We start from the raw sequence: 288358 nt of genomic DNA, 5'->3' as shown, positions 1-288358 counted from the left end.
AATTACACTGAGTCAAAATGAATATTTGATTGCCATTAAAGAGAAATTGAAATGGCACAATGCTCATTGCACAATCGGATTTTGGAGCCTTTGCAATAGTTCCATGCCTCCCACCCTCAACCCCAGACTCTTTGGTTCACAAACTGTGAGCCACTGGAATACTCTGTTCAGTTTTTTCCTGTCCTCTAATCCAACTGAAGTATATTTTTACATCACACCTACTATTTTTAATTTTATCTCATGTTGTATAGCTTGGCTCTTGCATATCAGAGCTGGAAGAGACCTTAGATATCATGTATTCAAAAAAACCCATTTCACAGATGAGCAGACTGGGGCCCAAAAAGGTAGAATGACCTGCCCATTGTTACAGGGTATCTAACCATTCCAGTGATATTTCCATCACTGTACAACTACCTTCTTTGTTCCTATTTCCTCAGTTGCTTCACCAAGCCACTGTGGTTTACTTTACAGACATAATTTCCATATAATTTTTTGAGGAATATATTTAAAAACATGAAATAGAAGATCTCAAATATATTGACGTAAGATCAGAATATGCTAGTCTGTACTCAGTTAAAATGTTCATTAATACGATTTAGTGATTGTTATTATTGTTCCCTTGGATTTTGTCATTTGAAAAAAAAATTATTTGTTTCTATCTCAGTACTGGTTGTCAGAGACCTAGAACTCTTATATAAGAGATAGGAGGAAGAGACATAGGAACAAGAAAAAAAGGAGATAAATCATGGAATTATCGAGCTTGGGAGGTGGCGGGGATGTTTGAGAATGTCTAATCCACAGATACTTTTTTTATATTTTGATAACTAAATTTCAATGTAATTGATTTCCTCTGCAACCCTATGTATTTTATTCTATGCATTTACAAACACTTCAGAGGAGTCCATAGACTTAATCACAAACTGTCAAGGGCGGGGGCAGTCCATGGCACCAAAAAAAAAAAAGCTGAAGAAATTTTAACTAGTGTAATCTCCATTTTACAATTGAAAAGACTAAGCCAGAGAGAGGGATAATGTCTTGTCCAAAGTCACATAGCTGTTATTAGGTGAGTTAGAATTAAAACCAGGCAACTGGAAAGCATTGCTAGACCACGGTTAGATAATACCGTTTTGAATGGTTCCTGCTGGCACTGTGAAAACCTACTCACCCCTTTCTTGCTTGTTTGTTCAGTGTCTTTTGAAAATGCTTTCCTTTCCTGTTACTTCTAACTCCTAATTTTCTTTACCCCACCCATGATGTATTTTGTAATTCGTAAATTCATTTTGTGACACTTTATTTCATTCAGTAATGCTTTTGCAATGCCTTTTATAATGTCACATAGTTCAAAGCAAATTCAACTTGATTTACAAAATGTTTATTGAACACTTACCCTGTGCCCAATGCTGTGTGAGGTCCTGTAAGGGAGAGAAGTATGAGACATGGTCCCTGCCCTAGAAGAATTTATAATCCACTTGTGGAGACAAGATGAACATACCTGAAGCAATTAGAAAGCAATAAATGTCAATCTGAGGCATAAATGACAATATACAACCGAGGATCAATTGGTAGAGTCCCTGCTGAAAGTGTCTGTGAGCTACTGTTCCGAAATGGAAAGAGCCCGGTATTATCTATGTTCCTGGAGCAGATGGAACTTGGGTGGGGCTTTCAAAGGTAGATAAACTGAGAGTCCAACAGAAGCGATTTTCAGGTAAGTGGAGGAGTATAATAAAGATATGGAGGTGGGAATTATTATTGTGGGTTAGAACAGGGGCATTGAATAACAGGGTTAGTGCTGGGGAGTAAAACCGTCAGAGCCATAACTAGGAATTTTGCAGCCTAGGAATGAGCCACAAACCTTACTTGAGGCAACGGGCACAAAAGGCTGCCTCAGCAGATAGGGGGAGGAAAAAAAGGGGATACCACCCTATGAGGAGAGGCACAGAGACTCCAGGACACTGGTAAAAGGTCAGTGCTTGGGAGCAGGGGAGGACAGGATTAGGTGAGAAAGAGCTCATCCCAGAATGATATGGTAGCTTACTATTTTAACAAATTATTCTTACTAAGAAGGTGATAAACTCTAATATTTCTACACAACTAAAGGATTTGCAAGTGCCCTAAGAGCTCTCCAGTTTGGCATCTGAATCAAAGCCCCATTATTCAGGCTTACTTCTGGCTGGGGATTTGTAGAAAATAAGACTGGATAGATATGGTCCAGGCAGCCTATGAAAATCCTTGAAAGCTAAGCAGACTTGACATGTTTGGCAATGGGGAACCAGAAGAGGTTCTTGTGAGGGGAAGAGATTTCATGAAAGTGACATTTTAAGATCACTCTGGCAACTGTAAACAGGATGGATTTGAGGGGAGACAGATTGGTGGTAAGGAGACCAGTTAACAGACTGTTGAAATAATCTAAATGAGGAAGGTCTGGACTAAAATGGTAGTAGTAGGAATGGAAGCATTTCTAAAGAAAAAAGCAGAATCTGATGACAGCTTTGTCTATAGGAAGTGAAAAAAAAAAGAGATGAAGTGAAAATAACTCCAAATTTTCTAGCCTGGGAGATAATGGTGACATCAATAATATAAACAGACAAGTTGGAAAAGTTTGGGACATGGTGAAGTTGAGGTAATGACAGAATCTGATTTTCTGTATGGGAAACATGCAGCCAATGGGCATAAACCTTTAGATATTAATGGAAAATGAATTCATTTCAACATGATAAACACTCAATTTTCTATGGTAATACCAACCTGACTGAATGTGACTAATCTCATCTGATCTTGGAAGCTAAGTAGGGCTATGTATGCTTAATACTTGGATGGAAGACTGCCTGGGAAAATCCACTACTGCAGGCTTGAGAAGTAACATGGCCCAGTGGATAAAAAGCTGGCCTCAGAATCAGAAAGACCTGGGTTCAAGCCCACCTCTGATGTATACTAGCTGTGTGACTGTGAACAAATCATTTAATCTCTTAATGTCCCAGGCAACTCTCTGGCTCATGATTCATACGAAATTGTTCTTTCCAGAGTTACCAAAGCTCTTGATTTCAAATCTTATGGCCTCTTCCCAATCTGCCTCCTTCATGACCTCTCTGCAGCATTTGACACTGTTAATCACCATCTCCTGAATTATCTCTCTTCTCTGGGTTTTTGTGACTGGTCTCTTTTGATTCTCTCCCTATCTGTCTGACAGGTCTTTCCCAATTTTCCTTTGAAAGATCTTCATCTTTTTTGTATCCCCTAACTGAGTGAGTCCCAAGGCTGTGTCCTGAACCCACTTTTCTTTTCTCTCTCTACCTTCTCATTTGCTGATCTCAGTTTCTATTGGTTCAATTATCATCTTTCTTCACATGGTTCTAAGACATATAATTCCAGTTCTAGAACCTCTTCTTAGCACTAATCCTGCATCTACCACTGCCTGGAAGAAGACATTTGGAGCTGAATATCCCAAAGGAAGTTAAGTTTCAAAATGTCCAAAGCAGAACTCCATCTTTTCCCCCGACCCCCTGAAATTTCTGAACTTGCCATTGAGGACACTTCCTTCTTGCCAGTCTTCTTGCCAGTGACTTCTTGCCAGTCACGCAGGTTTGCAGTCTTGGCATCATCCTGAACTCCTCAATCTCATTCACCCCACATATCCAATCAGTTATCAAATCACATTAATTCTGTCTTCACAATCTCTTTCCTCTTTGTCCTTTTCTCTCCTGTCATATAGCATCACCCTGGTACAAGCCCTCATCACCTTTTGCCTGGACTATTTCAATAGCCTTTGAATTGGTCACCCTGCTTCAAGCCTCTCTCCAGTCCAGTCTACTATGGGACTGACTACATCACACCTCTGCTCAATAAATTCCAGTGGCTTCCTTTTACCTCCAGGATCAAATATAAAATATTCTGTTTGCCATTTAATGTTTTTCACAACCTGGCCCCTACTTGCCTTTCCAGTCTTCTCTTTAGTGCCCTCCATTCATGATACAATCCAAAGATCCCAACCTATTTGCTGTTCCTTGCACCCAGTTCCATCAAGTTGGACTGGCTGCCCCGCTTACCTAGAATGATCTCCCTAAATCCCTGGCTTCCTTTAAGACTCAAACTCAAAACCCCACCTTCCACAGAAGACTTTCCTGGTCCCCTCCCATCCATTCTAGTTATCTGGTATATATATAAAATTGTTCACATGTTGTCTCCCCCATTAGAATATGAGCTCCTTGAGGTCAGGAACTGTTTTTGCCTTTCCTTGTATTCCGAATGCTTAGCACCATGTTAGGCACATAGTAGGCACTTAGTAAATTCTGATTGATTGACTATAGGCTACAGAATGGCTGTTGTGCGGTATTGATAGAGGGAGACCCCTATAACTACAAAATCATGGGTTTCACCCCCCCAAAATTAAAATCTCAGTAGGCTAGTTATCTAATCTAGGATAATTCAGACCCTTTGTTTCTGCTCTTTTTCCCTCCTTCTGTTAACTTTTGATATTTCACTTCTCACTACTCCTTTTCTCTCAGATTATGGGGGAAAAAAAGTATATGAGATAAAAGTCAGCTGGTCTAGTTGTTTATTAGTATGTCTGACAAAGTTGGGTCAGTGAGGTCAAAACTAGAGGGGGGGAAATGATTTCTTCTTTTCTTTTTTTTTAAGTTGGGTTATCCATTCTATCACACAACCTGAAGAATACTGGCAGTGTTTGCAACAGTAGCAGCTGGTTGAAACTCTGCCTCCGTTGAGCTGAACATCACTTTTTCTTAATGTAAATAGTCCCCAGTAGCAATTTTTACCTATGAGTGGTATATTTTCAGCTGTCATCTCTCAGGATCTCACAATGATGCCACATTCTACAGCGCAGTAAGTCAATGAAACTAAAAGATCATTCATAATGTAATTGTCTCTTCATTGGTTTCCCAGCATCTAGTTTCTCTTTTCTCCATTTTGTCCTCCACATAGGTGCCAAAAAACATATTTCTAAGGCACGGCATTGACCATGTAACCCCCCCACTTAGCAACCTTCAGTGGTTCCCTATTATTTACAGACTAGAATACGAAATCTTTAGCCTGGCATCTCAGGCCCTTATGACATGACCCCTTACCTACCTTTCTTACTTTATTTCATCTCACTCTCCCTCATGAACTCTACATTCCAGCCAAATCAGACTAATGGCTTTTCCCTAGACTCAAGACCCTATCTCTCTCTTCCCTGCATTTGCACAATTCAATCCAACAAGCATTTATTTTTTTAAATAATATTTATTTTGTCCCCATTATACATAAAGACAATTTCTCACAATCATGTTCTCTCTCCCTCCCTCACCTACCTCTGCCCTAAGATAGTAAACAATTTGATATAGGTTGTACATGTTCAATCATGCAAAACATATTAACATGTTAGTCATGTAGTGAAAGAAGACATAGACCCAAAGGGGAAAACACACACACACACAATACAGAGGATGAAAATTACTGTGCTTTGATTTGCATACAGGCTCCATCGGTTCTTTCTCTGGAGGTGGGAAGCATTTTTCATCATGAGTCCTTTGGAATTGTCTTGGATCATTGTGTTGCTGAGAAGAGCTAAGTCATTCACCGTTGACCATCTCAACAAGCATTTATTAAATACCTGCTTTGTGTCAGGCACAGAGAATCCTGAAACAAAATGAAACAATCTCTGCCCTCAAGGTATTTACATTCTATGGGCCTTTCCCCATTGCTGGAATACACTCCCCTTCCACCTGCCCCTCTCAAAATAGTCTTCCTCCAAAAACTTGTACGGTCTGATGCTGAGTGAAGTGAGCAGAACCAAGAGAATGTTGTACACAATAACAGCCACGTTGTGTGATGACTAATGTTGATAAACTGAACCCTTCCCAGCAATACAAGAATCTAAAACATCTCCAGAGGCCTCGTAATGGAAAATGCTATCCACATCCAAAGAAAGAACTTGAATGCAGATTGAAGCATACTATTTGCTATTCTTTTTTTTTCTGTTCTGTTGAATTTTGTTTTCTCTTTCTGGTGGTTCCTCCTATTGGTTCTAATTCTTACTTACAACACCACTAATGTGAAAATATGTCTAATAGGAATGTATATGTATAGCCTATATCAGATTGTGCATCATCTTGGGGAGGGTGATGGAGAGGAAGAAGGAGAAAAATTTTAAACTCAAAAACATATGGAAGTGATTGTTGATAAATCAAAATAAATTAATAAAAAAAGAAAGAAAATTGTCTTCCTCCAAGGCTCAACTGAGGTGCCACCTTCTAATCATACCCCACCACCCCTTAGCACAGTTCACAGATTACAGATTTGGAGCTGTAAGGGATCTTAGGGATCATTCAGTTCTATTCCCTCATTTTACAATTGAGGAAACTGAGTCATAGTGAGGTCAAGTGACTCCTCCAAGGTCATATATTCAAATAATTAAGTAGCAGAACTGAGATTCTAACACCAGTTTTTTGATTCCCAGTTATGAATGCATTCTCTCTCTCTGACTCTGCCTCTCTGTTTCTGTCTTTCTCAGTCTCCCTTTCTCTGTGTCTCTCTGTCTGTCCATGTCTCTCTCATTCTGTCTCTCTGTCTCTGTTTGTCTCTGTGTGTGTCTCTCTCTCCCTTCTTCCCCTTCTCCTTCCCTCTCTCCAATTTTCCTTGTGTTATACTCATTTATGTTACCTGCTCCGTTCCACTACCACCCAGTATAATATAATCTCCATGAAGGTAAGAGTGTTTCCTTTTTTTCCATTATATACCTTGCACCTAGCAAGCACTTAATAATAGTTAACTGACTAACTGAAATTCATTCATTCCACATGAGAAAGTCAGTATATGAACAGTGGTGATGGCAAACAAACAGTCCCACTACAAGATTTTATAGGCAATACAATTTTTAATGTATGTATGAAACAGAGAATCATCAAAGTGACAGAAGTGACTCCAAGATTCTGTTCTTAGGGGGACTGACAGAATAGTGGGGCTGGCTGTTTTCATGGGGAAGACTGAGGATGCTTTCCAGTCTCTACGCATTTCACTTAGTGAAATTTGCTGTGCTACTACAAACAAATTGCTTCAGTACTGATGGACTGGCTGCAATCCAAGATCTCATTGTTGGTGAACTGGTCTGTTGTTTGGTGTTGTGTGACTCAGAGGGGAAGCTGATGAAATGGTTCAAGAACTTGAGTGTGAAGCCTGTTACAGATTCACATTTTCTGTCCATCTAAGTTAGGACAACACCATTTTTTCATCTCTGTCTACAATATTGATGCCATACTCTTCCTGGCCCTCCAAGGGACATATGACCTTTTTGGATTTGGTTATCTGTTTTTAATTCTGTCACTGGACAACACCTACATAACCCAATTCAATGTCACTTTTGGAATCACTTTTGCTAACAAATATCTTTGGTTGTGTTTCAGACTTCCTAAATACAAACTTAGATGATTTTGATTTTTTTTAGGTCTATCAATGGGCAATGCAATCACACTAACCTATAATGAAATGTGTAATACTTTGCACACCTCCTAGTTAAGTGTATCTCAGAGTATGGTCATTGTCAGTGAGCAAATTCTGAAAGATTTTTAAGAAAGTTGAAGTAGAATAAAGACCAGCAATATATGTAATATATACATATATATATATATATATATATATATGGTTTTTTTCCTCAACTGCTGTAGGAATGATAACTTGACACCATTGGTTTATTCTGTATCTAGCCTTTTCCTGAAAAGTTTAAAGATAGTAGACCTGCTATCTACTCTTGACATAATGATGATTATGATAATCATAATGATAATAATAATAATAGCTAGCAATAGCAATCCCTATTTGCTTCCACTTCAATGCAACTTGCATATTTTGTTTCTTATGGGTGATTTTCAAAGTAAATTTAACTTTTCTATATGTAATTGATATATATATTTAAAATAAAATTAGATCTTTTGAAGTAACCAGTAATTCAGTAAAGCAAGTCCAGTAAAACATAAATCCATAAAAAAATACCTCTTTCAGTAACATTTCTGCTCTTAGAAAACAGTTATCCTTTCTTTCCTAGATGGTCAAATGCCTCCTTGAATGCTACTTGTTATTGGCTCAATGCTAAAGCAATTCTTACTGTGTTCACACAGAAAGGGAAAGGAAAGGAATACACACCTATTAAGTACTTACTATGTTCCAAACACCCTGCTATGTACTTTACAAAGACCATTTCATTTGGTCTTCACAATAACTCTAGGAGGTAGATGTTACTATCTCTCTTTCTCTCTTTCTCTCTCTCTCTCTCTCTCTCTCTCTCTCTCTCTCTCTCTCTCTCTCTCTCTCTCTCTCTCTTTCTCTCTCTCTCTCTTATTTACAGTTGAAGAAGCTGAGGCAAACAGCAGTTAAATGACTTGTCCAGGGTCATACAACTAGTAAATGTCTAAGCCCAGATTTGAATTCAGCCGCCTCTGTGGACAATTTACCCAATTAAGAAATTAAAAGCAAAAGAACATTCTAAAAACTCAAAAACAGCAATACCCCCCATGATACTCCCTTTAGTCTAGATAGATAGATAGATAGACACAAAATGATAAGAAATCAAAGCACAATTTTACTCATTTCCTTTTAAGGTATTCTTAAATCAATTTTCTTCTGTTCTCACTCTCAGGTAGCTACACAGTTTAGCACATCAGTGATTAGGACAAAAGAAAAGCCTCTGAAAATAGCCGTGCTATTGAATCTTCTCAAGAATGACCAGAACAAAGTGGTCAATGTTTATGAATGAGAAAAGATTTCTCAAGGTATCAGGCAGATTAATTTCATGGAGTTGGTTGCAATGGCTGCACTGACTTTCTGAAGACCAAACCTTTCCAGGAAACATGTTACCAAGAGTGACCCTCCCAAATATTACACCAAATTTGCCATTTGTGGTTAGACACATTTTCTTAGAGAATTCCAATGGTTGCCAGCCACAAGTAACAAGTCAAAGGTACAGAGAGATGGTTCTTGAGCTCTGAAGTGCTATAATGTTTAGCTTTTTTTTTTTTAATAAAATGGAATCTTTGTAACCATCTAAGGATGGCAAGCTAGGTGGTGCAATGGATAGAATGCCAGGTCTGAAGTCAGGAAGACTCATCTTCCTAAGTTCAAATCTGGCCTCAGACACTTACTAGCTATGTGACCCTGGGCAAATCACTTCACTCTGTTTACCTCAGTTTCTTCATTTGCAAAATGAGCTGGAGAAGGAAATGGTAAACCACTCCAGTATCTTTGCCAAGAAAACCCCAAATGGGGTCACAAAAAGTCAGACACAATTGAAATGACTGAATAACAACAAAAAGAATGGCAAGGGAGATTTCAAATTAAGTGGATTAATGTTCATTCCTAACCATTCCGCAGCCAATGGGAAGAACCAAGAAATTTACCTTTAGTTACTATGAGGTAGGAATGATGTAGGAATGATGATTTGATTTTATTGGTTTATTCTGTATCTAGCTTTTTCCTGAAAAGTTTAAAAATAGTAGACCTGCTATCTACTCTTGACATAATGATGACTATAATAATAATAATAATAATAGCTAGCAATAGCAATCCCTATTTGCTTCCACTTTAATGCAATTTGCATATTTAGTTATCGGTTACCACAAAGCATCTAGCTCTTTTGAAGTCCATATAGAGTTCAGGGTAGAAGCACCAATAACATGAGATCATTCTAACTCTAAACCTAATTCCAAAGGTCTGCTCCCCACTACCAATTGTAGTAATTTGGCCTGATCAGTATATTTAAATAAAAGAGTAACTATAATGCTTCCAAGTGCCATAGCATATCTTAGTTAAGAAGCTCCAAAGACTTTCTTTGCATTCATTCATGAATCCTCATGGGAATCAAATGAGACCTGTGGGGCATCTGCAGATGGAGACACTCCAGCATTAGTTGATCTTGCTCAAGATGATTATCAGACTGAGATATAGATTTGCTGACTTCATGTGCAGTCAAATTAAGTAAGGTCTTTTGCTCTGAGTGCACTTAGTGGAATTAAATAATATCTATGAGTTCTACCATAGGAGTAAAGACACAGAATCAGAGGAGAAGAAAGAATATGAGATGAAGAGATTTTAAAATATAGACTTCAGTGAAGCTCATTATTCTGGGTATTCTCTCCATTGGAGATGACAGTCCATTTGTATCTCTTTCTCCTATGTAATTCTTGTCCATATTACCATAAATCCCATAGAAGATCTACTCAGTGTTCTGAAAACCTTCTTGGTGTTACTTCAATTTTCTGTGGATACTAGAATCACTCAGTCCATCCATATTTTGTTATAAGACTAATTTGATTCCTTTTTTTGTCAAAAGTAATGCTGATGATCTGTGAAATGAGGAGGTTCAGGATGAAATGTGGTGTAGTAGAAAACATACCCTCTCTGAGTCAGAGGACTCAGGTTTAAATCCTACCTCTAAAATCACTTGCTACTTGCATAACCTTGGTATAACCTCTTTTGACCTCAGTTTTTTAATCAGTAAAATGGGAAGGATGAGGAGCTAGACTACATGATCTATGAGGAATCTTCCAGTTATGATCCTTTGATTTATTTAAACAAGATGATGGCTAAATTCCTTTCCAACCTAAAACCCTTTGAACCCACAAGCTTTAAGGTCACTCATTTAGCTTCTCTGGGCCATCTATAAAATGAAATAGTTCAATTAGATGGTCTTCCATCTCTAAAGCTCTATAATAATATACTGCAACCTCCAAGAAGGGAAGAGCAAACCCACCATTTGATATTCCAGAGTCTTTAAGTTAATTATCCTTTTTATTCATCTGAAATTGCTGTGTTCCATGATTTGCAACCAAATAGTTATACCTAGAGAATAGTTGTGATGGGGAAATGATGATTTAAAAAATTGGTATAAAGAAAAGGAAAGAGAATGAAATATACATGGGTGATAAGACCAGTTCATCTCCAATAGTTGTCTAATTTGATATTCTATGGCTCCAGGGCCATACAGATTGTCTACCCTGTAGTAAATAATCCTCCTCTAAATATATATACATACACACACACATACATATATGCATATACATGTATACATGTACCAAATGTCACCATGCATCATCTAAAATGCATAGGAAAAATCCAAGCATAAATTAGTTCAGATTTGAAAGAGCTGTCATCATGGCAGCATATATTTTCAATATGATGGCCATAAAGAAATGTATCATTCACCCTCTATGTGGCAATGTGTGTATATTTCCATTAACAGACACACATTTAGAAAAAGGCCGAACTATCCAGCCAAGACCTGTCAACGCTAAAGTGCCATCCTATAAGCCATGGGTAATCTTCTGGCTACTCCAAAGTGGTTACTGCTAGAACTCCAGCTGGATAGGAAATCCTGTCATGTAAGGTAAGCAAATACTGTGTCTAGATTCCCCTTCCAGCAGGGACTACAAGATGTGCACTTCACTAGGCTCAGACAAGATGAACCGCACTCTGGCCCCTGACTCTTCTTGAAGTGGCCCTACCTAGAGAGGAGACCGCTAGAGGGATCAGGGAAGACATGGGACAACTCGTCTCCCTAAGGGCTTGGCAAGTATCCTTGTCTGGCCAAATGTAGGAAAGAATTAATTTTGCCCGTTGGTCTTGCATAGCATGGCACTCCTTGGACATAAGGACCCCATGAACCTATGATGGTACTAACTGCTTTCAACTTAGCAGAAAAGACCTACAGTTCATAAAATGACATTTACTGACAGGTCTTGGCCAATGCCTCTACCCTTGACTTTCAAAGAGTAGCACAGACTACACAGAGTTATACTGTGCAATAGGAGAAAGCCTGTACTCACTTTTAGGGAAGAGAGCCTGGGGCTCTCCCCTCCATGAAACCAGACAAGGGCAGAATTCCATGGCCTGGCACTGTGCGCCGCACGATGCATGAGTGCATACACACACACACTCACAGTCCTGTACAAAAAACTAGCAGGCAACCAATACAGCTTCATGAATAATAAATTTTGCCAGACCAATTTAATTTCCTCCCATGACAGACTGACAGGTCCCAGAAATATAGAGGAAAATATCAGGGGAATATATCTTGATTTCAATGTGGCTTTTGATTCTCTCCCCCAAGAAACATTGTCATTGACAAGTCAGGAATGTTGGATTTTGACTGTACTCATGTGAGGTGAGCAAATAAGTAGCTTAAAAGTTGTATCCAGAGGGTATTTTTCAGTGGTTCCATGTCAACCTGGGGGAATCTGATACTGTGCCCCTAGGAATCAATGTAAAAGCTTATTAGTATTTTTATTGATGTTCTAGGTGAAAGGATCAAAAATATAATTTTAATCATGGCAGGACATACCTTTCACCCCTTCCTTCCCCCTTTCAACCTCTTATTCTCTGCTCCTGCCCACCATTCCAGAGGCTGCTGTTTTTGTCCTTCATTCTTGAAGAGGACCATGACATCAAAGAGGTGATACCATGAAATGCAAGTGAACTGGATTTAAGTAAGGGAGGGCTGTGCAAAGTCCTCTGCAGCCATCTGGGTCCAGTGGCCAGATATGGATCAGGACAACTGGAGATGACCCAGGATGCAATGGGGGACTCCACCATCCCAGAACCCTTTAGGGAATACTGGGTCCCAAAGACAATGACTTTCATATATAAAAAGTGGCATAGAAGTTACCAATGGGAAATGTACAATTAGAAAAGGAGGTGGATGTTGATTCACTAAGAAGCAGTGGCTGACAGGTGACTCAAGAGAAAGATGGCTACCACAGAGTAGTTAAAGTGGAACCTCAGGAAAATGGGATAGATCCTTTTTTGGAAAGCTTATGAGAAGACATGGACAAAAATCACCCAGGAAAAGCGGAAAAAAAAATGTACATATAGAGAAAACACTCATAATGAGGAGATCATAGATCCATTCAAGTGTCAAAATCCAAGTACTACCTGTCATTGGAAATAAGATCAACTCCTAATTGTCCCCTGGTCTTACTGAAGGCCCTGGGCTTGAATTCCACTTCCCATTTGCAAAATGGCTAGGATAATCATCTGCATTTACTTTAAAATAGTACTTGGCATCTTTAGTTAATTTCAAGAAGTGCTAAGATTCCAGGATGACAAGCACTCTACAAAGGTCCATGGTGGTGAGCAGACTGAAAGAAGCATTGAGGAAAGCAGCACTGAGTTGGGTGTTTTGGGAAATGATGGAAATACAGGCTATCCTGGGATTAAAGAGTCCTCTCAACGATCTGCTATAAGAGAAGCTAAAACAGGTACTGAAATATCACACGTTTTATTTTTTTTAAACCCAGTGCCACAAAAACTGAAATGAATGAGTCAAAAGACTTCCACTGCAAACAGCAATATATCCCAAGGGCTCAACATGCTTCAATAATGTGCATTTTACGGTCAAAAAATGTGGTTTAAATGGGCAATAATGGGGAGAGGGAGGGGGGAAGGAAAATAAACAAGTCTTCAGATACATTTTTGAGTAGACAAAAGTTAGGAAAAGGACAAGGAGAGAGAAACGAACCTCCATGTGATCATTTCAAGGAATGGGAAATGACAAGTGAGTTTTTGTGGTAAAAGGTTTGTTTTTATGAAATAGCATTGAAAGAAATGACATGGTGGAACCATTTTGTGTGGTCCTGGTCATATTTCCTTTGGATAGACATCTGCTGATTCCCCCAGATGCCTTGACAGCCAAATCTGACAAAATGTGATTTTAAGCAAAAATATATGTAAAATATTGCTTATTAATTAAATTTCAAAACAAGCATTGCATTCAGACTAAGAGCTGCTCATTCACCAAGTATTATAAAACACAACCTTATTATGGCCATAGATGAGCATAAACATTTTCTAAATGTACAGTGTTGAGGAAACAGTTTAATTTATAACATGTTTTATTTCATGACTTGCTGCCTCCTACATACACCATTAAATCCTAGGCTGAAAACACATAAGCCTACATTCAGTCATGATTTCTTTCATTGTAACATTTTTGTGTCAACAGGCACCCCCTTAAAGTATCCACGGCAAAAGCGAACAAGGACAAGTTATATGACTGAAACTCTCAGATAAAGCTCAACATTTTATTTGAGCCAACAACGTCCACCTCCTCCCCTATCCAATCTTTCCCCAGAAATGCCAATGGGTAAGAACAAAGGCTGAAGTTTAAAGAGCATTGGACTAGGAGTCAAGAATTCTACTCCTGGTCCCGCTGTTAAATTGGATAGATCTCATCCTTTTGCTGGACTTCTCAGATTCCTCATTTGTATACTAATGGGGTTAGCCAGATGATGTCTAAGGCCCCTTCCAACTACTCTTTGGATCTTTTCCCTGTTGTTTGGCTTTGTTGCTAATGACCCACTGGAGGGAGAGGGTGCAGCCAAAGAGACACTCGAGGAGAACCTGTGATTACTTTCTGAATGACTGATGTGACTGTATAGTTGGCACATTTATTTAACTTCGCTTAACAAATTCTTGTGATATTTCCCTGAAGAAACTATTATCGTCCTGATTTCTAGACAAAAGAACCAAGAGAATTGCTGTTCCATATCTCAATAGGGAAGTGACATCCGTGTCAGTTACCGAATTCACAACATGATTCCTTCACAATGTGGATAGTTTGATCAAAAGAGAAAACTGGCACTTCTTGACTCGGATTCTAGATCTTACTTTTGGTTTGCTCCATGACATGGCCTTTTTTTCCCCTTACTTTCATTCTGCTCTACTCAATATTAAAGCAATATGGTATAATGACTGAACTGAAGCCTAGAAGATCATTCTGCAAGGAAGGAAGGAAGAAAGAATGGAAGGAAGGATGGAAGGAAAGAATAAAGGAGGGAAGGGATGAAGGGAGGAAAAGAGAAAGGAAAAGGAGAGGAGAGAAGAGGAGGAGGGAGAGAGAGGAAAAGAAGGGAAATAAGGAAGGAAGGGAAGAAAGAAAAAGAAGAAAAGATAATAAGAAAAGGAGAGAAGGAGGGACAAAAGGATGGATGGAGGGAGGAAGAGAAAGAGGGAAGGAAAGAAAGGTGAGTGGGAGAAAGGAAGGGAAAAAAAAGGAATCATTTTTTTCAGCACATGCTATGTGCCAAACCCACACTAAGTACTTTACACGCATCACATTTGGTCCTCACAACAATTTTTGGAGGTAGGGACTATTATTATTATCCCCATTTTACAGTTGAGGAAACTGAGGCAGACAGCTAAGTTAAGTGATTTGCTCAGGGTCCCACAACTGGTAAGTATCTGAGACCAGATCTGAACTCAAGTTTTCCTAACTCCAGGTTCAGAACTGCCCCACCTAGTTGCCTCTGGATATGTCTTATTTCCAAGCTCTGGCACCCACTGAATGGCAGCTCTGAAATCATCACCATCCTTTGGCACAGCCTGTCCCCATACCTGGAATGCACACTCTTCCTCACATCAGTCTCTTAAAATTCTAAGGTTCCATCCAGGCTCAGCTCAGACGCCACTTACTTCCCTCTAAATACTCTACAAGCCAGCCACATTGACCTTCTTGCTATTACCTGCCCTCTACCACACACACACACACACACACACACACACACACACACACACACACACAGTATACAAGGGACTTACTTTCCTTCTCCCTCAGTCATTAGAACTCCCTCTCTCCTACTTCAAATGACCTTTTATTTATTTGTATTTTTATTTGCACTTGCATGTTTTATCCCCTATTAGAATGAAAGTTCCTTGAGGTCAGGACTATTTTTCCTCATGTTTTGTATCCCAGCACCTAGAACAGTGCTTTGCACACAGTAGGCACTTAATAAATGTTTGTTGTGATTGGAGTCTTGGGACTAGTTTGAATTTTGTCATTAGCTATCCAGTTGGCCTTAAGAAGTATGTTAACCTGCCTGGGACTCAGTTTCCTCATCTGTAAACTGAGGTTTCACTTGTTCTGTGGTTCTACGAAAATCTGTGGTTCCATGAAAACATCTTTTTCAGAGAAGAATTTCATACAAACATTTACCATATGATACAGTACCTAAAGAAAAACCAAAACTGGATTTTCAAGTAGGAATCAAAGCAGAAAAAAATGACAGGCCTAAAGTTGCATCCTTTTCCTCTGTTTTCTTTTCGCTTTTGCTAAGTCAACCAAGCCAAGCTGCTTATTGGTCAAAGTCTTGTTGTAAGGAAAGGATAAATGAATGTTACCTAGCATTTCTACGAAAGGAAATCTAAAACTTTAGGGGAAATATATCTCTACTGACTGGTTGGTTTTATTTATTTTCTTAGAATTTTTCTTTCATTCCTTTAGAAGAAAGAATTAAACTATAAATTATCCTGGATGTTTTGGATTTATCCTTTTTGCAACCCATGAAAATCAGCAAATTCAAGACCATTAATCCTGGGATCTGCAAATAAAGCCTAAAAGAGAGTCCTTAGTAAATAAACATTTGTCAAACCCCTGACATACGCCAGGCACTACCTAAATCACTGTAGTTTAAAGATATCATTGCTACTTTATAGATATTTTCAGTTTGTTGAACCTGTTAGCCTGCCTCTCTGTGTCTATTAGTCAGTCAACAACCATTTATTAAGCTCTTACAAGGAGCTCACATTCTAATATGGAAGACAACATGTAAATAACTATGTTGTTATTTGCAAGATATTCACAGGATAAATTAGAAATAATCACAGAAGTCAGGTACCAGCATTAAGGTGACCTAGGAGAGGTTTCTTACAGAAGGTGAGGCTTTTGAGGTGGGGAGGTCCTTGAAGGAAGCCAGAGCATCCAGAATGTGGAGGTGAGTAAGGATAGCATTCTAGGCATGGGGCATAGCCTGTGAGAAGTCCTAGAGTCCTTTGTATACTGTGTGTGTGTGTGTGTGTGTGTGTGTGTGTGTGTGTGTGTGTGTGTGTGTGTGTGTGGTAGAGGGCAGGTTTGCAAGAAGGTCAATGTGGCTGGCTTGTAGAGTATTTAGAGGGAAGTAACGTATAAGACTAGAAAAGTGTGAGTATATATATGTATATGTGTTGGCATGTATATGTGTGTATACAGATCTGTGTTTTGATTAATATGGGGAATTTTGAGCATAACAATCTCCATCAATGAAGGGAGTCTCCATACTGGGAGTTCTTCCACATTGATAAAATCCTAGAGCTAGGACACACACACACACACACACACACACACACACACACACACACACACACACACACACACACACACACACACACACACACACATATATACATCCCAACAGTACTACCAGAACTAGAGAGAAATTAGACAAGAATTCAAGGACACCAGGCTCCAAACAAGTGACAATGTTTAATATCATTTGAAATTAATACATGCTGAAAAATTGAGGGTGGGGTATAGGGGTGGATCCAAGATGGTGGAGAAAAGGCAGGGATTCACCTGAGCTCTCCTCTAAACACCTTTAAATAATGCCTCAAAACAAATTGTGGAGCAGTAGAACCCACAAAAGGACAGGGTGAAACAATTTCCCAGCCCAAGACAATTAGGAAGGTCTTCAGGAAGGGTCTGTTGCACTGGGGATGTGGAGCATAGCCCAGTGCAGGCAGAGTCCCAGCACACCAGCAGTAAGCCTTGGGGGTGGCTGAATCAGTGGCAGTAGTGGCAGTTTCTGGACCTCTCATCCCACAGACAGTAAAGGGATCAGACAACTGATCAGGAGGTTACATGGTCCCTTTGCTGACACTGGGGGCATTGCCCATACTTAGATCTGAGTCACAGTCTTGGGTCTCATTCTCAGGTTGAGAAATAGTACTAACACACCAGAGCTTGCCACTTCAGGGAAGCTGGGACCCTAGTTACAGCTCCAGGATGGAAAAAAGTGCTTGTGGTTGCTCACAGACCAGAGCACAGGCCAAGAAAGTAGTAAACACACCTCTCCCTAGATCATACCGATGTGAAAGAACTGAAAACTCACAGGTCCCCAGAATTATCTCTGAAAACAGCTACACAAAAAACCTGAACCTTAGAATATTGGTCCCTCCTCTCCAGAAGCAGAACTTCGATTTTGCATAGTGTTAAAAGTCAAGAAATAGGCCGGAAACATAAGCAAACAGCAGAAAAAGATTCTGATTATAGAAAGTTACTGTGGTGACAGGGAAGATCAAAACAAACTCAGAAGAAGACAACAAAGTAAAAACTGCCACATCCAAAGCCTCAAAGAAAAATATGAACTGATCCCAGGCCATGAAAAATCAAGTAAGAGAGGCAGAGGAAAAATTGGGAAGAGAAATGAGAGTGATGCAAGAAAGTCATGAAAAAAGAGTCAACAACTTGGTAAAAGAGGCACAAAAAAAAATACTGAAGAAAATAACACCTTAAGAAACAGAATAGGCCAAATGGTAAAAGAAGCACAAAAATCCAGTGAAACAAAGAATGTCTTAAAAAGCAGAATTGCCCGCATGGAAAAAGATACACAAAAATTCACTGAAGAGAACTCCTTAAAAAGTGGAATTGGCTAAATGGGAAAAGAAGTACAAAAATCCACTGAAGAAAGAATGCCTTAAAAAGTAGAATTGGTCAAATGGAAAAGGAAGTCCAAAAGCTCACTGAAGAAAATAATTCCTTAAAAATAAATATTGGGCAATTGGAAGTTTATGACTTTATGAGACATCAAGAATCAATCAAACAAAATCAAAAGAATGAAAAAAATAGAAGAAAATGTGAAATATCTCATTAGAAAAACAACTGATCTGGAAAATAGAACCAGGAGAGATAACTGAACTACCTGAAAGCCATGATAAAAAAAAAAAAAGCCCTTTTCAAGTCTCTTTCATCTTTCAAGAAATTATCAAGGAAAACTTTCCTGATATTCTAGAACCAGAGGGTAAAAAGAATTCATCAATCACCTCCTAAAAGAGATCCCAAAAAGAAAACTCCCAGGAATATTGTAGCCAAATTCCAGAAGTCACAGGCCAAAAAAAATACTGCAAGCAGCCAGAAAGAAACAATTCAAATATCATGGATCCACAGTCAGGATAATACAACATTTAGCAATTCCTACCTTAATGGATCAAAGGGCTTGGAATATGATACTCCAGAGGGCAAAAAAACTAGGATTACAACCAAGAATCACCTACCCAATGAAACTGAGTATAACCTTTCCGGAAGGGGGGGGAGGGGAGATGGACATTCAATGAAATGGAGTGCTTTCAAGCATTCTTGATGAAAAGACCATAGCTGAATAGAAAATTTAACTTGTGAATACAAGACTCAAGGGAAGTTTTCATAAAAAGGTAAACAGGGAAAAGAAATCATAAGGGATTCAATAAGGTTAAACTGTTTACATTCCTATGCGGGAAAATGATACATGTAACTCCTAAAAACTTTCTCTTTATTAGGGCAGTTATAAGGAGTATGCATGACATGTGTGACTTAAATAAGATGAGATAATTATCTAAAAAAAATAAAATTAAAGTAGGGAGAAAGGAATGCACTGGGAGAAGGAGAAAGGGAGAGGTAGAATGGGGTAAATCATCTGACATAAAAGAGGTGAAAGAGCTTTTATAATAGAGCACATGAACCTTAGACTCATTGGAAATGGCTCAAAGAGGGAATAACACACACACTCAGCATATGGGCATAGCAATATATCTTACCATGCAGGAAAGTAGGAGGTGAAGGAGAAAGGAGAAAGAGGAGGCTGATAGAAGGGAGGGTGGTTTAGTGGTAAAAGTCAGAAGCAAAATATTTTTGAGAAAAATAGGGTGAAAGGAGAGAGAAAGTAGTAATAAATAGGGGGGAAATAGGATGGAGGGAAATACATAGTAATCATAACTGCGAAAAAATTTTACAGCAAGTTTCTCTGATAAAGATTTCACTTCACAAATATATAGAGAACTGAGTCAAATTTATAAAAATAAAAGACATTCCTCAATTGATAAATGGTTAAAGGATATGAACAGGCAGTTTTCAGATGAAGTAATCAAAGCTATCTATACATATATGAAAAAATGTTCCAAATCACTATTGGAGAAATGCAAATTAAAACAACTCTGAGCTACCACCCAACACCTATCAGATTGGCTAATATGATAAAAAAGGAAAATGACAAATGTTGGAGGGGATGTGGAAAAATTGAGACACTAATGCACTGTTGGTGAAGTCATATACTGATTTAACTATTCTGTAGAGCAATTTGGAACCATGCCCAAAGGGCTCTAAAACTGTGCATACCCTTTGACCCAGCAATACCACTATTAGGTCTGTATCCCACAGAGATAAAAGAAATGTTTACAAAAATAATTCAGCACCTCTTTTAGTGGTGGCAGAGAATTGGAAATTGAGATGTCCATCGATTAGAAACTGGTTGAACAAGTTGGTGTATATGGCTATGATGGAATACTATTGTGCTATAAGAAATTATGGGCAGGATGCTCTCAGAAAAACCTGGAAAGACTAATGTAAACTGATGCAAAGTGAAATTAGCAGAACCAGGAGAACAGTGTATATAATAATAGCAATATTGTGTGATGATCAACTGTGAATGATTTGGCTATTTTCAGCAATGCAATGCCCTAAGACAATTCTCAACATTTATGGTGAAAAATGTTATCCACCTCCAAAGAAAGAACTAATGGAGTCTGAATGCAGATTGAAACATGCTTTTTCTTTACTTTCCTTGGGTTTTTTGCCTGTGTTTTCTTTCACAACATGACTAACATGGAAATATGTTTTGCATGACTGCACATGTATAACCTATATCAAATTGCTTGCCTTCTCAGTGGGGGGAGGGGGAATGGAGGGAGGGAAAGAATCTGGAAGTCAAAAAAAATTTTTAAACAAATGTTTAGAATTTTTTGCATATAATTGGAGGAAATAAAAAATATTAAATTTTTGAAAAAGAAATTAATACATGCTACCCTGGGATGCCATTCTTCAAACTGCTGAATAAGGCTAAGGAAATTTTTTGCCAAGATTAAAAATATATAGCCTTGTGTGTCTGTGTCTGTGTCTGTGTGTCTGTGTCTGTGTGTGTGTGTGCACGCACATGTACACACATGCACATGCCTATCTACACATTCATGAATGTGTTACATGGTTTTCCCCAGATATTTCTAAACATATATATAAAACAAGTATATTTTTTAACCAGGGCAAGCACTTTCCTCAAACTTTTCTATAAGTACATATACTTATAGAACATATACTTTCTATAAGTACACATCAGCAGCCTGATGGACAGTGGTCCAGGGTAATAAGTATTAATTTCAAATGCCATTAAATATTGTACCTTATTTAGAGTCTGGTTTCCTCAAAGATTTAGCCTAATTTCTAAAAGTGAGGAGGGTGAGAATGAGGGGAAAAGGAGCCCCTAATTTGCATGGCTGAATTGGGTTCCTTTTAATGCTAATGTGCCCTATATCCATACGGGCCTCATTTAAAGCATTATGCTCTTAAATTACAAGAGTGTAATGTAGAGCTCCAAGATCCCGCATTATACTACATTTTGGATGTAGAGCTGACATGTTTCCAGCTGGGGGACTTAAGCTACTAATAAAACCCAGATCCTGGCATTTTTCAAACTATAACATGTCAGCTCCAGCCTATAGGGTTCTGGTTTTGATCACAACATTATATTAATGTGATGAGATGTGCCTGCTCAATTACCCAGCATTTCCCAGTGTGGTCACTTGTGCAATGGATGATGCTAATTTCCACAACAGAAGTCCACGGACTCCATGGCTGGCTGTGAGAAAAGTGAAAATGCCAATTCCTTTCCAGAAACCAAGTTCTGAGAGAATATGTTGAAGTCATGGATAGCATAGGAAAAATCCTACTGCTCAAGTAAAAATGGTTTGCTAACTTCAGGGGGAGATTTATTAACCCCTACAGCCATTTGGTGCTTCCCCCTGTCCTGCCCCCCCCACCAAAAAAAAAAGAGGTCATTCACAGGATGGGAATATTTTGACCCTGAAAGAGTAATGGTCTTTAAAAAATGAACAGATTAGTCCTTTCCAGCCTAGGCTGTAAGACATTTACCTAAAATGCCTCTTCTAGAGTTTGACACAAAAGAAAACACTTTCTAATAATAGCTCACATCTGTATAGTGCTTTGGGGCATCTAGATTGCACAGTGGATAGAGCACTGGGCCTGAAGTCCAGAAGACCTGGGTTCAAATCCAGCCTTAACCACTTACTAGCTGTGTGACCCTGGGCAGGTCACTTAACCCCTATTTACCTCAGTTCCTCATCTGTAAAATGGGGGCACACTGGAGAAGGAAACGGCAAACCACTCTAGTATCTTTGCCAAGAAAACCCCAGTCAGAATCACAAAGGGTCAGACATGACTGAAATGACTGAACAACAATAAGTATAGTGCTTCAAGGTTTACAAAACTCTCTACCTCTACTGTCTCACTTAATCCCCACAGTATCTACCCTGATGAGGAAACTGAGATGCAGAGGTTTTAAGTGACTTGCCCAGGGTCACTCAATTAGTAAATATTTGAGAGAAGATTGAATCTAGCTCTTCCTGACCCCAACTCTACCAGTCTATCTACTCCACCATCCTGCCTCTCATATTAGCAATCATCTGCTGTGTTCCTCTCACCCCATTCTCTACTACACTGAAGAGAATTAATAGGACATATTTATCAAAGACTTTTCTTGGTTTTTCCTACCAAAGGCTGCTAAAGTCCATTTCCTCTTATTTTGACCTCAGAAAACATGGAGAACATAGTATAGAAGCGTTTAAGTGATATTGAATCATACCATGTCTTATTACTTATTTTCAGTACAAGTCTGTCTATACCTCAATGATGACAGCACCACAGTTAAAAGTCAACAAAATAGTATGCCCTTCATTCATGACAAATGGCCTCTTTGCTCAATGAGGTATAAGGCTTGGGAATGGGGGCATGGTTAGACCAGTTTGTCTGAAAAAAAGATTCAGATATTTTAACATACTGCTAGGTCAATGATGACTCAACGATGGAATACTGTTATCAGAAAAGTGAGTGGAATTGGCACCGCTGACAGAGGCGTGGCTTTCAGGAAGAAGGGAAGGTAGTTTGATTGTATACTGCCCTCACCAGAACATATCCAGAGGATTATATTCAATTGTGCATCCCAAAATTTAGGAAAGACACTAAGAAGCTAGGTAAGATCTTGAGGAGGCAACTAGAATGGGGAAGCTTCAAGCTTATGCCATATTGGGATCAGTTGAAGGAACTGGAGATACTTGGTCTAAAGAAAAGAAGACTCAGGGGAGACATGATAGCTTTCTTAAAGTATTGAAAGTATTGTCATGGGGAAGTGGGATTGGACTTCCTCCCTTTGACCATAGAGGGCAGGTCATGAATGAAATTACCCCAAAATGCAAATTTAGACTTCAAAAAAGAAATCTGCTGTTTGGCATTCAAAGCCTTTCTTAACCAGCCTCCTTCTTCCTTTCCATTCTGTGATCCTTTCTGTAGTACAGTGACACTAGATGCCTGGCTGTTTTCTCACAAGATAATCCATCTCACATCTCCTTGCATTTTCATTGGATGTTCTCTATGCCCAGAAATCTCTCCTTCTTCGACTGCACCTCCTGATTCTCTGACTTCCTTCAGGTCCCTGCTATAATCCTACCTTCTCCAGGAAGCCTCTCTTGATCTACCTCAATGCTAGTGCCTTCCCTCTATTGATTTTCTTCAAGTTATCCTGCATATATCTTGTTTGTACATGGTTGTTTGCATGATGTTTCCCCCATTGGACTGGAAGCTCCTTGAGGGCAGGGACCGTCTTTTACTTTTCTTTGTATCTCCAGGGCTTAGTACATTGCCTGGCACATAAATGGTTCTTAATAAATGCTTTCAACAGACTAATAATAAGAGCTGCAGAAAGGGGGAACGGGCTACTTCGAGAAGCATTGGCTTCCCTCTGCTTGGCAGTCTTCAAGCAGAAGCTGGAGGACCCTTTCTTCAGTGTGTTTCAATGGGGATTCCGTTAATATATGGGTTGGAATAGATGGCCACTGACACTCTTCCAACTCTCAAATTCTGTGGTTCAGTACATTACTTGTTTAATTGAAGTATACTATCAAAATACCATGTGCAGTTCTGCAGGGCATGGAAAAAATGTCTTTGGCTAAACTAGATTCTGTAGAAATCTAGTGGACATATAAAAATAAAGCAAGAGTCAATAATTCTGGAAATGGTGGTTCCAGTTGTTCAAAAGACATCTATACAGCTCATGAACATTTGATTATGTTGACTCATATGACTCTTAACAGACTTTTTGGGGTCTTTGTTTATTCCTACTACAAATGAAATTAGCATTCATGAAAGATTTTTTAAATTATGAAGTGATCCTCAAATGTAAGACATCACTATTTAACCATGATAATTATTATTGTTTTCTTCAGTCCTTCAGGGATCCAGGATTTTACCACCATAAGTATTTGCTCCCCCACCCAGATCCTGGTTTCTCCATATTTTAGTAGCTCAAATGTGTTATCTTTATCTTCATTTTACAGTTGAGGAAATTGAAGCAAACAGATTATGTGACTTTCTCAGGGTCACACAGGTAATAAGTGTCTGAGGCCAGATTTGAACTCAGGCCTTCCTGACTCCAGGTCCAGCACTCTATCCATTATACCCCCTACCTGCCTCTCAAAAATGTGTTAATGAATAAGTACATAGAGAATGCATACAAAATAAATACAAAGTAATTTTGGAAGGCAAGGCACTAGTAGCCATGGGTGATCAGAAAAGGCCTCACCCATTGGTATTTGAACTCTATCTTGAACCAGACCAGGGAGTCTTAGAAGTGGAGGTAATAAGAGAGCACATTCCAGAAAAGAGGCACAGCCAAGGCAAACATGAAGATGGGAGATGAAGTACTGAGTGCAAGAAAGAACAAGAAGTCCAATTTTGCTGGAAAGCACAGCACGTGGACGGAACTGCTGTATAATAAGACTGGAAAGGTAAATTGGGGTCAGGTTGTAAAAGGTTTTGAATTCCTAGAAGGAATTTACATCTGATCTGAGAGTTAATAATAGGGAGCTACAGGATATTTTATACAGAAAGGTGATATGGTCAGATCTGTGCTTTAGGAAGATCATTTTGATACTTGTGTAGAAGATGGATTGGAATGGGGAAAGATGGGAAGTAGAAAAACCAATTAGAAAACTCCTGCATTAGATGTTCTTCATGACTTGCTATGGCAATAATAATTTGTTCTCTAGGGACTTAGACTGGTCCTTGGTCAACAGACAGACTTACCAGCTCAAGGTCCTTTCATCTGGGTAGAATTCCTCAGAACTTGTGCTCCTCTGGAGAACCCAAGGTCACCCCCACACCATGATGAGGCATAAGAAGAGAACATAAGTGAAGGGGCAATGACAGTAGTCAAAAATGATCGAACAATGGTCCCTGCCTGTATACCTGATGGCTGTGAAGAAAGCTTCTTCTTTCTTTTCTTTAAAAAGAGAAGAGTCAATATAGTTTCCAAATTCAACTCAATCCAAAAAAGCATTTATTTAAGCAGCTACTATCATAAAACATTGAACTAGGCAGGTAGTAGAGATTCTAAGAAAAAACAAAACAAGTCAATCTGTACCCTCCAGGAGCTCACCTTGTTCTGGAGGAGGGACCAGTGATACAACCTGCATTCATGGGTTAATAGGTTTTTAAAGCTAGAAGGTGTTTTAAAAGTTGGTTTGTTCAGTCTCCCATGTTACAGATGAGGTAACTGAGGCTTCAAGAAGTTTAAGTGACTTGCCCAAGGTCATACATACATTGAAGTAAGTAAATGCAAAGAAAGTCCAAAATAAACACAAAGTTTATAATCTGGGACAATTACCACAGATGCCCAAAATGCAGGATGTTGTTTCAAGCCATCATCAGGTCAGCCTTATTCTGATGTCAGAACTAAGTGCCGGATGCCATGCTAGTTCAGAGACAAAAGCTAAATACAGCCTGCCCTCAAGGAGTTTTTGTTCTTTTGGGACAGCAGGCAGTAATGTGTATGTAAATAAATAAGTAACCTACAAAATAAATGCAAAGTATTATAAAGGGAGAGAGCATTAATAATGGGGGGGGGAGGGGATGGAATCTCTTACACAATCATTCTGCTGTTTCCAAGCTCTGCAGACAGTTTGTAGCTTACAATATGAAGGGATGGACAATGAGGAGCTTAAGAAGAAAATTCTAAGCAGCATGTGAAAGCTGTCCCTCTGAGCTAAAGTTCACCCACCTGCTAGTTCACGGAATCCTGTGTGGAATGTAATATAATAAAAATCCAAAATATATTTGTTTCACAATTCATTCAGTCAGCATTCAGGCCCTCCTTTCCTTCCCCTTAATGTGTAATGCCCAAATTAGCATAACTTTCTCCACCTGGAAATTCATTTGATCTTTCCCCCTAACACATTAAATTAAAATAGACCGAAATTCTGGACTTGCTGATTAGTTATTTAGGCAGTTTGATGTACACAGATCTGAACACATGTACACCCCTCCCAAAAAAAAACCCCTCTGAGCAATTATTAGGGTGATTCTTAAAAGAGCTTGTTAAAATGCCCAAGTTAGGTTATAGAAAACACATCGAGTGAAAGATTTTAGTTTACTTTATGGGGGAAAAAAGTGTTTAATGAGGGTTTATGGGGTTTTATAAAAACACCTTAACACCTTATAGACCTAAGGGGGAAAAAAGCCCCATTTAAGTATTCTCCACCACCAGGAGACCACCCAATGCTGGTGACTAGAAGCCTCAAACAGACTCATCTTTGGAAAACTATGGAGCGACTCTTAATTTTATGGACACTTTAATTGTATTTGGGTTATTACCTCATACGCCAGCAAACACCTACGGTATTTAATAGAAGAAAAAAAAAGAGCACAACACTGCTCTAGTTAAAGTGTGCATAAAACAAAAATCATAAAATAACTATGCTATGCCATAAATCAACTGAGTGTTTAGTGTTCCTTTGCTTTTAAACTTACATTTATTTTTATTATGCTATGGTCATTCTTAACCATGCACTGAATTAATGTCAATTGACTCATTCATTTACATGTACTGTTCTTTACTCTCTTTCCACCACCACCACCACCCCTCATACATATATACATACTCCCTCCTCAGCGTAGAATGACTAAGCAAGATCAGTCCTGATGCGTGTCATTACACTCTATTGTAACATCTTGTCATCAGCTCACTAGGTATTAAAGAGGAATCATGCCAAAATCTACTGGGGCCTCAAAGCAAGCCAGTAGATAATATGCTATAATTTTAACAAAGAACTATAGTATTACTAACAGCAGCTAAATTGGCCCTGATACAAAAAGTAGTTGCCTACTTCAGTTAACAGAACTGGAGAGGAAAGATTTTGAGAAAGAAAATAAGGCCACTTTTCTCTCATGTTTTCTTCATTAGATTTTATAATAACCAAGTCATTAAAAAAAACCTTAAAAGGAATTCAGCTAAGGTGCAGTATTTGCCAAGACAATAGAACCTGAGATTCCTTGGTGTGGGTGGGAAGAGATGGGGACAGTAAGATATCTTATGTCAAATTATTGACATATTATCTTATGTCAAATGATATGGTGGAGAGGGTACAGTAATTAAGTCTGGAAGTTTGGGAAAGTGCATAGAGCATAACTATAATTCAATTCAATTCAACATTCATTAAGGGCCTACTGTGTGCAAGTCACAAGAGACTGCAAGATAAAAACAAACAAAAATCAAAATATGCTTTCCTGTCTGTCCATTGATTTTTTTTGGGGGGGCTGCCCTCCCAGGCTGCAGAGATATGAATTAAAACATCAGACATTTCTGAGCACCGAGTATATACAAGGTACAGTGCCAGATGTGATGAAAACTAATGCCATGATCTTTGCCCCACTCCCCCATCCCAACTCTCAGCTCTGAGGGCTGCTTTGAACACTCCTTTCTTATTCACTGACTTAAAGCCATAATTGTGGGCGCGTGAGCTCATAGAAAACCTTGCTGAATCAATCAAGAAAGCCACGAGTCTTTATTGAGCACCGTGTACCCAGAACACTACCAAGTCCTGTGGGACATATAAAAGAAATATATCATACATTGCTCTTGCCCTATGGGAGTGTACAATGAAGTTGGAAAAATTAAACTCACACATCGGAAAAAGTCAACAATTCAGGACCAGAAATGCTTCCTCTCATCACCACCTCTTAGAATTCTAGCTTCCTTCAAAGCTAAACTCAAGTGCCACCTCTCAATTGTTAATATTCCTCCCTCCTCAAAGATTATTTTCTATATGTAGCCCACACAAGCTCTAGGGAGCCTTATCCCAACTCCCACTCTTACTGACAAGTTGGACCCTCCACAGTAAGTAAGGCTATTATCTCCCCCTGAGGATTCTATGTTGTTTTTGTTGTTTAGTTGTTTTTCAGTTGTGTCTGACACTTTGTGACCCCATTTAGAGTTTTCTTGGCAAAGATACTGGAGTGGTTTGCCATTTCCTTCTCCAGCTTATTTTACAGATTAGGAAACTGAGGCAAACAGGGTTAAGTGACGTGCCCAGGGTCACACAGCTAGTAAGTGTCTGAGGTCAGATTTAAACTTAGAAAGATGCATCTTCATGACTCCAGGTCTGGCATTCTATCCACAATTATTTCTTTATTTTCATCTAACCAGTGTAGTAAATATCTTCTCAATATCGTTCATACTTTTGAGTAGCACCCTACTACCATTTAACCAATTAATATCAATTAGATTTTTATAAAAGGATATTTACTGGTAAGAGATATCAAGAACAGAAGTTAAAAAGCATCATCCCCAAACACTTTGGGTCACACTTTCCCCTATAGGACCTTGTCCCCTGGAGAGAATCAGCTCAAATTTAAAGCATCTGCTACAAAGTTTTCTCCACACCAAGTTCACTTCCAAATGCAGAATAGCCAATAGACAGGTTAATCCCTCTTGGCCACCAATGATCTATTGCAGCACTGGGTTAAGCAGGCTGCTGGTGACTCATCAGGCTCAGCTACCACCAAACTGGAATATGGACTTCCTCACTTCACAAGGTTGCAGAGATCTCTAACACTCAGCCCTTAATAATGGGAAAATATAGACACAAGAGAGACAGAAGCAACAGCAGAGTCTTGTACCAACAGACTAGTGCCTGAATGGGGAGAGAAAGGCTAGAGGCATCTCTCTCTCTTCACCCAGAGGCTTACCGCATGTTCTGCCTTGATCGCCACCAGGAAAGAGAGGCTGATTTGGCCCATAAGCGCACACTCAGTTCCAGCTTAGCAGTCAATCAAAAGACCTTTTCTTCACCACATGGTAAGTAGACAGAAAAGAGTCACAGAATATTTGCACATTCTCTGCAGTCCACATTTGGGGTGGGGGTTATATTAGGCAGTCACATGAGAACTGAGGTCTCACTGGCCAGTGTCCTATCACACATATATTTTGCATTTACTTATATTTATATATATATTGTTTCTCTCCCCATAGAATATAAATATCTTGAAGGCAGGAGTATTTTCATTTTTATCCCTGTACCTTCCAATGTCTATCACATAATAGGTACTTACAATGCTTATTGAATAAAAGAAGGGCTAAATTCTATAATATAGACTATATTGGAAGGAACTTCAGGGGTCATCCCTGAATCCTACCCCCACCCCCTGCCCTTAGAGAAAGGAATAAAAGAAGAAATTCATTTTTATGTATTGCTTTTTATTATATTTTCTATATGTTAGAAAAGGAGAAAGATAAAGAGAGAAAAAGAATTAAGTCTACAAGGGATAGAAGATTTAGGAATGGAGAGCCAGAAGGGAAGAAGGAATGAGATGGAGGGAGGGAAGGGGGGAAGGAAGGAAAGGAGAAAAGGAGGAAAGGAAAGAGGGAAGGAAGGAAGGAAGGAAGGAAGGAAGGAAGGAAGGAAGGAAGGAAGGAAGGAAGGAAGGAAGGAAGGAAGGAAGGAAGGAAGGAAGGAAAGAAGGAAAAATTTGTTTCACTACTTCTCTAAAAGATCTGTGACATCATCAATATAGAGTATTCCTTACAATGATGCAGATCACAACCAACAATGCCTGTCCATTCTGTGGGACCCTTTCCCATGTCTTCCCTTAAATTTCCCAGAAGTCCATTCAAGGAAGAGAGCCTTCCTTCAATTCTCTTGACATGGTGTGATATCCACGGAGTATGCAGGCTGTCTGTTGATTTTTCCTCATTCTCACTACGTGATTGACTCATCATTTTTTTCCTGCTCATGCATTTTGCTGATGACATCTAGCATGCCGCCTCTCCTTAGTAATTCTTCATTTGTAATGGATAATAGCTGCCTACACCTTCTATTGCCCTTCAGGTAATCTTCAACTGCAGTGTTTCAGAGTCTATAGCCTTCCATAACACAGGGCCACACAACATCACCAGAAGAATACTGATGCTAAAAAGACAGACCTTTGTTTCAGGGAAGGGTTAGGGGACATTAAACAAACTGAACAGTTTTTGAAGGCAATCTGGACTGCTTTCCTCCTCCTATTCAGTTCTGGGCTTGAGTCATTGCCCATTTGCAATGTCTCTCCCAGATATGAGTATTGATAAATAAGCTTTAAAAAATAAAAAGATAAATAAGCTTTTCCAGATTGTTCTTCAAACTGCCTATACTGTTCTCCATCACCTCAGGTTTTTCTGTGTGAATACTTAGACTAGACTCTGAAGTGATCCTGTCACACTACACTAGATTTTCCCCTTTCTCCTCCACTCTAGATTTTCCAGCCCCTTCCACTATGCCCTCTGGAATGCCTGCTATTGATGCTCCTTCAAACACACTTAATTCTCAGTTCCTCAATCCACTTAACTGCCAGCACCAACTAGTTTCTGCTACTATGTTCTACTACTATTTCTACTATTATCAGCTATGCAGAGATAGTCATGACCTTGATTTTGCCATCATCCACAAGTGTTCCATGTCCATGTTTGTGTACTCAGAAATTTCTTTCCCTATACCTTCTAATCCCTAGCCTCTACCCCTCAAATTTTTCTTGAGTCTTCACACATGCAATGGCTACACTCTTTTCCCTTCCCTACTCTAACTCCTTAATGAATCAATGCCACTCAACACTTTCTTTTCAATCAGATTACTTGGTCCCTTGTCCTGTCACAAATCACACCTAGCCAAATACCAACCTTGGATTGCTCCCACCATACAACTCCTTTACTCCCACTCATATGCTGCAGACAGAGATGGAGGAAATGACAAAACTGTATTGATTTAGTCTACTATAATGTATTGTTATCTTATCTCAACTGAGCTCACACAGCTGCAAGAAAATTTTTCTACTCCCACCTTAGTGATTCACTGTCCTACTCACCACAACTGCCATTCCAAACCTTCTCATTTCTCCTTAAGTATCACATACCATTTCTTCTCCCCCACTATCTGAGTTCAGTCCCCAGCCTAGACCTTCACCAAAAAAAGAATTTAGCTAATTCATTGAGAATTTCTTCTTCCATCCTCAATTCACATTACTCAGATGTCTTCCTCCATACTCCAGCCAGCGAATAAGCCTTCTCCTTACCAAGTCCAACCCCTCTATGTGGACCACTGATCCTATTCCATCCCACCTTCTCCAGTAGATTGTCTCCACTATCATCCCTATCCTCTCTCTTATCTTCAATCTTTCCCTATCTACTGCTCTTTACCTTCTACCTACACATATATAGATATTTTTTCGGTTTTTCACTTTGAATGAGGCAATAAACTTTGCAAGATCTGCTTTGGTGTTAGTGCTCTTTTCCAACTCAAATAATCATACATATGCTTAGGTGCATATATATGGTATCCTCCTTATATAATGAAATCCCATTGATTTCAGAAATTGGTTTTATTGTATTGTATCTTCAGTATCCCGTACAGCACTTCTATATAGTTGATGCCTAATAAATGCTTGCAGGAATGATTTATTTTGAATGAGCTACTTTCTTGGATTGTACGTTAAGCTCCTTTTTTCTTCAGAAGACATTATTCCATTCCCTCCTGCAATTTCTGGTAGGTGCAGAATAGTCTTGTGCTGTACACAATACTTTCCTTTATGTTTGAAAGTCTTTCTCTTGGTAGCTTGCAGACTTTGTTGTTTGGCAGTGGAATTGTTCAATCTAACCACCACGTGACTTGGAATTTGCTTGTAGGGTTGGTTTGTTCAGTTGCTTTTTTCCCCCTAAAGTTGATCCATAGATTTTTTTTGATGACTCTCTTTTTAGAAGTTCTGGGTAGTTTCTTGTATCATTTCTTTTTTTAAATCTTTTTTTCCCAATTACATGTAAATACAATTTTTAATATATTTTTTTTTAAATTTTGAGTTCCAAATTCTCTTCCACCCTCCCTCCTTCTCCCCCATTGAGAAAGCAAGTAATTTGATATAGGTTATCTCATACTATTTCTTGAATGGCGATGTTCAGGTTTTTTGATTTGTCATGTTCTTCTGGGAGACCTTTAATCCTTTTTCTGTTTCTTTGTACCCTGCATTCAGGGTCAGTATATTTTGTTTGTAGGGAAATCAAGTTTTCTTTTAATGTTATTGCCTTTTGCTCTCCCCCCACCACCCAAGATTATCCTTCACTTCCATGTATTTTGCGTTCTCAGTTATTCTTTCTTTTATTTCTTTGGTGGAATTTGCCACCATAGATTCAAGTTTTTCAATTATTTCTGTTGTGTAGACCATAAATTCTGCTTTTATGATTCTTATTTCTCTTTTAAACTATCAAGAAATAGCTTGCTGTAGTTCCAAGCTTTCTTGGGAACCCATAAGGTCCTCTGTCTCATCAGCTGCTGATTAAATTCCTTTATCTTGCAGTATTTATTCATAGATGTCTGAATTCTTTACCAGATCTGTAGGTCATATTCCTTTTTGTTATTCATTTCTTCCCTATTGGTTTATATGCTTATGTTCAAAGTCCTTAATATATTTTTCTTCCTCCTGAGCATTCTCTCTTCCTCTCTTTCTCTTCTCTCTCTCTCTCTCTCTCTCTCTCTCACACACACACACACACACACACACACACACACACACACACACATACATACATGCACATATGTGCATACATTCATTTTCTTTCTTATTTCTGTTCTTTATTCCCATATTGCTCAATTCCTGATTTCTTCCTCTTTGAGTGAGGTTTTCCTGGGGGCTGACCTCAAAGCCATATCAATCTCCTATTAATCTGGGCAACTTATAGTTCATCAGTCCTGGTTTTTTTGCCCCAAGTGAATTCTTGGGGGATAGACCTGGCCCAAGCTGAATGCTGGGTTCTTTACTTCAGGCCTAGTAGAGTGTAGTAGAGTGTCACACAGCCTTACATGTGTATCCTGACCCAGTTCCCTCTTTTCCTCAGTTCTCTTGCTAAGCATGTTGTAGCACAGCATACTCAGTGCATTGTACTGTTATAGCCTGATCAAGCTTCTGTCTCAGGGATTTCTGGCAGGGTAGAGCCCATGAGTGGGACTGTGTGGACTTGCTGCTGGAGTAGCATGGTAGGGGTACAGGAAGGTTGCTGAGTGAGCATATTAAGAGCTAGTGAGTAGCCTTCTTTTCTGTTAGTTCATTGAATTATTACCTCATTTGGGTTCTTGGTATCCCAGACCATGGAGACTGCTGAAATGGTTTTGTTTCTTGCACATAATTCCTATTTTGGAGAGGCATAAAGTTTGGAGAAAATGTCTAGCTCTCCATCTTATTAGTCAAATGACCTAGAATTTTAAAGAGGTATTTAAAAAATATTTTGTTTTTTATCTGCCAAGATCTGTCTTCTTATTCTCCCATCCCAACCTTCCCACCCCACCCCTATTGAGACCGTGAGAAAAACAAAATCCATTACAAACATGTATAGTTAAAATAAATGCCCAAATAGGCCATGTTCAAAAAAAATACTTATTCTGCATTCTGAGTTCTTTACCTCTCGATTGAGTAATATATTTCACCTCTAATCCTTTGGTCATTATGCTAATGAGTTCAACACAATAGTATTCCATCACATTTACATACCATAACTTGTTCAGCCATTTGGTGATTTATGGGTATTCCCTCTGGTTCTTATCCTTTGCCACCTCAAAAGGAGCTATAAATATTTTTTATATCCTTAGAGTTTGTTTTGCTTAGAACTCATTCTTCCCTTTAATTTCTCCTCCTGCTAGTTCCCTCTCTCCCTTTTCACCTTTCTATCTTATTTTCCTGTTGAATGAAATGGATTTTTATGGTCAATTATGTGTGTATATATTTTTTCTTCTTTTGACTAGTTCAGATGAATGAGGTTTAAGTGTCAGCTGCTTCCCCACCCCTCTTCCTTGTTTATATAGATGTCTACTTGTGCACCCTGATTATGTGAGACAATTTCCCCTAACTTTCCTTTCCCTTCTCTTCTAGTGTATTCCTCTTCCTTTCTTTTCATTCTTGAGATCAAGACATCACAGACCCACTCCCCAAGTCTTGTCTAATTGTACTCCCTCTATGAACTCTGATAATGATAGGATTTAAAGGGAACACATATATCATCACCTCATATTTGAATGCAAACAGTTTATCCTTGTTTAGTTCTTTATCACTATTCATTCATGTTTGCCTTTTTATACTTCTCTTCACTCCTGTGTTTGAACTTCAAAGTTTCTCCACAGCTCTGGTCTTCTCATGGGGAATGCATAGAAGTTCTCTATTTCATTAAAAATCATTTTTTTCCCCTGTAGGATTATACTCAGCTTTCCTGAGTAAGTTATTCTTGGTTATTTAACATTTAGCATTATCTCAAATAAAAGTATAGATAGCACGCTTATCAAATCTTAAGGTGACACAAATCCACATTCATTTTTTGTTAAGTTTCAAATTTTTCTCCCTTCCTCTCCTCTCCCCTCCCCAAGACAATAAGCAATCTGATATAGGTTATACACAGGCAGTCCTGTTAAACACATTTCCATATTAGTCATGTTGTGAATGAAGAAACAGAGCAAAAGGGAAAAAAATACAAAAAAACAAAAACAAAAAACAAAAAAGAGCAAATAATATGCTTCAATCTGCATTCAGATTCCATAGTTCTTTCTCTCTCGATGTGGATAGCATTTTCCATAATGAGTGTTTTGGAATTGTCTTAAATCAATGTATTGCTGAGAAAAGCTAAGTCTATCATAGTTGATCATTGCCCAGTGCTACTGTTACTGTGTACAGCATTCTCCTGGTTCTGCTGGCTTCACTCTGCATCAGTTTATGTAAGTCTTTCCAGGTTTTGGTGACACAAATCTAAAAGGGATAGCAAGGACAATAGATGGCAGTCTATCCAAATGATTCAAAATGTTCTTGACAGTTTGGAGTAATGGACTTAATCAAATAAAATGAGATTTGATAGGGACAAATATAAAGTCTTGCACTTGAATTTAAAAAAATCAACTTCACAAGTATAAAAAAAACTTCACAAATATAAGGAGCTGTGGCTAGATAGCAACTCATCAGCAAAAGATTTGAAGGTTTTCAGTGGACTGAAAACTCAACAAGAGGCATCAGTGGGGAATGGCTGCCCATGAAACAAATGTGATCTTAGCAGGCATTGTATAATAATTATTGTGTATCATATTATTATGTATCATTGTGATATTCACAGGACAAAGGTGAGAGCCTACTGTACTCTGCTGCATTCAAATTCTTAATAAGCTAGAAACCAGTCACAGAAAGGCAGTCATTATGGTAATAGGCCCTAAGATCATGCCATATGGAGTATTATTGAACCAACTGGGGATGTTTAATTTGGAAAAGTGAAGACCTGTGCCAGGGATTTTAACCTGGTATCCACAGAGAAGTCTGAGGTTAAATCTCAGGAAGCCCTTGAACTTGGACAGGGATAGGGTGGGAGTACATCATTATATTCTCTAACATCTAATTGAAATTTAGCATTTTTTCAAATATTTCAAAACATTATTCTGAGGAGAGATCCATGGGCTTTATTAGATTGGCAAAGGGGTCCAAGACACACACACAAAACATGTTAAGAAGCCCTGACCAAGTCAGGCATGAGAGCTGTCTTCAGGTGTGGAAAAAGGCTTAGACTTGTTTGGCTTGGCCCCAGAAGCCAGAAGGAGGATCAGACTCCTAATAGTGGAAGCACACAGCACTGAGACCTCAGTTGTGTTATTAAGAAATATGGATGAATAATTCAACATTAACCTGGAGTAAAAAAATACAATCAGTCTTCCTTGGATAGGAGACAATCAAAATAAGATGTATACTTAATTCCTCAAAAGCTAGTAGCCAGATCCATGGAATGAGCTTATAAGGACCAAATCAAGAGTGCTTTCTTTACAGTTGACTGAACTAAGTAGGAATGTCTTTTTGTTAACCAAATCGAGAGAGGTGTCCCTTTTGTTTATAAAAGATCACACTCAGAGAGGGAGTTGTTAAGAGTGGTTTCATTTGGGGAAAGCAAATCTAAACCCTAACTGAAAGCATGCATTTTTTATTTATCAGTGTTGACAAATTTCCTCATCTTTGGTTCGGGATTATTATAAAAAAATAAATTGGACATTACTTGAGGAGGGTGGTCTTTTCTGAGTTAGTGGGAGAAACTCTGCCAGTCAGAAAATCTCTCCCAGTGGAATGTTTGTACATTAATAAAAGCTCTTCCCTGGTAGATTTGGCTAAAATAAAAGGATAGATTTTGTTTTTCTTCCACATAGTAATTAGAACAATTCAAAAGTGGAATAAGTTTTTTTTGAGATGTAATAAATAGGTTTTCCTTCAGTTGAAGACTTCAAGCAAGGCTAAATGGCTATATCATAGGAAAGATTCTTTGTCAGGTGTGAATTGCATTAGATGATCTCTGAGGTCCTCCTACTTTGCAGCTGGTGCTTCTGAGAGGGTCAGATCAAATTAGGTAGATGGATGGATGGATGATGGATGGATGGATGGATGGATGGATGGATGGATGGATGGAAAAACACAGACAGACTGACTGACAATCCACCAGGCACTGCACTAAGTGGGTGGGATAAAAGTACAGTTACCCCTTCCACATCATGGGGGTTAGGAGCATAGCGCCTCTGCAATCTGGAAAACCCGCATAAAATTTTTGGTTCTCCCTTCGTATCAAAGAAGTTTGGATTTTTTCTTTTTCTTTTATTGGGTGTATACAGTACCTTATCATAAAATTTGGTCATAAGCTCTTGTCATCTTCTGGCATTCACAGATCATCTGCAGCTTCCTCAAAACTCCCCCAAAATTTCCATTTAATTTCTTATGCTGACCTGAGATATATTGATAACTTCAATGGGGAAAGCCACAATGTGGAAGGGATAACTGTCCAAGCAAAGACAGTCCCTAACTTTAAGGAGCTTACATTCTAATGAGGAGAGACAGCACATAAAGGGGAGCTGAAAAGGCGCTTAGCACACTGTCTGACACACGATAGACAATTAATAAAATGGTTGTTGACTTGGACAGAGGAGGAATTTGGGGCAAGGTCTTAGTAAGAAAGTGAATCACAGAGATGATGATGATGATGATGATAATAGCTAGCATTTACTTAGCATATGCTATGCCATTTTATCCCCACAACAACACTCCCAGCAACCAATAGGTGCTATTATCCCCATTTTACAGATGTGGAAACTGAGGCTGACAGACGTTAAGTGACTTTCATGCATCTAGGAAGGGTTCTGAGGTAGGATTTGAACTCAGGTCTTCCTGACTCCAAGTTCAGTGCTTTCAACCGCTGTGACACCTAGCTGATTTACAAGAATCACAGCGAGTCGAACAAACATGGTGGGAACTTCTCATTAAATGTTCATTCTCTTCCAGCTCTAAAACTCCATTACGCCATTATTCTAATCTTTACGGGCTGATGCAGATCTACAGTGAGTAAGATGCAGAAATACACTAGTATAAGAAAGCAGCCATAAAATACCGCTCCTGAAGCAGACCTTGCTGCTACAGACGAAGCATACACTAGCAGTCCACATTTTCACGAAACAGCTCACAATTTAGCATCTCTGGTGGAAAAACAAAAGTTGAAAGGGGCCCAGTTAGCGGCAAAAAGGCACCAAAGTCTAGAAGCTGGCTAAGATCCAAGGCCAAGGACTTAACAGTGTCAAAATCACAAGGATGTAAGAAGGGGCAATGGTGGGAACCATTCAATTTTGGTTGAGGTGGCATTCGACACTTTCTTCAGTTCTGGTTTTACTCAAATCAACAAAAGGAAAGAAAAAAACAAAATCCTTTTTTAAAAGCAATTTTAAACTCTTATTTAATCATGAGAATGCTCAAATACAGTGTTGGGACATTTTCTTGGGTCAGGAGCATACTCCTTGGGTGGTGGAAAGCACTCAGTTGCCCAGCACACTTGAGGTGTGTATTAATGGCTTTAGTACAATGAGGTATCTTAATGCTGTATTTACTGAAGCACTTAATCTCCTCCTCAGAGGTGAAGAGATCAAGTGTGCTCCTGTTAAATCACAGCAGCCCAGAGAAGACAGCAGAATGGCTGCTGACTGCTGGAGTCCTCAGAGTCACCCTGGGGCATGTTGATAACCTCAGAATGTCAAAGTTATAATTTGTCACCAGGCATTCTGACTTAGAACATAAGGCATCTCGTCAATGCCTGTCAATCCACACCCAGAAAAGAAAGCAATACAGTGTGGGACAGAGGCTTTAATTTAACAAGCTGGCCATAAACCTGTCAGGGGGTTGTTTTTTCTTTGCTTCCCCTCTTTCACCACCTCCCCAAACAAATCCTGCCCAACATGCAGGGTTCAGCAGACTTGATTTGTGAGCTTGAAAGAATCATCGAAGACAAGTGGTATAGACAGATGACCGACTGCCATTTCTATCTCGGATGAGTTACCATTTTGGAGTTTCGAGTTATGCTGAGTTCCTTCTATTTCAAAATGCTCATAGATTCTATTCAATTCAACAAACATTTACAAAGGGCTATTAGGTACAACATATTGCACTAGACACACTGGGTAGGCAAAGAGAAAAAATTGTAACAATTCCTGCCCTTGGGGAGCTTACAATACATCACATAGCATAGAGTCCAAAGTCCTTGTTTTGGATTCACCCTTTCAGGGTAGTATGTAAAGGCAGATTCTGTCTGGGGGGAAAATGTTTAAGGAGGAAAGAAAGTGATCACAGATCACAAGATCATAGGACCAAGGATTTAGTGCTAGAATGGACTCCAAGTACTTATAATACTTGAAATTTAGAGAGTTGTTTAAAGAAATAAAATTACATGTGATAGTTCTTTTTCAACACATTTCCACACTTATACATACTGGCATAAACCATAAGCATCCTACTTATGAAAAAGGTTCATTTTAGTAGGGAAGTGGGCTTTGTGGTTGACAGAGGATAAGGGGAACATCACTCAGTGGCTTCCAATTATTGAAATACCACCTTCTTGCAAAGAACAAAATTACAAATAACCTAACGGGAAATGTAAAGACATAGGGTGAGAGCAAGCAGATTTTCAGCCAGTTTCTAACAATGGTTTGCATAGCATAAAAAGTGAGGCAATATGATATAGAAGATAGAGAGCTCATTTCCACATCAGAAAGACTGAAGTTAAAACCTGCCTCTGACATACTGCAGGCAGGGCATTAGGCAAAGTCATGTTTCCCTAGGAAGCTCTTCAGGACTATAAGAATAGCTTTTCATGATAGCAAAATTAGAAACTAAGGGGCCATCCTCCTATTAAGTGGTGGCTAAACAAATTGTGACATATGAATGTAACAGAAGATGATTATACCCAGAGAAATAATGACATGAACAATTTCAGAGGAGACTAGGAAAGCTTTTATTAATGATGCTAAATGAAGCAAAGACAATTTGTACAATTTGTAAAACAATAAAACAACTTTGAAACACTTTAGAACTGTGATCAATACAATGATAAATCATGAGTTCAAAAGAATAAAGATGAAACATGCCACTTGCCTTCTGAGAGGTGATGAATTTAAAATCCAGAAAGATACATACATATTCAGACATGGCTAATATAGAAATTTGTTTTGATGGACTACGTAGATATATAGCGAGGGATTGCGTTTTTGAAATTTTTTAAAAAATTGTTTTTATGAGGGGGAGGTGTAGTGGGAGAGATAGATAAATGAAATACTTGGTGCTTGAAAAAAAATTTTAATTTTAAGGCTATAAAAAGAGGTGCAGTTCTGGGGGGATTTTTCCTCAATGTCAATGAAATCCTCAATATCAACATCAATGAAATCACAGATCTGGTTCAAATTAAAAATGTTTTAAGTTATATAAAAGATATTATTGATGATACATATGACCAGTGAAAGAGAAGCTATGCATGAAGAAAAAAATGAGAGACATAATGTAGCCTGAGTGGATAAATAATAACAACTAGCATGTATGTAGTGCTTTAAAGTTTCCAAAGCACTTTAAGTATAATCTGTCATTTAATTCTTACAATAAGCCCATGAAATGGGTTACCGTAATTATTCCCTTTTGTCAGATAAGGAAAATAAGCTTGAGGGTCATGCCGGGTCATGCAGCTTAGAAGTGTTTGAAATTTAACTCACTTCTTTTTAACTTCAAGTCTAGCATTTTATCTCTTACACCATTTGGCTGCCTATTAAAAGAACCAATTAAGACTTGTTGGGGAAGACTTAAGTTTGCAGAGCAGAAAGAAATGGTCCAGCTCAGCTCTTTCCTACTACTAGATAACAACCTGATTACATTAACAACCTCCCATGATCTATCCAAATTGAATGTAGGAGAGAGGAATATCAGGGTCCTGGGGGAAGGAAAGAGCACTAATTTAGTCTGACTCCCAAGGAAAGGGGGAGCCTGAGGAAAGGAAAGACACCCTCCCCTCAATGAAGGAAAGGGTCCAAGGGCAAAGGAGAGGGTATTAATTTTGGTCTGATTCTCAGACTAAAGGAGACCTAGAACTTACCTCCTGAGGCCTCAGCAGCAAAAATGAGTTAATCACAACAAAAATGTACTTTTATGATAACAGTGATGCCCAAGACACAAAGCCATAAGAAAAGAATAACTCAAAACCATCTACAATCAAACCTCTAAGGAAAAAAAAAAAAGAACAGCTTGTCTACAAGATCAATTAAAATTCCCTGAAAGATATGACACAAAAGTTTAAAAAGGAGTTTTAAAATGTTATTTTAAGTAAAATGAGAGTAAGCAGAAAGAATTGGAAAAGAAATAAGAGCTACGCAATAAACGTCAAAACAAAGAAATAGAGTGGTGGATCAGTGGAATAGATTAGGTACATAAAACACACTAGTAAATGACCATAGTAATTTAGTGTTCAATAGATCCAAAGATCCAAGCTTTTGGGACAAAAAACTCATTATTTGACAAAAACTGTTTGGAAAACTGGAAAACAATGTGGCAGAAACTAGGTATAGACCAACATCTCACACAGTGAACCAAGATAAGGCCAAAATGGGTACATGATTTAGACATAAAGGGCAATGATACTCTAAGCAAATTGAGGGGGAGGGAAGAAAAAAGGATAAAAAGTTACATGATAACTTTATTATATATTTAAAAGGAATAGCAAGTCATACATAATAGATTTGCAGTTTCACGTGTAATCATTTTTTTTCCTATTCAACCATGTTATGGAAATGCTCATTTTATTTCTTAAATTCAGAATAAAATAAATAAAATTTTAAAAAAAACCACGTATTTGGGGGGAATAAAATATTATTTAAACAAAGAATTAAAAAAAAAAGAAATAGGAGCTATGAAGGAGAAACTTAGAAAGAGAATTAACACATTAACACAAGAGGTGTGAAACTTTACCCCGTACCACTATTCGGTCTATGCTCCAAAGAGATCCAAGAAATAGGAAAAATGTCTTATATAAACAAAAATAGTTATAGCAGTTCTTTTTGCGGTGGCGAAAAAAACTGGAAACTAAGGAGAATTGCTGAACACTTGGAGAATGGCTGGTGATACTGTGGTATATAAATACAATCGAGTACTATTATTCTGTTAGGAAGGAGGAAAAACAGTTTCAAAGAGACATAGAAAGACTTGAGTGAACTGATGCAGTGAAATGAGCAGAACCAGAACAATTCATACTTTAACAACATTGTAAAGACCAGTAATTCTAAAACTCTTAAGGACTACAATCAACTACATGATCAGCTATGATTCCAGAGCAATTGAGTGAGGGGGAAGAGGTTATATTTTTGCTTATTGAAAACAATTTAATTTGCAGAAGAAAAAAACTACGTAAGAAGTAGGCAGAGTACCTCCAATTCAGGCAGTCATCTTGACCAGAAGTGAGGGTCAGATGATCTCTAAATTTTCTTTCAATGCAACACTTTATGATCCTGTGAATCTGAAATTGTATTACTATTTATTTGTTCCAGGTGGTCACCTGTAGGGACCACACTTGTGATTTTATTAGTATAAGGAACTCTGTTTACTCAGGGAGGTCAGAATCTTTTCTGCAACTTCCAGATTTGGAGGGCACTGAGAAGTAATTTGCTGCCAGTCATATAATCAGAGGCAGGTCTTGAGCCCAGTGTTGCTGTCTGTGAGACCGCCATGCTGCTTCAGGTATGTATAAAAATAAAATGGTCCATAAAATGGAATTTAATAAAATACATATATAGAATTCACACTAATGGGGTCTCAGAAATTCTTACAGACTGATAGTTAAATAATGGGGAGAGAGGAGAATATCCAGCTAGCTCTCTGGCATTTCTAAATTGGGAGAGAAGGGGAACAAAGCTTTCTAGTGGTCCTGGAAACTACTGAACTATTACATTCTCTAAGTGGATAGAATTCAATTCAATTCAACGAGAATTTATTAAGCACCTACTATGTGCCACCCATGGTATTGTAGTGGAGACACAAACGTAAAATGAGCCTGTCCCTGGCCAGAAGTTTACATTCTTCTACAGAACTGTTGAAAGTTATAAACAAACATAAACTGTTTCATCCTTGTTCACAGAAAACACAATACAAATTGGAAAGTGATAAAAAAAAAAAAAGAAAAAAGAAAAGAAAAGAGCATCAACAAAACATTTAAAAAGAATATCAGAACAAAATTGAACAGAGAAGGCACAAAATATCCTGGTCTATGAATCATCAAAAATGAGATTCCCTGAAAAAGATGGCTGTCATTGGACCGTTTCCTGCAGCTTCTTGGGTGGGAAGGGAAGCTGGATCATAAAGGAATAACAAGATGTTATATTTGAAGACTTAGTGGACCCAAAAACCTTTTCCCTGAAAGTCTGACAGTCCTGGTTTAGAACTTCTCAAGATTTGGATAAACAGTGTCTGGCACACAGCAAATGCTTAATGAATGCTCACTGACTGAATAACTGATCAAGGAGCAGCTGAAAGCTTGCCCTTCTAATGCAGCAGAGGGTTAAACTCTGATGCTAAGTTCTTTCAAACCTTTTTTCTCCCTATGATTCCTGGAACCTTAAAGGGCTTATCCAAATGAAACATGGGAAAAGTTTGAAAGCAAATCCATCACGAAAATATCCTCGTTTCACACCCAGAACTATCTAGCCCTATTTATCCAAGTTTTTGGCCCCTCAGATTTCCAAGTTTATATTCAAATACTTCCCTTTTCAGAAATACCTGAAGGATTATTAAAACATTGGCAAAGATGAACAGAAATACTTCATAATGGGCCTTTTTAGTTATAAATATTCATGTTCTTTAAATCTGTTGCTTCAGTTCTTATCTGATTTTAAATGGTAGTTTGGGAGTGAGATTTTTCTACATTTTTCTCTAGGCTAATGACAAATTAAACAACCAGACCTTGTACAAAGTTTGTTCTCCATTTATTTAACTACTCTGTTAAATACTATTCCTTTACAAGGATCCAGTATACTACTGGGGAGTTTACTTTCCTTACTCATTCTGCTAGGCTATTATTTTGCCCTAATTCTTGCAAAATAAAACACCAAACAGTGGTTTTGAAAGTCAGAATTAATCAACACTAAGAATAGTCTCTGTGTGCCTTGGGCACACTTGGCATTGACTCTCTTTCTCAATAAGAGTGTTTATGTACAATACGTGAGAGCAGGGATACCCAGAAAGCTTAAATGATTCAGCTCTCACCACATCTGTCTCACTGATGTAAAAAGTATGGTTCTGTCCCTAAGCAGTGAATTAAGAATCTATTTCTGCATCACTGTTTTTCACTTCTCAAATGTTAATCTTGATTCTAGGCATTCTCTCCTCAATAGGCTGTTTTTTTGAATCTCTCGTTTTAGTGATGAACTTAAAACACGTTGTGGAGACCAAGAATGTATAGAACTTATTCATTCATTCTATAAGCACAATACCTAAAGACAAAGATGAAACAATCCATACCCTCCTCCCATTTCCCATACAGAAGTAAGAGATAGGGTAGGCTCTGTGGGACCTCAGATTTTATATATATATATATATATACACACACACACACACACACACACATATACCTGTGTGTGTACGTACGTACGTATGTATGTATGTATGTATGTATGTATGTATGTAATTTGAGGCAATCAGGATTAAGTGATTTGCCCAGGATCTCATAGCTAGTAAGTGTCTGATGTCAAATTTGAACTCAGGTCCTCTTGACTCCAGGGCCAGTATTCCATCCACTGCACTACCTAGCTGCCCCTCACATTATATATATGTACACACACACACACACACACATATATTATATATATATATATATATATATATATATATATATATATATATATATATATATCAATGCCACCTACATCTATAAATTTTTACATATCCTACATTCATATCTATGAAATATTTTTGACATTTATTTTTTATCTGATTCTTGCAGATACTCCTAAATGCTTTCCTTATAACTGAAAGGGAGAAATACTTCTACTTTTTATCTTTCTTCCTCTTTCTTTCTTTCTTTCTTTCTTTCTTTCTTTCTTTCTTTCTTTCTCTTTCTATCTCTTTCTCTCTCTCTTTCTTTCTTTCTTTCTTTCTTCCTTCCTTTCTTCCTTTCTTCTGTCCTTCCTTCCTTTCTTCCTTTCTCTTTTCTTTCTTTCTTTCTTTCTTTCTTTCTTTCTTTCTTTCTTTCTCTCTCTCTTTCTTGCTTTCTCTCTCTCTCTCTCTCTCTCTCTCTCTCTCTCTCTCTCTCTCTCTCTCTCTCTCTTTCTTTCTTTCTCCCAACCTATAAATTAGAAATCTGAACCTCAGAGAGGTAAGTATATTTTTATTACATGCTTATGAAATGGGAATAAATTAATCAATCTGCATTTTTTAAAAACACACAAGGAGATTGATAGTACTTTCAGTAATACCGTCATTGGGTCACTCTTATCAGCAACATTTTAAGAAGGAGAGTAAGATGTAAGCTTCAGAGAACATCTGTCAAGAGAGAACTCTAAAAGTGATACCAGAGAAATAGCTCTGGTATAAGTATCAAAGGGATATGTTGGCTTTTCCCAAGTCATTTGTCCTAAGAATGGTCTTGATTCTGTTTTTGGACACCTCAAAACACATGGAGACTCCCCCCCCCAAAAAAAAGAACTCTCCCACTCTTCATCCCACTCCCAAGAGCCAACTCTAATAATTAATAAACCCAGAGTAAGATGCCCAGAAATTACAGTATTAAATTAGGTCAAGAGTATATTATTTTAATGGCAAAGTTATTTATGATTCACTCCAAGTTATTCAGAATGAAGCCCCTCAAGTTTCTGAGTGTTCTAGGCCCAGAATTGCTTAATTCAATCCTGAATGATTAAATACATGCCTTTATGGAAGCTTAAAAAATGATATAAGTCCATAGTTGGGAAAACTTGAATTTCTCTCAGAATGTAGCAGAAAAATAGATTCAAGAAATTTAATTGAATTATGGGATTCTGGGTGAGTCTCTGTGCCTCCAGGGTTCAATTTCTTCACATATAAAATGAAAGTGTTAGATTAAATGATCCCTAAGGGGCTCCTCAAATCCTTTAACCCTTCATCTAAATAGCTTTATTCTAAGAAAATTTATGGAGCAAAAGAGCCTTGTAAACATTTTCCTAATTGCTCAGGGAAGATTTTACATTAAACAATTTAATTTTAAATTAAATTATTCTCCCGACCCCTTTTTTCTTTTGACATAAGCAACCAGCTCATCGAGAAAGAAAAAAGTCAAACAATGAGGCATTGCCAATTTTCACATCTATTTCTCTGTGTGTGCATCTGTCACACATACATAGCAGAGATTTAATAGATTAAGTTCTGATCAGCTCAAAGGTGCAGGGTCCAGGACAATGTTCTCCCTTCAATAGTCTTTGGTATTGCAGCAAACAAAACCTGAGGCCACATACCTTACTTATCCATACATACCATCAACACCAAGAGTTATTCTACCCCAGCCTCAGGCAATCTCTTGTATCCAATTTTCCAACTATGCTTTTCCCCTAATTACCCATCATTCCTTTTGACTGTCCATCTATTTCTCTGAAATTTTGCCTTGTCTAGTGTTTATGCCTAGGAATATATTAAGTTCCATGCTCTATAAAAACTCCAGCCACCCTGTTGATGACTACGAATATTAAATTATTAGCAAGAAGTGATTGGGTACTATTTATGCTAACTTTCCAGATATTTATCATTCATATAACTATGCCTTCAAATGTTGATGTTTCAAACAACAACAATAATAATAGTTCACTTCTAACTCTTCTTCTGGAATGTAAAATTTTCTTAACCTTTTTTTTCCCCTATAGGCCCCTTTTGTAGTCTGATCAACCTTTTCTCAGAAGAATTCTTCTAAATGCATAAAATACATAAGATTATAAAGGAAATCTATATATTGAAATAAAAATACATATTTTTTCCCTTTCCACATTCATGGATATCCTGAAATCTGTCATTTAACCAGACCTGAATTATCCCTTCTCCATCTCAATAGCAAAAGAGGCTTTAACAAATATCTTGCCAGTATCATCTATGGCATTCCCTTGATCTACCAATCCAGTAACTGTCAAAAATAATGAGATTAGTCTGCTCTTAATGAATCTATGCTAGCTCTTAGTGGTCATTTCTTCCCTAAATAATAGGTCTTCTATGCCATTGAGTTATTTTCCAATGATGACCACTTCAAGACTAAGTTTGCTGTTGTGGTTGGTTCCCAGTATTACAAGTGGATTTTTTTTCAAGAATTCTACTTATTGTCTGATCAATAGATCCATCAATAAGCATTTAAGTGGTAACTATGTACCACATGCTGTTGAGGCACAGGAGATATACATGCAAAAGTGAGATAGCCTACATCCTCTAGAAACTTACATTTTTTAAAAAATTCAATTATATTTTATTTTCAGTTCTGAATTCCCTCCCTGCCACTTCTCCCTCCCTACCCATTGAGAAAGCAAGAAAAACAAAACCTGTTACAAATATGTACAGTCAAGCAAAACAAATTCCCCCATTAACAATGCTCCACTTGTCACTGTACTTCCCAGAAGAAAAAAAAACAGAAAAGAATTATGCTTCAGACTGTACTCTGAGTACATAAACTCTATCTGGGAGTGGATAAAGCATTTCATCATGAGTCCTTTGGAACTGTGATTGGTCATTGTGTTGTTCAGAGTTCCTAAGCCTTTCAAAGTTGTTTATATTTACAATATTATTGTTACTGTATACATTGTTCTCCTGGTTCTGCTCAATTCATTTTGTATCACTTCATACAAGTCTTCCCAGGTGTTTCTGAAACCATCTCCTTCAACATTCCTTATGGCACAATAGTATCCCATCATATTCATTTACCATTACTTGTTCAGCATTGCCCAATTAATAGGCACCTCTTCAGTTTACAATTCTCCATATCAGAAAGAGTGAAAAGCTTACCTTTTACCAGACCATGATAACTCAGAAAATATGGCATGTCCATTTCAGTTTTACAGCTCACAATTGGGTAGTTTTTGATAACTTTATATCTTCTTCATTGAAAATTACTTCCTTTTTAGTTTTTATCTTGGTAATTTGGTTTTCTTCTTTTAAAAAAAATCAAATTAGGCAATTTTAATCACTTTTGTTAGTCTTTTAAAGTTATTTTTCTTTAGTTCATGAGGTCAATAGTCTTTCCTCCCAATTTTATTGTTTCTTTGATTTTTTAACTTTTTTTTTGCTTATTTTGGAATCATTAATTAGTTGTTTTTCCTTTTTTAAAAAAATTGCAGGCTAAATGCATTCTTTCTCTCTTTTTTCTCTTTCAATATGCATTCTGAGATATAAATTTTTCTACAATGCCAATTTTCTTGCATTTCAAATTCTGACACAATATCTCATTTGTTCTCTTTAATAATTGGTTCTACAATTCTACTTTAACCTACTCATGATTTAGGATATAGATTAGAACTAAAGAACCAGAACTTCAAGGAACTTTTTGAAGTAATCAAATCCAACTCTCCCATTTTACAGCTCAAGAAACTGAAGTCCACAGAGGCTATGATTTGCCCAGGGTAACACAGCTAGTGTCTGAGGCAAACTTAGAATCCAGGTCTTCCGTCAAGCACTCTGTCCACTTAACCTACATCTTAGGTCCATCTTTTCTTTACTGGTTACAATGTGTAAGGCATTGTTATATGAATAATTGTCAAATAAGATATGCAAAAAGTTTTGCAATTTTAAAGAACTATATGCATGTTAAATGTTATTATATGCAAAGGATATGTTTAATATTTCTTTCTTTTTTGGATTTTTTGTTATGTATAGCCTAACCTGATCAAATTTTATATGACCCTGAAAAATAAATATACTCCTTAAGATTACCATTCAAAAATCACCATAGATTTACAAAATCCCATTTTCCATAATTCTGCTCAAATTTCTTATTATGTATTTGTCTGTCATAAAGTCCTGAACAAGAATGTTAAAATCTCTAATATTATAAACTGTCTGTATCTTTTTACATTTCACTTTGTTTTTTCTTTAAGTACTTAAGTAGTTCCCATGTCATAGGGTGTGTGTACACATATACACACATATATTTAAAATGCATATTGGTTTATTATCAATATGGTACCATTAAGTATAATGCAGTTTCTGTGTTTATTTTTCTTGAGATTATCATTATGTAACTATTGCCTTATCTGAAACCATGACTGCAACTACTACTTTTTGGGATTCAGCTAAAGTATAATAATTTTATTCTATGGCCTCATCATAAATCTGTATGTAGTTTAAGTATATTTCTCGTGTGTAGCTAATTGTTGTTTTCTACTTTCTAATCCTGCCTAAAACTCTTCCCTATTCTATGAGCACGTTTGGTCCATTAACATTCATAGTTATAATGATTAAAGGTTTTTCCCTTGATCAAATTCTTTAATATCATTTTTTTAAAATCATCAAAAAAGTTCTATATAGTTTGTTTTGCTTGCAACAATTGGTTCCTAGTCTTTGCCCTCATACACAGAGTGGCTACTACCTTTTCAATTCTATTTTTACTGATATAAGAGAATGATAAATGAAACAATAATAATAAAAGCATAACACTTTTATCTTCCCCTTGCATAATCTATTTAAGTTTTTGTGTACTCGTTTACCTTGAGTTTCTTTTGTTTGGCAAATTTTCACATCAAATGTGTGGCCTAATCTTGATCTTTTTTAGGAAGCATGACTGAAAATCTGTGACCTTGCAGAAAATAAACATCTTTTCTCATGATAAAATATACTCAGCTTGCAAGGGTATGATATTTGGAGGAATAAGCTAATTTCCTTACTTTTTGCTACAGTATTTCATAGTCCAGTCCTGTCTTTTATTTCATATAATTGATGAGTAATTCTATGCAATTCGAATTGTGTTTTTTGATATGTGAATTTTTCCCTCTTGGCTGCTTTCAAAATTCTCTCTTTGATATTAAATCCCTGTGAAGGGCAAATAGAAAGGGAATTGTTCCCAAAGAGCAACACTGCCATACAGGAATGCTAACCATTCCAGGAAGGAAAAGATGTCAATGGGAAACAGCACAATGGACCACTCCCATCACACCACCCCCAGTCCCACAAATAGGCTAGTAGTTTGTATGTACAACAAGTTGTAGCCTCTGATCTCAGTTCCTAAGTCATTCAGGGATCAAATTTATATAGAGTATTAGACAAAGAGCTGACATGGCACTGTCTCTTACCTGTAGGGCAAGGCAGTTGGGATAGTCTAAATGACTAAAGTTAGGGTACTTTCTGAGCTTCCTAATAAAGAATGAAGAATGAGGGCCAAGGACTCAGGAAATTTACCTCTAACTGTGCCACAGCAAGCAAGTGGAGGGGGGGCAATGTCCAGTTTCCAGATCAGTTGAGCTTCAGCATACATTCATCTTGGGAGCTGGGACCAGTTTTTACCAGCTCACACTACAGAACTTGGTGATTGCATCTTTGGTTGAGTTAAACTTGGGTTTCCCTTTAATGATGTCTTGTGGATCCCTCACTCTATGATTCATTGTTTCCAATATTTCCAGGTGACTTTCCTAGCATTATTTCCTTGAATATAGTATTCTGACTCTTTTTTTCTTGGTGGTTTTTTTTGTTTTATTTTGCTTTGATTTTTTTGTGGAGAGGCCAGTGATCATTGGATTATTTCACTGTCTTCAAATTCAATTACTTTAGTTTGTAGAAATCACAAGTATGCTTCCAGTTCTGATTTTTTTTTTAATTTAGAGTCAGCATGATAAAGGGGAAAGAATAATGGATTTGGAGTCAGAGGACCTTAGTATGAATACCAGTCCTGCCATTTACAATCTGTGTGACCTTAATCACTTAATCTCCATGGGCTTCCATTTCTTCATCTGTAAAATGAAACTAACAGATTATTTCCAATGTCCCTTTCAGATCTAAACCCACTTGGAAATGGCAGTAGTACCATATGCAGATATAATGAGGGGAGGGGATTGAAATTATACCTTCTAACACAGGAAGAATCCTTTATAGGATAGGGTTCACTTGAGTTTAGTTTCACAAAAAGTGTTTTTTAAAAAATAATCTATATTAATCTCTGTCCTATCTTTCATAACATCTAATTTTTAAGTCACCTTAGTTTGGTGAGGGAAGGTAAACTAAATTTGGTTCTTTTTTTATGAGGCAATTGGGGTTAAGTGACTTGCCCACAGTCACACAGCTAGTGAATGCTGTGTCTAAGGCCAAATTTGAACTCAAGTCCTCCTAACTCCAGGGCCAGTGCTCTATACCACCTAGCTGCCCAGGTAAACTAAATTTGGAAGACTCCAAAGGAGACTCCAAGAGTCATTCCCTAATGGATAAATGGTCAAACATAAGAACAAACAGTTCTCAAAAGAATTGTACATTGGTCAAATCACTAATAGTAAGAGAAATGCAAATCAGAACCAAGGTTTTATCTCACCCCTAGCAAATCTTAAAAGATAATGAAACAGAAAAATGTTCCTTGTTGGAGGGGCTGATAAAAGATGTGTACCACTACATACTGTTGACAGAGCTGTGAATTAGTTCAACCATTCTTCAAAGCATTTTGAATTGTATTAAGGATGTTACTAAAATGTCCGTGCCATTTCACCCAAAGATCTCACTATTGGTCATATATCCCAAAGGAGGTTAAAGACAGAAAAAAAAAAAGTCCCATATGTACCAAAATATGCAGAGCAATCCTTTTTGTCATAGTAAAGAGCTAGAAACAAAGTAGATAGATGCTCATTGATTAGGGAAGGACTAAACAAACTACAGTATAGAAATGTAATAGAATAGTACTATGCTATTGTTGCTTATCCTTTGTTCTTGAAGAGGACCAGGACATCAGGGAGGCGATGCCATGACATGCAAGTGAATTGGATTTAAGTGAAGGAGGGCTGTGCACAGTCACCAGCCTCACTCTCTCCTCCAAAGCCATCTGGGTCCAGTGGAGAGATATTGGTTAGGACAACTGGAGATGGCCCCAGATGCAGTGGAAGACCTTGGCCTTTTTAAGGTCTCACTTTGACTGAGGCAACACCCATTCAGTGATTAAGGCTAAATAAAGAAATGAGGCAGAAAATGGCCTCTTTACCTACTTAAAAAAATCAATCTGGGAGAGGAAGACACTCAGGGTTTCTGGCCAAAACAGAAACAATTGCTATTTACATTCACTCTGAGCCAATTAGGGCCCAAACAATGACCAAGTAGGGCTTGGCCTGGGATTTCATGGTCCTCTGCTCCACTGAGGACTCAACTGCAACTGGCCAGTTGGACAACACAGCTTACTTCCTTCTTTCTTTTCTTCCTTCCTTTCTTCCTTCTTCCCTTTCTTTCTTCCTTTCTTCCCTCCTTCTTTCCTTTCTTTCCCTTCCTTCTGTCCACATAGGGTATCATACCCTTTCCTGTAGGTGCTCTGCCCAAAGGAAATATAAATTTTGATCTCTGAAACCATATTTTCTTAAGAACCAACAACCAGCCTTAACCGAAATTACTCTGGCTGTCATTGACTTGACTGTGTTGTAAGGAACAATGAACGTGAAGAATTCAAGAAAGCATAAGAATATATATAAATGGACGTGTAGTGAATTACACAGAATCAAAAATGTGATAAACACAATGACAACAATGCACATAGAAATAATTTTTAAAAGAAGAAATTAAAGGAGGCAGAAGGTGGAGAGGGAGACAACAGAAGCATCTTGTTGAGTTGAAATCAGAAAGAGTAGCAGATGCAAAGTGGAGGGAACTGAGAGTGCAATTTCTGTCCTCTATAAAGGAAAGCATTTGGAAGAGTTTGTAATCCTCCAATCAGAGGGAGGAGGAGAGTGAGAGAGGTGGTGTCAATCAAGGCTTGAGTCAGCAGCCTGGTGGTGATATCGGAAATAATGAGTTTAACCTGGGACGGGCATCTTGTTTATGGAAGTGAAAGCAGGCAGAGCAGCAGATGCAGAGGGGAGCCTGGGAAAAGAGCTAAGACAATGTACTTAATTCCTTTCTTTGAAAGGGTGGAGGGGAACGACTATGGATGTGGAACCTTGCCTGTTCTGTCAGGGTCAGGTGACACGTTGGTTTGTTTTCTGAACTGCATTTTGTTCTCTTGCATTGTTATGAGGCCTGGTTCACTGTCGGGTGGGGGGAGAGGGGGAGGGGCAGGGAGGGAGGAAGAAGAATATATTTAGAAATTAAGTTGATATTAAAAAATCAAAAGATATCTGTTATCTTTCATATTTTAAATAGTGGTCCTTTAGAAGCACAGTGTAGAGGAAAATAGCCCTGGATTTGGAATCAGGGACCTGGGTAAGAATATCAGTTAGAATTTGGGCAAGTCATTTTACCTCTCTCTGTTTGCTAGCCTGTAAAATTAGAGTTGGACTAGATGATTTCTAAGATTTCCTTTAACTCTAAATCTTGTCTCATACTAAGGACTATTCTGTATGCTTATTTCTTCTGCCAGAAGCTTGTACAGGAAGAATAGCAAAGAGGCTTTTTACCACCCCCCCCCCCCCCAGATCACTAAGACCTTTACTCTGCAGCTACTTGAATCAAGGTTTCTCTGCAGGAGGATGGTTCTATTTCATTAAGTAGGGTCAGAGGGAAAATAGGTCATTTGTAACTGAAAGCAAAGGCATATTATCCTGGGAGCTTATCTGTAGCCAAAGAACATTATGCTCTGGAACCTAAAGACAGCAGAAGTTTTTACATAATTTTATTTTATACAATTTATAACTGAGAACAGAAAGATGACCTGGGGAAGTCCCTATTCAGACATTACTAAAGGTCATCAATGAATCTGGACCTGTAGGTTCTTTAGGTCAATAAATATTTCAAAAAGAGGTGATGATATAAAGGCTAAACCCTTTAGTAATTGTACAGAGAGCTAAGAGAACATGCTGGATTGCCTTTGGAAAATTGTGTGGTGCTTTTAATGACACCAAGCCTTTTCCTGAAATAAAGGCTGATCTTTTAAACAATATTCTTTCAGGGATGAAGCAAGTCATAGAATGCCACAGAAGAATTCAAGCTGCGGGTTAGCTGGAGGTCAGCATGATGTGTGTAAGCAGGCTGCAATACACTGCAAATGAAGAATTGTGGAGAAGTGTGTAAAGGATAGCACTAGAGAGATGTACAACTGGGGAGGGGGATCAGTCGGCTGGTCATGTAGTAAGAGCAAAAGGTAACCAATGGTTGGATTACTGTATACATACATTGCCAAGAGCTAGATGAAAGCCTCCCAATGTGGTGGGAGAACCTCGAAGTCTCCAAGAGAGTTTGCAAGGAAACAAATACAAGGGTCACACAAGATGGCTAGGCATGGATAGGTGGTGATCTGCATCCCTGGATCACACCAATGAGATCACAGATCTATTGTAGTGTCAAAGCTACAAAGAGTCATAGCATAATATCATAGCATTTAGCTTCGGAATGGAGCTCAGAGGTCATCTCATCCAATCTCCTCGTTTTACAAATGAGGAAATTGAGACCCAAGGAAATAAAGAGACAATGCCAAGGTCATACAGATCACACAGATAGGAGTTGAACTCTGCCTTTAAAGTTTCCAAAGAAAAGTGAATAATGAGTTACGTTATTGAAATCCACAATTTGTCATCCACTTATACCTATAAAAAGTGCATCTCAAGATGTTATTCTTTCAAGGTTCAATAGGTAAGAGTTTCATATGAACACATAATACCGAACATTTGTTCGATCTAATGATTCAACAAACATTAATTTAAGAGCCTTAATTAAGGATCTTATGTTCTATGGAGGAGACAACATGAATAGGGAAAAATAATGCAAATTCATATAAAATAATTTCGGAGGTAAGGGAACTAGCAGCTGGGAGATCAGGATAGACTTCCTGTAGAAGGTAACCCCTGAGTTGAGCTTTGAAGGAAGAAGTTAGGGACTCTATATGAATCACAGGTGAGAAGAAACTAAATTGCTGGCATGAGGGGGAAATCTATGCAAAGGCACACAGATGTAAGTTGGAATGTTGTGTAGTTGGAAAGGACGTAGGCCAGTTTGGACAGATTGTAGAGTTAGTGAAGGAGAATCATGCGCAATAAACAAGAAATAATAATAACATGTATGTATAAATAAATATATAATATGATAATAAACCACTGGAATCTAATGTGAAGAACTTAAAAAGCCAAATACTCATGCCACATCACCCCCCTACTCAGTAGATCAGTCTACTTACTAATAGTCAACACCATTTACTATGGGCTTATTATGTCCTAGGCATTGTGGTAAGCACTGAGAATTCAAAGAAAGGGGAAAAGAGCCCTTGCTATCACAGACCTCACATTCTAGTGGAGGACACAACATTCAAGTAATTATGAACATAGACGATATATACAAAGTAAGTTGGAGGCAATTTCCCAGAGGGAAGGCACTAGTATTGAGGGGAGCTGGGAAAAGCTTCTTCCAGAAGGTAGGATTTGAAAAGAGGCTTGAAGAAAGCCAGAAGGTAAAGATGAAATGGGGACATTTCAGGCACAGGAGACAGCCAGGGTGAAGGTATAATGTTGAGAGATGGAGCGTCTTGTGTGAGGAACAAAGAGGCCAGTGTTGATGGGTTGCAGAGGGATACAGATAGGAGTCTAAGAAATCTGGAAAGGTAAAAAGGGGGCAGGTTGTGATGAAGGGCTTTAAAAGGGAAATGGAGGAGTTTATATATTTTTTTCATCTTTTTCTTTTTTCGCAAGGCAATGGGGTTAAGTGACTTACCCAGGGTCACACAGCTAGTAAATGTTATGTGTCTGAGGCCAGATTTGAACTCAGGTCCTCCTGACTCCACAGCTGGTGCTCTATCCACTGTACCACGTAGCTGCCCCACCTAGCTGCCCCGAGGAATTTATATTTTATTCTAAGAGTCTCAGTAGCAGAGTGGTATGCAGCCCCACTTTAGGAATATCCCTTTGGCAGCTGAGGGAAGGTGGACTAGAGTTAAAAGAGACTTGAGGCAGGAAGACCAACCAGAAGGCCACTGCGATAGTACAGGCATGAGGTGATGAGTGCCAACTGTGTGAGTGGAGAGAAGGGGAGGTATACAAGAGATGTAGTAGAGATACAAACGACAAGACTTGGCAACCAATTGCCTAATAGTGGGGTGAATCTGAGTGAGGATTGAGAACGGCATGAAGGATGCAGACGTTGTTTCTACCGTATCTTGTACTGGGAACAGAAATTAGTCAGTTTGGTTACACCACAAAGTGAGTGAGTGCAATACGCTCAAAACGTAGGCTGGAGCCATATTGCAAAGAGCTTAAAATTCCAAAAAGAAGAGTTTGAAAAATCCAAGAAGAAAACTGGGAGCCCCTGAAGGTTCTTGAGCAGAGGAAGGACATGGTCTGACTTGTACCTTAGAAATATTTTGGAATCTGTGTAAAGTACAATGAGGTGAGGCATTTGAAGTTCAAGGACAGTATAACTGGCAAACTGGTCAAAATTTTGAAGGAAGGAGAGGCTGCAGCAGGAATGACAGCTTGGGAAAGCAGGGAGAAATGGAGTGAGGGTAGGTTGCAGTGAGGATAGAGAATAGGTTATGGAGGGGTAAAGTACAAGGACAACTGGATTGACTAGTGATTGTATGAAATGCAATTCATCAGACTAAAATGATGATAAATAGTAATTTGCTCTTGCCAACAGCTAGATGGTTATTGTGCCAACAAAACTGGTAACTGGCCAATTTAAATTATATTAAGAAACAGAAGAGGAGCAGCTAGGTGGCAAAGTGGATAGAGCTCTGGCCTTGGAGTCAGAAGGACCTGAGTTCAAATCTGACCTCAGAAACTTGACACTTACTAGCTCTGTGACCCCGGGCAAGTCACTTAATCCCAAACGTCTCACCAAGAGAAATGGAAGGGAACCACAAAGAGGCATGAAAAAATACTATTCTAACCCCTAGATCTAGATACCCAAATTCAACTTCTTGATATATCCCTCTTCTGTGAAAATTAAATAAGATCATATCCTACTATATTGCATAGTCACAAAGTTGGAAATGGCACTTTGGCAGTCATCCAGCTCACACCATTTGGTGATGGTGACCATTATGCATCTGGTGCAATGATTTCTCAGAGCCTAGTTATTCAAAGAGTCCTTTTTACTAAAACAAACAAAACCAAAAACCATCCCAATACTCCCAGGTAGAAGCAGTTTTGAAGGTGGTTAAAAGCAGATCAGGAAGGCAAAGTCGGACAAAAGCTGCTGGCTCGAAGGTTAAAAGCAGGCAACAAGGAGGTTCTGGGAATCTCGGGAGCTGTCTCCTAAAACTCCTTTCATATTCTCTTTGTTCAGAGAGACCACATAGGCATAGTTAATCCAAACTGTCCCAAATCTGCACCACAACTTGCTTGGTCATTACAATTAACTCATGCCTCCCTAGTCTTAACACCACCATTTTAGAAAAGAGGCAATTGAAGTTGGGACTTGCCCAAAGGAAGCAGGAAAGGAAGAGAACAAGCACTTATACAGTGCCTACCATGTGCCAGGCATGCACTGTGCTAAGAGTTCCACAGGTATTTTCTCATTTGATCCTAACAACAACCCTGAGATATTGGAGCTATTGTGCTCCCCATTTTACAGTTGAGGAAACTGAGGTACTCAGAAGTGAAGTGACTTGACCAGAATCACACAGCTGGTATCTGATGCTGGATTTGAATCCAGTTCTTCTTGACTCCAGGGCCAGCCCTCTACCTGCTTAGTTGCAAAGGTCACACAGGTAGTGAGTAGTAGAGCTGAGATTTGAACTCAAGTCTTCCGACTCTAAATGCAGTATTCTTTTCAGGATACCATACTATATGCTTACATATTTTAGAGATGTTTTCCAACAGACCATCTCTTATTTTTTTAATAGAGAAAACAATTAAGAAAAATAGTTAATTATGGATACATAAGAGAACCAAAAAAAATAAAAAGATAGCTTATCATGGGATATTTCAGAGCAGAAATTTAAGTGGTCTTTGCTAGGACTAAACTAGCATCTATTAATAGCTTTTAGTGTTAGAAATTTGTGTTAAACTTCTCTTTTAGGGGCTAAGGTAATTGAGAGGCTTATTAATGAGAACTTTAACATTGTGCAGTGGGCTAAGAAGGCCAATTAGTACAGTGAAATTTGCTACTCGCAAGTTCTACTGGTATCCTTTTTTATTCTAATCTTTGGAATTTAAAAATATTTATTTTCTGGCCCTCTAGGTTGTTCTTGTAATTACAACTTAATTAAACACAATTTAATTAAATTCTGTTCTGTTCTAGTGAATCTCCATTTCCTAGACAGAGTCATTACAAAAACAAGTGCAAGGTCACATAACCCAAGTAATGGATGCAGAGCTGGAAGTTTGTGCTTTCCTAGTCCTGTGGGGTTACTAAGAAAAGTAAAAGGAAGTAATATGAAGTATTTCTTTAGAGCATTTCTCACTTACACTTAGAAGAATAAAATCAGGCAAAAACTGAGGGAAAATGCTGTTCTAGAGCAGAGGTGTCAAACATGTGGCATATTATCCCTATCCCACCTCCCACCCCCAAGTGAACCAGGCTAAAATGTAACTGGGAAATAGCTAACAAAATAAATAAAAATATGATATGACATTTGAGGTTTTCTAAGTCAACATGGAGCTCACAGGGGTTTTTATGTATAGTTTCCATTTCTATTTAACACAACTGATCTAGACTACATGGGGTGCTGCTAAAGAAATAAGGGACACTGTACTTTCTCTCAAAGACATTATGAAAACCCATTAGTTGAAACTAGAAAATTGAAGGGACTAAATGGAGAACTTCAACCAGAAATGACTGACTCCAATAAAGGCAAATTATGATCTAGAAATATGGTGAAATTGAGGCAATAGCTCCTCAAACATTATACTGAAGTAAGTGCCAAAGAATACCACCAATTATCTATTCAACCTCCGCTGTGCGATGAGTACTTAATAATTTGAATAGAAAGATCAAAAGTAAATAGAAGGCTGAGTCCTGGCCTTTAGGCATTACAAAAAACTACCCCAAGTTCTAAATACCTTGTGGATCAGCATCCACTCAAACCTTAGCTCATCAATTGGTTCACCAATGTGTTTACTTTTACTTGCTTGCCAGAGCCAGAGGACACATTAATTCAGAACAATGGACATTGGATATCATAACCAACTGGCAAGAAAATATCATTTTCCCTTCCTCCCCATACACATACATTATACGCCCCCACAGGTTACCATACTACCAGTAGGAGAGGACTCGTACTGAAAACCTATGATCAGTGAACATGCAAAAAAAAAAAGGTACATTGTACAGGACATACGTGGCCAGGAAACATGTGAAAGGGGACATATTGAACGTACATGGATAGAAATACGCTTGGCCATGACAATTCACATTTCTGACACTGCAGTGTTAACAATAAGTCATTGCTCTGCTCGTCACTGGTTCCTCTCTGTGGGCACAGCGTCTGCTTTCAGGTTAAGCATATCTTAATTGATTTTGTGGCCACTGACCTGTTGTTCTTCTACCATCTGCTGGTCTTCAGTGCTATCTGCTTCTTTCTTACTATTTGCTGGGGTATAGCAACTAGGGTTCAGCTCTGTGATTAGCCAAGTGATTAGCCAAGTTCTGTGAGCTACCATATCCAGCCAGGCAGCCAATAAAAGCCAGCACACAATACCTGAATCTATGTCTATTCTTTTGACATACTCGTTTTAGGTTTGACTCAAAGTCCCAAATCCAAGCCAACTATCTGAACTGAGGTAAAAGCCCCTTGGAATCTCCTGTTAGTCTATGTCCCCATAATTATTCTGGAGACTTGACTCAATAAAACCTCATAGACACTATGTGGGTTTAAGGCAACAGGACCCTCTCCTCAGCCATCATAATATTCCTTGATTGGCATACAAACAAATCTAAAGGCAAAACCAAAAAGCTAGATGAAGCTTAATGGGCCATTCTTCCACACAGTTCTACATTAATTATGCATATCTACCAAATTAAATTTTTTTTTCAGAATTAAATTTCTGGTCAGCATGAAAAAATAGTGGTCTTTACACAAGAGCAAAGCCTCTGGAGAGGGCTATCATTTGGATTAAGGAGAATACTTATTCTGCTTGGCACTCAGAAGGAAAATTTAGACTTTAAAGAAAAATATGCTACCAATCAGAGCTATCCAAAAGTGGAAAGAGCTGTTTCAGAAAGTAGCAGGTTTCTCCTTTTTGGAAGTCTTAAATCAAAGACTGGAATGCCACTTTTGTTATAAAGAGGGCTCCTTTTGGCTAAAGGTTGGACTAGATGGCTTCAGAAGCACCTCTAAACTTTCAGATTGTGTCACATTTGAGGTGTTGGCAGGACATCTAAAAAGAGACATGCCAGAAGTAGGGATGAAAAAAGTTCTTTTAAAAATTGGTAAAGTGCATTAAGAACATTAGAAGGAAAAAAAGATAAAGAGATACATTTAAGTATAAATAATGTTCTAAATTCAGTGAAAGCATTGGGATGTTTGAAAGCACAGGATGTAATCAGCTATCAGGTCTCTTGCTTTTAAGAACCACCACTATCTTTTCCTAATTTTTCCTAATAAAAATACAATACATGTCAATTCTCGATCTAACTAGGTATTGTGAACAATGGAATTAATGGGCTTGGGTTACAGGACAAATTTTTAGTGCTTTATCAATGTACTCTCATTCTCCCAACATGCCTTGGGAGTTAGGGAGGAGAGTCATAAAGATGCATATGCAATCCCATTTTAACAGAATGGCAGAATAGTGACCTCCCTACAGTCTTCGTAAACTGTGGAAAAGAGTGAGGAAAGAGAATCTAAGTCCTTTGGTTTAAGTAGTGAATTTAACATCCCCTTTCTGTTGAAGATCAATTTTGTAGCCTATTTATTCTACAAGTATTTTTAAAAGAAAAAAATAACAGAACAATTTCCTTGAATCACTAGTTATATAGAAAATACAGTTATATGGAATTTTTTTTTAAAAAAAGGAATCTAATTATAATTAGGAATAAATTAAAATCCCTTCACTTTATTTTTCGGCAAATATTTCATTGTTATCAATTAGTATGATTAGACTGCCATGCATCATCATTTTACTCAGATGACTACCATTCTTTTCCTTATTCTCCTCAACAATGTTAGACTAAGTATCTATTTGACACGTGATTCTTACAACCTGGCTGAACTCTTTGCTTCGGTTTCTTGGACAATCTGTTACTTGGTAAGTGATCAGGATTTTGATACTGCTACAGTAATAACAGGAAATATCTCATTAAAACTTTGATCTCCAGATGTAGATGACTGCCAGTGTAAAGAGGATAGCTGGCCTTGGATAAAGCCTGCGAAAAACATTTAGGGATTTATTTGTGAGTAGAAAGGAGGAACTATGAGTAGACCACAACAGTTAAAGTGTAAGTTAAAAAATAAGAATCACGCCACTTGAGTGGAGGAAGGTATCTCAGTGGGTGTGTAGTCCAACAGATCTGTGCAGGAATCCTGACAAATGGTTGTCCTGCCTGAACTTGAAGACCTACAAGGAAGAGGGAGCCTCCATCTCTCATGGCAGCCCATTCCACTTTTGGACAGCTCCGATGGTTAGCAAGTTTTGTTTTTTGTTTTTCTTTCCTGTCCTCAAGACTAAATATTGACTCCTTTCAACTTTTACCCAGTTTTTCCTAGTTCTGCTCTCTGGGGCCAGAGTTAAGTCCAATCGCATCTCCAAATGGCAGCTTTTCAAATACTTGACCACAACTATCATTTCCCCCGAGTGTTCTCTTCTCCAGGTTAAATATGCCAGATACCTTCAACTGATCCTTGTATGTCATGAGCCCCAGGCCCTTTGCCATCCTGATTGCCTTTTGGATACTCTGCTTTTTAAACCATGGTGCCCACAACTGAGTACAATACTCTAGGTGAGGTCTGACAAGGGCAATGGGACTCTCACTTCAATGAGAAGAGGGGCAGACAGGCAGCTCCCACCAGGGCCAGGGGCATTCTTCCTCATATCATCATTATTAAAAGTTAATACTACTTACATGAAATTGAAAAAACTTAATATTGGGGCAGCTAGGTGGCGCAGTGGATAGAGCACCGGCCCTAAAGTCAAGAGGACCTCAGCTCAAATCCAGCCTCTGACCAAACACTTGACACTTACTAGCTGTGTGACCCTGGGCAAGTCACTTAATCCTGACTGCCAAAAAAAAAAGCATTGCATAGATGAAGACAGGAAAATGTATCTCCAAACTACTGTAGTCCCACATCATGAAAGCTCAAAAAAAAAAACTGTGGCCTAATGTTCTTCTTATGAGCTTAGTTTAATCTGAGCATTAATGATTAAGCTCACTGAAGTTCTGACAGACAAACAGTATGCTGAATGAAGCCAAGCATTAGCACAGGCATATAGCTACATGGCATGATGATGCCAGCTGCCCTGCGGGTGTACTTTTAAGATCATAACTGTCACTATTTGGTGTGTTCCTGTGGGAAGAAGCAAGCTTATGCCTCCATAGTTCCTCACTTGACAGCCCATTTTTTCAGCTGTCTGTATCAGTGCCACATCATGAGCATCAATGAAAATGCCTATAGATATTTCAAGCACATGTCATTATGACATTTCTTTAAGCCTTACTAAATGAATGAGTGAAGCATTGCTGAAATGTGGGTATCATGCTTTTTTTTTCTCCCTCCCATTTGCAGTTGTTTTTTAAAATACATCTTAAAGGTCATAAAGTAAAAACCTAAATATTGTAATAGGACAGATAACCTAATAATTGTATCTACATTAAAATGACAAATATGATATTGCTGCTTGTCAAATCTAAAAAAAAAAGAAAAAATAATGATGTGACAGTTCATTTTTTTCCCCCAAGGACCTATGATTTTGCCATCGGATTTGACTATTCCCTCTACCTATATGTTACAACCTCTCAGTAACTTAGCAGTTAGCCTTTGAAAATTGCTCTACCCAGAAATTTATCTTTGACCTTTTCATTTTTAGTGAGGCCTGAGACAAACATATAGTCTAACACAATGTCTTTCTGTCTTAGTAGGATCTGCCAGAACCTACATTCTACTAGCATATTCTTCAAGAACCCTCGGTTACTTCCATGCCACAATAAGTCATAAAAGGAGACATACTTAAAGGATTGGGTCTAGGATTGTGCCTACAGTTTATCACATTTCTTCTTTTTTTTTTGGCAAGGGAGGAAGGGGGTCAAGTGTCACACCTCTATATCACAAGTGCTTTCTCTGAGAGGAGAGTAAGGAGGTGCTACTAGTCATCCTAACTACCAAATGGCATCACACAAAAAAATGAAGGTGATTATATTTTGACAGAAAGGAAATTACCAGTTACTGATATGGAAGTCATCTTTTAAATCAATTATCCAGATACAATCAGAGCATTCACTTGTCTGAGAACAAAAATAATACCTAATTAAAAGAAGAAGAAAATAATGAGAAGATACATGGTGTACAATTCAAACAGCCTTAACTTTAAATCTTTGATGGAAGTTTAACGAGGGAACTAGCAGATGTTCCCAAAAGGTATTATATAGCAGATCAAATTTTTTTTTAATTGGCATTTTGTTTTTACATCACCTTTATTTGCAAATATGTAGAAATGGTCACTGCCTCAAAAAGCTTTATGTATATAACAAATATAAGGGGGGGAAAGTCCCTAACGAGACCAAGACAAGCTTCCCATAGAAGATGGGAAGCTAAGGGAGACAGAGGGGAGAGAGAGCATTCTAGTTATGGGGGAACAGCTTGTTCAGAAGCATGGAGGTGGAAGGTGGCGTACCAGATTTGAGGAAGAACAAGGAGACCAGCTGGATTTCAAGGAGCTAACATTCTATTTGGAGGAGATGACCTACACACAAAATGGTAAACACAAGGTGACCTGAAAAGTGAATGAATGAATGGCATCAAAGAATACTTTGTGGAGGAGGTGGTACCTGGGTAGAGCTTTGGAGATGGCATCCTAAGAGAGGAAATGAGGAGGGGCTGCATTCTGGACAGTTTCCAAATGCATGAAGGTAGAAGATGAAATGTTGAATTTGATCCATTTGGCTAGATCATAAAGTAGCTGAAAATGAATAATATGGCTAGAAGGTAGGTAGGAGCCACCACGTATAGAGTCTTCTGTATTTTGTCTTAGAAGCAATAGGCTGCTGAGGAGAGTGGTCCTGAGGTAAAAAATAAGGGGGTTGGACTAGATGATTTCTGAAGTCCCTTCCGGCTCCTGATCTGATTTGTTAAATTTATGATTCTATGAACATGTACCTTAGGAAGGCCACTTATTTATTTATTCATTCATTATTTATAGCTGGACAAAGGATGGTTTGGAGATGGAAGATGCTGGAAGCAGAGAGATCTGTTAGGAAGTCAGAAGCAAGGTGTAAGAGATGTCATGGAAGGAAAAGCACTCTATACACTGAACCACCTAGCTGCCCTGGGAAAGCAACACAGCAAAACAGAAAGGGGAAGGGAGCCAAGAATGATGCCCAGGTTCAGAGCCTAAGTTGCTGGAAGAATGGTAAAAATTCTTAACAGAAATAGAGAAGTTTAGAGGAGGGGCAGGGTTAGGGGAAAAAAAGGTGAATTCCATTTTGTATGTGATGAATTTAAAAGTGCCAACGGAGCACGAAGGTAGAGATAGCCATCTACTGCTTCCTAAGGCAGAGCTTCCTCTCACAGAGAATGCTGAGCTAAGAATGTATAACCAGCGATCAGGTTAGTTACTGGGAAGATTCATTCTTGAGCTAGAGGAGAGAGCTCCTCTTGGGTTTCCTTGAACTCTAAGACTCTATAATCATAGACTCATGGAAGCTCAGAGGTGGAAGGGACTTCTAGGGTCATCTGGTCCCACCTGGACCTGAACAAAAACCACTTGTATCCCACGCTAGCTTGAAGACCTCCAGAAAGGGAATGCACTACCCCCAGGAAGCCCATTCCACACTTTCTCAGCAAGTAAAATTGTAGCTAGCAAGTTCTTCTTGGCAACAAGCCTACAGCTGCTGCTTTGTAGCTTCCCCTTTGGTCCTTGCTGTCTTTGGGGAAAGAAACAACACACATCTATAAGATGTTTGCAAGTTTTCAAAGCATCCTACACAGATTATCTCATTGAGTCTCACAACAACTCTGTGGGGTATACGGGCACCACAAGGCACTATTATCCCCACTTCACAGATGAGGAAACTTGAGTCTTGACTGGCCCATCATAACAAAGGCATTGCATCAGAAATAGGATCTGAGCTCAGGTCTTCCTGAGTACCACTCTACCTCTCAAAAAGCACATTTTCACCACAGTAGAAATACTTAAAGCAAGCTATCATATATCCTCTAAGTTACCTTTTCTCCAGGGTCATAGAGATATTAAATTAAGGTGTTTTCTAAGGTATTAAGAAAGGTATTTCTAAGGTATATTTCTAAGGTATTTTCCACACTATTTCTAAGATATACACACACACAACCTCTAGGAATAGTGGAGGAAAAAGTAGTCATAAGGAAGTACAAGATGTCTTGAAGTCTCTGGGAGGCATCTTTGCAGCCAGATATCTTCCCTCAGCCACCACCCACATACCGAGAGACACACCTACTACTAAAAACTCACATTTATACAGTGCTTTAAGGTTTACAGAGTTGTTCCCTGACAACCACTCTGTGTTAGTGCAAGAACGATCCGCATTTTACAGATGAGGAAATTGAGGCATAGAGCTACAGTGATTTGTATATGGTCACACATTTCATACGTAGCACTGCTGATAGTCTAAACCAAGTTGGCTGACTCTAAATCCAGTAATTCTTACACTCTGCCATACAATGCACACTTAAACTCAAGCTTATAAAACACTTTAGAATTGCCAGACTTTCCAAGGGAACTAAGCTCAAAGTTAAGCTTTATATTTCTAGCCAGAGCTGTCCCTCTAAGTTGGATTTTTAAAAAACGTAATGACCTCACCCCCTCCCCTTTTGTTATTTCAAATGCTTCTATGGTTTCCCTATTACCAGCAATTCAAATACTTCATAGAAAATCTCAGGAAAGGTTATATGCTTATTTCAGAGATAAGAGATATAGGAGAAGCTGGAAGCCAGTATTTCTGTTTGCATAAAATCTGGGTAAATGGACCCCAGGACTAAGGAAAGACCGGTAGTAGTGAATCCTAAGAGAACAGGTGGATCAAGTCGAACGTGAAAGGCGGGATACAAGGAGTGGTCTCCTATGAGGGATTTAATTCTAGCAAGTGGTCCACACAGCACCACAATGAGTAGCCAGTAGTTTTCCAATATTTTCTAACCCCTTAAGATGAATGACCTCCGATGTCATATTTCCAGGCAGGTTCTCAGTGTTTTCTAAGCATCACTGAGAGGTAACATGGTTCTGGTCAAGCTCTTTGGATTTTGATTTGTTTGGGAAATCAACAGGGATATCTTGTCCTATAGCTAATGGAAAGAAATCAGTCCCTCAAAATTTCAGGCCCCTTTGTTGGTTCTGATCTTAATATAATTCAGGTCAGGGACAGTTAGGTGGCACAGTGGATAGAGTTCCAGCCTTGGAGTCAGGAGGACCTGAGTTCAAATCCAGCCTCAGACACATTAACACTCACTAGCTGTGTGACTCTGGGCAAGTCACTTAATCCCAATTGCCTCACCAAAAATAAATAAATAAATAAATGAATGAATAAAAATGTGTGTATATGTGTGTGTGTGTGTGTATATATATATGTGTGTGTATGTGTGTGTGTGTATATATATATATATATGTATGTATGTATGTATGTATGTATGTATGTGTGTGTGTGTGTGTGTGTGTGTGTGTGTATAAATATATGAGATTCAGGTCATTGCCTTTTAAGTCCGGGAGCTCAGTCTGGTATGATCTAGAGTGTGTTGGATTTCTTGACCAATAACCAGCTCTAAATTTATTATCCTCTCCGTGTCCCTTTAACCTCTAATGGGAATACTACTACTGCTGGTGGGTGTGGGGAGAGTGAAGGGGAGGAGACATCTGGGGAAGGCACAGGCCAGACCAATAAGTAACTGAAACCTTTTCAATTACAGGAAAGCAACAACCTGAATAACACCGGAGTCACTTCATTCAGCTACCATTTATTGAAGACTTCCCTTTATGTGTCTTTTTCAGGCTCATACTAAGGTGGGTACTAAAATGTTGCTGGGTAATTCTCATGAACTTAACAGAAGACTAAAATGAATCGCACAGGAGTGTATGTCTGATTTCTTTTGTTATCTGTCAGCTTACAGTTCTTAATTTTCATGCCATACAAAGACAAACATGAAGAAATACAGCAAAATTCACTTTACTACATTTTAAGATGACAATTAGACTGAACCTGCCCACTTCCCACAAGCTAAGAGAGTACCACCGATTGGCAGTCCAGTTCCCCCCCGTCCCATTTCAGTACTTAAGGGTGAAGGGTTGCTACAGAATGACTCTGCCCCATTATCTTTTAATGTCCCAGTCCTTAACCATTTTTCATATTTGTGGGCTCACCTTTGGATCAAATGCCAAATAAGCAGGTAGTAGTGAGGCAAGTAAGTTAAGTTTTATTCTTCTTTTCAAATTTATATTTCTACTTTATATGATAGAGGATCATTCTAGGAAGTAAAGGAATGTGTTTTGCATACTCTTTGTAATGCCAGTCACATGTGAAACACTTTCATTATATACCAGGCTATAGTTACAGGACCATATGGAATACAAATTTAATAAGAGGACCATATGGAATAGTTTCATAAATGTTCACTTCCTTTTGCTAAATTATTACTACAGTTCCAATTATGCAGAAGGGTGAAACCCACTTAAACAAGTTAAAATAATAACCTTTTCCGCAAAAGTAAAACATGCCTTTTACCACAATGGAGTCCCTTTTAAAAACTTATAACAGCTAAAAAATCGATCTTATTAAAAGAATAAACTTCCTTTGGGCAAGAAGAAAAGGTAATAGCTATGACCTATTAAAGACCATACCTATTAACAGGACACATTTTTGGATTTTATCCCAAACTTGTAGTAAAGTCAATGAAATACCCTTATGTATAACCACTGCATGAAGTAATCACCTGGTAAGTTAGTTGTATTTTTTTTTCAAAAGAAAGAAAAAACAAGCAAACAAAAATTCCCTCAAAGTTTTTTCTTCAATTACACTTCTAACAGAAGACAAATGTGGCTTTTTGTATACATTTTTAAAAATATAAAATGTTTCAAAAGTAAAGTTTATAGAAATCCAAAATGAAGTTAATGGACATGAGAAAAGAAAGTACAACTCAAAAAGTATTTAAATTATTTATTAAAGTGAAACAAGAACAACAAAAAACCATGTAAGATTACACAATACAATTAACCATTTTTATTCTCTACCCTTTCCTCCACTGGAAGATACCTTAAACAGTATCAATAAGAAGGAAAAATAAAGACTTCACATTATTAGTTTCCCATTTAAATTTTTAAAAAGATTCACCTTATTGAACGGTACATCATGAAATCAATAGTTGTACATCTAGGAAATTTACCAATGGAGCTCTCTTCCACAGGAGTATATACTTTAATTTGTCGCATATGAGTGTCTCTTCCATTCTGGTGATTGGCTAGAACAGCAATCTGTATCATGAATGTTCGAATTGGCTTCTTATGAGAATCAGTTAAAGGAACGTGAATCCAACCACTAGGTTCTACTAATTCAAGTTGCTGCCAAGAAAAAAAAACAAAACAAGAAAAAGTATTCTTTAAATAAATATGAGCATTTTACATTAAGGCATTCTAAAATTCATCAGTGTAACTGACATTTTTGTAACTGGAAAAAATAAAACTATTCATTACAAATAAAAGATAAAACAAAGTACATAGCCTCAATAATCTCATAAAGATGTTTTTCTCAACATTAATACTGTAAAAAGCAAGCCAAAAAACCCTCAAGCCTACAGAGTCTTTAGTTTGACTTTTGAGTGGATGGAAAAGGTTATGTCATTTGGTAAGATTTTTCATATTCCCATGCCTTGTCTTCTTATCCATCTAAAAGCAAACTAAATAGCATGGCAAAACCCTGATGGTAATGAAAAAAGGATAACAAGCGCTGTATGCTTTTCAAAGTACACTGAGAAAGATGCACTAGAAATTTTTTTATAACGTCTCACATGTATATAATACTCTTCTTACCAACTATTTTCACATTTACTACCCCGTTGTCATAAAAACAGAGCATACATTACTGTCCCCATTTTACAGATGAAAAACTAAGGCAAAAAGAAAATAATTGATTTGCCTAAGAAGTCAATCATACTCGACTAGAAAGCCATGTCTTCTGATTCTAAGCTCAGTGCTCTTTCTACTATACCATACAATATACATACATGAACAGGTGTGGACTATAAAGAGACCAAAATCTGTGAAAGAGTGGCTGTATTCAGTTCAACAAATCTTTATTAGGATATTATGTGCTTTATAAGAGTTTTTTATTGTTTTTGAATAGTGGATCACTAATTTTAAATGAGGTCATACATTCTTCCTGGTTCTTTGGTAGAACTACATTTATTATCAACTAAATTCTCCCAGTATGTAACTAGTCTCTAGGAGTAAATAAGAAATCTTGAAAGAAGCATTAATCCTGCCAGATCATTAATATTATCATTTGGCAAATTACAATAACCATGCATTCAGTAGTACTCTTGAGGCCTAGAAGTCTACACTGTTGCCAAAATAACTAGTTTCCTACAAGAGTGTAACACTGTTAAGGATTTTCTCGATAAGGCCTTCTTAATCTAGCCCCGGCCTACCTTTATAACCTTACTGCAATATTACCCCCCTCCGCATACTCTGCAGCCAAGCCACCGATGCTCCTCATACAGAAGATTATGCCTCTACACTGGCAGGCAAGACTCCCTAATCTTCATTTGTCAGAACCTTTTATTTCCTTTGAGGCTCAACTCTAGGCCACCATGTATACGAAGCTTCTCCTTGATTTTCCCAGCTACTAGTACCTTTCCCTCCCAAGTCACTTTATCTGTTTTGTACATGCCTCTGTATGTACATGACCCCCTTGCTACATTTTAAGTTTCTTTAAGGCACATATTATTTTCACTTTTGTCTTTGTATCCCATGTCTAGCATAGGGCTTAGCATAGAGAGGTGCTTAATAAATGCTTACTGATTGACTGTGCTTCCTAAAATTCAAGAGTATATGAGCACTACATTGCAAAATAAAACAAAAAAACAAACAAAAAACAACCCCCCTGCCTCGTATAAGATACCTATAGACCCAAAGGAAAAATAGTTCTTATACTAAGTAACAAAGATTTTAATGGGGAGAGGAGCAATGATAGTCACCTGACATCTGAAAGAAATGCCACGGCAACACAACTATCACTCTAATCTTACATAAGCTAGATAATGCCCTTTTAGTAATGAGTCCTTGGAGCCAGATATAAACCTTATGATCAAGCACACAGAACACAGGATCATCTTGCCCATCAGTACACGGGTATTTGGGGGTGCATCTGGCTCAATTTATTGCCCTGTATGGGTGAGAATAAGTGACATACACATCTGTGCAAATCGATGAGGTACTTTATAGCACCAGTGTAGGGGGGCATTACTAAGCCTACCTTATAAAGCAAGATGTATGTTGAAATCTATGTAATGACAAGTTATAATATGAAGAGAAACACTAATTGGTCAAAAATGCATTTAAGTGGCTAACATATGCTAGGCCCTACGGGTTCAAATACAAAAGCAAGATCATCCCTTTCTTTTAGGGAGCTGACATTCTAATAATGGCATATATCACGTTCACAAATAAGTAAATACAAGATACACATGAAAGAATAGATAGTAATCTAGCTTTTATGATTTGGGAGGTAAAAGACTAACAAGTCAGGGACTCAAGAAAAACCTCTTGAAAGAGGTAGCACACGAGCACAACGTGGACAAAGCCACGGATTCCAAGGATAAGGGGAGGAGAGGATATTTTCTAGGCATGAAGGATAGGCCCAAAGAGATGGGAATTGAAATGTTATGTAGAGGGACTAATGAGGAGGCCAGTTTGGCTTACTTCTGATAACACATTTAGCAAAGTGTTGGAAAAGAAAACAGCTAGGAAGGCTCCAGGTTGTAAAGAGCGTTAAATGTCAAATAAAGGAATTTTAATTACATGGTAGAGATAAGAGGGAGCTACTGGAGTTTATTGAATGGATAGGGGTTGATAGAGTCAAATCTATACCTCAGGAAAATCATTTTAGCAGCTTAATGGAGGATGAATTAGACTACACGAATATCTCAGAAGAAATGAAGCATGAATTTTAAAATGAAATGAAAGCTCTGGAAGAGAGAGGAAGAAGAATAAATAGCTTAGAAGAGAAACTGGCAAAACTTAGCTAAAAAATGAAATCTCTGAAAATAAGAAGAGACCTAACAGAAATTAATGACTCAGCAATGAGACTAAAATAAATGTTAGAAGAAAATTAAAACTTGAAAAAATGGAATATCTAATATAAAAAAAAACAGGTCAGAAAAAGATAATTTAAGAATCACTGAGGAGGACCTGAGTTCAAATCTGACCTCAGACCAAACACTTGACACTTACTAGCTCTGTGACCCCGGGCAAGTCACTTTACCCCAACTCCTAAAGGAAAAAAAAAAAGAATCATTGGATTTCCTGAAAAAACCTGGTTAAAAAAAAAAGCCTGGATATGTTTCAAGAAATAATAAATGAAGGGGGCAGAGCCAAGATGGCAGAGTGAAAGCAGTGACTTGCTTGAGTTCTCCTCCAAACCCCTCCAAATACTCATAAAAAATGGCTCTAAACAAATTCTGAAGCAGCAGAACCCACAAAAAGACAGAGTTAAACAAATTTCCAGCCCAAGACAACCTGGATGATTGACCACAAAGGTGTATCACACTGGGCTGGGAGCTCAGCACAGCATGGGAGCACAGGCTGCAGCTAACCTGGAGCAGGCCTCAGAGGACTGAATCTCGGGCAGCTGTGGAGATTTCCAGACTCCTCAATCCACTAATGCTAAAGACAACTTCGAAGGTCAGTGGGAAAAGTCTGTTTCTGTCGGTGCTGAGAGAGGAAGGCTGGATCTCAGCTTCATTCCCCAAAAGCGCTTGGGGGGGGGGGGGCAGCTGCTTCCTGAGCTTCCAGCCCACAGACTGAGGGGGGATCCAGTGGCTGATCAGAGAGGGATTGCAGGGATCTCTTTGCCACTGCTGAGGCAGGAATCTCTTGCTCTGCCCATGTTTGGATCTGGGTCACAGTTCTGGGCGGTGGTGCTGGGGTGAGAAGCGCTGGTGCGGTGGAGCTTGTAGGGGCTGTGGAGACAAAACCCCTCCTCACAATTACAGGACAGAAAGGAATACTTGTGGTCACAGGCCAGGAAAGGAGTAAACACCTCGCCCCTTATCATACCACCTTGGAAGAACTGAAAATTTACAGGTCCCTACAAGTATCTCTGAAAACAGCTGTACAAACCCCCGAAGCTTGGGACAGTATACTCTCCACACTGGAAGCAGACTCTTACCCTAACACAGAGTTTAAAACTCAAGTAACTGGCCGGGATCATGAGCAAGCAGGCAAAAAGAGTCAGACTATATTATCTTACTTTGGTGAAAAAGAAATCAAATACAACCAGAAGAAGACAAGAAAGTCAAAGCTCCTACATCCAAAGCCTCCAAGAAAAATATGAATCAGTCCCAGGCCTTGGAAGAGCTCAAAAGGGATTTTGAGAAGCAAGTAAGAGAAGTAGAGGAAAAACTGGGAAGAGAAATGAGAGTGATGCAAGAAAATCATGAAAAACAAGTCAACAGCTTGCTAAAGGAGACCCAAAAAATACTGAAGAAAATAACACCTTAAAAAATAGCCTAACCCAAATGGCAAAAGAGGTCCAAAAAGCCAATGAGGAGAAAATGCCCTAAAAAAAAATTGGCCAAATGGAAAAGGAAGTCCAAAAGATTACTGAAGAAAATACTTCCTTAAAAATTAGAATAGAGCAATTGGAAGATAGTGACTTTATGAGAAATCAAGACACTGTAAAAAAAATCCAAAAGAATGAAAAATTAGAAAACAATGTGAAATATCTCATTGGAAAAACAACTGACCTGGAAAATAGATCCAGGAGAGAGAATTTAAAAATTATTGGACTATCTGAAAGCCATGATCAAAAAAAGAGCCTAGACATCATCTTTCAAGAAATTATCAAGGAAAACTGCCCTGATATATTAGAACCAGAGGGCAAAATAGAAATTGAAAGAATCCACAGATCTCCTCCTGAAAGAGATCCCCAAAGGAAAACTCCTAGGAATATTATAGCCAAATTCCAGAGTTCCCAGGTCAAGGAGAAAATATTACAAGCTGCCAGAAGGAAACAATTCAAGTACTGTGGAAACACAATCAGGATAACACAAGATTTAGCAGCTTCTACATTAAAGGACTGCAGGGCATGGAATATAATATTCCGGAGGGCAAAGGAGATAGGATTACAACCAAGAATCACCTACCCAGCAAAACTGAGTATAATCCTTCAGGGGAAAAAATGGTCATTCAGTGAAATAGAGGACTTTCAAGCATTCTGATGAAAAGGCCAGAGCTGAATAGAAAATTTGACTTTCAAATACAGGACTCAAGTGGAACATGAAGAGGTAAACAGGAAAGAGAAATCATAAGAGACTTATTAAGGTTGAACTGTTTACATTCCTGCATGGAAAGATGATATTTATAACTCATGAGACCTTTGTCAGTATTAGGGTAGTTGAGGAAAAATTATATGTATGTATATATATATATAGGATAGATAGATAGATAGATAGATAGATAGATAGATAGAAGATAGATAGATAGAAGATAGAGGAAGCACAGGGTGAGTTGAAGATTAAGGGGTCATATCTGGAGAATAAAATTAAGGGATGAGAGAGGATTATACTAGAAAAAGAAAGGGAGAGGTAGAATGGGGTAAATTATCTCACAAAAAAAAACAGAAAAGAAAAGTCTCTTACAGTGGAGGGGAAACAGGGGAAAGAGAGAGGGAATGAGTGAATCTTATTCTCATAGGAGGGAATAACGTACACATTCAATTGGGTATGGAAATCTGTCTTACCCTACAGGAAAATAGGGGGAGAAGGGGAGAAGAGAGCAGGGGGATGATAGAGAGGAGGGCAGATTGGGAAAGGGGTAATCAGAAGAAATACTTCTGAGGAGGGACAGGGTCAAAAGAAAGAATAGAATAAATGGGAGGGCAGGATAGGATTAAGGGAAATAGAGTTAGTTTTTACAACATGTCTACTATGGACGTGTTTTGTATAACTGCACATGTACAACCTATATTGAGTTGTTTGCCTTTTCAATGAGGGTGGGTGGGGAGGGAGGAAGAGAGAAAATTTGAAACCTAAAGTTTTAAAAACATATGTTTAAAAAAATGTTTTCACATGCTACTGGCAAATAAGAAATATAGGAAATGGGGTACAGAAGTCTGTCCTGCCCTACAGGAAAGTAGAAGGGGAAGGGGATAAGAGAAGGGGAGAGAGATAGAAGAGAGGACAGACTAGGGGAAGGGATATTCAGAATGCATGCCATCTTGGGGTGGGGGAAGGGGTGAGATGGGGTGAAAATTTGGAACTCAAAAACTTGTGGAAGTGAATGTTGAAAACTAAAAATAAACAAATTTATATTAAAAAAAATTAAAAAAAAATAAAAACCTCAAAAAAAATTTCATTTGAAAAACCCCAGCTACATACAAGACAACATCCTATATGTCATCTCTCAGTACTGACTGTGGAACTCTTGAACCTTGAAAAAGCAGGTATATTAGACATAACCTATAGAACTTTTAATGTGTTTTATTGAGGGATAATTGCACTTCTTCCTCTTCAGTCATTCATATGAGAGAACTGGTATGATTGCTTATTCCTCTCAGGCAGAGAACAAAAAAGAGACTTAAATATCTTTAGAAATTCTAAACAGAAACTTTGATGCTGAAGCCTGGATCCATGATAAACTCCACGAATTAATGTGGCAGGTAACAACCTCCATTTCTCTCACTATTCATCTGTTAGACAGGGATATTCTCTTTCATATAATTTTCTAGGAACTTTTCAGGTGCTGTTTTAACACAATCTTCTGTACCACTGAAGAAATCTATACTTTTCTTATATTCTTATATTCATTTTATAACCTTGCAATCTTACCCACTGAACTTTTTGTATTATTTTAAATTTTAATTCTAGAAAACAGCAAATACTTTCAGAAGTTATGGTGCCAAGAGATAAAGGGGCAGAAAGTAAAGCTATGTGTGTTGAGGAACAGGACATGTTTACCCACTGTATATCCAACATGTTAAGACTATAAAGGTTATTTGCTGTAGTTCAGTTTACTGAAGCACCTTGGATAGCACATGAAAATATAACCAATGAAAGAAAATATTTCAGTGTCAAAAAAAAATCACATGCAAACCTAGGTCTCTTGGTGGTCATGTGAGCCCTATTCAAAATACAATTGTAAAGTCATTCTTTTGTGTATTTAAAAGTCATCCTACAGGTGGTAGCTTTAGAGGAACCTCTAACAAGCCTGAATCTCTTTGCCATGAATTGTTTCTTATATTCCACCACGTAAATGGAATGCTCATGGGGAGAGTATTTAAGTACATAATTTTAAAAGAAAATTTAAAAGAAAAAAAAGCTATTGAAAGGAACCAGAGAAAAGGTAATGAGAGCTTACTCTAGAGTAAAAACTCAGTGGCCAGGAGACGCATCACAGAGATGGTCGTGACACAGACTGCAAATGAGATGTAAAAACAAGTGTATTTTTATTTTCACTAACCTCGAAGTGAAATTTAGCATTCCCTTAATTAAAAGGGTTTTGTTAAATTTTTATTCTGAGAAAGGGTCCGTATGCTTCATCAGACTGTCAAAGGGAGCTATAACACATAAAAAAGTTTAAAATCTCTGTTATAGAGAAGCACTTACTCTGAGCCTGGTGCTGTGCTAAACACTGGGAATTCAAATACAAGTAGAAAGACAGTCCCTTCCCTCAAGGAGCTTACAGTCTAATGCGAGAGGCTTATGTATGTGTGTACATATGAAACATGACACACATAAACAATAAATACAAAATGAATACAAAGTAGGTAAGGGAGGAGCAGGGGCAAGTGTCCTAGCAGCTGAGAGGACCTGGGAAGGCTTCTTGAAGAAAGTGGCCTGTGGGCTGAGTCCTGAATAAAACTGAGATTCCAAGAAGCAGAAGTGAGGAGGGAATGCCTTCTAGGCACAAGGGACAGCCTTGTCCCTTGACAGCAAAGGCATGCAAACATGGAAGATGAAGTCTTTTCTATGTGAATGTGGACTGCTCATTAGACCAGTAAGGGTTGAACAACAAGTGAAGAAAGGACAAAAGTGTAAGAAGCCTGGAAAAGGAAAAAGGAGAGAGGTTGTAAAGGCCTTTAAATGTTTAAAACAACAACAACAACTTTATAAAGTCCGCTAATAAGAAGCTACTGGAATTTATTAATTAGGGAGTTAATGTGGTCAGACCTGAATGTTACGAAAACTATTTTGGCAGCTGTGTTCAGGATCGACTGGAATGGGGAGAAACCTGAGGCAAGGAGATAAAACTGGAAACCTCCTAGGCAAGAGGTGATGACAACCTGAACTAGGCTGGTGGCTCTGTGAGTGAAGAAGAGGACTCATGTAAGTTAGATATGTCGTGGCTATAAAAACGACAAAACTTTGTAGTAGCAAAGAACTAGAAACAAAGTAGATGCTCATCAATTAGGGAATAGCTAAGCAAACTGGGTTACATAAATGTATTGAAATACATTACCTAAAACCAAGGAATATGATAAATACAGAAAACCAAGAAAATATTTATGTGAACTGATACAAAATAAAGTAAGCCTAAACAGGAAAACAACATGTAGAATGATTAAAATAATGTAAATGGAGAAAATAATAGCAAAATAATCTAAACCGAATGCCATGAAATTATAATCACTAAGCTTGGCCCCAAAGGAAAGATATGAGAAAGTACCTTCCCCCACTCTCCACTTCTCTGCAGATGTAAGGGAACAAGACTGCATAAAATATAAGAAATTTTAGGCGCTCTTTAATTTTGTTGATTTTTTTTCTTTTTTCTTTTTTATACTTTGTTCAAAGGTATGGCTATCTGGGACAGAAGAGAATTATATTGAGAAATATTAGTTATATATAAACAAATATATGAATTTTTAAAAAAGGAATAGCCATGTTGCAACTCTGAAAAGATGGATTAAAGATGGGAGAGCCTGGATATTTTATCTTTTCTCCCCCTACTGTCTTGAGCTTTCTATCTTGAGGGTTGGTGAACTACTTTGATAAAAAGATGTACGCTCTGCAAAAATATTACAAAAACATCATTTAGAAAACTCTGACTTCCAAAAAAGCTTAAATAAAATATTTTAAAACATTGCCTGCACCCTGACAAACTGAACTGTAAAAATGAGCTAGGTCAATCTAATTTGCTTTATGAGACTGGCAAACAATAACAATGAATAAATAGCATTAGTGAAGGTGTAATACTTGAATGCATACAATTTGGCAAGAAGTCTCTATTTTTACTAAATGAATTTTCATGTGACAGCCAACAATTTATCAAAGAACACTGAAAAATTAAAAAAGATTTTCTGCTTATCAAATCAGCAACTAACTAAAATTTTCCTTTTATGCATTTCTGAAAGCGACAGTAACAAGTAAAAACAAAAAGGAAGTTTGATGTAGTCTGAATCTCCAAGTATACAGAAAACAATAACATTTATTCTTAGCTACAAGAATGCAAACTTTTCAAACCTATACCTTTTCATTTGTATTACAATCCACAAAGGAACTGTTTTAGTTAATAGTCTGCAATTTAGAGGTTTATTTGATCTATTTTGTAGGAAATTACCAAATAGTCATTTTGGGTAAATGTATCAGAACACTCCAAAAAGTTACACTCTTCTATGCAATGCATTCATATGTTTCTTCAAGATATTGCAACAAATCCTTCCTAGCAACTGGTCTCCATGAGTTTAATGTATCAATTGATTCGGCTCTGTAAGCATCACAAAACACACTTTTATCAGACAAATAAAATTAAATGAGTTAATGGACGATCAGTATCTATAAATTCATTCTCTGAAGAATGAATCTAAAAAGTGGAAATGTTTGTTTTCTGATTCCATGACCACTTCTGTTTTCAGGTCAAGGCTCTAGTCTATATGCAGAAACACCTCTACCTATAACCTACTTGCCATTTCATGTCTGATGTTGCTTTTCAACTGGCTTTGTAATAATTTCTTGTAAGACTAGAAGACAAGCCCCTTTAAGTGTAACCCACTTGTACAACAACAGCAGTGAGTAAATGCACAGGTTGATTCCAGGCCTACTATTGTACTCAGAGGCTTATACATGTATCAGGCAGGCTGACCTAGAGCCTCTGGGAGGGAAAAGCTCCTGCCTGCTGTCACTCTTTTGGAGTGCCTACAAATCCTGTCATTCCTCAGTGGTGCCTCAGATTCCATGAGCTTCAGAAAAAGCAGAGGGTAACAGCATGATGAGGCAAGATCCCAATGAAGCCAGGTTGGCCACACAGTTTACCAATGGCAAAAGCAGTTCTCACAACTTCTGCATCCTTAAACCTCCTGGTGACATCATTCAACTATCACCACTGTTCCTTAGAAAGGAGACCATCAGCAGGGTGGAAGTAAACACTCCCTTAGACTTCTAAAAAATTTAATGTTTTAACCAACAAAGAGGTATTTTCTCTCCCTCCACGGGAGAAGAGGATGGAGGGTGAAACAAAACCCTTTTAACAAATATGCAGTCAAAATAAATTCTCCCACCGGCCATGTTTAGAAGTATGTCTCATTCTGCACCTCAAATTCATTGCTTCTATTAGGTTTCCTTGATACTTTTCCCCTATACATTAAAAAAAACTGATAAACTGTTTTAACGTAGGAGACAAACAGAAACCAAAAATTATTCTCCCTGAAAACTGAAGCAAAACAACACAAAGCAACAATTGCAACTGATCGTACATAGGATAGATGATATTTTTGTAACTTCATTTTTGTTGAAGGAAATGAAGGCTATATGTTTTTATCCTCAATAAGGCCCCTGCTATTTAATGTTGTCAGGGAAACATTTTAAGAGAAAGATACCATAAATGAAATGGACATCATGGGAAGAAACTTTCATTCATTCAACAAGAATTTCTCAAGCCCCTGTGTATATAGCACTATGGTAAGAGCTTCTTATTACATATTATGTGTGTGTGTACACAGTACATACATATATGTTACTATTACTAATTATATATTACTCTTTAAACCAGTTTAGGTGTTAATTGAAGTCTAAATTTCCTGCAAGATGGCATGGCACTGTTACATACACATCGGATGATTTCAAGCAACACTCTTTATAAAACCACTAAACAAAATTGTTTCTTTAAGATAAAAAGGAAATTAGTACAATCCTATAAGTTCAACTGAAATAAAATGAAATGGCTTATTGAAGTATAATTGTTTAACAGTAAGAATGTGTGGCATGGTCCATAGAAAAATCCACCTCACAGGAAGGACGAATGGGGTTCAAGTCTTCCTGGACACTACCTGTGTCTCCATGAACCTCAGTTTTCTTCTATGTAAAATGAAGGGGTTGACTGTGACACCTTCCGCAGTTTGTTCCAGCTTTACATCTATGACCTCATAACATACACTAGCTGTGTAATTGTAGGCAGATTATTTACAGATGAGGGTCCCTAGGCAACTTGATGCAGAGGTACTTTGGTAGAGGGAATTTCTCAGTTGGAAGCTTCTTATACCACTTAAACCGACATTACTTAAAGAAAACCTTCCTGCAGTTTTTTCTAGCAAAAAACCCCTCCACTCCTATAAACAAATATATGTCAATGTCACGTAGGAATATCAAACTCAAGTTGTGTCCAAAACACAACTCCTCGTCTTTCACTCCAAACCCTCCCTCTTCTGCACCTCCCTATTACTGTCAAGGGCATGCCCAGTCGACTAGGCTTGTTTCCTTGGTCTCATTCTAGCTTCCTCATTCAACCCCCATAGCCAACATACTGGCAAACTGTATTGCTTCTACCTTTGTAACTTTTCTTGTCTATGTCTCCTCTCCACTCATACAGCTACCATCCTATTTCAGACCCTCATCACCTTCTACCTAGACCAGTGGTTCTGGAGGACTCTTTCAGTGGGGTTCAGGAGGTCAGAACTATTTTCATACTATTAAGATAATTTAATGTCTAATATCATGATTAACAATAAATATCACCCACATAAGCAAAAGCTCTTAGGTGGAGGGGTTCATAAAGAGTGTAAAAGGGTCTTGAGAACAAAAAATTTGAGAACTGCTGTCCCAGACTACTACACTAGCCTTCTCATTGGTCTCCCTGCTTCAAATCTCTCCTCTCTCAGTTGCTAAAGTGATTTTTCCAAAGCATATATCTGACTGTGTCACATATAACCCCACCACCACACCCCTAACCACTAAAAGAACTCTAATGGCTCCCTAGTACATCTCAGATCAAATATAATATCCTCATTTGGCATTTAAAGCCCTTCACAACTTGGCTAATCCTAACGTTCCAGCCTTCTTGATATTTTATTCACCTCCAAATTCTCCACGCTTCAGCTAAACTGGCCTTACATCTTCATCTCCCATCTCTGTGTCTTTGCACTGGCTATCCTCCCATGCTTGGAATGCTTTCCCTCTCCTCCCCTCTGTCTCTTAGTTTCCCAGGCTTTCTTCAAGGTTCCTCAAATCCTACTTTCACAAGAGACTCTTCATAGTTTCCCCCAATTGCTCTTTGAAATTATCTTCTATTACTTCTGAACAGACCACAAGTCTTTTGTTAGTTTTAAGCTTTAATAACTTCAAAAATATAAATGCTGCAAATTTATAAAAACAAAAAATATGAAAGGTTAATTATTTAAAACTTTAAATACTAATGCTTCTCATTAAAATTCAACATAACCACTATCTTGCTAAATACATTTCTAGGTGATTTTTGAACTTCGTGAACACTTTCATCAGTTGCTGCTCAGTGACTGTAATGACTACATTTGTAATCCTAGCATTAGGATCACCCAAAAATGACATTTTGATATGAGCCCTCAAGAAAAGTCTACTAGGCACTTGACATTTACTAGCTGTGTGACCCTGGGCAAGTCACTTAACCCCAACTGCCTAAAAAAAAAAGTCTACTAGAGATAGATCAGGTGACCAAAGTGGCCAAGCAAGAGGACCTCTTCTACTGGTCTAATAAAATGTCATAAGGAAACTTGCACACATAATGTATAGGCACTGTGCCCCATCTTGTTAAAATTAAGAATTTATTTTTCAAAATTCGTAAATCAGTGTAAAAGAAACTTAAATAGTTAAACTTTCAAATGATATGTTTGTGCATTTGTAGTCTTTATGCTTATGGGTTACAAAAGCTTAAAACTAGACTAAGACTTTCAAGCACACCTTGTATACATTTCATATGCTTGCAAATAGATATTTACATGTCATCACTCCCATTAGAATGACAGCTCCTTTGCATCTATCAGTCAGTCAATAAATCAATAAAATGTATTAGGCACCTACTATGTGCCAGGCACTGTGCTAAATGTTGTTGATACAAGGAAAGGCAAAAGACAGTCCCCCAATTTCAAGAAGCTCACAGTCTAGTGAGAGAGACAACATGTAAATAACTATGTACATATACAGGATACACAAGAAATAATGAACAGAGGGAAGGCACTAGAATTAAGAGGGATTGGGAAAGATTTCCTGCAGAAGGTGGGATTCTAGTTTGTACCTTAAGGAAGCCAGGGAAGCCAGGAGGTGGAGAAAAGGAGGAAGAACATTACATACATGGGTGATAGCCACTGAAAATGTCTGGAGTCAGGTATACTATGTGTTTGGCACATAGTATGCACTTAATAAATGCCTGCTGATTGACTTAACAGCCAATCAACTTGTTCAGTCAACAGTAAGTCAATTTGTTCACTATTTCCTTGTCACCACATCGCTGGCTGGGTCCATGCAGATGCAGCTCATGTAGTCTTTTGCTTTCATTCTTGGATCTGATTTTCTTAGGCTTTATTCAGAAGATAACTAGGAGGAGTTAATATTATTCCAGGAATGCACTTGTGACTCCATCAGTGAATGAGCTCTAAGTGAGGAGGACTAATGTAGGTCAGCATCTACCTTGCAACTTACAGTCTTGGAGAATACTATTACTACTGTTTTTGTTGTTATTGCTATTATCACATTCTCATTTTTTAAAAAATGGAGTTCAGTTAAGAAATGGAACTGAGGCAAGTTGCTTTCTTGCTATTATTCATAACAATACCTGCTTTTTGAATTGAATAAAAGTACTGAATTACTAACTCATCTTTGTAGACTCCTTGATGACACTGTCAGTATGACTGTAGTATTAAATAGAGTCATGGGGATGACTGGTACTTCATTCTATTCCCATAAGATTCTGGTTTCTTTCGAAAGGTCTCTACAATTTGAAACTCTTTCATTCCATGTCACTTGGAAATTATGAGTATTTGGTATGGTGTGGTGACATCTATTTAAAACATTCTTACATTCTTATGGATTGATGCTACATCTAAGGAATTATAAGCAATAGTCTCGTCTGTGACAATGATCTGGTTACAGTAGAGCTTATTAGCTGAATTCTCAGGGATGTCTTGAGGTCCACATTTATAGTTTGGGGATCTATAGTCTGTTAATTCATGGGAAAAAAACCTATCAATGTATTATTCTTGTCTTCAGGTCTTGTCTTGCTAGGTATTCGACAGGTGCTAAATTTTTATAGCCCTCAGGGTAGGCTATATAGTTTATACCTTTTCTTTTCATAATCACATTGATTAAGAATACTTGGCTCCTTAAGAATAATACTCCTATAATTTCTGGTAACTATGACCTAGTTGTGAATAATTTTTATAAATTCCTCCATTTCTATAAACAAAATCTCCATGGCTTGGCCATCTGTCCAACACTTTTTTGTCAACATTGTTGGTTAAGTTCCTGGTTGTCATATTGCCTGCCACATTTTATCTTTTCTTAAAATTACCGTAATCCCACAGGTGTTATAGAAAATGCAGGTAATATAAACAACTAAAAGAAAAATAATTTTCTTAAATATTCAAGATCTTAAAATGTATTATTTTTTCATTTCTTACACTTCTAACATCTTCACAAATATTTTCCATATAAAAATATTTAAATGGTGGGAGAAATTACTTGAAATATGTTTTGACCAAAGGTAGCAAGCAACATTAGAAAATTATTGATTTACATAGGATGTGATTAGATGAAGAAAGCACCTGGAATAGGACTACTGCCACAAATGAAAGATATGGAATGACCAGGAAGATGCAGGTAGCTACTTAGTAGCTTGGGAAAAAGCAAAGAAGTGAAAACAAACAAGATATAAATGCAAGTAAATATAAATGTGTAGATGGGGTGGAAGACTATTTAAAAAGTCCAAGCTGATTAAGGCAGAGGAGCCACGTTGGGAAAAAGAAATTAGTTCCAATGATTACTGTTTCCCTTTGCATTGACAGTAGGTCTCCATAAAGTCATATTCTACAGCACCGGTTCTTTATATAAAAATCTCAGACAAGAGTTTAACATGGCAAAGATTTCACTTGACATTTTCAAATTAGAATGAAGTAAACCATTTGTTCAGGCAATGGGATGAGTCCCAGAAAGCTACAGTGAAGATAATCATGCCAAAAGGCCAAAAAAGGGGCGGCTCAGCATTCTTCTTCTGGCTTAGTTGGTTAGTTAGCTTGGATCTGATTTTCAAAATTCAGTAGGGAGCAATAAGGACCATGTCAGAAAAGAAAAATCAATGTGCTGTGCAGAAATACTGGAAGGATAGGGAAAAAACACACCCCAAACCCTTTTCATTGTCATTGGAATTACAGTAAAACCTTACTAGTTCCCAAGAGAAAAACAAAAGGGTAGTCTTAAAGAAAGATATAAATTTCATGCTCTTAAAAAATAAAGACCTATTCATTCAAAATACTACTACATAGTATAGACAAATATACAAATAGGCAATAAGTAGTAAAATGAGATAGGTTAATAAAAATCATAATTCACAACAGATTTATAGTTTATCAAAGATACAATAAACACATACTTTGTAATGCTTTTTCATTAAATAAGAACTGAGTCTTGTGTTTGTTAAACACAGATTCTAAATGAGACCAGAGAAACAGAATTTTAAAGCTGAAAGGTACCTTAAGAGATTCTCTAGTCCAGGTTCATAAGATCACAGATTTAGAGCTGGTAGGGAACTGAGAAAGCCACTGAGCCCAACCCCTTCATTTTACAGATAAGGAAAATGAGGCAGAAAGCAGTTAAGTGACAAGCCAGAGTTACACAGATAGTTAAGTGTCTGAAGTAGAATTTGAATCCAGCTCTTCCTGATCCCTAGTCCAGTGCCCTAACTACCATGCAATGATGTTTGATTACCTTTCATTGTTTTAGGAAAAAGACTAAATCCAATAAACTCTCTAATTAGTTTACACTGTGGGTTTTTTCCCTTGCTTCTTAGCTTAATTTCTTCCTTGCTAACTTCCCCTAACATTTCATCACTGATGACTTCTGATCCCTGCATCTTGCAAGCTACTTCTACATTCTGAACTATTTAGAGACATATAAACTAATAAGAGAATTTGGATTTATTCACTAGGGAAATGACATGGTCAGACTTGTACTTCAGGAAAAACACTTTGGTAACTCCATGGAGGATGGGCTAGAAATGGGAGAGACTTGAGGAAGAAATGGAAACTGGGAGGCTACTGCAATAGTCTAAATGAAAGGTGATGAAATCATGAACTAAAGTGGTGGCTATGATAGTGTCAAGAACAGAACAAGATGTAGGAGAGCCTACAGAGGTATCATACACAAGATCTGACAACTGAGTGAATATACAGGGTAAAGGATATGAAGCAGCTAGGTAATATGGATAGAAAGCAAGACAGGATGTCTAGAAAGTCTTAGAAGTCAGGAAAACAAAGTTTGAATCCTCTCTCAGATATTTACCAGATACATGACCCTGGGCAACTCCCCATCTCAGTTTCCTTAACTGTAAAATGGGGATAACAACAGCACCTATCTCACAGAATCACTGTGAGGACCAAATCAGATCCTATTTCTCTGAAGTCTGCAGTGAAATAAACAAGAAACCCAGACCACAGATGAGTCTGAAGTTCTGCTCTGAACCAGTCAAGCTTTCTAAATGGCTGATAATGGCCGAGCCCAGCAGCATTCTTTTGAAACTCCAACCAAGAGCCAAGCCAAAAGCCTGCCACTCAGACTCAAACCCATGTCAAGAACTTGCAGAGTTCAAACCAAGAGGGCACTGATCAGACTTTGCCCCAATCAAAGCACTCTGGGAACTCTAAAAGTCTGCCAGTCCATAGTCTGAGCTATCCCTAGGAGCATGGAATAACAGAACATTTGATACCTCTAAGAAAACAACCCTAAAAAACCCTAAGTAACACAAATCCAGCCCAGACATTCCCTGCTAAAACTGTGTAGAGATCAGCCCTATCATAAATTCTCAAGTCAGGAAATAGGTTAGAAGAATGAGCAAACAAAAAAAGAATCTCAGGTCTGGGGCAGAGCCAAGACAGCAGAGTGCAAGCAGTGACTTGCTTAACCTCTCCCCCAAACCCCTCCAAATAAAAATGGCTCTAAACAAATTCTGAAGCAGCAGAACCCACAAAAAGAGTTAAACAAATTTCCAGCCCAAGACAACTTGGATGATTGATCAGAAAGGTGTATCACACTGGGCTGGGAGCTGGGTGCACAGGCCACAGCAAACCTGGACCAGGCCTCAGAGGAATGAATGATGGGCAGCTGTGGAGGTTTCCAGACTCCTCAATCCACTAATGCCAAAGACAACTTAAAAGGTCAGTGGGAAAAGTCTGTTTCTGTCGGTGCTGAGAGAGGAAGGCTGGATCTCAGCTTCATTCCCCAAAGTGTGTGTGGGGGGGCAGCTGCTTGCTGAGCTTCCAGCCCACAGACTGAGGGGGAATCCAGTGGCTGATCAGAGAGGGATTGCAGGGATCTCTTTGCCACTGCTGAGGCAGGAATCTCTTGCTCTGCCCATGTTTGGATCTGGGTCACAGTTCTGGGCGGTGGTGCTGGGGTGAGAAGCGCTGGTGTGGTGGAGCTTGTAGGGGCTGTGGAGACAAAACCCCTCCTCACAATTACAGGACAGAAAGGAATACTTGTGGTCACAGGCCAGGAAAGGAGTAAACACCTCGCCCCTTATCATACCACCTTGGAAGAACTGAAAATTTACTGGTCCCTACAAGTATCTCTGAAAACAGCTGTACAAACCCCCGAAGCTTGGGACAGTACATTCTCCACATTGGAAGCAGACTCTTACCTTAACAAAGTTTAAAACTCAAGTAATTGGCCGGGATCATGAGCAAGCAGGCAAAAAGAGTCAGACTATATTATCTTACTTTGGTGAAAAAGAATCAAAAATACAACCAGAAGAAGACAACAAAGTCAAAGCTCCTACATCCAAAGCCTCCAAGAAAATATGAATCAGTCCCAGGCCTTGGAAGAGCTCAAAAGGGATTTGAGAAGCAAGTAAGGAAGTAGAGGAAAAACTGGGAAGAGAAATGAGAGTGATGCAAGAAAATCATGAAAAACAAGTCAACAGCTTGCTAAAGGAGACCCAAAAAAACTGAAGAAAATAACACCTTAAAAAATAGCCTAACCCAAATGGCAAAAGAGGTCCAAAAAGCCAATGAGGAGAAAAATGCCCTAAAAAAAAAATTGGCCAAATGGAAAAGGAAGTCCAAAAGATTACTGAAGAAAATACTTCCTTAAAAATTAGAATAGAGCAATTGGAAGATAGTGACTTTATGAGAAATCAAGACACTGTAAAAAAATCCAAAAGAATGAAAAATTAGAAAACAATGTGAAATATCTCATTGGAAAAACAACTGACCTGGAAAATAGATCCAGGAGAGAGAATTTAAAAATTATTGGACTATCTGAAAGCCATGATCAAAAAAAGAGCCTAGACATCATCTTTCAAGAAATTATCAAGGAAAACTGCCCTGATATATTAGAACCAGAGGGCAAAATAGAAATTGAAAGAATCCACAGATCTCCTCCTGAAAGAGATCCCCAAAGGAAAACTCCTAGGAATATATAGCCAAATTCCAGAGTTCCCAGGTCAAGGAGAAAATATTACAAGCTGCCAGAAGGAAACAATTCAAGTACTGTGGAAACACAATCAGGATAACACAAGATTTAGCAGCTTCTACATTAAAGGACGCAGGGCATGGAATATAATATTCCAGAGGGCAAAGGAGATAGGATTACAACCAAGAATCACCTACCCAGCAAAACTGAGTATAATCCTTCAGGGGAAAAAATGGTCATTCAGTGAAATAGAGGACTTTCAAGCATTCCTGATGAAAAGGCCAGAGCTGAATAGAAAATTTGACTTTCAAATATATGACTCAAGTGGAACATGAAGAGGTAAACAGGAAAGAGAAATCATAAGAGACTTATTAAGATTGAACTGTTTACATTCCTGCATGGAAAGATGATATTTATAACTCATGAGACCTTTGTCAGTATTAGGGTAGTTGGAGGAAAAAAATTATATGATAGATAGATAGATAGATAGATAGATAGATAGATAGAGAGGCACAGGGTGAGTTGAAGATTAAGGGGTCATATCTGGAGAATAAAATTAAGGGATGAGGGAGGATTATACTCGGAGAAGAAAGGGAGAGACAGAACAGAAAAGTCTCTTACAGTGGAGGGAAAGTGGGAGAAGGTGAAAGGGAATGAGTGAATCTTATTCTCATAGGATTTGGCTTAAGGAGGGAATAACATACACATTCAATTGGGTATGGAAATCTGTCTTACCCTACAGAAAATAGGGGGAGAAGGGGACAAGAGAGCAGGGGGATGATAGAGAGGAGGGCAGATTGGGAAAGGGGTAATCAGAAGTAAATACTTCTGAGGAGGGACAGGGTCAAAAGAAAGAATAGAATAAATGGGAGGGCAGAATAGGATTAAGGGAAATAGAGTTAGTTTTTCACAACATGTCTACTATGGAAGTGTTTTGCATAACTGCACATGTACAACCTATATTGAGTTGCTTGCCTTTTCAATGAGGGTGGGTGGGGAGGGAGGAAGAGAGAAAATTTGAAACCTAAAGTTTTAAAAACATATGTTTAAAAAAATGTTTTCACATGCTACTGGGAAATAAGAAATATAGGAAATAGGGTACAGAAGTCTATCCTGCCCTACAGGAAAACAGAAGGGGAAGGGGATAAGAGAAGGGGGGAGAGAAAGAAAAGAGGACAGACCAGGGGAAGGGATATTCAGAATGCATGCCATGTTGGGATGGTGAGAGGGGTGAGATGGGGTGAAAATTTGGAACTCAAAAACTTGTGGAAATGAATGTTGAAAACTACAAATAAATAAATTTATATATAAAAAAAAGAATATCAGCATAAAAATCCTTTATAGTGACTGGGACACAAGATACATACCCAGAGGAAAAGAATGACTGACATCAAAACATTTACAGGCAAAGCTTCAAGAAAAATACAGTTTGTACAAAGATTCAATTAGAACTCCTGAAAGAAATAAAGCAAGAGTTAAAAAAAAAAAGTTTAAAATGTCTTCATAAATAAAATTAGGGCAGTATTTCCTCTACTGCCCTAATTTTATTTATGAAGACATTTTAAATTGGAAATGAAATGAGAACCATGGGAGCAAAAAAATGGCAAACAGAATTAACAGTCTGTCACAAGAGGTATAAAACTTTACCTAAGTAAAAATCTCCCTGAAAATCATAATGGGCCAAATAGAAGTTAATGGCTTCACAAGACCACAAGAAATATTTTTAAAAGTCAAAAGAAAGAAGAACAGAACAAACATTTATTAAGCATTTACTTAAGCACCAGGTACTTTGCAAAGAAAGTGCTTTATAAATATTATCTCATTTAATCCTCATAACAATCCTGTGAGGCATTTACAATATTACTGCTAGGCAAGCAAGAAAGAATTCAAGTACCAAGTAGCTACAGTCAGGATTACAACACAAATTTTAGCAGCTACCACTATAAAGAAGTGAAGAACTTAGACTATTATGTTCCAGAAAACAAAGAATATAGACTTAAAAGCAAGACTGACTTACCCAGCAAAAGTAAGTGTAATTCTTTTTTTTGTGTGAGGTAATCAGGGTTAAGTGACTTGCCCAGGGTCACACAGCTAGTAAGCATTAAGTGTCTGAGGCCAGATTTGAACTCAGTAAGTGTAATTCTACAAGGGGAAAATTAAGCTTTAATGAAAGAGGGCTCCCAAGCATTCTTTTTTAAATTAATTAATTTATTTTTAGTTTTCAACATTCAATTCCACAAGATTTTGAGTTCCAAATTTTCTCCCCATCTTTCCCCTCCTCCCACCCCAAGACAACATGGATTCTGAATGCCCCTTCCCCTAATCTGCCCTCCCTTCTATCACCCCCTGTTCCTTCTCTTATCTCCTTTCCCCTTCTATTTTCCTGTAGGGCAGGACAGATTTCTATACCCCATTACCTATATATCTTATTTCCCAGTTGCATGTAAAAGCAATTTTTAACATTGCTTTTTAAAAGTTCCAAAATTCTCTCCCTTCCTCCCCACTCACCCACCCTCATTGAGAAGGCAAGCAACTCAATACAGGTAATACATGTGTAGTCATGCAAAACACTTCCACAATAGCCATGTTGTGAAAAACTGCATTTCCCTTCATCCTATCCCACCTCCCATTTATTCTATTCTCTCCTTTGACCCTGTCCCTCCTCAAAAGTGTTTGCTTCTGATTACCCACTCCCCCAACTTGCCTGTGCCCTCTGTCTATATATATTCCTTCCAACTACCCTAATACTGAGAAAGGTCTCATGAGTTACAAATATCATCTTTACATGTACGAATATAAACAGTTCAACTTTAATAAGTCCCTTATGATTTCTCTTTCCTGTTTACCTTTTCATGCTTCTCTTGAGTCTTGTATTTTAAAGTTAAATTTTCTATTCGGCTCTGGTCTTTTCATCAAGAATCCTTGAAAGTCCTCTATTTCACTTAATATCCATTTTTTCCCCTGAAGGATTATACTCAGTTTTGCTGGGTAGGTGATTCTTGGTTTTAATCCTAGCTCCTTTGACCTCCAGAATATCATATTCCAAGCCTTCCTATCCCTTCATGTAGAAGCTGCTAAATCTTGTGATATCCTGATTGTGTTTCCACAATACCTGAATTGTTTCTTTCCGGCTGCCTGCAATATTTTCTCATTGACCTGGGAACTCTGGAATTTGGCTATAATATTCTTATCAGTTTTCCTTTGGGGATCTCTTTTAGGAGGTGATTGGTGGATTCTTTCCATTTCTATTTTACCCTCTGATCTTAGGATATCAGGGCAGTTTTCCTTGATCATTTCTTGAAAGATGATGTCTAGGCTCTTTTTTTTATCATGGCTTTCAGGTAGTCCAATAATTTTTAAATTATCTCTCCTGGATCTATTTCCCATTTTTCCAATTAAATATTTCACGTTGTCTTCTATTTTTTCATTCTTTCATTTTTTTTTACAATGTCTTGATTTCTCATAAAGTCATTAGCTTTCATTTGCTCTATTCTAATTTTTAAGGAAGCATTTTATTCAGTGAGCATTTGGATTTCCTTTTCCATTTGGTTAATTCTGCTTTTTAAGGCATTCTTCTCCTCACTGCCTTTTTGGACCTCTTTTGCCATTTGGGTTAGTCTATTTTTTAAGGTATTATTTTCTCCAGTATTTTTTTGAGTCTCCTTTAGCAAGCTGTTGACTTGTTTTTCATGATTTTCTTGCATCACTCACACTTCTCTTCCCAGTTTTTCTTCTATTTCACTTACTCGCTTCTCAGAATCCTTTTTGAGCTCTTCCATGGCCTGGGAGTGATTCATAATTTTCTTGGAGGCTTTGGATGTAGGAGCTTTGACTTTCTTGTCTTCTTCTGGTTGTATATTTTGATCTTCTTTGTCATCAAAATAAGATTCTATGTTCTGACATTTTTTGTGCTATTTGTTCATGTTCATGTTCCCAGTCAATTACTTGACTTTTAAACTCTTTGTTAAGGTAAGGTTTGGCTTCCAGTGTGGAGGGCGTACTGTCCCAAGCTTCAGGGGCTTTGTGCAACTGTTTTTAGAGATACTTCTAGGGACGTGTAAATTTTCAGTTTTCCCAAGGTGGTATGATCAAAGGTGATGTGTCTCCTCCTTTCCAGGCCTGTACTCTGGTCTATAAGTGACCAAAAGCACTCTTTTCTGCCTTGGAACTGTGAGGAGGATTTCCTCTTTACCACCGCCACAAGCTCCACCATGCTAGTAGCACTCCTCCTCGCCTCAGGACTGTGACTCAGATCCAAGCGTAGGCAGAGCATGAGAATCCTGCCTCAGCACCAGCAAAGAGATCTCTGTAATCCCTCTCTGATCAGCCACTTGATTACCCCCTCAGTCCATGGGCTGAGAGCTCCAGAAGCAGTCTCCACTCCGGGGCTGTGCCAAGACTGGGGCTGGACTAAGCTCCTCTCTCACCTTGGTGCAAGAGACCTTTCCTACCGAACTTCTAAGTTATCTTTGGCGTTTGTAGGTTGAGAAGTCTGGAAACCACCACAGCTCCCCTTAGTTCAGTCACCTGAGGCCTGCTCCAGTTTCACTGAGGCCCGGTCTTTGCCTGTGTGGCCCATGCTGAACTGCACTCCTCTCCCAGCCTGGTAAAACAGACTTTTCCAGTCAACCATCTAGGTTGTCTTGGGCTGGAAATTTGTTTCACTCTGTCTTTTTGTGGGTTCTGCTGCTCTAGAATTTGTTTAGAGCTGTTTTTACAGGTATTTGGAGGGGTTCTGGGGGACAGCTCAAGCAAGTCACTGCTTTTACTCTGCCATCTTGGCTCTGCCCCCCCAGCATTCTTGATGAAAAAATCTGGGGTGCATAGAGATTCTGAGGCACAGATGTAAGAGTCAAGAGAGAAACATAAAAAGGTAAACATTAGTGAACAATTATAAGGGATTTAGTAAGGATGAATTATAATCATTCTATAATGGTAGATGATACATGTATCTCCTTGGAAACCTATTATCAGCAGGGATAAAGGGAGTCTAATTAAACAGAAGGCCTGGGAGTGTTTCTGTTATGTTTTGATGATCTTACAAGAAAGAAAGGAAGAGGGGAAAAAAAGGAGATGAAGTACAGAGAAAATTATCTAACATACTCAGGGTACCCAAGTAGAAATCTGTACAAACAAGGAGGAAAGCGTGGGAAGAGCAAATGACATTTGAACCTCACTCTCATCTGAACTGGCCAAAGGAGTGAAGAATACACATACACAGTTAGGTACAGACATACATTTCATTCCACAGAAAAGCAGGAAGAAAAGGGGAGAAGGGAGTGGATGGAATAAGAGGGAAAGGAGATTAAGGGAGAGATGTGTCCTAAACAGAACAAACTCTATGCATATACAAAAATATTTATAGCAGATCTTTTCATGGTGGCAAAGAATTGGAAACTGAGGGGGTGACCAACAATTAGAAAATATATGAACAAGTTATAGCATATGAATGTGATGGAATATTATTGCTCTGTATGAAATGATGAAGGGGAAGGTTTCAGGTAAACCTGGAAAGACTTGTATGAACTGATGGGCAGTAAAGTAAGCAGAACCAGAAGAACAATTTATACCATAACAAAAATACTGTTAAGACAAACAAAGGTCTCTCTCAGAATGCAGGAGGTCTCGAGCCAAGCCCCAATCCAGACTGACAGCACGTGTACTCTTTCACTTGGAGGTTTTTTTTTTTTGGCAGATTGTGGGAGGCCACAGGACAGCTGAATAGAGGGGCAGAAATGATGATAGAGAGCACAGTATTGTGCAATAAAATTAACATAGGTACTGTTCTGGAATGTGGATTTCTTTCAGAATTCTTTATGTAAAGTCAAATTTTCGTAATGCGAATTTAGGTAAAAGCCAGAACTGTCTGTAGTAGGAGGTAGAACATTTGAATAGAAGGTATAATACATTTTATGCAATGGATGGAAGCTTTAAAGGACAAAGAAAGGCCTAGATCCAGACCTTGTGTGGGTTCAAAGTACAAATAGGCTGAACTGAATGAGAATAAGGGTACAGGAAAAGAGAAAAAGAGGGAGAAGTTCATACCCAGTCTAATAAGTCTTAATAAAATTTAAAACGTATAAATCTCAGTCTAAATCACATAATCTGTTGACTATACAGATTTATTTCCCCAAACTATGGCTTTCCTCCTAACATGGGAACTTAAACATAAGCGAAAGTTTAATAAGAGAAATTATATTTCAACCTTCACCTCACTCATCTCCAAAACAGAGCTACCAGAACCAGGACCCTTACCTACCCACCTTTCTTAAGCTTTTGGCAACAAGAATAAGGAATGAAAATTCAAAGCATCTAAGAGGTAAAATGGACCTCGGGGACATCTAATCACCAGCACTTGATCAGGAATCCCCTCTATGGTATCAAAGTTGTTGTTCAGTCACATCTGACACTTTGTGATCCCATGGACTACACTCCATCCGTGGGGTTTTCTTGGCAAAGATACTGGAGTGTTTTCCCATTTCCTTCTTCAGCAGGTTAAGGCAAACAGAAATTAAGTGACTAAATTAAGTGTGACCCAAGGTCACACATCTAGTAAGTGTAGGAGGCCAGATTTGAACTCAGGTCTTCCTGACTCTAGGCCTGGTGCTCTATCCACTGAGCTGCCTCCTAAGATATCATTAGTATGGGCTTATTCAATACCATCTCCAGTGGGACAGAACCTAACACCTCCTGTGGCAGCTCCTTCTACTAGTGGCCATCTCATCATTAGGAAATGATTCCTTCTATGAAACTGACATTTTTCTTCATGACTTTCAGTCTCTACTCCTCCTGCCTTGTGCAGCCAAGCAAAACAAGCCAGATTCCTATTCCACATGACAACCTTCCAATACTACAAAACAGTGAATATGTCACTTCCAAGTCTTTTGCTTTCCATGCTAGGTATCCCCAGTACCTTCAAGATACATGACATGGTCTTCAGTCTTCTTATCATCTCAGAAGCCTTCTTCTGAAGCCACTCAAGCTTGACTGCAATATTTCCTAAAATATAGCACCCAGAATCAAGGGCTGAATTTCTGTCTTCACATTCACTGTATAAAAAAGCAGCTTGTCTATCAATATTTTTAGTGACAAAGAGATCCAGTGATATTTTTACTACTGAGAGATGTTATTTATTAGTGACCATTTAATTAAAATACAGTGCTATAGCTTTCACTTATGCAGAGTACAGTAAGTCTGAAAATTTATACATGTTGAAAGCCTAAAATAATTTGGCTGGTGGGCCAACAATACTTTTAATTGATTCAACCTTTTTATTTTTGTTCTATGGCACCAATTTCTTCTTTATTCTTTCCTTCATATCATACTGAAATATACTATGAAACAAGCCCGAGACTATCTTTTTATCCTATAGCCCTTTTTATCCTATTATTCCTTGCTAATTTTTTAAAAAATCTAAGTTTGTGGCAAAATTAGTGTATATCTGGTATAAGTCTATACCTTTGGTATGGAAAAGAGGAATACAAAATAGGGATAGGATAGGGTACTGCTTATAAAAATTCTTTAGGCAAGTGGAAATGTTTGTCTCCACAAATATTTAAAACTAGTTTGCAAAGGTGTGAAAAAAAGAAACATTTCCTTATGTTAATTAAAAATACATTTCTCTTACTCCCAAAATCTCATTACCCAGCTTGATGATGCTCTCATTTGGTCAATTTCATTATATTTACTTTTAAGTGTTTTTTAGTGGCCTACCAGAAAGGGTAGGGAATCTCCCTACTGGCAGGAGCTGCCATGCAAAGAACCACAGAATTACCACCACTATTAACACACGCCATACTATGTCAGTTTTGAACAGGAGAAAGAGTCTCCCAATACTCACAATTCCCTCTCCGATTTCAGTTGTTACTATGGCACCCCTTACAATGGCGCAAATTATAATGTAGGTAAAGTTTGCAATAGTTTCACTAAGTCAGTTCAGACTGACAACTGCAACCTCTGTCCACAATGTCTGGGTATTTTGTGGCTATCATTACTTCTCTCTTATTTATTTAAGAGTCAGAAAATCCTCATTTTAATGCAGTAAATATCAGGAAGACTCATCTTCCTGAGTTCAAATCCATAGTCAGACACATACTAGCTGTGTGACCCTGGGCAAGTCCCTTAGCCCTGTTTGCCTCAGTTTAGTGATCTGTAAAATAAGCTGAAAAAGGAAATGGCAAACCACTCCCACATCTCTGCCAAGAAAACCCCAAATGGGGTCATGAAGAATTGGACAATGACTTAAAATGATTGAACACAACAAATATTAAACAATAAATCCTTCCAAGATGATCAAAAAACTTAAATCCAGCATAAATAAATCTCACTTTCAACAATATATAAGTAATTTATCAGTGTACAAAAATAGTCAAATATAAAATAAAAAGTTACAAAATGCAGGAAAATCTAGGGTTTTTTTTCCTTTCTTGTTGCTATACAAACATTTCTCCATAATAAATGAGAGAGAAAAGGCAACTGCTTGGTCATTGTTCTCAGAAAGGTGATTTTCCCCACCTCGCCCCCCAAATTCTATCTTCCTTCATGAAGGCTTCACAGCTGAGCCCTGCTGAGATTCTGAATAATGCTAATACTGGAACTGTCAACACACGAAGTAGGAGATTCTGGGCTTTAGCCACCTCTTCACTTAGGAAGGAAGAGAACCGGTTAATAGCAATGATACACCAGTTCCAGAAGAAAAAAAAAACGTATGCTGTTCCAAGAGAAACTTCAGAAGTTCCAAGTGAGTCAAAAAGAGGAACACCACAAGAGCAGCTTAACAAGAAACACAGAAGCTTACTCAGTCAAAGAACCCACTGTGAAAAGCAAGCTCTTTTGCCCTAGTGAATATACGACCACCTAAGAAGGTGACTTTGCGGTTATCATCAGTCACCCTGCTGTAGATGGTCAAGAATTCATTTTGGACCTGTAGGTCAGAGAAGGTTTCTCTGTTGAGAAACAGCTACAGCAGGAGTTCCTGGAGAGCCTTAAGGAATGCAGCCAGATTCCATAGTTTAGCTAATCTTCAGAGGTAACTAGAAAAGACAGCACAATAACAGGGAAGAATGAGAAAGGAAATGCAATATCATAAACCATTCCGAATAAAGTTAAAGAGAGCATCAAATTCAAAGAATGGCTTAAGAGACAAAAGAATGAAGAAATCACAGGAGATGAGATAAAATTTCCTAATGATAGGTACTTTTAATCCAAAAACTATTTATTTATAAACTTTATTTAGAGAGAAATCAAGTCTATATAAAAAAAAGCTATTATCTAAGCAAACAGTTAGCATTAAAGAGGCTAGTAACTGGTAAAGTAAATATATACAAGGTATAAAAATATCACAACAATAAGAGAAAAAATCATTTAACATGACTGTACATGAAACAATAAATTTTTCTTATTTACATTTTGTTTTTTAAAATGCGTATTATAGATCTAATGGAGAATAGTGTGATCAGGAAAATGGTTGCAAAATAGTTTTCTACAAACCTCTGCAAACCAAAAACCTCAGGAAAAGGAATTATTTACTATACACCATGCAACTAAAGCTGAATTCACAAGATAAGAAGACAGAATCACCACACAAGGTAAAAACCCCGTGAAATAATAATGGAGAAGGGGCAGCTAGGTAGCGTAGTGGATAGAGCACTGGCCCTGGAGTCAGGAGGACCTGAGTTCAAATCTGGCCTCAGACCAAACACTTGACACTTACTAGCTGTGTGACCCTGGGCAAGTCACTTAACCCCAATTGCCTAAAAGCAAAATAATAATAATAATAATAATAATAATAATAATAATAATAATAATAATAATGGAGAACTTAAGTATTTAAAGTTCCAAATCAGCACCCCCACCCTGCAAACCACTCTACACACCAGGCATAAGTAATACCAGCAATCGCACATACATGTACTGCATGATCTGCCTCTTTGAGGTCTTTGCCCAATCTCCCCATAGCAGTGACTCAGCTTGAACCCTGTTCCCAACACCCCATAAGAGGCAGAAGATATGAATTCTGCCAACCATAAGAAAGGGAAGAAACTGGAGGAAAGAGGTGGAGCACAGAAGACTCAGAGAGCACAGAGCCAGACAGAAGTGAAAGAGCTTGCCCAACTGACAGAAAGGGATCTAGGAATCCAACTGGTGCCAACTCTTAGAGTTTACCCTGGGCAAGTACCTGGGCTGAGCTGCCACATCCCCCTAAATCAAAGAGTATCAGGATGCTCAGCCTATATATAGATCTGTACATAAAGGAAGGAATAAGGAAACCAGAGACAAGTAACTGGGAATACAAGAGAAAGACTGAAACAATAATTCAAGGGAGAAAGTCTGAGTAAAAATCTAGCTGACAAAAAAGTAAATCAAGAGAAAAGTTCATAAAGACAAAAGGAAAACTTAGTAACAACTCAAAGAGAGTCCAGAACATAATCAACAAGTGAAGGAAAATTAATCAGAATTCCCTGACCAAAAAGAGAACTCTGTGAACACCTGAAAAGATTATGAAACAACATCAAGAAACTCCAGAAAAGTTTAAAAGAGAAATAAAACTGTCAAAGGTATCAGGGATGAAAGATAAAATAAAGAATTTTAAAAATATGATATCTTCTCCACAAAAAGTCTTTAAGATAAAATGACAAATCTGGAACACAAAAATACAGAACTTTGCAGAAGAAAAGCAAATGGCAACAATGTTAAAACATGCGAATTCCATAGAAGACAGAGCAACTTACTTTAAAGATGGAGTGCAGAGATAACTTAAAAACCATAGGTCTGCCAAAATAAATAAAAAAGGCCTAATGTCATATTACAGGTCATACTATAAGAAACTGTCTAGAACTCCTGTATATAAAGAAAGCACCGATCAATAGGATGCACAAGTCACCACTAGGGAAAAAAAAAACCCACAACTGAAACTCCAAATTCCAAGTAATTAAATTTCACAGTCTGAATAACCAACAAATTTTGCAAGCACTCAAGAAAAAGTCCTTCAAATGTGAAGGACTATCAATTCAAATAATCCAGAATTACTCCTCCATCATAAGACATCAGAGAAAATAATATGATATTCTAAAAAGCAAAAGAGTTCAAACTGTAACCTAAAATATCATATCCTGCAAAACTAGACCTAATCATCAGTGAAAAAAGGATGAACCCTGAAAAACAGGAATTTGAGGTATTTGTGAGAAGAGAAAAAGGGGAGCAGAATATCTGACTTACACAGACCCCAAATAAAAGCAACACAGGAAAGGAAAATTAAGCACCATTAACAAGAAAACACAAGCAAAGAAAGTGATTCTCTCATATATCCAGGTTAATATTAAAAAAAGAAATTGAACAGAAGGGTAAAAAATCAAGGAACAAAAAGATTTAAAGGAAACAGAATCAGAAGACTAGGATAAAGGGCAGAATTAATACTTCGTGGAATAAATTCCAAGATCTCCTCTAAGTAAATCAATATATTTTATGATGCTACTCATCTCCTGATAGGTGATGGACTCAAGAATACAGACTAAGGGGCAGCTAGATGGTACAGTGGATAGAGCACCGGCCCTAAAGTCAAGAGGACCTGAGTCCAAATCTGACCTCAGACCAAACACTTGACACTTACTAGCTGTGTGACGCTGGGCAAGTCACTTAACCTCAATTGCCTTAAAAAAAAAAAAAGAATACAGACTGAGACATATCTTTTTTTGCATATGGCCAATGCACAAAGTTGCTTTTTGATTACACAAATCTATAACAAGTTGTATTTTTCTTAAGAGAAAGAGAATGTGCACCTGAAAACAAAAGTGAATTTAAAAAGAAAGAAAATCTCAAAAAAAATTACACACACACACACACACACACACACACACACACACAAAGGGATAACACAATGAGAAATTTCAAGAATGAGAAGAGGGTAAAGTAACAGAAAGGCAGCTAGAAATTTATTCCCACCTAGTCCACAAGTGCGCAATGAAGAGATGATAACACCCCTTTAGTCTTTCAACAAGAGAGCTCTAAAAGAACAAAATAAAAACAGTGAAGGAGAGGGACCAGAATGGGAGAGGTCTCGCCTCAGAACTGGAAAGAAAAGTGACCATAAAGAACATTCTTATGGAGGCCTTTTGTTTCTCATGTACCTCACAAGGGACAAAAATAAGGTTCCATGAACTGGAGAACAGAATTCGAAATATACTAAAAGGGAAAAGAAATGCCAACAAAGGGACAGCAAAGGATAACTTCATGGAAAAGGGCAAAACAAAAGAATGTTAGTTAAACATAGTCTAGGGGGAAGGATTAACCAGGGAGGGAAAGAAAAAGGTTAAAGCGAGAAAGAAATAGGAAGGGTAGGAAGAAAGAAAAGAAGAAGAAAAGACAAAGAACTTAATAATTAAAGTAAATGCAAGGAAGTTGGGATAGGGTAGGTAAAAGGGAACAGAGGAAAGTTCGTGTAAATAAACTATATAAAAGTAGCAAATAGCAAATTAATCTCAGGACCAACATACTGACTTAAAAGTAGATAAAATCAATACAAAATAAATGGAAGAAAACACAAGGCTAAAAATCATAACTTTAAATAGAAATGGATTAAACAGTCTAATAAAGACTGACAGAATGAATAAGAAAACAATACTTCCAAATTTGCCCTATACAAGAAACAATTTTTTTTCAGTGTTTCATCATCTTTATTCAAGTTACAGTTTTCTTTAAACATTTTAAAATTCATTTTTGTGCACACTTATTATTTCTCCTTCCCACTACCTCCCCCCACCAATTGAACAATCAAAAAATAAATAAAATCTTCCTAACAAATATGCATAGCTCAGCAAAACAAATTCCCACACTGGCCACATCCAAATGTATGTGTCCCATTCTGCATTTCAAGTCCATGAGTCCTATGGCAGGGTGAGATGGCATATTTCATCTTCAGTCCTCTGCATTCATGGTTTATCATTACATCGATCAGAGTTCTAAAGCCTTTCACATTATTTTTATCTATAATGTTGTTGTCATTGTATAAATTGTTCTAGTCCTGATCACTTTATTCTGCTTTGGTTCATAAAGGCATTCCCAGTTTCCTCTGAAATTGTCCATGTATAATTTCTTTTGGCACAATAATATCTCATTATATACATGTACAGTAATTTGTTTAGCAATTCCCCAATAGAAACTCTTAGCTTCTAGGGCTTTGGCTTTTTTTGTACAGATAGGTCTTTCATTGATCTAACTTTGGAGTACAGGTCTAGTAGTGGTAATGCTGAGTCAAAAGGTATGAACAGTTTAGCAACTTTTGGGCATTGTTCCAAATCATTTTCCAAACTGGCTGGATCATTTAACTCACAGCTCTACCAACAGCGCATTATTGTGCATGTTTTCCCATAGCCTCTCCAACATTTGCCTTTTCCTGAGTCTTCTCTGACAATTTGATGAGTGTTAAGTAGAACCTCAGAGTTGAAGAAAAACATTTTTTTAAATAAAGGGACCAATAACATGAAAAAAATTAAGATACAATGTGTATTATATATTAATTTAATAAGATAACAAAACCATCATACTGGTTGCCTGTTCCCTTCTCAACTTTTTTTTTTAAGTGTACCCAGGTTCTGATGATGTTGTCATTATTTACAGTGGTAGTCAGTTGTTGCAACACTGCTTTCCTTTTCCGTAGTTCTTAACATTCTTCACATTTGTCATTTATTATGGTACAAAAGTAGTAGAATACTTGCTTATACTACAATGTGTTTAGTTGCTGAACATACAGATTATATCTAGTTGTCTGCTATTATGAATAGTGACTAAAAATTTTTTATATGAGTATGTCTTTTTTTACCTCACCAACTAGAGAGCATAAAGTTTAGACACAAGAGTAGTAATAAAAAGCCAAACACATTGTAAGTTTCATTTTTAACAAAACTGAAAATGAAATTCATACTCATAAAATAAAAGAATTACAGTGTTGGAAGAGACCTCAATTCAACTAACATTTGAGCAGAAATTTCATCAATGACAGCCCAGACAAGACATAGCATCTTGCCTTATGTTGAAGACTTCTCAGTGACAGGGAACTCATTATATTATGAGACAAACCATTCAACTGCTGGAAAAGCTAGTCTTTAATTTTTTTAAATTTTGCCAGGAATCAGAGTAAAGCTCCATGACCTATACTCCAATGAATCCATTTTCTTCATATCTTTGAAAGCTGGAATGACATTTGTCTAATTTAAGTCCTATATTTTCTCCCTTCTTATCCACAATTCCTCAAGGAGGACTACAATCATACTCACAAATTCTTTCAGAACCCTGAGATATAGTTTGGCCAGGACAGGTTAAAAATTAAACCATTAAGATAGGAAAGTGATAACTTAACATCCCACTTATCTAACATGTCATAGGAATAATAGTATTACAAGATCATAAATTTAGAGTGGGATGAGATATTGGGCATCATTTGAGCAAACCTCTTCGTTTTATAGATGAGGAACTTGAAGACCAGAGAAGTCAAGTGACCTGCCAGTAACAGCAGAGCTAGCTAGTAGGTACCACAGCAAACATAAGAACCCCTGAATCCAAATCTAATTACTTTGCTATTTTCTTTTACAACAGTTGTAGTCAGGGAGTTGTAATATTCTTTGTTCCCAAATGCCATTTCCAGACTCTCCCTCTGTCATCATTACCTCTTGCTCCTTGGAGGTTCATGGATTCCACATTTTTCATATAATTCATATTTTGGTAGCAGTTATACACTTACCAACCCCCCGACCCCCATGACATCTGCTTCTTTTTTCAATGGATTCAGTCACTGGCTCAATCTTGACCTCCACATCTCCACAACTTCTGCCATCTTTTTTATAGACTTCAACATACATTAATTTCTCTCAAATACTCCAATTTCCCAGTTCCTCAATCTGTTCAACTCTGATGACCTACTCCTCCTCCATTCCAACTCATCCACACACAGACACTGTCATTCTCAGGGATGCCACTGCTACTGCGCTGCTCTTGGACCTTATTCCCCTCCCACTCCAGTAAGACAGACCTTTCCTGCCATGCTAGAAAGCTGCTTCCCTGCTCCTAGATCAATTCTAAGGTGGTTTTCTAGTTTGGAGGAGAATTTGGGAGGGCTTCAGAGTGTTCCTTCCTCACTCCACCATCTTGGCACTGGAAGTCTGGCACTTTTAAAAAGTTTTTTCAGTGACTTTAGCAGAGAACTGTAAGAGAGATATAGGGTTATAGCTGTCAGGCATAATAGGATCTAAGGAAGGTTTTTAAGTATGAGAGATACTATGCTCATAAGCTATGGGGAAGAAACTGGTAAGGAGAGATTGAAGATTACAGAGCCGGTGATGCTGATGGATGTAATATACTAGGACAGTCAGGAGGGAAGAAGATCAAAAGTATTTGTAGAAGAGTTTGGTAGGCAAAAAAGAATACTTTGTCATGAGACACAAGAGTGAAGGAGGAGACAGTGGGGTATGATATTAGAGGGATATAAGATGAGGAAGGGGAAAAATGAGAACTCTTAGTGAATGGCCTCAGATTTTGTTTTTTTTAACTTATGAGGTGAGATCCTTAGTAGAGAGTTGGTGGAGGAGGGAGCCAGCAGCAAAGCTCCAAGCCTGGGGCAGTCCACCAGCAAGGCCCTGTGGACCTCCTGCAAGCCAGCAACCCCCTAGGCAAATAAGCAATCTGTGAAGGGCAACAAGGCCCCATTCCAGAAAACCCACCCCCAGCACAAGCCACGAGTAAGGCCTCCACCCCACTGCTGACCAGTAGTGAAGCTCCACCCGAGAGGGCTGGACAACAGTGAGACCCAGTCCCTAGGGCCTGTCAGCCCGCAGGGCCCCACGCCTAGGGCACACCAGCAACAAGATCCCTCCTCCAGGGCCAGCCACAGAAAGACTGTTACCATAACAACCTTGTAGCAAGGCCCCACCCCTGGGGCAGACCAGCAGCTAACCTCCACATCCAGGGGAGAACTCATCCCCCTTCCCCCCCGCCCCGGTACAAGCCAGAAGGGAAGCCTACCCTCCAGTGAAAGCAAGCAGCTAAGCCCTGAAGTCCCGTGAAAGCCAGCAGTAAGACCCTGAGCCCCAGCACAAAAAGCTTGGGACAGTGCAGGACCAGAGCCCAATTCTCACATAAAAACATCAAGTCACAAAAATGGCAGAAAAAATGAGCAAACCCTCAAAAAATAACTTGACTACAGAAAGCAACTATGGTGACAGGGAAGATTAAGGCATAAACTTAGAAGAAGACAATAGTGTCAAAATGGCTACATGTGAAGCCTCAAAGAAAAATGGAATTTGGTCTCAGTCCCAAAAGGAATTCCTGGAAGAGCTTAAAAAGGATTTTAAAATGCAAATTAGAGAAGTAGAAGAACAACTGGAAAAGAAATGAGAGTAATGCAAGAGAATCATAAAAAAAGAGTCAATAGCACAGGAAAATATGTACAAAAATTTACTGAAGAAAATAACTCCCTAAAAAATAGAACTGGCCAAATGGAAAAGGAAATACAAAAGCACTAAGCAAGTGGAAGCTAATGATTCTATGAGACATCAAGAGAAAATAAAACAAAATTTAAAAAGTAAAAAAAATAGAAGAAAATATGAGATTTCTCATTGGAAAAACAACTGACCTAGAAAACAGATCCAAGAGGGTTAGTATAAAAATTACTTGACCACCTGAAAGCCATGATTTAAAAAAAAAAAGCCTGGAAAACATCTTTCAAGAAATTATCAAAGAAAACTGCCCTGATATATTAGAACCAGAGGGCAAAACAGAAATTGAAAGAATCCACAGATCACTACCCAAAAGAAATCCCAAAATCAAAACTCCCAAGAATACCACGGCCAAATTCCAGAGCTCACAGATCAAGGAAAAAGTACTGCAAGCAGCTAAAAAGAAATAAATCAAATATCATGGAGCTACAGTCAGGATTACACAGGATTTGGCAGCTTCCACAATAAAGAACTGGAGAGTTTGGAATTGGGGAATGGTTAAACAAGCTGTGGTATATGACTGTAAAGGAATATTATTATGCTATAAGAAATGACAAACAGGATGATTTCAGAAAAACCTGGAAAAACTTACATGAACTGATGCATAGCAAAGTGAACAGAAGCAGGAGAATGCTGTACACCACAATAGCAATATTGTTCAATGAAGAACTGTGAATGACTTAGCTATTCTCAGCAATACAACAATCTAAGACAATCCTAAAGGATAAATCATATTATCTGCCATTAGAGAAAGAACTGATATTATTTGTATACAGACTGGGACATGCTATTTTTCACTTTCTTGTATTTTTCTTCTTTTATTCTAGTCTTTTATACAAAATGATTAAAATGGAAATGTTTTATATATTATACATGTATAACCTATATTTGATTGTTTATTGTCTCAGGGAGGGGGAGGGGAAGGGAAGGGAAGGATAGAATTTGGAACCAAAAACTTTAATACGAATGTTAAAGAATTGAAAAAAGAAGAAATTGTTTAATTAAAAAACCTAACCTTGAATGCCAATAAAATGAATTAAATCTAAAAAAAAGAGTGCCCACACTTCTTCTCTCACTCCCTTCTAACTCTTCTGCAATATGGCTTCCAACCTCACAACTTGAGTGAATCTGATCTCTCTCAACTTTCCAACAATTTCTTAAGTACTGGTCTTTTCTCTATCCTCATTCTTCTTGACCTCTCTGTAGCATTCAACACTATTGATAATGTCAGTTTCATCTGCTATATTCACTATATTCACTAACCCTGGATATCTCCAAAAGTTCTCTTCTGGACTTTCTTCTCTTATGCTCTCTAGTCTCTCATTTGGTGAACTCATGAGTTCCACATTATTATCCTAGAACTACTGATCCAGGTGTAGTATCTTTCAAAGTTCCAGTCCCATATCACCAACTCCACAATGGACATTTCAAAATAGATGTTGCACAGGCACCTCAAACACAATATGTCCCAATCAGAACTCATATCTTCTCCATCAAACCCTCCTCTCTTTCTAATTTCCTAATACGACTGAGGCTACCATCATCCTCCCAGTTATCCATATTTGCAACCTCACTGACATCTTCAATTCCTCACTCTCACTCACTCCACATATTCAATCAATTGCCAAATCTTGTTTTTTCTACCTTTACAACATCTTTCACATGTCTTCTTCTTTCACTCATAAGCTGCCACCCTAATTCAGGCCCTTGTCACTTCTTTCCTCTACTGTTGTCGAGTAATGGCCTCTAATTGGATCCCGGCTTCAAGCCCCTCCTCATTCCAATCTATCCTTCCTGCAGCTGCCAAAGTGATTGTTCTAATGACCTTGTCACACACATCCCACCTCAATAAATACAATCTTTCCCTGTTACCTCCTTTAAAGGGATTTAATGCATTACTCTCCTCCATGCATTCTACAGTCTACCTAAAGTGGCCTCCTTCCTTCTCCTCATATGCTATGTTTCATCTACCACCCCTGCCTTTACACTAGCTCTTCCTCCTGCCCAGCATTCTCTCCTATTCTGCAATTCTAAGAATCCCTGGCTTCCTTTAAAACTTAGCTCAAATGACACCTTCTTCAAGGACCTTTCCTGTTCCCCAAGTTAGGCTTTCGCTTATAAAGTCCCTTCCAACTGTTACCCTGTATTTATCTTGTATTGGAAATCGGTATATATTTGTTATCTCCCTTATTTGAAAGCAAGCTTGATAACAGAGATTTATTTTCTGTATCTCTTGCACTTAGTACAGTGCCTAGCATACAGAATGTGTTTAATAAATGATTGTTGTTGAGAGAGGTGAGGTACTTAAGAAGCACAGAAAGATACATGTTTTTGGATATGTTTAGATTTGTTTTGCTTGACGATGCTTATTTATTACAAGGGTTTTTCCCCTCATTTTTTGTTGGTTAATGGGGGCTGAGGGTAAGGCTACTGGAACATTTTTTTAAATGTACAGGAAGTTCACAAGGAATAAGCAGGACAGTTTTTAAACTAACATGTAGAATTTACTATAATATACTTTTGAAAAAAAAAAGAAGCAAATGCTGGGAAATGAAAATTGAGTTTCACAAAAAATCTATGTTACAACCTGTATAGAAAAAAATTTTTTGGTATTTATATTTAAAACAAAAAGAACACTTTTTAAAGGGGGTGGTTTAGGAGTTAGAAACACTGAAGTTATTACATAGAAGGCTCTGGGCTGCATTGTGAATACCTGCTTCAAGAAAATAAAAAGTAAATTTATGACCCAACAAGAGATAGAAAAGACCATAGAAAGTATGTGGATAATTTTAATTACATGAAATTACATGAAATTAAAAGGGTTTTGCACAAACAAAACCAATGTAGCAAACAATAGAAGGAAAGCAAGAAACTGAGAAAGAATTTTTATAGCCAAGTTTTTCTGATAAAGCCCTTGTTTCTCAAATATATAGGGAAATGATTCAAATTTATAAAAATAAGAGTAAGAAAGGCTTCATGAGTTCAAATCTGGCCTCAAATACTTCCTAGCCATGTGACCCTGGTCAAGTCACTTAACCTGGTTTGCCTCAGTTTCCTCATCTGTAAAATGAGCTAGAGAAGGAAATGGCAAACCTTTCAAGTATCTCTACCAACAAAACCCCAAAAAGAGGTCACAAAGAGTCAAACAAGATTGAAATGATTAAACAACAACATACTTCCCTCAACAAGGTGGATCTCAAGCAGGTCAAAATAATTTAAGATTCCATGAAAAATACAACAGAGACAATTTTCTTCAGTGATCCTCTGAATGTTTATATTAAGAAAAGCATCAAACAAGAAAACTTATCCTTGCCAAAAGTGCTAGTTACAGTCATGATGGACTGTCCACTGCAAAATTCAACTAAAGAAATGAGTTCCTAGAGATGGTGAATTCTTCCATATGCTCCTGTTTTCACATGACATTGTGCTAACTGCAGCAAGCCCCAGAATACTGCAGCGCTTCTTGAATGAGAGTCAATCACACAGTAGAGAGGTTTGTACTTGATTCTGGGGGCAATAAGGGTCAGTAGAGTTTACTGAAGAGGGAAGTGATGCGGTCAGACGTGGGCTTTAGGAAAATTTCCTTGGAGTTGTGTGGATGGATTAGAAAAGGGAGAAACTCGAGGCAGGTAACACAATCAGGATGCTACTGCAATAGTCCAGATTTGAGGTGATGTGGGCCTGAACCAAAGATGTGGCCTTGTGAGTAGAGAGAAAGAGTAAGTTTTATAATCAATAAAACTTGGCAACTGATTGCATATGTGACAAGAGTTACTTTTCTGCTGGGAGGATGATCCATTTCATAACTTTCTTCCTTGTAATATAGTGTGAGATAATGTTCTAGCTCTGCCATTAACTTGCTGTGTGATCTTGACACTTCTTTGTGCCCATTAACTCAGCAGAAAATGACAATTGAATTAGATGATTTCTAAGATATCTGTCAGCTAGAAAATTGTATGGTTTCTTTCATCTAAGGAACCTACATGTTAACAAAAGCTATAAACCCTACCGTGAAACTTAGAATCTCAGCAATATTATGTTGTGATTTTCATCTATCACTTGAACTTTACATTGCTTTAATTATTAAAAAATTAATGTATTCAACATATTCAACAATGCAATTTGCAACCTGTTGATATCTGCCCATCCTGTGTGACTCTTGACAGTGTTCTGCCACAAATTCACCAAAGTGGTCTATCCAAAGTGCTGAGGCTCTCCAACCTTCTCTTAGGATTATGATACCAAGTGTAATATAGAAGCTATGTAAGGTAATGAAGTTATGAAATCATCTTTCACTCTAACCACATATCCAATCCATCATATATTAAAATAAAAATATGTTATCTACAATATAGCTATTTTCTATGTAATTTCCTGTCATGACACTATAAAAGAAAACAATAAAACAGAATTTCCAAGATTCCTAAGAGGAATGAAAACAAGACAAGGATATATATTAAAACTAAATGTAGTCAATTCACAAAATAACATAATCCTACATTGTTTCCTTTTAATGAGACATGTAACTGAAAGAGGCAAGTAACAGAAGTGTAACTACTAAACAATAAAATGCTAACAAATGAAGGTCTTATCACAAACACAGGCAGTGGTAAAATCTGATTCAACTCCTATGACAATAAAAACGCAAAACATCTCTAGTGTTGTCAATAATGTTTGACAAACAACTGGAAAAAATTTTCATTTCACTTGTACAGCCTGCAATTTCCATTTATTCCATTTCTAGCATACATACTGGAAACAGATCTTGTTTATGAATGTGCAAAAAAAATCAGCTCATAATTTACTCTCAAAATTATTTAGCCATATCCAGGAAATCTGTCTAGACATAGTTAAGGTTAAATTATACAAAGTAAAAAATTTGAAAACTGAAGCAATGAATATTAGCAAATTATTTGCATATATTCAGCATATTAGAAAATTATTTGCATAAATTTCAAAAGCACATATCACAAGGTCTAGTCTAGTCACAGGAGAAAGCTATCATTTTGAAAAATTATGTTTCCTAGAACTTTAATCAGTGACAACTAAATAATAAGCAAAAACACTTTTTTTCCTATTCATAAGAGCCTATCACCAGCCTGGTAGGGAAACGGTAATGTGCTAGGTTGCCTAAAAGTCTTAAGACTCCTTAGTCTTTTTAAAGACTAGATAAGGTATGGTCATGGAGGCATCTTTCCTTTCTTTCCAAGAGGTAAGTGTGAGATACACCCCACCTGAAGCACAGCTTCTCTTCCATAACACTAATTAAAAAAGCCTGAGGAATGAGAGTGATTAATAAGTAAAAATGTTCTAGCAACAACATCATGTCTAACCATTACTCTCCAAATGTACAATAGTATTTTGACAATTAGTAAGAAAAAGTAAAATATACATTAAAATTAATATAAAATTTAAAAACATATTAAGTAGTGGCATACACCTTGACAATCTCAATCTAAAAAGGGATGGTATGCACCCCAACACAAACTCATCCTCATTTTTAAAAGAGGTTACTAAATGGAGCATAGAAACATAAACAAATTTTAATGACTTTTCCTATCTTGGCTCCCATTAACAGGTTTGCAAATAAAAATCTGATTTCTCCTACAAGGAAATCTGCATATTTACCATGTTACTGAATAACAGAAATATATGGGACAGAAAAGTCAGTAACAGCAAATGAACAAAAAAAAACTAAAGGTATCTTGCAGTGTGGGTACCAACTCACCAGATCCATTTTACAGAAGTCTGAAGAACCTAGTGTTCCATATGATCTGGGAGACAGTTTCTCTATTTGATGTGTCATAAATATGGGTAGAAAGGCTGAAATTGCCAATTCACAATGTAGTGTGTTTTCCAGCTGGGCTGCCACTTCTCTCCATACTTTTCAGCATTGATTACAAGGATTAAGATGTGAGCTTTTAAATGTACTTTTATTATCTATTCCTTGATTAGAGTTACAACAGGTTAGATAAAATGTAACTAAATACAATGTTGTAAAGAAGCCACCATATTTGAGAAACCTGAAGTACAGAATACATCTATATTATTTTAAATATATATTTACCTATTCACAAAAAAAGAAATTGGTTTTAAGTTATTCTGCTGGTAAAAGGTGACATTTATACTTATCTTCTCCCAAGTATATAAATGTATATATGTGTTCATAAAAACATAAATTCACAAATGACCATGATGTCTCTATTTCACTAGTTCCTCCTCCATGTTGCATTTTTATTTACAAAATGTCATCATTTTGTAGTATGAGAAAAATTAGCTTCCTATGACAAATATGTATAAGCATACAAAAAACTTCTTACCCTTTGATGGGGCTAGATTGATAATGATGAAACATCTACTGAAATCTCCCTTGAAAAAAAGAAACTTCTACGAAATTTAAAACCTAAGAACCAACAAAATGTCCCACTGCACTCAGAAAACACAGAGTCTTTATTCCAGGGGGAACTTTCAGTAAAAAATGATGTGTGAACAGCAGACACTGATGTTCACACAAGCATGCTGCATACAACCCAGCAGGCGATTTTCTGTTTTTTTTGGATTATGCTCTGGAGGTGCTGGCACAATGGAATTTCAATGCCATAATTACTTATTTCTCTGTGTGCCAGTCTTTGAAATAACAGGTAAAGAAAAAACAATTATAATTCCAGGAATCACAAAATAAAATGTTTTTAATTCTTCTGTTCAACGAAGTAATTTATAACCATGACACAAAGAAGCACAAAAGGGGAAAAAAACAGAAATAAAAGTAACGTTCCAAAGGTTCAGTTTACAAGGACCTCACACAAAGTTTTTTTTTCTCTGCAACTCTTACTAGAAACAGTATTATTTGCTAAAAATGAACTAGCTGCCAAGAGCTATGGTCCATCTAAAGCAAACATGTTTAAGATGGAAATAGAGTGTTAATACAGAAAAAAGGCAGTATTGAGTATACACATTTTTGCTCAAATCTGATGAAAAAGACCCTACCAAAGTTCCGAGTCTGGTATCCTGGTATCCTTTTGGAGTAAAAATGATTGTATTTACAGATAATAAAATACTTGTAATATAAATACTGTATTAAAACAATAAACAAAAAAATCATTAAATTTCAGACTTTCTAATTAAATCTTTTTTGGTAGGTTATTGGGAATTCAACACTAGTCTTGGTTCACATGACAGAACAATGGGAAAATTTTCCGAATGGTTGAACACTAACCCTGACAAGTGTGGAGAGCCAACTACAATACATTATATGGTAGCATAACCTGCCACCCACGTTGCTGAGAGAACAGCTTTCAAACACATGCACTGAGCTGTAAAGCCACAAAATCCCTTATTACACATTGTCTTTTTTACTCTAGGTGAAATATACTATCAATTCTTTTCATTATAAATCTTTTGTAAAAAATTTGACACATATTTGCTGACTTGGACTGTCTTTTTTAGACTGAAAAGATAATAATTAGCTTTTTTTTTTGGAAGAAAAGCCAACAGGAAAACAAATTATCACTTTCTTACAGTATTACAATAAAGCCTGACATCTGCTGAATGGTTTCCCATAGCTTATTTTTTTGGAGCCATATTACCTTACACAAAACTCTTTAAAACAAAACTCTGATGTAGGTTCACTACACTGCTCTGAAAGCATCTGTGAACACTTGTTTCTCAGAAGAAAGATTGTGAAATTGCTTTGGTGATCTTAGATAAAGTATAGGGCTGTCCTCAACACTAAAAACCAGAAAATAGTAAGAATGCTACTTAAGATGGTTTTCCCCTATTCCCAAATTGCCATAGAAAATATTTCATGTATCTTTGGTGGGAAAGTAGGCGATAAAGATTCAAGGATATAGTTGTCACAGGTTGCATGGTTGAGTATTTTGGTACAAATATGTAAATTAGACAAGACTACAGAATGGCAAATAGCTCCGCCCTCATTACAGCACTGTGCTTGCCAACCAAGCATTCTTGTCTTATAGAAAGGGGTTCAATTCAATAATGGCCAACTAAAACATGTATACAAAGGAACTCAAGAAAATAATAAAAACTAAAAAGTAGCCTAAAGTTATTTTTACTCACCAATTTTATAAAATTGTGGCTTTAACCAACTGGCACAATTTTTAAATATCTATCTATAGCTTTCTCCCTCCCTTCTGTTTTCTCTTTCCCTTTCTTTTTCTCCCTCCACTCCATCCCACCCCACATGCATCTATTTTTCCTGGTTAATAATTTTTCCTTCAAACTCCTGGCCTCCCCTTTTTCATAGTTCACTCCTATATTCCCTGATAACCCCCCTCCCCCCCACCCCATAGGACCCACCTCTACTGGACAGTCTGTTGACTGAATTAATAGCATTCCAAGACAGTCAGAGGACATAACAATTTCTTTTAGGGTTTTCATTTCCAATTGTTGGCAAAAAGAATTTTATTTATAAATCTTTCTACTATGTGATCAGGGTCAATTAGTCTACTGAATTAACTGGTCATTCTCTCTGATACTCAGCAAATCATTCCAGAACTTTCATAACCTATAACTGAATTCATTTAATCTTCATTGTAAAGATGACAGCTGTCCAAAGGAATTTTAAAATTGTCTTGGTGGTATGTCACAGACATATCAGTTTCTCAAACTGACAGAACAGATTCAAAGCACCTGGATTAAAATCCTGAGTCTTCTACTTACTACCAGTGTTACTTTGGGCAAATCACTTCACTTCTCTGGACTTCAGTTTCCTCATTTGTAAAATAAGGGGGCTGGATTAACATTATGAATGAAATGTGACATAAATGTCTGATGGAGAATCTGTACTAAAAAAAGAGGAAAAAACGTTTTAGACACAATACAGTGGTATGCTTCAGCAAGTGTTAACTTGTGATTCTGGGGGGAGGGTGCTCCACACATGCTGCTCACGGTATGTTTGCCACTTGGTAGGAGCAATAATAATAATTGGAACAAATAAAGCACTTTAATTTGAACCTCACCACAACCCAGATACCTTTGTACACTTATCTCCCATTTTACATATTAAGACTCAGACATGCTACGTAACTTGCCTATACATCTAGAAAGAGTGAGATTTAAAAGTCTAGCACCCTAGCTACTACAACATTCGAGCTTTCAGACACAACTATTAAAATTGGTTTAACGGCAACACAAAAAGCATAAAATAATCTTTAAAATGGGAACACCCTTTTCCTCAGGTCATCTCTCACCACTGTACAATCTAAAGTTCTCCAATGGGTCTATGCCAGGTGACAAGGCCATCTCACCAAAGAATGATATTCAATTTGTAAAGGAGCACCAATGAGGCAACAAGCAGTAAAAATCTAATGTCTAGTGTTACAGTATCAATATCAATGCTGTGATGTCAATGACAAGATAGATGCTGAGCCTAGTTTATATGAATGAGTTTCCTTTTATTGAAGGTGACCCATTGCTTGTTGGAAACATCAGAGAATACATGAATACACACACACACACACACACACACACACACACACACACACACACACACAATTTCTCCAAAGCAAAATATCACTTATCTCAATCAAGCCACAATGAAGTTAACGAGCAGCAAAGACCATAGCCTTCACTTCTTTGCTTATCATGCATAGGATGAAATCTTTTGACTACTTTATTTATTGTTTTTCTTGACTACCTTCAAATGAGAGCAGACTTTCCCTTCCCAATCTCAGGAAACTATCAAAAGAGATCAAGGCATACCTATTTTTAAGAACTGGGTATAGATTCTGTTATAGAGTTGATTTTTTTTTACATGAAATCTATACATTTCAATGCTAAAATTTTAGGCCACATTTGAACCAGTGAGCATTTTGCCAACTAAACATATGTTCTGGAAAATACTGTATTTGGATCACCCTTAACAGCTTAAGTGGTAATATCCAGAACAAGCATTTGTATCACTGGGAAATGTCTTCAAACAGAAGTGATTTCTTCAATTGCAGAAGCCAAACTGTCTTAAAAGGGATGGTGTATTAAGGCAGTACAAACATATCCTAAATATTTCCATAAGTAAGTTGCTAATCTCCCATTTCCCTCTGAACTTTCCTTCATGGTAGGGGACTCTCTCTTGCCTTCATTTACTGTCTAGTGGAAATGTCTTAAATAGTCTAAAATAGTCATAAAATAATTTTCTTTAATTCTGAATTTTATAGATCTCTTGTCTTTAGGTAAAATATGTTAAAACTAAAACAGTATTTATACCAACCAAAGAAGTTACATGAGGATGTGAAGACCTTCTCAAAACTACCTTGGATTTGTGTCTATTTCTGAAATGTAACAGAAAACATTGTAATCACAAGGGTGTAAAAGCTAGTCCACAATTAAGAATGGCAAACCATCACAAATCCTAATATTTTGGCACAACGAATCTCAACTAAGCAAATGCATTTACGATACTGTTCAAATGCACATGAGAATGCTACCTTACTGGTTCCATTTACACATGTCACAAAGCAATCCTGTAATTCCTAAAAGACTAAATCTCTACTTGTATCCTATCACAAATGAAGAATTTGCATGGCATACCGTGACTCAATTTTTCAGGGCAGTTGGCATGAAGTGTTGAACCTCAATATGAAAAATGTTTTATCCTTACATCTTGAAATAAAGGAGATAAATAGAAGTCACCCTTAACACCCTATTTTAAACATGGCACAATCAGAGCGAATTGTATTGTTTTCTGTTTGTACTCTCTTATTGTCTGCCACTTTCTTCCTACCTTGATTTGAGAAGTATCCAAAGACTAAGAAGACTGGATTAAGCAATAATCAGAAAGCAAAGGAAAGGCAGTAGGCAGCAAGTAATGACCAAGAGTCAAGAGAGGACACAGTAGTCAACAAAAGGTAATATAAAAATACTAGCTTTGGTCTCCTCAAACATATCCTCATCTAAGTATTAAAATCCAGATTACAGATTTTGAAACTCACTAAAGTTTCTTACTGTGATCCAGTATTAGGGAACTCTGTGTTCAGTAGAGAATACAATATGACTCTGGGGGAGTATCATTAAGCTTCAAATGACTAGGATCTCAGGTTAAATGGAGTTCAATGAGCCAGGGTTATTTCGTATGTTATTGATATTTCTGTTCCTAGTTAATAGGGGACTTTCACAATGTAACCCTTGGTTCTCATAGAACCAATCCCCAAAGTACAAGAGGTAACTGATGTAGAAGATGACAACTAGCAAAAAACCTAAGAAACAAGTTTTAAAAATTATAAAAATGTATTTGTTATAAAGGTTTTCTGTTACATATCCCAATAAAGCAAAACAGAGACTCTCAATTTTAAAAATTAATTTTTCTCCACTTTCATTCCATTACCTTTTCTAAGTTAGAATTTTCTTTCCCACACTATTTCAATATTTTCTTCTGAGAAATGATAAACCATTTAAATATTTTGCAAACTAAATCTGATGCCCCCTGAGATAATAAAAGATACCCTAATGAATCGTTTCCTCAAATTAAAATCCTGCATGAAGATTCATGCATGTGTGATTCACATTCATCTGAAGTGAATAAAACAAAATAATATGGCAATCAAACAGGCTGGATTTTGATACAGAGGACCTGGGTTCAAATCCTATCTCTGATATTTACTACCTATAACACCATTAAGTCATTTAATACGAACTTTTTTCATTATCTGTAAAATGAAAGAATGAAAAAGGGTCCTTTGATAGATTTGTTCGTGAAATATCTTCACTGAAATTCATCTCACATACTAAAACAAAGTCTTATTAATAAGTTCTGAAGTACAGTCATAAGACAGTAAAGTGTATTAGCAAGAAGAATGGATTTCAACCATCTCCTGGTTCCTCCCTACTGCCTTCAAACTCATCCAAGTCTCCCTGATCCTTAAAAGACTCGACCCTACCATACCTTTAGGCTATCATCTTTTAAATTCTCCAGGCTTCCTCAGGCAAATTCTAAGAAAAAACTATCTTACACTTTCTGCCTCCACTTCTCTCAGCTCACTCAATACTTTGCAAGGTCTGTGGGTGCATGTACAAACGAACACATATGTCTTTTGTTTTACTCCAGCATCACCAATTATCTATTTTAAACTGGAGGCCCTAAAGAAAGCTCAAACTGAACATGTCTACAAACAGAACTCATTCTCTTTCTTCAAAATCTACCTCTCTTCCAAACTTCCTTCTTTCTGTCAAAGATACCCCACTCCTCCAGTGTCTCAGCTCACAGCCCTATAACAAGCCGGTGGGCAGATCTTGCCATTTCCACCTCTACAACTTCTCTCACACTCAAGTCCTTTTCCACTCACACAGCTGCCACCTTAGCTCAGGCCTTCATCACCCCATTTCTTATATTATTGTGATGGGTCTCCCGAATTCAGCCTATCCTTACGGCTGCCAAAGTAATTTTCCCTGAAAGTAGACCTGACTTTGTCACTCCAATACAAAATGAATTCCAGGAACTTTGTATGTTGCCTAAAATCAAATATAAATTCCTGTTTAGTTTCTAAAGCGTTTCACAACCTGGCACAAGTGTATCTTGTCCAGCCTCACTGGCTACTGTTCTCTATCCCACCCCCCACCATATTCTCATACTTTGTGATTCAACCAAACTGACCTTCTCTCTGTTACCTACATAGATGGAGTAGTGGCACTCCACCTCCCATTTCCATGCCTTTGCAATGGCTGTATCCCATGCCTGGAATGAACTCCCTCCTCATAGAATCCCTCTTTTCTTTCAAAATGTAGTTCAAGTCCCATGATCTACATGAGGTCTTTTCTAGTGCCTTCAACTGCAAATGTCTGCCCTCTCAAACTCCCTTATAGTTAACTATTTATCCTCTTTATGTCTGTTCTGTTCTTGTTGTCTCCCCCATTTGAATAGAAACTCCTTAAAAGTAGGGAGTATTTCATTCATTACATCTATATTCACAGAGTATCCGACACATAGTAGGCTTGTTTTGTGACTCTGAACAAGTGACTTCACCTGTCTAGTCTTCAGTATCCTCATCTATAAAATGAGGGGTTTGGTTTAAATGACTCCTAAGCTCCCTTGCAATGAAAGAATTATGATCCCATAATCAGACAAAATATACAATATTATACCTTCATAGTCTCCCACCTCTCTGAAAAAAGAAGTGTCTGTTTTCTGGGACCAAGAATTAGCAGTTACCTCTTGATATTGTTTTTGATCACATTATTGTTGTTACTACATACGATATTTTCCTAATCCTTGTGTCTTTGCTCTACATCAATTTATACTAACCTTCCTAAGTTTTTTCTGCATTTCTCATATTCATAATTTCCTAAGGCACAATAGAATCATAAGAACATCGATTCAGAGCTAGAATCAGCTAACAAATATTAATTTATTTAAATATTTACATATTAGACATCATATTAGATATTAGGGAAACCAATATAATAAATGAAATAATTCACTACTTGCACGTAATCCACATACTAATAGAGAAGGATTTTATACGTGTATGCATGCACACACACAAAATGCACACACCTATGTATAAACCTAAGAGGTCATCAAGTCTAACTTACAGATGAGGAAACTAAGGCCAAGAGAATTTAAGTGACTTGCTCCAAATGACACAGGTCGTTAGGGGCCAAGCTAAAATCTGAACTCAGGTTCTCTGACTTCAAATCCATTGCTTCTCCACTATACAATATACCTCAAGTGGCCTATTACATCAACATGCCATAATCAGTTCAGCCCTTTCCTAACCAATGAGTACTCACTTTGTTCCATTTTTTTTTTGCTACCACAAAATGTGGCTACCAAAAAAATGTGTGTGTGTGTGTGTGTGTGTGTGTGTGTGTACGTACATACAAACACAGCATATGTAGGATTTTTCTATCTTTAACCTCAACACATATATGTAGTACTGGGATCACTAGGTCAAAGGATAAGAAAAATTTAGTCAATGTTTTCACATGATTCCAACTTGTTTTCTAGAACCAATTTGTTCCACCAACAAAGTTAATGTGCCCATCTCAAGCATGAATAACTTCTAAGCAAGCTAAACTTAAAATAATGGATAATCTTCCCCACCTTAATGAATTCTGACAGTTGTTCAACTAAAGGAGGCACTTTCTATAGGACTTCTGACAAGAAAAGGTTCTAGACTACCTCTGAAAGAATGTTAGGAGATTTTGAAAAATAAAATGTTTAAATAACAAGAGTTTCTAGTTGAGCTTAGAGTCTTAGATTTTTAATGACACTGGTGTCTATAGACGACACTATTGTCTTCTAAGAATTAGATGTACAAGTATATACTTATATTTTGGTACTACAGAGTTGATGATCTTAGGAAAGATAATTTGTAATTAGCTAGGTACTTTTTATTCTATTTGCCCAAAGAGAAATAAATTGTCAAGTTATGCTGTTACATTCAGGAAGGAGTTCAGGAAGACCCAAAATCAAAACCAGACTCAGATACTTTCTAGCTATATGACTCTGGGCAAGTCACTTAACTTATCTGCCTCAGTTTCCTCACCTGTAAAATGAAAGTAATAACAGCACCTACCTTCCACGGTTGTTATAAGGATCAAATGAGATAATACTTGTAAAGTGCTTACCGTGCTATGTTAGTTGTTGTTATTATTATGTGACTGACATAATGTTGTGTATGAGTGTACAAGGAGGACTAAGCACCTCTGGGGTAAGGGCTTGCTGGGCCTCTTTCAGGGCTGCTCCTCCACCTTTAGTATTTACCTTTGGCTTAACCCTCACCTGTGACTCCAAGAAGCTGTAGCATGCACAGCAGTCACATGCTGGTAAAACCATCTGGTAAAACCCAGGCTGAGGATAACCGACAGACCTCAAATATCCATCAGTGAATTAGGGGGTGTCTACACCAAGCATATGAAGACTTCCCCGGTAAAATGGGCAGATGAGAACAATGGCCATAAAGGCAGCTGAATCTGATATGATAGAGCACTCAGAGCCTGGTCAGACATTAAAGATTCACTGTATCCTGGGCCAGCACCAGTCATCTTTTTTTTTTTCCTTTCTGAATCAATCGAGGTTAAGCAACTTGCCCGGGGTCACACAGCTAGTTGATGTGTGAGGTCAGCTTTGCACTTAGGTCCTCCTGACTTCAGGACCAGTGACCCATCCTCTGCACTACCTAGCTGCCTGCCATCACCAGTCATCTTGACTTTTATCTTGCCACTGGACTTCAATGACTCTGGAAGAGTGAGGCTTGTGACTTGGTGCCATTCTGCCTCACTTAAACCCAATTCATGCATGAGTCAAGACATCACTCCATGATGTCATTGGTCCTCTTCAAAAACAAAGGACAAACGTGACTGTCTATAGTCACAAAGGTTTTGCCAGTAGACTATAAATTCTAAAAGGTCATCCCAAGTTGTAAAGGCTTCAAGCATAGGGCCTAATGATGCATCTGCCATTCAATGTCCAGCCTAAGTAAATTTGGAAGGTTCATTCTTAGAAGGTTGGCCACAACAGTATATGTGATGGGTATGGGATTCTGAGTATTGTCAAGAGAGGGAGTATCTAATCTGATTTAAATCATAGGTACTCTTTTGGAAGCAATGAAGTCATCACTCTCTCAAACCACAGATACATGGTCTCTGAAGGCCAGGAAATTGTCTTGGGAGCAATCTCTGGCTGATTAACTTTGTTTAGAGTAACTACACATGCTATAGCTTTTGCCCTCTTTGCTTCTTCCCCAAATTGTACCTTTTGATACAGTTGGAGTGATGAGCCATTGCTGAGAAAGTGAAATTTCATCACACCTAGATAGACACTGTTGGGGTTTTTTTTGTAGAATAACATATTTCCAACTAAATTTTTTTTTAAAAGTCAATGAAAAATAAAATCTGCTTAGCAGATATCTACTTTATGTGTGTGTGTGTGTGTGTGTGTGTGTGTATACACACATATATATATACTTGCTGCAGCAAATGTGAGATATACTTACATATAGGATGCATAAATAAAAATTCTGCATATGCTAGGACTGTAAGATGTTTAATTTTATAGAGTAATTCTTTGCTTGAATATCTGATCCTATTCTCAAAGAATTACATCCCAAGCACTCAAATTTAGTCATTCTGGAAGTACATAGTAGTATTAACAGCTGGAAAATGCTCATCTTTTCAGAGCACAACATCCTTCATGAAAAAAAAAACAAAAACAAAGACAAAAACACTGTATTTCCCCCACACACACATCATTTCTGTTTCTTTACATATATATATTTATATGTCCTAGAGATGTGACTTCCAGGTACAAGGTTACTGTAGTTTGAAGAAGTCTGCACTACATGATTTCTCCATTATTATCAAAGTACTGTGACTTCATTTTTGTGTCCATCCCCTCCACTGACCTAAAAGCTAAGGGAGTAGAAGGTCCTAATCCAATCAGTCATAAAGTCCCTCCTTGGGATAATAACCACATGATAGGTACTCATGTGATATCTTGCTTATTTCTCTTATTAAAACACTCTGTGTGCTTCATTTGAAAAACTTTTTTTCCCCCTAATATTGGCATCAGAGGCATAAAGGTAGCGAAGGCCCCAGACTTGGAATCAGAAAATTTGGTTTTGAATGCTGCCTCAAACTTACTTACTGCCTAAGTCAAGTGGCTCCCCGCTCCAATGACCCGAAGCTTAGCAACTAGAAGCTTCTCCCCAATGGTCTGCATGTGTGTATGTGCATAAGTGTGTCTGTGTACTGTAAAATACCCCCTCTAGATAACAACACAAGTAGCCACATGATCTTTGGTTTCCTCCCTTCATCAAACAGTCTATGTATTCCAGCTGAATTTAATCTAAAAAAATTTTTTTTTCCCCAATATTGATATCAGGTTCCATTATTTCAAGAAGTAGTGGGTCTAGTGAGTAAAGTAAGACATCAAAATTGCCGTTAGGAAGATCTAGATTTGAACACTACCTCAGACTAGGGAAATCACCTCTCAACTTCAGTGTTCTCATTTACTGAAATGGAGATAATCTGTAATACTCACCTCTCCAAACTTCTCCACCCCCTCTGCAGTAATATTCTCACCCTGGACATGTGGCTCTCTCTTCTGACTGGTAAGGCCCTGGCTCAGATCACCATTTCAGGAAGTTCCATCTGTATTCACTAGACCCTGGATTTCTCCACCTTACGCCAGAGTAGCAGGTAGGTGGCTCAATGGACAGAGCACTGGGCTTGGTTTTATGCAGGCCTGGGTTCAAATCCAGCCTGACATTAGCTTTGTGACCTTGGCCAAGTCACTTACCTCTTTTGTGCCTCAATTTTCTCAACTGTAAAACAAGGATACTAGCACTCCAGAGTTGTAGTGAGGATCAAATGAGGTAGTACTTCTGAAGCATTTAGCACAGTGCCTGGCACATAGTAGGTGCTATATAAATAATTGTTCTCTTCCCTTTCCCTACCACATCCCCATTCTCTGAATCTCAGCTGCCTTTTATGGATGATCTTCTTCCATTCAACAGTAAGTCCCTTGAGGGTAAAGCCTATTTTTAATGCTTGTATTTGAATCACCAGCACTTAGCACATGGACAGGCAAAGAGTAATCTACCTTAAACATTACTGTGAGATTCAAAGGAAAATATATGCAAAACACATTGCAAATCTGAGAGCAAAGCACTGAATACATTCTCTGATGGTCATTCCTATTCCAGTATAATGTATCTAAGAAGTCGCTTTCAAACATAGGATTCTTAACTTGGGGTCCGTGAATTTAACAAAAATTTTTGTTAGCTGTATTTCAATGTAATTGGTTTCCTCTGTAAACCCATGTATGTTTTTTATTCATTTTAAAATATCCTGAGAAAGGATCCATGGCACACACAAAAAGATTAAGAATTTTTGTGTTGGAATAATTCTTGCATTTCTGTTTCTTATGGTATATACTCTGGTACTTTTGGAAGAAAATGCGATTGTGAGTTTGGGAGGACCTTGGAGATCATCTATTCTAACTCACTCATTTTGCAAATGAGGAAAGTACAATCTATTAAAGTACAATGACCTGTTAAATCAAAAAGAAAGGAGAAAGTCCTTTAGAAGCAAAACATTTATAACAGCACTTTTTGTAGTAGCAAAAAACTAAAAGGAAAGTGGATATCTATCAACAGGGGAATGGGTGAACAAATAATAGTATAAGAATATAATGGAATATGAGAAATGAAATATACAAAGAATTCAGAGAAACTTGGAAAGACATATAAATTGATACAGAACAAAGTAAACAGAACTAGGAAAGCAATTGACACAATAACTACAATAACGTAAGGAGTTCTTAACTTTTTTTTTAATCACTGGCCTCTTTGGCAATCTGGTGAAACTTATGGATCCCTTCTAAGAATGTTCTAAAATGTATAAAATAAAATACATAAGATTACCTATGTAACCTAAGAATACAATTATATTGAAAGATGTATTTTTTTTTCCTATGTAACTTCATGGACTCCCAAAATCTGGCCCAAGTTAAGAACGGCAGAGAAAACAAGAGTCATAGGCTTAAGAACTCAAATTAATGCTACTACTTGTGACTTTCAAGTCCTGAGAGTAAAACATGGCTCTTATCTCTATTCAAACTGGTGAATTGGTGGTATGGTCAATAGTCAATGAATATTTATTAGGCACCTGCTCTGTGCCAGCTGCCAGGCACTGTGTTAAGCACCAGGGATACAAATATGGGGAAAAGAAGGCAGTCCCTGCCCTCAAGAAGCTTACTTGGGGAAAAAAAAACACACAAAATGAGGCTGTAAATGGTGGAAGAAGGTACTGAAGGAAGGGGTATGGGGAAGTCAGAGAAGTTCCAGAGTAATGTAGCCAGGTAAGAAATGAGAGATTGACTAACACATACATTTTAAGACATGGTCAATATGCTGATCTGTTTTCCTGACTGTATTTATTTGTAAAAAAGAAGGCATATGTGGATGGGGTCATTGAGAAGAGACAATTATGCAAAAAAGCATCAACAAAACCTTTCTTATAAAAAAAATAAATCCATCCTTTCAGCATGCATTACCACTAACAGTTTGAACACAGCCCTAAATGCTATTACCACTTACAAATCTATAGTATTGTATTTTATAATACAATTAAAATTTTTTTCCACTCACTTTGTAATGACTACCACTTTGCTTAGGGAAGTGGCTATTGTTCCATATGCTATAAAAGAGTGCTTGAAAATTACCCATCAACAAACAACTTGGAGAGGCTTAAAAATTCTGGTAACTTCCAGATGACTGATAATGAAGCATGTTATCTACTTCCTGAAAGGAGGTGAGGTTAAAGATATAAAATGAAAAATACATGTTTTACTTGACTATATATATTTATTAAAAAGTTTTGTCTTTTTTTTTTCCCAATGGAGGAAGATAGTGACCAAAGCTTGAGAAATAAGTAAATCAAATATAAGTATAAATAAAAATTTATATATATATATAAATAATAAATATAAATATAAAAATTAAATATAAAAAGATGAAAAGATATTGCCAATGTACAGCTCATCAAAAAGAAGTTATTACCTCACAACAATCATAAGCAGTGACTCAAAGAAAACTTCGATTTTCTATAGAGACTATATTAATACATAAAAGAAATGAAGAAAGAGATAAAAAGCTTTGGATAACAGAACTGAAAGGAAAATAAACAGCCTAGAAGAAAAGGAATTCCTGAAAATTAGGACAGACCAAACAGAAATCAATAACTCCAGAAAACAACAAGAAATATTGGAACAAAAACAAAAGATTGGAAAAATAGAAGAAAATATAAGCTCTCTGATATGGGGGGCGGGGGAGAGGAAGCTGACTGGAAAACAAGTTGAGGGATAAATTAAGCATTACTGGACAACCGGAAAGCCATTAAAAAAGAAAACAAAACCTAGACACTGTATTTCAAGAAATTATAAATGAAAACTGCCCAATCTTTTAGAAACAGAAGATAAAGAAGATCACCTGTAAAAGGAATAAAAAAGATAGCTTCAGGAATGTTACAACCAAAATCCAGACCTCCAACATCAAAGGAAAAAATACTGTAATCATCCAAAAAGAAACAGTTCAAGTACCAAGGAACAATATTTGGCATTAGACAGCTCTTGGAATATGATATTCAAAAAGGTAAAACATATAAGCTCGCAACCAAGTAAGCAGAGCAGTAATTCCAAAATAAAAACATTAAGACTCAAGAGAAACTTTAAAAAGTTTATTTAAGCAATTGAAAAGAACAATATGAGGAAGCAGTGCTAAAAATCTAATGGGGGAGAAGAAACATAATTATCCCTTTACAATCTTAATGTCTTCAAAGTGCTCTGAGAGACTTAAATAAGAAAAACATGTCTTGGAATAGATTGGTTTTCTTGTGGAGGTTTTAGGAGGAGAATTAAAAGGAGGAATATACTAGTGCAGAAAAAAGAACGGGGGTAGAATGTGTTATTATTTCTCACAGTGGTGTGTATGAGAAAAAAGTATGCAAATGAGTAGAAAGGAATAAGTGGATTGGGCACCAGATAAACTTTACTCTTACAGGTTAAAACATCCCCCACCCCCACACAGGAGGTTAGTGTAGAAATACATCAAATTAATAGAGAAGTAAGTAGGATGGGAGTAGTTTAAGACAGAATAATATTAGGGAGGTAATAGGTGCAAGAAAACAAACTTTCTAATCCTAAAAGGGAAATGAAGCAAAGGAAAAAAGTCAGAACTACATTCTCAGAGGATACCTCAGATTGCCTCTTAGGCAACTAGGTAATGGTTGAACTAATTGTTGTATATGTAATAGAATATTTTTATACCATAGAAAATAATGAAAGGCACAATATCTCAAAGAATTCTACAAGTAAAAATTGATGCAAAGTAAAATGAGCAGAACCCAAAACAATTTACATGAGTACTGCTACACTGTAAAGAAAAACAACTAATCAAAGCAATGACCAACCATATATATATATGCATACACACACATACACATACATTTTACACATATATATATACATATATATACGTATATGTGTGTGTATGTATAACTTATATGTATGTGTGTGTGTGTGTGTGTGTGTGTGTGTACGCATGCATGATATGTATGTATATATATCCAGCAGAACTTTGATTAAGCTCACCTCCTGACAAAGAGGTGATAAGACACAAAAAGGAGAATGAGGCATTCATTTCTGGCATGGTCACTGTGTGGATTTGTTTTACTTGACTAAATCTGTCACAAGAGTTCCTTCCTTCCTTCCTTTCTTTCTTCTTCCTTCCTTCCCTTCTCTTAGTTTTCAATTGCGGGGAGGCTTGGGGTAGGTGGGCAAAAGGGATGTCAAAGAAAAAGAGGACCACTGAAACATTTCTCTTTTTGCCTTTCCCTTTTCTTTCTTTCTTTTTTTTGGTGAGGCAATCAGGATTAAGTGACTTGCCCAAGGTCACATAGCTAGTAAATGTCACGTGTCTGAGGCCACATTTGAACTCAGGTCCTTCTGACTCCAAGGCCCGGAGCTCTATCTACTGTATCACCTAGCTGCCTTTTTTTTTTTAAAGAGAACAGAAGGAAGTTCAGAAGGAAGCACAGATAAATACTACAGTTGTGAAAGTAACATGTGGAATTTATTATATGGTTTTAAAAAAACCATTCCAATTAATTATTTATTTTTAGCATGCTTTTTGAGTCCCAAATTTTCTCCCTTCTTCCCACCCTTCCCCCACTCATTGAGAAGGCAAACAATACATCAATTACACATGTGAAATAATGCAAAACAGTTTCCCATAGTAGCCATGTTTCCATAAAAAAGCAAGAAAAATAAAGAAAATGAGAAAATTGTAGCTTGAGTTCATCAGTTCTCTCTCTGGAAGTGGACAGCATTTTTTCATCATGACTTCTCTGGAACTATCTTGGATCACTATTGATCAGAGTATCTAAGTCTTCCAAATCTGATCATCATTACAATATTGCTGTTACTGTGCACAATAATCTGGTTCTTGTCACTTCACTTTACATCAGTTCATACAGATTGTTTTTCTGAAAACACCCCCCACTCCTTTGTCATTTCTCACAGTACAACAGTACTCCACCACAATCGTATGCCACTTGTTCAGTCACTCCCCAATTGATGAGCATCTCCTTGATTTCCAATTCTTTGCCAGCATAAAAAAAAAAAGAGCTGTTCTAAGTATTTTTGTACATATAGGTCCTTTTGCTTTTTCTTTGACTTCTTTGGGATAAAGACCTAGTGGTGGTATTACTAAGTCAAAGGGTACACAGAGTTTTATAGTCCTTTGGGAACAGTTCCAAATTGTTCTCCAGAATTGTTGGAACAGTTTCCTACTCCACCAGCAGTGTACCTATTTTCCCCTCATCCCCTCTAGCATCTGTCATTTCTGAAAGGTGTGAGGAGGTATACTTCTGAGTTGTTTTAATTTGCATTTCTCTAATCAATAGTGAATAAGAGCCTCTACAGAAAGCTTTGATTTCTTCTTCTGACAACTGCCTGTTTATATCCTTTGGCCATTTATCAAGTGGTGAATGGCTCTTTTGACTCAGTACTCTATATTCTGAGAAATGAGGGAAGGCCTCTTTTATGTGAGGAAATTTCCCTCCTTCTACCTCTCTCCTCCTTTCTCCTAATGCAGCCTTCTCTCTCATCCCTTCATTTTTTGAAGATAACTCCAACATAACTGACTTACACTCAAGACCCTGGCTATGTAGACTCCTTCTAACTGCCCTAATTATGATACAGTTCTTAGGAGTTACATGCATCATCTTCCCATATAGGAATGTAAACAGTTTATTGAGCCCCTTACGATTACTCTTTCATGTTTACCTTTTTATGCTTCTCTTGAGTCTTGTGTTTGAATGTCATATTTTTACTCAACTCTGGTCTTTTCATCAGGAATGCTTGAAAGCCCTCTATTTCATTAAATATACATTTTTTTTCTGCTGACGGATTATCCTCAGTTTTGCTCAGTAGATTACTCTTGGCTGTAATCCTAGCTTCATTGCCTTCCTGAATATCGTATTCCAAGCCCTCTACAACTTTAACAGGGAAGCTACTAAATCTCTTGTGATCATGACTGTGCCTACGTGACAGCTGAATTATTTCTTTCTGGATGCTTGAAGTTTTTTCTCTTTGACCTGGGAAGTCTGGAATTTCACCATAATATTCCTACAAGTTTTCATTTTGGAATCTTTTTTCAGGAAGTGGTTGGTAGATTCTTTCCATTTCTATTTTACCCTACGGATCTAAGGTATCAGGGAAGTTTTCCTTGATAATTTCTTGAAATATGATGTCTAGGCTCTTTCTCTGATCATGGCTTTCAGGTAGCCCAATAATTCTTAAATTACTTTTTCTCAATCTATTTTCCAGGTCACTTGTATTTCCAATGAGATATTTCACATTTTCTTCTCTTTTTTCATTCATTTGACTTTGTTTTATTGTTTCTTAATGTCTCATGTAGTCAATAGCTTCCATTTGGCCAATTCTGCTTTTTAAGGAATTATTTTCTTCAGTGAATTTTTATGCCTCCTTTTCCATTTGACCTATTTTACTTTTTAACAAGTTCTTCTCTTCAGTGGATTTTTGTGCCTCTTTTACCATTTGGCTATGTTTTTTAACATATGATTTGTTTCATTCTTTTTTTGTGCCTCTTTTAACAACCTGTTAATTCTCTTTTCATAATCTCACATCACTCACTTCTTTTCCTAATTTTTTCTCTATCACTCAACTCTTTTTAAAAAAAAAAAAACTCTTCCAGGAATTCTTGTTGGATTTGGGTCCAATTAACATTTTTCTTTGAGGCTTTTTTGGTAGCTGTTTTCACACAGTTATCTTCTTCTGAGTTTATGTCTTGGTCTTCCCTGCCACCATATTAGCTTTTTACAGTCAGATTCCTTTTTGTTGTTGTTTGTTCATTTTTTCAGCCTATTTCTTGACTTTGAACTTTACATAGTTGAGCTCTGCTCACCTGGGGATAGGGAGGCACTGTTCCAAGCTACAGGCTCTTTTTTTGTTCTGCTATTTTCAGAGCTAGTTCAGGGGGTCTCCAAGTTTTTGGTGCTTCTGTGGTGGTATGATCCTGGGAAAGGTCTTTACCAAAGAAGGATCACTGTTCTCCTGCAGCCACAAATACTAGCACTCTTTTTTGCTTTGGAACTGTGACCAGGGCCCCTGCTCCCATACGACTCACCCCTAAAAGTCCTCTCTTCCCTGGAACTATGACCCAGAACTATGTATGGCCAAAAGAATTGCCAATCAGTGCCAGCTATCCCCAGCATCACCAAAAGGTACTCTGTAATCTCTTTCTGAGCAGCTGTCCAACCCCTTTTATCATCTCTGGGCTGAGAATTCCTAAAGCTGCTGTTGCTGCTATGGCTGCTATTGCCTGGAGAGGCCTCTACCCTCCTATCAGAGACTTCTCCTGCCAACCTCTTAGGTTTTCTTGGGCTGGAAAAATATCTTATTCTGACCTTTTGTTGGCTCTGCCACTCCAAAATCTGACTTGAGACACTGTCTTAAAGTTGTTTAGAGAGGAATGTTGTGAGGGTTCAGCTAGGCGGCTTCCCCTTTTATGTGGTTATTTTTTAAAAGCAAGTTGTAGGAAATGGAGATTTATAATTTCATACAGAATTCTCTTCTTGTGTACTGCTTTGTGTGTCATGCCTCTTTTTTTTGGTGTGTAAGTTGAAGGTAAAAATGTGAGAGAGAAGGGGGGTGCGGGTGGAGAGGAGATAAAGGCAGGGAGTGTCAGGCAACTGTCAGTCCAAAATGCTTCTAATTCAAAAATTACAATTCTGAATCCAAAGACTTTTTTTTGAGTCCCTCCTCTTTTTAATTTCTTTGCAGTGTTAGATACTATAAACAATCCTCCTCTTTTTGGATATTCTCTTCTCTATGGGTTTTCATGATATTGTTCTTTCCTGGTTTTCCTGCTTGTCTGACTGTTTCTTCATCTTTCCTTTGCTGTATTATTATCCAGATCCCTTCCCCCATACTCAGATTATCCCAGAATTGTGAACTGGGCTCTCTTTTCTCCCTATACTTTCTCTATGTGATCTCATCAGATTCACTAGGTTCAATTATCATCTTTATACAAATGACTCTCAAATCTATATAACAGTCAACTTTTCTCACTTAAGTTCTAACCCATCTCTATCACCTAGTTATCCCATAGACTTTTCAAGCTTAACATTTCCAAAATGGAACTCACCTTTCACCCTATAACTCACCTCATTTCTCCCTAAGCTCCCTCTTTCTGTTAAAATTACCATTAGGTTCACAGCCCTAGAGCCATCCTAAACTCTTCACTCTCCCTCAACTCCATCTTCAATTAGTTGTCAAATTTTGTTGATTCTACCTCCATATCATCTCACATTTGTCCCCAGTCTGGACCTTCAAAACCCCTCTCTTAAAATACGGGGACAGCAATTTTTTTTTTTTGGTCTCCCTGCCTCAAGTTCCTCACATCTCTAGTGTACTCTCAATACAAAAACCAAATAAATATACTTAAAGCAAAAGTCACTCTTCTACTCAAGGGGTTTCAGCAGCTCCCTCTTGCTTTTAAGATAAAACACAAACTTCCCTGTTTAGCATTTAAGGCCAAATATGGCTCCAATCTATCTTTCAATACTCATTTCATGTTAAAATGTGACAGGAGAGGATGCTAAAATAACACAGTTCTTAGGTCATCTATAAACATCAATTAATTGGTGGTTTTCTTAATGTGTGACATTTGTCCAAGGACCAACAAACAAGCTTACACATGAATGATGAGGTTGAACCACACTCCTATTAACAGTTTTGGTATAAATGAAACAGGAAGACATAAAACTGTAGCTAAATAGAAGCATGACTCACAGGAAGTGCATAAAAGACTTGGTTTCGTCATGTAATCAAGGGCAAAAAAAAATACATTTCACCGTACACTCAGTCACCTTGTCTTTTAGTGTTCATGACAAACATAAGCAAAAAGACCACCATGAAGGTAATTGCAGTTTATGAGTTAACATCAATTACAGAGGGCAAAGTAGAGAAAGTCTATGAAGAACTTGACAAGCTCTTCAAAATTAAGTCAACATAAATTTTGATATTCATTCATTTCAATACAAAAATAGATATAAAGGGAGGATGATGATAACTCCTGGGAAAGAGGGTTTAAGATTAAGAAATGAAAGTAACCAATGGCTTAGAGACTACTCAGGAATCTTAGGTTTATTTACCACAATCATTTTCTTTAAGAGTCAAAAAGTACTCAACATGCCAAGAATGGGACACCACCACCACCACCACTACCACCCCCTCCCCCCAAAAAAAAGAAAAAAAAGAAATTGACTACACCTTGACAGAAAATCCCTAATTATATGCATAACAGTTATTTCATAACCACATCTATGTGTGTAGTCAAGCAAATGAATATAGCAAAAGTCAATCAATAACAAAATAAGAAAGGGTAAAGATGAAAAAATGGAAGGCTATAAATGTCTGCATGAGTATTTGGAACTTATTTTATCAGCAATGGGAAGTTGCTGAGGATTTCTGAGCAATGGAATATCTCAAAATTTTCATATGGCACAAAATACTGAGGCAGGGAAATCAACTTCTCCATGGATCAATGACACCGGCAAGAAAAAAGCAGCCAATTCTAACGGCTTCAGTACCAAAACTATAAATTCAGGAAGCATTATCTCAGAAAGCAAATTTGTAAAGTTCAGAATTCTCTTAAGAAAACTTCAATTACCCCAAAGTAGAGTTGTCAAAGCATAAGAATGACTATTTCTCAAAAGAATTAACAACCACATGAAAAACTGCTCCAAATCACTAAAGGAGAATACAAATCAAATTAACTATAAGGTCACCAGTAGGCAAAGATGATAAAAGATGGGAATAATGGGGTTGTAGAAAGAAAGAAGATGCTCTTAGCAAAGCTGTAAATTGATCCAACCATTCTGGAAAGCAATCTGGAATTATACTAAGAAAAGTGACTAAAATACGGGTATTCTTTAACTCTGAGATCCTATTGATAGGTATATAATACAATGAGGTCAAAGATGGAGAAAAATCCCATCTATACCGAAATTTTAATTACAGCATTTTTTATGGTGTCAAAGTAGAATGCCTATCAAATGAGGAATGGCTAAAAAAGTTGTTACAAGAATATAATGGAATGCTACCGATGACGAGGAATGAATACAAAGATACACTTATCTGAAGTGATACAAAGTAAAGGAAATAGAACTAGGAACAAATTTAAAATGACGACAACAGTCTAAATGGAAAGAGCAACAACAATGAAAATAAATATTGTGACACGATAAGGACACAACACAGTTGGCCCTAAAACAGAGACATGAAAAGGCGCCCTCTCCCCCCATCCACGAAGAAGCAGAGGACTGCCAGTGTGGAGCACTGTCCTGAAAGACAAACTTTTTTGACATATTAGTTAGTTTTGCTAACCTGTTTTCTTTTTCTTTTTCTCTCCTTTATTTCAAAATATAGCTCTCTGAAAGAGGGAAAATAGGGCTAGAATGGGAAATAAAAGTGCTGTAAAAAGGTATCAATAAAAAGAAACAATAAATTAAAAGAATACAGAGAATCATAGGAAGACATGAATTGATGCAAAGTTTATAAAAGCAGGAAAATACTATTAGCACAATGCAAATGTAAACAACAAAAGAAACTGCACACTAATTATAATGTTCAAGCTTCTCACCAAAGAAGAAAATGCACCTCCCACCTTTGAAGATATAGGGGGCTATGGCTACAGAATACATTCTTAGGCTTGGGTGATAGGCTAGGGTTTTTTTGAAACTATTTTCTTTTTTGTTCTTTTTTTGCAAATGATGACTCTCTGGGGAGAGAAGAAGGCATATATTTAGAAATGAAGGGATATATCCAGAAATGACAACGATGGAAAAGTAAAATCAATATAATTTCTAAAAGAAAAAGATGTAAGTTAAAAAAAACAGAACCACAGAGGAACATGTATTGCAGTACACATTTTATCACAGAAGGAACTATGCCCCAATACCAAATAGACCAATCTAGGTTAAGGGATAAAAAAGAGGCTGCAGTTTTGTTCTAGCTTTTACAGATTAAAAATATTACATATCAGGTATCTCAAATGATCAAAGGCTGTACATATGCAAAATAATTTTGGAGAAAAAAATACTTAAATTCTGTTAAATTACCTTAAATATCTTATGTTAAAATATTTTTTGTTAATATCATATTAAAATATTTAAATAGTTAATTAAAATATTTTCCCAAGATTGATCTACGCACACTGCATTAAATGGGGCTTATCTTACAGGTCACTAGGCCACTCAAGGAAAAGTACATTTTAAATCAGTCAGCCAACCAGCATTTATTTGGCACCTATGATGCGCCAGCTAGTGTCCTAATTACTGGGGATGCAAAGAAATACCCTCCCCACTGAAGTTTTATATTTCTAAATGCTTACATAAATAAAACAGAAAAAGAGGAGATTAATGAATTGGGCATACAACTAAAAAAACTAGAAAAAGAACAACTTAAAAATCCTCAACTAAACACCAAATTAGAAATATTGAAAACCAAAGGAAAAATTAAGAAAATTGAAATTAAGAAAACTATTGAACTAATAAATAAAACTAAGAGCTGGTTTTATGAAGAAACCAATAAAATAGATAAACCTTTGGTTAATTTAATTATAAAAAAGAAAGAAGAAAACCAAATTACTAGTATCAAGAATGAAAAGGACGAAGCTACCACCAAGGAAGAGGAAGTTAAAACAATAATTAGGAATTATTTTGCCCAACTATATGCCAACAAATTTGACAATCTTAGTGAAATGGATACATATTTACAAAAATATAAATTGCCCAGATTAACCAAAGAGGAAGTAAAATACTTAAATAACCCCATCTCAGAAAAAGAAATTGAACAAGCCATTGATGAACTCCCTAGGAAAAAATCTCCAGGGCCAGATGGATTTACATGCGAATTCTATCAAACATTTAAAGAACAATTAATTCCAATACTATATAGACTATTTGGGAAAATAGGTGAAGAAGGAGTCTTACCAAATTCTTTTTATGATACAAATATGGTGTTGATACCTAAACCAGGAAGAGTCAAAATAGAGAAAGAAAATTATAGACCAATTTCTCTAATGAATATAGATGCAAAAATTTTAAACAAAATACTAGCAAATAGATTGCAGCAACTTATCACAAGAATAATACACTATGACCAGGTAGGATTTATACCAGGAATGCAGGGTTGGTTCAATATTAGGAAAACTATCAGCATCATTGAGCATATCAACACCAAAACCAACAGAAACCACATGATCATCTCAATAGATGCAGAAAAAGCTTTTGATAAAATACAACACCCATTCCTATTAAAAACACTAGAAAGCATAGGTATAAATGGAGTCTTCCTTAAAATAATAAATAGCATTATCTAAAACCTTCAGCAAGCATTATATGTAATGGGGACAGGCTAGAAGCATTTCCAATAAGATCAGGGGTGAAACAAGGATGTCCATTATCACCACTGTTATTCAATATTGTACTGGAAACCTTAGCTTTAGCAATAAGAGAAGAAAAAGAAATTGAAGGCATTAGAATAGGCAAAGAAGAAACAAAGCTATCACTCTTTGCAGATGACATGATGATATACTTAGAGAATCCTAGAGAATCAAGTAAAAAACTACTTGAAATAATAAACAACTTTAGCAAAGTTGCAGGCTATAAAATAAACCCACATAAATCATCAGCATTTCTATATATTACCAACAAAGCCCAACAGCAAGAGATAGAAAGAGAAATCCCATTTAAACTTACTGTAGACATTATAAAATATTTAGGAGTCTACCTCCTGAAACAAACCCAGGAACTCTATGAACACAATTACAAAACACTTTTCACACAAATAAAATCAGATCTAAATAATTGGAAAAACATCAGCTGCTCATGGGTAGGCAAGCCAATATAACAAAAATGACAATCCTGCCTAAGCTAATTTACTTATTCAGTGCCATACCAATCAAACTACCAAAAATTATTTTATAGAGTTAGAAAAAATAATAACAAGATTCATTTGGAAAAACAAAAGGTCCAGAATATCAAAGGAACTAATGAAAAGAAATGCAGGGGAAGGTGGCCTAGCAATTCCAGATCTTAAATTGTATTATAAAGCAGCAATCATCAAAACTGCTTGGTACTGGCTAAGAAATAGGAGGTGGATCAGTGGAATAGGTTAAATATGCAAGACACAGTAGTCAATGACTATAGTAATCTATTATTTGATAAACCCAAAGACCCCAGCTTCTGGGATAAGAACCCACTCTTTGAAAAAAACTGCTGGGAAAACTGGAAAAGAGTATGGCAGAAATCACACCATATACCAAAATAAAGTCAAAATGGGTTCATGACTTAGATATAAAGGCTGATACCATAAGTAAACTGGGAGAACAAGGAATAGTTTACCTATCAGATCTATGGAGAACAGAAGAATTCATGACCAAACAGGAGATAGAGAACATTATGAAAAGCAAAATGGATAATTTTGATTACATTAAATTGAAAAGTTTTTGCACAAACAAAGCCAATGCAACTAAGATTAGAAGGAAGGTAGAAAATTGGGAAAGAATTTTTACAACCAGTCTCTCTGATAAAGGCCTCATTTCTAAAATATATAGAGAATTAAGACAAATTTATAAGAACACAAGCCATTCCCCAATTGATAAATGGTCAAAGGATATGAACAGACAGTTCTCAGATGAAGAAATTAAAGCCATCTATAGTCATATGAAAAAATGCTCTAAATCATTATTGATTAGAGAAATGCAAATCAAAACAACTCTGAGGTACCACATCACACCTATCAGATTGGCCAACATGACAAAACAGGAAAATGATAAATGTTGGAGAAGATGTGGGAAAATTGGAACACTAATACATTGTTGGTGGAGTTGTGAAATGATCCAACCATTTTGGAGAACAATTTGGAACTATGCCCAAAGGGCTACAAAAATGTGCATACCCTTTGATCCAGCAATAGCACTTCTAGGGCTATATCCCAAAGAGATCAAACAAATGGGAAAAGGACCCACATGTACAAAAATATTCATAGCAGCTCTTTTTGTGGTGGCAAAGAATTGGAAATTGAGAGGATGCCCATCAATTGGGGAATGGCTGAGCAAGTTGTGGTATATGAATGTAATGGAATACTACTGTGCTATAAGAAATGACGAACAGGCTGACTTCAGAAAAACCTGGAAAGACTTATTTGTACACAATAACAGCCACGTTATGCGATGACTAATATTGTTAAACTGAACCCTTCTCAGCATTACAAGGACCTAAGACATCTCCAGAGGCCTCGGGATGGAAAATGCTGCCCACATCCAAAGAAAGAACTATGGAAGACGAATCGCTATCACTTATTTTTACCTTTTGTTGAGTTTTGTTTCATCTATCTGATGGTTCCTCCTATTGGTTTTAATTTTTACTTAAAACTTCACTAATGTGAAAATATGTTTAATGGGAATGTAAATGTAAAGCCTATATCAGATTGTGCACCATCTTGGGGAGGGTGGGGAGGGGAAGGGGGAGAAAAATTTTCAACTCAAAAGCATATGGAAGTGATCGTTGATAAATCAAAATAAATTAATGAAAAAAAATAAATGCTAAAAAAAAAAGAAATACCCTCCCCCCCCAAAAAAATCAATCCCTTCTCTAAAGCAGCTCATAGTCTCATGCAGAAGACAAGATGCAAACAACTATGTACGAGCTGTATGGAGGAGAAACTGGAGACAATCAATGAAGGGAAGACACTAACATTAAGAGGAACTCAAAAAAGCATCTTGTAAAATGTGAGATTTTAGCTGGGACTAAGAAGCCACGGAAGCCAGGAGTCAGAGATGAGAAAGAAGAGAATTCCAGACATGGGAGACAGCCAGTGAAAATGCATGGAAGGGGGCAGGATGCCTTGTTAGAGGAATAACAAAGCCAGTGTCACTGGATCAGAGAGTGTGTGGGAGTAAGATAGGTAGGGGCTGGGTTATTTGGGATTGGCTAAAAAACAGGAAAACTGATCAATGGAATAAGATTAATTATACAACATATATAACCAATCAATAACTATTTATTAAACACCTATCAAACATTTATTAAATACCTATTAAACTGCCAGAGAGCGTGCTAGGTGCTGGGGATATGTGTAAAAGAATGAAACAATCCCTACTTGTGATAAGAGTTTACATTCTAACAGGAAAGTGATAGGAGACAAACTGGGAAAGTAAGTGTCATGAAAACCCAAAGAGGAGAACATATGAAGAAGGAGGTTGGCCAACAGTGTCAAAAGTATCAGATAGGTTAAAAAGGCTTTAGAATTAGAAAAGATTCAGCAATTAAGGGATCAATGATAACTTTGGAGAAAGCAGCTTAAGTCCAATGATGACTCTGGAAGCCAGAATGTGTAAGGACAGGAAGTGGAGGAGGACAACTTTTTCCAAAAATGTGATTGAGAAAAGGTGAGGAGAGGAAGGAACATAGGATACTAGCCTGGGGGATGGGAGAAGGCAACATCTAATGGAGATTTTTTTCAAGAATGAAAGAGACTTGGACGTGTTTAAGGGAGGTAGGGAAGAAAACAGTTGATAAGAAAAGGTTGAAGACTTGGGGGGAGGGTGATGATTGAGGATGTAATCTCTTGGAATTGAGTGCATATGTGGAAGGGCTGGCTTTGGCTAGTAGAAGGGCCACACTTCTCTGATAGGTTGGAAGAAACGTTATAGAGAACAGAAAACGATCTCAAGGAATTTTGATATGAAGAGAATGGAAGAAGGTGCTCACACTGAATGGCCTCAATTTTTTTCTGTCAAATAAGAAGCCAAGTTCTCATCTGAGACAGGAGAGAGAAGGGGGTACTAGGGGCTTGAGAAAGGTACAGCTGAGTTTTGTAACTTTTTAGCTTCTATAGGAGTAAGATGGGACTCTATTAGAAAGGAATAAAAGAAGTGCCTTGCTGAAGGGAGTGCCCAGTTGAGGCTGGATAGGATAATTAAGATTTGTATTGGACCTAGTCAGGACTCTTGTTCAACTTCCTCCAGCTTCATTCAGGGGCATGTCAGTAGGGATAAGGAAGGCAGAAGGTGAAAGTAATCTAGGGCTAAGGTTTGGCAAGAGAAAGGTAGTGAGAGGGCATTGGGGCAAAAGATTCAAGAGCAGAAGGCAGTGACGATTTGAAATGGTTAAATGATGAACTGAGGTTGGAGAGGGAGGAAAAGTAAGTCAAAGTAGGGATAATGACCTGAGAAAATACTGCAAAGTAGACAAGATGGAGAGAGAAAAACACATTTGGAAGATGTAAAGTACAGGGACAGCAATGAAAAAAGCGCTTGATAAAATCAAAGATCCCAACTCTTAGAATAACGACTTACTATCTGATAAAAATTGCTGGAAAAACTGTAAAGTGGTCTGGCAGAAGTTAGGTAGAGATCAACAACTCACACCATATACCAAGAAAAGCTCCAAATCAATATATGACTAAGGTGTAAAAAGGTTATATAAAAAAGAAATTAGAGGAGCAAATAAGAAAATAAATTCTTTCACAACTATGGATAAGGAAAGAGTTCATGACCAAATAAGAGACAGAAGGACAGGAGATAAAATAGACAATTTTGATTAGATAAAACTTAAAAGTTTTTACACAAAATCAGTGTAATTAAAATTAGAAAGGAAACAGTTAAGTAGGAAAAAATCTCTGCAGCAAGCTACTCTAATAAAGATCTCATGTGCAAGATACAAAAAAATTACTTTGAAAATATGAGAACAAAAGTCATTCATCCACTAATACATAAACGGTAAAAGGATATGAACAGCAGTTTTCAAAGGAAGAAATCCAAGCTACCAATGGCTATGTGAAAAAAAGAAAACACTCAAAATCACCAATAATTTAAGAGAAATGCAAATTAAAACAGCTCTGAGTTTCCACCTCACACCCATCAGATTGTTAAGGATAACAAAGAAGGAAAATGACCACTGTTGGAAAGGTCTTGGGCAAACAGGCACATGAAGAGACAATTTAGAATTATACTCCAAAAGTCTTTATACTATGACCCAGTGATGATGATAACAGTCATATAAAGGGCTTATTTAAAGTTTGCACAGCTCTTTCCATGTTACTTGATCCTTACAATAACCTTATGAAGTTACTGCACTATTGTAGCATGATATGGTGCTATTATTATACCCATTCTTTGGTGAGGAAACAGGCTGAGTAGCTATCTGATATGCCCAAGGTCATAGCTGGTAAGTGTGTGAGGAAGAATTTGAATGTCTTCGCACCTCCCAAGTTCAGCAGTCTATCCACTGCTCCACCTGGCAATACCACTATTATGCCCGTACCCCAAAGAGATCAAAGAGGAAAAGAATCTAGATGTACAAAAACACTTCTAGTAGCTCTTTTTGGTAGTGTTGAATAATTAGAATAATTAGAAACTAAGAAACCGGAGGATGGCTAAACAAATTATGATGTGTAAATATAATGGAATGTTATTGCACAAGCAGGGAAGACTCTGCATGAAATGATGCAGAGCGAAGTGAGCAGAACCAGAAGAAAAGTTTATACAATAATAACATTATAATGACAAACAACTTTGGAAAAACTTGAGAATTCTGACCAATGCAATGACCAAGCAGAGGACCAACTCATCAGGAAACATTCTACATACCTTTTGCCAAATATCTGATGAACCCAAGATGCAGAAGGAGGTACACATTTTTGCATTCTGCCAACTTGGGAATTTGTTGTACTTGACCGCTTATATTTGTTGCAAAGGTTTTGGTTTCCCTTTTCCTCAATTTAGGGGGAAGGAGTTTTGGGAGGGAAAGGGGAGCAAGACATGAGGGTGCCTAGAAAAGGGTGGGGGAAAAGGCACTGAAACGTTTTTTAAATGTACAGAAGGAAATAAAAGGCAGGGCAGAAATAATAACAGACAAGAAGGACAGCTCTGAAAGTGACATTTTGAATTTATTATGTAATTAGAGAGGCAAGATGTATATAATATACATAGTTTCACATTCAACCCTGGCCTTCTACTGTGAATATAGAAGTGCTTGTTTCAGTTGATGGATTCAGTTGAGGATTTTTTAAAATTAATACATGCTTGTTGACTGATTTTGTGTAAGCCATTCTCCCAGAACCCAGAACTTCTTGCATCCAATTTTCTGTTTGTTGAAATCCTTTTCTTCCTTCAGGGCTCAGATCATGTACCATCTTTTCCATGCCTTCCTTATCTCCCTAAAACTGAAATTGTTCTTGTACACTCATTTTTATATAATATTTTAGCAGCTGCTTTGCCCTTAACACACTCTACTCTACATCACAGCTTTTTGGTCCCCCTCCTTAATCTCCAATCACCATTTTTAGCTACTCAAGGTCCAATACTGTATTGATTTTCACTTTCATATTCCCAACACCTAGTATGGTGAGATGCATGGTGGGCATTTCTTAAAAGCGTGTTGCTGACATGTTGAATTCTGAAAGTAGCCCAGTACAGTGAAAAAAGTGATGGGTTTGGAATCCAGGGACCTGATTTCAAATCCTGGCTTTGCTACTTACTCTTTATGTGGCCCTGAGCAAGTCCCTTCATCTAGATATCTGCCTGGAAGGCATCATAGCTTTTTGACAATGCCAATGGAATAGCCTGATCTTTGAGCAGTAATCTTTCAAGGAGACCGGAAAAAATAGAGAATGAATACTAGATATTTTAGTTTCAATATGGTGAAATTGCTACGGACAAAAAAAGAATTGAAAAAATATGGATAGCAAATTTTTCTCTTGTCTTCTGACCACAAATTTTAAAAATTAATATTATTGCCAATAAAAAGCAAAACTAAGATAAAATTCTTTACTTCATATTACGTAAATGAATCTGCAATTATTACTAACAAAAACATCTAATGAATTCCTCCTTCCTCACCCTTCTTGACCTCTCTACAGCCTTTGGTGCTGTTGATCGATCCCATTCCTTTCCTTGACATTCTCATCTCTCCAGGATTTTTTGTGACCCTACTCTCTCTTGGTTCTCCTTTTACTTTCTTACTGCTCCTACTCATATTCCTTTGTTGAATCTTCATCCAAGTAGTGCCTGCTCACTGTGAATATACCCCATCACTCTACTCTGGTCCCTATTCTCTTCTCCTTCTCTACTATTTTGTTTGGTGACCTCAAAAGCTGCCATATTATTTTATGCAGATGATTTTCAGATCTTTTTATCCAACCCTAACCTCTCTTCTGACCCAGTTTCACATCTCCAAATGCCTATTAGACATCTCGAACTGGATTTCTTGTAGACATTGTAAACAGTATGTCCAAAATTAAAATAATCATCTTTTCCCCAAAAACAATCCCCTCTTTCTAACTTTAAAATTCTTTTGAGGATACCACCATCCTCTGTTCCATTAGGTGCTCTGCTTGGTTTCATCTCCAGGAACATTATGCTTCCCTCAAGATAAGCTCATCACATGAAATCTCATCATAATGGAGACAGGTTCAGCTTTGATAACACCTCCTCAGCAATCTCAGTGGCCTCTTCCCTCTGACTGGAAGGCTGCAGCGGGGAGCAATAAACTCCTTCCAAAGCCTCATTTGATTGAATACTCAAAACTTTATAGCTGACTTCATTTTCCATCAGCTGCTCTGTTTGGTTTCAACTCCAGTACCCTGGGTTGGGTCCTGAACCTTCCCCACACCCCCTTTGTATAATGTCATCCTTCATTAGATTACAAGCGCCTTGGGGGCCAGGACTGCCTTTCTCTTATTAGTATCCCCAGAACTTAGCTCACTGCCTGGCACATAGTAGATGATTAATAAATATTTACTGAATGACCACCCTCCCAGTCACTGAGGCTGACAAATTAGGTATCATCCTTGACTCACTCTCTCCCACACCCCCATATCCAATTTGCAAAAACCTTCATGAGATTTCTCCCACACACCATCTTTTCTCCTCTAAAACTGCTATCCCTATCACACAGGCCTTCATCACTCCACTCCTGGACTACTGCAACAACCTGCTGGTTGGTCTCTCTGCCCCAAGCCTCTCCTTACTCCAATCCATCTCCCCTCAGCTGAATAAGTAACTGATTTCCCTATACTTAGTCTGATCATGTCACCACCCTCTTCCCCCATTCAATAAACTTTAGTGGCTCCCTAATACCTCCAAGAGCAAACATAAAATCTTCTCTTTAGCTTTTACAGCCCAGATTAACCTGGTCCCTCCCTATCTTTCCAGTCTTCTTACACTTCATTCTCTTTCATGTCCTCTGCAATTTAGTGACACAAGCCTCCTTGCTCTTCCTCACACTTCACCTCCTACCTTCATTCGTTTCACTGCCATCCCCATGCTTGAAATTCTCCTCCTTTCATCTCTAACTCCTGGCTTCCTTCAAGTCCCTTTCAAAATCTCACTCTCTACAAGAAGCCTGTCTGAATTCCCCTCAATGCTAGTGTTTTCCCTCTGTTGACTATCTCCAATTGATGGTGTAGATGGCTTGTTTGTACATAGTTTGCATGTTGTCTTCACCATTACACTGGGAACTCCTCAAGAGGAGGGACTGTTTTTTACCTTTATTTATATCCCCAATACTTGCTTAGTACAGTGCAGACACACAGCAGATGCTTAATAAATGATTGTTGATTTGACTTAGAGAAGAAAATAAATCAAAGCAACCTATAATATACTCTAAATTTTTGTGCACTGGGAAACATTTATGGGGGGAAAAACCTTTTTTTTATTTAAATTCAGTTGGATTTTCCATTCAGTTTAACCAGTCCCACAACCAATGGAATGGTTATGCACAGTTTTGCTCAAAAGATCTTGTAAGAGTTCACACTAATTTAATGATCTGTCTTAGCCTCTGAGTCAGAAGAACCATCAATAAAGCAAAATAATGTAGAACTTTCAGTGGAAGAATTTGAAAATAAGCTTAGTGTCCTCCTCACCTTGGCTTTTTAAAAGAAAACAGTGCTGTTTCTTCTCCTTCTCTCTAACTTATAAAAGCAGGAAAGTGGTGAAACAAATTCATCAAATGGAAGCTATTCAAACGCCAGCCAAATTCTCTACAAGCTCCACAGTATTCAGTGATAAGATTCTATAGTAGTGACCAAAGCTTCTAGTCTCTCAGTGGCAAACTGGCTTAGTGTGCTATTCCAGCTCTACAGGGATACCAATTCTATGACTGTCTAGTACACTGAGTGTTACTGCTTCTCAGCAAAATAGTGGAAATATACATATGTATGTATGTATATATGTATGTATGTATGTATGTATGTGTGTGTGGTGGGTGTGTATAGACCTATACTACCATACTTAAGGTAAAATTAAGGAGATTACCAAAAAGAATCATTTTCTTCTATAGCTTTCTGAATTTTTTATACTTTATCGTTACCATTTAAGCAGCATAAAAACACAACTGCCTCCAACCACTGTTTCAAAATTATAGTTTTTAAACTATTTAAAATACTGAGTTACTATCAAAATTAGTAATATTTTTAAAAGGGTTTATAATATCTTTTCTTTAATACATGAAGCTAGAAACCCTACACAGGAATACTTAAATTTCTTTATTAAAAATTGCATGGGTAATGTAGGTATCTATAAGTTTGTATATTTATATGTATATACAGATACCTACATACATATATGTATATAAATATATACACTATATGTGTGAGTACACATGCATATACACACACAGAAGCATGTGTGTATTACATGTGCATATAAAAACAAACAACAAATCAGTGTGAAATAAGAACATTGCCATTGAAAGTGAACATTATTAGAAATAAGACATAAACCTAGCAATTAAGGACAACAATGCCATCTAGTGGACATTTCAAATAGTCCATGCTTACCTCTCCCAAATGAATTGAATCAAAATTGGTTTACTTTTCACCCTTCCACAAATCACCACTAAATAACAAATGCAGCAGGGCTCTGAACAACAACAAATGGAAAAAAGCCTACAAGTACATGAGATCCAAACAAAAAAGAGATTAAAAGCATGTTAGGGACTTTCAGCTAATATAGATTTCTAAACAGGCAACTTAGTTCTCTTACAACAAGCAAAAACCTAAAATCCCATCATCCTGAAAAGACCAATAAGTCTAATGAGAAATTTCAATGCTAAGTGACTTCTTACATCCTAAAATTGCACAAAAAGCCATCCTGAATTCCAAGGACACAGGAAAGTGGGAGGTCAACAAAACCACTGGCAGCTCCAGCAATCATGCCAGTAGCCTCCCAGCCCCATCAGAGAGGCCAGAGACATGTACAACCTGCAGGATTCTAATCTTGCAGCAACAGAAAAAGAAGGCTCTACCAGAAAACCCTAGGGTGGTCAGGAATCCATGTCAGGAGCCCTGGAAGTCACTAGGAGTATCAGGATACCACAGGGTTCTGAGTTCTGTAGCATTCTGTCCTGGGATACTATAGAGGGCCCTAAAGATTCAAATAAACTGAACCTCTGAAATCCAAGCACACTTAACAATGAGAGCAAGATGTCAGAGTAGAGATGGAGATGAGCCAGGAAGAGACCAAGCAAAGGTAATCACTCCACCTAAAAGCACAGCAGGGAGCAGAACCTGGCCTTGACATGAAGCATTAATTAAAAAACTAAGCCAAAAGAGATGAGTAAACCAAAGAAAATACCAACCACTACAAGGAATTATATCCAGAGATGCCCCAAAATGCAACCTAGGAGATAGTGTTGCGCTAATAACTGCAAGCAGGGACTCAAGGGAAAAAACAGATCTCCCATGATGATTACATGAATACTTAGAAGAAAAAAAGGAAGAGAGTCTTAAAAATGAAATGAAAGCTCTGGAGGAAAGAAAAGAGAACAGTATAAAACATAAAATGGCAAATGTTACTCAATGGACTCCAAAAATGAGAAAAGACAAAACATCAATGACCCTATGATACAGCAAGAAATATTAGAACAAAATCAGAATATTGGGGAAAAAATGTAAAATACATGACATAAAAAACAACTAACCTGGAAAACAGGTCAAGGAGAGATAATAATTTAAAATTACTGAACTCTCTAAAAACCATGATAACAACATCCTGGACAGTAGATTTCAAGAAATCTTAAATAAAAATTGCCCAGATATTATAGAATAACTTATCCTGCAAAACTGAACATAATCCTACAAGGAAAAAGACTTCAAATCTCAGTAAAGTAGAAGTGTATGTAGATGTAAAGATAACAGCATAACAGGAAGAAGAAAACCATCCCAACTTCAATGTCTTCAAACGTACTGAGAGAGTTAAATGAGAAAAACAGAGGTTTTGAAGGTGAACCGATGCTGTTCTGAGAGTCTTAAGAGTGGAAACAGAAGGGAGGGTAAAAGGAGGAATACAGTAGTGTAAATAGGAGGAAGAAGGGAGTGTAACTTGTAATTTCTCATGATGGGGTATGTGAAAAAGAATAATACAAACATGGAGGAAAGAGTGAGTGGATTGTGCATTAGATACACCTCACTCTCACTTGAAATGAACAAAGAAGGGTTAAACACATACACAATTTGGTACAGAAATACATCAAAGAGGAAAAGAACCTATATGTTCATTAGCTATGTCCAAAAACAAAACAAAATAAAACAAAATCCACAAGCCTCAATCTGTACTCTGAGTTGACCGACTCTCTATGTGGAGGTGAGTAGTAAGTTTCTTCATGAATACTCTGGAATTTTGGTTGGTCAAGCAAAATAAATTCCCTTCTAGGATAAGGCAGTGAGGTGTCACAGCGATTGGAGAATGGAAGCTGGAGTCAGGAAAACCTGAATTCAAATCCAGTCTCAGACAATTATTAGCTGTGTGACTTTAGGCAAATCACTTAACTTCAGTCTATCTCCATTTCCTCAACTGTAAAATGGGGGTAATAAGAGCACCTACCTCCCAGTGTTGCTATGAAGATAAAATGAGATGATATTTGTAAAGCGCTTAACAAAAGTTAGTTATTTTCATTAGCAAAAACGCCAATCACAGGCTCGTTGATTTTACATTTCCAAAGCATAGTTTTTCTGAAAAAAGCCTCATAAATCAAGTAAAATTCAAGAAAAAAGGAAAATGAAATATTTCTAAAATAGCTCCAAAAGAGAATGCAGAAACTGCATTTTTAAAAATACTCAAAATTTTTCTTTCATGTTATAGTAACTTGTTTCTATCAAAAAGTTATTACAATACTGAACAAAGAACTAAAAAGATGGTACCTTTGAAAAGCTATAATTGACTTACTCTGATTTCTTGAAGATTGTGAAAATTATTTCCTACTCTGACGGAGATCTTGCTTGGAGTATAGCTTTCATCTGATTTGTAGTCTGCATAAATACATAATGTCTTCACTGTTGTTTTTCTTCTATGAATAATAAAGCAAAAAAAAAAAGTATAAGAAACAAACATCTTTGGTAAAGAAAGAGTCAAGTCAAGAAGCACTGATAAAGACATAGCATGTGCCAGGCACTGGCTAAGTGCTACGGATACAAAGAAATGCAAAAACAGTCCCAGTTCTCAAGGACAGTAGAGTGGGGGATAGCATGTAAACAACTAGGTACTAACAAAATATACACCAGATACATTGAGGATAATCTCAGGAAGAAGATACTATGATTAAGGAGGACTAGGAAAAACTTGTAAGAAGTGAGACTTTAGGTGAGATTTGAGAGAAGGCAGGAAAGCCAGAAGGTGGAGATGAGGAGGACAGCATTGCAGTCACTGGGGACAGCCAATGAAAAATGCAGAGCTGGAAGATGAAGTGTCTTATGGAAGGAACATCATGGAAGCTAGTATCTTAGAGTACATGGAGGGGCACAATTTGTATGACTGGAAAGATAGGAAAAGGTCAGATTATTAAAAGCTTTAGAAGCCAAAAAGAGGACTTTATATTTGACCTTGGAGGTAGTAGAGAGTTACAGGAGTTACCTGAATGGGAGTGGGATTGACATGACCAGTCCTATGCTAAATTTAGAAAGATCACCTGGACCACTGAGTGGAAGATGAAGAGCAAAGACAGACTTGAGGCACGGAGATCAACCATCAGGATATTGCAACAGTGAGGTGACAAGGGCTTGTACTGGAGTAATAAGAATGTCCAAGAAGAGAAGCCATGTATTTTAAAATATCTATAAGACATCTGGCTCGAGATGTCTTAATAATTAGTTAGAGATATGAGACTGAAAGTCAGAAGGAAAGTTAGGGCTGGATAAACAGATCTGAGAGTGATTTACATATAGATTATAACAGAATTCACTGGAGCTTATGAGCTCAGGTAAAGTCTTTATTTTGAACTTGATGATATGATTTAAATACAAGAAACATTTATATGCCCAAAGACAACATTTTATGGGACATCTGGTTATTTCATATTGCAGTGTTCATAAAAAGCATCTGCAAAAAGATGACCATGGAAATAATTACAGTTTAAAAGTCAATATCTGTTTCAGAATAAAGGTGGTAGATAAATTGTATAAAAAACTTGTTAAGACCCTCCAAATTTAACCAACATGTACTTTGATACTCAGTGACTTCCATGCAAAGGTAGGCATAGGTAAAGACAGCAAAAAAAAAAAATTTGGAAAATACAGATCAGTAGTAAGGAATGAGAAAATCCAGAACTATAGACTAAACATGAAAATCCTACCTAGAGATCTCTGATAGTTTCTTCAAGAACGAAATGTTGGACATGGTGAGTGGAGCAGCACAAACCATCTCTGGCCACTTCACTAGATTTCCCAACCTCCCAAGGGCACAGGGCCAGACCCAAATACCTCCTGAGCTCCCCAAATTATTCCCAGGACATCAGCATGGTTCCACTATGTCTTGCTGATCTTCAAAGAAGAATGAAAAGAGAGCAGAAAAGAAGATTAGGGAGGGAAGGTTAGGGGAAATTTTTCTCATATAATCAGAGTGGAAGACATCTATACAAACAAGTAGGAAGGGTGAGAAGCAAGCAGCAGACACCTAAGCCTCACTCACATCTGAGCTCATCAAAGAAGGAAAGAATAACACAGACACAGGGTTGAGTACAGAAATACATTTCACTCAACAGGGAAATAGGGAAAGGGGAAAAGGAAGAAGGAATTAGAGGAAGGATAGGTTAAGTGGGAGGTTAGTCCTATGTAAAACAAACTCTAAGAACATACAAAAAATATTTATAGTCCTTTTTAAGGTAGCAAAAAGGGGAATCTGAAGTGGTGCCCATCAATGAGGGGAATGGCTAAACAAGTTATGGGATATAAATGAGACGGAATACTACTGTGCTCTAAGAAATAATGAAGAGAATGGTTTCAGAGAAACCTGTAAAGACTTACATGAATTGATGCAAAATGAAGTGAACAGAGCTACAAGAACAATTTATACACTAATAAAAATATGGTAAAGACAAGAAAGAATTAGGAATTCTGATCAGTGTAACCATCAACTACGATTCCACAAGACTAATGATGAAATATGCTAGAGAGGTAAAGGCCTCAGAGTGTAGAATGAGTAATATATTTTGGGACATGGCCAATGTGGAAATTTGTTTTGCTAAATGATACATGTTTATAAAAGAGGTTTAGTTTGTCTTTCATTCTCAATAAGGGGAGAAGAAGGTGGATTTTTACTGATTGATTTTTTTTTAAATTATGCACAGGACACGGCAGCCTTCTGGTCAGAAACAATCACCTCCTACTCGTATCAGTTACTTCCAATACCTCCTAGATCTTAAGAGCTAAGTCAACACCTAAAGAGTAGGTCCTGTACCTTCTAGTCACCTACCTTCACGAACAGAACTCACTATTACTCTTCCTAGATTAATTTCTCAATGATTAACATATTGCTACACCTCCCTACTTTCCCCATCTCTATGGTACTAAATCTCCTGTTGTCAAAAAACCATCTCTGCCTCCCCAAACTCATTTTGTCCATTTCCTCATTGCCATCCCCCTCAACCATATACCCCTTAATGTCCCACTCCAGGTCTGCCTGGACCTTCTAGCATGCCCTCTGAAATGCTTGTTCCATAATTAATAAATTTCCTCTCACTTTAAAATACATATAACTCTAGTTTTTCATCTCTATTATCACTTATTAATCCAACCCTCCTCCCCTAACAGAAGCTCTCCCCTTGTAATCATATGTTATGGATCTATCCTCCACGTGTTGATTTTTATATGTTACTTCCCATATTACAATCTAAGTCTCCTGAGGGCAAGAATTGGTTTTGTTTTTTCTTTGTATCCCTACAGGTTAGTGCCTGGCAAAACGTATGTTGTTGTTCAGTCGTTCAGTCATGTGGGCTCTTTGTGACCTCGTGGACCATAACTATACATAGGGTTTTACTGACAAAGATAATGGACTGGTTTGACATTTCCTTATCCAGGGGATTTGGAAGGCAAACAGAGATTAAGTGATTTGCTCAGGGTCACACAGCTAATAAGTTTCTGAGGCTGCATTTGAACTCGGATCTTCTTGACTTCAGGCTAAGCACTCTTTTCACTGAGACATCTGGTTGCCTCCCTGGCAAAATACAGTAAATATTTAATAGATATTTGCTAATTGATGAGACCTTAATAACACATTACTAATATGGGAATCATTTCTAGATAACCTGTTTATATACAAACTATCTATTTGAGCAAAGATAAAATTAATATAAAACTAGGAGACATGAAGTACAATTAAAATAACTCCCACCTAATCTATTTAAACAAATTTTGAAATGGAAAAGTAGAAAATGCGTATGATAAAGGATGCTGACAGCAAACAACTTCATATACAAGTATGACTGATGTAAATCAACTGCTATAACAAGAACAAAGAGCCTAAAAAAGACTATCATTTGCAAATGCTTTGACCTATTTGCCAAGCAAAAAGATGTAGCAGTCAAGGGCAACACACGTTTAAAACAACTTCATTTGCAAAATCATAGGAAAAAGGTTGATGGAAGATTATAAACTGAAATGCCTAATGAAACAAGCAGCAGTAGAAAGAAAAAAACAATATAAAGAACCTTGGCAAGAGACCCAACTAAGCAGAGTTATCCCCAGGACTTTTAAGGATGAAACTGGAAGAAAGAAAACAGACCAAAGATGGAAACTGCCTTAAGAGACTTTTATAACAAATTATCTTCAAGATTAGTGAAAGCCCCACATTAGGGCTCTAGCTTCACTTCTAGATGAAATTTTTTGACGAAGTAGAAACAACACTAGAGCGCAAACATGAGAAAAGCAGTTGGAGTAGACCAAGTATTTATAGTGAGTCCATACTGGAGATAATATAATCTTGAAATCAATGAAGCATTAATTCTCAACATTTCTGCAGGGAAAAATATTTCAAATGTATGGAAAAAAAATCTGGGAGCTTCTTGCTACTCCTCCCTCCCCCCAAAAAAAGAAAGGCATTCAAGAGGGTCTGCATTTGCAGAGACAGAACAAAGCACTGCTTTAAAGTCTTTCTCCAACCAGCTGTGTCCCATACAGATGTCAAAATAACATGACTCCTTGAAAGATTTAACAGATAACCTTGTTTAAATATCCTCTTAACATTAATACAAAGCAAGGCATAAAAACAGAAAGACATATGCTTACCAAAGGTGTTTGTCACTACCATAGAGATTTAATGTTTGTCCCAATTAAAGGGAGATTTCCTATAGACAGTGAAATCTTCCAGATGTTTGTCTTTGCAGATGACATGATATTATCAGGCTCAGAATTTTAGAGCCTCTTAAATGAAAGCCATAATCACTCAAAAGAATTTGGTTTAACTATCTGCAAAGAAACACTAAATGAATGACAAATGTCTACTATCAAGACTACAATATTCAGATGAACAACCTATAGAGCTCATCCATCAGAGTGTGCATGCATGTGTATCTGCATTTATCTCTCTGTGACAGACAAATGAAAACAGAGAAAGCCTAGAAGTCAAACAAGAGGAGAGCATGTTAGCTTGCCTTTGGAAAATTATGAAAGTCTTTTACTGACCCCAATCTTTTCCCTAAGCCAATGGTACAACTTTATAATACCAATATTATTGTGATTATCATTATAATGGCTGTTAGTCATGGAATACTACAGCAGCCAAAGAATCAAAACTGAGGATCACCACAAGGGCAATGAAGAATACACAATGGATGTAGGCACACATTTATATAGTATTTTAAGGTTTGCAAAGCAATTTGTATATGTTTTCTCATTTGATCCTTATAATTCTTAAATCCTGGAGGCTAAATGCTATAATGATCCCCATCTTACAGATGAAGAAACTGAGGCACATAGCTATTAAGTGACTTGCCCAAGGTCACACAGCTAACAAGAATCTGAGTTCATATTAAAATTCAGTCTTTTTGATTCTAAGCCCAGTATTCTATCCATATTATAAATATAGAATTACACAAAAGCAACAGAGTAAAGGATCTCAGAGAAAGATTTGTTGGGTTTTTTTAATGGCCACATAGTGACAGCAAGATGGATAGCCCATGTGTTCAACTGGCATCCTTATGACGTTAAGAGAAAGCAAGGAAGATCTCTAGCACACTGAGATGGCATGAAAAAGAGTTATATAGAAAGGACAGTCACGTATGGATTGCAATCTACATCTTTGGAGAAAATAATCATATTGATGAGATCAAATATCTATCTGAGTAATTCAGAGGCATGTGAAAAAAAGTATAAATACATTAACACCTCAGGCATCTGATCATTTTATTTAGCAAACTTAACTATATGGAACACAATCAAGAAATTGGAATAATCCAGTAATATCACTCATTTTATTCTAATCCCCTACTTTCACAGATAAATGAGAATTGAGCAAACTATTCTTCTTTTCAATTCCATTTTCCATGGCATTTTCTTGATTCACTGTCCAGCACACAGTGATGCCTCTCTTAACTCACTCGACAGCACTTTATTCTATGTACTACATAATTTAGTAATTTTATAGACTATATCATTGCTTCAGTGTTAGCTCATGCACCTGAATCTTTTTTCCCCCACGTGTAAATTCCTTAAGAGCAAGGGCCATGAAATATATTTCTGTATCCTTCAAAGTATACAATAGTTGTGATCATTGAGGTAGACAGTCAATAAATATTTGTGGATTGATCTAACTGTAACTGACCAGCAATCTCTATTAGCAATAATTTAAAAGTAGTAGCCAATATTTTATGGCTTTGAATTTTGCAAACCACTTCTATCATATATATTGTCACATCTGATCTGCCTAATATCCTTGTGAGGTAAGAACTACCATCCTTATGTTCAGATGAAGAAAATGAGACTCTAGAAGGTTTACGGATTCAAACACAGTCACACAGTTGGTACTCAAATCTTTCTGATACCTAACTCTTTCTTTGCTATGATGTCTCTTTATTTCCCCAGGACTGCCCTATATATTCTTCTAATAAAATCTGATTCCATTAATAAAAGTGAGAGGGGATGAGAGAAAGCAAAAGAATTCTGTAAGCGGCCGAAATAGATGGCATCAAGTTCATGCATATTTCTCTTAGCAAAATCTCAAATCTTCATTTACTCTTTTTTTTTGTTTTTGCTTTTAGGCAATTGGGGTTAAGTGACTTGCCAAGGGTCACACAGCTAGTAAGTGTCAAGTGTTTGGTCTGAGGCCGGATTTGAACTCAGGTCCTCCTGACTTCAGGACTGGTGCTCCATCCATGGCGCCACCTAGCTGCCCCAATTTACTCTCATTTTAAGCATCATTTAAATGCTTAGCTAGCTGATTTCCCAATCCACAACAGTTTATATGCAGTAAATTCTAATTATGAGTTTGACTGGAAGAGTACCTAGGAACAGATAATGTTGATAGCAGTAAAAAGTGACAAACAAGTCTAACAATGAAGGAGATAAAAGAAAAACTATGGAATTGCAGATGATGTCGGACTTTTATACCGCTGGTTGGTTTTGCAAAACTTTTTTTTCCCTTTCTTTTTATTCTTTATTATAAGGGAAAGCTAGGGAGAGGGGAGAGGGGAGAGGGAAGGTTACAAAAGAGACATTAAAGTCAAGTAAAAACAAAAGATATCAATAAAAACTATGTTAAAAAGAAATCTATAAAAAATAGATAAAACTCAAAAAGCACAGCAATCTGTGACCATTTACTGTAGAGGGAGATGGAGCTACCTAAACACCTCAATAGGCCTATCACTACATCAAAGTACTAAGCAATAACAAAAAATTTCTGGGTCACAAAAAAAATTATGTCCTATATATATTTTTTTTCTTTAAAAAACAGTTTGATTATGTTTTTAAAAGTATTGCTATCATTCACCAATGACTGCTTCCAACCCCTAAAAGAACCCTGTGTCATGAAAAAGAAATACAATTAAATAAAACAAATCAACACATTGCCTTGTTTGGTAATGTTCTACAATAACAGTCTACTATCTCTCTACTGAAGCATAAAGCATGTTTCACCATCCGTCTGAAGTCATGATTGTGCCCTATAGTCTTTAAGAAGGCAAGAAAACAAATAAAGCACTTTAGAACAGCTTAAGTGAAAAAATACTTATTTTGGTCCTTAAAGGAATAAGCTGCAGTTATCTCAAAAATTCCCTTATGTAGAACACCTCACTCCTCAACAATACCCGTACACATGTAACTTACAGCTTCAGAATCTATCTCGTATATATTTAATTACATATATTTAGAGTAACTATGTATATGTATGTGTGTATATATACAAACAAAAATGTTAAAGTTTATACAACATCCTGGGTCTAATTTTCTCCCTAAGCTTAGGCAATAGAAGGCACAAGGAAAAAATCAAAATCAATTTGTCTCTTATTAAGTATGAAATAATCTTCATGCTATGAAACTTAAAAATAGGGATAAATCTCAGGGAGTAAACTGAGAAATATACTTTTCCTCATGCCCAGAAAGGAATTTAGATAGAAGCAACATGGAGAAAAACTATTATCCTAAAATTAAGAACTAACAATTGCCAAAATGAAAATATAAATTATTTTACTTAAGCTTTTCAATGACAGAGATGCAAAGAGAAATCTGGTTTGGACCTCATCATATTCAATGAGACAAACTCAGGTAAAAGAAAGGCAAAAATACTTTTATTAGCACACTAAAGCAGCAAGCAGCTGGAGTGGGCCCCCAATTTTACATACATGAGCAAACAACTTCCAAATCAAGGCAAAAGTATGCTGATTGTTTACAGGTATTATTGCCACCTCAACTCTTCCCCATGTCTAAATGCACATGTGCACAAGACTGTCATTTCTGCTGGCTGGTTGCACACTACTCAAAGTCTAAGCAAGATTAAACATGGAGTCACGCAAATGGACTCTGAATAAGTGGCTGACTTTGTACAGATAAATACCTTGTATTTATTTTTCCATATACATGCTATTTACTGTTACTAGAATACAATTTCCATGAGGACAGACACAGACTCTTTTGTAAGTCTTTGTACCCTAACAATTTTTTCACAGTGCCTGGGAAGGGAAAGAATGTTATCTATCAGGGGCCCAACCACGTAAGCAAAGCTAGTTTTTTTTCCCCTAAAACTAAAGGAAAATGACTTCCAAACCTAACTAGCTCAGAAGACTAAGACTCCAGGTCCCTGATTCAGCACCCCGGTCACCTTAAAAAAATAAGAGACTGACTGCAAAAGAAGTCAGAGCTCTTCAGACTTGGCAGATGCCCTCCAGCCAGAGAGGTCATAACAAATTGCCAAGGAGTATAGATTATATAGAAATGAAGCCCAAGCCAAGTGTTAAATTCTTGTTGAGTAGTCCTTCTATGCTATGGCTAAGTAAACCTCCTTTTGTTAACTGTTTAACATTCCACAAATGTTTCATTTCATGCCAAATCTTAAAAACTGGAATGAAACTATAAACTAAGAGATTGGCCTTGGTCAGCTCTGGTTTATGATGTGGGCACAGAGTAAGCATTTGATAAACGCTTATCAAATGAATGACAAAAATATAAAATTCTTTTTTATCTGATGATATTTAATATACATCAAGTTCAATTTTTTTTTACTACTTTATTACATAAATTCCTGTTTATCATTAAACAGTCTGGCCATAAGAACTGGAAATTAGTTGAACAAGTTGTAGTACATAAAGGTAATGGAACATTACTGTTTCATAAGAAATGAGTAGGTGGACTTCAGAGAAACCTGGAAAGATATACATGAATTGATGCTGAGTGAAGTGAACAGAACCAGAAGAATATTGTACACAGTAACAGCTACATTGTGCGATGACTAACTTTGATAGACTTAGCCCTTCTCAGCAATGCAAGGATCTAAGACATCTCCAAAGGTCTCATGATAAAAAATGCTATCTGCATCCAGAAAAAGAACTATGGGGTCTGAGCAGATCAAAGCATACTCTCTGTTTTATAAGCAGTTAAAAATTTTAATATATAGTTCAAAAGAAAACAAAGTTCTTTGATGGATTCATAATTCCATACACAATCCCCATTTTCTATCTTTCTTTGAATTTGGGAGGTGACATTATAAAAGTGTGGAGACTGAAATTTAATATTCCAAGTCAAGTCAACATGAATTTATTATAAGAATATGCTGTGTCAGATACTAATTTAAGTACTGGGCATACAAATACAAAGAAAAATAGTCCTGGCCCTCAAGGAACTTACATTATAATGAGGGAAAACAATACATAAAAGGGAGCTGAAAAGCATACTGAGATAGGCAGGAAACGACCATGGCTAGTCTAGGCACTTCCTCAAAATGGAAGTTCCAGGGGCTGCTAAGCGGTGCAGTGGATAGAGCACCGACCCTGGATTCAGGAGGACCTGAGTTCAAATCTGGCCTCAGACATATAACATTTACTAGCTGTGTGACCCTGGGCAAGTCACTTAACCCCACTGCCTAACCAAAAAAAAAAAAAGAAAAGACAAAATGGAGGTTCCAAGAGGAACTCACCAGTGGAGGAAGGGATTATAGGTATGGAAGGCTCTTCCAGGATAAGAGGGTGATATGAATTTTGTTTCTCATACATGGTACAGAATGCCCAGGATTATCATGAGGCCAGTGTCCTATGATAGTTATACAGGATAACTGCTGCTGTCAAATTTCAGCCTCAAGTTGACTAAGCCAAATGAAACTGCTTTGTCTATGTTACCCATTGCTATTTACTAGCCAAGCCTCTACAGGCCTCTTATTCAAAAAGGCAAAAGATAGAATCTTATAACCAAGAATAACACACATAGCAAAACTGAGTATAATCTTGCAAGAGAAAATGGCCCTTTGGTGAAAGAAGCTTCCCTGTACTCGTGATGAAAAGAGCTGAGCAGAAATTTTCGAAACAGAAATGCAGGATTCAAGAGAAATATAAAGAAGCAAATACCACTGAGCAATAGGAAGAGCTTATAAAAGGATGAAGTATTTATATTCTAATGGGGAAAAGACAAGTAACCTTTCAAAATTCTATTCTCATCTGGGACAACAGAAAGTACTGAATAAGACTGAAGGCCAGGAATGATTTTATTATGTTTAATGATCTTAAGAGAAGGGGAAAAAAGGGAGAAGGAAAAGGAATACAGGAGGGAAAAAATCATGAAGATAAAGAGAAAATTACTATGTTACATAATCAAAGTACCCTGGGGGAAAAAAAAACACACTATTACAAACATGGAGGAAGGGGTGAGAGGTGCAAATATACCTTGAAGCTCACTTTCATCTAACCAGGTCAAAGGAGGTTAGAAAACACACACACACACACACACACACACACACACACAACCCCGCATAGGGTAGTGTGGAAATACATCCAACTCAACAGAAAAACAGAAAGAAAATGGAAGAATACATATTTCTCAGCAGTAAGTGGCACCTTTACTAAAAATGAGATAATATATTAAGTCATAAAACCTCAAAAATTCAGAAATGTAGATATTAAATACACTCTTTACTGACCACAATGAAATTGAAATCACTCCATGAAAAGGCCATAGAAGAAAGGATTAAAAATGAATTATCAATCAATATCCCCATTGAATAGAAAGAGAATTTTTAAATAAAATATTAGCATAGTGCTTACAGCAATGAAATAAAAAGATTAAATATTATGATCAGGTAGAATTTATATCAGAAAAAGCTTTTGACAAAAGGCGATGCTCATTTCCATTAAAAACACCCACAAACATAAGAATAAATGGCCCTTTTCTTAATGCAGTAAATAGTATCTATTTAAAATTAAGAGCTAGTATTACATGTAATAAGGATAAACCAGAGGCCTCTCCAATAATATCAGGGGTAACACAAGGCTATCCATTATCACCACTATTATTTGATATAGTATCAGGAATGTCAGCTATAGTGACAAAAAAAGAAATCGAGGATGGTCAAAAGAAAAATAAAAATCAAATTCTTACTTTTTTGCATATGACATCATGATTTATTTAGAGAATGCTAGATTCAATTAAAATAAATTAAAACAGTAACTTAAGCAAAGTAACAGGACATAAAATAAACCCACACAAATCATCAGCTTTGATTTTTACTTCAAACAAAGCTAAGGAAGAGATAAAAAGAAAAATCCCATTCACTATAATTACAGAATGTATAAAATATTTGGGAGTCAAAATACCAAGGCACACATAAAATCTGAACCTCAACACTGAAGCTATATGAATACAACTATTAAATAATCTTTATAGAAATAAAGATACGCTAGAATAATTGAAGAAAAATGAACTGCTCTTGGTAGGCTGAACTGATATAATAAAAATCATAATATTATATAAGTTAATATATTTGTTCAGTGTCATAAAAACCTAACATCAGATAATATTATAGGACTAGGAAAAATAGTAACAAAATTCATCTGAAGAAACAAAAGATCAAGGGAAATAGTGAAAAAAAGTAGAAAGGAAAGAGGCTTAGAAGTATCAAATCTAAAACTATATTATATGACAGTGATCCACAAAGCCATTTGGTCCTAGATTAAAATAAATAGACAGATAGACAGATAGATAAATAAATAGGTCAGATCAATGACAGAAACTAGGTACGTAACATACCAAAGCAAAAAGAAACAGTAGCATAATATTTAATAAACTCAAAGATACTAATTTCTGAGGCAAGAATCCACTAGTAACAAGAAATGCTGGGAAAGCTCTAGTTTGGCAGAAATTGGGTTTAGACTAACATCTCACACCATACATGAGGATGAGTTCCAAATGGGTAACTTGGACATAAAGGTCAAACAAATTAGAAGAAGAAGGAAGCAAATACCTACTACAATTGTGCACAGAGGAAGAGTACATGACCAAATTACAAAGATGATTAAAGAACACAAAAAACAATTTTGGTTACATGCAATTTAAAAGTTACTCCAAAGACAAAATTAATACACTTAAATTAGAAAAGAAGCAGGTAACTGGGAAAAAAAATCACTGCAGCAAATTTTTCTGATAGTTCTTATATCCAAGATACATAAGGAAATGATTAAATATTATAAGAATAAGAGCCATTCTCCAATAGATAAATGGTCAAAGGATATAATAATGAAGGAAGGAAGGAAGGAAGGAAGGAAGGAAGGAAGGAAGGAAGGAAGGAAGGAAGGAAGGAAGGAAGGAAGGGGAGGAGGGAGAAGAGACCTAAGCTACTGACAACCATAACAAAAAAAAATGTTCTAAATTGTTCATAATTTGAGCAATACAAATTAAAGTGATTTTGAGGTTCTACCTCATACCCATCAGATTAGCAAACAAGATAAAAAGAGAAATGACAATTTCTGCATTAAGGCTCTACCATAGTACCTATGAATTGATCCAAGCATTTTAGAAAGCAATTTGAACCATACCCCAAAAAATATGTGACTAAATGACTACCCCCAAATATATATGACTAAATCATATATATATCCTCTGACCAAAAAGATCATTATTAGGTCTAAAGAAAAAAAGGACTCATATATATAAAAATATTTATAGATCTTTTTATAGTAACAGGAAACTGAAAATTAAGAAGGTGCTTATCAACTGGAGAATGGTTAAACAAATGATATATGAATATAAGGGAATATTACTGCACTACAAGAAATAACATCCCAAGATTCAGAGAAATTTGAGAAGGTTTATTATATGAATTGATGCAGAGTAAAATTAGCAGAACTGGATTACAATTTATATGATAACAAAAATACTGTATTCCAAAAGACACATGATAAAACACTTTATCCAACCTGCAGATGGGGAATTTAATGGCCTGAGAGCGTACACTGAAGCATATTTTTTTCCTCTTTCTCTCATTTTCTTGCTTTTTATTTTTTAAACATGGCTAATGCAGACATTTGTTTTTCATGGCTCTATATATTTGTAATTTGTTTATTTTTCTTGCCTTCTCAATAGGTGGGGTTGAAAGAGATTTTAGAACTGAAAATAAAATTGAATTTTTAAAAAAAATTTTAAAGACAAACATCCTTAAAGACAAACATCTTTGAAAGACTTATGACATAGAGGTGAAGAACTCAAGGTGCAGTACAGAACACACTTTTTCAGCTGTAGTAAGTAGAGTTGTTCTGCTTGATTATGTTTATCCGATACAAAGGTTTTATTTTTATTTCTTATGTTGGTGGTAAGAGCAACAGTGGTTATTAATAAGGTTACAAAAATAGGACAGAAAAAGGGCCACTGAGGCATTTTTTAAAATGCATAGAGAAGAAAAGGACAAAAGTCAGTAGGAAACACAAACATGCAACATGGGACAGTTTGGGAAATAACACGTATTTATTATTTTATTATATGCTTAAAGAGAAAAAAGCCAAGCTGTTCATAAAACACAGCTATAGGTATGCATATAGTTTTCTTTTTCTGTTCTATTTTGCATATGAAATTGCTTATTTTATTTGGTCCCATTTAAGTTCAGAAGAAAAAAAAATAAAAAAAAATTTCCTTTTTTCCTACACATAACTACACTTAGATATTGGGGGGAAAACTGGAAAATAGGCACACAAATATATTGCTGGTGAGGACCTGTAGTTGGTCCAGGTGTGAACTGCCTTTGTTACAAAGAATTCCATATAGAAGACGGGAGAGTTTCTCCCTCATTCCCCCAAAAATGACTGCTATAAAGACAAAAGGAACAAAATTACTACCCTCACGACGTGATAACTGTAACAACTTAAACCACAGCCTTGGTTTTAAATATAACCATTCAGGTTATAACCAATAACCATTCTCCAATATTTAGATTTAAAATATATATATTTACTACACTAAAATAAATATGATGGGATTTTTAAAAAAAATATTAAACTGAGCAATTTAATTGGTTGTTTGTCTATGCTTCTTCAGATCAGAACTGCAGCCAATCACATGAATATATCAATTCTTAAGACTGTTATGAATCCCAAGCAAAAATTTCCTTTTCAAACTGCAGCTCTGTAAATAGCTAAAGAATGTGCTCAATTGTTACAGATCTGCTTGAAGTAATAATCTAAGCATTCTGCCATCAGCAAAACATACTTTCTGAGATTAATTTCCAGAAATTAACCAACCAACATTTACTGAGAACTGCGAGTTTGAGGCATTTAATACACTATAGTATTCAAGCCCTCAAGATATTTACACTCTAGTTGACCAGAAGAAATCCCAAGATTAAATGTTTTCATTTTTATACTTAATGAGACTAAAATCATAACCTTTTCCCTGAAATATCCCATAAAAGTGAAAAACAAAAAGTTACCTAAATTGGATGTTCACCAAATGAGGCTGTGAACCATCTGACTGCCAATAAGTTTCCAGATTATCATCTCGTAACTGATCCACTCCAAATCCTAATAAAGAAGACAACAACAGGACTATAATCTCAAAATGTAAATTTCCAAAAGTGAATCAGAAATATGATAGTCAATTGGATACCAATATAGTAAAATGTAGACTAAACAGAAGTCTCACATATCTAAAATTCCCTCCAATATCTCCCAGCACTCAACCTGAAGAAAGACATATAATATATATAAGAGAAAAATGAGTCCGTAAAGAATTTAGAAAACAAGTCTCCCCAAATTATCATTGTCAACACTACCAAAGAAAAGCTCACACACCCTAACATTCAGTCCAAACTGAGGCTAGCCTGATAATGGACAAAGAGCAGTGGACTGTCCACTAGAAAGCCTAGGTCCTAGCCACAGTTACGCCACTAGCAGCCTGTGATGCTGGACAACATATTTAACCTCATTAAGCACCAGTTTCTCAAGTATAAAATAAGATCATTAGACACTTAAAGCATCTTCCAGCTCTAGAATTCTATGGTTCTTAAAATCATAATATTATGCAATAATAATGAGCACCAATAATGATGACAACAAGCTCAATCAAGATCCTTAATTAGGAGCAGCTAAGTGGCGCGGTGGATAGAGCACTGGCCCTGGAGTCAGGAGGACCTGAGTTAAAATCCAGCCTCAGACACTTGACACTTACTAGTTGTGTGACTCTGGGCAGGTCACTTAACTCCAACTGTCTCACAAAAAAAAAAAAGATCCTTAATTAAAGACAACCAATTTTGCTCAATATACAAGTAATCATTCATTTTAGAAAGATTTCAAAAATACAAGGAAAATTCCAAAACGTAGTTTCTTCTTATTCAGAAAATTGAATTGACTAGAATCCCACATTTTTCTAAGCACTCCAGTTTAGCAAAATTTTATAATTATTATAACATGCAGTAAAACCATATCAATTGCTGTCTCTCTTTTTTTTTCCATTTCTTCTTTCTAATGGTTCCTCCCATTGGTTCTAATTCCTCTTTACAACATGAATAATGTGAAATGTTTACTATAAATGTACATGTAGAGCCTATATCAGATTGTATGCTGTCTTGGGGTAGAGGGAGGAGAAAAATTAGAGCTCAAAATCTTAAGGAAGTGAATGTTGAAAACTAAAAATAAATTAATATTTTTTTAAAAAAACATTAATTACTACGAATCATAAACTAGTCTGAATTATTTTTAAAATTATAAAAACTTTTATAAAAGAAATCTAGTTCCTGAAGAATAGGGAAAAACTGATGCTCAAAAGCTACCAATGGCAGATAAGTTTCCTATAATGTTAAGGATATTGATGTCTTTGAACATAATATTAGTTTACGAAGCACACCTATGATCTTTGGTGCATCCTTTTACTTCTTATTTAGAAAGCATTAACAAACCCCTAAGGCATATTCCTTCAATAGTTCTTACAGCTTCTGAATATTTGTCCTATTTCTCACTCAAGATAAACTGGCCTATTTGCTATTCCTTGAATATAACATTGCCAGATTGTCCTACATGCCTCAGATGTAACCTCTCAACTCTCTTCACCGCTGTTATTTTAGAATCCCTATGACCCTTCACGGCTTAACTAGAGTGCCAAATCCTGAGCAAGGCCTCTCCTGATCCTCCTAATTGTTAGGGTTCTCTCTTAACACCTCCAATATCTTTTGCTTTGTTATTTACTTTTCATGTATTTTGTATTTACTTATTTGTATACGTACTGTTTTCCTTTAGTAGGATGTAAGCTTTATGACAGCAGTGAGAGGTTCATTTTCACTTTTTAAAAAAATTTTATTAATTTATTTTGATTTATCAACAATCACTTCCATATGCTTTTGAGTTGAAAATTTTTATTCCCCTTTCTCCCCCCTCCCCAAGATGGCGCACAATCTGATATAGGCTTTACATTTACATTCCTATTAAACATATTTTCACATTAGTGAAGTTGTAAGTAAAAATTAAAACCAATAGGAGGAACCATCAGAAAGATGAAACAAAACTCAATAGAGGGTAAAAATAAGTGATAGTGATTCGACTTTGATAGTTCTTTCTTTGAATGTGGACAGCATTTTCCATCCCGAGGCCTCTGGAGATGTCTTAGGTCCTTGTAATGCTGAGAAGGGTTCAGTTTAACAATATTAGTCATCGCATGACATGGCTGTTATTGTGTACAAAGTCCTCTTGGTTCTGCTCACTTCACTCAGCATCAGACCATATAAGTCTTTCCAGGTTTTTCTGAAGTTAGCTTGTTCATCATTTCTTATAGCACAACAGTATTCCATTATATTCATATACCACAACTTGCTCAGCCATTCCCCAGTTGATGGGCATCCTCTCAATTTCCAATTCTTTGCCACCACAAAAAGAGCTGCTATGAATATTTTTGTACATGTGGGTCCTTTTCCCATTGGTTTGATCTCTTTGGGATATAGCTCTAGAAGTGCTATTGCTGGATCAAAGGGTATGCACATTTTTGTAGGGAACCTGCAGTCTCAAGACCACAAGTGTCCCCCTACATCCTCAAGTACAACCCTTTGACTGAGTCCAAACTTCACAGAATAAATCCACTTAATAAAAGGATTTGTTCTGCAAAACTTGGACTCAGTCAAAAGGCCACATTCAAAGACCTAGAAGGCCATATGCCGGCCTCAGGTTGCAGGTTCTCCACCCCTGAATTAGCCTATCAATTCAAATAATTATTTCTAATATGTATGAGTACCAAAGTTCTCTGAATAAATTTTAAATATTCATCATATTTATTTCATTTGCATAACTAATTTGATTAGTCACTTTTCTTCAGTGACAGCATATTAAGTTTCAATATAAATATCAACCATAATATCCTAAATTCCAAACTAATTTGGAGTCCATTAAAGAAATTTTACTGTTTCTTCATATTAAAAGATATGATCTATTTGACATACTACAATATTAAGTTTCTAGATGTTCATCAAAATACAATTATTTACTTCACTCAAATACTCAAATGGATCAGTGATCTTATTAATTTGGATATTCTCTTCAAGGAGGTAGACTGCAACACATCCACATTTGCCCACTTTGTGCAATTTTTGTCTGTGTCTTCCCCAAAATTTTCCATAGGCAATCCAATTAATATACTGGAGGCTTTCTTCCCCTTTTCCTGCCTTTAAACTCTATCATCTTGTCATCCCATGCCCTATAACCAAGCCCATCTTTTTTTCTTATCATACATTTTGCTAATGACATCTTTTACTCCTATTATTCTTTGAAGTTCCTCAATTGGTTACATGTTGCAGCCTGATGGCACCTACCACTCATCTCTCAATTACTTTCTATGTAATATTCATTTTCAATTCTTCAGAGACTTCTGTACTCCATGTCTCTCTCATTGCCACACAGTAACACTAAAAGAACATTGCCAATGAAAAGATGGTCCTTTGTTTCTGGGAAACTTAGAGGAAGTAAAGAAATCACACATTTTCTCCAAAAGTAAGCAAGTCCACTTTTCTTTTTAACTTGGGGCCCAACTCATTATAGATTTGTATTGTCTGTTCCAGATATCCATTCAAAAGCATGTCATAATCCGAGCAATATACAATCTTCATCCATTTAAGTGGCTCTAGATGTCTTCCAGGTGGCTCTGAAATTTTCCAATGCATTACACAGCCATCAAACAGGATCATCTAGTGGATCTCACTATTCACAGGAAATCCCAAACAACCTGGACTCTGCACTAGATCTCTTCCATCACTGTAACAAACAACTTTGCCAATCATGTATCTCCCTGTTTTATGCTCTGCCTGATGTTGAAGGATCAGAGGAATTGAAGAGAATTATTTTGGCTAACATATCTTTCAAAGAAACTTAAATGATTTTGATGTATGGACAGGAGACACTTTGTTGGAAGGGTAATCCCATGGGAGCATTTTGCTCTACTGAATTTGTTTCATAGCAACCCACAAGACAAAGCAATTATTTTAACTAAAAGTAAATCAAGGCAAATTCTCCTGATTCTTTGCAGGGGTGGAAGACTACAGGAGCAAAATGCTGCATATTTTTTTCCCATTTTTTGGAGAGAGCAATTGGGGTTAAGTGACTTGCCCGGGGTCACACAACTAGTAAGTGTCAAGAGTTTGGTCTGAGGCCAGATTTGAACTCAGGTCCTCCTGACTTCAGGGTCAGTGCTCTATCCACTGTGCCACCTATTTGCCCCTATAGAGAATTTCTTTCTTTTGGGGGGGCGGGGGGTACAGCTAGGCAATAAGGTTAAGTGACTTGCCCAAGGTCACACAGCTAGTAAGTGTCAAGAGTTTGGTCTGAGGCCAGATTTGAACTCAGCTCCTCCTGACTTCAGGGCCAGTGCTCTATCCACTGTGCCACCTATTTGCCCCTATGGAGAATTTCTTTCTTTTTTGGGGGGGGGCAGGCAATGAGGTTAAGTGACTTGCCCAAGGTCACACAGCTAGTAAATGTTAAGTGTCTGAGTCCAGATTTGAACTCAGGTCCTCTTGACTCCAAGGCAGGAGCTTTATCCATTGCACCATCTAGCTGTCCCTTATGTCACACATTTTTAATATGTTGCTTGGTTTCACCACACTTTTTTTTTCTTTCTTATAAGGGATGGTTCTTTGAGAGGGGAAAAGAGATAACCCTGGGAATCTGGATGATATGTCAACAATCTCAACAAAAATTTACTTTAAAAATATCAGTTCAATTGTTTCATAAATTTAAAACTGGTTACAGGATCAGAGCTCTGGAGCTACAAGAGACCTCAGAGAGAATCTAGTCCAATCTTCTTATTTTAAAGATGTGGAAACCAAAGCCCTAGGAAATGAAATTAATTTTTCAATGTGACTGTGGAAGTAATTATAAAAAGTGAAATCTGAACCTAGGTCCTCTGCTTCCAGAAAGAGTTGTCCTTCCACTCCACCTGACTCTCAATTATGAATTCAGAAGTCTAAGTCAACATCAACAGAATGTAAAAATGTAAATATCAGGTCCATCAAGCCACATAAAAAATAAAAAATGCATTTTTAAGTGGTAGGAAATATCACCTTCAGGAAAATTATTCTAGCCAAAGCTAAAGACAGGGTTGTATTTCATAATCATTATAATTTTTCTAGTGAACAGTGGAAAAGTTGGTAACATTAAATTTAGCGAACACCTATTATGACAATCCACGGATTACAAAAGCCACTAAAGAAACACAAATACTCAACTGGATCTGTGATCTCAATGAGGATGTTCCCCCTACAACAAAGCAGATATCAACATCAATATCTACAGCTATCTATATCTATAGCTATCTACGTCTGCCTATACCATGTGATTTTTATTCATGTCCTCCTATAAGCCAAAAGTGCTGGGTGCCTTTTTCACCTTCTCTTGCTTTCACAAGGATATCAGCAGAACACACGTTTGCCTAGTAGTTATCTCTTAGCTCTTATGACAGGAACCACATTAAATGCTTTCTGAAATATATGTCTCTCTGACAATACACTCTACTACAGTTTTTTACAATTGTCTTGTATCCACTTATACCTAGCATGTTTCTATTCATTTTTACTTCTTGAGACTGTAGTGCCCCATAACTGGAAGCTATTTATCAAAGTATTTTCATATTGACATTTTAAAATATTGATATTTTAAAATAATTTTATATAATTTTTAAAGAATGTGCCTTTGTTTCTTGAAAAAGACTAGAGATATTTAAGGGAGATTTGTAATTCCCGAGGTCAACCCAGCATATTCTTCTCCTCTTTCACTCTGGGCTCCATTCACTGTCCACTTGCGCTGTCATGTCACACACACACACACACACAGATAGAACAAGCCTCTGGCAGAGATGCAAAACTGTAAAAACTGGATCAAAATGTGCTAATAATCATATAATTTGTAAGACCCTTGTCCAATGACCAATGAACAGTAGGGAAAATGAATCATTAATCCTGACATTCTTTAAACAGAACCAGAAAAAGTAGGAAGTTGAGTTAAATGACAGGAGGGTTCATCAGTTCTCCACAGAGAAACAACTAAAGGAGTTAGTGGAGTTGGTTTTATTACATGCTCAAAGGCAACAAGAAATAATCACTTCATGGAACATTTCGTCATATCATACTGAAAGCTCCTAAAAAGTATTTGCAAAATGACTACCATGAAAAAAAAAATGTAATTTATGCAAAAACCTCTGTCGCACAGGATAAAGAAATGCATTAATTCTACAAAGAACTCAATAGGAACTGCCAAATTAAATCAATATAGGCTTTAATTTTCAGTGACATCAATGGAAAGGTAGGAATAGGTGAGGATGGTAAGAAAAAGGAAAACATGGATCAGTAATAAGGAACCTGAGAAACAAATGCCCTGTAAAATACACACAAGCCTCATGCCTACATATAGTGAATATTTAATTGAATAAAAGAAACAAAAAGTACCAGACACAGTGAACACCAAATAACACCACAAAAAAAGGAAATTAACTGTATTGTGACAGGAAACAATTCATTACTAATGGAGAAGTCATTCCCGAATTATCTTACTGTGGTATTAGACCACCAAGTTGTAAGAGCAATGATAAAAAGTAATATAAAGCTCATAAAATAAAATACGAAAAAGATAAGGAATGCAATTAAAATTCCAACCTGACCTATTTAAACAAGCATTTGAAGTATAGGATATAGACTGAACAAAAGACATAAAGACTACAATAAATTAGCAGAGAAGCTCCATTATTTTCAATCAGCTGTCATTATAAGGACACCAGAGAGTTGAAAGAGTGACTTTATCACAAAACACTCAACTAGCTTGTCAGAGAGAAATTGCAGCCTAAGGCAACAATGGTTTAGAAAACAACCTCATATGGAAAAGCATGATAGAAAATCATAAGCAGCTATCACCTCATAAAATAGGGAAGCACTGGAAGGTAAAATCAGTTTAAATAAAGTTGATAGGAGATCCAATTAAACAAAGTCACACTGAAGATATTAAGGAAGAAATGGAAAGAGAATTATGAACAGAATCAATAAGATTTGTAAAGATAATTAAAACAAACTTTTTTTTACTAGTAGAGACACCACAATTGGAGTATATCATCACAATCCCAGATATGCTTTATAGAAGCTGGAGAAATTGTGATAAAGAAAACAGTCAGGAAAAACAGCTAGATAAGAACAAGTGTACACAGAGGAAATCTCTACCGGAGGAAACAATTATGAGGGGAGTGAGTCACTGAAAAATGAATGTTAAAAATTACCTTTACATGTAATTAGGAAAAGATAAAATATAAAAGAATAAAAAGAATAAAGTCACCAAAAAATGGGAAGGGGACCTAGAATTCCTATAAGTTAAGGAACAGATCCTGATCTATCATGGTAGAAGGAGTTTCCTCACTGGTAGATCCTGATACCAATGAAATTACAAGTTTGACCCAAAAAAATTCTTAGCAACTAAAGATGATGGTAATTATATAATTCATTCTACTCAATCTTTTACTAACAACAAAACCTAACATACAAAACTAGGAGCACCACCCATTGCATGTCATAGTTCAACATTACATGAAGCTAGAAATTTGGCAAAGCAACAGTGAATCTAATCTACCTTTTGTCTACTGCAAGATCTCCAAGTGATCATGTCATGATTTCCAAAAACAAAGCTGTTATCTTTTTTCAATACCTCCATAGTAGCAAGGGAAGCAATACCCCTAGGCCGATGGACACTTCTGTCTAATTCACCAATACCAGTACAGTTGAGGTGGGAGAAACAAGAATAAGATGGAACGCCTTACATTACTAAAGTAATATAAACACCATGTAAATTTTATAGGAGAGTTTTGTTGCCCGCAACCAGATTGTACACCGAACAGAGAGGCATGAAATAACTTGTGACATGGGCCAGGCGGAGTAGAATTACTGACTCAGTTTATTCATCTGAGGGTACAGGATATATAGAAAAAATCTAGCCTAACTTCAAAGGGTCCTCCCCGTGATATACTCCCCAGAATATCTGCTGAGGATGTGATAATCATGAATTTCCTCCTTATCAGGGTTCCTAGATTGGGCTGTAAATTCCAAGGTTTTCCCAGGCGCCTTGGCACCACCTGCATAGAGGAGTGAATATGTAAATCTAAGGTTCAAAGAGTGAGAAGGAATGTCTCAGGAGCCTCCTAATCAGGAAGGAATTGGAGAGCCGTACCACTTAATCATTGCGCCCTTTTGGGTAAAAGCCTGGGCAGAGGTCAAACTCTGCCTTGGATCTTAAACCCTTATCAGACTCTTAAGATCGGCCCTCAACAGAGTTTGATGTCATACTTATGTAGATCCATGATCTGAGTCTAGTAGATATTCATTCCATTGGTGTGTATCAAAACCTCTTGATACTTTATAGTCTGTGCAACTGCCACTCATGTTATAAATCCCTCAAAAGTATCCAACAACCCAATGAAGACTTTCCTCTGTTGCAATATTCTGAGGGTAGCACCTTAGCTACCTATATAATGAATGTCATTCTCACTGCTGATACAAAAAGTTTTAAATTCAGTACAGAAAGAAAAGGAAGTATAACTGCTGCAGAACAAAGTATATTATCTTTACCTGGCTTACAGGATGAGAGTGACCAAACAGCTTGTGAACCTATTTCACGTACTGTCCCAGTCCTTTCCAACTGTTTAGGGTCAGCACCAGGTGGTGTCTTGTTTGGTGTGGTCATTTTTCACTATTCTAAAAAGAAAGAATATGGGCAGATTACAAAGAGACCTAAATGCCTTTTCAGGTTTAATAACGAAGAAAAAGTTAGAATATTTAATTATATTTTCTCATTGCTTAGTTTATAGGAAACTATAATAAATCATTTCTTAAATTCCTCATAACTGGAAATGCCATCTATATCCTGGTAGCAAGGGAGGATAAGTCAGGAAATAAGAATATAAAATTCTGGCTCTAAGTCACTAAGCAGATGTACAGCTTTACTCAAGTGACTTTATCTCCCCCAGTATCAGTCTACTTTTCTCTAGAATTAAGGACTCTAATATATCATCAATATTAAATTTTCTAAAATTTCTGTGATTCTCCCAGCCTGTTTCTTTGCCTACAAAATGAAAGGGCTGGACTTGATGACTGTCTATCCCAGTTTTAAAAATTTACAAACATTTGATATTAACCCTATATTTCTCAAATATAGTTAATAACATCTTACTGTAAGAGTAAGAAAAAAACCTTGGAAATTCTATCTATGCATTTTGTAAACAATTGTTATAACTTGAGACTATATTCACATAGCAGATGGAATATTAAAGAATATATATATATATATATTTCTTAGCATATTATGGTACTCTTGCAAAAACTGATCACATACTGGGGGAATATATGGATCATACAAAAAAACAGATAAAAAAATAATAATGCGTCTTTTATAGGCCATAAAGTAATAAAACAATAATGAAGGAAATAAGAGCAAATGATACAGAGCTAAGTATACATTAAATTATGATACCATGAAATATGTAGCTTGGAAAAGAAGGTAGATCAGTCATATAAATTGAATGAGAATGAACAGATCAACAACTTGAGGGCTACTCTAATGAAATAGAAAAGAAGACTTCTCAAAACTCTCCAAACTAAGAATTTTATCTGACATATAAAACCTCTGCAGTTATGTCCAGGAGCTAAAATACCAAGAACCTTATATGAAATAACAGCAGAGAATGCTAATCCCTAATCCCCTCCTCCACACTCTGGCAGGGCTATACAAACAAGACCTATTAGTCTTTTGCTCTCAAATTCTCTTGCTGCAGCTGTAGTCTCTGCCAGCACACCCCCCTGCCCTTTTCCTCACCCCACTATTCTGTGGCAACAATAGAATTTAACTTTGTATACACAGAAACACACAGACATTGGCTCTTAGGAGGACATGGAAGCACAGGAAAGACAAGGTGAAAAATGAAATGCTCAATATGGAAGGAGGCAGAGACAGTTCTAAGTATGGCCCTTGGGAGATCTGCCATAAGAGGGGAAAGAAATTAGAAAAAAAGTGATTTCAGAAGAAAGAAAATGCAGTTTAAGACTGTGAGGACAAGCAGACAAATAAATTGGGATGATACTAACAAAAGAAAGGAAGATAGCCTCCAGGGCACCAAAATCAGTCCAAAAATCTCTGAATACTGCAAAACAAAGTAACATTAATCAATGTCTGATAAGGAAAGAGTTCTGTGAATTCTCAAGAGAGTACGGTCCTGGGGCAGCTAGGTGTCACAGTGATAGAGCATGGGCCCTGGAGTCAGGAGGACCTGCGTTCAAATCCGGCCTCAGACTCTTGATGCTTACTAGCTGTGTGACCCTGGGCAAGTCACTTAACCCCACTGTCTAGCAAAAAAAAATTTTTAAAAAGAGAGAGACAGTATGGAATCACAACAAGATGGCCTGAATGGTCCAAGAGAGAATTGAGAATTGTGAAAAGTATAAATTATGGCCTGTATAGAAAAAATAACTGGCAGAAAAGAAAAACTTGAATATACAGTGGCAAAACTCTCCAAAGAAACAAAAGAGAAAATAAATGACTGGAAATGCAAAGACAGAAGCTAAGGACAATCTGGAAAAAGAAAAGCAAAAAGCACCAATGTTAAAAATAAAATAAGATCTCTATACAGTGCAAGAAAAAGATACTGATCTCGAAGACAACTAAAGGATCATAGGTCTAACAAAAAAATGACAGCAAGTCAACAAATCTGAACACCATAATGTAAGAAATAATAAAAGATAACCGTTCAGATCTCCTAGACTCAGAAAATAAAGTGTTATTTTAAAAGAATACACAGATCACTTCTAGAAAAGGGGGTGGGGGGTAAGGGGGAAATATGCTGAAAACTCCAAGACAAGATACAAAGCAGTGAAATTTAACAATGCCAATGAAAAAATAACAAATTCTGCAAGAGACCAGGAGAAACTTTCAACATAAAAGAAAGGAAATTTGAATAACCCAAGACTATTCTGGACCAGAAACTGCAAAGGGGAATAGATAGTGTTCCAAAGAGCAAAAGAATTCAAGCTGCAACACAAAGTGACATATCCTGTAAGCCTGAGTTTAATCATCAAAAAAGATAGACATTCAAGAAAAGAAAGGCAAGCATTCCTAAAAAAACAAAACAGGGGGGGAAAAAGACATGAATAGATTACAGGCATACCTCAGAGATTCTGCAGGTTCAGTTTCAGACCACTACATAATAAAGTGAATATTACAATAAACTGAGTCACATGAATTTTTTGGTTATCCAGTACACATAAAAGTTGTTTACAATGTACTATAGTCTACTAAGTGTGCAATGGTATTACGTCAAAAAAAAAAGTTTATACCTTAATTAAAAATATTGCTTAAAAAATTGCTAACCATCATCTGAGCCTTCAGTAAACTGTAATCTTTTTATTAGCAGAGGATCTTGTCTCAACCTTGATGGCTGCTGACTAATCAGGATGGTGGCTGTGACAATTTCTTAAAATGAGACAACACGGAAGTCTGCTGCATAGATTAACTCTTCTTTTCACTTGAACACTTAGAGGCCATTGTAAGGTTATTAATTGGCCTAATTACAATATTGCTGTATATCAGGGAATGGGGATTCCCTGAAAAGTCAGTGGTGGGCCAGTCAGAATACACATAACATTGGAGCCCCAAAACAATTAACAATAGTAACATCAAAGATCACTGACCACAGATCACTGTAACAGTTTGAAATATCGCAAGAATTATCAAAATGTGATACAAATATGATGTCAGCATATGCTGTTGGAAAAATGGCACCAACAGACTTGCTTGAGGCAGAGTTCCCACAAACCTTCAGTTTGCAAGTCACGACTTTACTGCTTTGCAAATACCCCAGACAACAGAAACAAAAGAAAGATAAATATAGTAATGAAGGAAGGCACAAGTAAGCGAAATAAACTGTCCCCAGGGGGAGGAAAAGGGAAAAAATCAGAAAGAGACAGCCATCTGTGGGGTTAACAATAACAACATAACAAGATAACAAGAGGAACTATTAAGAGATTTTTCCCCCTAACATATACAAGGAGACAACTTGAATAAATAGAAGGTGGAGAAATAGGCCTGAATCATCTTGGACTAAAACTCATAATGCTCTGACTTACTGATCAATCAATGTTCTTTTGTGAGACAAAACTGAAGAATGAGAATGAGCATAAATGGGTAAATGGAAGTAAGAGGATAGAGGGGGTTGTGTGATGTACCCTAAGTAAATCAATAATAACTCCCGTAGTCTCTCAAACTGAAGACATGCTACAGCAGAATGGGTGAGGTGGGAAAAGATGCGATTAAAACAGGGGTAAAGAAAAGGAAAATCTCAATTCAGTGGTTGGGAGTAGCAACACTGAAGAACATTTCCATGTGAGGAGAGAGATATTCTGTAACAGGAAATGGGGCCTTTAAATGAATATAATCTATTTGGATTTGGTGCTTAAAGAGACCAAGAGTGTTATGCCCCCAGAAATAGAATCCCACCTCAGGAGAAAAGGAATCATAGCTCTTGAGGTTAACCAATACCCAAAAGAATGAGAAGCATTGACATAGGAAGGAGATTTCATGACAAATGTGGGGGAAAGGATCATGGAAGTGGGAAGGAGAGGGCGGGGCAAGGATATGTATAATAATGAACTTTGTAATTATATGTAAAGGAAATTCTACCACTGGGCAATACTTCCATCCTTGCTATCTCTTACAGGCACTTGAAAGAATGAAGAGTAACAGGAAAAAAGCAGGGAAGAGGAAATACCTACAAGACAATAACACAGAAATGGTTTAGAGGAGGAAACTCAAAATAGATACATCAGAAACTTTAATTACAGGAATTAAGTACTATCCAGGAAAACATCTACTAAGGAAGGAATAAACAAGCATGAGGATGATTAATCAGATTTTAAAAAGTCTATAACAGAAAAGGAAATACATGAGAGAAAGAAATCCTTTTTAAAAAGGGTACAGAAAAAAAAGAAGGAAAAAAAGGCCTCCTAATAAACAAAAGTTGAAAAGGAAGGGGGATTTATTTAACTACTAACTAAGAGGGGGGGAAAAGGGGAAGAATTATATAATTAGAAAAGTGAGAAAGAAAAAGAAACTTAGTCAAGCAAAACTTAATTTATTAAGAGGGGTGATGGGGTCAGCCAATGATGGAAAGAGAGTCTATGGAAACAGAGTTGCCTTAAAGTAGATTAAGAAACAAAGTACAGTATTTACAAAGAACAAGGGGAAATCCTAACTTAAAAAAAAATTGGAGAGTAATGGTAAAAATATAAACCTCTCATCACTTTAAATAAAAATAGGTTTATAAATCCAGTAAAATGGAAAAAGAATGACAGGTTGGATAAGAAAACAAAACCTTACAATCTATTATTTACAAGAAAAACACCTAAAAATCCAAGATATACACAGATGAAAAATGAGTTGCTGGAACAAAATTTACTATATATCAGGTGACTCAAGAAAAGCAGGAGTTATAATCAGGCTGTTGGAAAAAGCAAAAACAAAAAATTCAAAACATAAAAAGAGACAAAGCAACTACATTATGTTGAAAGGACCACAGATAACAAACCAATATCAAATCTACATGCTCCAAATGCTTTGGCATCTAAATATATAAAGGGAAAAAAACCTGAATTACAAGATATAAACAAAATAATAGTGACAAGAGATTTTAATATCCTCTGTTTTTTAAAAAACCTTACAGAAAAATAAACAACATGGAAAATACAGAATTAAGTAAACTGGTGGAGAATCTACTAATGGAAAATGTACTTTTAATGAAATGGAGAACACTTCCTACCAGTCCTAAAGACCAGAATGGTATAGAAACTTTGAAACACAAATATAGGAGTCAAGAGAAATGTAAAAAGGAAGCATGATGGAAGGATACATGTTCTTTCAGAATCCTATCATCATGGGTTATCAAGCTAGCCTAATTACACAGAGGCTGGACATGGTTTGTTTGGCTTTTTTTTCGGGTTTTTTTTTTGGTGGGGGGAGTGTAAGTAAGGTGGATTTTAGTGTGTGTAAGGAGGATTTTGCTATTCCTTTTTAGACAATAGTTCCAGGATCCTAGATAATATTTCCCATGAATATGGTTGAAAACATCACCATGCTTGCGCAGTGAGACATAGGGATGACATAAGTGACTTATGCTTGTGCTAAATGATGACACAGCTAAAGTAAAGTGGGGAACCCATTATGGGATTTGAGTAATGCACAATGGTATACATGTACCTGCCTTGATGGGCCCCCATCAAGGCTTGGGAGGAAATCTGCGTGTTTGCCTCAAGGGGCCCCCACTGAGGCTTTAGGGGACCGGTAGAAGTCGTAGCTCCTACCATTCTTGCCCACCTCTGCCAGAAGTGTGATTACGGAATGCTGTAGGAGTTGGTGCTCCCATTATCAGCAAACTTGCTTTGAGAAGACTGGACTAGAATAAAGTAAGCTTATTTAACCCCTCCGAAGCTGTCTTCTTGTATGGATCAAAAGTGAACCTGTGCTAGAACACCAGTTAGTGCTAGGAGGTTATGTTTTGATTGTCCTAAAAGAATAAAGGAAAAGAAATACTTTGAGGTGGTCAAAGAGAGAAAGGCTGGGGAAATTATCTCATATAATTAGCACATAAAAGAAGAAAACCATATAAACTGGAGAAATGGGTGGGTAATACATATACACAGTTGGATGCAGAAATATATTTTACTAAATATGGAAACAGTAGGGAAAAACCAACTAGGTAGTGCAGTGGATATAGCACTGGCCTGGAGTCACAAAGACCTGAGTTCAAATCTGGCCTCAGACACTTAATGTATGACCCTGGGCAAGTTACTTAACCCTGCTTGCCTCAGTTTCCTCATCTGTAAAATGAGCTGGAGAAGGAAATGTCAAACCACTTCAGTACCTTCCCAAAAAAACCTCAAATAGTGTCACAAAGAGTCAGACACAACTGAAATGACTGAACAACAACAAAAATAAGGAAAGAGAGAGGAGAAAAGAAAATAAGAGAGTAGATTAAGAGAGGGAGTATCAATAAGCAAAATAAACCAACTACTGAGGGTAGATTGGAAAAGGAACTTATTTAAAAGGAAAGAAAGGATAAGAACCTGTGATCCAGCTTTGGATGAGGGAAAGAGGATCAAGGAAGCAGTAGCAGATTCCATCAAATACAGAGTACTGATGGTGAACACACCTCTCTTACCAACTTCTTTATCTTTTTTTTCCAACTTCTTTACAAAGAGCAGGTAGAGAAACTGATCTATACTACCCACAATATGAGAGGACTAATAATGAAACATGCTGCCAAATTCCTGAGAGAGAAATTATGGACTCAGAGTACAGGCTGAGAAACACACACACACACACACACACACACACACACACACACACACACACGACATGGACAACATGGGATCTGATATCTTTGGACAATGAATATTTGTTGTAAAGGTTTTGGTTTTCTTTCTTTTTTAATAGGGAAGGGAAGTATGGGCAGGTTGGGGGGGAGATTTGGATTTTCATTTATCAAAAAATATGTTTTATTTAATTTTTTTTAAAGACTAAGTAGGAGAAATGCAAGAAAATTATAAATGAAAATTAATAGATTGGTAACAGTGTTCCAAAATGTCACTGTAGAAAATAACTCTTTAAAAATTAGAATTGGCCAAGTAGAAGCTAATGATTCCATGAGACATCTAAAAACAAAACAAAATCAAAAGACTGAATAAAAAAGAAGAAAATGTGAATTATCTCATCAGAAAAACAACTGACCTAGAATATAGACTGAGGAGACATAATTTAAGAATTAATGGACTACCTGAAATCCAGGACCAAAAACAACAGCCTAGTCACCATATTTCAAGAAATTATAAAGAAAAACTGTCGAGATGTAATAGAACTAGAGGCCAAAGTAGAAATTGAAAAGAACCCACCAATTACCTCCTAAAAGAGATCCCAAAATGAAAATTCCCAGGAATATTATAGCCACATTCCAAAGCTCTCAGGTTAAGGAGAAAATACTGATAGCAATCAGAAAGAAATAATTTAAATACTGTGGAGAAAAAACTGTGATCACATAAGATTTAGTAGCCACTGCTACACAGCAGTGGAGCGTTTGGAATGATATTCTGGAAGGTAAAGGAATTAGGATTACAACCAAAATTAACCTACTCAGCAAAACTAAGTATAAACTTCCTGCAGTAAAAATGAATATTTAGTGAAATAGAGGACTTTCCAGAATTCCTGACCAGATCAGAGATATGAGCTGAACAGAAAAACTGACATTCAAACATAAGACTCAAAACAAGCATAAAAGGTAAACATCAATGAAAAATCATAAGGTTAAACTATTTACATTCCCACATGGGAAGATGATACATGTAACTCTTAAGAAGTTTATCATTATTAGAAGCAGTCTCCTTAGAGGGGCATGGGTATGAATCTATTATGTTGGGATGAGCTCAAAATATAAAATGGAAGGGTAAGAAAGAGTAATGTACTGGCAGAAGGGGTAAAAGAAAGGAGGAAATTATCTCCCATAAAAGAAATATACAAGGAATAGTTTTTATAGCAGACAAGGAAGGGGGAGGGAGAGTGGGCAACGTTTGAACTTCATTCTCATATGAACTGGGTCAAGGAGGAAAGACTATATATACATATAGAGTTGAGTATCAAAATTTATCTTACTTAACAGGGAGGTAGAAGGAGAAGGGGTTAAGAAAAAAGGGCAGGGGGAAGGAAGGGTATTTTAAGGGAGGCAGTAATCAAAAGCTAAACAGATTCTTGAGGAGGGCAAAGGGTTAAAAACAAAAAAGGATAAATAGAAGAGAATAAGCTAGAGGGAAATATAGTTAGCAATCAAAATGGTGAATGTGAATAGGATGAATTCACCCATACAATGGAAGAGGATAGCAGAATGGATTAGAAACCAGAATCCAATATGTTGCTTATAAGAAAACACTTGAAACAGAGGGACATACACAGAGGGAAAATAAGGGGATGGAGCAGAATCTATTGTGCTTCAACTGAAGTAAAAAAGGCAGGGGGAGCAATAATGAATTAGACAAAGCAAAAACAGACCTAATTAAAATAGATGATCAGAAAACTACATTTTGCTAAAAGTGACTGCAAACAATGAAATAATAACAATACTGTGCATGTGTGTGTGCACGTGCACCAAAGCAAATTCTTAAAGGAAAAGTTAAATGAACTGCAAGAAGAAATAGACAGTAAAATGATATTAGCAGGGAACCTCGATTAACTCCAGCTCAGATCTAGACAATTATAACTATAAAATAGAAAGTTATAGAGATAAATAGAATTTTAGGAAAGTTAGACATGATAGACCTCTGGAGAATACTTGATGGGAATAGAAAGGAGCATATATTTTCTCAGCTGTATATAGCACCTTCACAAAAACTGACCACGTAGTAAAGCATAACAACCTAACAAACAAATGCAGAAAAGCACAAATGTTAAATGAACACCTTTTGGATCACAATGCAATAAAAATGACATTCCAAAAAGGACCCTGGAAGCACAGACTAAACACTAATTGGAAACTAAATAATCCTAATCCTAAAGAATAAGTCAAAGAACAAATCATACAAACAATCAATAATTTCATTAAAAAGAATGACAACAATGAGACAACACAGAAAAATTTGCAGGACTCAAACAAAGCAGTATTTAGGAGAAAATTTATATCTCTACATACTTACATCAATAAAAGGGAGAAAGAGCAATCAATGAATTGGGTATGCAACTTGGGAAAAAACTATTCCTGTTTAAAAAAAAAAACAGTAGAAAGCATAGGAATAAATGGAGCTTTTCTCAAAATTGTAACTAGCATCTAAAACCAAGAGCAAGCATTATTTGTAATGGAGATAAACTAGAAGCCCTTCCAATTAGATCAGGGTTCAAGTGAAGCAAAGATATCCACTATCAACATTATTGTTCAATATCATGCTAGACATGATAGTTATAGCAATAACAGAAGAAAAATAAATCAATAGAGTAAGAATACGCAAGAAGGAAACAAAACTGTCACTTTTAAAGGATACCACAGGTATACTTAGAGAACCTTAGGGAATCAACTAAAAAACTAGAAACAATTAACAACTTTAGCAAAGCTGCAGCATATAAAATAAATATGAATCATCAGCAGTTTTGTGTGTTAACCAACAAAATCTAGCAGGAAGAAATAGAGAAATTACACTTAAAATTATTTCAGACAGTATAAAATACATGGAAAATGGAAATTTAGGGTAAAATGAAAATAATTACCTACCAAGACCACAGGAACCCTAAGTACATGATTACAAAACACTCTTTACACAAATAAAGATAGAGTTAAACAACTGGAGAATTATTAATTGCTCTTAGGTAGATCAACCCAATATAATAAAAATGACAATATGAAATTAATTTACTTATTCAGTGCCATGCCGATCAAACTATCAAAGAATTTTATAAAGCTAGAAAAAATAAGACCAATTCATCTAGAGGAACAAAAGGTCAAGATATCAAGAGAATAAATGAAAAAAAAAAAGTTAAGGAAGGCAGCCTAGCAATACCAGATCTCAAACTATATTATAAAACAGTAATCATTAAAACAATTTGATCTTGAATGAGAAATAGTATTTGATAAACTGAATAGATTATGTACACAATATATAGAAGGAAGTTACCACAGTAACCTAGTATTTGATGAACCCAAAGATTCCAGCTGTTGGGGCAAGAACTCACTATGAGACAAAAACTGCTGAGAAAACAAGCAGTCTTGTAGAAACTATCCATAGACCAATATCTCACACCATACCAAGATAAGGTCAAAATGGATACAACATTTAGACACAAGGGTGATACAGCAAGCAAATTAGGGGAAAATAGAAAAAAATTACCTTTATATCTATAGATAAGGGAACCGTTCATGACCAAACAAGAAATAGAGAGGCTCATGGGAGGTAAAACTGATAATTTTGGTTACATTAAATTTAAAATTTTGGCACAAACAAAATCAGTGCAGCCAAAATTAGAAGCATGAGAGAAATTATTATTAATAACCAATATCTTGGTGAGATTCAGAGCTCTTCCCTGTTGGGGATCTGTAAGAATGTAGAGGGCCACAGGCTGTTCATGAGGTCTCACTGATGGGCAGAGGCCCCTCTCGGGTGACTGATCCATAAGCAAAGGTCGCCTGGTTCGGTGCTCCATTCTATGGATCTTTAACAATCTTTAACTCCCCTAGTTATTGTATAGTCATTAGCAGTTTATCTGGGATTGGAGTCAGATAAGTGCACAGGATGTGCATGCTCTGTCCTTAGTACAGCATGAATTCTGCGTCATCGTAACTTGAGAAGAAGTTCCTGTTACTTTACTACTTAAGTGAATGCTTTGTTAAAATTAAACAGTTGCTTCCATCTTGTCTCCCCCCTCATCAATGCGCATTCGAGATAGACGGTTAAGCTGGTCTTATCCCTTCAAGGTTAGTATAGGATCCTTGCTCTTGTGGTGAGCTGAGCTAGTCGTGCAACAAACTGGCGCCCAATGTGGGGCCCCCTTTGGTAGTCTGAAGACTGAAGGGCAGGCAGCGGAGGAAACTGAGAAAACAACCCACGATCCACAACGTGGGACCCTCTTTAGCTTGAAAAGTGAAGGGCCAGGCCAGAGAAAAGGCGGAGAAATCACCCCACGGTCAGGACACCGAGGTCTTTGGGAACCAGGCAGCCTCCTTGTGAGAGGTCTCCGAATCCTATCCCGTGGCAGAAGACTACAGAAAGGTAAGATAAAGTCTTACCATGAGGCAAAATCTAGGTAAACTCTCAGATAAGGAACAGAATGTTAGAGTAATATATAAAGTGATTGAGGAACAGGGGTGCTCAGTAACTCCTAAGAAAATAAGAGAGTTTCTAGATATTATTGATATAAAATCTCCATGGCACCCCAGAGAAAGAATTTAGATTTAGAACAATGGAAAATAGTGGGAGAACAATTGACAGAATTTTATAACACCAAAGGCCTGAAATCAGTTCCTCTGGGTACTTTTACTATCTGTAATCTTATAAAAATGGGCTTGCAAACTGAAATACAGGGTGAGAAAAGAAAATTCCCTGCCTGTACTCAAACAACTTCCTCGTTGTGCTCACCTCATAACAGTAGAGCCAGATCTCCTGAGAGAGAGAACAGACCCAAGATTTACAGGTTATATCCTGATTTAGCTGAATTAAGAACAGAGCAGACAGAGGAATGGCCAGAACCCCCTCCTCCATGGGAAGATATTAGCTGCACAAAGAATGAGGCAGTATTAGGAGCTGTGAGAACAAAGGAAGCTCCCGCCATGTGCCATGAGGAATTTCAAAAATCCCCAAGGGGAAATAGAAAAGAAACGTGTAGTCACAGCACCATATTGTGGACATTGTGGAGCATTACAAAGTGAAAAGGTTTCCTTTTATAAAAACCAAAACCTTAAGGAAGATTTTGCCTGGTTTTAGAATACCATGAAAAGAAAAGATAAAATAAAATAAATATAGTATTATTTCATTTGTGTAGAGAATTTCTGACAAGTTTTTCGCTTTTGGATTCTCCCTGTCATTTTGTTCTATGTTTGTCTGTGTCTGTGTGAATGATGGTCTGTGATTAATGTTTGTAATTTGTTTTGATCTTTTACTGCCAGGCAGCTAAGGGCTGCAACTGGATTTTGAAATGCTGCTAGTGACTTTCTCCCCTTCCCCCTCCCTAATATCAGCCGCATTCCTGGGAGCGGGTGGATGGGGGAGAGAATGGGAGAAAAAACTACTTCATTATTTAGGTTATATAATTTGAAAAAAGGCAAGAAAGTTTGAGCATACGGAATAAAAAAAGTATGGGTAGAAAGAATAGTATAATCTGTTTGCATGAATAGCAGAAATAGATGATTTGAGAGTAAAAGATTTGGAAACTTTTGGAGAAAAAATTCTCTTTCTTTTTTGCATTCTAAAGCTCTGGCCAAAGCTTTGGGTGTAAGATTGAAAGATTATGTTGAAAAATATTCTCTTCCTTTCTCTCGAATTCCAACCCTGGCCCGGTTGGGGTGGGGGTGAAAGAAGGAGAAGATAAGGAGGAGTTTTCCTCTTCAAATCAAAAAGAAAAGTTTTTAAGTATTGGAACACAATCTAAAGATAATTTAGTTCATTCACATTAGCAATATGCATGTTTCAAGTTTTAAAAATCTAGTCTCATTACAAATTGGTACACTTTTATGTGTTATGTCAAGCAATTTTTAATAATTTAGATGTTATTAAAATGTGAACTAAAAGAAACTGAAAGGTAGTGAGATAACTGTGTAAATCCAGCTAAATTATTTTATCAAGTCCAGTTAATCTTGTTCTATGATGTTTTATAACTGTCATTTAGAAAATCAGGTATTTCTGTCTTTACCTATGATTAAAGAACAGCTTAGAGCTAAAACAATTTAACTATCACTCATGAAAATTACCAAATTGTTAACTAAGTTATTTGAAGTTACTGTTTTAAAGTTAAGACCTAGAATTTTTAATTACTTCTGAGTGAAAAGGAGGGGCACAAGGCAATTCCCTTAACTTTGTAAGCTTGCCAAAAGCTCCTACCAGCTGTGTGCCAAGGTCGTCTGCTCTGAGAGAAGAATTTGTTTACATTATTGAGTTCCTAAACAATTCATTTAGCTTACTGAGAAATTGCAACTTTATATAAATAATTTCTAATAATTGGCTTTTTCACCAAGACAAGTTTAAATGTGGGAAAGAAAGGATGTTAAGTAAAATTTCTTATATATGTGAGTCCTAGTAAATCTTTATTGCTTATTACACTTCTATGAAAATAATTAACTGTATCTGGCTTTAAGCCATAATCAGTGAAACTTACTGCTTGAGGTAAAAGACTCTTAGAACTATAATTAACTTTGTTTTGAGCTTGAATTTGGGTATGGTTGTCTCATTAAATCAGTATTTCCCATTTTCCCTATTATGATCCTTTAAGGAGGAATGTTTCTTACCATGTGCCAAAATTTTGTTCATAACACTATTAAACTTGTTAGTCAGAAATATTCCCAGACAAAAATAATTTATTATATGGATGATAAACTTTGCAGTTGTCCTACTACTACCAAACTCTCCTTATTAATGCCCAAGTTTTAACAAGCCTTTCAGTCTCATAGATTTATAATTACCTCTGAAAGGTACAAAAGGTACACCCTTTGCTTACTTTAGGTATATTGTTCTACAGTCTACAAGTATACCACCAAAATGTTACAAATTAATCAAGATTCCTTGATAATTTTTAATAAGTTTCATATGACTTTTTACAGATATTAATTACTTTTAGCTTGCCTAATAAATCACCACTAATCAATTATTTTAAGATGGTTAAACTACTAGGATAACAGATAGCTAAAACTCAATTCATTTCCCCTTAATTTGTGGCGCATATTTTACATTTACTGAGAGCTGTTATTTTCTCCTGCCCACTGTTTGTGCTTTTTCTATCCATAAAACTGACAAAATACAAAATGAAATCTAATGAACTTGTTTGGGTTCCTTAAAATTCACCTGTTTTTATTATTGCAAAGAAGTCAGGAAAATTAACGATGCTTTATGACTTCCTAGCCTTTGATAGTTATTGATTTAAAAGATTGCTTTTTTACTATTCCATTACAAAAAGCTAAAAATGATACATTACATGGATGACATTTTATGTGCTCATCCCAATCCTGAAGTGTTGGAAGAAATCTTGTTAAAAATACAAAATTTGTTGCAAAATCATGAGCTTCAAATAGCCCCAGAAATATTCAAAAACATTCCCCATATCAATATTTAGGCACCAATACTTCAAGAAAAAAGTTTACATCCTCCAAAAAGACCTACAAAAATTGAAAACAATGATTTTCTGAAACTTATAGGAGATATACAGTGGCTTCGGTCACAGAATGGCATTCCAAATTATGAACTGATACCCTTGTATGATTGCCTTAGAAGTGATCCTCAATTACATTCACTCCAGATACTGACCCCTGAGGCGAAGCAAACATTGTTGTATATTCAGGAACAAATAGTTGGAGCACACACAAACAGGATTGATAGCATGAAAGCATGGAGGCTTCTATATTTAACACTCCAAATTTTCCAACAGCAGTGATACATCAGAAACAAAAGCTTTTAGAATGGTTATATTTACCATCACAACAAAAAAACACTTTAAGCAATTATATGGTCCTAATAGGGGACTTAATACATAAAATTGATAACAGATGTTTAACATTGTGTGGCACACATCTGGAAGTCATATACCTTCCATTTCCTCAACAAGTTATAGAAAAAGCAATACAAAAGTGCCTAATGGCAAGTACATGTAATTTGAACTTGTTTGGAAAACCCCTTAAATATCACACAATCTTTGAGAACTGGCCTTGGATACAACCCACACTTACAGCAAGTGAACCCATACATGGGATTAATATCTCTACTGATGCCACAAAGATGAATAAGTCCTCTATCTGGTGCCCTAAAACAAAGGAGTTACATGTGATTGAAACACCCTTTATATCCACACAACAGAATGAATTATATGCTGTCTACTGTGCATTTCAAAAATATGAGGAGCCAATGAATATTATCACAGATAGTAAATATGTTGAAGGAATTCTAAAACACCTAGAGACCGATGTAATAAAAAGTATTGGTAACAATATATGTCAGCTGCTTAATGATATACAACTTATGATACAGAATAGGACAGAAAAATTTTTATGTTTTGCATGTTCATTCCCACACTCTTGCCCCAGGACCAATTTTTGAAGGTAATGATATTGTTGATAAGTCTTTAACAATGAATGTGGAAATAGCAAGGAATAGTCATAATAAATTACATTTATCTGCTAGGTCTTTAAGAACTTTATATGGCATAACAAAATCACAAGCACGTGAAATTGTTAACCACTGTGCTACTTGTGTGCCTTTTCAGCCCCCTTTCCATGTTGATGTCCATAACCCCAAGGGACTTACACCTAACACCTTATGGCAAATGGATGTTACTCATTATTCTCCTTTTGGAAGACAAAAATATGTTCATGTTTCTATTGATACTTATTCAGGCTTTATTTTTGCTGCTGCTCAGGCGGGTGAGGCTGTTTGCAATGTTATTAATCATTTGCTTCATTGTTTTTCCTTCGCTGGCCCACCTCAATGCTTAAAGACTGATAATGGTCCTGCATATATTTCGCAGGGTTTTAAAAAGTTTTGTACTGAGTTCTCTATTAGTCACACTACTGGCCTTCCCTATAATCCTCGTGGTCAGGCCATAGTTGAACGTGCCAATCGTACCTTGAAAATGGTGCTCCAAAAACAAAAAGGGGGAGCTAAGGGATCCCCCTGGCATCCATTGAACACTGCACTCTACACTATAAATTATTTAAAATTCGATAGTTGTAACCTCTCTCCTGCAATGAAATATCTGGCAGGAAATGACAACAGTACTAATGACACCACTAAATACATTGATGGTGTCTGGCAGGGCCCAGGGCAAGTGCTAACCTGGGGGCAAGGGTTTGTTCTTATTTCCACAGGTGATGGAGAACTTTGGGTCAGAACAAAGGATGTCCACATTATCCATTCAGAAGGAACAAGGCAAGCAGAAAAGAAAACACAGGACGGCCAGGAATCGAAGGAGCCGAAAGAATAAGAAGAAGGCACTACACAAACTTATAACCAAGCTGTGACTCTTGTCGTTATCATCAGCAGGGATACAGAATACAGCAGCAGCAGAGACAGGAAATACAACACGATGGGCCTTTGTGACAAAACCACCATGGCCCAGACTAGTTACATGGGGAGAGACAATACCTGAGGTCATTCTGCAAGGAAATGCCTCCACAGGTTTTTTGGCAAGGAATTTCATTTCACATCACCTAAGAACCAGTCTCAACACATTGTAAAAATGAACTTTACTGGTATGGCTTTGGTGCCGCCTATTTGTGTTACAAAAGGCAATAACACCAAAAACTCCATGTGTTTACAATTATTTAATGTCACCACCCCTTTTGGTGGGTATGTGTTTAATAACACGGCACCCCCTCCTTATACTGTTATCTTTTTTCAATTTTATAAGGTTACTTACACGGGCATCTTGGGGTCACAGTGTGTTAATGACACGCCTATCAGACGTCCAAGTAATTCAAAGCCATGCTATCATGTGACACCGATTAGCAAGAGCTTGGTTATCTTGTCATACTTCAGAACATCATTGTGTTGTGTTACAAAAGAATTTTACGTTACAATCCTGGCACAATTATACTAGGGAGAAAAACAATCATACTCGGGCTTTTGGCAGGTTTCCATTTCCTCAGTGGGTTTCCCTTCATGACAGAGGGGTTAAAAATCAGCTGTGGAAGGCGTGGGCAGCCTTAGGTCCCATAAACATCATGAATTTGCAAGGGACCGTCCATGATAATATGACAATGCGAGCTTGTTTGACTGGTAATCATGCATTTATGTGGGGAAGAGCACAGAATGTTAATATAACAGCCGTGGATTCAGGGGAATATAATGTTACTTGTATTAATTGCAGGGTGTCTGAATGTATAGGAACCAAGATTAGAGACCAAATTATTTTTGTTATTCCACAACAAAAGTTTGCCTTGGTGCCTGTGAAAAGCAAAGACTGGTATGAGTCACGTTCTGATCATATTTTTGGAATAGGACCAAAGTAATCAGTTAGCAGTTGCTAGGAAAAAGAGATGTATTTCATGTGTAGTATTAGGAATTGTTTCACTTATAGCTATCATAACTGCTTCTGTATCTTTATCTCAATCTATATCTATCGCAAGAAATGAAATGGTTCAAGCTGATTTTATGAATCAATTAGCTCGCAATGTATCAAAGGGTTTTCAAACACAAAAGAGGATAGATGATGAATTTTACCATATACTTGAGGGAATGAAGGAAACCATTATTGAAATTGGATATTTTAGAATATAGAACACATTTGAAATGTGATTATAGGTTATGAATTCATTTGCCTTACCATTGTTAAATACAACAAATCCTAATGGGATTGGCAAAGAACATGTAGACATTTAAATGGGCTGTTTGGGAATTCTACTATTGCAGTAGATATTGCTGACTTATACGAAATTGCTAAAGATATTGCAAGGGCGGCTGATAAAGATTTGATGCCAAATAAAACTGCCCAACATATGCTTGATTGGATAGATAAAATCCGTAATCCTTTTAATAACCTAGGACATTGGTTTATATCTCTATTGTCTTCTTTATTGCCATTATGTTTGATTTTGCTGGCCATGCTGTGTTTTGGACCGTGTTTGCTCAGGTGCATAGCTAATCAGATAAAGGCCTTTGGGACTGAGCTTCACATGCTCCGTCTCCGGCAAAAACAAAAAGGGGGAGTTGTTGGGGATCTGTAAGGATGTAGAGGGCCATAGGCTGTTCATGAGGTCTCACTGATGGGCGGAGGCTCCTCTCAGGTGACTGATTCATGGGCAAAGGTCACCTGCTTCGGTGCTCCATTCTATGGATCTTTAACAATCTTTAACTCCCCTAGTTATTGTATAGTCATTAGCAGTTTATCTGGGATTGGAGTCAGATAAGTGCACAGGATGTGCATGCTCTGTCCTTAGTACAGCATGAATTCTGAGTCATCGTAACTTGAGAAGAAGTTCCTGTTACTTTACTACTTAAGTGAATGCTTTGTTAAAATTAAACAGAGTTGCTTCCATCTTGTCTCCTGCCTCATCAATGCGCACTTGAGATAGAAGGTTAAGCTGGTCTTATCCCTTCAAGGTTAGTATAGGATCCTTGCTCTTGTGGTGAGCTGAGCTAGTCTCAGGACACTTCCCTTCTTCCAAATAACTGATTTTAAAAAGGTCAGTCTCTTGAAGGACATTATTAATGAGACTGAATTAACTCTCCTCAATCTCTAAGGTACATGTTATACTCGTATTATACTTAAACTTGGATGGAGACAGATCCTTTTGTTTAGATAGCCCAAGGCTGAGGGTAGACTGAGTAGAGATAACTTCTCTGTCCAAGGAGCACTCAGCCCCTCATTGACCAATTATTCTTTCAAAGGTCATATAAACTGTGAGTCTGCCGCCATGATTGTCTTTGGTCTAAGAGAGACAGCTAACTGACCATCCTTTTATTAATAACCTGCTGGCCTTATCAATAAAATGATTAAAACACCCAGAAACTGTCTTTTGAAACCGTTTAACTGTCACGAATCTTTGCAGGTGTCTCTGATAAAGGTCTCATTTCCAAGATACATAAGGAACTTATTCAAATTTATAAGAACAATGATACATGGCTAAAGGATATGAGCAGGCAATTTTCAAGGGAAGAAATCTAGGTTATCAATGGCCCTAGCAAAAAAATACTCTAATTCTGATAATTGAAGAAAAGTATATTGAAGTGACTATGAGGTTCTACTTCAAAGTCCTTAGACTGGTAAAGTTGACAGAAGAGGAAAATGACAAGTGCTGGGGGAAGAGAGGGTTTTCAGGGAAAAAAAAAAAGCACATTAGTGTACTCCAGGTAGATGGAGGGATTTGACTGGCTATTTTGCAAGGCAATTTGGAATTTTATGACCAAGAACTTACTAAACTGTCCTTTGACAAAGCATTGCCACCGCTAGGCCTATTCCCTAAGGAGATCAAGAAAAGACAGGGGCCAGAACCAGAAGCTAGGAGTGTGCACATCAGCTGGAGAACAGCCAAGCAGACTGTATTTGTGAATATGATAGTGATGGGGTGATGGGTCCCGGACCCCTAAAAGGAAAATACCACATCTCAGAAAGCAACCTAGCTTCTGAATTTTCCCACACTGATTCAATTGAGGCATCTGGCTTATCCCAGTCCACCTAGATCTCAATAATCCTTTTAACTACCCATTTACTGTGGCTCTCCTACGACTCAACTCTTTTCATTGTCTACACCTGGACTACTCCAGGCAATTTATCATTCCATAATCCTACCCAGATCTTTTCACTGTCTTTTCTTATATATAAGTACCAATCTTACCCCAATTAAATCAGGCAGATTCTTTAGGAAACTAGCTGGCCTCTATTGGCATCACAATAAGCCCTGCTACTTTGATTGAAAAAAAGCTTGAGTGGTCCAATTCTTTCAAGGCAGCCCTCCCTGTACCCTTACATTGTGGGGTTCCCAGCATCCCAAACCGCAACAACAGAACACCACTGCAATATGGGAAGTGACACAGGGAATGATTTCAGGAAAACCTCAAAAGGCTGTGTGAACTGATACAGTTAGGTAAGTAGAACCAGAAGAACAATGTATACAATAATAAAAACATTGTAAAGACAAACTACTTTGGAAAACTTAACAACTCTGATGAATGTAATGAGTAACCACAACTCCTTAAGATGATAAAGAATGCCACTTACCTGACAGAAGTGACAAATTCAAGATCCAGAATGAGATATATAATTTTTACAAAGCCAATGAAAGCATTTGTTTTGCTTGACATGCATATTTTACAAAGATTTCTTTCTTTTTTTTTCCCCCAAGGACAGCAGTGGTGGGGAAAGAAAATAGATGTTTAATTGAAAAAAATTAAATTTAAAAAAGGAACTCTTTACTTCATCTTGAATCTAACACAAAATTAAAGAAAGAAGTCAGGCTGATAGATGCCAAGAGTGTACAAAGAAAAAAAAATCTGATGTGTTAAAATCCTTCTATCATAAATACAAAATAGTACCCAGCTAAATACATTTTCTACAATAAACTTGCCTCTGCAGGTGGCAAACTACCAGTACCACCAAACTAAATTAAAATGTAGTTGGGAAATGTTTAACAAAATAAACAAAAATACAATAAAACATAATATTGATTTGTAGTTTTGTAAGTCAATACATGGCTGCAAGACGCCATTTCTATCTGAGCTTGACACCACTGCCACATAACTGAGCATGCTGCTCAAGACAAGCACTTCAGATATACTGCAACTGCTATCTTGTTCAATTCCATTAACTCAAAGGCAATTTTCCAGATTACTAAGAAGTGAAAAATTTTTTAAAAAACTGAGATCTAAACGACAAGAGATGTCACCTCCCAACACAGAGAAGTGAGGTGCCAAGCAGTCAGAATTCCCACCCTGAAGCCACAACACGCTGCCACTTCACGCTCTTCTCATCACATCAGGATAAATCAACCAACAAACATAAGACAGCATTTAGTTCAATTTTTGATTCAGTGTATCACCCGGCAGGGGTTATTTTAACTGTTCTACAAACAAGAAAAGCCCATCTCTTCTACGGGATAGAATTCATCTCAATTCCTAAATATCGAGTACCAGTGGACACCCAGGAAACAGGTATTATTGACAGTTCACATTTTAGGATTTGCAAATCATCTTACATAAATTATCTTATTTGATCCCCTTACAGCCCTATGGGGTAGTCTAGACTTATTCTCATCTCACAGCTGAGGCTACTGAGACAAGGCGAGGTTAAGCGATGCCCCTAGTCACACAGGTAGTGCATAAGCGCGACCTGAACCCACGTCCTGCTAACTCCACGTCCAGAGCTCTGTTCACTTACACCAGAAGCCTAGCTCTTCTCTCTCGGAGAGATCAGTCCCGCACCAACGATGGTGCGGACCACAGGACGGTCCCGGAGATCTGGGCGTGGAGTGGACCGAGCAGCCAGGCGGTGCTCCTCCCGGCCGCCGTACACTCACGGTTCTCCAGGCCCGAGCGCAGCAAGCGGGCGCCGCAGCCCAGACCGACTAGTCTCCTCTCTTCAGACCTCCGCGGGCTCCCAACAGCCCCGGCGCCGCCTTCCATACGCCTCTTCGCGGCGCACTCCGATGACGTCAACGGCTCCTCTAGTTCACCTAAGCCTTCCTCCTTCCTTGCAGGCGGGGGCCAGAGGTCCCCCCCTCCTGCTAGCTCCTCTGCGCGCGCGCGCGCACTCCCGTCTCTACGGTGAGCGCGAGGCGGCGGCTGGGCACCGCCATTTTGGCCGGTGGCCGCAGGAACACGTTGTGCGGCCCACAGCCTGAGGCCGGATCCTAGGTTGTCGCTGCCGCCGCCCTCCCCGCTCCCGGCGCGGTCCTTTTCTTCCAGGTAAGGTGAGCAGCTGGGGCGCGGGGCCGCTGCCCTCTCCGGAGCTGAGCGGAGACGGTAAAAGACGCCGTCCCCAGATGGAGGGAGCGAGAGTGGGTCCGAGGGTAGGCCGGGAGGCGGGGGTATGTCGGCTTGTGCCGGGCGTACTCGCGGCAGCGCAGCCGGAACCGCCGGGGCGCGAGGCTGGGGGGCTGGAGCATGGCGGGTGGGGCCGGGGGCGCCGTGGCCTCGCGCACTCGCGGCGGCCAGCTCTGGTCTCCTCGCAGCTCTCCAGCCGCGTGTTCGAATCTCTGCTGTGTCACCCCGGGCAGGGCGCTTCCTCACTCCCCACCCCAACTCCGAAAAGGATCGCGATGGGAAGCCCCTCCTGACCGTGAATAAGACTGTCCGGGCTTCCAGGACCCTCCCCCCATCCCCCACTCGGAAATGTTGGGAAAGCAGGCCTCCCCAAGTCAGCTGGCGCTTTGGTGTCCAGGAGGATGAGTCACTGCACCACCCCCCCACCCCTACCCCTCAGCAGCCTTTTGTACAAAAGTGGCCGCCTGGATATTGAAAGAGTTTTTCTCCCAATGCAGGTGGCCATAGTGGGGTGCTTGTTCCCTCCCCCCAAAAAAATCCTAGCACAAAATTTCAGAGGGACCTGGGCGACCTGCTTATCCAGCCTCACCCTCTCCTGAGGCTGCTCATTCCACTTTTGAGTTAGATGCGAAGGAAGTTATTCCTTTTGTTTGTGTCTTTGTTACTCCCCCCCACTTGCTCTCCTAGTTTTGTTCTTTAGGGTAAAGCAGAATAAGTGTAATTTCTCCAAGTGTCAGTTATTTGAATGCTTGATAGCTATCTAGCCCAACTTTCCTCTTCTCCCCTACCCCCACCCTTCTACCGTTTTTTTCTAGACAAGTAACCGTGTATTTATTAAGTGCTTACTACGGGCCAGGCACCGTGGTAAGGGCTGAGGTAAAAAGAAATTCAGAGCCAGTCCCTGCCCTCATGGAGCTCACAATCTAGTAGGAGAGAGAGAAGGGAGAGAATTCCAGGCATGGCAGACAGCCAGTGAAAATGTCCAGAATCGGCAGATGTTCTTGTTCAAGGAACAGAACAGAAGGCTAGTGTCCCAGGATCATGTAGTGTTATGGAGGAGTATTATGTAGTATTATAAGGTCTAAGAAGAATGGAAAGGTAGTAAAGGGCCAGTTTAGGAAGAGTTTTAAAAGACAGTAGATTTTGTGTTTGATCCTGGAGGTAATAATGAGCCATTGCCTTATGGAATGAGGACTTGATATGGTCAGAACTGTACTTTGACAGCTGAGTGGAAAATGGATTGTAGTGGGGAGAAGCTTCAGGCAGAGAGAACAACCAGTAGGTCATTGCAATGGTCCAGGCATGAAGTGACGTTTTGGCAGTGTCAGAGAAGAAAGGGGACAGATGTTGTAAAGGTAGAAACAACAGGACTTGGCAACAGATTGAATGTGGGCATGAGAGTGAGGAGTCAAAGATGACACCTACGTTTTGAGCCTGGGTGAATAATAGGAAGGTGGCGGTATCCGTAATAGGTTTAGTTACTTGAGCTTAGTTTTTATCATGAACTGGGACCATCTTTAGAAGCCATGGGGCTTCTGTTAACAAAACATTGTTGTTTTAAAAAAATTTTCCACGTAGGCCACATTGACAGCCAATGCAATCACAATCATGACTTTTTGGTTGTGGCCATTTGCCCAGTGGGAGCCTGCATGTACTGAGATGACCACCACTTTCCACTCATTGGGTGTATTGCTAATCAAATCTTAACAAGGTTGGTCATTAACTTGAGTTTCATTTGAACTGAAAGATTCTCTTCCCCCATCAACCCCAAAATAAGACATTATTTTTGAAGAAAGAACTTAATTTTTAAATGACTAGGAAATTAAAGGAAAAGACCATTGTTCAAAATATTTCATTTTTTCTATTATTTATTAAAATTCAGTAAACAGTTATTAAGCCTGTATTATGTGCATCTCCATTGGCAACCTGGTTTAATGGACAGAATGTGGGCCATGGTGTGAGGGGTCCTGCGTCTGATATATAGCAACTGTATGACTGAGCCCAGGCAACTCTGAAAGCTGTAATTAAGCATTTATTTGGTGCCTACTGTGTGGTAGGCACTAGGTATACAAAGACCTAAGTATACAAAAACCCTGCTCTCAAGAAACTTTGATTCTATTGGAGTTTACTTTGCAACTCTGTTAAGTTGCAGAGTTGCCAGTCTGCACCAACAGAGGGAATTTCTGCAATAACAGCTACATCTGTGAAATCACACGACTGGGCCCATACCTACTTACCCTACCCAACTCCCTCAAAATGGGCAAGGCATTATAAATGTCTAAAGTTTACTCTTTGAAGGTAGTTGTACACCACTCCCAACTTGTTATGTTTTTATGGGGGTGGTAACTCGATATGAATAGAGATGTGTGAATTTTCATGTGATACTATTAAATATTTATTGACTGCTACCAGAGTACTAATTGCTATGATGAATCAGTTTTGTTGCGTTTTCCATAATAATTTGATGACTGAACTGGATTTTGAATCAGAAGGACTTGGATTTGAATCCAGGCTATGATTCATTTGATCTCTCTGACGTTGGACAAATCACTTCCCCTTTCTGAGTCTGTTTCCTTCATCTCTTAAAGTGGAAATAATTATACCAACCTCCCCTACTTAGTGAAATGATGAGAATTAACAAATGAGGTGCATTGAAAAGACTGCTGGATTTGGCATCAAGCCCTGGGCTTAGATCTCACATCTGTCACTACCTGTATGACTTGGGACCAAGTCACTTAACACTGCTCTTCAGTGTAAGCATCTTGTGCCATAAACGAGGGTGGTGTTGGACTAGATGTCCTTTGAAGTCTCTTCTGGCTCTAAAGCTATGATCATAAATTTTGTGATAGAACTTATGTAAAAGCATTTTGTAAAACAAAGCCAATATAAATGTAAGTAGTTATTATTTAAGAGGTTTTTTTAAAATAACCTATAATTTTTTTTCTGCCCTTGTTAGTATTAGCTAGTGCATATTTGCGTTCAGTTTCCACTCGTTTGCATTTTCATGTCAGGTATGGGAATGATATGAGGGTTTGTATTTCCCTTCTACTCTGCTTGCTTTATCAAACATAGTTTAGATCCATTTCTTTTCTCCTCCTTGGAGTTAATTGCCCAAATCATACTCCTGGTTTCACATAAGAAGCCCTTTATAATTTGGATTTAGACTGTCTTTCTAGGTTGGTTATACTTTGCTCCCCACCATTTCCACTCTCAATTGTAACCAAACTAGCACTTGCTGTGCCCCTGATGCAGCTGTACCCCATGCCTGGGATGCCTTCCTTTTTCTCTTCTGCCTCTTAGAACCCCTAGTTCAATTCAAACCTAACTGTCTGCTTCAGGAGGTTTTTACTCATTCCCACGTTTGCTAGAGCCCCTCTTCAAATTACAGGAGCATTTATTTTGTGTATATCTTGTGTGAATTTATCTCTGAATGTATTGTACCTGCCAAGTAAAATGTAAGTTCTTTGAAGGCAGGGATCGTCTCATTTTTGTATTTATGTCCCAACCACCTAGAACAGGTCCTGGCACATGTCAGGTATTTTAATAATGCATGTCTATTGATGGACAGTCATGTAGACATTCTTTCCTTATGGAAGAGGAAAGTAAGAATGATTTTGGTCACAGAAGGCTTAGAAAAATGAGTTGATAATGTTTACACAACTAAATTGTCCATCTGTTGAAATAAAAGATTTTTTAAAATTATCTGTTAGCCCAGATACTGCCACATTTTATTATTTTAGTATATAAATTTTTTTCCAGTCACCTGTGCTGCTGCTTATACCTTTTACCACCACCAAATTCTATTTCTGCAGTAAAATTTCTAGATAGATAGCTTTAAATTTTTATTTTGAAACATTTTGTTGAGCCTGAAAAATAGGAATATTGTTTGAATACAATTCAGATAATCAAGTAGTTTCATAATATTTCCATTTCTTTCATGGAAAGTGAATCTATTAGCACACATTTCTGATTTATACTGCTTATTGTAGGTTTATTTGCAATACAATTTATAGGGAAGACTTTTAGGAATCAAGTGTCATCAGTTTTATAAGTTACTTAAGCTTAGTAAAGAATTTCATTCTGGCAAAATAGCACTTAGAAATACTCTTGTTATAAATTTGATTTCTGTGATTATATTATTCTCTGAATACCTTCCAGCCCTTAATCTATTATGTCACAGAAAATAAAAGTTCACTGAAGAGAAAATTTATTTCCTCAGCTCCTTATATTTGTAAGGCTTAAACAAATAATTCAGTGCAACATAATTACCAGCAACTTAAGGAAGTTAAAGTGATCTCAGTAGATATCAGACTTTAGCTAGCATTTATCACCTACTGTATATGAGGCACAAATCAGTCCCAGCCCTCAAGAGGTTTAGGTTCTGAAACAGTCACTGAGCATTTATTAAGCTTTTATTATGTGCCAGCCATGGTGCTGTGTGCTGGGAATGCAGAGTGTGCAAAAACATGGTTCCTGCCATCAGGGTAATCTCATTCTAATGGGGAAGACAACATGAAAATAACTATGGACATACAAGACATAGAGGAAATGGAAGGTAGTCTTAGAGGGGAGACACCAAGCAATGGGGGCTGCAAGGAAAGGTCTCCTTTAGCCAGTAGGATTTGAGCTTAGTCTTGAAGCCTGAAGCAAAGCATTCCAGAAATGGGGGTAGCTATTCAGAAAGCTTAAAATTAGGAAATGGACTTAGATGTGAAGAATAGCTTAGCATGGCTTTAGCATAGAGAGGAGAAAAGCCTGTGACTGGAAAGGTAGTCAGGCTGGTTGCAAAGGGCTAAACAGGATTTTATATTTGATCTTAGAAGTAGGAGCCAGTGGTTTTAGTTGGGAGGGGTGTGTGTAACATGGTCAGGCATGCACTTTAGGAAAATCACTTTTGACAGCTGAGTTATATAGTTATGTAGGTTTATTTGTGATGTAATTTATAGACAAGATTTTTAGCAATTGTCATCGGTTTTATAGATTATTTAGGCTTAGTAAAGAATTTACCTAGATGGATTAGACTGGTGAGAGACTTGAGGCAGGGAGGCCAATCAGAAGGCTATTACAATAGTCAAGATCTGACGGAACCGGATGTGACTGCAGCTGGAGATAATGGGACATATAGGAGAGATGTTGTAAAGCTAGAAATGACCAGACTTGATAACAAATTGGATAAGAATACAGATAAGTTGAGGATAACACCAAGGTTGGAGCCTGAATGACTGAGGGGATGGTGGTATCCTTGACAGTCATTTGAAAGTTGGGAAGAAGGGAGAATCTTGGAGAGGAAGATAAAAGATTTCTATTTTAGACAAGTTGTGTTTCAGATGCTTAAGGCCATTTTAAGGTATGGAAAAGATTGATAATGACGAAACTGGGGGACAAAAACAAGACAAAGAAAAAAGCTTAATTACAGGGCTTCTGCTCAAGAGATGTGATTAAATGACAGGTAAATCTTAATATTTGGAGCTGAAAGGGACTTTAGGGATCATAAAGTCTCCTTTTTTTATGTTATAGGTATTGAACAAATACTAAAAATCAGTGAGGTCTGACCTCTTAAAATTGAAAAGGACCTCAACATTCTCCTTCCCCAAGATTTTTTTTTTAATAAAAAAATATATTGAAGTGTTTAGAGAATTTCTTTTAAATAATTGGAAATATCTTGGACTGCATCCATCCATACTTAATCCTACCAATTGATCAGAGATTATTGATACAGATGTTAAGAAAAACCTAGTTTTAGGATCCTATTTCTATTGTACAGCTTCATAAACTTTGTAGACATTTTGAGATATGATTGACACTGAGGCTTGGGGGACTTTTTGGAATAGTATAATTTAATCACCATTCTAAGAATATCCTTTATGCTAGCCTTAATACACTAGACTTTAATGAATTAGCATTTGTTCACTTTGATACTGATACTATATAGTTGAATCTACTGTTAACTTAAATGTAACATTTCCTGTACTTTTTTATGTGCCATTCATCCTTCTCAATTCAGTAGTCATTTATTTATCCATGATATTTACAGTATTTTTCACTATTAAACATTTTAAAAATGTATGTTCTTTGAACTGCAGAGAGGATTTTTAGTTCACAGTTGAGCTACTAGGAGGATGCATTCTTAATAATATTTAATATCTACATTCAGTATGTAGGGTTTTATTACTCTGACCTTTCAGTTTTTGCCTTTACTGTTACCATTTCTTTGAAGTGTGGGTAGGTTGACTCTCCAAATATTTCATGTGTTTTTTAATGTATTTTATTCATTGTTCTTATAAGTATAAGCTTTCAGTAGACAAAGGTATTTGAACTTGATTACAAGTGATAATACCAAGATACAATTATTATTGGTAAGTAGTGTTGTTATGAGGTCCCCCTAATTCTTCCCCAGATAAATCCTCTTGGAAATAGTCAAAAAACAAATCTGCTTTTACTTCAGCTTGTGCTGTAACAGATAAAAAAGTATATGATAAATACAGTGAAGCTCCGTTTAACACTAGTATGTTTTGATTCTGTAACTGATGTGAATTTAAGCATATCTTCAAATATTTTATTTTAGAATTGTGGACAAGAATGTAACCTACTTTATTTTGTAGAAACTGAATGCTCATGTTCAAACATAATGCAAGTGTTTCATAACATGTCCGTTGTAGGTAATGATGTTACAGAAAATTCATTTGAGTTATTTATTGCCGTTTGTTAATTCTGTATTTCACACTATATTTTTCTTTGTTGGACCTATGACCTACTCAGACTTTTTGATATGACAAGATTTCATATGAAGATAAAAATAGTTAATGTTAACATTTTGACACATAAGTAGTTTGTCATGATTCATTTTTAATCAGTATTTTTTTTCCTATTTTAATGAAGAAGACCTGGGTTCCTGCTTCTCTTGCTTACAAAGTCATCTTTCTTGCTACATTGTAAACCTGCATTGACGAATATGGCAGACAAATTAACAAGAATTGCTATTGTCAATCATGACAAATGTAAGCCAAAGAAATGCCGACAGGAGTGCAAAAAGAGTTGTCCAGTAGTGCGAATGGGTAAGTTGTTAATGTAAATTATTTCAATAAAAAGGGACGAGTTTAAACAAAATAATGTGGCTTAAATTTTGAGTACAGACTTGACATTTTTGTTCTAATAGTTTTATTCCCATATAAGGAAATGCCCATGTCAGTTTTTTTTCTAATTTTCTGAGAGAAAATTGTTTTGTATTAAAATGCTTAAGTAGACCTGAGAATTCCAATTAATAAGGAAGAAAACCCTTTTCAGACTTTATGAAAAATCTACAGTGTAGAATTCAACAAGCACAATCAATCAGGTTGATTGTTCAATAAATACTTTCAAAGGAACATTCAAATCCTATCATTTCTGTTACTCTTGCAAAGCTGAGAAATTCTGAGTGTAGTTTTGCTTGACAGATTAGGTTAAGAATAGTAGACAGGGAGAGATAGGATAGATAGGTTGAATAACCTACTTAATAGGTTATTGGGAAGATCCTTCCTAGTTTTATCATTTCCAAGGCAAATTTATAACATACTGTATACACTTAGAATTTAATAAACCTTAAGCACAGACTATGTTCAATACACTGGGTTAGGTACTGGAAATATAAAGGTGAAAAAAATGACATAGTCCCTTGCTGTCAAAAGCTTATAGTTTAAGATGACTGCGAAAGTCCCTTTCAGTTCTCAGATTCTGTGATATGTCCATAACTAACTCTTAATACAGAGTGGGATATAATAAGGGCATAGGAGGAAATAGAGGGAAGAAAAGGAGAAATTAGGGGGAGGTTGAAGAAGGCATCTCTTTTAACTGGGGTAGAATCAGAAAAGATTTGATGAAAAATGTGAAGACTGAAGTGGATTTTATATTAACAAAAAGGATTTCAACAGGTAGAGTTGTAGAAGGTATCTGAACAGAGGCAGGAAAGGATCCAATAAAATAGGAAAACAACTAGCAAACTAGTTTGATTAGCACAGAATTCTCAGTGTGGAATGTTATGCAAAACAAAACAAACAAAAAAAAGACTAGGACATGTATTGGAAGCCTGATTGTGGTAAATCTTGCATTCAACAGATACATCAATATTTGAACTTCTCACCAGTCTGTTTTGCCCAAAATTACAAAGTTAATGGCTAAATTAGTATCATTGTCTCATGGTCAGAATAAGTAAGTCCATTCACAGTTACACTAGTTAAAATATTTTGTGCTTTGTTTCTTTTACCAGGAAAACTATGCATAGAGGTCACACCACAGAGCAAAATAGCATGGATTTCTGAAACACTTTGCATTGGATGTGGTATTTGTATTAAGGTAAATGATTTTCCCTTTGTTCTTATTACAATGGCAGCTTTAGGGTCAAAAATAAGTAAAAGCTTGTGAATAACATCACTTTTTAAGAGGCAAAATAAAAAGGATGATATCAAAATTTAGTAATACAGTATTCTTCCATTATATGATTATCACATAATAATATATAATCATGTATGAAATATGTTTATTATATATGGAGAAAACTATTGCTAGATTTAGATGTTATCCTTATATATGTATACATACATGCATACGTACCATTGAAACCGTTTCTGTTATAAACCTTTATTGGTTTACATATATAGCCTCTATTTTGTTAATCTTGGAAGGGGAGACAATATGGAGAAAAGGAATCTCTCCTTTGGTATCACTTTAGAATTTTTGGACATGTTCCAGTTCTGGCTTGATTGTAAATGTATGTTTGAATTATAAAAGTTTGGAATACTTGTGGTTTTTCTTTTTTAAGTGTGAATTTTTTAGAGCAGCAAAAAAATCCCTTTAACGTTCTCTGTGGAATTAATGATCTGAATTGTTCAGTTAGGTTCTTTTTTTTACTTATGAATATTACACAGTTTTTCCTCTAAGACTGATGTTCTGTAAACATACTAGAAATCGATGTATAAAGTTTTAATATTGTTAAGTTTTTATTTGGAACTGTATGCCTGTTTTTTAAAATAACAGCTACCATACCTCTTAATCCACATTAATGACATGCTTGCCACCTTAAAGAAATATGTGGATGCTGATTGAAATGAGCAGAACCAGGAGAACATTGTACAAGTAACCACCACATTGTGCGATAACCAGATTTGATAGATGCCTTCTTTAGGTTTAGGCAGTCTTGATCAAAGGTGGGACCGTAACTCAGGTTATGCTGACAGTGAAGTCAGTTCTCTTATCTACTGTATCCCACAGCGCCTTTCTCAAAACAAATGCTATTGCTTTCAATTTATAGAAAACACATTTTTGGATTCTGCACTTTAATCCATTTTGCCACCCTTTTCCTATTTAAGAATGAGTTCATTCCTTTAACATTCAAGGTTAAGACTAATAGGTGTGTTTTCCTCTCCATTATATCCTTTGAGAATTGTTTCCTTTCTTTGGTCCCAATTCCCCCTTAGTGCTTTTTGAAGAAGAAGGTGAGGAAAGAAGGTAAAAGGAATGGACTGATTACACTCCTTTGGACTTTTCTCTCTTAACATAGTCTAGTTGTAGATATCCATGTCTTGTTGTATCCTTTCTCTTTTTAATCCCCCTTTCATAAACATCCCTCTGACGTTTGTTTTATTTGAGACGCTTCCCTTTCCAATTGTACTGTCTCACTCTCCCCTATCCGTCTTTCCTGTCACCACTTATTTCCCTAGTGAGTTTAATGTATTTCTAAGCTAACCTCTTTGAGTGTGTCAAACTTTCATTTGAGTTCAGTTAAGATTGAGGTCCACAAAATGCTTACTTCCTTCCCCACCTCTAATGCGCCCTAAGGGTGAGTATTTCCATTTCAAGAATTCTCACTTCTGGGGCAGCTAGGTGGCAGTTCTCTTAAGACTGTAAGTTGCAGAGCTATAATTGATCTGCCTTGGAAGAAAAAATTCCCAACCCTGATGAAATAAGTCCATACCAAACATTTGTTGTCATGTTAATATAAAAGCTAGGAATAGAACTTGTCTAAATCAATAGCTATCAAATGGTTGACCATTCTCATGGTTTTTAAGTTTTTGAACTTGATAAAGAATTTAAAACACACGTTCATTTTTAGGTAGAAGGGCAATGAAGTGAACTCCAAATAAGTCTATCTGCTATGGCTATTTTTTTCTAGAATCTGATTCATGGGATGTTTACAGTTAGATAAAGCAGCCTAAAAAATAACTGCCCTGTTCCAGTAATGCAGCTTGAAAAGACTTTTTGTCACTGTGTCTTTATACTTTGTTGTATAAGGAGTCACTAGAAGAATTGCAGAGCTTCAGAGTTGAAAGGGGCTTTATCTCTCTAGTAATTCTGTATCCAAAAAGAAATCCCTACTATAATATACCCCAGAAGTTGTCGTCTCTCTTCTACTTCAGAAACACCAGTCAGAGGAGAAGAGACTATGTCCTAATCTGATCTGTTCCACTTTTTTGGTTAGCTCTTAATTGTTGAGAAGTTTCTCCTGACATCAAACCTAAATTAATTCTCTGTAACTTATGCCTCTTGCTCCTAGCTCTGTCTTCAAGTCAAATAAGACTAATCACTCTTCTTCTTGACAGCCCTTCAGATATTTAAAAAAAGGTACCATGTCCTGGATTTTCTTCACACTAGACCTCTCCAGTTCTTTCATCTGATCCTTAGATAGCAGAGACTCAAGATCACCTATCCCCTCATCATTCTCCTTGCCCTCTCTGGACACTCTCTTACTTATCAATGCCCTTCATAAATTGGTGCCCAAAATTGAGTGAAGTACTGAAATGGCAGGTGTGGCCTGACTAGGACAGAATAGAGCAAAACTAGTAACTTCTTATTCCTGGAAACTTGACTGTTAATATAGTACAGTATTGTTTTAAGTGTATTTGGTTGCCATGTCACACTGTTGACTAATTAAACTTGCAGTGCACTAAATCTCTCAGATTTTTTTTTCTTCAGAGAAACTGCTATCTTCCCATGACTTCCTTCATCTTATATTTGTGAACTTTTTTTAAGCCTAGGGGTAAGATTTTACATTTATACTATTAAATTTCATCTTAGATTCAATTCAGTTCTAGCCTGTCAGTATCTTTTTGGATCCTAACTCTCATCTAATGTTATTGGCTATTCATTTTAACTTTGTGTCATCTTCAAATTTCATACGAATTTATGCCTCATCCAAATCATTGAATTGAATAAAATTACTCCAAACCATTGATTTAAAATGTTCAGCAGCACAGAACTGTGGAGCACTCCATTGGAGAACTTGTTCCAAGTTGACGTCAGGCCACTCTCAGACTTGACTATTCTCAGAGGCTGGCCATTAAACCAGTAACAGATGCATCTATTTATATTAGTTTCTCATCTATATGTCCTTGTTTTCCTTTTTTTTAAAAAAAAAGTTATTTTTAGTTTGCAACATTCACTTTTATAAGATTATGAGTTACACATTTTTTGCCTTTCCCTTTCCTCCCCTTCCCTCTCTCCAAGACGGCATGCAATCTGATAGTAGGCTATACATGTACAATCATATTAAATCTATTTCCACATTAGTCATGTTGTGAAAGAAAAATCAGAACACAGGGAAGGAACTACATGTCTTTCTGTTTTCTACAAAAATAGCATAAAATGCTTTGCTAATGCTTTTTATAATCTAGGTAAACTATATTTACAGAATTTTTCTGTGACCCTATCAAAAAGGAAATAAAGCTGATATATCCTATTCTTCCTAAAGTCATGTTGGCTCATAGTGTGCTCACTGCTTTCTTTTCTAAATGTTTAATAACTATCTCTTTAATAAAACGTTCTAGAATTTTGGCAGGGATGAGAGTCAAGCTCACTAGCTTATAATTTACAAACCCATTTCTCTCCCCTTTTTTGAAAATTGCAATACTATTTATCCTTCTCCAGTCATGTTATACCTCTTCTGTTCTCATGTCATTGTCATCGATCACTATCGGGTGTGATCTAATTTTCAAGGAGTCTATTACTGGAGTATGACTTTGTACATTGTGGACTAACCTGTTAAATCTCCTTCCTGTGCCTTCTAGAGCCCTCTGGAAGGGCTTTCTTTACCATTCTTCTCTCTAGAACTGTACCTTTTCCATCTCCATGACCTTTGAAATAACACTGAAAATTACTTGGCATTCATATTCCCCTGATTACCTCAGTAGCAGAAAATGTAATTCATCTGGCTCAGATGATTAGTAAAAGGACCAACCAAATACTGTCTTACTGGCTCCTTAATTCTCCGGTATAACTTTATTAAAGAAATTATTGTCCTTTGCTTTCCCCTCCAGCTTCAATTCATTCTGAGCTTTAAAACTACTGAAACTGTTCTTTCAGTACCATATTTGATATCTATCTAAATATTTATAGATATAGATATTATATATGCAGAAATTATTTCTTAAGCACTTAATATGTTCGGGATGCTATGCTAAGCTGGGGATACAAAAAATAGGTAAATATTTCTACCCTCAAGGAGCTTACATTCTAATAAGGGAAAGCAGCACATAAAGGAGAGCTAGAAAAAGGGTGAGGAGAGACACATGGGTAAGGAAGCAAGTGAAGAGGAGTCCAGGTATGGGTGAAAAATGGTGGGCCCAAGGAAGGAAATGCCAGTTGGTAAAGTCAGCCTGTCAACAAGCATTTATTAAACAATTTTTCCAAAGTGGCAGGTGAGGGTCCAGGCTTGAGTGAGGTGAAGCATGGTGGAGGTCCTTCCTAACATGGTGGCCCCTTGAGGGCATCACCAATCAGAGAAGTGCTTCAGGGCAGATGTTTCTTTTATTATTAATTTCTTTTTTAATTTTCAACATTCACTTCCACAAGCTTTTGAGTTTTGGATTTTCTCCCTCTCCCCAAGGCCGCATGCAATCTGATATAGATTCTACGTATGCATTCTTATTAAATATTTTTACATTAGTCATGTGGTAAAGAACAATTAGAACCATTAGGAAGAACCACAAGAAAGAAGAAACAAAACAGGGGGGGAAAGAGCAAATAGTATGCTTCCATCTGCATTCAGACTCCATAGTTCTTTCTTTGCATGTGGATAGCATTCTCCATCATGAGTCTTTTGGAGATGTCTTAGATCCTTGCATTGCTGAGAAGGACTAAGTCTATCAAAGTTAGTCATTGTACAGTGTGGTTGTTACCATGTACAATATTCTCCTGGTGCTGCTGACTTCACTCAGCATCAAGATGTTTCTTTAAGGTGGCAAGCAAGGATAGGTCCAAAAGAGTGCGATAATTCTGTCCTCTCTAGTTGAAAGAAAGTTGCTAAATTGTATTTGGTTTGGTAATAATGTAATTTATAAGTGCATTACTTTAAATTACAGAAATGCCCTTTTGGCGCTTTGTCAATTGTCAATTTACCTAGCAACCTAGAAAAGGAAACAACGCATCGATATTGTGCCAATGCCTTCAAACTTCACAGGTATATTTTCAAGCTAGCTTTCTTTTTTATTTTGATGTTGCATAGATATTTTAAAGTAAAATGCATTTGATTAAATTTGTATGCCTTTCAGATCCTCAGGGTAGGAGGAAATGGAAGAAAAGTTTGTTAATTATACACCGGGTAGAAGTACAGTATTGGAACTTTATAAAATTCATTTCATTGAGTATATAATATGTTTTCCAAAATATGCCATATTGATTTAAATGTAGCCAGCTCGTTTTTTTCTGAAATCTGACTTCCATGAATATGTGCAGCTTATAATCACTGTTATTTATAGTGTATGTATTTTTCTTTTTAGCAAATGCAAAAATATTTTACTATTTTTTATTTGGTATTTTATTTTTCCCCATTACATGTTAAAAAAAACACAATTTTTAACAGTTGTTTTCAAAACTTTGAGTTCCAAATTCTCTGCCTTCCTCCCTCCCCACCCCCCTCATTGACAAGGCAAGCAATTTGATATTGGTTATACATGTGTAGTCATGCAAAACACTTCCATAGTAGTCATGTTGTGAAACTATTGATATTTCCCTCCATCCCATCCTGCCCCCCTTTTATTCTATTCTCACCTTTCACCCTGTCCATACTCAAAAGCATTTGCTTCTGATTACCCCCTCCCTTCTATCACACTCTTATCTCCTTCCCCCTTACTTTCCTGTAGGGTAAGATAGATTTCTTTACCCAATTGAGTGTGTTATGTATGTATTTTTCAAAGAGTTGTCAGATAAGGGGTTTGACAATCATATTTAGGAGCAGATTATAGTCATACTAATGTGGATAGATCCCTTTTTGGAATTGATCTTTGATTCTATTTATCTAAGAGGCTTAGTTATAAACACCACATAAAATGAACTGAATAACAGAAAAATGTATACTGTTCTTAATGAGAATTTTTTTTCTGATCGGCGTTTACATTTTGAATATAGTAGTATAGATTTGCTAATGAAAAGCTATTTCTCAACCTGCCAGTTCTAAGGACCCACTGCTGCAGGGGGAAGGAGGTGGAATGTCTCACTGATGTGGCACTTCCTCCTTGTAAGTAAATTGTCAGGCCAGAAAAAAAGACTGGGGGGACTTAAACCCGCTATATAAAATTTTCATATGTCAAAATATTTTGCTTTTTTCGTGTTATAAGTGAGCGTTATATGCTAGGGTAAAACATATTGCTCCAGAGTGATCTCTGAAAGAAAGTTGAATAAGCAAAATTAGGAGTTATGCTGGTCATGGATGCATTTCTAACAATTAACAGTTAAAGTTAATCTTGGCTGTATTTTCTAATTGCCAATAATAACTGGCTTTTATGTACAGTTTACCTTTTCGCTTGTTACTGGACATATGTGTGTGGTGCAGATGCCTTAAGTAAGTGATCCAGAAACAACTTACAGCTTTTCCGTAACAAAGTCTGTGCTTTTCATTATTAGCATTTTTATTTACATACACAGGTTGCCTATCCCTCGTCCAGGTGAAGTTTTGGGATTAGTTGGAACTAATGGTATTGGAAAATCAACTGCCTTGAAAATTTTAGCAGGAAAGCAAAAACCAAACCTTGGAAAATATGATGTAGGTATTGATTCTTTGAACATTAACACTTTAAGGTAATTTTTTTTGCCTTTTGGCATAATGTCTGTAATATTCAATAAAATGAATGAAATTAATTTCAAGTTTTATGTACTTAATGTTTTTCTAATTATCTTAGTTTAGAAACTGTATTTCAGTGGTCATTTGGGATTCACGAGCCCAAGTTGTCAATTTATTAACCATTGCTTTCGTATGTTTTCTCCCCCTTCTAAAGAGGTGTAGAACTTAGAGCTGGATGGTACCTTAAAAGTCATAACTCTAGAACTGGAAGGGCCCTCAAACCATCTAGCCTAACACTCACTTGAATTTTACAGATGAGGATATACTGAGGCAAGGGCAGATTACCCAAAGTTGCACAGTAAATAGCAAAGCCCTGATTAAACCTAGGTCCTTGAGTTTATATCCGTTATTCTTTCCATTATGTCACTCCTGGAAGATAGAAAACAAACATATTTTAAATATTTTGCATTGGTGAAACTCCTTTAAATACTTTACTCTGAAGGGAGTTTTGTACTTATTTGCTGCTCCATTAAGTCAGATCCTTTCCCAGCAATTGTGCTTTACAGTTTTAGTCACTGTATTCAGGTCCTTTTATATCTTGCTTTTCAAGGATCCACCAGATTGGCAAGAAATCTTGACTTATTTTCGAGGATCTGAGTTGCAAAACTATTTCACAAAGATTCTAGAAGATGACCTAAAAGCAATTATCAAGCCTCAGTATGTGGACCAGATTCCCAAAGCTGCAAAGGTCAGTCATTTATTGGAAGAATTTGGGTATTAGAATTATTGTTTCACAAAGAGAGTACACTGTATACTTTATATGGAACTTTCTTTAACCCTTTAAATGTCACTCACCAGGACATTTCTCATTTCATGCCACTCATCCCTACTGTTCAGTTAATCATAATCTTATTTATAGTGTTTGGGGGGGGGTGTATCTCCCCTACTAGATTGTAAGCTTCTTGAGGACGGAGACTATCTCTTCTCATTTTTTTTTATCCTTGCACATAGCTGAAACTTCATAAATATTTGTTTGATTGTATTATGCATGCTATTACAACAAAGTTGTATATCTGTGTGTGTGTATGTGTATATGTACGTGTATACTTGACGTGTATGTATATATGTGCATGTTTGATACCTTCCCACAGGGCACTGTGGGTTCTATTTTGGACCGGAAGGATGAAACAAAGACACAAGCTATTGTGTGTCAGCAGCTTGGTAAGTTATTTTTTTTTTAAATGTATTTAGAGCATTAACACATAGAAAATAGTACCTTTAATAGATAATATTGGATTGCCTATACTAATTAAAAACTCATTGTTAATTCTGGCATTATTATTAATTTTGTGTATTTTAATATACTTACTCAAAACACAAGATACTCAAAACCAGATATGAATTTACCTAAGAATATGATAGTGAAAAATAGGTCAATGCCTTAAAATCAGACTTTCCTGTCCCTGCTCTTCACTAGCTGTATGACTATGTATAAATCATTTTTTTTTCCAAGCTGCAGTTTCATCATCTTTTAAATGGTAAGTTATTTGTACTCCCTAGTTCAGAGATATGTGCCTAGTTCACAGAGATATGTGAAAAACACTTATAAATTCCAAAGAGCTATTAAAAAGATAAAACCATTTTTGTGTGTGTGTATTAACCATTCCATTATTATATTAAATATAATGGTTCATTGTTCTTTTGTTATAGACTTAACTCATCTCAAAGAACGAAATGTTGAGGACCTCTCAGGAGGAGAGTTACAAAGATTTGCTTGCGCTGTTGTTTGCATACAGAAAGCAGATATGTATGTTAATTTTGCATTTCTTGTACCTTAATTCTTAAACTATTTTGTAAATTTATGTCTTGTTTTAATATCAAATGAGATAATGTATATGATAATCTATATAAATGTTAGCTTCATATTACTACAGATTGAGAGCATAGCATTAAAAGTTCTGCATTAGGGGGAATGTTGAAGCAGTTAGATACTCATTTGTGTAAAACTTACTCATTTGATAAATGTTTGTCTTCAAGTAGGAAGAAATGTTTAGGTTTCATATATGAAACCCCTAATGCAGCCACTAATTTACTAATGCTATGTGTTCTAGAATTTCATTTGCAAAGTCACTTGTTTGGTACTGGGAATACCTTTTCCCAGAAAAATTATGTTACGGTTCTTGTTTGGGTACCTAAACTAACCCCCCAAAGACTGTTTAACAACCATAATGTAGTTACAGTGCAGTACAGCTCAGAGTTGTGAATGGAAGACCATGTTATATATAGGAAGGAGGGGGAAATGGCATAGAATTTATTTTAGCAACCTCCAAAATCCCTTTTTCCAAGCATCCATTGCCATCATGCTTCTGTCTTCTTCCCATTTAAGCACCCAACTCAGACCTTAACAGATTTCATGCTTAAAGAAATTACACTTAAACACACACTCACACACATACTCCTTTCTTCCCACAACCCTTGTAAGAATTGCCATTTTTACCTCCATTAAATATTAGGAGGAAAATAATGATCTGATTGAATTAATTCATATTAGTGTACTTACCTTCCTATTGGGGTAATCAGATGTTTCAAAAAAGATGTTTGTTAGCCCCAATTCATCTCTAATTATTGGAATTTTGGCAAAGTAAAGTAAAAAGTTCAAGCAGTGTCATGGAAGATATTTTGGTTCAGTTCATCTAATTTGTTCCTTGCTTATTATATCAACTTTCCTTTCTTGACTTCTGGATCCAACAAATTCTCTAAAAACATCCTTTTTTATTTCCCAGTGGCTTTCAAGATAGTACTGGATAGGCATGGGTGGGTGGGTAGATAGATAGATAATCTAGATAATCTCTGTATATGCATATGTATAATTTATAATTCTTATCTTTCAAAAATGTTGAGTATTTTTTTTTCTTTGTAGTTTCATGTTTGATGAACCTTCTAGCTACTTAGATGTTAAGCAGAGGCTAAAGGCTGCTATTACTATACGATCACTAATAAATCCTGATAGGTAAGTACCTGGTATTTACAGACACTTAAATTTTGTTAGGTCTTCCCTCCCCCCAAGTTCTAAGCTCCTAAAGATCTGTCTGTATCAGTGAAGGACATTGACACACTAGGAGTTCCATATGTGGGTAGAATCACAGGTAATGGACCGCACCAAAAAATACTTAACACTTTCCATAGAGCACATGCCCACCAAAGTGCCATATATATGTGGGTACCCTATGTGAACAAGTAAAGAAAGTAGAAGAGAGGAGGCCATTATTTTTCTCATTAATTATGTTTTATTTCCAGATTCCAGTTGAATAATAATCTTCTTCAGTCTTGGTAGGCTGTAGAGATAAGTTTTTATGGCCTGGCTATACAATTTCAGGTCAGCCTGAGTATTCTGTAGCATTAAGATGGTCCCCAAATCCTTGGAGAAAATGATTATACTAGTACAATCCTAATCTAGACCCTGTAACTTCATATTTGAGTTACTTCTTAACTGGTCTAGTTACTTTCTCATTTACCCCTAATTCAGTCTATCCTATCTATTGCCATCAAACTCATTGTCAGATTCTACTTTTATATTATTCCTTTATTGAAGAATAACAAAAATACATTTATGTAGCCTTTAAGATTTACAAAGCATGTTACTCACAGTGGCTCTCTGAGATACGTGATGCATTCCTCTTCTACAGATGTGAAAATGGAAACTAAGATAAATTGACTTGCTCTTTGTCATAGATAAGTGTAGAAACTGGGATTCAGACCTAGGACCTTTGTTTCCGTGTCCAGTGCTCTTTCCACTATACCATTTTATTTTAATATTATATTGCATAACATATATTTTAAATAATAATATTGCATGTCTGATCAAATCCAGATTCTTCATTATTTTACTTAAGCCTTCTATAATCTAACCCTAGTTTTACCTGTCCAGCTGAAAGGCACCTGATTTAAACAGTAAGCAGCTATGTGTGAAGACAAAAAGAGCTGAGAAGCATGTATCATAGCACCTTATTCTCTAAATTACCAAAAGCTATCACATAGTATCAGAATTACATCTTTACATTTTTTTTGTGTGATCAGAGGAGTAGGCAGGATTTAAATTTACTCCCTAGAGTAAAGATCAAGGCAAACTTTGAAGACTAGGAGAACCTGTCTTGTATAGATTGTCGGAATAATTAGATATAAAGTCTGGGTGCCAGTGCTAGTCTTCTCAGAACAACATCAGCATTTTTGGGAATGGGATGACAAAACACTGGAAAATACAGATGTCTGAATGGTATAGTTCTGTGTCACAATGGTCTGTATGTACAGCAAGAGATTGACCTAGTTGGGAAGTATGGAGGTGCACAACAAATGAGCCTGCAACTTAATGAGTGATTAAGCTGAAGAGTCTGGGTGAATGGGTCCTTGTCAGTTTGTTTTGTACTGCTTGTTCTTATTCCTTCTTCCCATCCTGTAAAACGAATTTGTTGAATCCTATTAACTCCTTGATACTGTATTAGCTTTAACCAATACTGACTACTTCCTAATCTCCATTGTATTTTCCATGTTACACATTTTGACAACTAGATTCTTTCTCTTCAGTAAATACTTGTATATCGCCACTGACATAAGTTGCAACTCATCTACCCTTTCTCATACACAATTTGATATTTATATGTGTCTTTACAAAAACACTCCATAGAAGAGGCTGATTCTTGTAATATTTCACAGATACCAGTATAGTAAGTGCTTGAGTTGTACATCTATACCTCACTTTTGACACAAGGCCAACCCTTGTGTCACACAAGTCATTGACAGTGTTTTTTTACTCTAAATCATCCACCCAACTACATGATGTAATCTAGGCATTGTTTTATTCATCCACTTAGATTTTTTTCTGTTGAATTCCTAGGCTGATCTTTTGAGTGATGATAGATCTCACTCAGAATGACTTGTCACATTTCCAAACTTGATACAGTGAACTTAACCTCTGTAAACTGAAGCATCTGACAAATATCTCTCCATCTGTATGTAATCTTTCTATCCATGATAATAGCAAATGTCTCTCTTGAAATATTTTATCAAACCCTTATTTTAACATATGGGAGGGGACACTGTGAAAAACTCCCAAGGCAGTGTTTTGCTGCTGTGAATGTTTTGTTTTGTTTTAAGAGGATTTAGAGTTTGTGTGGTTGGTTTTTGTTGTTGTTTTTTGCAATCAACAAATGATATGTTTAGTGTCAACAATATGATTCTGTAGAAATGGTCAGCTTAGGAAGTAATCTGTTATAGCCTACCTATTGCCTTTTTGTTTTTATCTGAGATAAAATGTGTGCAGAAATCATTCTCATAGATATTTTTTAGAAATAAGAAGGTATGCCACTGATTTCTAGTATCTTCTCATTCTTCCTGTTTTTATTGGTAATGGGATGGGACTGAACCTGTGATTTTACTGGCAAAGGGAACTTCCAATGAGAAAACTCCCTCTGCCAGGTTGACACACCTCCCCAGTTTGTAGTCTCCTACAGTTGCCTAGTGGCACCCAGTTGAGCTACTTGCTTGAGGTAACACAGCCAATATGTCTTAAAAGTGGGTCTCAGAAGCAGGTCTTTTGACTTTATAACTAGCTTCGTCCACTATATCACGCCACGTCTTTAGAGATAATACCATCTCTAATTCCTTCCTTTCTTGTGGAATCTTACTTTCAGCCCTTCTGAATATTGATACTCTAAATAATTGTTCATTTAAAACTGTGATACTGCCAGCACAGATTTCTTATGTATATGTTTGGTCCAGTCTTGCAGTCTTCTAGGTTTCATCTTCTTAAGTGCTGATTTCTGTTTCATCACACAGCCCTTCAAAAATTGAGGTGATAGTTCCAACGTCACTTGTGATGAAAGCAGCTCACTGTAGAAACCCTGGCAGATTCCATCTTTTGCTGTCCTTTAATTGTTTCATTTATATACATCTTTCCTTTGTGGTACCTCCCACAGTGCTAGGCATGTAGAATGATGGTTTTGGAGTGGGAAAAGACCTCAAAGGCCATTTAGCACAGCACTCTCAGATGAGAAAACTGAGGCCTGGGAAGGTTAAGTCATACAGGTAGTGTAGAGCTCAGTATGTAAATTGAATTGAAAGATAATGCATTATGGGATACATGACAAAAATGTAAAAGGGAAACATGGAAAACTAGTAAAAGCATGTTATCTGTCTCAGCAAAGAGGTGGAAAACTAGAGGAGTACTTTTTCAGACGTAGCCAGTTAATTTGTTCAGCTTGACTCAACTTTTTGGTTACAAGGGAAGACCTTGTCAGTGGAGGGAGGCGAGTCAGTAAAAATAAATTTTTTTTTAAAGCACACTTAAAAGTGTTTAAGATAGTGCATATAACTTGGGCTACATCTCAGTCTAGTAGGATGGTTTCCATTTAATAAATCTATTTAGGAAACATAGGTAAATGATATTATACTCTTATGGATATTTGATGAATCTGGTTGAACTATGCTGCTCGAAGTCTTTTGAAGAGAAATTTCACATTTGTTTCCTAGTGATGAGCCTTGACTTGCTGAAGATGTTCATTTTAATATGATTTTCAAAATTTTATAGATAAGAATTCATGTTAAATTAGAAAACTTAAAATGTTTTCTGGTTTTATTTTCAGATATATCATTGTTGTAGAGCATGATCTAAGTGTTTTAGATTATCTCTCTGACTTCATCTGCTGTTTGTATGGAGTGCCAAGTGCTTATGGTGTTGTCACTATGCCCTTTAGCGTAAGAGAAGGTAATTTTAAAATTTTCTTTTTTAAAAATTTTCTTGTATCCTGTGATCTCTCTTTCATTAATATAGAAAATATAAAGATTCTCTAGACTTACAACTATACCTATTAGAAAACAAAACTTTTTTATAATTCAAAACATTTTTCACCTGAAATGAAATTGGTAACAACTTAATCAGCCAACAGAATTTACACATTAACAGTTGGGCACATGGCTTGATGTTAAGCTTCTGAATTTGAGAAGACAAAATATCTTGGCATCAAATTTTCTCTCTCTCTCTCTCTCTCTCTTCTCTCTCTCTCTCTCTCTCTCTCTCTCTCTCTCTCTGTCGTGTTTTTGCTTGGATAGTAGAATGTGATACATAATTTCATTCTTGAAGTTATGTCGTATTTTTGTCTTTGCATCCCCAACATGGTCCTGGAACATCTCAAACATTTGTTGAGTAAAATGCTTTTTAAATGATTTGGAAGATCACAAATTAACTTTAATTCTTCCTAGTAATTTTTTTTTTATAAATGATTCATAACAGGCCAGTTACTACTCTTGGGTTTATTTTCTTACCAGTATTCTTATTATTAATATGTGGCAGCCAGGTCGGACCTTAATTAAGCATTGGCTACAGTAGATATCTATCCATAATTATCAGCATTTTAGAACTAAAAGTAAACTTAGTCAAGAAATATGCTTTCTGAGCACCTAGATATATTAAAATACTTTTGGATTAGTGAAGACTGCAATTAACTACACTCAGATTTTTAAATGTTTCAAAAATATAAGGGCAGGTAGGTGGTTCAGTGGATAGAGCACCGGCTCTGGAGTCAGGAGGACCTGAGTTCAAATGTGACCTCAGTCGCATAACACTCACTAGCTGAGTGACTCTGGGCAAGTCATTTAACCCCAATTGCCTAACAAAAAAAAAAAAGAAAATAGAAAAAAAATTTTTCATCCTTTAGACTGAGTTCTAGTTTGAGAATTTTTGGCGAATTAAACAGCTTTCCTTATATGTGAAAGAAGGCAAAGACATAGAAGGGGCTTTAAAGAGTTCACGTTCAATCTTAAGTGTCTCAGTTTGTTACCACTGAAATAATCTAATTTTAATTTTCATTTAGAACTAACGTGGTTTAAAATTCAAAAATTAACATGGACAAAAAGAAAATATGCTAGAATAGATAAGGCATTATATTTATTAGCCATTTAAATTTCTGGCATTTAGATTGATGGTTGTCCCTCGTATACAGTGACAATTAAAATAACGTTCACTTTTCAATGCAGCTAAAAAATTAGTCTTTAAAAATAGAAAATAATTCACTACTTTAAAATATATAGCTTGTCTTTTTTTTAAAATTAAGCTTGCATCTTTCACTTCGTGAAGATTGTGTGTATACACACATATTCTCTAGTAGACCTGTGATTTCATCAATTGGATATTTCTGCCATGGATGCATATTATATCCCATCCATTTCTGCCCATATATTAAAGGTTCTTGAATTATTTGTAGAAATAATTATTGAACTTAAATTAGATGTGGAGAGAGTGGTTGTACTTGTTTGCACAGATGATATGGGTTCAAACCCTTCCTCTTGCACCTATTTATATGGGTCCACTCCCTAGGCTTATTTACTTAGTTATAGATTTATTACGATCCATAGAGGTAGACAGATTTCCCATGCTTTGAGTTCATATCACCCATCAGCACAGATTCTTGATAGATTTGTTCAATACTAAACAAATTCTTCTGTAATGCCATCCCTACCTAATCACTTCTAATTGGGAAAAAACTGTGAAAGCTATTGAAATGTTGATAATGTGGCAGATACTTTATCCCAAGTTTAATATAACTTTCCTGTTTAAAAAAACACTAAGATTAGGGATTTCTCTCACATTAAGACTACATGATATTTAGTCATTCGAAGAATGTGGACCAAAAAAATGAGATAGTGTTACTTATTATCTGTATATTATTATTATATTATGTAAATTATATCTGTATAATATATATTATTATCTATATATTATCTGTATACTGGAAATTGATGCTCGGCTTTAATACTAACTTAATCCTCTTTCATGCAGAATTGTCACCTGTAATTTAAAAGGCTTTATAGTATTTTGATTTATTAGTTCACTCTGTCTCCCTGTTATTGGTACTATTTTTCTCCAACAGGTATAAATATTTTCTTAGATGGTTATGTTCCTACTGAAAATTTACGATTCAGAGATGCATCACTGGTTTTTAAAGTGGCTGAGACAGCAAATGAGGAAGAAGTGAAAAAGATGTGTATGTATAAATATCCAGGAATGAAGAAAAAAATGGGCGAATTTGAGCTTGCAATCATTGCTGGAGAATTCACAGACTCTGAAATCATGGTGATGCTAGGAGAAAATGGTAAGTATTATAACTTATGATAATTTTGTCAACATATGTACAACAGGCTTATGTTTTTAAGATCTTGTTGCTGGGTTATAGGTCTGAGGGTGTGGGGGTTTGGGTTGATTTTATGACCTTGGTTCAGCTACAGACTTTTTTGTGACAACGTACCTTAACTTCTCATTAAAATCTTTGTCACTCAACTCAGTTTATATGCACATTTAAGAAAGAAACCTCTTCATTAAAAATAAGATACTTTTCCTGAGCAGAGTTTTCTGTGTATAAATTGATAGGGAAGTTATTCATCTTGGATTCTGACTAGGAAATAATGGATAAATTGGTTGTTCAGAGGCAACCCAGCTTAAAAAAAAAACTCCATGTTCATCTCCATTTGGAGCATTCCTTATGTGAAATTCAGGTGAGTCTACCACCGTAGACACTTTTATTGCCAACATTTATAGCATTAGATTGCCATTATTATGAGAGCGTAGCTGTGAAATTAATTGGCTAGCAGACATGTTGACTATTTCCTTTATGATTGGAAAAAAAGCACAGACTTTTTAAATGTACCGTACATCTTGCAAAAATCAAATTCCTATTTGTTGCAGAAGAAATTGAGTTGCTTGTTATATTTTAAAACTCTACTTAATGTAGGTGTTTGTATTCTTGTTAAAGGAATATAGCAAATGGAAGTGAATTTTCATTAAGATAAGTTTATTCCCTGCATGACAATCATTAGAAAATAATCCTGAGGAAACTAGAAGTTTATATTATATACCTTTGTTTTAGACACACATTTTGGTCAGAAAAAATAACCAAAGCTCAACCTGTGATGCTCCCAGATTATATATATTTTTTTAATTATCAAGTTTAAAATTCAGTGATAAAAACCAAGCAACACCTGATTCTTAACAAATCTCATTGTATTTTTCTCTGTTACCTACCAAGCCCATACATGTCTCTAGGTTGCCTTTTTTTTAAATTACCAATTGTCTGACTTGAAATTAGAATGCTCACTGTACATTTATTAGTAATTCACTAAAACCTTAATTGTCAGAATTCATGTTTACATGTTATATTATCTTCCTCATTTTCATTTTGCCAGGTACTGGTAAAACTACATTCATCAGAATGCTTGCTGGCCGACTTAAACCTGATGAAGGAGGTAATGTTTAAATCTTTGGCATTTATGCCAATTTCAAAATTGGACAATAAGACCATTTTTATTATAGTTGCTTTCTATATTTTAGGGGAGGTACCAGTTCTTAATGTCAGCTATAAACCACAGAAGATCAGTCCCAAATCAACAGTGAGTTATTTTTGTTTTCTGCTGATAAAAGGAAATCATTAGGGATATAAATCTTATTTACAGATTTGTATTTTCTTTGCCATTCATTATACTGGGGGCAATTATTTAGACTATAAATGCTGTTTGTTTTTGTTTGTTTTTCTTTAAAATTAAAACAGGGAAGCGTACGCCAGTTACTACATGAGAAGATACGAGATGCTTATACTCACCCACAATTTGTCACTGATGTAATGAAGCCTCTGCAGATTGAAAACATCATAGATCAAGAGGTACTGAGGCCTGAATTTTTTTTTCCTTTTTATATATTCGTGTTACTACAACATTTACCAAACCCCTTCTCCACATAGGTGCAGACGTTATCTGGTGGTGAGTTACAACGAGTTGCTTTAGCTCTTTGTCTGGGCAAACCTGCTGATGTCTATTTAATTGATGAACCATCTGCATACTTGGATTCTGAGCAGCGTCTAATGGCAGCCAGAGTTGTCAAACGGTAAATTGTCTTGCCCATTAGAGTGTGATTCGCGGGTATGTGTACTCATACACAAAAGTGCTTAACAAAACTTTGAATATGCTTTTTTGGTGTCCCTTCTGAAGCCATATTGAAAATATTTCAAAATTTTTTTGTTTTAGTTTCATTCTCCATGCAAAAAAGACAGCCTTTGTGGTAGAACATGACTTTATCATGGCCACCTATCTAGCAGATCGGGTCATCGTTTTTGATGGCATTCCATCTAAGAACACACTTGCAAACAGGTAAGATGTTGGATATTTATGTAAGTTAATACAAATATGAATAGATGACTAATACTAATACCTTCCCAGAAATGTATAAAGCATATCAGTCTTCCAGGATCTCTGAATTTGACTGGTTGGTCATTTGTTAAGGAAATGGAAGTGCATGGGGCATAACCAGAAATGACAGGCTTTACCAATACATAGGACCAGGCCCACAAAGTTCAAACCAACTGAATAAAATTCTAGAATAGTGGGCCTGGAAAAGACCTTTGTTTTTGCAAACCCAGAGGTCTACTTTTAAAGATCCAGAGTTATGCATGAGTTTATAGAGTGAGTTATCTATAGGCAGTTCTCCTTACTTACTACTTCAGTATTCTAGAATGTGAACCAGGGTCAAGTTTCAGCTATGTTCATGCCTATCTTTCTATTCCCTGTTCAGCTTACTGAAAGTTCAGAAAAGTCATTTATAAAAGCAAGACACCCAACAAAATCAGACATTTTCCACAGATTAGGTGAGGCATCACCTTTGCAGCTTAGGGCCCTGCTTTTTTGTTTTTTTCAAGCTCTAGTTATTTTGATATTTCCAAATGTATATTTGTTTGTTCAAGAATTGGGTTTCCTTACAAGGAAACAAATATCCTAAAATTAACACAGTTTACATAGTACTTATTAAATTTCTAAAGTGTTTATTAAAACACAATGTGTTATATGTGGTAGAGATCTCTACTTCAAAGACGGCTAAATTAAAACATGAAAAAGATTTCATTTTCCTTCATCATATAGGCAGAAAAGTGTTTCTTTCTGTCCAGGACCAGGTTAATCTTTTTTTTTTCTCTGTTGAATCCCTTTTCTCTCCTAAAACAAATTGTTGAATTTGAAGCTCGAGAAAACATATTTTATTTGAAACACTTTGGTAAGGCAGTAGTTCCATCTTGTATATTTCTGTATCTAGATGAAGAGCACAGGCCATGATTATATTAAACAATAAGTAATTATATCCAATAAAAAAATATATAAATTTGCCATTCTTTGAGTGTGACTTTAGCAGATAGTCTCTTGAACCTCAAAGATGCAGTTGTATTTTAGTAAAAGTCAATATTTAGACATTTTCATCTGTGTAAAATTTTGTCACAAATATTTTTTTCCTAGTCCTCAAACCCTTTTGGCTGGTATGAATAAATTTTTGTCTCAGCTTGAAATTACTTTCAGAAGAGATCCAAACAACTACAGGCCAAGAATAAATAAACTTAATTCAATCAAGGTATGTGGGAACATTGTCTTGAAGAGGATGATTAGTATTAAGATAATTATTATCTTAGTGTTGATAACTCATAGAATTAAATGGGGAAAAAAACTTAGGCCCAAGAAATCCTCTCCTTTCTTTTAGAAGAAAATTACTGTCCCTTGAGGCATCTTAGTTCATTTCTCTGTATCATTAGGTACTAGGCCTTTTATGTAGGAGGAACTCAAATATTTACTGTTTGTCATTGTCTCCATCCACTTCCCTATTGAAGATATGGAACTGTCAGAATATATGTTTATTTTCATGAATTAGATCTTTTAAAATTGAGTTCCAGTGAGGTCATAGATTTGGATTCCATTTGGGAAAATTATTGAATGCATCATGGCAAGTGTATCAGCATTCCTGGGAAAATATATGGTCATTATTGAACTTACTAAAAGATGATACAGATTGTCTTATTTTTCTATAGAAACAGTGAAGGATGATATTATACTTATTTGTACTAAGACCTTGATATTTGGCCATACATGGTGTTTGATTTTAAGCTTCCTTGGGTATAGTCTCCAGTTTGACTCCAGATCCATCATACTTAGCATCACTCTCCTGTACGTTTGTTCAGTAACTATTGAATTAATGTACAGTGTAAAACTGTATAAAGTGACAACCATTTTTTTAAAATGTTATGTAATATTTTCTTTTTAAAGACCCAGGCAAGGTAGTTGGAAGGGGCTAGAGGAAACAACTGGAGAGCTTCCCAGAGAAAGAACTTGTATCTAAGTCTGTAAGCCAGAAACATCCCCATGAGGAGTTCATCTGCAGGTGTTGGTTGAGGGATAGATTTCTTGAAGTAGAACATAAAATATTGATTCTTGGATTGTTTTTCTTTTTTCCCATAGGATGTTGAACAAAAAAAGAGTGGAAACTACTTTTTCCTGGACGATTAAGCTAAGAATATTGACAATACATTTCTACAACTAAATATAATCAGAATTTTTGGTGTATAAAACTTTAATCAGGTTTTAGAATGCCCCACATAATCTGGAGTTTGAAATATGATTTACTTTATCTAACATCAAAAACTAGTAGCATTGTATGTTATTATACTCTAAATATCAGACACTACCACTTTTCTGTACTCATTGACAAAGCCATTCTTTGTGTAATGTTCTAAGATGAAGACATTTCAAGTTATATGAATTACCTCCAGATTTTCAAAACTTATGGGGAGATTTTCACTATAAGTGTAATTTATTCATGTACCAAATGCTGACCAGTGTTTCCAATTTTAAAAATCTTTAAGCTCTGTTTTCTGTACAATATGGTTTATCCATGTATGTCAAGATATAGAAGCTGCTCTTATTTTAAAAAGCCAGTCAAAGACTCTCAAGGTGAGGATTTGATAAATAAACATCCATCAGAAGTATAGAGCATGTCTTGTCTTCACTGAATACAGTTAATATACCTTTATAATATACTAGGGAAGAATATTATTGGGGGAAGGCAGGGATGCTGCTGGAAAATAGGTCATTTTGTCAACCCAGATACTAAACTTTTACTAAAACTTTTCTGGTGAGGCTTTTCTAATTTGATTTATATTTATCAAAAAAAACCTGCAAAGCAAAATCATCCTAAATCCAAAAATCAGGTGCACATCAGCTTTTCTCCTGAATAATATATGCCATTCTAATAATTTCATTTTTAAAGCTGAATTCATATGTTGCAAATTGATGATACATAACTTTAGCTGGGCCTTTGTTGCTGCTTGACAATTCTGTCATCCTAACTTTATCAATGGCATAACTTTTGTCTCATTATCCACAGCAACTTTGCTTCGAGCTCTTTGGGCTGCCTGCTCTGTCCTCAAAATCATAACAGATGACCCAGCCTTTCATTTCACTAAGAAATATAGAGACCCTTTCTTTTGAATTTCCTTAGACTCCCATCTTTCACTTCAAAAAATCCCTCAGTATCATCACCTCCTGACTCCCTTTTGCTAGTAAATGTGCTTACTCAGTAGAGCTATTGTTTTTACCTATTTTATTGATCCATGCCAGTCCCTCCTGCCTCCTTCAGAACTTTTCTCATGTCACTTTTTTTGTCATTGTTTTTTTTTCCATCTACCAACAAATAATATGCCTTAAAAAAGACCTTCCCTTTATTCATCTAGCCTATTTGCCTACCGTTGTCTCCTCTACTTCACTGTTAACTTGACCACAAGCATTACATATTTGAGATTTATTTGATGTTTTCATTAACTTTGCTAGGCTTTTCCCCTTTTTTTATTCTTTGTTGAAATAATAAAAAAGCACTTATTAAGTGTAACTAAATGCCTAGTAGTGTGCTAAGTGCTTGGAGAAACAAATTCTAATGGAGAAAACAGGGCAGTGATAACTGGGAATGATGTTTTAGTCTAGGAAATCAGGTATGACAAGTGGAGGCATAAGGTAATCAACCGACATGACTTTTCTAGAAGCAATGATCTTATTGTTCCTAGGGAAATATGTAAAAGGGGGAAGAAATACGACCATGATAGGAACATGTCAACACTGAAGCATGCCGGATGACTTGGGTCAGCAATACTGATTATATAAGAGAATGCCTCGTTTTGTTATAAGGGATACTTTTCTGGAAGAGCAGGAGTATATTGGGAAATGTGGAGGATATAAAAGCAAAAAATATATTTTAAGACATTAATTAAACTTTAGGAGAAAAAAAGCTTTTTTTTTTTAAAAAAAAACTAATACCTTTCCTCTCCTGTGAGCCCCTTATGACCTGGGCTGTCTGTCTACTCAGACTTTTTCTCTAAGGTTACCAGTGACCTAATAACCAAATTAAATGGCATTTCTTAAGTTCTTAGCCTTTGCAGTTTGATACTCTTTGCCCGTGAGACAGAGATGCTGTTCATCAACATAAGAGGCATCCCATATCCCCTGCTTCCTTCTAATTGCTCGTCTCTCTCGGCTTCTCATCCTCTTCTCAACCTCTCATTTGGTGTTTGACAGGTTTGTCCTTGGCCCTCGTGTCTCAGCAGCCTCCACGTGATAGTATGGTGCCCTGGGAAGAGCCAAGATTTATGGTCATTGGAACTGAATTCCATTCCCAACTGTACCACATATCAGGTGTGGTCCTAGACCAGTTACTTCCCTTCTCTGGGCCTCATTTTTCCCAGCTGTAAAATGAGAGTGGAACTAGATGTGTGATCCTATGCAGATGTCCCCAAATTTGTATTCTAACTTCATTCAGGACCTCACTCATCACCCCAGACTCGAGTGTCCAAAATATAGCCTAATCCATTCTGTTATTGTTTGTTGAACCACCATTCTCATTTCCATCTCTGAAATCCATCCCTTCTTACTGTTAACTACACTAGTGCAGAGTTGCCTGGACCATAGTTCAGTAAACTAAGGTATCTTCCTACTTCTATCCTGTTACTGCCAGAATCTTTCTTAGGAACAGAACTGGTGACATGACTGCACAAAAATATTCAATAGTTTATCACCTCCTGAGTAAAGTTCTTCTGCGTAGTTTTAAAAGCCCAAGAATTTGGCACTACCCTATCCTTTCCAGATTTATTTCCACAATCTCTTTACTCCTTTAACAAGCCTTGGACTCAGTTGGCTCTTATCTCTTTCCCTCTAGATGCCTTGGATGTCCTTTAAAAGCCCCCTTTATCAATTGTTAACAGAAAAAAAAAACCCTTTCCCTTTACACCTCACATAGCACTGTCTTCAAATGCTAATGAATTTATCACATAGAGCTCTGTACTATAGCTGCTGAGTCTTAACACTCAACTATAAATCCTATCTTGCCATCTAAATTTAGCAAAGTGCCTAGCATAGTGCTTTACACATGTATTTAATGTTTTTGATATGGTGTATTTGTAAGTAGCACAATTTCCTCATATTAACCCTGTGTGATAGAAGTATTTTACTAAGTAGAGGTAACTACACTTGCTTCAAGTTATTAATATATGCCTACATCAGTAACACTTTTCTTTACTTGGGGGTAAGGGGGAAGAGTAAGAAATAATCCTAATGAAGGTTTTGCTTCTCATGAAGACTTCAATTTGGACACCTTATGGAAGAAATTGCAAGAAACAAGTTCAGCAAATGAAAAATAAAAGGGTTTACTTAAGCAAATGATGTAAATGAAACAGGCCAAGGGATAATAAAATTAACTTTTGGCATCCTCAAATACTTTAAAGGCATTAACAAATTGTGTGCAATTAAAATAAAGCAGTCTATTAATATCTCTTCTAGAATGTGTTATGAGCCTAATTTTATTTACTTTATGTACTGGTATGTAATAAAGCTTTTTCAAAAGTTCAATAATTCATACTCTAGCTGTACCCTCAAATTACATTGTTCTCATTTATACTTTCCACTTGTAAGCCTTTCAAAGTATAAATTATTTCAGTGCTTTCCTAGCCTTTTATCACAGTGACAAACTAGATAACAATAAAGCTATCTAGCATTGAAACTAATGAAAAAGAATCATGGGAAGTCAACACCTACCTACTGTGCATGACGCTGCTATCAGTGATAGAAAAGCAAAAATGACCCCTGTTCTCTAAAAGCTTGCATCTTACTGGGAAAACACAGAAATGACTAAATCCAAGATAATTTAAGAATGGAGAGCATTAATAACAATGAAATTCTGGAACAGTTTCACATCAAAGGTTAAGTCATGAGCTTGACGGAACCTAGGAGTGTGCATTCTGGTTACGGAAAAGAGGCTGGCCAAAGGCACCAGAGGTGGTGTGTTCGAGGCAACAGGAGGCCTCACTAGAACATAGCATGTGAAGTTGAGTAATAACTAGCATTTAAGGTTTACGAAGTGTCTTACGCATCATTTGATCTGGAAAGATAGACTAGAGACCAGTCGTGGAGGGCTAAATATTAGGCTGACAAATTTGTTATTGTGATGTGGTGTCTACACCTGAATATCAGGAATATTGTTTTAACATCTGTGGGACAATGGAGAGGGAAGTAACTACTATATTTTTAGGTACATGAGATTTGCATTCACAATTATATTTCAGAACAAAGATTCAGATAAAACTAGGTAGTTTTTTTTAAATTTTCAACAGTGTATTAATATCATTTTTACAAACTAGTTGAGATTCAGTCAATACTACTATTAATCCAAGAAAATACACAATTTTCTTTTTAGAAATAGCTAACAAGAGGAGCACTGAAAGTATCATTTCCTGTAACTAAATTTTCTAATCAAATTTTCTAAATTTGATTTCCAAACATTATGCATGGCAAAAGGCTAAAATGAATTTTAAATCATTTTTAAGCACTTCTTCTATACCAAAGTACTGGGGATATAGATAGAAACATTGAATCTGCCTACTCTTGCTAGCTACAGTACAAAGTTGGCACCAGACTGGTGTAGAAAGGGAAAGCTGAGAATGTGGAATAAGGAAACAGGCTTTGGACCCCGGCCCTGATAGCATTCCTATCTGGATAACCTGAAGCAAATTATTTCACCACTAAGTAGCTTTCAGCATCTGTATGATGGCGATAATCCTTAAATTAGGTATCCCACAGGACAACTGTGAACAAAACTTGACAAACAGGCATTTGTCATTTACAAGCCTTCAGTCTGGCTGCCACCTGTCCTTCCTGTCATTTCATATTGACATTCGTTATTCTCCGTACTTACTCTCCCAATCAAACAAGCCTTTTGGCTGTTTCCTTATGCAATATTCCACCTCCCTACTTTTGCACAGGTGCTATTACATATTTAGAATTCACTCCTCATCTCAGGCTCCTTAGCCTTCCTTGACAGCACAGTTCAACAGACAGCCACTTCCTGTATGTGACTTTTCCTGATCTCCCCAGTTATTTTTATTATTTTGTATATGCTTTAGTCCTTATTTACTCACTTGTTCGTGTGTTGTATCTTCATCCCCTGCCAGGAGAATGTAAGTGCTTTGAAGACAAAGACTGTTTCAAGTACTGTCTTTGTATGCCTACCATATTGCACGGATTTGGCACTAAAGTTGAATCGAACTGAATCTTACCACACTATATATTTGTTATCTCACTAAAAGTTTGTCTGCTCTATAGCAAATTGCAATGCAAAAGTATCTGTCTAGCTCTAAGGCACTAAGGCAAGCCAGTACCAGAAATTGGCTTTGAAAACAGTGCAATTTGTCAGGGACAGTAGACAGCAGGATTAATTGGCAAAGGTAGGCATCTACCATCACCTATTGCTAATGAAGTGGCCAAGGGAAAAGGTTCCTTAATCAATCCTTTCCTCCTCACCAAAAAACAAAAAACCACCCTATTTGAACAAGACTGGGAAATGCTTTTACTTTGGTCTATTTAAAATAAATTTTGTTTTTTCTTTTTGCCCATCATCTACATTTCCTCATGTCGCCATCCCCCTTCCAGAAAGCTCTCTTATTAAAAAAAAAAAAAGGGGGAGGGGAGGCAGAAGAACTCAGCAAAACATATAAAAAAAAGTTTGATGTATCCAGCATTCCACACCCATAGTCCCCCAACCTTGCAAAGAAGTGGAAAAGGTGCTTGCTCCTCTCTTCTGAAACCAATCTAGGTCACGACCTTTGCAGCATTGTTTCCCCATCTACAAATTGTTGTCTGTTTTCCCCACTCCGTGGTTCTTCGTACTTTACTTTGCAACAGTTAAATCCTCCAATGCTTTTCAGTATTGGTTTCTTACATCACAGTAATACTGCATTACATTCAGTTTCAAGTTTTTTGCTAAATATAGTAAACAGTTTCCCTTGTCCATCTCTTCCACAGACCAATCTAGGTTGCAACCTGAGACTGGGAACCATTGCTCTGATCTTCCCTATCTTTTCCTGTCTAACTACATTGGTACAACACAAAAAGAATCTCATATTTCTTTCCCTCCAGCCCTACACTTTGCTCATTTTATATTCTCCACTAAGATCTTCCTCCAGTGCCAAGTCCAGGCTTGCCACTGGATTGATCTAAAGCCAACATTTACTGCCAGGAAAGTGATATACTGTACATCATGCTCCTTCAGGAATACACCCACTTTTAAATACCACATAACAGAGGTGACCTTGAGTTACTGAAGACAAGCACTCAAGAACAAACACCAACAAGTCTTAACAGCCCTGAAGGGCTTCAAACCATGGGCCTGGTGAGAGATTTGGGGCATGCCTTCTAAACATCAAGTCTAAATTAGGACATGCTTATCACCCTAAAGGATGAACAGCAGGTGACAAACTTGTTTCTGACCACAGGCTTTGATGAAAATAGTATTACAGCATGGAATGGGGCTGGGACAGAAAACCTTATATGAACTCACCCATCTTTGAAGCTATTCTAACTTTTGTAGGGAAGGACTGATGGTGACACATTTTGGTATGCTATTAATGTTTACTGAGATTCATTGTTTGCTTTATGGTTTAGTGAACGATCCTGAAACAAAATGGCAGTTGATTGATCCGATAGACATGTCTGAAAACATTTTTTTAAAGTTCACTGTGACTGTACTTATACCATTCGGTTATTTAATTTGGCCACTGGGGGAATTCCATGCAGAAATTTCCCCCTCTTTTTTTGGTATGTTAGTTTTCATTAGTTTACTTAACGGTCTGTATTAACCATTTATCACTTTTAAAAACTTCGCATAAGTTGCATCAACAAATAGGCAAAATCCACTGTTTTTAAGGACTCAACTACAAAGTGATCCAATTCAGTTGGTAATCACTGGCCTAACTACACAGGCTGACCTTGCCACTGGAGTAATTTAATGGGGACATTTATCTCCAGAGACAAGTGAATTACAATACAGTATGCCAATTCAAGAAACCCTGCAGAGAACTACTTAAAAAACCACTGGCTCAGATGAAAATACACCCGAGATTTTAAATACCACAAGAAGTATACCCTTGTATTGATAGCTTTCCAATGATATTGGCATCAACATGATATGCTGATGTCCTAGGCTAGGCCCAATGCAGGCCAGTTCCCTCATTCAATATTGGAATGAAATGAGACATTTATAGCTGAATCAACAATTAACAATATTTACTTAACCACAGCATGGGAAAGCTATTCATCCAGGACCCCGAAACTTGATTCCACTGAGCAAAGCTCCCCTTCCTCCTGATTTGTCCATCATGGTCTGCCAAACAGAACACCTGGAATTCTTCATGGCGGTTTTGAAATGAAGCAACCAGGAAGTGATGTTAACAACCTGGGCCAATCCTATCTTAAGGACAATTTCAATATCTTTAAAGGAGAAACTAGCCTAACTTGCATGGGGTTGGAGGGTCAAGGTATTTTTTTTCCACCACACACTGCTGATATTTGTTGGTGTCCATCCTTTCTTGAAAAGGAGCAATGACATCAGGAGGGTGATGTCTTGACCTGTGAGTTGGATTTGAGTGAGGCAGAGCTGTGCAAGGTCAGCCTCACTCTCTCCTCCAGTTATCAGAGTCCAGTAGCAAGACATAGGTCAGGACGACTGACGGTTGCCCTGACCTCCCCAGACATTTCGGTGGCAAAGCCCATCAAGGTTTCTAGGGGAACTTCCACAACTGAAGTGGTTTTAGGACCATTACACATCAACCCTGATCCATCAGAGAAAAAAAAAACTAAGATATAGCAAAAACAAAACTATGTAACAGTCCGCTGAAAGGGCTGAGTATCACAGAATGACAATCAGAAATTCCAAGCTTTGCAATCTTGCCACCTTTGAAAGGACCAAATCCCAGATCTAAACAGTCTGACTAATCTTTGCCAATTATAGTAGGTGTCTCAATATAAAGAGATGAACATTGGAGGTAAGGTGGGGGTAGGGAGGAAGCAGCACCAGGAACATGAAGGCTACAGGGAGAATTGCCCTGTACCACCATCTAGTTAATACTCCCTGGCCCACCAACTGGAACCTGTTCCAGGGAGCCCCTAGTAGGAGGCTGACTACTGAAGAATTGCCCTACTTCTGTGGGAGCTTTCCCTTGTTGCCAGAAAGCAAGTCACCTCACAAAGTCACTTTCATCTTCCAACTGCTCCCTGGGCATGAGGTGCCCAATGAACGACGGGTCTAATACCGGTAGAGGAGGCAGTTTTAGAATTACAGCAAAGGGAGGGGCCCACTCTGCTGCTGTTGGGTTAGGGTTGCTGCTGGGACCATCAGTCATCGTGATCTATGTCTTGCTACTGGACTCCGATGACTGGAGGAGAGAGTGAAGCTGAACTTGCACAGCTCTGCCTCACTCAAATCCAACTCACAAGTCAACTGCACCCTGCCAACGTGGCCCTCAACACTTCTCACTTTGTCAGGCAGGACCACTTGTTGTCCCTTTCATGTGCTGGGGCCTGAAGTGTCTCAGGTGCTACCACTGTTTGCCTGCATTGAGGCAAGATAAGTGCACCCACAGAAGCTTACGCTTGACCAGCTGGAGCCAGATGCCAAATAAAGTACTGCTGTGTGACGTTCAGTCTGACTTGCATCTCATTCCACAGCGGTTACACCATAGTGTCTGTATCGTCATGTGCCCTAACTTCTCCTTCCACGTTGGGACAAACAGCATTAAGGGTGCGAGCTACAGACACAGGAACAAGCCTTACACCCCATTCCACAATACCAGGAGATGGCAGACATTTCTGCCATGGTGTTCAAGGGCGCCTGGGGCACAAACTCCAGAGGGGTCCTTGAAGTCCCAGAGAAACATTATCTCTTATAACTTCACCAATGCAGCACTCCATCCTTAGCCAATCGACCAGAGTTGCAAAGTGGCACATCTGTCCTTATCCCCATTTCCAGAATTCTCTCCGAGTTCCTGGGGAGAATTAGGTAATTTCCTTTGAAGTTCACATTCACATCTCAATAAAACCTCCCAATGGCCTCCTAAATGCCACACAATAGTCCCATGCAGCTCTTCAGCACAATTTGTCAGACTAACTGAAAATCAGACTATGGTATGGGGGAGGTGAACCTAGACCAACCAGCTGAGGGGCCTAGAGACCACTGTCATCCTTCAAATACAAGAACATATACAAATTCAACCACCAATATTTTACCAGTTTCTTCTAGATACATTTCTTATTGAGAACACAGGGACAGTTTACTATCTCTGAAGGTGGGCACCACCAAAAGCAGAGGTCAGTTCAGTCTCATAGGGCTACTTCCCTGCCCAGCCCCCACAACAATCCTACACGACTATTCCAATAGTTTATGGCCTGACTCAGATGTGTCCCCCAAGAGTTTAAGTTTGATATTGGAACAAAATGAGAAACTCATACATGTCACTCAGCAGTTCACAAGGATTTACCTAACCATTGGAGGACAAGGATATTCAACAAAAATATGTATCCAGGACTTTGGAAATTGATACAGCTGAATGAAGCTCTCTGGCCTCTAATTGCCCATCATGCTCTACCATTTAAGTTTCTAAGAATGGCTAGAGATCCTAGGGTCAATAGCCTAAGCCTCTGGTAGCTTAACCTATATGAAAGTACATGGGGTTGTGATACTGCTATCAGCACCATATATGCAACTTTAAAAAAATCATTATTATGTACTTTTAAGATTCAAAAGTGAGTTCCTAATTTTCAACATGAGCAACAAGTTAAAAATCAACACGTTAACGGTTTTATTGTCACAACAATTACTAAAAACCAACTAGTTACACTACTTTTGTACATTCTCGTAGTACCTAGCTCAGTCCTGGGCAAAGCAGCAAAGCTTGACAGATACTCGATTCAATTTTAACCACAATTTATTCCTAAGGACCAGCAGACCGAGCCAAAGGCAATATAACCTATGCATTAGAATTCGATCTGGTGTGACCTAAATGTAATTATGTAAAGGTAACTACATTCCCCTATGTTGCTGGGTTGGAAGTGAGTTACCTATAGGTTTTAGGAAAGACTTAAAACAGTCCCAGATAGATTGCAGATGGCATAGAAGAGCAGCACAGTATTAAGCACTGGGCTTTGCCATCCTTGGGTCAACACCCTAACCTAAGGAAGACAAGTGCTCTGGTCAAATTCTGTACCAGTAGTGCCTCTCCTCCACCTTTCAATGTCAGCAAATTGGGTATAAGAGTAGAGAGATGTGCCATATGGAATGACAGCTTCAAATCTTCCTCCCCCACGTATGGTGTGACAATATAAACTGAGGCAAACTATACGTGTGTCTGTGTATAAGCCTAATCCTACTTACAGTAACTTAAGCTATGTCATGTTGAACTTACCTTTCAGAAATGGTCCAGCCACGCCCAAAAGAGAAAACATGACTTGTTATTTATTAACCTAGATATTGCTGGAACCATGTAGTCAGTGATTTTTTTTCTACTCTGTTCCATGTAACTCATTTCACTAAAAATCTATTATATGCTTAATAATGTGCCAGGCACTGTGGCAGACACCTGTATAACAGTCCTGGTTCACAAGAATTTTATAATTCAGTTGGAAATTATCTACATGCATTAAAAAGGATTTAAGGCAACATTTTCAAATAAGCATGACAGAAAACAAACACTAGAGGAATCAAGAAAAACTTCTGAGTTTAAATAGAAAGTTTCATAAAGGAAAAGAGACTTTTGAGTTGGAAATGGTGGAAAAGGGGCGTGGGAGAAAACTGCATCCAAGTTAGCAAAAGCAAAGAAAGAGACTGTAAGATGTATTCAAAGAACAGTGAACAGTGGGAAGTAAAGTTGGCTACACAAGTTCCCCACCCCTAGTCCAGACTATGGAAGGCAATGAATGCCAGTGAAACAGGGCTCACAATTTTTAAACAGCAATTAATCCAAGCAGAATTTAGGAAGCTGAGAACAGTATACAGAATAGACTGGGGAGGTGGAAAGAAAGCAGAGGTATAAGAAGACCAATCAGGCAATCAGCTTTTTCAAAAAGTGACGCTAATAAGTGGCCTGGACAAGGGTGGTAGCAGAAATGGAAAGGAGTAGACACAAACCAGAAACATCATAAGAGAATGGACAGGACCTTAGCAAGTGACTGGATGGTAGGCAGAGGAAAAGATTTCTCCCATGCCATATATAAGTAACATACTTAAAAAGAACTATGGCATGACTTCCTCCCTTCACTAACTCAGAAGCCACTCAATTCCTGGTCTGACTGGGCACTCTACATAGTTAAAGGCTATAGTAGTTAGATTCTGCCCCACCCTCTGCCCAATTAAAAAACAAAACAAAACAAAACACCAGAAAACTACAACAGTTCAAAGAAGCTACCTTTCAAATGAGAGGATTTTCCCCTTCCTGTCTAAGTCGATAATCATCAGACACCACGACTTTGTCACATTTACATCTCCCTTTCAGGCAGTATCATCAGCACTCCTATTTCTTATGTACAGAAACTTGAATGTTAATTTGACTTGTCCAGAATTACAAGACCTCAGAGTCTAGAATAAATTTTTGACTCAAAGTCCAGGGCTCCTCCCAATATCTGGGGTAAGTAGTTAAGTCCACAGCAAAAAGTAATTAATAAGCAATAAATATTTAAGCTTTTACAATGAACAGTGACAAACTGAACAGAGTACAACACCCTTATATCTTGACCTTTCAAAATCTTACCCAGCCATACCAAGTAGAAGAAAGACCACCACATATTAGTTTGGCTTTATAGATTATCTATCAGCACTTCTTAAACTGTGGACTGCGACCCCATGACCCACAGTTTAAGAAGCACTGAAGGGGTCGCGAGTGTAAAAATTTTAAGAAGCCTAAGTACAAAACGTTATTGAAGCACTTAAGCCCAGTATATAAAAATTTATTCATACAGCAAATCTTCCCATACTTTGAAAATGGAATTGATTGGTAAAAGATGAGAATTTTAAACTTTTTTAGGCAAGTTTCAAATACAACTTAAGAAGTTGAAAGATTAGCCATTTCTGGCTCTAAAATGTTGTGATTTTACATTATCTGAACAGTAAAGAAGTATATGACTTCAGGGATATGTACAAAAAGTGACAGACCTTGAAGAAAAAAATGATTATTTAAAACATTTTCTCCAGAGAAAAAGTTCCAAGTTCTTTATGACCACGCTGATTTATTCTCAATACTCAAAGACAAATACCACTTTTCTCTCCTATTAAATCTTAAGTTATTCTAATAGATAATTTGCTTATACAGATCATTGTTTAAAGGCGACTTTAAACAATTTACTCTCCATTTTTCTGGGTGGTGCTCTTGAGCACATAAATCTGTTTTAAGCAGATGCTACATTGCTTAACCTAATGACAAAAAGAAACAAATAATAATAAAGGTAAGAGCAGATAGAAACTGACAACACTGAAGAAGTTGGTGGGACCAAAAGAAACCTGATGAACCAGGGGAAGGTAGGGAGAGGAGAACACAGGACAAATTTTTACATGTGAAATGAGAGTGCGGTTATCTTAACAACTACTATATTTTAAAATATGTTTACAAAATATTACACACAAAACTGCAACATGAAAAAGTACAAATACAGGCAAAAAGAAATGACAAGAAAAATTTTGTTTTCCAACTAATTTTGAAGTCCTCTGGGAAAGATGTAGTTGAGTAGAAAGCTAGGTAAAATTAAAATCATTTTTCCAACCATACAGTTTTTTTATCTTCACATACTTGCCTTTAACCATTTAAATAATATAAAACCTTTCCTCCAGGTCAAATTCCTGTTACAATGTATTGACATGCTCTACTACACTATCTGCTAAAAGTTCTAAATCAAAGCATTTCAAGAAGCTTTTGAGACAAACAAAATTTAATATATGCAGAGTTTTATGTACAATGCAGCATCACACCATGTAGGGCATTTACTATTATTTTATACATTCAGATACTTTTGAAACACTTCTTAAGGCTACAAAACAGAACATAGAAAAATAAACAGGAATATATTGAACACTTACAAAAAAGTGATATGATAAAGAATATAAAGTACTATTTTCCTTTCAACACTTCAAAAGATATATGTGTGTGTGTGTGTGTGTGTGTATATATTTCTATACAAGTAACATCACAAAGGATCACATCTTCACATGCTTAAAGTATTATTTTTCAGTGTAAGGCTATTATCATTTTTTCATACATATAAGATTTTTTTCTAGTTCTGTAACAATGCAATTTCTATTCCATTCAAGTAAATTCAACCCCAAAGTTGCTGTTGCCCCACAATAAGACATGCACCCACCCCTCACCTAGGATACTTTATAACTGGTGTTTCTGAAAAATCTATCTTTGGGAAAATGTCCCAATTAGTGAAAAATAAATGGCTGTTGTTACCTGGCAAAATTACTTAGTTCACTGAATTGACATATGGACCATCTATCACTTCAATTGAACCAAACAGACACACAGTAGTATTCAGACATAAAATCTGGGGCAAAATACAGTAAACAAAGATAATGTAGTGTAGCCAAACGTGTACTCTTGGGCTACAACTCTTTATGGACCTTTCTTAGTACCCTAAGAGAAAGTCAGAAAGTTTACTTTATCAAAAACTGAAGGCAAAACAAAAAAAGATGCATTAATAAATATTGCTAGTTTATGAGATGGCTGATCAAGTTTCTAAGCCAGAAAGGGTTAGAAAGGAACTTTTATTGCACCAGTCTGAAACAAGTTAGAAGTTCATAGGTATTTTAATACAACCACCTTAAGTCACATAAGAAGCAACTAACACACTAGTGAGAAAGAGAAAAGGGAGATTCAGCCACATAAGCTCTATCACAGTTGGGGTCTGGCAAACTCCGTAGTCCATAACAACCACAAGCTTGGGTCTGCCATGTCAGATGAATCAATGTGGATGTGAGGAGGCAGTACACAGGATTCCTAAGACACCAACAATATGCTGGTTAGAAAAGAACGAGAATGAAAAACAGCCAATTCTCCCCAGGTCACAAACTTGCTGAGGACAGCGGAAAGCTCTGTAATACTAAAAGGAATGAGGGTGGAAAAACAAGTCACAGAGACAATGCCTAACTTAATGAAAGCTAGTAGGCAAACTTTGGTCAGTACTTCAATAATTTCACTTTAAGATGCAGACTTCTACGACATGGAGAAGTCCCATAATTTCTAGCTGTTAGTATAAATGAGTCCATTCCCCTCTACACAAACTTGCTCACATTAAGACCACTCTAACTTTGTGTCATCACACATAGAAACTTGTGTGTGACTACCAGACAAAATACGTGAAGGAGGAAGGAAATTATACTCTAATTTGACCACAGCTTAAGAAAAAAGTCCCTAAATTTTAAAAAATCCACATCTGTAAGGATAGTTAAATTATAAAAGTCTTTTTTTTAAAAGCAGAGGTTTTTTTTTATTCCAGGTTACTGAGCAAAGTACCATGTCCTAAAAAAAAACTCTTTCAACACTGTTTCAATTCTATATCTTAAAATGGGGCGTGGAAAACAGTTCTGTATTTTCTTCAGAAACTACAACCTAGTCTATTCTATCACTCAAGTGTTGTAAGGCAGCTAGTGATTGTGTAGAAACAAACAATATTCTTTTATAGCCAATTTTTAAGCATTTCCAGAAGAATACTGGATGAAAACTACATTTCCTTGCCTCCTGAGATTGGAACTTTTAGCTTTATTCAAACCTAATAATCTAAACATATCTATAAATGTGGCTTTCATGAAGATTACCTATAGGCAATTAACAAGCATGGGCTATAAAGGTATGATTTTTCTAGCTTTAACTTTTCTTCCATAATTCAACCATACACACTTACCCTAAAGGACTTTAGTATTACCTTCAGCAACTGTTCTAGCTCACAAAATGGCCGATGTGATCACCACCAGCTCGCTAAAGCATTTTTGGGAGCATAAAACAATTAGTCATTAAAGATTTTTACCCAGCACCATCAATACTAAAATGCTATCTTTCAAAGTGCTCTCAAAATTGTAGATAACAGATAAATTTAATCACTACTCAAATTGGTAGTACCAGAACTTAAGAATTTGGCTAATGAAAATAGCACAGAGGTAAATAACCATTAATACAGTACAGTAGAACTTTTCTGAAGGTTACCAGAAAAAAAAAATCTATTTTAGGTTACCAAATTCAAATAAATTACATTTGTTTTTATAGTATTTTCTAATAAAGAAAAAAGCCACTACATTAATTTTTGGCTAGGCATTATACATGGCATGCAAAGAGAAATCACTATGTTATTTGCATAGCATGGTCTCACTCAAGCTTCCTGATCAAAAAGTAGATAATCTCTTAAACATGAAAAAAGAGGGTATGTTTCACATTGGTATATACAGATATAAAATATAAACTACATTTATTTTTTTACAAAGAAACACAGATGACTAATACTGTGTTATTCAGAATCAAATCTCCCAAATGAGGATAGAGTGCAACATGCAAAGGGGATAAATGGGAATACTGGAGGGACCAGTGAAAGGTTAAAATAAAAAAAAAAACCCACACATTCTCATCACACATTCACAAATGCTACCTAAGGTAACAAATTAGTTTTAAAACACAAAGCAAAACCCATCTTCTAGCAGCATCCTCTAGAAAAGGACTGGAAGTCACAGTCATTTTTTTTTTTTTAGAATAGAGCCAACAATCTGAACATGCATATGGTGAATGATGAACATAACCAACAGTGCATGAAGAACCAAAAACAAAACAAAAAAACAAATGAAAAAACCCAGTAGCTCTCCATATAAACTTGTCAAGCTAAAAAAAAATATTCACGTTTACATATCTCTTCTCACAAAATATTTAGAATCTGTCAGTGCATTAGTGTTAAAGTGGCATTAAAAAATTTCTGCGGTTCTAACAGGTGCAGAATTATTTTCAAAATGCATAGCATCTACATTTCATCTACATTTCGTTCGAGTAGGCACCATGATATTTACACCAGTGCTAAGAATTCTTGGTGGGAACAGCCATATCACTGAATTTCCTATTTTTTTCCACAAATATCTATTCTTGCCTGCAATCTCAAGTTCAACAAATCGCTCTAAAATTCAAAAATATACCCTATGAATATTAAAAGAACTATGTACAACATTTCTAAGACACAGGTTAATCGGCTGCCTTATATGAAATATTAAAGAGAAAACATTATTCAAGTTTGACAGATATTGAGATGAAAGGCCTTTGGGTTGGAAGCATATCAAAGACAACAGTGTTGTAGGCTGAGAATTTTTTAGCCCAGTTTATGACTAAGGCATTGCATAATAAAATATACATTTCTATTTGGTGCAATGTTATCTTTTTAGAATTTAAATCATGTCAAACACTATATTTCTGTCATTTCAGTAAACATTGTAAGCATACATTTTCAACACCTTATATCACAAACTCAAACTGTATGAGGAGGGAAAAAACACTACTAAATCTACCATGTTTTATATTATTAAACAATTTTTTTTTATATTTTACACACTTATTTTCTAGGTTCCTATGGGGGAAAGGGAAGGGGAAAGCGACACTCAAACAACTGAAATCAAACAAACTTTCAATGAAGAAAAAAAATGTAATGCCAGGAATTCACTTGCCCCTAAGTCTCAAGTTGAGGTTACTTGGTTAGGGAGAGAAGCTATTTCCAACTTCAAGATTTTTTCCCCCTTTCTTTAAAAAATAAGACAAGCCTTTGGGAACATTAAGCCATTCCACTCTGTAAATGGTTTTTACTCTATGCTCTCCAAAAGTAACCATTTCTAAGTGTGTTGTCCCCTGTGACCATCTCCCATCCCTGATCTTCTCCTATCTCCCCTGTATGGTCGCCCTCTAAAGTTGCGATGATACTGATAACCTTCTTCCCTACTTCTGCTGGGCTGCCCTTTCCAAGACTCATCATTTCTTGAGTGCTGGTAACCTCCTCTACTAGAAGAGTAGCCCCAGTCATTTTTATACTTCCTGCCTCCATATGTCTGATTGTAGAACTGTTTGGATCTACCACTCTTCAGAATACTGGACACTTCGTTTTCATCCTCAGAACTCTCTTCCCTTGCTCTCTGTACCCTGTCTACCGAACTGGCCATCGGGCTGGCCAAGTGATCAGTGGGCTTGGAATCTTTGATTTTTTCTGATCTTTCTTTAGGATTGGTTACGGTTCTTTTAATAAGCTCAGGTTCTACAGCTAATGGCAGGGATTCTCTTTCTGCATTTAACATCTGAGGAAGATTAGCCTTCACTTCTACAGAACCAGTAGCAAAAGCTTTTTCCCCTTTAGGCATCCTAGGTAGTGACTGCTCAGCCTGGCCATCATGCTTACTGCTTACACTGGCAACAGGGAGGGGGAGTGTTGCTTCACCTCTCACTTCTTGAAATTGATCTGCTGCTGAAATTGAACTACATTCTTTAGATAGATCTGGGTTTTCCAGAGGGTGATCTAGCGTTCCTTTCTCATCAGGAGGCAGGACCACATTCTGCCTCATTACGGGATTTTCTATAAAACCCTGAAACGGATACCCATACCATAAAGGAGGAAAGAAAGGAGGTGCAATGGGGACTGCTCCTAAAAATGGATTAGGTCCAAAGGATGGCTGTGGAAATATGTTCTTGCCGCCCATTGATTCATCATAATCAGCATGAAGCAACTGTCCAGGGTTCTCAGACTCAATATCGCCCTGATAAGGAATCTGTCCTTGGCTTTCCGACACCTGAGACGTTGGGATAACCAATGGTGAAGAGAACGTTGGAGACCCAGTCTCAGCCTGTGCCTCACGATCATTAGCATTAGCTTCAGTTGGCATAGGAAAGTGTGCCTCTGCACGTGCACAGTCATTTTCACTCTGTGATGAAGGAGCTTCTGAGAACCAAAGGTTGTGAGGATACACTGGAACTTGAACCTTTGGGTACATCCTGCAAGCAGCTATGTAAGCCTGGTGCAGAGGGTACAGGTAAGAATGTGGGGCCCACATAGGACAGCTATACGCCTGCAAGAATGAGAAAAAGGACAAAGTTAAAATGTTTTAATAGGTGCTTTTGACACCTATTATTGGTTACGACACAACTGGTGTCATAAATGTTTTTCTGGTCTGTAAGAAGTCAATCCATAGCTCAAAACAGTTTGTAATAAAGCAAAGGAAAATAGGAAACAATTCTCTAACGTTATACTTTGTCTGGCTTCTCCTACCTCTAGGATTTTAAAGAGTCTCTTGTTTCAAATGATCCAAGCTACCAGTCCCTGCCAATAACAAGTGAAAATTTCAGATATAGTATAAGGAAGTGCTACTGCAGCTAATAATTCCTAGAAACCACTCAGAAAAAAAAAAGTGATGAAGGGAAAATATCTATTTCAGAAAATAACCAGGTTACATAGTAACTTATCAAACGGCTGACAGCTAGACATACAATTACTGACTCATTACAATCCGGCTATTAGCCAAAAAACAAAGTTCATAATCACACCTACCCATCTAAAAGCATCGTCTTCATTTATGAAAGCTGGGATAGGATACACAATTCCATTTTCCAAATAACCAGGAGTCCAGAATCCAAAACACACCAATGACAGTACATCACCTCGTATCTATCCTACTGAATCCTCCTAGCTCAAGTTGCTTCTCCTGCTTACCGTACAGTAAAGCCAAAAACCTGTTTCCTGTTTTAGAAGTCCCATTTAACTTTACTGACCAACCCCTCTCAACGAGCCAGGAAAAATAGATGTTGTCAGAGATGAAATCAATACCTTTTCCCAAAGTCAAACAATGAAAAACCATGCTTAAGAGTAATGGAACTGTGTATACTAGATAGCTAACTGATTAATAAGCTAAGGAGTTAATTATCGTTATTTCAAAGATATTGGTTAAAAAAATTTTAAACCCCAAATTAAAAATTAGCTTTTATTTCAAGCAGTTTCTGTTTTCAACTGGGGAAAAGTTATTAAAAGTTTTACATCATTACCTTCACACCAAGATTGAAGAAAAATCGTAGAATATTTTTATCTAAAGAAAAAAGAATATAAGTTTAAATCACATATTAAAAATACACACAAATTTACATAGATTTTTCCTTTCCTATCCTCTATGATATAAAATACTGAAGCCATGTCTGCTTCAGCAGATTTCATAATGCATCAAGGCTGCATTGTTAGTTCTTTTATCTATTATAGCAATTTGTAATTGTCAACTTTAGTTTTACCATCATAAGAAAATGGGTTCTGTTACAACATGGTGGTAACAAAAAACTCTATGGATGCCTTTTCTGAGTTGTGTCTGATAAAAATGAAAATGATTAAAAAGAGACATTTATGTGTCTTCTTAAGTCTGCACATAGTTCTTTATTCACTTAAAAAGAAAGCCCTCAAAATTGACTGCTAAAGTTACATGAAGTATGATACCAAATAGCTAAGATCCTAAATCATACAGAACATTTGTTCCTAATGTTAGCTGTATAATGTTAATATTGGCTATGCAACCATTTTCACATCAGTACGACACACAGAATTGCTGATTTCCCAAACACACAACACCATTGAGTAATCAATCTGGCTTATGTCAAATTTAGCTCACTAGGGTCTACCAAAATAATGTGCTAAAATTTAGCAACAAAAATTGATCCTTCATATTAAAACATTTCTTAACATTTAACAAAAACATTTGCTTATCCTGGTTTATGAGATGGGCATAGCAAACAATCCCAAAATAGTGTCTACAATTTAATAAGAAAACTCAAGAATGACTGTACAAAATCTCTTGACTCCAAGTCTAATGATCCCTCCACTGTGTCATATTATCTCCCAATATGACAGGGAAAGCAGCAGAAATACAGACCCAAGAATTTTTGAAAAATACTTTGTATCCTCCAATCTTCCCTTCAAAGGACTTTTTTTTTCATTAACAGTATTTTTTTTCCAATTGTATGTAAAGATAGTTTTCAATATTCATTCTTGTAAAATTTTGGGTTCCAAATTTTTATCCCTCCCTCCCTCCCCAAGACAGTAAACAATCTGATATAGGCCACACATGTACAATTGTGTTAAACATATTTCCACATTATTCATATTATGAAAGAAGAAAGAGAATGAAAGGGGAAAACCATGAGAAGGAAAAAAACTAAAAACGGGGGGGAAAACAGTATGCTTCAATCTACATTCAGACTCCACTGCTCTTTGTCTGGACATGGTTAGCATTTTGCATCATGAATTGTAGGACTCCTACCTTTTGGTTACAGTCCTGTTTAAAAATATGTTCCTCCAAAAAAAAAAAAAACATGCTTCCTATGGTTGAAACAGTACCCACAACAGAGTCAAGATCTGATAACTCCTTTCAATTCCACAACAAAACTCAAGTCATTTCTCCAGACTAGAAGATGGCTTTCTGAATTATTTTAATATCAGACTTAGAAAGTGTAAGCTCCTATAGGATAAGCTCATTATGTTATATATCTTTCTTAACTTTTCTGTCAGATGCTTTGGCACCTGGGTAAAAGACTATGGACTCTTACCAAAAAACAAAAACAAACAAACAAAAAAACAAGTTCATGGACCCCAGGTTAAGAACTCGTTTAAAAGTATTTATTCACATCTTCCTCCACCTTCAAAACAAAAAAAACACTTCACTGATGTTATTCTGTTTCACACAGTATCATACTGTATCTCTCCTCCCTTTCACAGCCTAATTCCTATCTACACAAGCTGTCCCACACGCCCATCTTGTTTCATTCACTTCTTAACTCCTTACATTGTCTTCTGACTTAACTGAAACTGTTACACCCAAGGTTATCAATCTTCTCTTTATTCCTAAATTTGATGGACTATTCTCTCATGCCTCATTCTTTCTCTCTGAAGCATCTAATATGATGACATACATACAATATTCTCAGTAAAATCTCTGTAGCTTTCCTGACATTGCTCGCTCCTGGTCTCCTGTCTGAGTGCTCCCTATGATTCTGTCTTGCAGCACCTTTTCTAACTCTATACACTCTCTCTTAGCGATCATTTTCCACCTAGCTGCTTTCCTGGACTTCATGATCTCCAAAAACACATCTTTATGCAAGGTGAAAGGAACTCTGAAACTCTCATCTCCTTCCCTGGCTAAAGAACTTCCTCTTCTCCATCCTCCCCACCTGATTGTCAGTTTCTTTATAAGTGTCCCCCCCCCCCACCCCTGGGGCAAAATTAAATTGCAAGTTCCTTGAGAGCAAGGACTGTTATGCTTTTCTTTGTATCCCTAGGACTGAGCACAGTGCCTAGCACATAGGAGCCTAATAAATGTTTACTGACTGACTTTCTGATCTATAAGTTCATTCACTACCATCTCTTCAATTATTATCTCTATGTATCTCTTCTCAAATCTACATATTCATCCCCAGTCACTTGCGAGCTACAGTCCCACATGTCAACTTCATATTCCCAGTATCTCAAACTTATCATGTCCAACCAAAATGGAACTTGGAACTCCCCCCAACAAAATTCCTTATGTTTTTAATGGCATCACGTTCTCTTCCTTCTCCTTTAACCACTTACCAGAGCTGATCAGTTAATAATTCTACCTCAAAAACATTCCTCAAATGACCAACAACCTTCATTCATGCCATCCATCACCTTTTACCTAGACTATTGCAACAACTTTCATCTTTTCTTTATTCAATCTAGCCTCCAAACAACTGTCAAAGTGATCTTCCTAAAGCTCAGATCTGACTATACTACTCAAATGCTCAAGAAACTTCAATGACTCCCCAGTTCTCTAGTACAAAATACAAATTATTCCTCTAATTTGACATCTAATGACCCACACAATGCCTCCAGAACACTTTTCTACATATTCAGCATTTCAGACAAAAAGGCCCTTGGTTAATTAACTATTACCCAAACTTGGAATGCTCTTTCCTGTATTCAAACCTTTGCAAAGGCTGTTCTCCTTAACTGAAACACTTCCTTCTAACTTCACTTCTTGGTATATGCGTGCGAGCGCGGACACACATACACACTCACACTCTATTCTTACCACCACCAATTTCTTTAGGGGAGGTCTTACTTTTCATTTTATTCTTGTGCTCCCAATGCTTTGCATAAAGTGGACACCTCAAATACTTATTAGGCTATACTCTACTGTATAATGAATAGTCAAGAATAGCCTATATAATCCAAATAAAAAAGTCACTTTAACCTATCATTGTGCCTTATGTGCCACTTGGTCACAAGACATTAATAAAAAGTATGTCATCCAAATTTCGTGTCTTTTTGCTTGTTTCTTTAATATAAGAAGCTTCTTTATTGGCAAAGACTGTTTTTCATTTTATCTTCATAACCCCAGCAACTAACAGTCTTACAGACAGAAGGCAGTTGATGTTTATTGGATCAGATGAAATCTGATTTTAACTCATATAACTATTAGAAGTCTGATAAACCAAATAATTATTAGGACCACAACGAACATTTGCTTCATTAGAAGCTAAAATGAGAGAATTGAGACATACACTTTTATTAGTACTCAATTTGCAAAAACATTTGGCAACAGCATCCCAAAGCAAATCCTTTCACTGACACATTAACCAGACTTCTCAATACCACTTAAATCATACTTACCCTATTATTCCCCAAATCTGCTTCTGCTTTGTGAAAAACTCCTAATTTAAACTGGGAATACTCACCTTTAGGTAGATCTTCCCCATTATGACAGAGCGAATGAGGTGGGGCAATGGCTTGCTCGCCCTTTTCATTTAAAGGAAACCCTGGGTACAATGGGTCTTGGTAAAGGCTCAATGTCTGAGGCAAAGGCATCAAAGGTTGATTAACTGCTTGAATTGACATAGGAACAGGAGTAACAGGGGCAGGTGTTAATTGAGCTTGTGACACAGTAGAATCTGGTCCAGAAGTCTGTGTCACTGAAAAAACAGGAATCTGAGCAGGAACACCTAAAAGGAATGCAAAAAATTACTCAAAGCTAAAAAACAATTTCCAAGTATAAGGAAAAATTTATGCCAAGAATATGATCTCAGAATTTAAGAGGAGGAACATTAGCAATGTCTAGCCCAGAGGTTCATAACCTGGGGTCCATATCCCCCCCAAAAGGTCTGTGGATAGATTTCATGGGTCTCATGAATGTGGAACTTTTTATATTTTTTTAAATATACCCCAACATTACTGGATTTCTTTGTAATACTTTGTATATCCTTTTAGGCACATAAAAACATTATTCTGAGAAGGAATCCATAGGTTTCACCAGACCGCTAAAGGGAATCATGACACAAAAAAAGCTCAGAACTCATAGCTAACTTCTATCTGAAACACGAATCATCTAAAACATTCCCAAGTGGTAAGTGAACTACTCTCCTCTACCACTTCCAGGGACGGAAGACTTACTATCCCTCAAGTCCACCCAATTTTGGGATAGCTTTAAATGTTAGGAATTTATTTCTAATGTTGAGACCAGATCTACCTCTCTGTGTAACTTCTACCCATTCATCCTAGGGAAGTTCTTTGCAGCCAAGTAGAATTTTTATCTCTTCTCACATGACATCCTTCAAACCTGAGTACACTGAATGTGTCCCTCTAAGACTTTCCTTCTCCAGACTAAATATACATGGTTCCTACAGCCAATTTCCATACAAGTTCCCTCAACAGCCAGTTGATTTCCTCTAGATACATTGTAGCACATCCACTTTCTTCATAAAAATGTGAAAATATGACCCCCACAAAGTACACATCACCCATTCTGGATACTATGTTTTTATTCAATCAAGATTTAATTTTTTTAATACTATATATGGCTGTTAAATGTGTGCAGACAAAAATTTCTTTTGCAATAAACATCAAACGATGCCTACTGAAGAACAAAAATATAATTAACAACAAATCAAGCACATGATATTAAATGACATACTATGATGACAAAATATAGGAGGAAATGAGTGCTGCTCTGATTTGCCATTAGAGACGATGATATCGCAGAAGACTTGGTACGTAATTCAACAAGAGTATTTCTTTTCAAAAATTTTTTGCAATTAACAAACATTTATTTTTTCTCTCTTCAAATGCCTTCTACTCCCCACCCCACCCAAATTGAAAAGGAATGGATACTACAATGGAACATGTAATTCCCCAATACCCCTACAAAAAACAGACAATTAACAAACCCTGCTGGTAGGGGAGAAATACAGGAGCATAGATCCTATGGGGAAAGTTGCTTGTGCTCTTCCTTATACTTATTCACAATGCTCAGAGCCTTTATTCATTCCTGAAAGTTAGGATAAAAAAAATAACAAACTGAAAATACTGATTTTCTTCCCTAACCTGTTGGTCCATAAGTTGTTGGTTCACTTGGCCAGACTGGCACAGTGGCTGGTAAAGAAGGCACTGTGGGAGGCAGATGCACCTCTGAAGGAACCTGAAGGGGAGCTGGACTTGCCAATAACACATGCTCTGCTGGATTCTTAAGAAAAAGGAAGGAAAGGAAGAACAGAGTTAGGAAAGAGAGAGAGAGAGAGAGAGAGAGAGAGAGAGAGAGAGAGAGAGAGACACGTTCTAAGGCACAGCAATCACTTTATGCGACACTTACACCCACCCAAAGTTGATTCCTTTTTTTTTTCTAAAAAGGACACAAATGAATTCCAAGAACAGTGACAAAACAAAGTGCTTAAAAAAAAACACTAAATATTTACTGCAGTTTCCTTATGCTAGAGGTAAAAAGTAAATCAGCAGTTAAAGATATGTCCCTAAAAGAAGCTACCAAAAATCACAAAAGCCTATACGAGAGCTAGGAAAATCCCACAAAACCAAGACCATTAGACTATAAACTTAAGAAAAATCTCTGAATAAGAAATCTGGGTCAATCTCTAGGGCAAACTTCCCATTTACTGGATTTTAAAATGGTCTTAATTTCCCCTAATCTTATTAAGGAAATAATTAGAATTGAGATTGTTCTGGAAAAAAAATAACAAAATCATGAACTTTTCATCTCAATTGGGGTATAGTTCAGGTCTGACTCTCACAATAACTTCTAAGTTATGAGATTCAGACGGCTGCTATAGAACCGAGATATGAAGCAGATGAAAAAAAATTCATCCACCATATACAAGGTAGCATCAGAACTTTTCAATAAACAAAGTTTGGTTTTTCCCCACGTGAGTGACAAAAAGCACATGTGGTAACATGTGGAATCTGAAAGTTTTCTACTCATACCCAGTCTTCAGGCACAAAAAAATACTCCAGGCATGCTAACTTGTAAACATTATAAAGTATCAAATTAAATGTGCATATACTTCCATTTCTACTAAATAGGAAAATCAGCTCAAAAGAACTAGTGGTTGCCTAAAAAAGAAACAAATACTAGTAACTTTACAATTACTAGTTTATGAAGGTCAAGAACATGTTCGCTTTAAAAAATAATGAACCACCTAAAGATAATTATGCCCAAGAGTGTAAATTATAATAAATCCTCTCATGTAAAACATAGGCTCTATCTTTTCTTAGATTGTCACACATAGAATCATGACTCTAGATTTAAAAGACTGCTTTGGAAAAAAAGAAAACATGCATACCTGTTCAGCTGGAGATGGACCCTCGATCTTCTTCGATTTTAAAGGTGAAGAAGCTGGTGGACATTTTTCATCATCTTCAATATTCTTTGGAAACTAAACAGCCAAAGTGATTTTATAATTTAGAATTCTACAACATACATTCTAATATCTTCCAACTCTCTATCAACAAAACCCATCCTGAAATGAATATTTCAAATATCTCCTCAAAAATATTTAAAGGATATTGAGAATCTATTATACTAAATTAGTGTGCTAGGAGGCTGTTGGATGACGGTACCAGAAAAATTTTATGTCAACACCACTTGGAAGAGTTTTGTGATAGTATGGCTCCATGACAGTTTTATACTATTCTGTGAAATTCTAATCCAACACGCTATAGACTCCTCTTCCAGATCTGAGAATCTGGCAGTACTTCTTAGATGAATCAGTATAGCCTGAAAAACATCCTGCCCTGACTTCACCAAATTTCTAATCTTTACATATTCTTTTCTTCTTCTATAGCCTACAGCTAATTACCCCTTAACTATACTTCATCTCATTTTCAGATCCATTCCTACCCACTCCCAGCTAAGCTCCTCCAATAAGTCGCCTCTACACCAACTAGCCTGGAGTATATAATGGAAGCAGTGGAGTACAGGGGATAAGCTCCAGGCACCCTTGGACAAGTTTCTTCACCTCCCTAAGTCCATTTCCTAGACCGCAAGACTTCCAAACCCCTCATAGCTCTCAATCCGATTTAAAGCAGAGAGTAGTACCAAGCTTGGGGACCCAGAGCCACCGTTCTGAGAAAGACTGCTGACTGAAGACAAAAGAAAATGAAGGACTTTAAGTGGCAAATAGTGATCCAACAGGGAAAACGAGCTGCTTCCACTTCTCCCTGAGACAGCAGACTGTTGCTACTTATGCTGAGTTCGTTTTAAAAGGATCATAATTTCGAAAACAGTTTTCAGAAGTGACATAAAAATACACATCCCTGTTTTCTACTCCATTTGCATCTGGAAATTATGAATGTAGTGTGCTGAAAATGATAACGTCTCTATCTGAAATAAATACCAAACTAAAAAAGATCACTGCCAACAGTAGAATTATTCAGCTAACTCCTGACTTTTAACATTACAAAATTTGCTAAAACAGAAGTATGGCCTTCAATCCAAAGGGTCTTTCTCTTAAGTGAAAACTTCATTTGTGTATAAAGTATTGAAGTCTAAGAAAAAAAAAAGAATGATATAATAAAATTAAGTTCAATACATTTACCTCTGGTGTGCTTGCCTCAAGTTTTTGATCCACGTGTATCTGCCTGGGATTTGAATCTGTAAACCAAAAGAAAAACTTCTGAATGGCCTAAAAAGTAAAATCTGTAAGCTCAATGACAAGAATGATAACCGATTAAGACAGAGAACTAAAGGGAAAGAAAAAATTCAATCTGATTTTGGTTTTGAAAAATTACTAGCTTAAGGCATTTAAAGCATAAATTATTTTGGCTGTTTTCATCCAAAGATTTTCTAGAAACAAGTTCTTTCTTTTGGATTATTCATTTATGAAACAAATCCTGCATTTAAGTGTCTATCCAAGGAACCAAGTAAAGTGATGTGAGGCATACAAAGGTAAGACAGCTCTTGCCCCCACAGAATGTAGTCTACCAGAAGATAAGATATACAGGAAAAATGAGACATATAAAGTGCTAAAGGATTTCACAACAAAGATTACTTATAGCATGGGGGAATCAGGGAAAGCTTCCTTAGGATGTGGCAGTGCAGAGACTATATTAGGTAGAAGGAATAATATAAGAAAAAGCTAAGAAAGTTCAAAGTGTATTTGAAAAATAGCAGCCTATTAAAGTCTCTAGTACATATTAAAGGAAGTAATGTAAAATAAGGCAGAAAAGTTAAAATGGGGTAATAATAGCACCTAATTCCCAGAGCTGTTGTGAGGATCAAATGAAACAATAAAAGCACAAAGTGCTTAGGGCATAGAAGAGGCTCCCCTCCCAGTATCAAGGTAAAGAAATTAGGTAGTTGGTGGAAAATGGACCAGTCAACAACTATTTATTAAGTACCTACTATACAACCGTTATCAGGTAAGGCAGTGGGAATACAAAGATAAAAGTGAAAGTCTGTAAATAGATACATACAAAATAAACAACATGAGCACTAAGAATTTTCATTTTAAAAAACAATAAAACTTTATTTTAAAATGTAAAAACCATCCTTAACTCCCACCTTAGAGACCCCTGTCTTTGAGAATGCCCTCAGGTAAACAGATCAGTAAAGGCTTCAACCAGAAGGTGGCACAAAAGCTGATCTTTCAGTAAAGGACAGACAGAGATGAAGGAAGGTATGCCAATGCAAAAGCACAGACGAAGAAGATGGTGTAGTGCCCTGTGTGAGCAATAGTGAGGCCAGGGAGACAGGACAGGGCTGTGTGGCGAGTGCTGTGGTCTGTGAGGCTACAAAGGGCTTTAATGGCAACCCAAGGAAGCTTCTATATGCTCAAAGGTCCACAAAAACCTCCATGACAGAAGGGATGACAACTACCATTACTGACTAATGATGCTATGAATGTTTTAGGAAATCAGAAGAGAAAACAGGTTGGAATCAGGAGATAGTAACTTTGGTGGGGAACATACTGACCTTCAGGTAATGTTGGCCAGCAGACCATGACTATGGGTCTGCAGCTTGGGAGAAAAGAAGAGGCTGCATTTACCAATATGGAAGTCATTAACATTAAAACCATAGTTGAAAGTATTAGAAAGGATAAGATCATGGAGGAAGAAGGTGTTAAGAGAAGAGAAAGGGGTTAAGAATGAAACCCTGAGGAACATATGCATTAAAAAGATGAACAGTGATGTGAGATTATGCATGTGGGTACATTTGCTTAATAAAAAAGAACTGTTGCCTAACTTGTGAATTTATACTAGGCAATCATACAATCATCTGTATTTGGTAGAGTGCTAGGCCTGGAGCCAGGAAGACTCAAATTCAAATTTTCCTCAGATACTTACTTGCTATGTGACCCTGGGTAAATCACTTAACCTCTGTTTGCCTCATTTTCCTCAACTGTAAAATGGTGATAATAAAAGCACATACTCCCCAGGGTGGTTGTGAGGATCAAAGAAGATGACAGTTGTAAAGAGCTCAGCTCAGGGCCTGGCACATACAAGACATTTTATAAATGTGAGCTATTGTTGCTGCTGCTGCTGTCAGTCACTACTATGACCACAACTACAACATACCTTTATCTCTTCGTTCTTCGGCATCAACTCTTCGCCTTCCTTTTCTCTCACTCCCATGTGGTTTTCTCTGCATACAAGTATTACTGGTCTGAACAGCTGCCTGCCCAACTGATGAGCTCTTAAAAATGGATACAAACAAAACTCGAGATATTGTGTTAAAACTTTAACTAAAAATCCATGTTAAGTTTTTGCTTCTAACTTTTCAATCTAACAATTTACACTGACATCATATGAGTCTGTTGTGAGCCCACACGAAACAGGAGGCCCTGATTTGTACCACCTACCCCAGAGACAAAATATTACACATATACAAATAATAAATAAAGCACATCAAGATGTCTAAGCCTGTGAGAAAATGAAAGCTACAGCATTAAAGCAAATAGAAAAGCTTCTTCAGTTATATTAAAAATGCTTACCAGTTTATTAACAGAAAAAGAACCCTTTCTATCTAGGAAGGAAACTCTAACCCATGGCTATTTCTACACATTGGTCCCAAAAGGCATTCCCGGGCTTTCTGAGAGCAACTCTTCTAGATAATGATTGTTTTATGTTCTATGTGGATGGTACGCACCATATTCAAGAGAACTTTTTCACTTGATCCCCAAAGTGGGGGGGGTTAAGGGAGAGTATTGAGTATTGATGATCAGCTACAACTATAGAGCATATTTCATTCAGCAGAAATAAACCTGAATAAACAGACCTCAAATAAACTTCAAAGATAAGCCAAATAAACAATATAAGTATGACTACAACAAACATGATAGTATGTAAATGCCCAAATACCAGTTGTCCTCTTCAAAACTGTCCATATATATTTATTCTAAAAGTGCTACATTCCTGTAACAGGTATTCCAAAATAATTCTGCAAATCCCTGAAAATGCTTTCAACACAAGTTAAAACAGTTTCAAAGGAGATTAAGTTTTGGCCTTTGAGGTTGAATTTTTAACTTCAGAAAGAGAATTTGGAGATAAGAATAAAGTGATCAAGCTGGAATATTAATAAGGCATGAATTGATACAACTGATAATCTTATGTGGCTAAAATTGGCTTGAAACACCAAAATGTGTGGTGGCGATCCGCAGAGTAAGCCCACAGCCTCTCTTGGTTACAACTTTGAAGGATGACCCTCAAGGGGAAATGTAAACTAGCTCATTTTTTAAAAAACTCAAGTCTTACACTTCAGGCATGTCTGACTGAATGCCAAGTTTTCTGCTTCATAATAAGGTTAGAAAGGCACAGTGAGGAAAGAGCTCTGGGAAGTCAAGGTGCTTGGGTTCTATTCCAGATCTTGCCATAAACTAATTCTGAAATCCTGGAGGAAAGTTCAGGACTGAGCCTCAATACCTCATTTTACAAATGAGGTTGTTAGATGGAAGCATGGTCAACATACCTGCTAGATCTAGAATTCTATGGTCCTATTTATATAAGAGGAAAAAATAAGAAACAACTCTTTTTGTTATTTCTCATACGTACAGAGAGGGCTGGAAAAGCCTGTTCATCTCTGTGCTGAATTTCATACAATAAACGTGATTCTTCAAAAGCTTCTCTCTCTCTTCGCTCCTCTGGAGAAAGTCCAAAATGACTTCCATCTCTGCCAACGTGGTCTGAATCCTCAATCCTCTCACGCTCTACTTTTCTGTAAGGGCAATTTTTGTCATTCAAAAACATTGGTAAAACACACTGAGCTCCAAAAATTACACTGATTGTTATCCACAGCAAATGTTTAATCCTAACTTTGCTTCATTCTGATGTGCGAAATTCATCTGGCTGCCCTATGTGTTCTTAAAAAAATGTGAACTTGCTTAACAGTAACCTAAATTCATTGCAAATTCACAACTCAAAAAATTTTGTTATCCAATTCCCTAGTAAGTTGTGGGTTTTTTTTTTTAATTTCTGCAGTATTAATTCCTTCTTATAAAGATAACAAAGTGGGGGCAGCTAGGTGGCGTAGTGGACAGAGCACTGGATTCAAAAGTGTCCGAGTTCAAATCCGACCTCAGACACATAACACTTACTTACTAGCTGTGTGACCCTGGGCAAGTCACTTAACCCCATTACCTAGCCAAAAAAAAAAAAGATAGTGGAGTATTAAATACTAGCTACTCATATTAACTTTTAAGAGGGACAAGTTCAAATCTCACTAACTCAAATGTGATACTTCCACTAAGAAATGGCCTGTAAATGTACTTTGGAATGGCATGAAACAACATTCGAAAGAAGGAAAGGCAGTATGTTTTTGTTTATCATTAAAATGCTAAGGAAGAGAGTATATATTTGTAAATGAAGATACAAAAATAACTTTTAAATCCCTAAAGAAAAAAAAAAGAAACCTATATGCTACTAAATACACAAAACTATCAGAGCCATGATTTATCACGTTAGGACATTTGTTAGGTGAAAACTATTTACACCACTGTGAATAAACACTATATAAATAATTTATGGTCATAATGAGTTTTCTTATTAAGAAAATTAACCAGTTCTTCCTGACTCTAAATCCTGCCCTGTGAACACAATACATAATGTAAGATTGGTTTACTATAATTAGCAAACCAAATTTATTTAAAATTCTAAGTAGTTAAGATTCCACAACTGAAAACTAAATAAAAAAAATTTTTTTAGACTTCTGCTTCTGAAATAAAGAGCCACAAGACACATAAAGCACATCAGGGTCCTTTACCCAGTTCACATAATGAAAAGTAAAAGAATCAACAGTAAAACCATTAACTACAAAATCTTAAATGGAGATAGCATCTAACAGCAACACAGTGTAATTGAGTTTATAAAAGATAATGATCAGTGCCTCTCAAACTGGTCAAATGGTCATCCTAAGAATGTTTCTGAGATGGGAATTAGAAAGGATTTTGTATACATTATTTATTTGACAAGACAATCTCCATTTTACAGATGAGGAAAACAGGCATCAAAGCTAAGTGACTTTTCTCAAGTCCACTTGTACAATACAGAAGAGAAAGTATTTAAACTCAGATCTCATTCCAAAATACTGTTCCCCTATACCCCCAATCACAGTGAAGAACTTGAATCATTTAGAATTACTAAAGAACTGGAGTTGTTTAGCTAGAAAAAAGGAAATAAGAACATTATCTTCAAATATCTAAAGAGATATTAAATCAAAGAGAAATCAGTCTTATTGTACCAGTCCAAAGAGAAGAATTAAGAACAATACAGAGGACTACCCCAAGACAGATTTCAGCTCGACAAAGAAATTTCTAACAATCAGACTTGTTCAAGTTTGAAGTGGGATGCTTTATGGGATAGTCACATCCTCTGAATTAAAATAGCTGAGATTAGATTAAACGTATTCCAAAGATGCTATACAGGGAACTCCTATACGTGAAGATCACCTAACAGAACCTTTGCAAGGCTCCTTCTAACATAAACATATTTAAAAAAAGCTCCCAGTAACAACTGTTTTAGATGCTTTTAACAACCACTGTTCCAAGTTGTTGTTTATTTTTTTAAATTCAATTTTATTTTCAGTTCCAAATCTCTTCTGTTGTTTTGTGTGTGTATGTGTGTGCTCTTTTAGGCAATTGGGGTTATGTGATTTGCCCAGGATCACACAGCTAGTAAGTGTCAAGTGTTTGGTGTGAGGCTGGATTTGAACTTGGGTACTCCTGACTTCAGGGCTGGTGTTCTATCCACTGCGCCACCTAGCTGCCCCTCCAAATTTCTTCTGGCTACTACTCATTAAGAAAGCAAGAAAAATAAAACCCATTACAAATTAGCAAAGATATGCCAAACAAATGTCTGAATTAGCCATGTTCCAAGGGGAAAAAAAGAAAAGGAAAATACTGTTCAATCTACTTAGTATATTAGAAAATATTGTTCAATCTACTCTCTGGTTATATTAACTCTTTCTGGAAGTAGAAAGCATATTTCATCATCAGTCCTCTGGAATTGTGGTTAGTCACTGTGTTGATCAAAATTACTGAGATGATTACCTTTACAATACTGCTGTTATTGCAGCAAATTGTTCTTCTGGTTCCACTCAAAGACATGTCTCTTGATGTCTTCGAGGTACAGACAGTAGCAGCATCAGTGATTTAATTACATATATAGTTTAACAGATTTTGGGGCATAATACCAAATTACTCTCTAGAATGGTTGGATTGGTTCACAACTACATATATTAAGTGTAGCTATTTTACCACATCCCCTCCAGCATCTGTCATTTTTGCCAATCTGATGGGTATGAGATAGTATCTCAGAGTTGCTTTAATTTGAATTTCTTTCAGTAGTGATTTAGAGTATTTTTCATTTGATACCTTCCTCTGAAAACTACAGCTATATCCTTTAACCATTTGCCAACTGGGAGATGGCTCTTATTCCTGTAAATCTGACTTGTTACCTAAGTATTTTAGAAATGAGACCTTAATCAGTAAAACTTGTGCAAAAATTTCCCCCAGTTTCCCGATTTGCTTCTAATTTCAGCTGTATTGGTTTTGTATGAAACTTTCAAATTTTATAGAAGCAGAATTATCCATTTTACTTCATATGAACCTATTTCTTGTTTGCTCACAAATTCTTCCCCAATCCACAGATCTAACAAGTCATTTCTTCAAGGTTCCACTAATTTATATCACTCTTTGTTGAAATCACGTACCCATTTTGAGCATATCTTAATATGTAGTGAGAATGTTGGTCTATGCCTAGTTTCTGCCAGACTATTTTCCAGTTTTTCCAACAGTAAGTTTTTGCCCCAGGGGCAGCTAGGTGCTACAGTGGATAGATTACTGGCCTGGAATTAGGACTCATCTTCCTGGGTTCAAATCTGGCCTCAGACACTTGCTAGCTGTGTAACCCTGGGCAAGTCACTTAGCCCTTTTTGCCCCACTTTCTTCATCTATAAAATGAGCAGGAGAAGGAAATGGCAAAACACTATGCCAAGAAAACCTCAAATCAAGTCACAAAGAGTCAGACACAACTGAAATAACTCAACCATAAAAGTTCTTACACTCATTTTCTTTTGTAAGTTGCACACCCAATCTTTTCCACTGATCAGCCTATTTCTTATCTAGTACCAGATTGTTCTGATAATTACCACTCTGTTGTACAGTTTGCAATCTGGTACCGAAAGGCCACATTTCTTAACTTTTTTTTTCATTGAGTCCCTTGATACTCTATTTTTCCACAATAATTTTGATTTTTTCCTAGCTCTATAAAGTCATTCTTTGATGGTGTGATTGGTATGGCACTGAAAAAGTGCATTAATTTAGGCAGAATTGTCATTTTTATTATATTGGATCAGACTACTCATGAGAAATTAACATTTCTCCAATAATCTAGATCTTTGTGTGAATGCTTTAAAAATGGATTCTTATACTTCCTCTGTGTCCCAAATATTTTATTCTGTCTGCCATTATTTTAAATGGAATTTTTCTTCCTACTGGGTATTGTTGGTTAATATAAAGAAATGATTTGTGTGGTTTTATTTTATATCCCACAACCTTACTGAAGTTAATTGTTTAGATTAATTTTTTAGTTCATTCTAGGTGTCTCTAAATAAGGCATCTTATCATCTGCAAAGAATAATAGTTCAGTTTCCTCACTACCTATACTTATCACCTCAACTTTTTTTTGGCCTTATTGTTATAGACAGCATTTCTAATACAATGCTGAATAGTAACGCTGATAATGAATATCAGTGATTCACCCTGATCTTATTGGAAAGGCTTCTAGTTTAAACCCATTACAGAAATTTGCTCTTATTTTAGATATGACATCATTTTAAGGAAAGCCCCATTTTTCCTGTGCTTGCTAGTGTTTTTAATGGGCATTTTATTTTGTACAAAGCTTTTTCTGCATCTACTTAAGTAATCATGATTTTTATTTGTTAATATGGTGAATTATGCTTACGGGTTTTCCCAATATTGAATCAGTCCTGCATTTCTGATATAAACCCAGATTGATCACGGCATATGATCTTTGTGATATTGCTGTAATCTCCTTGCTAGTATTTTATTGAAAAGTTTTGTGGTAATATTCACAAGGGAAATTGGCATACACTCTTTCCCCTCCACTGTTCTGACTCTCCTAGTGTAGTTATCCAGATCACATTTGCACCATAAAAAGAATTTGGTAGGATCACTTCTTTACTTATTTTTTCAAATACCTTATACAGTATTAGAACCAATAGTTCATCAAACGTTTGGTAGAAGTCACTTATAAATCCACCAGTCCTGGCAGTTGTTTTGTTTTTCTTATGGAGTCCATTTTTGGCTTAGTTTTTCTAAAGTAAGATTATTTAAATATCCTATTTCCTGTTCTGTTAATCTTAACATGATTTATATTTTTGTAAATGTTCATTCATTTCATTTAGATTTTCATCAGCTGGGCAAAATACCTCCTAGAAAATGTTATTTCATCTTCATTAGCTGTGAATTCATCTTTCTCCTTTTTGATACTGATAATTTGGTTTTTTCTTTTTTTCTTCTCTTCTTTTGATCTTTTAAAAAGATCAAATTAGCCAATCTCCCCCACCCCCCAAAAAAACAGAACTATCAGTTTATTAGTTCAATTTTTTAAAAAACTTTGTTTTGTTAATCTCTCCTCTGATTTTTAGGATTTTTATTTTGGTGTTCAGGGCTTTGTAAATTGTTGTGATTTTCTATTTTTTTTTTTTAGTTCAGTGTCCAATTTGCTGATCTGCTCTCTTACTGATGTAAGCATTTAGAGACATAAATTTTCCCCTAAGTACTGCTTTGGCTATATCCCACAAATTTTAGCAGGTTGTCTCATTGTTGTCATCATCTTTAATGAAATTACTGTTTCTATGATTTGTTCTTTGACCCATTCATTTTTTAGGATTGTATTATTTTGTTGTTCAGTAATTTCAATCATGTCCCAACTTTTTGTAAACCCATTTGGGGTTTTCTTGGCAAAGATACTGGAATGGTTTGCCATTTCCTTCTCTAGCTCATTTTACAGGTGAAGAAACTGAAGCAAACAGGGTGAAGTGACTTGCCCAGGGTCACACAGGTAGTAAGTGTCAAAGTCAAATTTGAACTCAGGAAGATGAGTCTTCCTGACTCCAGGTCCAGTGCTTCTAGCCACTGTGCCACCTAGCTGTTGTTTAGTTTCCAACTAATTTTTAATCCATGCTTTAAAAAGACCTTTACTGAATGTGACTTTTACTGCATTATGATCAGAAAAACATGCATTTAGTATTTCTGCTTTTCTACATTTTGGAGATTTTTTGTGCCCTAATACACCATCATACTGTTTTTTGATGGTGCCACCTTTTTTACTTAAGCTGAAGCATAATAGGTAACATTATAGCACAAGGTTTATAATTTTAAAAAAAGACAATAATGTATCATAAATGAGAAAGGGAACTAAAATATTAGCTCCTAACAAGTGACAATGACCTCATGCTGTACTTGGCCACAAGATTTTCCAAAATCTTACTAAGTACATTTTTTGCCAAATATCAAAAACACTACATTTTAATTGCAAATAGTTACTACTGTAGTCCTCTGATGGATCTGTAATTTGGCCTAATAATATTAGACTGCAATCATGCCCTTCCATAAGTTCACTCCAGAGGATCCCACCCAATATACTGGGAGGAAGTTCTCATTTTCTCTTGAGGTGTTATCCCCTAGTTGTCCCTTACCACACAAGAAGCCTATCATCTTTTTTTTATTATTATTATTTCTTTGACTTATTTTATTCTGGTTCTTGTCCTTAGTTCTTAAATGTTATTAAATGTTGCTGCCTGCTCATATCCACCTCAGCCCCACCCCGCCTTCAGAGTCAATTTTAAATACCACTGGTTTAAAAAAAGGGGGGGTTATTTCTGGGAGAAGTTTCAAATAATTAAATAAGTGCTACAATTTCCCATAAGCAATTCAACCCACTTTCCTCCTCCTCCAATTTTAATATTGTCTTTTTTCAGTCTCCAAGATAATAAGTACACATTTTCAAATGAGTTCTACCATTTAACCATCTCACTGCAAGTCATATTCTGCATAATACATCATTCTTATGGATGGGTTAGCCAAACCATTTTGAATGATTATGGACCTCATTATACAGGAAGTTTTACAACGTTCTAGCATAATGTCACCCACAAACAAGAAGTGGAAAACTTCATCTTTAGGGGAATCATTCTTGTACTTGTACTCTGTGTTTTATCTCTTCCAAAAGAACTCTGGCAAGCATGTCTTCCTGTTTTATGCCTCCAATAAGTGAGCTAAATAACAATCTTAATAATGCTATATCTTTCAATAAATCTTGCATAGTTTTAATGACTGCAGAGAAGATACCTTTTGGGAAAAAACCCTTCAAGAAGGTGTTCTACTTTACTGAATCAAAAGCTTCTTTTTGTAAATAAAAACAAGAAAAGTAGGATCTTGTTTAATGGCAAAAATCTTTTCTTTGTTATTATTGCTTTGGACATCAAACTGTGCCTTCCCTACTAATACCCTCATCAACTCATCAAGGATGGCCTCACTGTGTATATCTTTGCTACTGTTCAGTATTCACTATGTCTAGATCAGGGGTGGGGAACCTGCAGCCTCAAGGCCACATGTAGCCTTCTAGGACCTTGGGTGCAGCCTTTTGACTGAGTTCTAGTTTTACAGGACAAATCCTTTTATTAAGGGTCCTCAAGGCCACAGGTTCCCTACTACCCCTGGTCTAGAGCCTACTGATTAACTCCCCCAAAGAAAATATTCATGATGTATATAAGGCTTTGGGTGTGGTCTCTAAGTATTTGGCCTCTTTCACTACTTATGTCTACATCCCTATTTCCAAACATTTTTTGATGTCTCTACCCATTTAACTGAAGTTACTGGATATCATAAAATATGTTGATATAAACAAGATATTGGTGCAAAGGTTAAAAACATTTTCATGCTGGTCTTTTTTTTGCAAATACTTATCAAGACCACTGTGACTTGATGCTGTCATATACGCCTCTTTCCCATCTCTTTAGAAGACAGTCTTTGTTTTGGGGGTAGGGGAAGGAGGACAGGGTACTGGAAAATGGTTAATATGCCAAAACAAAATGTATTAATAAAGAGCAAAATAAGTGAAGCCTCATACTTTAGACTAAAAAATGAAAACAGGTTAAGACAGTCCATGCTTTATAAAACGTTCAGTAGATCCTTTAAAGACATACTGCTTTTTAAATTACTTTTACATTTTGATAGAACGCTGAAAAATGACAGTATACAAAGTACTTTCAGAAATGATTACTAATGACTACAAATATACGTTCTATATGAAATTAATTTTTCTATGTTGTCACCTGATTTTGATCCTCCAATTGGCTATCTAAAAATGTTGCATATTCTTTTATAAGGAATGCAATACCAAATAACCACCAAAATTGCAAATGTTTTGTCTAGTCTAGTACTTATGAATTCTAAAAGTAATTTTGTAGGAATTTTTTAAAGCTAAGAGTCATAGAATATCAAGAAGCACAAAACAAGGCTAATCAATAAATTCTAGTGGCTTTCACTTTCACCTCTTGAACAAAATACAAACTCAACAACTGAAATGCTTTAACAATCTTGTTCAAATTTACCCTTCTGGCCTTATACATTTCTCTTCTTCACATGCTTCAGTCTGACCAAACTTGCCCCTTTGCTATTCCTCACTTAACATTATCTCACATTTTCAGTCTTTGCACAGGCTACCTATACATCACTGCTTTAGAATCCCTGGTTTCCTCTTATATGAGGACATTCTTAATCATCTGCAGCTGGTAGTGTTCTTCCCACCCACTACCTTTTTATGTGATTTATATTAAATGTGCACATGATGTTTCCCCTATAGATGCTAGCTCCTTGTGGTAGAGAGTGTTACATTTTAGTTTGTGTTATCTCTAGCACCTAACATAACACCTGGTATATAGGCATTTAAGAAATGCTAGCTGACTAATTCTGGAAAACCTAAATTTTAAGTACAATCCCAAGATTTTTCTTACCAAAAATTAATCTGTAAACTCCAAAGGTATACAGAATCATAGATTTAGATACATAAGGGACCTTCAGAGGGAACCTAGCCCAATCCTCTCATTTTGCAGGTAAGAAAGCTGAGACCTAGTCAGGGTAAGTTACTTGGCCAAGGGCACACAAGGAGTAGGTGGCAGAGGCCATACTTGAACTCAGGTCTTCTGACTCCAACTTCAGCATTCTTTACCTTGTTCTACTCTGTCTCCCACTTACTGCACTAAGTTACACATAATTAAACACACATAGCAGGAATGCAAAAACAAATGCAACTAGTTTTTTTCATCACATCTGAACAATATTTATCTTTTTTCAAAACATTTCTTTGATACAATATCTATTTATTGTCTTTTCAACATCAACAAAATCAGCAGTTATTTTAAAATCATAAGGTTTCTTCAATCTTAGAACACAAGCAGTAAAGCACAGGCTGTGTAGTGCTTTTTTTTTTAATGAGATTTTTTTTTAAACTTTTTTTTTTGACAAGGCAATTGAGGTTAAGTGACTTGCCCAAGTCACAGAGCTAGTAAGTGTCAAGTATCTGGTCTGAGACTGAATTTGAACTCAGGTCCTTCTGACTCCAGGGCCGGTTCTCCATCTACTGCACCACCTAGCTGCCCCTGTGTAGTACTTTCTAAAGGGTTCTGACTACCTGAGTGAACAAAAAATTGCTCTTTACATAGACATTTATTTGCGACTGACTTTGTATTTATCATTTATAAAAAATAACTCATATTCTGTATTAAGGCACATATTACTTTAAAACCTACCAGAACTTGATATATGAATGCTTAGAGAAACAAAACCCACATTATTTGTAACAGTAACCTCTAATCCCTAGTTTCAGCTTATGGGACAGTCTACAAGACTATACAAAGTTCAAATCTTTGGTCAAACTTATCACCACTTTACTTTTAGTGACGGAGTTTTTACACAAGTGAAGCACCATTCTCTCCTCTGCCAGCAAAAGGTGGCTGGCATGGAATGCAATAGGTACCAGTAGAGGTGTAAGAAAAAAGGTAAGTCATGCTTACCACAAAAACTTCAAATAGATCTACAAATAATATGAAAGATCATTTAAGAATGGATGGCTTGTCTGTCAAAGGTGAAATTAAATAAAGTAATCCAATCCACTAGAGTTCCGAAATTAATCTATAAAAATTTAAGCTGATATTTCAAAAAACAAATAAAAATTCCAATATTCCAACATTCCTATAACAAAACTAATTCCTGTCTCGTCCAGAAAAAAGGTCAAGAACTTGTAAAGAAGAAAAAACTTGGGGAACATTTTTTTTCATATCTCTTAGCAAAATTATTTTAAAGACTACCATAAAGAAATGAAATCATCCTGACATTTCAAAAATTTCTACTATTATAATAAAGGCTTTTTTAAAAATCACAAAAAATAACTTATTTTCTATTTCTTCTGGATGAAAGTTTTACCTTAGGACCTGTGAAGAAGTCCTGCTCTGTGTCTTGTGCTCATTTGAGGACAACTGAGACTGTAACCCAGAAGACTGACACGAATATGCATGCTGCCGAGTTCCCACATGCTGAAGTCGAGGAGGTAGTGTTGATGGGGTTTTTATTGGCTTATTTGAATTCTTTGGCCCTCTGCAATCTATATCTGTGACAAAAATCCAAAAGAAATGCACAAGTAACCAGCAGGAAACTGTATGACTCACGACAAATTGAAAGCAGAGAAGAGGAGAGAGTAGGGGAGGAGGGGAAGGAGGGAGAAAGGGGGAGAGGGGGAGAGGCAGGGGGAGGCAAGGGGAGATTCTTACCAGGCTGAAAATGCTGTCCACCAGTGGAAGGTTTTTTCATCTTCTTTCCTGAAGACACCATGTTCCAACCTTCTGTAGAAGATGCCTGTTGAAGAGGTTTGAGGCTCTTCAGTGAGGAAGAACGTCTTAGAGGAACAAAGAGAATGAAAAAGATATTATCTAGGGTTCTAGGCTACTTCTAGTTGGAATTTTTAACAAGCAGTGTCTTCACATTTTATTTTCAGCTTATTACAGAAAAAGACATGAAACTTTAGTAATCTGCTGTGTGTCCAGGGGTGTTTTAAAGCTAGAAAACTAGTACTTCATTTTAAATAACTTGTACCAGCTCAGATGTACTTAAATAAAATTAATTTTATAACAATTAATATTTCATAATGAATTAAATGAAAAAATTTTTAACTGAAATGACTAGATAACCACATTAACAAAAAGTTAATAGCACATTTGTGAGCTTAAATGCACTGAAGAGTCAAGTTGAAAAGCTGGCTATCAAAAAAATTATTTTCTAAAAGTTAATGTAGACCACAAATTGTGAGAAAACACGAATAAATAATCTATAAATTACTGACTACGAAGTTACATTAAAGTTCTCCCTTTTTTAAAGTTTAGCAGAGAACCTGCCCATGAAAATTAGTCACAATCTCTTCTCTCTGTAGCCTTAAGTAATGACACTCTTAATGGGATGTTGTTGTTGTACAGTCATTTTTCAGTCATGTGTTTGACTCTTCGTGAGTCCATTGGGGGTTTTCTTGGCAAGGATACTGGAGTGGTTTGCCATTTCCTTCTCCAGCTCATTTTACTGAGGCAAACAGGGTTAAGTGACTTGCCCAGGGTCACACAGCTTGTAAGTGTCTAAGGGCCATTACTGAACTCAGAATTATGAATCTTCTGACTGCAGGCCAGGCACTCTGCCCTCTTAAGTTGAATAGGATCAGGTTATCAGATCTGTGATTTCACTGGTCTAAGGAACTCCTAGATGAGGAAACTCTTCCTAACAATACAGACCTGTACCTTCTCTGCAACTCAGAGTCCTACAGAAGTGACTTGCCCAGGGTTAACACAATCACTACTGTCAGAGGTTCAGGAACTGTCATGGATCTGAGGCCAGCTCTCTCCATCACCTACTCCACAGTGCTTCTTGATACGTGCATATTGGATAGACTATGGGAAGGTAGCAGCAGTAGATAGATATTTCACATTTATAGGGCACCCCTATTAAATACGAATCCAAGCAATAAGTTTGGTTTATTTTTCCCCACACTGAATAGGCTAGTTGTTTAACTGAACACCTCAGCTTCAATGCTGGGTAGACTTATTATTTTACATAAGAATAATTTTAAGGTTTTACAAATTGCTTTCTTCATAACATCTCTGAAAACTTATAACTGATATGCCCATTTCATAGATGAAAAAACTGAGGTTCAGAAAGGTTAAAAAACTAACCCAAAGCACATTCAGCAATACTAAAAAGTGCAGGGGCAATATTCAAACCCATGTCTTTCCTGACTCAAAGTCCATGATTCTTTCCATTATACCATGCTAAATTCACTCTCTGGAATAAGCATTCTACAGCTCATGTTGCAAAGAACCAGAGCTGTAAGACAGGAAAAATCTCCCAAAACTAGAGCAACTAAAATTTTATACTACGGGCAAAAATTTGCAGATAATGCAAATTTTTTCAAATAGTACCTTTATACAACAAAATATACAGATATAGTTATAATTTCATACGTAAAAATAAAAATATTTATGGTACTATAAAGTTTGCAAAACTTTTGATCCTCATGTTAGCCCATTTTACAAATAAACAAAGGCCCAGGGTTCAAGTGACTGGTCAATGGCAACAGAATTAGCAAATGTCAGAGGTAGATCTCAATATGGAATCTTTTTCAAGTCCACATCCAGGTGTTTTATTAAGTATTAAAATTATATTGCATATGATGATATGTGTACAAGATACCAGTCAATTTGTAAAGGGCCTGTATCAAATTAATAAAAAGATCGAGCAAAAAAGCACAAAGAAAAGTCAGATTCAAAGTTCAAAGATTAACTTTTTTAAACCTATCTGAGTGAACTGAAGAATCATTTGGACATTTTTTAAAACTGAGAATAAATTATGTTTCTTGAATACTATTCTTTAATCAAATTTAAACTTCTTTGTTTAAGGCCTGAATTGGCCTTAAACAGTTTGATATACCGATCTCTAAATGACCATTCTAATACGAAAAATTTGCAAGTGGGCAGACCCATTTGGAAGCAGTTAAGACTTACAGGAAAAGCAAGCTGGCACAAAAGATACAGATATAGCAATAGATCTAAAGATATATAGATCTATTGATATTTCTATGGTCAAATATGTTTATCTACACATCTATATCTATTTATAGATATTGATACCAATACATAAAGCTATAAATAAGTTACTACCTATAAATATATGAGACTATAACTTGCAAAGCAACTGACCATCTATACTGTCTTCACTGGGAGTTCCTTTTACTGATAGTCCCCCTCCCAATCTGCCTTAGTATATGTATATTATGCTAAATACTACACATTAATTGCTATCACATAAGACCTGAACATACTTCACTCCAAGCTCTTCCACAAACACTGGTCCGTTCTCAGAACGTTCTTGAGTATCTGTATTTTGAAACTTCCCATTGTGATCTAAACCCACCTGCAGAACAATATGAGAAAAAAGACTCAAAATTCATAATTCCTTTAAGTGCCCTTTAAAAATAGATTTTTACTTCCCTTTTATAAATGGACACTGGGACTTTTAAATCTAGCTATAAGAAGCAATCAGTGTAAACAGGAATAATTCAAATCATCTACTCATTGCTAAAGCCTACAAAAGAAAAGCACTCAATAAATCATAGCTAGACCATACTACCTTTTTCAAATGAATTAAACAGAAAAGTATCCTTTTCCACTTAGCTTTCAATAATCAATGTATTGGGAATGGAATGTGTCTAAACACAACTTTTAAGAGACTTTAATAACCAAACAGATGACTCCCACATATCTAGTTAATGCAAATCATCCTTGAAAATGTTGATATATGACTTTGTTAGCCTTAGCTCTTCTGAGAAATGCAATAATTTTAGGACAATTCTAAAAGACTCATGATGGAAAATGCTATCTACATCCAGAGAAAGAACCATGGAGTCTCTTTCTTTTGTTGTTTCTTGTCTTTTCTTCTGAAATGGAAATGGAAATATGTTTAATATGATCATACAGGTATAGCCTATATCAGATTGCATGTCATCCTGGGGACGGAGGAGGGAAAAATTTAGAACTCAAATTATAAAAGCAAGTGTTGAAAACTAAAAATTAATTAAAAAAAAGAAATAAAATGTTGATATAAATATATCTTATTTAAAAGACAAATAAAATTCATGGTTAAAACAGCACCATAATTTTTGTAAACTTAAAGATATTATTATGATGAGGAAAACTCTGGCTCTTATTATAATTTTTTAACAAGAAAATTATCCTTTTTTACAATCACATATTCAAGGACTAAACTTTCAACAGCATTTCTTGTAAAGTACTATTAACTAAAAACACCATGTATACATATTAAAAACTATGAGCTTAAGAGTTAATGTTGTGAGTCATCTGTCTACCAATCCAGATGGTGAACTGCTCTACAACTACCAGCCTTGGAGGAAGAGCTACAGCCCTGTGGCGCTGAGAGATGAAGGGACAGGTCCGTGGTCATGCAGCTAGTTTGCGGCAGAGCACCCGAACTAGGTCCTTCTCCCTCTAAGACTAGCTCTTTGTTTATTAAGCCACACCAATGCAAATATAGAATGTTAATTAAATACAAATTGAGAATGTGTGTTAATACAGAAAACATTTAATGTATATTTAACTGGCTAATATCTAATGATAACCAAACAGATCATTCCCAGTAACCACACTGTCCCCAGTCTAAGGGGGTTTATCTACCATTTTTACTGTAGATTACTAACAAAGTAGAGTGTGGAGCCTAATAAAATTTGTTTGCCATTGCTGAGTTAGACCTAGGTGCTACAGCTTAGCTAGGAGGAGGAGCAAAGAACTCCACATGGTAGGTGGAATGAAAAGATGACATCTACAAAATGACAGTAAATAACTCCCAAATTATTTTTTTCTTCAAGTAAGCAAAATATGCCCTTTCTCCAATCTTCACCAATTGAAAAAGTAAGAAAAATAAAGTCACTGTAATCTATGTTATTATCGAGCAAAACAAATTCTGGCATTGGTCAAGTCAAAAATATCTATGTCTCAATCTGTACTGATCCATCACTTCTATCAATAGGTGAGTTGTATATTTCACCATGAATTCTCTGAAATTTGAATTTATCAGATTCCTTAAATCTTCTGTTTAAAAGCTGCTTATTTTCACAATATCGACACTGTATAAATCATTTTGGTTCTGCTCAATTCACTCTGCATTAGTTCATACAAGTCTTTCCAGGCTTCTCTTAAACTGTCATCTTTATCATTTCTTTTTTTTACTTAATTGTTTTTATTATATTATGAATTTACAGTGGCATAAAGGGAGGATTATAATTTAAGAACACACTTTTAGAATTTTGTACCCCCATCTGTCAGCAAATAGTAAATGTTCTAATGCCAATAGTCTTGTTTCCTAGATAAATTTTAAACCCCTTCATCTTTTTCTTTTTTTTTTTTTTGGTGAGGCAACTGGAGTTAAGTGACTTGCCCAGGGTCACACAGCTAGTAAATGTCAAGTGTCTGAGGCAGGATTTAAACTCAGGTCCTACTGACTCCAAGGCCTGAGCTCTATCCACTGCACCACCTAGCTGCTCCCACCATTTCTTATGGTACTATTTATATCCTTTCACATATATACACCATGACAGAAAGAACTGCTATAAATACATATGTACATATGGTTCCTTTTCCTCGGGTATAGGACTGGCAGACACACCCCCCACACACACACACCCCCCCACAAAATTTAGTAGACTTCTGGGCACAGTTCCAGATTGCTTTACAAAACGGAGGGAACAATTCACAGCTACACTAACTGTAGCAATGTGCCCACAGACCCTCCAACATTTGTCATTTTCCTTTTCTGTCAATTTTGCCAATCTGATGGATATGAAGTACAAACTCATGAGTTGTTTGAATTTGAGTTCTTGTTCTTTTTCTCCCACAGACTTTCTTGGTAGACCTTAGCTAGTAATTCTAATACACAATTCATTAGGAGGAAACACATCACAAAAGCAAATTTAAGAAAAAAATTATTAATGATATCGAAAAAAATTCAAGCACTATTGAGGACATTTGGGGGGGCGGCGAGGGGAATTGGGTTTAAGTGACTTGCCCAGAGCCACACAGCTGGTGAGTGTTATGTGTCCGAGGCCAAATTTGAACTCAGGTCCTCCTGACTCCAGGGCCAGTGCTCTATCCACTGTACCACCTACCTGTCCTGGACATTCTTTTAAGGGACAGGACAAGAGGATGAGATTTTATGTACTAGGCAATAGCAACAGAAATTTTCTCATTTTATAAACTTGCATTCATAGAACCTATTCAATACTTTCAAACTATTAATGTGCACATAAAAAGTCCAAATTTCCTAAATCGTAATTAAAATCAAGCAATAAGAAAGTTTTCCTGAAATCAATGAATAATCTCAACATAACTCTCCCTCCTAATCACTTACTCTGCATTTATCTCCAACTGCATATTGCAAGCCAGCAGCAATGGAATAATCACGCTTTTGCTGAGCTGGGGGAAAAAATGAGGAGAACACAAGTAATTTATAATTTTTTCTGCTTAGTATACAAATTAAGACTTCAAAAAATAGTTGTCTACTGTTCTTATATGCAATTTGATGTTCTCACCTTGTTTAGACTGTAGCCAAATTTCATATTCTACATTTCTGTAGACAGTTGGGTTAAGTGACTTAAGGACTTTTCTTGATATAGGAAGGCATGTAGAGTTCCCATTGTTCTTCAGATGCTAAACAGACAAAACAATATAAAACACATGCAACACTGAATTACATTCTCATAACTTCTAGGTCTAATTCCCCAAATAAAAAACAAAAGTTCAATGCAGGGCAAAACTTAGTAATTTAGGAAACCATATATAAAATTTTAAATAGTAAATGGACACTAAACAAAATCAACTTTATGATTAAAGGTCAAAAGTTCAAGAAACCAATTTTATAAAATTATTATTGTAAAGTTACCACAGAGGAGAAAAATGAAAGGTTAAAAATTCATATGCTTTTGTAAAACTAACTAAATGAAAAAAGTTAAAACCATAAAAAAAATACCTGATTGCCTGACAGAGACTTAAATCCATTCATATCATTAACTGTGGTAGCTTTACCCCTACAAAGAATACAATCATAATTAGGATTTCTGCAAATAAAAGCATTCAAAGTTTCAGAAGTTGGCATCCTATTAAACCCAAAACTTTATTTCCCTACAATCATGAAAATTCCCAGTGTATTTAAGTATATATAAAGCTCAGCTCCCCTACCCACAGCAATTTTGTTAGGGTGCATCAAAGTGATTTTCTTACTAAGATCTAAAGCTTTCTATGTTCAGATTTTCATTTTCAGGAAATGTTGCTACTCACTCACTAGTAAGAAAATGCAAATGGAATAATTTGGTAAAGGTAACATTAAAAAAAAACATAAAAACCAGTTTTTTAAAAAATGTGAAGCTTGTCCCATTATCAATTAAATACCATAATAACAAAAATACCTTTCTAGGAAAAGGAATTACTTCTTTCATTTATTTCAAACACTATTTGATACATGAAAAATCCCATTACAACCAAAAAACTGGCAGAGTCCCTCCCTTAGGCTTCACTCAGATAAGATTTGCCTCATACCTGAAATTACTACTTCAATTTCATCACTTCATTCACGGATGAAACAAAGTGGCTCAGTGGATAAAGCACGAGTCAGTTAAGACTTGAGTTCAAATTTGGGCTCTGACATTTTCTAGCTGTGTCACCCTCAGCAAGTCACTTAACTCATTTGCCTCAGTTTCCTCATGTATAAAATAGGTATAATAACAGCAACTACCTCCCAGATTTGTTGTAAGGATCAAATGAGAGAAGAATTGTAAAGCACTTAGTATGTGCTGTATGTTAGTTATTGTTACTATCATTAGGCAATCATTTATTAAATGTTTGTGGAGGGCTTTGAAAGTTTGGATTTAATTGATGTTTTGGCAAAGAAACAGACCAGGGGGAGGGAGGGGCCAGAAAAGAACAGGCTTTTTTCTAGATAAAAACTTAGTAATTTAGGAAACCATATATAAAATTTTAAATAGTAAATGGACACTAAACAAAATCAACTTTATGATTAAAGGTCAAAAAATCAAGAAACCAATTTTATAAAATTATTATTGTAAAGTTACCACAGAGGAGAAAAATGAAAGGTTATTTGTACTGAGCTACCTTCTCCCTCTATCCTACACGGAGGATACCATTTAACATTTTCCATTTTCTCTGACGAAATGTATTAGGATTGTTCAATATATGATATATGATGCTACCCCAACTTAAATGCCCTTCAAAAAACTAAGAAAAATGAAAATCTAAGAATTTTAAAACAATGGTTATATGCTAATAGATTAATTATGTAAGAAATGGTGATAGGAGAAAAATCAATGGTACTAAAATTCATTCCTATCTGTTATCATTCACTGGTCTCAGAATTAATTTGTCAAGTTACCCATCTAACTGAATACAACAAGTATATGCAATATAACTGTGAAGTAATGAAGTCCTGCCAACTGAAAAATCTACTTTGAAAACAGTGGCCTGAATGAGAGGCAGGATGCCCCTTCCCCCCAATATGTACTACAGGAAAATCCAGAAGTTGGCATAACAAGAAAGAGACATCTTCCTTCCAGAACTGCACTAAAAGTCAACCACAAGAGCAATACAGGAAAGGAGGCACAAAACCCCAGTTCAGGAACTAAAGGCAGAGGAATTAGAAATCAAAGGAAACACCATCCAGGATAAAAAATTATTGCAAAACTAAAGAGAAAACAAAATTGCTTTCTGAAGGTGACTTGATGGTTTATTTAGAGAACTTAAGACTCTTACTGGGGTAAGAAATGATTATTCAACAAAAACTGCTGGGAAAACTAGACAGAAAACTGGCAGAAGTTAGGTACAGACTAATACATCACATCATCCACCAAGACAAGCTAAAATGGGTATATGACAAAGTGATATCATAAAGAAATTAGAGAAGCAGGGAAGAAAATACCTTTTCAGAACTGTAGATAGAGGAAATGTTTAAGACCAAACAAGGAACACAGGATCAAACAAAGTAAAAGGGATAATTCTCATCACACAAAATTAAAAAGTTTTGAACAAATAAAACAGAAAAGAAAAAAGTTGAATGGGAAAAAAATCCTTGTAGCAAGTTTCTCTAAGAGCTCTTATTTTTAAGATATATAAAGAACTGATTCAAAATTTATAAACCAAAGAGCTGGCAATTTTCAGATAAAGAAATCCAAGCTTTCAAAAGCCACGTGAAAAAAAAAAACAAACCAAACTCTTAATCTAATTAAAACAAATTTAAACAACTCTAAAGAGCAACAAAATGAACAAAAAAAAGGAAACTGGGGCAGCTAAAGAGCACCAGCCCTGAAGTCAGGAGGACCTGAGTTCAAATCCAGCCTCAGACCAAATACTTGACACTAGCTGTGTGACCCTGGATAAGTCACTTAACCCCAATTGCCTTAAGAAAAAAAAAAAGGAAACTAACAAATGCTAGAAGAGCTATGAGAAACAGGCACATTAATACACTCTCAGTGAAGCTGTGAATTGGTCTAGCCATTGTGGAAAGCAATCTGGAACCGTGCCCAAAAGTCTACTAAAATCTGTGTGTGTATGTATGCATGTGTATGTATATACATATGGGTGGGTTAGTGTATATATATGTACACATGATATAAACACCCACCCACCACACACATGTGTGTATATCATATATGTGTGTGTGTGTGTGTGTGTGTGTGTGTATGATATACACACCCACCCATCCACAACCATATCCACATCGACCCACTAAAATACTACTAAAATCTATACTCCAAAGAGACTGAAGAAAAAGAAAAAGGTCCTATATATACCAAAATATTTATATTCTTTCTGTCATGGTATACGAATGTGAGGGGATGGAAATAGTACTGTAAGAATGATGAAAGGACAGTTTCAGAGAAACCTAGAAAGACTTGTATGAACTAATGTACAGCAAAGTGAACTAAAATGATTTATATAATAACATTATGAAGACAAATAACTTCTAAAAACTTAATCTGATAAATACAAATTCCAGAGGACTTGTGATACTAGCCCACCTTCTGACAAAGAGGTGATGGAGTCAGAGTACAGATTAAGACATATTTTTTGGACATGACCAATACAGGAATTTGTTTTTTTGATTATACATGGGTAGACATCAAAGGTGTCTGGTACTAGTTAAAAAGTAAAAAATCCTAATAGACTAATATGATCAGAAAGCAAAGGAAAGTAACAACTTAGTACCCAATAAAAGTAAACACACAACCAAGGAAAGGACAAGAAGAACCGCTGGGAAACACAGAGAGGCACTGTGCAAAAATGGAAGGAGAGAATTTCCACTCCCCCCCCCCACAACTTTTTGTCATCTTTGTTAGTATTCAAATGACTTTGGGAAGGCAGACACACTAATACATCCACAGCTGGAGCTGTGGATTTTGGTGTACTAAGTTATAGAAATCAACTTAAAATTAACTGAGAATAGTTATGAAACCATAAATACCCTTTAATCCAGCAATCCCCCCAGGACTTATATGCCAAGGACATCAATGACGGTTTGGCTCCACATAAGCAAAAATATTCCTAGTAGCACTTTTTGGAGTAATCTATTAACTATTCAAGTGACACATGTAGAAAACCCAAATAAATCATGGCAGATGAGTTTTAACAGAATATGGTTATGCTACAAAGAATGTCAATGATTCATACGAACTGATGAAGAATCAAAAAAGCAGAAATAAGGGATGCATCTGTACTATATAATGTACACATTAAGTTCACATTGTATCAAATTCGGTGTATGTATTATATTGACTTTATTGGCAAGTTCACTAAAGAATTTTTTTTATTAGGATAGAACCAGATACACATCTTAGAATACTGGATTTAGAGTTTTAGCATCTGGATTCAAACTTCAATTCATCCACACTTACTATCCACATAAACTTAGGTTAAGTCCCTTAATATCTTCTGAGTTCTGATCCACAAAATTAGGGGGTTACAAAAGATAGTGCTTCCAGCTCTATGATGAAATTTGACCTCATGGACCAGGAAAACATTATGCACAATGACTATAGTAATGTAATTGAAGATGCCACCAGAGAACAACAGAAATCGGATCAAACGCTATGATTAATACCTGTCTGAAAAGACTAATTTTGGAATATCCTTCCTTTCAGTAGAGGGATGAACTTCAAATGAGGAATGTTGTGGTCATGATACCAGAAAGTTTTACTTAAAGCTTTTGCTGTTGTAGGCAAAGATGCATTATTCTGAAGTGTTTGTGGTATAAAACACGAAATACATTCTAATTAACTATTAGAAAATAAAAACAAGGCTCCATCTTAATAGAATCCATGTCCACAAACTACAAAAAACCCTAGTTCTTGATAAGAGTTATAAATGTTTAGCTCCCTCAGTGGCTGTTATTCTCTGTATAATATGCCAACTTTAAAAAAAAATTAGTATTTATGTACAAAGTGGTTCTTACTTGCAACTCTCTTCCTCGAATCTGATATTTCACTGTTAGCAATATTTTCTTCAACTACTTCAACAGAGGGCTCTAGCCCCATCAGGATTTTGCTAACATCAGTATTAAATACCTTCTCATAAAGCAATTCATAAAGGAGAGCTGCAATTGAAAAACAGAGAAATATATTTAATGGAATATTGACTTTCATTATTTTATAAGTACAAAACTGTCCCCAAGAATTAGTGGGAAATGGAGAGGCCCCCAGATGATTTTATCCTGTTAGCATGTACTGCAGATCAACCAGGCCCATTACAAGAATTTCAACTTCATTCCCACCTGCCTCTTCCACAATCTGCTCACTGGAACTCCTCCACTCAAACCACCCAAATCAGAAACACTGGAAAGTTGAGAACATAGGCGCTTCCATGAACCAGCCCTCCCTTATCTAAGGAAAAGTAATCATCCAAACTATCTCAGCCCTAGCTTTGTGTAAGCTGACTGTAGCATTCCACAATCTGGGATAATAATTTGTTTCATCTCATCAAAATCAAGGTTTTATACCTTGCATACCTCATATTATTTCATATAAAACACTTCTCTGGTATACCTAAAGCAGTAATACTTACACTGGCACATAGCAGAACTGTCTTTATACTTTATGGGATAGACAATATCATAATGATTTCCATTTGAAAAACACAGTAATACCTGAAGAGGGGAAAAAATATATTTTGGTAATTATCTGCAATGTTGTGGCCCAACTACTAAACAACTTCAAAATAAAAAGTCAATTACTTGTCCGCAAGGGAAGTTCAAAAACTTGTTTGCTTTCAACATTATTACATAGAATTCTTACATACTAAATGGAAAAAGTTCAGAGCAGTAGCTGTTCGAGCACTAGAAATTCTTCATAAAGGCAGTATTTAAATTGATTTTCCTTTTGAGCTATAATATTAAGCATTACATGGATTTATGTAAAGCAAAGCTGGTCAACATAATAAAACCATCAAGCAAAAATGTCACAAAAAAGGATTATTTTTTTTTACCAACATCAATTTCCCTCTACTTCCCTCCACCCAAAACCCTGACTTTAACAAAATGAATGTTGGTTTTAGCACTGTACAACCACAGCTTTTATCTCATTATATGCCTGTAACTTTTATAATCTATAAAAGATGAACACAATTTTAATGGACAGCACCTATCAAATACTCTTGCATGAAAGGTTTTCCATATTCAAATAACTTTAAGACTATTGTAATACTCAGTCTTTATATGAAAACATCCTAATGCATTAAGACAGAGCTACTCTGTAGCAACATCTTTCTGTACTTAAAATGTTAATACTCTCAGTGTAGTTCAATATGGTATTTTGCAAATAAGATGTAAATAACGACATACTCAAGTTAAAAGGTGGCTGGCTACCTTTCAATAACAACTTTAAAAACAAAATTTGGAAAACTTATAACCCATATGTTGACATCTCTCAAAGTAAGCTACAGGAAAAAAAAGTATGACTTGAAAATTTTAGGCTACAACTGAGCAGCTCCCTTACTCAATGTCCGTAAGAGTATTTAGGAAAAGTTGTACCTTTTCAGGAAAGTTATTTTCAGTTACATGAGAAGGAGCAGCATTTGGTTCCTGATAAATTACAAAATCTTTCCTGAAATTTAAAAAACAAAAATTAGAAAACTTCAGAAAAATCTGTCTTATGGAAAATACTCTAAGGAATCAGGCTTAAGATATAAATTTACCATGTTTTACAAATGCTTGGGGAGAAATAAAAAACTAAAACACTAAAAAAAAAATACCATGACTCCTTACATGTAGTACAAAAAAGGAAATAAATTCTTTAAGATAAAACACATGAAGCCACTGTAAAAAAGTGGAAGGTGGGGGGCAGAAATTATCCTCTCTACTTAGGAGAAGACACATATCAAATGAGACAATGTTCAGTGCATCTCATTTCTTTTAACATAGACTACTACTTGCTCTGGTTGTGTGGGAAGTATCTAGCTGTCTAAGGCTGATGAGACAATTTATTCAGTCTAGAAAATTTTTTATTTTTTTCCTTTACAAAAAAATGTTTTAACTTACAATTTTAAAACTGGCAAATTTACATTTGAAAGTAGTTTGTACTTTTAATGACATGAATAAATGTGCTCTACAGCTAATTAATTATAAAATGGCTTTGCTCATTTAACATTTTGAAATATGGTGAAAATTATTTTCCCTTTTTTCTTCACACAACGATTTTTGTATTAAGTGATTTAATATTTTTTATTAAAATAAAAATCTGTTACCTGTACATAAGAGAAAGGGCACTTATTTCCACTTGTCCAACCCATTCCTGTTTTGGAGAAAGAGTTTATTTATAAGTTTTTATATTTTTATCTTACCTTTGGTCAACCCACCCCCACCTACCTCTCACCCCCAGCGGTGGAATAAGGAGAAATCCTTATCTACCAATATTCAAGAGACAAAAGACCTTCACACCTCACCAAACAATCTGACTTAAAAGCATGACAGACAGCCCTCTTCCCCTCTCAGTCACATACACAACTATACAATCTCAACTTCCCTCTCACATTAGCTTCACACCTACCTAGGCAGGTTGGGAAAGTTACAAGAACACAGAAACCTCAAGAGCTAATCTAAATGCCCTCCAAATCGCTAAACAAACAATTTAATGCCTCCTCCCATCCACACACTTGCAAAAGCACCAATACATATTAAAAAAGAAAACAAATTTCATTAAGATAATTATAATGCCAACGCCTTGCATTTATATTTAAGTATTTTTGTATTTATCTGTAAGTGGAGTACATTTGTACTTGTATTTACACAGTACTTTTACATACTTATTTGATCCTCATAATGATGTCAAAAGACAGGCAGAACAAATATATTATCCCATGTTTCAATAATGAAAACTAAGGCTCACAAAGACCAAGTAACTTGTCCAACAAGCTACAGTGAATAAATGGCAGTGCAGAGACTCAAACCCAGGTCTTCTGCCTCTAAGTCCAATATTATTTCCACTAAATAGTTGCAATAGAAAAGACAATGAATGAAGCATCCAAAAGACCTCCACTTCACAATCAGTCAAACAGTGCCCCACCCTCCATCCAATTTGGGGATGTTTGCAAATACAAAATTTGCACATATCTACTTTAAAAGAAATAAGGAATCAGGCCCTTCACATACTACAAAAAAGAAGCTCTGAGATTTGGATACAACATAGTGATCCAGTGATCCTATCAGGTTCATTAAAAACAGACTTATCTAAAGGAAGAAAGATGACATAGTATAGTGGATGGAGACCCAGACACAGAAAGTTAAAAAGGAAAAAACCTTAGCAGCAAGTTTCTCAGATAAAAGTTTTATATCCAAGTAATATAAGGAAATTATTAAAGTAGGTAAGTAAAAGCCATTCCCCAACAGATAAGTGGTTAAAGAAGCAGAAGTTCTCAATGAAAGAAATCTAAGCTACCTAAACCCATGTTTAAAAAAAAAGAAAAAGCTCTAAATCACTATTTTTGTTCAGTTGGACTCTGCGACCCCATTTGGGGTTTTCTTGGCAGAGATTCTACAGTGGCTTGCTGTTTCCTTCTCCAGCTCATTTTATAGATGAGGAACTGAAGTAAACAGGGTTACGTGACTTGCCCAGAGTCACACAACTAGTAAGTGTATGAGGCCAAATTTGAACTCACCAAGATGAATCTTCCTGACACACTTAGCTGATCAAAAAAAAAAATCACTATACAGAAATGCAAATTAAAGCAACTCTGAGGTGGCACCTTCCAGACTGGCAAGAGATGGGGGAAAAGGGGGAAAATACAAATGCTAGAAGGCTTTCAAGAAAACAATCATAATAATGCCCTGTTGGTGAACTGTGAACTGGTCCAGCCATTCTGGAAAGCAATTTGGAACTATGTTCCCAAAGTTACTAAATTGAGCATACCTTTTGACTCCATGATACCACTGCTAGGTCTATACACAAAGAGAAATACAGAAAGAGAAAAAGGACCCATATGTATAAAAATATTTACAGCAGCTCTTTTTGTAACGGCAAATAGCTAGAAAATAAGGAGATACCCATCAAATGGGGAATGGCTGAACAAATACTATCATGCTATAAGAAATAACAAAAAGGAATGACTTCTGAAAAACCTGGGAAGACTTACCTGAACTGATACAGAATGAAGTTACCAAAGCCAGAAAATAATGTATACAATAGCGTAAAGACTATGAAAGGCTGAAGAACTCTGATCAATGATCAATCATGATTCTAGAGGACTGATGAAAAAATATGCTCCATACCTCCCAAAAGAGAGATGATGAATTCAAGATGCAGAATAAGACATACATTTTGGACACAGATAACCCAGCCTTTTGTGTTACCTGACCATGGCTATTTATTACATGAATTTTTTCTTTTTTGAATGGGGCACAATGGGAAGAAGGGAAAAATCAATTGCTGTTCATTGAAAAATTAAATTAAATTTTAAAAAAGAAAGCCAACCTCAAAGGCAGTAAGACCTGGGTTCAAGTACTGCCTCTTACACACACTGGCCACATGACCCTGGGAAAGTCACTTGATTTTTCACTGTTCCAGGCAACTCTAAGTAAATTCCAGAGAAGGTACTTCCCTGCATTAGTAAAAGGAGCATCTTCAAATGGGAAGTTCTCTATATTAATGAAGTTACAGGGACAGTCCCTATCCCTATTATATAGTAATTTAGACTAAAAGAATGACCACCCATTATCTGACCCTTTTTAGCCACAGCAGCTCACTAAACCATATAGGGGCAATAATCTACATTGTCAGTATTCAGTGGATAAAAAAAGAAACATACCTGTGGATTTTCCAAGCGCTTCAAATACTCTTCAAATGACCCCTCTATGAACTGGAAAGAAAACAGAAAAATATTAATTAGGAATACTATTTTAAAATTACCTCAAAAATATTACTTCACTGGTACAATAATGCTTATTTTCATTAATTCAATGAAATATATACCAAGCATCCCCTAAGCACCTATCACCATATTAGCAGCTATAGGGTAATAAAATTTTAATTCAGGCTCACAAGGAGAGTATAATCTAATTGAGGAGATAAAACATAGACATGCAACAGTTAGTGCACAGGGCAATATATAGTAAGATGCTACACAGTAAGGTCTGAATTACTTGGAGAGACCTAACTTGCCTAGGGAACCAGCACTACAGCAAAGGGACCTGGAAACAATATGTGCATCAAGCACTGTCACTCTGATCTTTATTTAGCTTCAACAAAATACGGTGCATGACTCATTATAATAAATAAGCAAACAGCCTCTACAGACTACATAAGCATAGCACAGATATATGTACTATCTTTCAAATCCAGATGTGATTAATAAATCCATGCAAGGTAAATTGAATTTGGGGCAGCTACTTCTTTTATTTTCTTTTAAAAAGCTCAAGATTTATTATTGTCTTTACATCATAGTCACTCCTCACACAGCACTCTAGAAATGAACCGTCCTGTGTAACAAAGAAAATCTATTTAACAGAATAAGCTATTAAAGTTTAAATTTTAAGCTATTAAAGATTAACTGCACTAAGACTTGTACACCATGTTACACAAAAGAATGTGTCCTAGTACGTCTCCCCACCTCTTCTGCTATAAGGAAGAAATTATGTTTTAATCACTGTTCTATGGGACCTTCACTGGTTTTTCCATTTCTCAGAATCCAACTTCCTTTCAAGTGATCATTATCATAGTCATTGTGTAAACTATTTTCTTGACTATCTTACGATCTTTGCATCAGTTTTTGATTCCTCCCATATTTCCTGAATTCCTAAATTTTTTTTACTATACAGTTAACATCCAATTGCATTCATATACCACAATATTCTGATAAGAGCATGCACCCACTTTTGTTTCCTAAGCTTTGTGACCACAAAGAATAGTGCTATGAGTATTATTTGTTTCTGAACAACTTCTTTGAATATATGCCCAGTAGAAGAAATGCTAGGTATAAACAGCTGAATTTTCCTACATAATTGCAAATTGAAAACAGGAAAGATCTGACCACTTTACAGCTCCACCAACAATGTTTTAGTATGCCTGTGTTTCCACAACCTTTCCAACATCCATTTCTTCCCATCTTTTGTCAACTTTGCAATTTGAAAGGTGAGGTAAATATCAAAGTATTTATTTCTTATGATTACTTATTCAAGTCACATTTCATGTTGCCATTTACAATTTCAATTAAAAAAACTATTTCCTATTTTGATACTTTATCATGGTATATATGTCAATTCCCCATATATTTTGGATGAGACTTATGTGTGATATTTTGATGTTTCTCTTTCTTTCCATGATCTCATTCACACAAGTTGCTGTTGTTTTTAATTTTATGGTCAAAACTGTCAATTTCACATTTTATGTTTTCCTCTATCCCTAGTGAGGTTAGAAATTCCCCTCCGCCCCCCAGGAATAGCTATTAAAGACAACTGATATAACCTCTAACTTTTAATGGCTTTTTATCAAGTATTTTCTTACTTAACAGACACTAAGTGTATTCTCATGCAATTTAACATTAAAAGGGGTCTTTTTTTCCACCTTTCTTCCACAGAGAGCCAAGACATAGCAAAGCTGTGATGCTGGGGTAGGGACCATAATGAGTGCCTTGAGGCAAGGCACAAAGGAGCCACTTGATCTCAAACATATGGCAACCCTAGAAGACAACCTCTAGCCAGCAGCTGTCAGGGAATGGTGGAGCATCAAGAACTCCTGCAGAGATGGCTCCTGGCTGGCATATTGGAAAGTGGAACTACACAGTTCAAAGAGTTCTAGCACAGATTCTTCTAGTGGTACCTCAATGCTGAACAGATAGAAGGATCAAAAGTCACACTATTGGGCAGAAGGGTCTTCGATTTTGTACCTTAATATTACTGTAATTCAGAGGGTACAAGTAGAATGGAATAGGGGTTGCCTAGAATCCCGATTTCCCTTGTGGGGAAGCCCAAGTTTTCATGGCAATACCTAAGGCAGAATGTTCAGGTGCTGCCTATGTAATACCTTGTTTATTTCTCTTCCAAAGAGACTCTAAACTACAGGGTAAAGCTAGGAGGCTAGGCGACCAGGTGGGATTCATGGGAACATCACTAACATAGTCCACTCTATCAACCAGGCCCCATACCAACTAGTCCAACACTTCTTCAACTGTGGAGCTTGACCCCATATGGGGTTGCATAACTGAATGTGGGGACCGTTAAAAATTTGGCCACAGTAAAATGTTCCTGAATGCTCAACGACCAAAACCTTAATTCAAAATCAAATGTGTAATGAATCTAAGGTGTTTCTGGCAGCACTTGCCCACGGTGCATCATGCAACTTCACTGTAGCCTCAGTTCTGAACACACATCATGCACACTTTGCACTATGCATGCCATCACGCAACGCCAATGAATGCTGCCAGAAACACCCTGGCTCAGATTTGAGACTACTGTTATGTTATGAATTGCTCTGCTTTTCTATACATACAAAATCGTTCAATGAATTTCGGCTTGGGATTGGGACAGCATTTCCAACAACTTCTGAAATGGCCCTAAACACGCTTCTGCCATTTTGTACTATGTATTTATGCAAAGTGGCTGATGATTATAAAATCAAAATATCGATCAACTGAAAAATGTTGAGGATGCTCTGTGTCCTGGAGCATCAAATATTCTGCCATGATTTAATTTTTTATGTAAAAATAAACAAGCACATCTATCTCACTAGTATGCAAATTTGCTTCCATCTTTAATAAATGGAAAAATTATATTATGTATACCAAATAATTGTTTTAAAATAAATTTCTTTATGATTTATTATCAGTAAATGTTTGATTTGTATACCTATTTTATATACCTGTACACCCAGGGTCATGTAAAAATTTCTCAGGCAAAACGGGGGTAGCAAGTGAAAAAAGTTTAAGAAGCCCTGAACTAGACCATATTTCACAATCCAGTCACCCACCCCCAGCCATCTTCTTGAGGTCTGTCCCCCCTACTCCACCCACTCACACAATAGCTCTTCTTACTATAGAAACTCTGTTATAATTAAATCAATACTACTACTACTTTTGGAAAGGGCTCATCAGTCAATCCTCCTATGGCTCTACTCACCATCCTTTTAACTTCAGACCAAAATGCTGTTCCCTAGCTACCGGCTTCAATATGTTCTCTCCTCCTCCTAGGTTCTATGGTCTTAAGGGCAGGAACTGTCTCTTTTGTATTTGTATCCCCAACATATTAGTTAATGCTGAAGTGTTTTTCATTCATTCAAGGGCCTCCCCCAAGCAATTTCTAGTTCAGTTCTGTTCCCCCAAGCTGAAACTATAGAGAGGTACTATAAGTTAAGAAAACTTAGGTACATTGTGGAAAGTGTGACTCATCAGAGGAAGAACTGTGTTGTTTATGGACCACTATAAAGTCCTTTGGTGTTCTACTGCATTATGCATTCCTGTGAGCCCTTTTAGTTCTTACATTTTTTTTTCATGGAATGGTAAAAAGGCTATACTATGCCAAGAAGCGGAGGGGTGGGGGGTGGGTGGGAGGAGAGATAAGGGTAGAAGACTCCTACAGTAATTATCGCAGTACCTGCCATACAGCTGGCACTTAATGCTGCAAAAGAAATTAGGATTATTGGATCATAGATCTACAAAAGGGGAAACTGACACCTAGGGCAGTTAATGGAACTGCTCCAAGATGCACACATAGAAAGACTTTTATTCCAGTCAGTGTTCTTTTCATTGTGCAGTGATAGTCCTTAATTAGAAAAAACAGAACCCACCCAATATAGGCTAAAATCATCAGAAAAGCTTCACTGAAGAAGAAGATTTGAGTTTTCCTTTGAAGGATGAGTAGGAGTAGATTGGTATGGAAAAATAAGTATTGTAATCCAGATACAAGAAAAATGAGACTAAAGGCAGAAAGGAAATATGTGATTATGATCACAGAACAATGAGCAAATTGAACTGGCTCTAAGATGGTGAACCTGTTATGGAATAGTTTGAAATTAGTTTGGAAAGGGACAAGACTAGATGACCCCTAACATCCCTCATAATTCTAAATCACTGAGGCTATGATTCTAATATTAATGATGGCCCTGAGAGGTAAAAATGTTTAAGTGTCATGTTTAGTGACAAGTGAAGGCCATGTGTTAGAAACATTAATCTGGTAACTATACAGGATAAACCAGAAGAGAGACTGAAAGCAACATGAGACACTTCAAACTTAGTTCAGTTTTGGGCAAAACATGTTGAGGACCAAAACTGCCATGCATTCAAAGGTAAGTTAAAAGGAATGGTGAATGAACTGGAGATCTTCAAAAGGAACTGGGGTTGTTTAGACTAGTGGGTAGAGGAGACATGATAGTTGTTTGATGGACTGTCAAGTGAATGATGGATTAGACTTGGTCTTCCTTGGAATCAAAGCAATGGGTATTAAAGTGTAAAGGCATATTTAGGCTTGACATTAAGTAGGAACTTCCTCATAGTTATGCCTGTCCAAAAAGTAAAATGGTCTGTCTCAGAAGCTAGTGAATTCCCCGACACCAGGGGTCTTCAGAGACAGTATGACTTGTCAAGATGTTGTAGATGGGGATAACTGTCCATTACTGTTGGGCTAGATAGATAACCTTTGATGTTGCCTCGTACTCCATGATAGGTGTGTGTGCATTAATCTAGGTATGAGGCGATAACTTAGCGTCAGTAGAACAAAAAAGGAAGGAATCAGTCTAAGACGTTTAAAAAAGAAGTACTTTTTTACAAACAGCACAACTCAATAGTTACCTTGATATGACAACTGAGATTAGAAGCTATTTATACTATATGTTATAATATAATTTCCTATGTTCTACACTATTTCTTCAAGAGTAAAATTTGTTACTTTAGTTGAAGGAAGCCAATTAAATATTCTAAAGTGACAAATTATTCAGTTCTAGTTAAGATTACAAAAGCATTTAATCACTAAAAAGACACATAAATATTAAGATGCAATTTAACATTAAATTTTTGTTAGTCTTATTTTAAAAAATGATCCACAGTTGCTAAGTCCATATATCATTCTACATTCTATACCACCCTATTTTTCCAAATTGTCTTGTTGGAACTTAAATTGCTACATTATTCAAATGGGCATTATATTTTAGTTGCCATGTTAACTGTGTCCATTGCATACCCATTATATTTCTTCCTGAATGACAACAAAAATAACTAATATTTATTAAGTACTCTAAGGTTTGCAAAGCACTTAACATATATTATCTCATTTGACCCTTGAACTCTGTGAGGCAGATAGTATTATATTTAATCTTTTTTTTGGGGGGGGTGTTAGGCAATGGGGTTAAGTGACTTGTCCAGGGGCACACAGCTAGTAAGTGTTATGTGTCTGAGGCCAGATTTGAACTCAGGTCCTTCTCAATCCAGAGCCAGTGCTCTATTCCCTACAGAGTCCATAGGTGATATGAGTGGGATCACGTGGCTAAGAAATGTCTGAAGCAGAAGGTGAATTCTGCTCTCTCTGAATTCAAGCCCAGCCCTCAATCCACCATATCAAATGGTCTCCTATCAGTGCTGTGCATATGTTATATCCCCCATCAGAATATGAGTCTTTGAAGGCACTGATTGTTTTGCCTTTGAATTCTCAGTGTTTGGTATATGGTACCTGGAACATAGTAAGCCCTTAAAAGTTCTGTGATTTGAGTGATGGCATTACCTAAACTCAGAAGCTGGTATTTTTCATCTTTTAAGTTATAGAACTGAGATATACAAAAAGGTGTCTTTTTCCTAAAACCACCAAAGTCAAGAAGAAATACCAAGGTAAAATTGTCAGATGACATCTTCATAAGTTGTCAAATCATTCATTTTCAACCCTAATTCTCTAAACTCTAATAAAAATAGATGATCACTAACATTACTTTATGACTTAAAGCAGCTAAATTAAACAGCCACGCCTAGCAATATTGCCTGTTATCAGCACTTAACACAAATGGTACGTAGAAATGATTTTTGTAAGGATGAACCCTAAGAAAAGATCTCTTAAGTGCCTTTGATTAAATTTTATTTACCGTTGTTTTAGGGTTCATGAAGTGGTTTTTTTTTAAACGTATCATTCTATGAAAATTTGTAACCCATATTCAGATTAATAATCTACAGAAATCTGTTAAACATCTCATGCCCTCACAATAATATGTAACAAAGTTTATATTCTTAAGGTCTGTATTATAGTCATCCTTGTATAGTCCTTGCACACAGTAGGCATTCAACAATATCTAATAATATTTGGAGATAATATCCAAAATTCTTTTAAAATATCATCATTGCATTCATAAAAATCCGTGGTAGCTGGGTGGCACCGTGGATAAATTGCTGCCTCTGGAGTCAGAAGGACCTCAGTTCAAATCTGATCTCTGACATTTAGCTGTGTGACGTGACATGACGCTGGGCAAGTCACTTTTAACCTGCTTGCTTCAGTTTCCTCGTCTGTAAAATGAGCTGGAGAAGGAAATGGCAAACCACTCCCTCTGCCAAGAAAACTCAATGGGAATCAACTAAACAACAAATTCATAAAAACTCAACAAATGATACGCTTGATTCCTTCCATTTAAGTGTTTTTTACGGGATTTTTGGAAAACCCTAGACAATGACTGGGACCTAAAAAGCCAACACAGTAAAAAGAATCTTCATGTTTGATATAAATTACCGCTTCAAATTTCTCTCTGTTTTCTCGAAGATAGTGTATACAGGCCATCCTGACTTCAACATGTCGAGATTGAGAATGCAATACCTAAAAAAGAAAAAACATACTCTTGAGATATTTTTTCAAAAGAAAACACATGTGAGTTATATACTACCTTCCCCATTTCCGAAGCTTCAACCTGTTCCGCAGAACTGACAACCAGTCTCCTTTTCCTTTTTCTTCCCCCCAATTCCTTCTTCTAAGTTTAATAACAATAGTATGTCTTATAAGATTCATGTTCTCTCTTCCTTTTATATTTTATTACTACTGAAAATAAAGTCTTAGGAGTAGACAAAAGCTTTCATGACACAGCTTCTAAGAGCAGTTCTAGTTTTAAAAACCTTATATTTTACCAAACTTCTTTAACAGGACTCAGGGGTACATTAGTACTCCACAAATTACCACATCAATAGAGAACATGCAACTAACTGTCTGTATGAACTTGAGACAAATTACTCCACCTCTCTGGGACTCCATTTTTTAGATGTATAAAATTAATGAGATGTATTAGATAGTGTAGTGTCTTCCAGCTTAAAATTTTATTAAGTTTTCAATGTCCCTGCACTAAGAGGACACCTTGCTTCTCTACCACCAACTCCTTAATTAAAAAAAAAAAAGCAACACAAAATAGCACCCCACAATTGCACAATACTTGATTCTGTTCTAATTTTGCTGAGGGGGATGGGGAATGCATGACAACATGGATATGATTCTCCTGTGATTTTTTTTAAAAGAATACATAGTATTATCTTTTCCACTGTTATTCTGAAACTTTTTAGAGCCCGTATATAAAGATGTATGTCTGTGATTTTAAAATTTAAGGGCACTCATTCCTCAAATTCATTGTTTTAAGACTTTAAAAAAGGAGTTAAAGGAACATTCAAGTATTTAAAAGTACAAATATCCTGTTTATCATTATCTTTGAAGAGTATCCCAGGCTGTTTTTATCTCCTAAGTCTTAAAGCTATTACTTTAAAATAATCCACACTTAAGATTCAGGATCTTAGAATATCTTACCCAGCCATTCAAATGATAAGAAGATCAAGTTCATATACGTATGTGAGTATATATATTTATGTATGTATATGTTACACATATACATACATAAATATATATAAACATGCATGTATTTCTATATCTTGACTTTGATCTGAAACAGGAAAGCTTTTTGTAAAAAATTCTTAAAATTTCTAATTCCACTGAATACAACTATAGTTGAGAAAACTCACTTCCCCCTCCTTTCACTGACAAGACGGAGAACTATTTAGTTTTGCTGAATTGCTTTTCTTTTATAACCTTTGTTGAAAAGGGTAGTTTACTTAGGTATGGGGAGAGGAAAGGGACATACACAGAAGCAAATTCAAAAAATAAAGGACATCAATAAAATGTTTTTAATTTTTAAAAAATTCCTATTTTTCTAACTCTTCAAAGGAAGCATTAGCCTATTAACATGCTAAAATTAGAAAGCTCAGATTCTCAAATATAGCAATCCATGGGTTCAAAGTAAAGAATATTAAAAATTAATATTCTCTATTACTATAAGCTTAAGCAAAAACTCTAAAGTGCAGTTAGAACAATCTATCCATAGCTTTTATCAGGTCATAACTAAGCATGCTTCCACACCCAATAGTGAGTAAAATTATCTAAACCTCTGGAAATATATTCATGTACAACCCAATTCTAGGCAACTGATACCTTAAGACATGGACTGTAACTTGAAGGTAGCATTTTTAAAAGCATACTAGTCAATTTGTTCCTAACTTGACTGATCTTCACAGCTATTTTAGAACCTGGCTACCACTGCAGTACTATCTCTATGTTCCATTAAGGTTTGCTGACTCGATAAGACTATCAATTTGTAACTCCATCTTCGATGCCTCATTCCTAATCCCAGATACTAAAGACCACCAACATTATTATAAGCTCCTTCACAGTAACCATATCACCATTAAGCAAAGGCCTTATTAGTTTTAACACTCTAGTTTGTCATCTGATAGGGCTTCATATAGTTAGCAAACTAAGGCTAGTCAGAGCCATTTACCTATCAACAGCTGACAGACTAGGAAACAAAGCTTACGTTAAGTCAAAAAACAATAAATATGTTTATCTTTTTTCATTTCAACAACAACAAAAAAGAACCAGGGAATTCTGAACTCATTGCTCAAAAGCACAATATTCAGCAATTTCTAAAAAGTCCTGGAACACTAGAAATGAAATTAAATGTTGGAAAGGAGAAGTGATTTTTTCTGAAGTAAATTATGTTATGACTAAGTACAGAGGTGTAATTCTGATAATTTAACTTGTACAGAACTATGTTAAGTAGATATACAAATGCACATGGCATGAAGAACTTAGAAGACTCCTCCAAAACCATACTTTGTGTCAACACATTGTTTGACAAGAGGAAAAGACTTAGAAATGCTGCTTCAGCAAGTAATCTAGGGAGTATCCTATTTTTATTTCCATGACCTAGGTTCAGGTCAGTCCCCTGGGGAGCAGGGTACACCTATAATGGTGGAGGAGGGCACCTAGCTCTCCCAGGTGTTGAGAGGATTAAAATTAAATATTTGTAAAGTGTTTTTGCAAACCTTAAGAGCTATATACTAGCTATTATTACATATTACAAAAAGCAAAAGGTCTTTGTTTAGGTATACCTAGAGACAAAGCATTATACTCCTGCATGTGCTCCCATCTTGCTTCCATACCTCAGCCTGCTGCCACCACTCCCTCAGTTTAAGCAGGGATGAGGAACCTGTGGCCTGGAGGCCATATGTGGCCCTCTAGGTCCTGAAGTGCAGCCCTTTAACTGAATCCAAACTTCACAGAACAAATCCCCTTAATAGAAGCATTTGTTCTATAAAATTTGGACTCAGTCAAAAGGCCACATAGGAGGTGCAGATTCCCAACTCCTAGTTTAAGGTATTTAGAAACACTACCCCAGGAGTGAAAAACACTTTAAGGCAACTAAAGGCTAAGAATAAATTCTTACATGTATTTTTTTTTTAAAAATACCAAGCCCTGGGACCAGTGCCACATTCCACTCCCATATGTTCCCAACGTACATTTTGCCATTACCTACACGTAATGGGCTATCATTGGCCTAAATTAGTAAAATAGGGATTTCATTATAATTTGGGACTTTTAAGACTCTCTTTTTCTCTTAGTAAAAAAAAAAAAAACCCAAACATAAAAAAAAGCCAGACACTTGAGGGGAGGCTGCTGAATTACTAATTTAAATCTCAATTTAGAGCTCCCCCCTTCAATCAAAAATAATCAACATAGTGGGACTCATTATTACTTTGTTTTTAAAAATTATCTATTTATAGTTTTCAACATTCACTTCCATAAGATTTTGAGCTTTAAATTTTCTCCCCTTCCTCCTTTCCCCTCCCCAAGACGGCATGTAATCTGATATAGGCTCTACTTATGCATTCATTTTAAGCATACTTTCACGTTATTTATGATATATAGCAGAATTAGAACTAATGGGAGGAATGAGAAAGAAATAAAACAGAACGACAAAAGAAAATGAGAGCAAGTAGTATGTTTCCATCTGCATTCAGACTCCATGGTGGAATCATTATTACTTTGAAGGTGAACCTAAAACTATACTACAAAAAACTGGGATAAGTCAAGGTTACTATCTACACGTCTGTAACATCACATGCTTCTTATACTAAAACAAAATGCTTCTTTCTGTATATACATAGGTAAAGCCTGGATAGTTAACAATCAAACTCCCAAGCCTCACTTGCAGTCAATTCGTTTCAAACTCCTTTACCCCACCAATCCTTTTGTCAGAGCTGGGAACAGATACAAAAATAACTTCCATTTCACCTTTTCCTGCTTCTGGAGTTATTAAATAGTTCTTAGGCTGAAAGAAGTAGAGACCCAAAGGACCTGGAAAATTAAAGCTGTATAATCAGCTCACAAAAAGCTAGCCTAGTGTGTGGTCTGCATATGTGTATACATACTTAACAGCAGTAACTGAAATAAACCTAAATTCCTGAAGATAAAGACCTGCAACAGAGGCAAAACAGTTTCAGGAAAGCACCTTCTCATTTCCTGAACAAGTCAAAGTCTGGTCCTTGCCGAACTTCAGGATGAAGTGCAAAGAGTTAATAACGCCTCTGACCATGAAAAATGTGTCTGAGTTAGTGTCCTCATAAAATGACAAATTTTGACTCTATTCTAGAAATCCGAGATAACGACACGGACTTTGAAATACAGAATGCCTGACAGAGATGGGAGGAGGGCACCTACCAGGAAGAAATACTGTATCCTGTTTCAGAGGGTAGTGATATTGGATGCTTTTGCTTAGTTGTCTATCTTTGTTTCAAGGGAGGATTTCAAAGGAGAGATTAAAATGACTGATGTATACACAAAAGGCACCAAAAATATATTGAGAAAAATTATTAAAGAAAAACAGAATGCTTACCAAAAATCGATACTATTAGAACATAAAATATTCAAGTTTCATATGAAGGACCATGATTTAGAGAGCAAAGAAATTGGTAAAGGGGAAGGGGAGGAATTCTCAAGTCTCACTGGACAAAATCTTTAATTCAAGATGGAGAATTTACCAAGCCTACTATGAAATTGTAATAATAAAGCCAGGATGGGGAAGTACTATTTTAGTAGCTATTGTTCAATAAGATGCAACTTTTATTGCATTTCTGCAAATGTGTTTATACTACATAGAAATAACCCTCTTAAGACTCAAAAAAACCCCCACTTATTAAACAAACTGGCAGAAAATGGGAACTTGGTTAAAACTATTTCTAAGAAGTCCCATCCTACACCAATGGTAGAACACTTTTAGAGGGGGAGTGATTAGGAGGTAAAAATTCCTTCTTTTTCTGGAATATAGGGCCTAACTGTAATTTTGTTAATAAGTATGAAGTCTTTATTTATTAGATATCTCTTAGCTATGGGCACTCTGGAATGTTGTCCTTACTCCACTCCTACTGACTTCCCTGTCTTCCTAAGTCACAACTAAAATCCCACCTCCTACAGGAGTCTTAGCCAACCTCTCCTAATTCCAGTGCCTTCCTTCTTATATTTATTTCCTACTTATGAACATATGTATGCATATATAGGCGATTATTTCCTATTTATAGATATTATAGCTATAGTTCCTATATATACTACATCTTTTAGATTTTATTTATATATTTTCTACATCTAAATCATATAAAGATATAATCATGTTTCCTATATATTCCGTGTATGTGTATATACATATCTATACACAGACTGCTTTGTGTAGATTTGTTTGCATGTAGTCTCCCTCATTTAGATTGTAAGCTCCTTGAAGGCAGGAATCTTCTTTTTATATCGGTGCCTGGCACATAGTAGGCGCTAAAAAAAAAAGTTTACAGATTGAGAACAGAGGCTTTATAAATCCTCGCAGACTGAACTTAGTCCAGCCTTGGTTTCACTTTTCATTCCTCTCCTTTACAATCACCAGGGTGCTTACATACCATTCTCCTAGGTTCTACCTTTCATTAGCATAGGTACTTAGTCCCAGCCAGAGAGGCAACTCTCTCTACCGATGCCTATCGGACCATAACAACTCATTTGCAATTTCAAGTCTTAGAAGGGGGCTGCCCGAGACACAAAACCCAGGGTCACACAACCCAGTTTGCTCAAATGTCAGCAGAACTTGAACCCAGGTCTTCCGGACCCCAAGCAATCCTCTCTCACTTAAGCTGCCTCTCTCGCACGTCTCTCCGAATTCCTCAAATTAGTCGTTTCTTACTCACAGTGCAACCAATTAACCAGTTATATCCATATACGCCACAATTGGTTGACCTGTCGTTCCCCCCCCCCACCAATGAGTACCCTTACTTTTCCCGGGTTTGGGGGGCTGATATTTGGGTACCGGGGGGGAGGGAGGGTCTCCTTGGGCCTCAGCCGCCCGGCCCGTAGACCGCAGGCGCTTAATCAATGCTGGCTGGTTAAAGAGCCTCGCAAGTTTTCCAGCAGCAGCCCCGTGGCCTGCAAGGCGTGCCCAGCCCGGCCCGACCGCACGCGGCGCCATTCAACAGGTACAAGCCGGCGGCAGAGAGCCGGGCGGATCACGCTCGTCAATGCCGTCCACCAGCCAAAGGCCAGCCTGGGGATGGCCGATCATGGAAACCACGAGGGGGGCGGAGAGGAGGGGGGAGACAACGTGCTCCAGAAGGCTCGGGCCTCCCCGTGCCCGGGCACGCGGCGCTCGAAGCCCCCCATTCCGCCGCGGGTGGAGATTCCACGGACACAATGGGGGGGGGCGGCTATGACGACACAAGGGGCCACGACACGTAGAACGCGGAGCTCGCTCCCCCAGGCCTGCCAAGCCCACCTGCAGGGGCCGCTCCCGGGCCCTCCCCGCGCCCCGCGGCTCCTCACCTGCTCCGCCACGGCCCTGAACAGGCACGAGCCGTCCTTGGCGATGAGTTTCCGGCACAAGCCCAGGCTGCGCAGATAAGCGTCCATGGGCGTCGCGTCCCCGGGGCCGCTGCCCCCGGCCCCGGCGCCAGCGGACTCTCCGCCCTCCGGGAGACTAACGGCAGCCTCCATGTTGGCCCGTCCGCGCTACAGAAGCCGGCCCCAGGGCTAGCCCCACATGGCCGCAGCGGCGGCGGCGGTGGGGGCAGAAGGAGGAGGAGGAGGTGGGAGAAGGAGGAGGAGGAGGTGGAAGAGGAGGAGGAGGAGGTGGAGGAGCAGGAGCAGGGACGGAGCCGCGGCGGAGCGGGAGCAGCGGGAGGCGGCGGCGGTGCACGGGCGAAGCGTCCCTCGCCTAGTCCATGCTCGCCCCTCCCTCCGCACGAGGCCGGGCTCCTCAGCTCTCGAGAGAAGGCGCTGGGGCAGCCCGGAGGCCGGAGCGCTGGGCCCGCGGCCAGCCCCGGCTCCCTCGCGCCGGCTGGCTAGGTAGAAGGATCCCGAGGGGCTCCCGGCTCCGCCTCGCCGCCCCAGCCGAGCAGCAAAAAAGACCGGGGCAGGAAAACCCCTCCCACCCCCCCCGGAGGACACAGGGCCCGCCCAGGCGCCCGTCCAGCCGCGGGGAAAACAAAACTGAGAGGAAACCCGAGCGAGAGCGAGGTGCCGCCGAGCCCCCGATTTATTTTCGCTTTCAGCCTCAGCGCCGAAAGGACGGCGGGAGCTGTAGTCCGGCCGAAGCAGGAAGTCGAGGGGAGGGGGAAGGGTGGGCGGGAGCGGAGACTGGATCTTGTACTCCCCACCCCCACCCCAGACGCGATTCCCGCCGGGAGGGGGAGGGGAGGGGGCGGGACTGGAGCGGGAGCGGGAGCTAGAGGGGAGACGACGCGCAGTGCAGGGACTACAAGTCCCAACAGCCCCTGCGCCGCGACTCGGCCATAGTTTGGCTACCTTGCCAAGGCGAGGTGTTAGCTAGGGTAAGGATGCGGGAGGGGAGGGATTCCCTCCGCGTCCGACGACGTCGATCATCGCTGCTCTCCTCTTTTCTAAATTC

General features: G+C 36.9%; 3 protein-coding genes across 4 annotated transcripts; 1 reads left to right on the top strand and 2 right to left on the bottom strand.

Annotated features, from left to right (window-relative positions):
* Positions 1-68101: 68101 nt before the first annotated feature.
* ANAPC10 (anaphase promoting complex subunit 10) lies at positions 68102-188962 on the bottom strand. Its single transcript, XM_020978287.2, has 5 exons — positions 188873-188962; positions 167863-167988; positions 159223-159313; positions 144790-144910; positions 68102-68517 (listed from the first exon to the last, which is right to left on the bottom strand). The coding sequence occupies exons 2-5, from the start codon at positions 167975-167977 to the stop codon at positions 68287-68289; spliced, it is 558 nt and encodes a 185-aa protein (XP_020833946.1). The 5' UTR covers positions 167978-167988; positions 188873-188962; the 3' UTR covers positions 68102-68286.
* A 288-nt stretch (positions 188963-189250) lies between these two features.
* ABCE1 (ATP binding cassette subfamily E member 1) lies at positions 189251-218337 on the top strand. 2 transcript variants are annotated; one of them, XM_020978285.2, is made up of 18 exons: positions 189251-189399; positions 196360-196532; positions 197720-197805; positions 202806-202903; positions 204367-204484; positions 205113-205250; positions 205654-205723; positions 206213-206309; positions 207423-207512; positions 211141-211262; positions 213424-213645; positions 214733-214792; positions 214878-214936; positions 215095-215205; positions 215284-215426; positions 215567-215689; positions 216821-216932; positions 217811-218337. In XM_020978285.2, the coding sequence occupies exons 2-18, from the start codon at positions 196430-196432 to the stop codon at positions 217856-217858; spliced, it is 1800 nt and encodes a 599-aa protein (XP_020833944.1). In that variant the 5' UTR covers positions 189251-189399; positions 196360-196429; the 3' UTR covers positions 217859-218337. The 2 variants fall into 2 exon arrangements, with proteins under 2 accessions (XP_020833944.1, XP_020833943.1); XM_020978284.2 differs by having other exon boundaries at positions 196357-196532.
* A 15452-nt stretch (positions 218338-233789) lies between these two features.
* OTUD4 (OTU deubiquitinase 4) lies at positions 233790-287535 on the bottom strand. The gene is given in 22 exon segments (XM_020978283.2): positions 233790-235778; positions 236749-236789; positions 240439-240702; positions 242081-242219; positions 243328-243420; positions 244582-244637; positions 246560-246677; positions 248033-248195; positions 257986-258169; positions 258330-258454; positions 260918-261009; positions 264016-264080; positions 264197-264314; positions 264634-264691; positions 269122-269140; positions 269143-269262; positions 269730-269811; positions 270694-270766; positions 271407-271453; positions 273963-274013; positions 280846-280929; positions 287275-287535. Coding segments are annotated over 22 exon segments (3384 nt in total). The 5' UTR covers positions 287446-287535; the 3' UTR covers positions 233790-234557.
* Between the last annotated feature and the right edge of the window lie 823 nt (positions 287536-288358).

The sequence above is a fragment of the Phascolarctos cinereus genome, unplaced genomic scaffold, assembly GCF_003287225.1.
Source record: "Phascolarctos cinereus isolate Bilbo 61053 unplaced genomic scaffold, phaCin_HiC Scaffold_9;HRSCAF=440, whole genome shotgun sequence".
Classification (NCBI taxonomy): domain Eukaryota; kingdom Metazoa; phylum Chordata; class Mammalia; order Diprotodontia; family Phascolarctidae; genus Phascolarctos; species Phascolarctos cinereus.
This window is presented reverse-complemented; position numbering and strand designations above follow the sequence as displayed.

Coding starts and splice junctions, on each gene's coding strand:
- ANAPC10 (XM_020978287.2), bottom strand. CDS start 167,977: ATGACCACACCAAACAAGACACCACCTGGTGCTGACCCTAAACAGTTG. Junction 144,911..159,222: donor TTGGTGAACATCCAATTTAG/GTAACTTTTTGT, acceptor TATTATTCATAG/AAGAAAAACAACAGTGAAGA. Junction 68,518..144,789: donor ACAATCTTCAAGAAATCAGA/GTAAGTCAATTA, acceptor TTTTCTTGGCAG/CAACTTGAATTAGTAGAACC.
- ABCE1 (XM_020978285.2), top strand. CDS start 196,430: ATGGCAGACAAATTAACAAGAATTGCTATTGTCAATCATGACAAATGT. Junction 197,806..202,805: donor GATGTGGTATTTGTATTAAG/GTAAATGATTTT, acceptor TTTAAATTACAG/AAATGCCCTTTTGGCGCTTT. Junction 204,485..205,112: donor CAAACCTTGGAAAATATGAT/GTAGGTATTGAT, acceptor TTGCTTTTCAAG/GATCCACCAGATTGGCAAGA.